The 270970-nt window shown below is 44.0% G+C and overlaps 2 protein-coding genes across 2 annotated transcripts; both read right to left on the bottom strand.

The window, feature by feature from the left end:
• Positions 1-31123: 31123 nt before the first annotated feature.
• On the bottom strand, positions 31124-136538 carry fbln5 (fibulin 5). The gene is made up of 11 exons (XM_067991980.1): positions 136270-136538; positions 120267-120348; positions 117083-117131; positions 115708-115983; positions 76372-76494; positions 73096-73212; positions 63686-63805; positions 43566-43688; positions 41014-41140; positions 38984-39179; positions 31124-36872 (listed from the first exon to the last, which is right to left on the bottom strand). Exons 2-11 carry the CDS (start codon positions 120345-120347, stop codon positions 36708-36710), a joined length of 1377 nt encoding a protein of 458 aa, XP_067848081.1. The 5' UTR covers position 120348; positions 136270-136538; the 3' UTR covers positions 31124-36707.
• Positions 136539-153308: 16770 nt separating this feature from the next.
• trip11 (thyroid hormone receptor interactor 11) lies at positions 153309-254220 on the bottom strand. The gene is made up of 21 exons (XM_067991979.1): positions 253714-254220; positions 237711-237787; positions 230206-230316; positions 227202-227477; positions 225824-225892; positions 224404-224566; positions 221187-221507; positions 218422-218462; positions 217092-217181; positions 215471-215680; positions 211491-214544; positions 209668-209808; positions 208747-208940; positions 207338-207501; positions 198824-198927; positions 188305-188404; positions 169941-170022; positions 168644-168758; positions 167917-168045; positions 164433-164580; positions 153309-160197 (listed from the first exon to the last, which is right to left on the bottom strand). Exons 1-21 carry the CDS (start codon positions 253850-253852, stop codon positions 159977-159979), a joined length of 5949 nt encoding a protein of 1982 aa, XP_067848080.1. The 5' UTR covers positions 253853-254220; the 3' UTR covers positions 153309-159976.
• Between the last annotated feature and the right edge of the window lie 16750 nt (positions 254221-270970).

Genomic DNA, 270970 nt, shown 5'->3' with positions numbered 1-270970 from the left:
GGTCCCCCCCACCTCACAAGTTTAATAATTTCACCTGTTTTAAAAGCCAACTGGTCATTTATCTCAATTGCTGTTTGTGGGACCTCACTGTGCACAAATTGGCTGCCGTGTTTACCTAGAAAACAATATTGTACTGCCAAAGTAATTAATTGGCCAGTCTATATCAATGATTAAGGACCATTAAAGTTAGTTTTTATTGCCAATTTAAAAACCCAGGTTTTCTCAGGTTTTATTTTTACTGTTAAAAAAACTGAGAGAAAATCAGTGGGAAAAAATTGGGCACCAAAAAACCTAGGTAAATTTGGAAAAAAAATCAGTTATTTTGCACATCACTCAAACTCAAGCAAACAGGCCAGGGACTTCTAAAAAAAATGTACAGTCAAGCTATATGACAACCCACAATTATTTACAAAGTTCAAGGATACCACTTTTATGGGGCTCTCATTTAACCCCTAGATCATTTTCTTAAAAATTGAAAGTAAAATTGAAGAACCCAATGTTTATAATTGTGGCACCATCCACGTACCTGCTACTATGCTGGTGGGATATTAAACATTATTGGAGATTATGCACAGGGGAACAGTTGCAATCTTGCTTTTAGTAAAAAAAAATGCCTGGGTGTGTGACCTAAGTCAGCGTTTGATTGTTTTTTTTGGGGACTATCAGTGCAATAACTCTATCAGTGCACTGTTGCTTTAACTCCATACCCAGATAGATATGAAAAATTGCTATGGCATAAATAGGAACATAGGAACATAGGAACAGGAGTAGGCCATTCAGCCCCTCATGCCTGCTCTGCCATTTGATAAGATCATGGCTGATCTGTGAGCTAACTCCATATACCTGGCTTTGGCCCATATCCCTTAATTCCTTTGGTTGACAAAAAGCTATCTATCTCAGATTTAAATTTAGCAATTGAGCTAGTATCAATTGCCGTTTGCGGCAGAGAGTTCCAAACTTCTACCACCTATGTGTAGAAATGTTTTCTAATCTCGCTCCTGAAAGGTCTGGCTCTAATTTTTAGACTGTGCCCCCTACTCCTAAAATCCCCAACCAGCAGAAATAGTTTCTCTCTATCCACCCTATCTGTTCCCTTTAATATCTTATAAACTTCGATCAGATCACCACTCAACCTTCGAAACTCTAGAGAATACAACCCCAATTTGTGTAATCTCTCCTCGTAACTAGTACTAGTTTCAATTTTGTCTTTATTTCTTTATTCATCCATGGTATGTCATTACTGGTTAGTTTGTCTTGCTTTTTCGTGGGATATATTTCTCCTGGACTCTATTGATCATTGTTTTAAATGTTTCCCACTGCTGTTCTATTTCTTTCTTTGTCAGTAAATTTTTCCAGTTTATTTCCCCTAGTTCCATTCTCATCCCCTTAAAATCAACATTTTTCCAATCTATTACTTTAGTCTTTGGCTTATTTATGTCCTTCTCAATCTTTATCTTAAACCTTATTATGTTGTGATTGCTATTGCCTAGATGTTACCCTACGCTTACTTCTCTTATCTGTTCTGGCTCATTCCCCATTACTAGATCCAGCAGTGCTTCCTCCCTAGTTGGGCTTTTTACATACTGGGTTAGAAAGGAGTCCTGCACACATTGTAAGAACTCCATTCTCTGTACCCCTTTACCTGCCTCTTCGTGCCAATTTATTCGAAAGAATGAAAAAAGAAAGTTATATAGCGCCTTTCATGACCTCAGGATGTCCCAAAGCACTTTACAATCAATTAAGTACTTTTTTGCAGTCTAGTCACTGTTGTAATGTAGGAAACGCAGTAGTCAATTTGCGTACAGCGAGGTCCCACAAACAGCAATGTGATAATGACCAGATAATCTGTTTCAGTGGTGTTGGTTGAGGGATAAATGTTGGCCGAGACACCAGGGAGAAATTCCCCAGCTCTTCTTTGAAATAGTACCATGGGGTCTTTTACATCTACCTGAAAGAGCAGACGGGGCCTCGGTTTTAACGTCTTACTCGAAAGACGGCACCTCCGACAGTGCAGCACTCCCTCAGTACTGGAGCATCAGCCTGGATTTTGTGCTCAAGTCCCTGGAGTGGGACTTGAACTTACAACCTTCTGACTCAGAGGCAAGAGTGCTACCCATTGAGGGACATTTGGGGATAATTAAAATCTCCCATGATTGTCATTTTATGTCCTTTACTCATTTCATATATTTGTTTACATATTTCTTCCTCTTCACTATTAGATGGTCTGTAGTATACCCCTATTAGCGTGATCAATCCCTCCTTATCTTTTATTTCAATCACTATGGATTCTGTTTCTATCCTCCTGTTAGTGATGTCCCTTTTTTTCCACTAGAATTAAGTTATCTCTAATTAATACAGCTATTCCACCCCCCCCTTCCCTCCCTATCCTTTCCGATTATGTTATAACCTGCAATATTTATTTGCCAGTCCTGTTCTTTATGTAGCCATGCTTCAGTTATTTCTACTACATCTGGTTCCTCGCTACGGATTATTGCCTCCGGTTCCCCCGTTTTATTTTGGACACTGTTTACATTGCTGTACAGGCAGTTTAATTCATCTTTAATAGTTGCTCCTTTTACTTTATTTTTAACAGTCCTTTTATACTTCTGTTTTATAACTGTATTTGTTCCTTGACCGTTTATGTTATCTTTATTCCTTACCCTGGTCTGACCTCTACACTCATCTCCTGTTTCTTTTATCTTTAGGCTTTTGTTATTGCCACCAGATCCCTACCCCCACCTTGCTAGTTTAAACTTAGCTTACAGCACAGAAACAGGCCATTCAGCCCAACAGGTCTATGCCAGCGTTTATGCTCCACACGAGCCTCCACCCACCTTACTTTATCTCACCCTATCAACATATCCTTCTATTTCTTTCTCCCGCATGTACTTATCTAGCATCCCCTTAAATGGAGCTATGCTATTCACCTCAACTACTCTGTGTGGTAGCGAGTTCCACATTCTAATCACAACTCTGAGTAAAGAAGTTTCTCCTGAATTCCTTATTGAGTTTATTGGTGACTATCTTATATTTATGGCCTTTAGTTTTGGACTTCCCCACAAGTGGAAACATCTTTTCTACATCTACCGTAACGAACCCCTTCATAATTTAAAAAACCTCTATCAGGTCACCTCTCAGCCTTCTCTTTTCTGGAGGAAAGAACCCCAGCCTGTTCAGAATCTTGTCGTAACTCAAGACTACACTTCAAAGATAATTCACTGGCTGTTCTATATCAGTGCTTGTGGACCAATACCTGAAATTAATCCAGATCCCTTAAAAAAAAAATCCAAATTACACAGGCTTCATTTTTTTTCCTGCTGAAAATCAGTGTCTTCAGCAATGCACTTACATTGCTCAATGTTCGTGTTCACATCACGGACGCAATTCAGGTGCATCCTTGGATCTGAGTTTTGATAAGAAAACAATGGGAAGTTTTGGGGGAAGTTCTCAAATTTGGGAGGAAATCGTTTTTGTTGATTCACCACTCAGAAAAAAATCTGTGAATTTATCAGTGGAAATCAGTAAAAACTGATTTTAAACGTGCCTACAATATTATCTACCTCATTTATACAGAACTTTCTAGGGATATTCCAACCCCAACTGGAATAACAGTACAGTTTGACTTGAAGCTATTTATCTTGAAATCTGCTGCACTGAGGAAAGGGGAGGAGCTTGCCGTTGAAACCAATATTCCAAACTTAATGAATCTCTTGTGACGTTCCTCACTGTTTGGTCACATCCAACTTCCACATCACTGATTCAATCCGTTCTTGTGCCTTGGTCATTAGTTTGCCCCATTGCAATCACACCTATTTGAAATTTGAAACAATACCATTATGAAATAAACTGGTCAAAGTCCATGGCACTCCTTATGTGTAATCATGTTGGGCTCACTAATTAGGATACCTAAGCTACAGGGCTATGGGGAGAGCACGGGGTAGTGCGATTAGTTCTGGATTGCTCTGGCAAAGACCAGCGCAGCCACATATGGGCCAGTTAGCCCCCTTCTGTGCTGTAAACTTCTATGACTCTCCACTCAATTGAGACTCTATCCTTCACGCATTCTGAAAGAGTGTTAGGTATTCAGGAATTAATCAAAGTAGAATCATAGAAAGAATCATAGAAAGGTTACAACACGGATGGAGGCCATTCGAGTCTGTGCCGGCTCTATGCAAGAGCAAGTAGTCAGCGCGTGCTTCAAAGCAATAAATTTGATATTCAAAACTGGCTAAAACCTTTCGCCTGCAATTCAGCCAAACCTCATTAGGCCAGTTACTGCGGTAGGGTTCAATGACCTTTGCCCCTGCTTCTATCCCTGTGAAAGTCAATATTTGTAAATAGCTCCAGGGACAATATACTGCTTTCACTTGGTGAGGGAGAAGGCCTAGATTCAGGCTATGGCATAAGCAACCCACAAATGTTGGAGTCAAATTGAACTATTGGCTTTCCTACTTCTTAAGGTTTCTGACATATTTGGGGTAGATTTTGACTTTGTGCGACAGTGTAAAATGAGTGATAACTAGTCAGCAGCCCATTTTACAATCTCCCGATGTTTTTCCATTGAAGTCAATGGAATCGGGAGAGATGTAAAATGGGCTGCTGATTTGCTATCACCCGTTTTACATTATCGCACAAAGTCAAAATTACCCCCCTTGTCTCTCCTCTTCTCTGGGGTTTTTGGAAGCAGTTTATCATTCACTCAAAATCACAGTGATTTCAATGTGGTAAGCAGAACATTAAAAAATGGCAGCTGGCTTCATTTTGGGACTTTCAGTATCTTTTGTGCATTCAGTGTATGCTGCACGCTTAAATGATCATGTAACATCACAACATTCATAGCAGGTGTTGAGAACCTTGGGAAAAGAGAAAGAACAGTATGAAACCAGTTAAAACTTTGGCGGTGGCAGCATGATAAAGTATACATTAGAATCACTTCTGGTGGATTCAGAGCAACTCATGACTGGGTAACAGGTTAGTGAGAGCACAAAATGAACAATGGTACCAGGTACTAATAGAACAGTGCGGAAAAAAAAACAAGACAGAACAGAGTGGGAAACAGAAGGAAGAAACTGCAACATAGAGGATCCTGAAGTCAATTCTCTGTGGTAATAAAAACAGAAAATGATGGAAAAGCTCAGCAAGTCAGGCAGCATTTGTGGAGAAAGAAACAGAGTTAATGTTTCAAATCGAAGACCTTTCGTCAGAACTGGAAAATGGGAATGAGGAGCCAGTGGAGCCTATCAAGGATTGTGGCGATGGGGGTATAGGTCTTGGTGTGGGTAATGACAAGGGCCTCAGGGTCCTGGATGTAGGAAGCTGAAGAGGTGATTGGACAGATGGCCTGTCAGTGACAGGGACCTCGGAGGTTTTAAGGTCACATGTGCTGACACGGCCAAAAGGGTGGTCATGCGTGGGATGGGGGAACTGTTGGGCTGAGAGACTGCTTGCTCCCCTTCAATCCATTCCCAGGTTCTAAAACAAAAGCAGAACATGCTGGAAATCTGAAATAAAAACAGAAAATGCTGGGAAACACTCAGCAGGCCAGGCAGCATCTGTGGAGAGAGAAGCAGCGTTAACATTTCAGGTCGATGACCTCTCATCGGAACGGGAAGAAGTTAAGAGATATGATCATTTATAAGCAAGTACAGAGCCAGGGAGAAAGGGAGCGAGGGAAGAACAAAAGGGAAGATCTGTGATAGGGTGGAGGACAGGAATGATTAAATAATAAAAGGGATGATGGTGCGAGGCAAAACAGGGTGATAATGGAACAAGTAAAGAAACAAAAGATGGGTCCAGAGGAGGTGTAAATGGTTACAGCAAAACCATTACCACAACAACTTGCATTTACCAGCACCTGCTGTCTGAGAAAATTAAAATGGCAAGCAATTAAAGCAGTTTCGGCTCCATTTGCACCTTTTAGGGTAACGGCCTCTTCTCTGACTATCCTCTTACTGTTGCATTCATCACCATCGGTCGAGTTTCGTTGGAGCTCCAGTGACTGTCCTCGGACTGTCCGGGGACGTACTTTCATTGACTTGTTCTGTACAGCTGGCAGGTGGTGGATCAAGGATTGGCTCATCCGCCTTTTGATGGCACTTCCTCCGTCGAGGCACTCATCGGACTGGAGCCGTTGGCACTTTGTGGAGGTTACAGGTTACTTAAACGCTGCCCAGCACTCGGTGTTGACAAGTCACAGATAGCACCATCCACTGTCCTTATGGTAGCAGGTTTTAACACCTGACCAGATTTCACTGTTATGTGTTGCATTTGCAGGTTTGTTTCCTTTGGCCCTCTGACTGGCTTTTTAACATGTTTCTGAATATTACATACATATAGAATTACATAGAATGTAGAGCACAGAAACAGGCCATTCGACCCAATTGGTCTGTGCTGGTATTTATGCTCCTCCTCCCACCCTACTTCATCTAACCCTATCAGCATAACCTTCTATTCCTTTCCCCCTCATGTGTTTATCTAGCTTCCCCTTAAATGCAACTTTGTTATTCGCCTCAAATACTCCTTATGGTAGCGAGTTCCACATTCTAGCCACTCTCTGGATGAAGAAGTTTCTCCTGAATTCCCTATTGGATTTATTAGTGACTATCTTATGTTTATGACCCCGAGTTTTGCCTTCCCCGACAAGTGGAAACATGTTCTTATTTTCACCCCAGTACATTGTCATAGTTGAGTGGAATTGTGCATCATTCTGTATTTTTTTTTCCTAATTTCCCTCCCACCCCCTTCCTTTCCTGAAAGCACAAAAAACAGGGACACAACTTAAAAATGAGGAATCTATGAGGGAGAAGAGATGTCAGGTGGAGCTTTTTCACCCAAAGGGTAGAGAGTTATGGAATACATCAGCTGGGAAGGTCACTAAAGTGAATGGCATAGATGGACTCAAAACATAATGCATTTCTGGAGACTGAACAGACTGAGGGATTATGGTGAGAAGGCACGTAGGCAGGGACGGTTTAATGAAAAAGGATGGGGTTTGTTGGGCCTAATGGACTTTTCCTGTTCCTGAAAATTCAGACATTCTAAAAACAGCTGAAACAAACAGGAAAAGGCATGAATTCAAACGCTGCAGCTAAGCTCTCATAATATTGACCCACTTTGGCAATACATACTTGGCCCTTACTCCCCCAGCCTTTGGCTCACATCCAGGGTATACTTTGGCACGAGAGTCAGGACTGAACAAAACTAAATGAAAAGGAAACACATCATGCTGAAAATTGACACTGAGAATAAACAATATAAACATAAGAAGTCAAGGAGAAGAAAGGGCCATTTGGCCCATCAAAGCTTGTTTCTAGTGCTCAACCAACCTAGCATCCAATTGCAATCGGATTTCTCTGTGCCTTTGGCTCCAATTATCTGGTAGCTTATTCCAAATGTTTATAACTATTTGAATAAAGAAACTTTTCTAAGATCTGTTCCAATTTCACTAATCATGAACGGTTTTGACAGAGTAAGTAATGAGAAACTGTTTCCAGTGGCAGAAGGGTCGGTAACCAAAGGACACGGATTTAAGGTGATCGGCAAAAGAGCCAGAGACGACATAAGAAAACATTTGTTTACACAGCGAGTTGTAATGATTTGGAACGCACTGCCTGAAAAGGGGTTGGAAGCAGATTCTAAAGTAATTTTCAAAAGGGAATTGGATAAATACTTGAAGGGAAAAAATTTACAGGGCTATGGGGAAAGAGCAGGGGAATGGGACTAATTGGATAGCTCTTTCAAAGAGCTAGCACAGGCGTAATGGGCCAAACTATGATACTATGATGATAAATTGTGCTCTTGTCTAGTCCTACTGACCTGGTTACCTTGAAGTAATTCATTGCATTCACCTTATCTATATTACTCAGTACTTTACACACCATTACACTTCCCTATGGACTAAAGAACGTAAACTTTTTTCATCTTTATTCATAGCTCATTCACTAAATCAGTTGCTCGTCTTTGACTTTCTCCAATTCATGTATGTCCCTTTTGAAAGATGATTATGAAAACTATACACAGTACTCCAAGTTTGATTTGGCCAGTGCATTATGAAGCCTCCACCGTTCTGGCTATGTAACCCAACATTCTATGTGCTCTGTAGTTGCTTCTCCATATTTCCTTGACATTGAAAGTGATTCCACGTGTTCAAATCCCTCCATGGCCTTGCTTCTCCCTATCTCTGTAACCTCCTCTAACCTTATAACCCTCCAAGAACTCTGCGTTCCTCCAACTCTGGCCTCTTGTCCAGCCCTGCCTTTCTTCACACCACCATTGGCGGCTGTGCCTTCAGCTGTCAAAGGCCTAAGCTCCGGATATCCCTTCCTAAATGCCTTAGCCTCTCCACCTCCCTCTCCTCCTTTAAAACCCTCCTTAAAACCTACCTCTTCGACCAATCACCTATCCTTATGTCTCCTTCTTTGGCCCGGTGTCAATTTTTATCTGATTACATTCCTGTGAAGCGCCTTGGGACATTTTATTACATTAAAGGTGCTATATAAATGCAAGTTTTTGTTGTTGAAGACTCTTTCTGGTATCCCTGTGGTAATTCTATTCACCTTATTGTATACCTATGGCCAAGACTTTCCTCCTTTCTGCTCCTGCTCTGCCGCCGTAACTTCCTGAAAGTGCGCGGAAACCCTGAGCATGCCACAATTTGAAGAAGACCATGCAATTCTCCCAGTGTGTTGGACAAAGTTCCATCCTAAATCAACACCATCATTTTGGGATCCTGCTTTACACAAAATAACTGCTGTGTTTGCCCGCACAACAGTAGTCACTGAACCTCAAAGTAATTTATGTGAAGTACTTTGAGATATACATAAATGCAAACTTTCTTTCTTTTCTTGCTTCGCTCCCTATTTTTGTCTTGTTTGCAAGCGTGTATTTGGTTTCTACATCCAGGTCATTTACGTTGACAAGAAATAAAAAGATTGCAAGCACTTACCCCTGTGATACTATGCTCAATAACTCACCTAGTCAAATACTTTCCATTTATTAACTTATACGCAACTTCCATGTTCTACCCTGTACTCCCATAGTTTTTAGTTTAATGTGACCTTATTAAAGGCTTTTTGAAAGTCAACTATATCATATTGAGTCCCACTCCCTCTGTTATTTGTAATGCCTTCAAAGAAGTCAAGGTGATTTCCCAAGCAGGATTATCCATTTCTAAATTCCTGCTGGCTGTCTCTTATTAAGCTATTGCGACACACATATGTTTTCACTTTAGCATGGTTCCCAATATCTTAGCCACAATTGACATTAGGCTACTAGACCTGTATTTGCATGGGTCTGATTTGTCCCCCTTTTAATATAAGTTCTATGTTTTGTTAGCTTACAAGTTTGTGGAACCTCAGCAGCACTTAAAGGTACTTTCATGACTATAGCCAGTACCCTAATTTTCTCCTTAATCTCTTTCTGCAGCCTAGGAGATACACCATCCGGACTTGGAGATCTATTGGTGTTCACGCCCTTTAGTATCATAGTAGGTACAGCACAGGAGGAGGCGATTCAGCCCATCGTACCTGTGCCAGCTCTTTGAAAGAGCTATCCAATTAGTCCCATTTCCCTGCTCTTTTCTCATAGCCCTGTAAATTTTTCCCTTCAAGTATTTACCCAATCCCCTTTTGAAAGTTACTATTGAATCTGCTTCCACCACCCTTTCAGGTAGTGGACTCCAGATCATTACAACTTGCTGCGTAAAAAAGTGTTTCCTCATGTTGCCTCTGGCTATTTTCCTGATCACCTTAAATCTGTGTGCTCTGGTTAGCGTCCCCTCTGCCACTGCAAACTGTTTCTCCTTATTTACTCTATCAAAACCATTCATGATTTTGAACACCTCTATCAAATCTCCTCTTAACCTTCTCTGTTCTATTGTAAACAATTTTACAACACCAAGTTGCAGTCCAGCAATTTTATTTTAAATTCACAAGCTTTCGGAGGCTTCCTCCTTCCTCAGGTGAATGTTGTTGGAAACCTGAGGAAGGAGGAAGCCTCCGAAAGCTTGTGAATTTAAAATAAAATTGCTGGACTATAACTTGGTGTTGTAAAATTGTTTACATTCTCTGTTCTAAGGAGAACAACCCCAGCTTCTCCAGTCTCTCCACATAATTGAAGTCCCTCATCCCTGGTACCATTGTAGTAAATTTCTTCTACACTCTAAGGCCGTGACATCTTTCCTAAAGTGTGGTACCCAGAATTAAACACAATACTCCAGCTGAGGCCTAACCAGTGTTTTATAAAGGTTTAGCATAACTTCCTTGCTTTTATACTCTATGCCTCTTTTAATAAAGCCCAGGATCCCATATGCTTTTTTAACAGCCTTCTCAACTTGTCCTGCCACCTTCAAAGATTTGTGTACATACACCCCCAGGTCTCTCTGTTCCTGCACTCCCTTTAAAATTGTACCATTTAGTTTTTATTGCTTCTCCTCATTCTTCCTACCAAAATGTATCACTTCACAATTCTCTGTGCTAAATTTCATCTGCCATGTGACTGCCCATTTTTCTAGTCTGTCTATGTCCTCCTGAAGTCTGTTACTATCCTATATATTGTTTACTACATTTCCGAGTTTCGTATCATCTGCAAACTTTGAAATTATACAGTCTACACCCAAGTCTAGGTCATTAATATATATCAAAAAGGGCAGTGGCCCTAATACCGACCTCTGGGGAACACCACTGTACACTACCTTCCAGTCTGAAAAACAACTGTTCACCACTACTCTCTGCTTTCTGTCCCTTAGTTAATTTTGTATCCATGCTGCCCACTGTTCCTTTAATCCTATGGGCTTTAATTTTGCTAACAAGTCTATCATGTGGTACTTTATCAAATGCCTTTTGAAAATCCATATACACAACATCAATCGCACTACCCTCATCAACCCTCTCTGTTACTTCATCAAAGAACTCAATCAAGTTAGTCAAACATGATTTTCCTTTAACAAATCCATGCTGACTTTCATTTATTAGTTCATACTTTTCCAGGTGCCAATTAATTTTATCCCGGATTATTGTCTCTATAAGTTACCCCACCACTGACTTTAATTTATTAAATATTTCCTCTCCCTTTGGGTTACTCATTGTATTACAATTACTGGAATTGAACTTACAACCAGTATTTTCCACCTCAGTGAAAACTGCTAGAAAATAATCACTAAGAAATTCTACAAATTTTCCTCCCTCTTCAGTTATCCATTACTTTTATTTTAGTGTTCTAATTTCCTCCCTAACCATTCTTTTGCTGTTATAATGCAGACAATAGAGAAGGTGCAGAGGTGATTTACTAGAATGGTACCAGGGATGACGAACTTCAGTTATGTGGAGAGACTTGAGAAGCTGGGGTTGTTCTCCTTAGAGCAGAGAAGATTAAGAAGAGTTTTGATAGAGGTGTTCAAAATCATGAAGGGTTTTGATAGAATAAATAAGGAAAAACTGCTCCCAGTGGCAGAAGGGTCGGTAACCAGAAGACACAGATTTAAGGTGATTGGCAAAAGAACCAGAGGCGACATGAGGAAACATTTTTTTTATGCAGCGAGTTGTTATGATCTGGAATGCACTGCCTGAGTGGGTGGTGGAAGCAGATTCAATAATAACTTTCAAAAAGGAATTGGATAAATACTTGAAGGGAAAAAATTTACAGGGCTACAGGGGAATGGGACTAATTGGATCGTTCATTTGTAGAGCCGGCACAGGCACGATGGGCCGAATGGCCTCCTTCTGTGCTGTATCATACTACGAACCTATGATGCTATGATTACACTTTGAATTGTATTTGCCATCTAATGGTCCAGTTACCTAAAAGATTCTGAATCTGGTTGCATTTTTTTCCATCACATGCCCTGATTCTTATTTCCTATATTTAAGTCCATAATATCTACCTGTACTGAAGATGTTTTTGAGTATGCACTTGGAATTATTTTTCTACTGTCCTAGTGCCAACATTGGATTTATACAACATATTGAATTTATATGGAAGGGGCTTTACCCTGCATTTATACCAATACAACAGCTGACCTGATAGTGCTTGACATTCATTCACACTGGTTGCCAAATGAGAAAAACATTTTCTTTTCTTCAGTGCTAATATCCTTTACTTCAGTAAGAATTCACCCCCTTCTCCATTCGCCAAAAATGTGTTTGCTTATATGGTGGCAGTCGGAAGTATATATAATTAGGCAATGAACTGCTCAGCTGAGACCCGGCACTTCAAATTAACTGTTGCATTCTTACCGCTGATGCTGATTTGAGAATTGAGCTTGTTGGCGTTGACTCTGTGTAAACACAACATATTTGATCAGCTGCTGTACTTAAGCTGCAAATTCTCCACAAATGCTGCTTAGCAGAAGACTAGGTGCAAGCGAATGTGATACTGGGAGGATCAACAGAGATAATACCAGTACACATCGCACAGAAGGCAAATGTACACATGATATGGTGAAAGGCAGCCAAATAGGACAAGCCCACACCATTGTATCATATTGTTCTAATAGAGGAACATTTCCATTGTGCTGATACACGGAGAATGTTGTAATCTCATTAAGGAAAGTGTGGCTTACTATTGATGGGTACACTGTTTGAGAAACATAACTGAATAAGAAGACAGGATATGACAAATTGAACTGTCCCAGAAATGCGTCACTGGCAAACCAATTCCTTTTGTAACAATCATGTATCGAGCAGTACATAGGCAAACAACAGAGCCTTTTAAAGGGAAAATGTGTCCGACCTACTGACGCAAAAGTATGGGACTTAACGACTATCAAATTTTCTTCCATTCAACCTACTTTACAGTGCTCAGCATGCTGAGTGTTACTGCTCCAGTACCAAATTCAGGCAGAAGTGTTACAGTTTAAATACTTTGGTTCAGCAGAGGTTAATGTGTGTGTGTGCTATTTTGAAACATTTGTTAATCCATTTAAATGGATTTCATGACAGAAACAGAGATCGGACCTGTTTCCAAAACGCGAACAATTTTTTTATTTGTTCATGGAATGTGGGCGTCGCTGGCAAGGCCAGCATTTATTGCCCATCCCTAATTGCTCTTGAGAAGGTGTTGATGAGCCGCCTTATTGAACTGCTGCAGTCCATGTGGTGAAGGTTTTCCCACAGTGCTGTTAGGTAGGGAGTTCCAGGATTTTAACCCAGTGACGATGAAGGAACGGCGATATATTTCCAAGTCAGGATGGTGTGTGAATTGGAGGGGAACGTGCAGGTGGTGTTGTTCCCATGTGCCTGCTGCCCTTGTCCTTCTAGGTGGTAGAGGTCGTGGGTTTGGGAGGTGCTGTCGAAGAAGCTTTAGCGAGTTGCTGCAGCGCATCCTGTGGACGGTAAACACTGCAGCCACAGTGCGCCGGTGTTGGAGGGAGTGAATGTTTGGGGTGGTGGATGGGGTGCCAATCAAGCGGGCTGCTTTGTCCTGGATGGTGTCGAGCTTCTTGAGTGTTGTTGGAGCTGGACTCATCCAGCAAGTGGAGAGTATTCCATCACACTCCTGACTTGTGCCTTGCAGATGGCGGAAAGGTCTTGGGGAGTCAGGAGGTGATTGAGATTTTCTCCAGTCACTGTGACTTCTGATGGCAAACAAAGGCTTGATGATATTCGTTATTTTTGACTGGAAGATGATGCACTCCTTTTTATATTATTACTTCTCGGTGGGACAAAATTGTTTCATTGATTCCTTAGGCTGTGTATGCAGGTTTGCCTCTGAGAGAAAAAGACATGGTCAGTAATGAATATCCTATCAGGAGCATCCTGCTAGAAAGACAACTTTCTTAAAATCAACATTTGCAACATGAAACACTTCTTTTGGTCGCTTATCCTTAATTTATCTACATGAACAACATGTTCCAGTTACTACAGAACTCAATGGTACTGTAGCAACCATCTTTACACCATCCAACTTCAGTTAAAGGATTTTGAATGACCACAAGTTAATTACAGATGAGGAAGGCCATTCTGCCCCTCTTAACTCATCCAAAAGAAAAGGGACAATTTTGAAACTCTTCGTTATTATAGTTTCAGAAAAGGATTTAAAGTATCACTGAGAATCAAGTGCTATTTTGTTATTTAACTTGCTGGTTAAATTTGCTAATTCAATTTTGCTTCTGCATAAATTTACATTTTACAATAAACTCGAACTATAGCCTGAGCTGTATGGTTTGTCAGAGTGATGTTTTTCCATCTAAGTGAAAGGTCGGGAGGATAGATTGGGTAACTTGTCCTATTTCCTGTGTAACTGAGCAGTAAAAAAAGGTAGAATGTGAGTCCTTGGTTGTGCTACAACCCATTCACTGCACTCATGTTAAATATTTGCTCATAGACGCCACAATCCTAATTATGGAAGAAGCCTTTTGCAGAAAGCACGAGTAAAGTGTGGAATTTCTAACAAGGTTAATGACTGCATTAAATACCACACAAAATAATTTTATGTGTGTGCATTAAGTGGTACGCCATCAGAGGAACTTAAACTATGTGATGTCAAAAGTGCAAAGGAGTCTAGTTAGGCCTATTTGTCTGGTCTGAAGGAGGATGTGTCGACTAAGAAACAAACAGGAAACAGTGAGAGGAGCAGGAGAGGTAGTAAAACTCAGATTATCAGATGTTTGAAATTTATTGTGACAATTATGTTCATTATGTAATAAATGAGAATTTTGAAAATAATTGAGACTTTTATCTGAAGTTTCACCAAAAAGAATTACCTGGAATTAGGCCTCTATTTTACTTGTATTTCTAACAATTTGATTGGCTGCACAGTTCTCATCAATCTCAAATGTAGGCAAAATTATAAACAGACAAAACCATTCATTATGGTCTTCAGAGTTCTGATTGTTGAAAAGAAACACAGATAAGGAATCTACCTAGACCTTTGAGATATAAGTTTACTGTCCATGTGCAAGAGCAAAATATCTGCAGTTTTATTTTATGTTCTTCGACTATCATTAATCTGGTGCTCCTGATATTCATAAGATCACAATGCAAATACAGACGAGGGAGAACACCGAGTCCATTTTAGCTCATCCATCCTATAGAAAGAACCCTTATTGTAGCATCCAACTTGAATGACTGGTTTTCACCTCCACTACTTTTTCCAAGTATTGATTGCTGTTTGTGTGAAGAAATGAATTAGTCCTAAATTCATCCTTTACCATTTTGAATTACTGCCCCTTGCCCTGTTGTCAGGCTTTGTCTTGAAATAATGTTCTGAATTTATCTTCTCTATACCCATTTAATATTGTGCCCCTTCAGTCACCTTCTTTCAAGGCTAAATAGCCCCAGTAGCTGTAGTCTTATCTCAACTGAAGTTTATTAAATCGTCAGAGAATGGTTCAAGGTGCCCCATTCAAGTAATTGTTTTTTGCTCTCAGGATGTGGGCAGTGCTGACAATGCTGCATTTATAGCCCAACCCTAGTACCATAATACACTGTTTGTCTGTTTTACCTACATTAGAAGGTGGTGCTAGGCCTTCTTCTTGAACTACTGCTGTCCTTGTGCTGGTGGTGCTCCCATCATAATGTTAGAGAGGGAATTCCGGGATATTGAAGAAATGCTGATATATGTCCAAGTTAGCATGGCACATGACTTGGAGATGTTGGCGTTCCCTCGATAGTGGTAGGGGTCACAGAAGAGGGAGGTGCTGTCAAAGTAACCTTGGCGAGTTGGCACAGCACATCCTGTTGATCGTACATACTGCAGGCACAATAGTAGAGGTGGCAGAGGATGTGGATATTGAGTCCAGTGACAGGGGTACCAATCAAGCAAACTATTCTGTCATAGAAAGCGTCAAGCTTGAGTGTTGTTGGGGCTGCACCCATCCAGGTGAGTGGTGAGCCTTTCTTCATACTCCTGACTTGAGCCTTGTAGGTGGTGGAAAAGCTTTGAGAGTCAGGAGATGAATCACTCATTGCAGAAGACCAGCCTCTGCTTTGCTCTTGTAGCCACGATGTTGATAAGGCTGGTCCAGTTTTTGGTGGCGGAAGTGCTGTTGAAGGTCAGGGGGGAGATGGCTGGGCTTTCTCTTACACAAGGTAACCATTAGGCACTTACATGGCATGAAAATTACCTGCCACTTGTCAGCCCAAGGCTGGATGTTGTCCATTATCCAGGTTCTTCTGTATGCTGGTAGGGGCTGCTTCATTACTGGAGGAGTTGTGAATGGAGCTGAACGTTGTGGAATTATTAGTGAACACCCTCACTCCTGGCCTAATCCTGAGTATTTTTCCTTCCTTTTCACCCTCCCTCCTCCCCTTCGGAAAATAATCAGTAACAGCAGCCAAACTCACATGGCCAGAAAGCTGCTGGATAAGATATGGGCTGGTTAAATAAGGGATGTATAATGAAGACTTACGAGGTATGATTTGTATATAAGTTTAATAACCCATGAGCAACAAACTTCCAAATGAAGTGCAGTGAATGGCAGAAGCGGGATATAAATCATGTTGTTTGGCCGTTGTAAGATGAGCAATTTATGCCACATGTTAAAAAGTAGTTAGGCAAATAAAGTAAGTTGGGTAAAGAAGTTTTTAAAAAATCGTCCTTCTTTTGCAGATTAGTTTCAATGCAACTGCAGCAGTGCAAGTGCTAATTAATCCATTGCTTTGTGATCTGGACTTTTAAATGTTCTCTTCAAAGGAAACGTGGCTTCGGATTTTGGATTATGATGATGTGAGCTTTACACAACTACTTCATGGAGGGAAATACTCAAGCATTGAAGTGCAGAGATGAGCTACAAGGCTGATCCTTGCATCAATGAGCCTCGAAAGGAGGTGATTGAGAGAGGATCTTACAGAAATATAAATGGCATAGATAAGGTAAATCTGCAAGATAAACCAAAACACTAGAACAAGGAGCCATAAGCAAAGACCAGTGGAAGGACAATTTAGGACACATGCCAAGAAGAACATCTTTGTGCAAGAATGTTCAATACTTGTAACCTGGTCTTTAGGGTGGGTTAATGGAGGCAAAAACCTTAGATACAGTTAGATGGCATGATGGGAAGACTGTAAGCTTTTTATTCTGGTTGGTGATTTAAGATGGCTCCAATTGTCTCCCACATTTGTAATTATCTAGTGATTTTGTGAAATGGAGTTTAATGTAAGTTACAACAGGTGCACATTTAAGATTGGGACAAAGCCACAGTATGAAGATATGTGGACCTTCACAGGGACCCTCTCAATTCCTCTTTAAAATATTCCCTTGCTCTGTCTCCTCTATCCTCTCTGAGTACAAACAAAATGTGTGATGTAAAATCAACAACAACTTGCCTTTACATAGCACCTCTAACATAAGAAAACGCACTAAGGCTCTTCACAGCAGCATAATGAGACAGTTGTATTTTGTTAATGGGGGAGTCCCTATTTTATTGTTCTCAGGAGGTGAGCAATGCTAGCAAGGCCACATTTGTTTCATTTCCTCATTTGCCCTGAGAAGGTGTTGGGGGCTATTTCAGAGTCAAGTATGTAGTGCAGGACTGGGGTTACATGTGACGGCCGGACCAGGTAGGTGTGGTCATTCTCTGCTGCTAGCACCATAAATTAATAGACTTATTGGGGATAATTTTCACCTTCACAGCTTGAACGGCGCACTGGCAGAGCGGCAGAGGGGGTTTCTATAACAGGTGGGTGACCTGCACTGCCAGTTCGCCCCCGCCCCCCATCCCCACCAACACAGTGAAGATGAGAATTACCCCCCATCGAGTTCAATTTCACAACTTGCCATGAAGGTGGCAGTTTAATTTCCACCTCAGACTTGAACCAAATAAAATACCTGTCAACCAGCCATCCTTTATTTTAAAATTACGACATCTTTTTATCTGATCCTGTGAGTCAGCCAACAGCACACAATCGTACAAAGCCGGCTTAAACAATAGCCAGCTAAGCTTCTTAAAAAAATGTTGCAGATTGCATGCATAATATTGTGAAACAGCAGTTTAGATTAGAAAGGTAGACGTGGTATGGATTTGGTACCTTGTTTGTGTAAAGAAACATTTACTGTAAAAGAATTTAGATGAATTACACAAAAGCTTCCTCCTGCTTAACCTGCTGGTGCCTAAGATGTGAATATTAGTCGCAGTGTCTTTTATGTTTCCACTTTCAAATGCAAGTAGCATTTTTATGATATAATGTCATCACATATTTGGAATTCATTGCTTGGTAACCTGACAAATTAAATTCCTACTGTATAACATTTACCATAACCGTGCTCAAGTTTTCATTTCCTTGAGATCACGTGCTTCTCCTCCTTTCTGACCTGACAGTAAAAAAGTTCATTTACAAATATCATGATTTAGTGCTTTTACACTTTGAAAGGACATATAAATGAGAGCGAACTGCACTCATTTGGGAAAACAACAAAGCAGTGTCCCACTGCAGCAAATCACTGATAGTTTAAGCGAAGGCAAACAAACAGGTGCCATTACACTACTGGATGTATTCTATAGGCCACCAACTAGTGGAAGGAGATAGAGGAGCAAGCTTGCAGGGAAATTGCAGAGAGGTGCAAGAGCTATAGAGCTGTGATAATGGGGGACTTCAACTGTCCTAATATAGACTGGGATAGTAATAGTGTAAAGGGCAAAGAGGGGGAGGAATTTCTGAAGTTTGTTCAGGAGAACGTTTTTGATCTGTATGTTTCCGGCCCAATGAGGAAGGAGGCATTGCTGGATCTGGTTCCGGGGAATGAGGTGGATCAAGTGGAGCAAATGTCAGTGGGGGAACATTTAGGGAACAGTGATCATAGTATCATAAGGTTTAGATTAGTTATGGAAAAGGACAAGGAGCAATCTAGAGTAAAAATACTTAATTGGAGGAGGGCCAATTTCGGTGGGTTGAGAACGGATCTGGCCCGGGTAAATTGGAATCAAAGATTGGCAGGCAAAACTGTAATTGAACAATGGGCCGCCTTTAAAGAGGAGATGGTTCAGGTACAGTCCAGGTACATTCCCATGAGGGAGAAAGATAGGGCAATCTAAGCCAGAGCTCCCTGGATGACGAAAGAGATAGAGAGTAAGATGAAGCAGAAAAGGGGGGTGTATGACAGATGTCAGATCGATAATAGGTGAGAACCAGGCTGAATATAGAAAGATCATAGAAGAAGTGAAAAAAGAAATAAGAGGAGCAAAGAGGGAATATGAGAATAGATTGGCGGCTAACATAAGAGGGAATACAAAAGTCTTTTATAGGCATATAAATAATAAATGGGTCATAAGAGGAGGGGTGGGGCCGATTAGGGACCAAAAAGGAGATCTACGCATGGCGGACGAGGGCATGGCTGAGGTACTAAATGAATACTTGGCATCTGTCTTTACCAAGGAAGAAGATGCTGCCAAAGTCAGAGTAAAAGGGGAGGTAGTTGAGATATTGGGCGTCATTTTAGCACCCGCTATCGAGTGCGTTCCTGGCGGGGGGGCTCCGAAAATCGGAGAATCCCGGCGCGGTACCTGAGCCCGCCCCGAACCCGCGCACTTCCGGGTTTCCCGCTGACGCGCCGGGATTCTCCGATTCCAAGGTTCCACTTGAAGGTATTTATTTAGGTATTTCAGGTCATTAACTGACCTGATTAAGGGATTATGTGGGATTTTAGAGCAAACTGGGACTGTTTCCCACACTGGGGGAAACACTCCCAGTTCAAATGGACGTGTTGCAGCTGTCAGCCTGTGGCAGCTGCAAAGGTCCATTTGACAGGTGCGGGGGGGGAGACCCTCACCCATTGCAGGAGGCCACTCTGTCACCTGGGACAAAGTTTGGCCTCCACCACCCTCCTCCTGACAGTCGAAGTCACCAACCTGCACACTTACCCCGGGGTCCAGAGATATGTACCTACCTTGTGGACCCCCTCAGATGTACATCTTGCGGATGGGGGCCGCCGTAGCTGCAGTCATGACCTCCTCGGAGGGCGAACGGCATCACCAGCCTCACCAGCCTCGCCATCCACGCCGTCCACCTCTGACACGTGGAGCTCCACAACAGAGTGCTGTGACACATCCACCTGTACAGCGTGTTCTGTGAATTTTATAGCAGATTTTGCATCCACTTATCTAATTGGCCAATGAAGAAGAAAAAAGAAAGACTTGCATTTATCTAGCACTTTTCATGGCCACAGGATGTCCCAAAGCGCTTTACAGCCAATGAAGTACTTTTGAAGTGTAGTCGCTGTTGTAATGTAGGAACCCCGGCAGCCAATTTGCACACAGCAAGATCCCATGAACAGCAATGAGAAAATAACCAGATAATCTGTTTTAGTGATGTTGGTTGGGGGATAAATGTTGGCCAGGACACCGGGAAGAACTCCCCTGGTCTTCCTCGAAAATAATGCCATGGGATCTTTTATATCCACCTGAGAGAGCAGACAGGGCCTTGGTTTAACATCTCATCTGAAAGAAGGCAACATGCAGCACACCCTCAGTACTGCACTGAAGAGTCAGATTAGATTTTTGTGTTTAAGTCTCCTGGAGTGAGACTTGACCCCACAACCTTCTGACTCAGAGACAAGAGTGCTACCACTGAGCCACGGTTGATATCTTTAGGGACTTGCACACTTAGCTCCTGTAATTCGGATGGTGGGAGAGTGATGTCCCTCATCCCAATATCAGAATCTTAGAGCCACATTTTTGTGAGGCTATGATTCTGCCTCAGGATAAGGGAGCAGGTTTTACTGGCAGCCCCGGCTCAGTTGGCTCTGAGTCAGAAAGTTGTGGGTTCTCACCTACTCCAGGAATTAAGCACATCATCATGGTTTACTGTTCAGTACAGCACTGAGGGAGTGTTGCCTTGAGGTGAGGTGCCATCTTTCAGATAAAATGCTAAACCAAGACCCTGAATGCCTGCTCAGGTGGATGTAAAGGATCCCATGGATTCAAGGATGACCATGAGAGCTCTCCCACTGCCCTAGCCAACATTCATCCCTCAGTCAACACCACCAAAACAGATTAGCTGGTCAGCCATTACACTGTTGTTTGTGGGACCTTGCTGTGTTTGCCTTCGTAACAACAGTGACTATACTTCGAAAGTAATTCATCAGCTGTGAAGGGCTTTGGGACGTCCTGAGGATGTGAAAGACGCTATCTAAATGCAAATTCTTTCCTTAGTCATTTTCACACGGGAGCAAGCCCCATGTGTTTGTTGTCAGAACCCAGAGTGGCTCCCTGGAGCTGAGCATAAATATGGAAGATGGTGCAGGGACATCTCTTTCCTGAAATTGGTTGAAGTGATACCCAAGTATAAAAGTGCCTACCGAACAACAATATCCCTGACACTGCACAAGTAATGTTACCTGTTTTGTTTACAAATGCTGAGGGTGTTGTCCTGACTAAGATGTCACTGTGGAAGCACAGATCTTTCAAAGGACATATAAATGAAAATGAATTGCACTCACATGGGAAAACAACAAAGCTGTGTCTCACTGCAGCAAATCGCTGATAGTTTAAGCGAAGGCAAACAAACAAAAAGCAAGATTTCCCAATAGCAAATGCTCCAGTCTCATTTATGAGTTTGAGGTCAAAGTTGAGATGCAAGACAAAAATGTTCTTTGGCAAATACTGTACACATGTGAAGCCCGTATTGGCCACAAAAATAACATTCAGACTGGTGATGAGGGTAGAGGCTGGATTGAGTGTTCTGTGAATTTTATAGCAGATTTTACTTCCACTTATCTAATCGGCCAGAGAAGAAGAAAAAAAGAAAGACTTGCATTTATAGAGAACCTTCCACGACCTCAGGATGTTCCAAAGCGCTTTACAACCAATTAAGTACTTTTCAAGTTAAGTCACTGTTGTAATGTAGGAAACGCGGCAGCCAATTTGTGCACAGCAAGCTCCCACAAACAGCAGTGAAATAATGACCAGATCATCTGTTTTAGTGATGTTGATTGAGGGATAAATACTGGTCAGAGAACTCCCCAGCTCTTCTTCGAAAGTAATACCATGGGATCTTTTACGTCCACCTGAAAGGGCAGACAGGGCCTTGGTTTAACATTTCATCCAAAAGACGGCACCTCCAACAGTGCAGCATTTTCTCAGTATTGCACTGGGTGTGTCAGCCGAGATTATGGGCTCACGTTTGTGGAGTGGGACTTGAACCCACAACCTTCTGACTCAGAGGCGGGAGTGCTACCACCTGAGCCACAGCTGACAAAAGAGCTCCTTTTATTAATGGAGATTATTCTTTTTAATTTGCTTCAAAATTGATGGCAAAGCTCTCAGTAGTTGCCACTTCCACTACATTAAACGGGCTGCTTTAAAGGGCCTTGGTGCTCTTCTGTAGATTTGTTCATAAGCTTGCCGTGCAATGACATTCAAGTCAGAAAATGCTGTTGCAACAGAAATTTAATTGTACTCCTGGCCAGCAGACATCACATTGTGTTGACAATGTTGTGGTATGTGGTTCCACTGGGTTCTTTCACACACATTTTAAAATTTAATTCTCAAAAGTCTACATTACTGTACTTTATGGAAGTATATATTCACATATACATTTCACATAAGTATATATTCACATATACATTTCGTGAAAGTGTACACTCACATACGTATTTCGTGAAGCCATTGTACATTTTGATTGCTTGGTGCTTGAGGGATGAGTGTATCGATAGATCCAGGCATAGCCGTGCTTGTGCTGTCTCTCCCTTTTTCTGTGGCCGTGTATGGCGAGTGTGCATCATCAGGAATCTCCTCCTTGTGATTGAGAAATTCCTTATGACACTGAGGCAATGAAATCCAAACTTTTCACTCCTAAATTAGAAACTTCAAATCCACAAGCTGAAAGCTTCCAATTGGCCCTGCTCCTATTTTTTCCAGACAAAGTGTAATCTTCCTGGGGTGCGTTTTCTCGTAACTTTGGAGAATTGGGAGTGCCACAAATGCAGACCTCTGCACTCGATGCTCTAATCAGTGTTTCTATTGGGCAAGACTCCGCACTGAGACCAGCGTCTAGGGAAACCCATCCTGTTATCTGCAACAGACGAGGATATTCATTATCTTGTAATAGCTTCGGAATTATTGAGCAGACTTTTGGATTCTGTGACTGGGGGTGGGTGGGTAGGGGGTTGTGGGCATTTCTGGCTGGAAGAACTAAAGTAGGACGAATGGCCTTTCTCATGTCTATTTATCTGGAGATCTGGGCCATGATCCCAGCAGTTATGCCGGAATCATGCCGACCCTTCCCAGAGTTTGCAGGACCAGTGGGAGGGCCCCTTATTAGCCTGGGGCAGGCGCCACTTTGAGACAGTCTCCATTGCTCACCCTGCCCATGTTTGCTGGTAGAAAAATTGGCAGTCTGGACATTCTGGAGGGGTGAGTCATATGAAGAAATCACGTGACACCAAAAATATTCAGCTGTTGAACGATAAAATTGGGTTGGACTGCTACCAATTACTGCTGGGAAAGTAACTCCCTTCATGGTTAATCATAACTGAGATATCAGCTCTGATCAGGAAGTCACACTAAAAGTAGACAGGTAAATTCCCATTTCTAAACAGATTGGCAGTACGGTTACCACGTGATTTTATGAGAGGTTTTTGTTTGCCATTATCAGATATCACAAAGGGAAAATCTCTTTCCCTGCTGGTGGTAGTCTGTCACTGCCAAAGAGGTGAAACGTGGCAATCTGGGCAGTGTGCTAGGCCATTGTATCTTTTTTTATTTGTTCATGGGATGTGGGCGTCGCTGGCGAGGCCGGCATTTATTGCCCATCCCTAATTGCCCTTGAGAAGGTGGTGGTGAGCCGCCTTCTTGAACCGCTGCAGTCCGTGTGGTGACGGTTCTCCCACAGTGCTGTTAGGAAGGGAGTTCCAGGATTTTGACCCACCAATTCTCTATTTTTTTTAATGCAGCAGTGTAGACCAACTTAACAAATGACGTTGATATAAATGAATATGGAAGCCCGAGACAGACTGAAAGGGTTAAAAGCCAGTAAGTCCCCTAGGGATAGATATGGGAGAAATTTCCTCGTGGGGGGTTCTCCCAAGTGGCCTCCAAAATTTTGGCGGAAACCGCGTATACACAGTGTATATGGGGTTCCCGCTGATCACCTGCCGAAGTTACGCCAGGTGATCAGGAGAAATCCTGAGGAAATTCCCGCCGATGGTATTTAGCTCAGGATGCTGAAAGAGACCAGGGGCTCGATTTTTGGACGTCCGAGCCGGCGGGTTCGTGGTGGGGAGGCTCCGAAAATCAGGGATTCCCGGGGCGGGTCCGGAACCCGGCTTCAACCCGCCCACTTCCGGGTTCCCCAGTGACGCGCTTAGATGTGCACGCAGGCCCCGCATGCGGGACTCCCGCCGGCAATTAAAGCCGGTAGGATCCCACTTGAACCAATTAATGTGATAGTTCAGGTCGTTAGCAGACCTGATCTGTAGGATATTTTAGGAGGGGTGGGATTTTCATCTCAACTGAGCGTGTTTCCTCTACTGGGGGAAACACTCCCAGATGAAATGGACGTGTTGCAGCCACCAGCCTGTGGCAGCTGCAAAGGTCCATTTGACTCTGTCACTTTGTACAAAGTTTGGCCTCCACCACCCTCCTCCTAACAATAAAATTCACCAACTTGGAACCTCAACCCCGGTGTGCAGACACATTTACCTACCTTGCGGACCCCCTCAAACGTACATCTTCCGGATGGGGGCCGCCATAGCTGCAGTCATGACCTCCTCGGAAGATGAACAGCATCACCAGCCTCGCTGGCTACGCCGTCCACCTCAGACACGTGGAGCTCCACAACACAGTGCTGTGACACATCCACCTGCACAGCAGGAGGGAGGGAAACCGCGGAGAAAGATGTGTCGCAGAAGGCACGACCCTCGCCACAGGGTCTACAGTCCGAGGCTCAGCTTCCTGGACCTCTCTGAGCAGCAGTGCACATGGAGGCTCAGAGTCACTCGACATGTAGTCGTGGACATCTGCAGCCTCCTTCATGCCGAGCTGCTCCAGGCTGGCCCGAGCACCATCTTCTTACCTGTCGCTGTCAAAGTCACCACTGCCCTCAACAACTTCTCCGCATCCTTCCAGGGTGCCACCGGGGACATCGCCGAAGTCTCTCAGTCGTCTGCACAAAAGAGCCCTGCAAATACACCTACACCCACTCTGCAGTGACACAATGGGTGGCATCAGTTGTGGGTCTTCATGGTGATCTTCAGGAGAGGGCATTATTGCACAAACCAGACAAGATTTGCAAAGACGTGGCAGTAGTGGTCCCAACATAATATGTAATGTGAGTTCGTCAGAAATCAAAAATAAGTAAAAACCATGACAAACCCTCAAACACCCTTGTGCATCCTCTTCATGCTCACGACACGTTTGCCTTACGCTTCCTACTGCACATATGTGATGCATGCCCTGTGGCTGTAGCACAGGTAGTGGCAGGTTGGGTGAGGCTGACCGTGAAAGAGATGCATGAGAGGGTGAATATGAGATAGAGACATGAGATTGTATGAGGATTGGGTTGAGTGGTAGTGGCGGGATGAGTACTGGCGAGGTGAGTAAGAGCAGGTAAGATGAGGATGAGCTTTGAGTGGCTGTGAGGAGTGATGTGATAGAGTAGTGTTGGCTGTGCAGAAGGAGATGTGGGGTGGGGGCAGTGATGTGGCAGACGGAGTGTAGGGGAATGAATAAGTGTACTCACTTTGGCTGACCTACTTAGGTGATTGAAGCACCTCCTGCACTGTATGCAGGTGCGCGATATGTTGGTGGTGCTGGTGACCTCGAGCCAGGCCTTCGTGGTGGCAGAGGCAGGCCACTTCCTCCCGTCCGCTGGGGAGAAGATGTCTGTCCTCCCCCTCCTCCTCACCCCATCCAGTAGGACCTGGAGTGAGGTGTCATTAAACCTGGGAGCAGCCTTTCCCCTGGGCTGCTCCATGCTGCAATTTTGGCTCCTTTTTGCAGCATCGGTCAGTGGAGGACTGCCCCTTTAAATAGGGCTCCTCTAGCTGACAGCCTATAATGCGGGTGCGCAGTCTGCCCGCTGCGCAGCTTTCTAGCCCGAAACCCGAAAGCCAAGGTAAGTGGCTTCAATTAGGTTGCGATCGCGTGTGGAGCACCCCGAGTTCACCAGGCGCGTTACCCACCCGCCCAGTCGATTCCCCGCTGCCAACCCGCCTCCCTCCTAATATCGAGCCCCAGGGAAGAGATTTGTGAGGCACTGACAATCATTGTGAGGGAGTCACTGCGAAGATACCAGTAGATTGGGAACAGGCCACCCTGACACCCATATTCAAAAAGGGCAACAAATCACATGCGGGGCAATTCCAAGCCCATTTCAATTCCATGTAAAATAATGGAATCGATTGTCAGATGTAAACTTGAAGATTATGGCTCTGAATTTCTTCGTTGATAGAGGCAGTGATCCAGTGTAAAACAGATAGAGAGCAGCAGAGGGAATAGAAGGTGAAGTGGGAACCAGGAACACTGGATCTCCACCCTGAATGCTGAACAACAGAGCCATAACAATAGAATACAAGTCGGAGCAAGTCATGATCAATGTGTATCCCCGATTTTAATCGCTCCACCATTGGCGACCGTGCCTTCAGCTGCCTAGGCCCTAAGCTCTGGAATTCCCTCTCTAAACCTCTCCGCCTCTCTCTCCACCTTTAAGACGCTCCTTAAAACCTACATCTTTGACCAAGCTTTTGGTCACCTGTCCTAACATCTCTTTATGTGTCTCGGTGTTGATAATGCTGCTAAGAAGCGCGTTGGGATGTTTTACTACGTTAAAGGAGCTATATAAATGAAAGTTGTTTTATAGTGTTCTGGTCAAACTGCACCTTGAGTACAACAAGGGAGACATTCAAACACTGGAGCAGTGCAAAAACAAAAACAAGCCATGAGGTTGATCCCTAGTGTCAAAGGTCTGAGTTATGAGGAAAGACTGGAGAAACTTGGGCTTTTCAGCTTTGAAAGGAGGCATCTGAGAGGTGATCTTACAGAAGCAGGTAAGATAGTAAACAGTATGGAAAAATTACTTTAACTTAAATTGCAAGAGTAGGGCAAAAGTAAAAAACGGGCTCAAACTAATAAAAGATAACAGGAAGTTCTTCTTCATGTAAAGAGTTATCAACGTATATAATGGACTCTCGGATAGAGCAGTGGATGCAAAATTCCTGCAGTGATTTATGAGCCAGCTGGATGCTGCACATGGGTATTTTAATCTCATTCTAGATGAAGAAACTAAGTTAGGCCCCATCCGTAACTATCTTGTGATCACCCTCAGTTCCAGACTGAAAGTTAAGCAATTAATCAGAAGGCAGGACTCCGGCAAGTGTTCCAACGGCATTAGATGGGGAAACTATGGTCCCGATATTTTTTTACACTGTTTCCCGCCCGGCGGCTGGCCAGATTGAGAGGCTGGCCGGCTGTCGGGCAGGAAAGCCTGCTGTACAAGGCCCACAGCCGAGAAATTCAAATGGCTCCCAAAATCTGAGGAAGGAACCTCATTTAAATATTATAATCATGGACTCGCCTCTCCAGAGCGGGTTATTCAGGCGCCCCCAAACCCACCGCGGTTAAACCGGAAGTAGGTGCGTTCGCGGGGGGTTTGGGGGGGGCGGGTTTCATAATTTTACCAATTTAACCCCCCCCTTCCCCCACTGACCCTCTCCGGCCCATCGTGGAGGTGGCGGGGGGGGGGGGGGGTTAAATTTCTGCCCAAGAGATTGTACCATTTGTTATCAGCCCCCACTTACATTCTCAGTTCTCAGACAGACTTTCACTTGGTGGTAGCTGTGTTTCTGTCACAATACAACAACTCCTATATTCTTCCCCTTCTTTGCCTGGGCAGTGGATTAGGCATTGTGCACCTGAAGTATGCTGCTCCCACTTCCATAAAAAAAGGTGCTCACACCTACTGCTCCTCTTGTTAAGTTGGCCTTAGTTATCTTATTTTGTGTGGGGAGAGGAATGTAAAGTAAGTTATTCCTCAGATAATGAAGCAGTCCGAGCCCGCATGCAGCAAGACCTGGACAACATCCAGGCTTGGGCTCATAAGTGGCAAGTAACATTCGCACCAGGTAAGTGCCAGGCCATGACCATCTCCTACAAGAGAGAGCCTAACCACCTCCCCTTGACATTCAACGGCATTATCATCACCGAATCCCCCACCATCAACATCCTGGGGGTCACCATTGACCAGAAACTTAACTGGACCAGCCATATAAATACTGTGGCTACAAGAGCAGGTCAGAGGCTGGGTATTCTGCAGCGAGTGACTCACCTCCTGACTCCCCAAAGCCTTTCCACCATCTACAAGTGTTGGAATACTCTCCACTTGCCTGGATGAGTGCAGCTCTAACAACACTCAAGAAGCTTGACACTATCCAGGACAAAGCAGCCCGCTTGATTGGCATCCCATCCGCCACCCTAAACATTCACTCCCTTCACCACCGGCGCACTGTGGCTGCAGTGTGCACCATCCACAGGATGCACTGCAGCAACTCGCCAAGGCTTCTTCGACAGTACCTCCCAAACACACGACCTCTACCACCTAGAAGGACAAGAGCAGCAGGCACATGGGAACCCCACCACCTGCACGTTCCCCTCCAAGTCACACACCATCCCGACTTGGAAATATATCGGCGTTCCTTCATCGTCGCTGGGTCAAAATCCTGGAACTCCCTTCCTAACAGCACTGTGGGAGAACCTTCACCACACGGACTGCAGCGTTTCAAGGCGGTGGCTCACCACCACCTTCTCAAGGGCAATTAGGGATGGGCAATAAAGGCTGGCCTTGCCAGCGACGCCCACATCCCATGAGTGAATAAAAGAAAAAAAAAATTATTCCCAAGTATATCACTTGCACTACCAAGGACATGGTTCTCAAATTTGCTCTAAAGGTTATTTTTATGGTTTGATGATAATTCCTTTACAGACACGAATGGTAAGCCAGGTTTTCCCTGCCACAGCATGATATATTAAAGGGAGTGGAGTGACCAGTTCTTATTTTCATCACCATTATCATCTCAAACATTACTGGTCATTTTTCACAAGAAAAGCAATTAGCCCTTTCAATGGTTCATTGCATTTCCAAGCAGGCTGCCTAGTGCCAACAGTTAATGCATGGCCAATCACTGAACAGGTGTTAAGATGCCCATTAATCTTAGTAAAAGCCAAAGAAACGCAATTAAAAAATAAAAATCAATCAAGAATGGGACACTGGATGAGACAATTAGCATTTCACTCCTGGAGGCTGGATTCCAATCCAGTTCAAACTCATGAGATGAAAGTCTTTTCTCTCTCTAGGAGTGCTGCAGAGGTTGACGTGAGCTGAGCTTGAGATAATCTTAATTATATGCTTGTGACGGTGGCCCAATTCTGTGAGAAGCAGTCAGGAGCAAGTAGGCAGAATAGCAACAACAACAAAAAAAATTGTTTTAAAAATCATTTCCTACCTGCGGAAATCTGTATTTAAATAAACTCCAGCCTCTTCTGTTTCAGGAACTCCTCGTTCCGCCGTGAACAGCTGATGCTGACCTCCGCTGCTCCTCACTGAACCCGAGTGAAACTTACCCCGGGGCGTATGGGCGGCCCAACTCCAGCAAACTTCAAGGTGCTTTACCGTTGGCTCTCACTTTGACACAGTCAAACTTGGCGACTCGCTGAACTGCGGGAGCGCGAGGAAATGTGGGGACAAGCTGTTTACAGCAGAGTACTGTGTCCAATTCTGGACACCACACTATAGGAATTATGTCAAGTCCTTGGAGAAGGGGGTGGAGGAGATTTACCAGAATGGTACCAGGGATGAGGGATTTCTGTTATGTAGAGAGACTGGTTGTTCGCCTCAGAGCAGAGAAGGAGATTCAAAAGAGGTGTTCAAAATTATGAAGGGCTTTGATAGAGTAAATAGGAAGAAACGGTCTCCACCGGCAGGAGGGTCGGTAACCAGAGGACACAGATTTAAGATAATTGGCAAAAGAACCCGAGGGGACTTGAAGAGAATTTTTTTTTTTTACGGTCGTGCGCTGTTATGATCTGTAGTGCACTGCCTGAAAGGGCGGTGGAAGCAGATTCAACAATAACTTTCAAAGGGAATTGGATATAGAATCATAGAATCATAGAAGTTACAACATGGAAACAGGCCCTTCGGCCCAACATGTCCATGTCGCCCAGTTTATACCACTAAGCTAGTCCCAATTGCCTGCACTTGGCCCATATCCCTCGATACCCATCTTCCCCATGTAACTGTCCAAATGCTTTTTAAAAGACAAAATTGTACCCGCCTCTACTACTGCCTCTGGCAGCTCGTTCCAGACACTCACCACCCTTTGAGTGAAAAAATTGCCCCTCTGGATCCTTTTGTATCTCTCCCCTCTCACCTTAAATCTGTGCCCCCTCGTTATAGACTCCCCTACCTTTGGGAAAAGATTTTGACTATCGACCTTATCTATGCCCCTCATTATTTTATAGACTTCTATAAGATCACCCCTTAACCTCCTACTCTCCAGGGAATAAAGTCCCAGTCTGTCTAACCTCTCCCTGTAAGTCAGACCATCAAGTCCCGGTAGCATCCTAGTAAATCTTTTCTGCACTCTTTCTAGTTTAATAATATCCTTTCTATAATAGGGTGACCAGAACTGTACACAGTACTCCAAGTGTGGCCTCACCAATGCCCTGTACAACTTCAACAAGACATCCCAACTCCTGCATTCAATGTTCTGACCAATGAAACCAAGCATGCTGAATGCCTTCTTCACCACCCTATCCACCTGTGACTCCACTTTCAAGGAGCTATGAATCTGTATTCCTAGATCTCTTTGTTATATATTTGAAAAGGAAAAATTTGCAGGGCCATGGGGAAAGAGCAGGGAGCGGGACTAATTGGATAGCTCTTTCAAAGAGCCGGCACAGGCACGATGGGCTGAATGGCCTTGTTCTGTGTTGTAAGATGCGATGATTCTAAGTCAGGCGGAAATGGTTCCCAGCTGACTTTCCTTGCAGGAAAAGTAGCCGGTGACATTCTAGCACGATAAGTGCCTCTGGAAATGGTGAGGAAATTCATGTCCAGCATCTTTTAACAGGTGGGGATGAACAATAAAGACGCTTATATCAGCAGATCTGCATATCACAGAAATGCCTATAACAGTACTGACTGGGACTTGTAACAACTTGTGTCAAGAATGCGCCAAAAATCAGGAGATAACACACACATGGATTTGACTGTGTTTATTTGAAATTGAATCGGCCGACATATAAATCTGTTCCGCCGGTACACTGGGACTCAGGTATTAAAGAGACAGGATTTCTTTTTCTTGGATGACATAGATAGTGTGTGACTGAAAGCTACTGGAACACTCAATAAGCTTTGGCAAAATTCTTGCAATAATTCGTTTGATGTAGAAAAATGGCCACATTCCTTACTTACTACTAATGTGGATAGCTTTGAAGGGCCGACTTGACGTTTGCAGGCCTAGGTCTAAATTTTCCTCAGTGGTCAGAAATGGCTTACTGCTGGGGGCAATCCGCCTATCCGATATGTTTATTGTCCGCTACTGTTGGCACTTAGCATATTTTAACATTTCTAGACATCAACCCGCCAGTAATGTAGCGGCGTTTTGGCCAGAATCGTGGCAGGGATGCGAGGGTGGTAAATCTGTCCCAGCAGTAAGAGCAAGACCTGATCACAAGGGAAACATCTGTGTTCAACACTCTTCTATGTTATCCGGAGACAAACAGCTGAAGTCCTCTTCTGCTGAGAATGAAGCTCCAGGATGTGGACATGGAGAGGCGAGGACAGACCTGGTTAAATCACAATTCTGCTAGCTTCACCTTGACTGAAATTTTTTAAAATATGAAACGCAGAAGCAGTGGAAAACTCCGATCCACTCGGCCCCACAACGACCTTATTCTATTCTTTTGGTGGCAAGGCATCACCACTAATGTTGACAGAGCAGTTGTAGGCTCTTACCTGTTGCTAAAGCACATTCAAAAACCAAGTAGTCCCCAAGAGGTTTTGCTGGGTTTTTTTTGGTCCTCATAACCTCTCTTTTTTTTAAAACTCTTTGGAGCTTAATCTATCATGAAACCTCTTTGTGATGGGAGAATTAGAGAGTCTGAGTTGGAGACTGTCCTTGGACCACTGTATGATTGGTCAACAGGAAATGCAATCAAATATCCTGAGTTGGACAATGTCCATTTTGACTTTCTCCACCAAGACAGAGCCGTTGGCCTCCACTCAGTACTCCACCTAGTGGCCAGACAGCGAGCAAAGAAAGATGCCAGAGGCTGGTACTAAAATGAATTGTGCCCGTAACTCCCAACATGCCAAGTCATGCCAAGCAAAGGCTTCTGTTCACCTCTTAGCATTCAGTTATAGAACAGAATGACACAAATGCACTGGCCATCTCTTCCCTTGGCTGGGGAACACTACACGGCACCAACTAGAACTCTTCTGTCTGCCTGTTAATATCTACGGGTCTTTAAAACCTTAGCTTCACGTCATCTAATTACTATTTCTTGATTTATCTTGTCTTCTGTTCTACCTTTCTCGGTTTTGCACTGAGGCCGTGGCTTTTTACCTGGCTTTCTCAATTTAAAAAAAACTGTACCAGAAATCCATGAACCTTATGTTAAAAAGTACCACATGACTTCCATTCAAACTCTAAACTTCCTCATTTTCAAACCTGTGCCTCGATGGCACGGAAGAAAAGGGGAAAAGTAACATTTATTAATATTAAAATTTTACAACTGTCCATCGCATTCCAGACTGAAACACCCTCCCAAAAAAAATCAGGAATGATCAATCTTTTCAAAGATACAGAAGAAGGGCTAAGAATGCCAGTTATTTTGCTGTTATACTTCCTGACCTGGTGAGATTGCTGAGAGAAGTAAAGCAGTTGTCAATCTACCGAAACATCTGGCAACAATAATTAGCCTATAATTGACCTGAGGACCTGTTTAGACCACTTGCCCACAGGAAGTACCTGAACAGGGGTCTTAAAGGGATAGATAGGCCAGGTTATCAGCTGAAGGTTACAGCTGTGCTCTAAACCCAAACTAGCCGTCAACACCATCTTGGGAGATTAGCTAGTAACATGACATGAATCTAGACTCTACAATCCAAGAAATCGATCCTGTCTCTTTAAGACTACAGAACACATTTTCTCAGAGTTTAGGAGAACAAAATGTTACTTATTTTGTTTACATATAAAATACTTAATGTGTAAAATGTACATATTTAGAATAAAAAACCATATATTTGGATTTTGACAATATCACTCATAAACAGTTAAATACCCAAAAGTAGGCAGAATATTTGCAAACAGTGACAATTTTGACACTGAATTCACCCTTTTATCATTTATCGTTCAATACCTGTCTCTCCCTCATTCATTATTAAATTTTCCTTTAAAAATCAGTTTTTAAAAACATGATTTACATTATTTGTTGCTAAAAATACAATCCCCAGCTTGACTCAGTAATATTAACTGATGCAATCGAGAGGTCAGGAACTCAGAAGAACAGCATGAGAATTCAAACTGAAAAGGTATCTCTAAGTGGATTTTTGGGCTGGGTTTTTTGCTGTGGGAGGGTGCAATGGGTAATGCTTAACTTCGACAAATTTTCAGCAGTGCCACCAGTACTCACATTAATTAAAGAATCCATGAGTGGTCTTCTGCCATCCAAATTCATACAAGAAACCACGGGCTGAGGAAAGGCCATTCAAAGTAAAGGTGCTTCCTGTTCTGGGTTATGTCAGTCAAAAGATTTGATTTAATTTTAATTTGGTTAATTCAGGTATGATCACATACTCGGACAATAGAGCTTCTTTTATCCTCCTTGCGAGCCTTATACAAAGTGTTTGCTAGCAAAGGAATAATCATACGGTTTCTTTTTTGATGAAGGAACCCGAAATACTGTATATAGTAGAGCTGTGGCACGCCAGAAGGCATTACAAGGATAGTCTACTGTAATTATAATTACATTTTCAATATATTAGGGAAAGGAACAACCTGGGCAGGAAAATGAAAGAAAGGCAAAAGGACACGCAGTCAAAAAAACTTGTGTGAAGCACCAGCCTTTTCATTTTTCCTTTCTTTTTTTACCTCTTTTAGAGTTGTACTTATCAAGATAAAGAATGTCAGTGCTGAGAACGGAATATTTCTTCACTCTGGGTAGCTGGCATTGTGTCAATATCAAGCACTTCTGGGTGAGGGATGGCCCAAACTAGAGACAGAGTAACACTCTTTCTCTCCGCTCTATCACTGTAATGCGCCCCAGGATGAACCTCAGGAAAAAACCCTCTGCTGCACCAGTCATTACACACAGCAGCCTCTCTGAGGGAGATTGCCGACTAGTTTAGTTCCAAACGGGTTTGTGGTAAGAACTCGAACAGACCCCAGCGATCATTACTGCATGTCACGTCCTTACTGCAGAAATATAGCAGTGAGCTTAGCAACATTAATAATAATGGCAGACAATACACACAGGCGTAACTTCAAAATTAGAATGCTGAGAAGATTCACCCACTGTGTTCATTCAAAACTGTATTGGTTCTCCAGCCCCGGTGGGCTCAGTTTGTCTGGCACCGTCATTGCCATTTGTAAACACACTTCAATATCAATAGGAAGGACCTTTATTACTGTAGTGTTTGACAACAGGGAATCCCTGCTTCCACAAGGGACTCTGGGGATTGAGGCAATTCACTTTGCTCACTAAGCGACAGATATAAACAGTAACAGATGGCTGGGAGAGTGTCACAGGGGGAAAAAAAGTTATAATCGTCACAAACCATGACAATGAATCTTGAGCATTTATACGGTTATCTGAAAATGTGTTACATCCTCAATCATATTCCCAGCTGTCCTTTTTTAACAATAGTTTTCTGAGATTTTAAAGGAAAACTATTCCTGAGCTTTCCCATTTCAATTTTTGTTCATATTTTATTATTAACGGTGGTCTTTCCATGCTGACTGCACATTCTGTCGTAGAGTAAGGGGGAGAGGGGGCAAGGTGAAAGGATGGTTAACATTACATTACAACATTAGTCCCAGGTTATAATAGCATCAAGTGACAGGAAGAGAAGATTTTACTGAAAGATTATCCTGCCTGTTTTACAGAGATGTGACATTGTTAGAACAATAAGAATGCACTGTTAACGGAGCCAAATTAACTTCTCCGGGGAGGGAATGGTTGAACTATGTATGAATCAACTTAATTCAATGACTTATTTCTTTATTTTAGTTACTGTAGAATCTAGGTCACTCCTCAATGCCTCTAGACAACATATAATAAAGGTAGCTATTTGTCTGTAAGCTTTCTATGAGTCAACTGTCAGGAGACCATTGGGCCTGTTCCCTAAGGGAAAAATCCAACTCACTTAGGAATTTTAAAGAGTGGTTCTTAAGACACCTGTTGTTTCTGAGAGAGAAAAAATAGCTGCTTGAAGACAATGGGTGTCAATTTAAAGTTACCTGAACAAAGGGATATTAATGTAATTGTATAGTACCATTTCCCTGCTATGATATTATATCTGACACATTTACATTAGACACTTGTTAAATAGAACTATCATTTTCCAATGCAATTAGCTGCAGACCAATCACACGGTTCTTAGTATTATCCAATAATTGACATCAGTGGACATTGATTTTCTGTTTTTCTCTTCCAATGTTCATGTCATAGACTAATACAGCACAGAAGGAGGCCATTCAGCCCGTCGTGCCTGTGCTGGCTCTCTGAAAGAGCTACCAATTAGTCCCATGCCCCTGCTCTTTCCCCATAGTCCTGCAAATGTTTTCCTTTTTTAAGTATTTATCCAATTCCCTTTTGAAAGATACCATTGAATCTGTTTCCACCACCCTTTCAGGCAGCGCATTCCAGATCATAACAACTCGCTGTGTAAAAAAAATTTCTCCTCATCGCCCCCCCCCTGGCTTTTTTTGCATAGGCTTATAATTCGCTCGAGCATTCATGATAATGGATAAAACATGTCTTGTTAAGGAGAAAAATGCCATTAATGCACAGTATAATAAAACATGATACTGTGCAGTTTTGGGAACCCTAATTGCTTTCATGTACAATATAGGTAATGTTTGCCAAAATAGCCTTCAACTGAAGTTTGTAGGCTACACCATAAGAGCAACCACGGGGGGAGGGGGGGGAAATATGCCCCCACAAATTATGGGTTGTGTTCCTCTCTTCCTCTCACTCTAACGCCCTGAATTAATTACTTTAAAAGCACCTCCCAGCCCTGCGACATCTATTACCGAAAGGGATAAGAGCAGCAATGTCATGGGAACATCATTACCTTTAAGTTCCCCTTCAAGTCACACAGCATCCTGAATTGGACCTACATCACCATTCTTTCGATATTGCTGGGTCAAAATCCTGGAATTCCCTATCTAACACCATCATGGTTGCACCTTTACTATAAGGATCGCAACGCTTGAAAGAGAAAGCCCACCACCACCTTCTCGGGGCAACTAGGGATGGACAATAAATGTGGCCTTGCCAGCGACGCCCTCATCCCAAAAACAAATATATAAAAAAAAAATTGCCCATGATTTTTTTCCCTCTAACTCTTTATACATGGTTGCGCTTCTTGAATATACTGTTCCAAACAAGGACTAAGAACATCACAATGTCTTACTGAATATACTGCAGCTCGAAGGCTTTATGTCTCTATTCGTGGGCTGTTATACTAAATCTCTGACCCAGCCGGAAAAAAGCAGACAGAATGAAGATGCTACACAGTCGCAATGCATTACCGAAAAGCACTTTTCCGCCTTGACGATCAATAAAACGTGTACTCGGAGACAAAGATAGTCAGTCTGATCACTGAGCTCCCTCGGAAGTTGATGACGGTGTTCACAGTGACCATTTCGAGATCCAATACAATTTCCCGCGGTCCTTTGATCGGACGGGTCATCACCACGGTTGCACTGACGGGCCCAGTTTGCTGTGGGTTTGTGAAGGAGGCAACAAAAAAAAAAGACCACCTTATTTATAAAGGGTGTCAGTAAACATTTAACATTGCTCATTTTAATTAAATACTGTGCCCTCAACAATTCATTCTTTGAGGACAGCATTTCGATATCGTAATTTTCTAATTCCACTTGACACGCAGAGTTAAACATTTATATAATGTCTGCCTTTACTGGCGCCTCCATGAGCATATCTCCTCACTGTCGGCTGTGTTTTGGGAGATTGGAGTTGAGGAGACAGGTGTTTTTGAAGGAAGATTCTATAAAATGAACCCCAGCAACCATGGCGGAGGCTCTGAAGTGATTGTTTGAGAGTGGTTATTCTTGGCTCTGATAGGAAGCCCTAAAACTCCCTATGGCTGATTTTTGTGTACTCATATAAATCAGTTCTAAATGGTCAAGAACTGGTGCAAATCTTGCTAAAATGATAATGCACTAATAACATACAATATTTGTAAGTTTGTTTATTTGCATCATTATTCGCAGCGCTAGATTTGGATGTAGGTTTCCCAACTCTGGTTGGACATATTCCTGGAGGTTTCATCACATGACCTCCCACCTCCAACTGCCCCACCCAGTCGAACAGCCTTTTCCCCTCTCCCCAATATTATTATAACTAGTAAATGAAAGTATTCAAAGAAATTGGGAAAAACTTATCATTTTTTTAATGCCCCAATGATTTTTCTCCTGGGTTGCTTGCAGCAGTGTCCAGGAGATTAATCTTCAATCCAGGGCAATCCTGGAGGATTGGCAACCCTATTTGGATGTGTGCAAGGAGTACACTGGTGGTGGGAGCAGAACATTGCATGTAGATGAAATTTAAATGGATGCAGACAATGGAAGAGAAGGTTCAATGGCAGAACAGTGGAACAAAGTTCTTAGTGCTTTTAGAAAAGGCTGTAAAGTAATTTCGACCCATGGGCAGGCTTTGCCAAGGCTGAAAGGGAAGAGGCCTATGGAGTGATAGCCAAAAGTGAAGGGAAAGGAAATCCTATGATTGTGCATAAGTCTACATGAGCATCTGTTTGATGGCTGCTGATGTGGAGGTGGTGCTGCAGGAGGTGATTGTGAGAAAGGTGGCACTCTGTTTGTCGCTCCAAGGCACGATCGCTGCAAGCAGCATCGCAGCGTGTCTGGAGGGAGATGGAGGCAGGTTGCAAGTCACAGCTGACTCTTTACTGTCACTGCGTGTCAGCAGCGAGTGCCCTTGAAGCAAATGGCACAGCTCACACCCGTCACTCGTCTGATTCAAACTAAAACCCTGAAGATTGTAGGAAGGAGGAGAGAATGAGGAAATTAGGGAATTCTAAAATTCAAGTGGAGATATAGACAGACCAGTTTAAGTTAATTTAAATGCAGTGAGGGACGTAGGGAGGAGGAACAATGTAGATTGGTGTGTTTGGAACTTAGAAGGAACAAAAGAGGAAAACTCAGAATCACCAACCATGAGAATGAAATCAATGAAATAGAGAAATACAAGAGAGGCTGCGAAAGAAAAAGAGAGAGGTCAGAGGTAAGAAAGGGATCATCTTTCAGGTGACAAGTTTCTTCTTGTATCGCATCTAAGAGTGCAAAGAAGGTGCTAGAAGAGCCACTCCATATATGGGAGCAATATACAGTCTTGGATGGACCTCAACTTTATAGTTAGAAGCTGTGTAAGGAGGAAAAGAAGTGTTTGACACAAAAGGAGAAACCGAGCTTCTTAGAAGTGATGTTAGCAACATAGGAGATGTGGGAGTTCCACTTGAGCTCAGAAGAGATAGTGAGGCCAGGAATGTTGACAGATCAAGAGGTCAAAGAGTGGTGCCATCAAAGGTAGGAGGTGGTAGCTGTTGATTGGACTTACAGGGGACGTGAAGAAACTGACTTCGAAAAATTGAAAGAAAGAAGATACTGTGTAATAAAGCCAACGCAAAATAGGTTTTGATCCAGATTGGCGTTGGATTGCGTTAATGAGCGTGTCAGTTCTATTTCAGAAATTCTTTACTAGGCTATTGCTCCCAAAGCATATTTTTCTTTTCATGCTGGATTGTCAGATACTTTTCTTTTGCATTCTCAAGCGCAGCTACAGAAGCCGAGACCTTACCCTCATGTAGAACTCCCTGCCTTCGTTCCCAGATTTGATCTGGAAGATGTAGTAGGCACCTGGGTAGCGGGTTGTGGCCTGCATTTGGAAGATGTCTGAGGGCACATTCCTTCCTGACACAATGTCCATGTATTTGTACAGAATGGTGAACGGTTGTTCTGTGCAGCCGGGGTTTTCTCCGTGACACATACAGCGGCTGCAACAGAAGTGAGGAAATAACATAACAGTGGGCGGATTTCACAATGAGATGCTCCTCTACCTGTAAATGCATCAGGGAAGAGCGAGCTCATTTGATTTACTGTTGTTTGACCCATTTATTTGTTTCGCTCACAGAGCCACTGCTTCACTTTTTTTTTTAAAAAAGCCTTCCCGTTGTTACTTTTTTTCCTATCAAATGCTGATAGCGGACAAAATTGAAATTTAAACTTGGGGTCACTGTGGTGTGAGCTTAAAGCACATTATCAGTGTCCAGTAACCTCTGCTGGAATACACACAACTAGGCTTGGCTCTGCCATACCCTCTGCCCCACAGTCATATAGAGCATGCTAAGATTCACTGGGAGTCATTTTGACTGTGGGTGATAGTGTAAAATGGGCGATATTTATTCAGCCAACCGTTATACATCTCTCTCCAAACTCAATGGAAATTAAAATCGGGAGAGATGTATAACGAGCGAGCGGCTGAATCGATTTACACTATCACCCAAAGTCAAAATTACCTCCCCCCCCCCATTATTTATTCTTCCTAGCCCAGGGACACTGATATTGGTTGTAGCAACATTGTCACTGCTCCGGCTGAGATCAGTTACCGAGCAGTAATTGAACCTGTGTCTTCCTGGTCTGTGTAGCTCAGTACAACACCCTGAATTACAGTTACTCACAGGGCCTTCGGGGGGAGCTAACTGTAAATGCTTGAAGGCTTTTGTTTCAAGTTGCTGCAGTGCGACAGTTTTGTTTCTGAGAGGTGATGAATGTTGTTCGTGAAAATACTCAGGAGATCAGAGAAAGGTGCGAACCTACAGGAAGCCTTAAAAGCCCAGGTTTATTCTATGGTCGAGGATAACTTAACTGACCTAAGTCTGGGCAATGGTATGGGTGTCACAACTAATCCTGGCTCAAATTACTCTGACTTGGCCTTCATGATCGTTGTTAGTTTTTTGTTAAACCTTTAAAATCTGCATATTATTAAAAACCTTAGGTAGGACACGCACTTCCTGTCCACAAACCTAACTTCCTGTTGTCATGATTTTCGGTCATATTTTTTGTGTCAACATTCACCGTTGTAAATTGTTATGTCAACATTGCCCATTTAATTTTGCTACATCTACTGTAACAATATGGTGTGCTCTGGCCACTAGGTGTCTCTGTGAAGTGACCCTTTGAAGTTTCTTTCCCAACTCCATCACCATCTTGTACATCTGACGAAGGAGATAATCTCCGAAAGCTTGTGATTTTAAAATAAATTTGTTGGACTATAACCTGGTGTTGTAAGATTCCTTACATTTGTCCACCCCAGTCCATCACCGGCATCTCCACATATAAGGATCTTGACATTTCACTTGCTGCAGACACTTGTATCCTCCCGGAACGTTGAAGCATATCTGCTCTTCTGTACATGTGTGATTACCGGACTCGCACTCATTGATGTCTAATTAAGCTTGTTTAAGGAGAATATCTCAATCAGTTCTTGAAGGGTCACATCCTACCCTGCCTCCTTAAAAAAAATCTTCAGATAGCCACTTCTTAAGAGTTCATTGTATACTTTACTCATGAGCCAGAAAGCTATACAGCCTAGAATGCAAATGCACAGCAATCTGACCCTTCCCTGAATGCATTTGGATGGAGAAGGAGCAATGGCACTTCCTGATGCTGAAGATGAATTGCTACAAGATGTACTTTATTTTACAACATACATTAGAAAGCATAATGGTTGTGAGCAAACCATTCAAGCCTACTATTTTTTCATGGGTTTGTGTCCCCTTTCAGCTAAAATGTTACTTTACAAGATTGTTGTCCACCAGAGTTACTTACTTTTCATTCAACTGTATATAAGGATCTTGACATTTCACTTGCTGCAGACACTTGTACCCTCCCGGAACGTTGAAGCATATCTGCTCTTCTGTACATGTGTGATTACCGGACTCGCACTCATTGATGTCTAACGAACAGAGAAACAGTTAGACATACTGTGGGCTCTCAGTCCACTACAGAAGTTCAAGTGAGAAGATTCTCCCACGGTAAATGTTAACTGGTGGTAGGGTTGCCAATTCCGACTGGACGTATTCCTGGACGTTTCATCGCATGACCTTTCGGTCCAACCGCTCCGCCCCCACGCCCCCTCTGTTGGTCGCCCGACACCTCCATTCTCGTGGCACGCTGCTTTCCCATGCCGATTGGAGAGCAAACCCTTCGTTACCCGATTGGATGATTTGACTGTCAGTCAAACAGCCTTTTTAGCCCCCGTCTCTAATATTTTTGTAACTGATAAACGAAAGTGTTCAAAGAAAATGATTTTTAAAAAACGCCCCTGTGATATTTCTCCCTGGGCAGCTGTATCCTGGAGATGAGTCTTTAATTCCTGGAGACTCCAGGGCAATTCAAGGAGGGTTGGAAACCCAAACTGGTGGGGATTTCAGGGTAAGCAGCACTTTGAGCCTCAGTACTATAAAAATTGCCCCAGACACAGTGGATTGGATTCACGTGTTGCGATCAGCAGTCCTGATTCATGCTAAGGGGCAGAGTGAGGAGTTGGATTCTACAGTTAAGTTGACCACAGTGACACCGCAGTCAAAAGCTCGACGTTTGGATCCTGAGGACTGCGTACCATAGGGCTGATTTTCCAACTGCGCGTTGCCGAGGGGAACCTCGCTACAGGCTGCGCACGTCAAGGGGTCACGGGCTTTGCTGCCATTCTGTCCGTTTACAACCGTGAATGCCGCACTCACCATTTCCCAATTTGCGGCCTGTGGAGCATGAGGCTCCACATCAGCAGCGCAGGGTCATAAAATATCTCCTGGCATCATGGGGTGAAAACAAGGCTGACCAACATAATTGCACTCTGTGTACGTGAGTGCGCTTGTGTGTTGAATTCACCCTTCTAATTTTTTTTTTCGAAAGACTTATTTTCCCTTCTGCTGGGGCCTGGTGAGGTCACATACCAAATCATACCAGTTGATGTCAACCACATGAAAACCCAGAGTCAATACAGTCACACCATCATTTCATTAGCTTTCATCACATCTTTCAAACATGTTTGGGCACCTTGGATGTGTGCAACCATGCTGCAGCAGAAGGAGGCCGTTTCTCATTGCTGCTTGCAGACGTAAGTTCCAGAAATAACCCAACATGTTTAGCACCTCGAAGCGTTTTGTTTGATGTGAAAGGTACTGTTCGAAAGTAAAGGGTGTGGTATTTGACTTCTGTGAGACACTGTGAAACATGGATCCATAAATCAGCCTGGAGGCTATTGGGAGCCTCCTAATCTTCAAATGTGGGCCTCCACTCTTGGCTTGCGTGGCTGTGGGATGTTGACTGAACTGGGATTCAACTTTTACTTTGCCTCCAGCAAAGGAAGGCAAGTTTCGAAGGAAAGGTTGTCTCAGCAACAGTCCTCTATCAAAATAGAACTGCAGAGCTGATATCGCTGTCAGGCGTCCTCAATTTACGACCTACACATTCTACTCCTTGATGGGAGTGGCCAATCAGAGGATCGGTCCTCGTCTATTTATTTTCCTTCTATCCCGATGGGGAAATGCCTGACTTCTGCATAGCAACTGCCCACAATTATCTCCATCACCAGGACCGCCTACTTTCACCTCCGTAACATTGCTCGTCTCCGCCACTGCTTCAGCTCATCTGCTGCTGAAACCTTGGTCCATGCCTTTGTTACCTCTAGACTCGACTATTCCAATGCTCTCCTGGCCGGCCTCCCACTTTCCACCCTCCATAAACTTGAGCTCATCCAAACCTCTTCTGCCCGTATCCTAACTAGAACCAAGTCCCATTCACCCATCACCTCTGTGCTCGCTGACTTACGTTGGCTCTCAGTCCAGCAACGCTTCGATTTTAAACTCCTCATCCTTGTTTTCAAATCCCTCCATGGCCTCGCCCCTCCCTATCTCTGTAACCTCCTCCAGTCCCACAACCCTCCGAGATCTCTGCGTTCCTCCAATTCTGACCTCTTGCGCATCCCCAATTTTAATCGCTCCACCAGTGGAATTCCCTCCCGAAACCTCTCCTCACTCTCCTCCTTTAAGATGCTCCTTAAAACCTATCCCTTTGGCCAAGCTTTTGGTCACCTGTCCTAATATCTCCTTATGTGGCTCGGTGTCAAATTTTATTGGATAATCACTCCTGTGAAGCGCCTTGGGTCATTTTACTACATTAAAGGCGCTATAGAAATCCAAGTTGTTGTTGTTTGTTTGTTTGTTTGTTGTTGTTGTTGTTAGGAACCACTTGCTTGCCTTGTGGGGGAATCGCAGGTGCGCATCTTCCTCCCACACATGTGGCCTCCAAGTAAGAAGGCCTAGCAGAGAATACAGCCCTTGACAAAGAGTTAGCGAGTAACATTAGCTCTCCTTTACCTTGGCAGCTCCTGTTGTCACTGTACATAGTGTAGCCCCCGGGGCAGATACAGTAGTAATCGCCTGGCTCGTTCACACACTCATGTTGGCAGAGGAACTCTGAGAAACTGCACTCATTGATATCTAGAAATGAGAACCAATAACTGGGTCAGAAACTGTGAACAGAGCACTGTTGTGATGTGTGTTCTTGACTCATAACAGATGGCTGCTTTTCTGTGACTTCATCCGTGATGTGTTTACCCAGTTCAAATATATAAGAGTATGTTTTACTCTGTGCGTAAAGTTAAAGAAAAATCCTTTATTAAAACATTAATTTTTTTAGTTAAAAGCAATGTAAATAACGTAGCAAAGTGAGAATTTAGAGCTTAAAAAAATGGAATGATCAGATAATTTAAATTAAGTGATGTTGAATTAAGACCATAATTGCATCACAAGGCAGGACATAACTCCAAAATATAAACAAAACCAATGGTAATACAAACTAGAAATTTTTTAAACACAACTGACAATTTCTACAATAAAGTCATTGCGCCCGTTTTGTAGGCGCTACATAGACTCCTAAGCGCCGAAAATGGTGTCCGAGATCCGGCATGACGTGCGCAGGACGCCATCTTGGTAAAGGTGGGTGTGCACCTAACGAACGCTGGCAACACGTAGAGTAGAGAGATTAGAATCAATGTGCATCGCTGATTTGAAGCAGCTGGCACCATTTTCAAACTCCCCACTCCAGCCAATGCACTGTCCTAACCTCGCGCAACCGAACAGGAGTTAATGGGCATGAAGGACCCCCCCGCCCCCCACCAGCGCTATTTAAAGCGAACATGCAGGAGTTACAGGTTAGTTACTGGATGAGTTATTCTGGCTGCTGGTACAATTGTGGGTGTTTGTGGAAGTTTCCTATACTTGGAGAACGTTTCTGTATTCTATATCGAGTGGTCTGGCTGGTCTTGCAGTACTGTTAGTGGCATTTAAAATAGTGTGCTGACCAAAATTGCTTCCAGACATGGGTGGCCTGCTAGGGCTTTCTCTGGGAATCGAACATGACTGGGAGCATGCAGAGGGGCCAGACAGAGCAGGACAAAGTGCCAGAAGGAGGAGGAGGAGCAGGGCACTCAGCAGGAGGCCATATCCAAAGAGGGCCTTCAGGGACCAATTCTCTTACCTCAACTTCAGCGATGACCAGCGCATCCAACGTCTGCGGTTCACGAAAGAGGTCGCGACTGAAATTTGTCAACTGCTGCAACTGCAACTGCAGCTTCAGAGCAGGGCAAGCACAGCATTACCTGTCAAGGTGACCGTGGCACTTAATTTTTATTGTAAACAATTTTACAACACCAAGTTATAGTCCAGCAATTTTATTTTAAATTCACAAGCTTTCGGAGGCTTCCTCCTTCGTCAGGTAAATGTTCAGGAGCTCCTTGAAGTCTACGCATTTATACATCACAGAACAATACATGGTGTTTACAGACTGCCCCTGCAACTGCCCGTTGCCAAGGCAATCACCGTGTTCAGACAGAGAGGTGTCACCTGCAGAACCCCCGAATACACATTCAACAAAAAAACAAACAGGAAAAAAAACAGAGAGAGGCAGAAACATCCGGAAGGCAGAGAAAGCCAGCAAATGACCCATTATATTAAAAATAGATAACATTTGTTCACTGGTGGGGTAACGTGTAGCGTGACATGAACCCAAGATCCCGGTTGAGGCCGTCCTCATGGGTGCGGAACTTGGCTATCAATTTCTGCTCGACGATTTTGCGTTGTCGTGTGTCTCGAAGGCCGCCTTGGAGTACGCTTACCCGAAGGTCGGTGGATGAATGTCCATGACTGCTGAAGTGTTCCCCGACTGGGAGGGAACCCTCCTGTTTGGCGATTGTTGCGCGGTGTCCGTTCATCCGTTGTCGCAGCGTCTGCATGGTCTCGCCAATGTACCATGCTCTGGGGCATCCTTTCCTGCAACGTATGAGGTAGACAACGTTGGCCGAGTCACAGGAGTATGAACCATGCACCTGGTGGGTGGTGTCCTCTCGTGTGATGGTGGTATCTGTGTCGATGATCTGGCATGTCTTGCAGAGGTTACCGTGGCAGGGTTGTGTGGTGTCGTGGACGCTGTTCTCTTGAAAGCTAGGTAATTTGCTGCGAACGATGGTCTGTTTGAGGTTGGGTGGCTGTTTAAAGGCGAGTAGTGGAGGTGTGGGGATGGCCATAGCGAGGTGTTTGTCCTCATTGATGACATGTTGAAGGCTGCGGAGACATGTCATCAATGAGGACAAACATGTCATCAATGAGGACAAACACCTCGCTATGGCCATCCCCACACCTCCACTACTCGCCTTTAAACAGCCACCCAACCTCAAACAGACCATCGTTCGCAGCAAATTACCTAGCTTTCAAGAGAACAGCGTCCACGACACCACACAACCCTGCCACGGTAACCTCTGCAAGACATGCCAGATCATCGACACAGATACCACCATCACACGAGAGGACACCACCCACCAGGTGCATGGTTCATACTCCTGTGACTCGGCCAACGTTGTCTACCTCATACGTTGCAGGAAAGGATGCCCCAGAGCATGGTACATTGGCGAGACCATGCAGACGCTGCGACAACGGATGAACGGACACCGCGCAACAATCGCCAAACAGGAGGGTTCCCTCCCAGTCGGGGAACACTTCAGCAGTCATGGACATTCATCCACCGACCTTCGGGTAAGCGTACTCCAAGGCGGCCTTCGAGACACACGACAACGCAAAATCGTCGAGCAGAAATTGATAGCCAAGTTCCACACCCATGAGGACGGCCTCAACCGGGATCTTGGGTTCATGTCACGCTACACGTTACCCCACCAGTGAACAAATGTTATCTATTTTTAATATAATGGGTCATTTGCTGGCTTTCTCTGCCTTCCGGATGTTTCTGCCTCTCTCTGTTTTTTTTCCTGTTTGTTTTTTTGTTGAATGTGTATTCGGGGGTTCTGCAGGTGACACCTCTCTGTCTGAACACGGTGATTGCCTTGGCAACGGGCAGTTGCAGGGGCAGTCTGTAAACACCATGTATTGTTCTGTGATGTATAAATGCGTAGACTTCAAGGAGCTCCTGAACATTTACCTGACGAAGGAGGAAGCCTCCGAAAGCTTGTGAATTTAAAATAAAATTGCTGGACTATAACTTGGTGTTGTAAAATTGTTTACAATTGTCAACCCCAGTCCATCACCGGCATCTCCACATCTTAATTTTTATGGCTCTGGCTCCTTTGAGGCTGCTGCTGGCGATATAATCAACATCTCGCAGTTTGCACTGCATTGCCGTATAAGGGAGGTCAATGAGGCTCTGTACACACTGAGAAACAGATTCATCTCATTCCCTCTTGCCAGAGAAAACCAGCAGGATCGAGCACGAGGGTTTGCTCACATTGCAGGCTTCCCCATGCTGCAGGGTGCCATTGACTGTACACATATTGCCATACGTGCTCCACATCAGAGCTCGGCCATATTCATGATCAGAAAGGGATTCCACTCCCTCAATGTGCAGCAGGTGTGCGACCACACGCAACGCATCATGCAGGTCAATGCCCACTATCCTGGCAGCAGTCATGATTTCTTTCATTCTGTGGCAGCCCAACGTGCCACCTATATTTCAACCAGCACGACAAGTCAAAGGCTGGCTACTGGACGACAAGGGTTATCCCCTCGTGAAATAGCTCATGACTCCGGTCAGGAACCCATGCACACGTGCACAGCAAGCCTACAATGAGAGCCTTCCTGCCACACGGAACATCATCGAGCACACCATAGGCGTCCTCAAGCAAGGCTTCCACTGCCTGGACTGGTCTGGAGGAACCCTGCAGTACTCAGCTGAGCAGGTATCAAGATTTGTCGATGTGTGCTGCATGCTTCACAAACTGGCCATTATGAGGGAACAGCCCTTGCCACCGCCTATCAGGTGAGAACCTGAGCAAGAGGCAGAGGAAGAGGAGGAAAAGGCGGAGGAGGAAGTGGAGAAAGAGGCAGGGAGGCAACAAGGTAGACAGGCCCTGTCTGCCAGGGCTCTGCGTGATCAGATGATTAATGAGCGACTCCAGTAACCTCAACGTCACCTCCCCATTCACCTACAGTCACACACTCCTTACCTTTCCTCTCCCACATGATTATCAAATTGTCCTCCTTATGATTACACATTGGTTCCTCCCTCAGCTCATCGCAGACATAAAAAAACATCAAATGCAAATTCATAACCACATTTATAGATTTACACACGAAATGATTCAAACAAACTGATACTATTCACCCTCGTGCATTCCCTTAGTGCCTGTCGTTCGTGTGCCTTTACCTTTCCTGGAGCTCCTACGATGTACATCCCAGTGGCCGGAGCATGGGTGGTGGAAGGCTGCTGACCTTCAGTTGAGGAGAGTGCAGATGGCCTTGAAGGACGACCTCAAGCAGCTCTGGGCCGGGAGAACTCGGCTTCAGACTGCACCACCTCGGCCTGGGCTGCAGCAGTTTGGCCTGGCGGAGTGGCAGGGGCGGGAGCAGGAATGCTGTCATCCTGAGAGAGGACAGCAGGTTCGACTGCCATGGCGCCACTGCCACTCTCCTGAGGCTGCACCTCAGCAATCCAGGTAATCTGCTGGAGAACAGATTGCTGGAGCGCTGTGATGCCCTGGAAGCCCCGTTCCACAGTGGTCCTCAGACCAACGAAAGCAGCAATCTGAGCTTCCAAGGCAGCAATCTGAGCTCCAAACGCAGAGTCAGGCCTTGGATGGCAGATGTTTGTGCTGTAATGGAAGCTGTGATATCAGTCATCAGACACTGCATCATGGTGGGTTCCACAGGTGACCACCCGTTCCATGTTGGAAAGGTTGGGCTCCAAGCTCTGTGCCAAGTTGGAGCTGGACTCCTCCATGCCCCTTGACACTGCGCAGGCTTTCTGGCAGGCTTTCCAGTGCACCAAGCATTTGGCTGTTTACGCCCATCAGCCTTCTTCTGTAGCCTGGCCCATCAAAGTCACCATCTGACTCCTCTGTAGCAGAACTAGTGTGCGACCTTAGAACATAAGAACATAAGAAATAGGAGCAGGAGTAGGCCAATCGGCCCTTCGAGCCTGCTCCGCCATTCAATAAGATCATGGCTGATCTGATCCTAACCTCAAATCTAAATTCATGTCCAATTTCCTGCCCGCTCCCCGTAACCCCTAATTCCCTTTACTTCTACTTGCCCCACAGTGAGCTGGCATTTGCAGTATCCATTCCCCCTGCCCCAGCTCCTGCGCACTTGTGCCCGGTGTCTCACCACATGCAGATCCCTCCTCTAACCTAGCCTCTAAAGTACACGCAGTGTCAGTATCTGAGCTGGTGGATGCAAGTGTAACATTGAATGACATGTGTCTGCATCATCACTGTCCTCTTCCTCGTCCACCTCGGATGGTGCCAGTTCCAGTTCTTGGGTATCTGAAATGACAAAGGAACACAGGTTGAGTTGAGGTGCGGGGAGAGGAGAAAGTAAGATGTGTGTGTTTACACCATCTGCAGCACGTGAGTCAGAAAAGATTGTGAGCTGAGGGAGAAGTGGGAAGAGAGAAGGAGGATTCAGTATGCAGAGACCCTCATCATCGATACCTCCAGCACTGCCAGTGGCCACTGCTTCAGCCTTCAGCGATGGCCCTTCCAATGATGGACAGCACTGTCTCCTCCATGGGAGTTAGGACGTGTAGGCACCAGTCCTCCCCCAGTTCTTTCCTGCTGCCTACTGTTGTGCGCCACCTTCTCCTGCAAGAAAGAGGGAAGTGTGTCAGTGAGTGTCCTGCAAGATGTTTGGGTGACATGGCTGTCAGTGTGTGTGACCTATGAGTTGTGGGTGTGCAGTTTGCAAGAGTGGTACTGTGTGAGGGTGAGATACAGCATCTGATTCGAAGGGTTGGATACTGATGGAAAGTGTTGGTTGGTAGGTGGGTGACAGGGGGGTGTAGTGCGTTGAGCAGTGGATGAGGCTAGTGGTGCAATTGGTAGGAGATGCCACTTGACAGTTGACCTCACTCACCTTGACCAAATCATTGAACTTCTTCCTGCACTGCATCCATGTGTGTGGTGCGATGCTCCTGGCGTTCACCTCGTGCGTGACTTCCTCCCACTGCTTCATGAGCATATGTCTGGAGGGCTTCTTCCCCCCCCCTGTGGATATAGGACTGTCCACCTCTTCCACCAGGGCCTCTAGTGCACCGTCCAAGGATCTTGGTGCACGGTCTCTTGCAGGCCCAGCCATTCTTCAATATCTTCCAGCACAGGGTTACTTTCCAAAGGACTTCCTGCAGCCACGGTGCACCTCCCCTTTAAGAGATGCAGGCTGCCTTCAAGTAGTGCGAACCACTCGCGATTTGGGGGCCCCCTGCTGGTGCGTGCAGAGCAGGTAGCCTTGGCAGCACGCAGCGATCACTGCAATCACCAGGTAGCACAAATGTTACGACCGGGCGTGGGTTAATCACGTGCCGCGATCGCAGCACCCATTTTCGGGGGTTATCCAATATAACCCCCATTAACTGTGCCTGATAGCAGGAAATCTGAAGTTTCCAGCACCGATGCATGGTTACTGTAAATCCACAGGGTGGCGCTCTTCAGCGTGACAGCCTCAGGGAGTTGACGGAGACAGATCAGCAGTTGTGCTAAATATTGTCCACTTCAGTTCTCTTTCACTGTGATCACTCTTTACATTCTTTTAAAGGACAAATCGCAGGGAAAATGTGTTAGCTTGTCTGATTCTTTCTTTCGATCTCAAGGTATTGCTCCAGATTTAAGTTTCCCATTTGCTCTTTCCTACAGTATAAGAGGAGATTTTTCTGCTTTGGCTGAACCACAGAGGGGACATCACAGGCCGGTGGTGAGCAATTTCCCAATGGCCACGGCCCAATGGGTACAGTCCCACAGTGGAAGCGACGAAATGGAAAGTCTCCCCGTAATGCTCCCCTCAAAGCCTGTAGATTTATAGCCTGACTGCGCCCTCCTTATTTAAACAAAAAAAACAAATGAATCATATTTTTTAAATGGTGAGAAACTATTAAATGTTGGTGGTCAGAGAGATTTGGGTGTCCTCGTACAAGAAACACAAAAAGTTAGCATGCAGGTACAGCAAGCAATTAGGAAAGCAAATGGCATGTTGGCCTTTATTGCAAGGGGGTTGGAGTACAAGAGAAAAGAAGTCTTACTACAATTGTACAGGGCGTTGGTGAGACTTCACCTGGAGTACTGCGAACAGTTTTGGTCTCCTTATATAAGGAGGGATTTACTTGCCTTAGAGGCGGTGCAACAAAGGTTCATTAGATTAATTCCTGGGATGAGAGGGTTGTCTTATGAGGAGAGGTTGAGTAGAATGGGTCGATACACTCTGGAGTTTAGAAGACTGAGAGGTGATCTCATTCAAACTTACAAGATTATGAGGGGATGTGACAGGGTAGATGCTGAGAGATTGTTTCCCCTGGCTAGAGAGTCTAGAACTAGGGGGCATAATCTCAGGATATGGGGTCGGTCATTCAAGACTGAGATGAAGAGGAATTTCTTCACGCAGTGGGTTGTGAATCTTTGGAATTCTCTACCACAGAGGGCTGTGGATGCTGAGTCATTGAATATATTCAAGGTTGAGATAGATAGATTTTTGGATTCCAGGGGAATCAAGGGATATGGGGATCAGGTGGGAAAGTGGAGTTGAGGTCAAAGATCAGCCATGATCTGATTGAATGGTAGAGCAGGCTCGAGGGGCCATATGGCCTACTCCTGCTCCTATTTCTTATTTTTTTTTATTCGTGCATGGGATGTGGGCGTCGCTGGCGAGGCCGGCATTTATTGCCCATCCCTAACTGCCCTTGAGAAGGTGGTGGTGAGCTGCCTTCTTGAACCGCTGCAGTCCGTGTGGTGAATGCTCTCCCACAGTACTGTTAGGAAGGGAGTTCCAGGATTTTGACCCAGCGACGATGAAGGAACGGCGATATATTTCCAAGTCGGGATGGTGTGTGACTTGGAGGGGAACGTGCAGGTGGTGTTGTTCCCATGTGCCTGCTGCTCTTGTCCTTCTAGGTGGTAGAGGTCGCGGGTTTGGGAGGTGCTGTCGAAGAAGCCTTGGCGAGTTGCTGCAGTGCATCCTGTGGATGGTACACACTGCAGCCACAGTGCGCCGGTGGTGAAGGGAGTGAATGTTTAGGGTGGTGGATGGGGTGCCAATCAAGCGGGCTGCTTTGTCCTGGATGGTGTCGAGCTTCTTGAGTGTTGTTGGAGCTGCACTCATCCAGACAAGTGGAGAGTATTCCATCACACTCCTGACTTGTGCCTTGTAGATGGTGGAAAGGTTTTGGGGAGACAGGAGGTGAGTCACTCACTGCAGAATACCCAGCCTCTGACCTGCTCTTGTAGCCACAGTATTTATATGGCTGGTCCAGTTAAGTTTCTGGTCAATGGTGACCCCTAGGATGTTGATGGTGGGGTATTCGGCGATGGTAATGCCGTTGAATGTCAAGGGGAGGTGGTCAGACCCTCTCTTGTAGGAGATGGTCATTGCCTGGCACTTGTCTGGCGCGAAGTTACTTGCCACTTATGAGCCCAAGCCTGGATGTTGTCCAGGTTTTGCTGCATGCGGGCTCAGACTGCTTCATTATCTGAAGGGTTGCGAATGGAACTGAACACTGTGCAATCATCAGCGAACATCCCCATTTCTGACCTTATGATGGAGGGAAGGTCATTGATGAAGCAGCTGAAGATGGTTGGGCCTAGGACACTGCCCTGAGGAACTCCTGCAGCACTGCCCTGGGGCTGAGATGATTGGCCTCCAACAACCACTGCCATCTTCCTTTGTGCTAGGTATGACTCCAGCCACTGGAGAATTTTCCCCCTGATTCCCATTGACTTCAATTTTACTAGGGCTCCTTGGTGCCATAATCGGCCAAATGCTGCCTTGATGTCAAGGGCAGTCACTCTCACCTCACCTCTGGAATTCAGCTCTTTTGTCCATGTTTGGACCAAGGCTGTAATGAGGTCTGGAGCCGAGTGGTCCTGGCAGAACCCAAACTGAGCATCGGTGAGCAGATTATTGGTGAGTAAGTGCCGCTTGATAGCACTGACGACGACACCTTCCATCACTTTGCTGATGATTGAGAGTAGACTGATGGGGCGGTAATTGGCCGGATTAGATTTGTCCTGCTTTTTGTGGACAGGACATACCTCGGCAATTTTCCACTTAGTCGGGTAGATGCCAGTGTTGTAGCTGTACTGGAACAGCTTGGCTAGAGGCGCGGCTAGTTCTGGAGCACAAGTCTTCAGCACTACAGCCAGGATGTGGTCAGGGCCCATATCCTTTGCTGTATCCAGTGCACTCAGCCGTTTCTTGATATCACGTGGAGTGATTCGAATTGGCTGAAGACTGGCTTCTGTGATGGTGGGGATATCGGGTGGAGGCCGAGATGGATCATCCACTCGGCACTTCTGGCTGAAGATGGTTGCAAACGCTTCAGCCTTGTCTTTTGCACTCACGTGCTGGACTATGCCATCATTGAGGATGGGGATGTTTGCAGAGCCTCCTCTTCCCGTTAGATTGTTTAATTGTCCACCACCATTCACGACTGGACTGTGGCAGGACTGCAGAGCTTTGATCTGATCCGTTGGTTGTGGAATCGCTTAGCTCTGTCTATAGCATGTTGCTTCCGCTGTTTAGCATGCATGTAGTCCTGAGTTGTAGCTTCACCAGCTTGGCACCTCATTTTTAGGTACACCTGGTGCTGCTCCTGGCATGCTCTTCTGCACTCCTCATTGAACCAAGGTTGATCCCCTGGCTTGTTGATAATGGTAGATTGAGGAATATGCCGGGCCATGAGGTTACAGATTGTGCTGGAATACAATTCTGCTGCTGATGGCCCACAGTGCCTCATAGATGCCCAGTTTTCAGCTGCTCGATCTGTTCTGAATCTATCCCATTTAGCACGGTGGTAGTGCCACACAACACGTTGGATGGTGTCGTCAGTGCAAAGACAGGACTTCATCTCCACGAGGACTGTGCGGTGGTCACTCCTACCAATACTGTCATGGACAGATGCATTTGCGACAGGTAGGTTGGTGAGGACGAGGTCAAGTAAGTTTTTCCCTCGTGTTGGTTCACTCACCACCTGCCGCAGGCCCAGTCTGGCGGCTCATGTCCTTCAGGACTCAGCCAGTGGTGGTGCTACTGAGCCACTCTTGGTGATGGACATTGAAGTCCCCCACCCAGAGTACTTTCTGTGCCCTTGCTACCTTCAGTGCTTCCTTCCAAGTGGTGTTCAACATGGAGGAGGACTGATTCATCAGCTGAGGGAGGGCAGTAGGTGGTAATCAGCAGGAGGTTTCCTTGCCCATGTTTGACCTGATGCCATGAGATTTCATGGGGTCCAGCGTCAATGTTGAGGACTCCCAGGGCCACTCCCTCACTGTACCGCCACCTCTGGTCGGTCTGTCCTGCTGGTGGGACAGGACATACCCAGGGATGGTGATGGAAGAGTCTGGGACGTTGGCTGAAAGGTATGATTCTGTAAGTATGGCTATGTCAGGCTGTTGCTTGACTCGTCTGTGGGACAGCTCTCCCAATTTTGGCACAAGTCCCCAGATGTTCGTGAGGAGGACCTTGCAGGGTCGACGGGGCTTGGTTTGCCTTTGTCGTGTCCGGTGCCTAGTGGTCTGATGCTGGGTGGTCTGTCCGGTTTTATTCTTATTGTGACTTTTTTTTAGCAAGACTTTTACAACTGAGTGGCTTGCTAGGCCATTTCAGAGGGCAATTAAGAATCAACCACATTGCTGTGGGTCTGGAGTCACATATGGACCAGACTGGGTAAGGACAGCAGGTTTCCTTCTCTACCAGATGGGTTTTTATGACAATCTGATAGTTTCATGGCCACCACTACTGATACGGGTATTTTAAGTCTAGATTTTATTTTAATTAATTGAATTTAAATTCCCCAGCTACCATGGCAGGATTTGAACTCATGACTCTGGATTACTAGTCCAGTAACATAACCACTATGCTACCGTACCCTATGTTCTTACGAGTCCTGATTGCTCAGAGGTAAAGCCTCCATCCTGAGCTCTCGGGCCCCAGGGGTTATTCTCAGCCTGTGTGGAGTTAGCTGATCTCAGCCCAGGTAGCGGTAAGGATGCTACAGTTGGCCATAACACTCTGGGATAGGGAAGGTAAGACCTGCCAGGATTCCTTCTCCTGAACACTATAGGCCTGCTGGAAGAGTGTGTGTGTGTGTGAGTGTGTGTGTGCATTGACATCAGGTGAGGAAAGGATCAAGCTTGGCTGTGATGGCCTGCACAGTCTGGTAGCCTGCTGTCACTGACTGTAAAGGCTCACACATGAAAACTGGCCGCTTGGGCAAGTTACCAGAAGGTGACTAGTAGCCACAAGGAGTAGTTGAGGCGAATAGCATAGATGCATTTAAGGGGAAGCTAGATAAGCACATGAGGGAGAAAGGAAAAGAAGGATATGCTGATAGGATTAAATGAAGAGGGGTGGGAGGAGGCTCATGTGGAGTATAAACACCGGCATGGAACAGTTGGGCCGAATGGCCTGCTTATGTGCTGTACATTCTATGTAATTCTATGTAGCTGTGCAACTGCGTTCGTCGAGGGAATTAATATCTTCAGGGAAGGGGAAGAAATTGGAGAGGTAAAAACACCTTGCATCGAAGGAGTGTACAAGCTTACTATATATTGACATGTTTCTTCCTGGACTGTTGTTTAACATTGGATTATACAGAGGATAATTAGACCGAGGTATATAAGATAAGAAACATTAAAAATAATGTTATTTATTTGGGACTGGCTTTGTTGAATTGAAGCAATACCCAACAGAATGCACTGATGGGGTCTATTAGCAACTGTTGTCAGGGCTCACAGTAGCCCTCTGAGACATGGCATCACTCTTTCTGTGTATATGCTTTATTTCACTTTCACCCATGTGTAACAGTTCCTTTTTGTGAAACAAACTCCATTGCACAGAGTTTCACAGTTTGTTGATTTCATACATCCAAAACTACCTTAAAACCCACAGTGGCAGAGCACTGAAATAATGCACTTTTAATCGATGCGCTTCATTTTTGTAAAGCACAGCTGCATGTGTCGGTCAAAACATTGCCTTTTTGATGAGATCAACCCATTCTAATAATGGAATAAGTGAGCTGAGCTGAGCATTACCCTGTAGCATGAGGTGTCAGCTGTGACTCAGTGGGTAGCACTCTCGCCTCTTGGTCAGAAGGTCAGAAGGGTTCAAGTCCCACTCCATAGACTTGAGCACATAATCTGGGCTGACACTTGACAGTGCAGTACTGAGGGAGTGCTGCACTGTCAGTGGCGCCGACTTTCGGATGAGATGTTAAACCGAGACCCTGTCTGCCCTCGCAGGTGGACGTAAAAGATCCCATCGCACTATTTTGAAGACGACCAGGGGAATTCTCCCCATTGTCCTGGCCAATATTTATCCCTCAACCAACATCACTAAAACAGATTTTCTGGTCATTATCACATTGCTGTCCGTGGGACCTTGCTGTGTGCAAATTGGCTGCTGTGTTTCCTACATTACAACAGTGACTACACTTCAAAAAATACTTCCTTTGTAATACAGTGCTTTGGGACACCCTGAGCTCATGAAAGGCGATGTATAAATGCGAATCTTTCTTTAACGCACACACAGACAGGGCTTCCTGTAACCTCTCATGTTAGGGCCACATTCTCTGCCCTCTCACCCACTACTGAGAGTTGTGTGACTGCCAAGATCCAGGGATAGAGTCAAGAAATAACCAGCTGTTCTGGTGCCCATGTGTAGGTTGCTGGTGCAGAAGTTATATTTTCTAAATCAATGCTGTTCCCTTAACTGGCTCATACCAAGTTCCTGTCTGCATTACATTAGCACAGGCTGTAATCCGTTTAAGGATTAATGCCTGTGTTAAAATAGCACAGACAGGAACTTGGTATAATCAAGTAATTTTGACTTTGTGCGCTAGTGTAAAACGGGTGATAACGAACTTGCAGCCTGTTTTACATCTCTCCCCATTTTTATCTGTATTGACTTCAATGTAAATAACAATCAGGAGTGATGTAAAACGGGCTGCTGATTCGTCATCACCCGTTTTACACCATCGCACAAAGTCAAAATTACCCCTTTTAAGTGGATAATATACTTCCCACAATTTACCTCGTTGACGTTCTTTGATTGTTGAACTTCCGTAATTGTGCTACTTTCTTTAAGACTTTACCTTTTTAACTGCATCCTGTAAAATTCAGACTTGGCCATGAGGACACCTTTTACAAACCAATCCACTGGAAAGGGTCATCACTAATGTTACACTGATGTTAATCACCTTTCTGTTTTGCTACATTTATTTATGGACATTTCAAGGAATTTTTTTTTTGTTCAAACAGCAATTGCTGATGACATCATTGCAGGCAACTGCCTTAGAAAGAATGATTGAGCCCAACAGCGATGGAGCAGAATCAATATCGAAATCTAATGTTTAACCCAGGGGTACTTCGGGAATGTTAACTACTGTTTTGCACTGCTGGGAGTAACTCCTCCAAATCAGTTCCCTCAATATTATCGGTTCATACTCCTGTGACTCAGCCAACGTTGTCTACCTCATACGTTGCAGGAAAGGATGCCCCAGAGCATGGTACATTGGCGAGACCATGCAGACGCTGCGACAACGGATGAACGGACACCGCGCAACAATCGCCAAACAGGAGGGTTCCCTCCCAGTCGGGGAACACTTCAGCAGTCATGGACATTCATCCACCGACCTTCGGGTAAGCGTACTCCAAGGCGGCCTTCGAGACACACGACAACGCAAAATCGTCGAGCAGAAATTGATAGCCAAGTTCCGCACCCATGAGGACGGCCTCAACCGGGATCTTGGGTTCATGTCACGCTACACGTTACCCCACCAGCGAACAAATGTTATCTGTTTTTAATATAATGGGTCATTTGCTGGCTCTCTCTGCCTTCCGGATGTTTCTGCCTCTCTCTGTGTTTTTTTTTCTCTGTTTTTTTTCCCTGTTTGTTTTTTTGTTGAATGTGTATTCGGAGGTTCTGCAGGTAACACCTCTCTGTCTGAACACGGTGATTGCCTTGGCAACGGGCAGTTGCAGGGGCAGTCTGTAAACACCATGTATTATTGTTCAATATGTATAAATGCGTAGGCTTCAAGGAGATCTTGAAACATTTGCCTGAGGAAGGAGAAAATCTCCGAAAGCTTGTGAATTTAAAATAAAATTGCTGGACTATAACTTGGTGTTGTAAAATTGTTTACAATTCTCAATATTATCAACAGTTCTTTTCCAAACAAAAATTTACAAATGGATGGGAAATGTAATAATTTCCTTGTAATTTTGATTTTAAAAAAAGGATTGGAGGCTTGGCAGATGAATACACTGCCCTCCAGGACTCAACTTCAAATCCAGTCCGCACAAATGGCACAAAAGCTTTTTCTCCTCTACGGTTCCGAGGGTTCCAATCTCACACAAGAGAGGCTCCGGGACATGAAAAAACTCCTGCTGCTCCAGAAGGGGGAGCTGTTTTAAGGTTGGGATTAAGGTATGTTGTTGAGATGGAGTAGAGGGAGCTTTACTCTGGATCTGGCCTGTTGCAGCCTGACCTGGAAGTGCTCAATACTGTCACTGAGTCCTAAAAGTTGGAAAATGCTCCATTCCCCAGCAATGACATCTCTCAAACAAACTAATTCACCAAAAAAAAACATGTAAGGCGATGGGTACTGATGGGAAAGTATTTAAAAGTCTCTAGTTTGTTAGACGAGGATGCATCAGTTTGAGACAATAAGATTCAAAGCATTAAGGAAAATATTAGTTAGTGATAACCATTTATCACCACAAGACACACATCTAATTCAGTCGAGTCTGGTGAATTAGTTGCACCCTATATAGAGAAGGAATTAACACATACATAAATGTGAAACTTAGGTACCAAATTTTACAGCAGTCACTTCCTATTCATACATCGGCTCCAATTATGCGAAAACCTGGTAAGTGAATATTTCTGTTAACTGAATAGAAATTTTGGGGTAAGGGTTTCCGCCAGATTGTAATCCGGCTGAACCAACGCAAAAGATCGCGGAAAATCAAGCGTAAGTTACGACAAGCGTAAATCGAGTTTCCCCGATCTTTAACGCTGATTCAAAAATCACTGCACCCGAAGCCGGCCCTGCCCACAAAACTGGCCACGCCCCCAGATCGAAATAACGAGGGTGCTGAGATTCCACCGATTGCGACCGTTCGAGGAGGGTCTTCAAATTAAGTTCGTTTTCTTAGGCACACAGGCGCTAGTAGGCATGTTTTAAATGTTTTTACATATTAAAAACTATTTAATTTACTAAGAAACTGACTACTCTACATTAATGAAACTAGCAAATGGGTCCGTATAGTTTTTTTTTAAGTCATTTTCAGTGATTTAAAATCAGGTTATTTACAGATGGAAGACTGGTCACACTTATTAAAAATTCCTATAGTTTGTAATAAACCCATTTTCAGCTGTATTAATAAAACGGCACCAGGTTACCACTCTTAAATACATCAAGGAATATTTTTAAATGCAAAAAGAAAAGAAACGATTACGTCCTATTATGCTGACCAGTTGCACTGGTTCACGGAAGATTTTATGTTTGTGATTATGCAAATACATTTTAGGGGAAACTTGAACTGTAACCCAATCAGCGGCGTTTCAAACACAATCTGCGCCCAATTTGCTGATTGCGTCCAAAGTTGGAACCTCTACCCCTAATATGTAAAATCATTTTCGATTTACACCCATTGGGCTCGGTATTAGCAGGGCGGCGGGTTCTCAGTGGGGGGTCGACTGGGCGCGTGGGTAACGCGCCCGGTGAAATCAGTGTGCTCCGCACGCAATCGCAGGCTAATTGGAGCCACTTACCTGTGCTTCCGGGTTTCCCACTGCTGAGCTGCGCAGCGGGCGGACTGCACATGCGCAGCAAGGTCTGTCAGCTGGAGGAGCCCTATTTAAAGGGGCAGTCCTCCACTGATTGATGCTGTAGAAAATAGGAGAAATTACAGCATGGAGCAGCCCAGGGGGAAGGCTGCTCCCAGGTTTAATGATGCCTCACTCCAGGTATCATTGGGTGGGGTGAGGAGGAGGGGGAGGACAGAGATCTTCCCCCCGGCAGGCGGGAGGAAGCGGCCTGCCTCTGCCACCAAGAAGGCCTGGCTCGAGGTGGCAGAGGAGGTCACCAGCACCACCAACATATCGCCCACCTGCATACAGTGCAGGAGGCGCTGCAATGACCTAAGTAGGTCAGCCGAAGTGAGTAAACTTATTCATTCCCCTACACTCCGTCTGCCACATCACCGCCCCCACCCCACATCTCCTTCTGCACTGCCAACACTATTCTATCACATCACCCCTCATACCCACTCAAAGCTCATCCTCATCTTACCTGCACTTACTCACCTCGCCAGTACTCATCCCACCACTACCACTCAACCCAATCCTCATACAATCTCATGGCTCTATCTCATACTCACCCTCTCATGCATCTCTTTCACAGTCAGCCTCACTCAACCTGCCACTATCTGTGCTGCACCCACAGGGTATGCATCACATATGTGCAGTAGGAAGCGTAAGGCAAACGTGTCGTGAGCATGAAGGGGATGCACAAGGGTGTCTGAGGGTTTGTCATAGTGTTTACCTATATTTAATTTCTGATCAACTCACATTACATATTATATTGTCACCACTACTGCCACGTCTTTGCGAATCTTGTCTGGTTTGTGCAATAATGCCCTTTCCTGAGGATCACTATGAAGACCCACACCTGATGCCACCCATTGTGTCACTGTAGAGTGGGTGTAGGTGTATTTGCAGGGCTCTTTTGTGCAGACGACTGAGAGACGTCGGCGATGTCCCCGGTGGCACCCTGGAAGGATGTGGAGGAGAAGTTGTTGAGGGCAGTGGTGACTTTGACAGCAACAGGTAAGAAGATAGTGCTCGGGCCAGCCGGGAGCAGCTCGGCATGAAGGAGGCTGCAGATGTCCACGACTACATGTCCACGGAAGTTGAGCCTCAGTCTGTGGACCCTGTGGCGAGGGTAGTGCCCTCTGCGAAGCATCTCTCTCTGCAGTCTCTCCCTCCTGCTGTGCAGGTGGATGTGTCACAGCACTCTGTTGTGGAGCTCCACGTGTCAGAGGTGGACGGCGTGGACGGCGAGGCTGGTGAAGCTGTTTGTCCTCCGAGGAGGTCATGACTGCAGCTATGGCGGCCCCCATCCAGAAGATGTACATTTGAGGGGGTCTGCAAGGTAGGTAAATGTGTCTGGTCTCCGGGGTAAGTGTGCAAGTTTATGCATTTGATTATTAGGAGGATGGTGGTGGAGGCCAAACTTTGTCCAAAGTGACAGAGTGGCCTCCTGCAATGAGTGAGGGTCTCCCCCCAACACCTGTCAAATGGACCTTTGCAGCTGCCACAGGCTGATGGCTGCAACACGTCCATTTGAACTGGGAGTGTTTCCCCCAGTACGGGAAACAGTCTCAGTTAATTTCAAAATCCCAGCCCTCCTAAAATATCAGGTCAATCAGGTCTGTAAACAACCTGAAATACCTGCTCAAGTACTTTAATTTGCACCAAGCTGGCGGGAGTCCCACATGCGGGGGCTGCGTGCGCATGTGAGCATGTCACTGGGGAACCCGGAAGTGGGCGGGTTTGAGCCGGGCTCCGGACCTGCCCCGGGAGTCCCGGATTTTCGCAGTCCCCCCGCCACGAACGCACCCGATTGCGGGTGCGAAAATCGAGCCCATTGTGTTCACTATTGAAAAATCGCTCATTTTAATTTTAAACTCCTGTTAAGTGATTTTATTTTTACCAAGTCTACAGTTCCAGCTATTACATCGTCTGTGTAATGTGTTATTCTGTTATTTCAACCAAATTACAGCCTAGCTGTGAGATACAACTCAGAAAATCTGTCATTGCAACAAAAAGTCTATGGGAAATTATGTAATGCAAACTAATATTTTACTTGGAATTCTTGACAAGTGAATTTTCCTGAAAGAGGGATAAAATGTAGCAAAAAATTTATTAATTATAGCATCTCCTTTCTTTCTGACAGCTGACTAATTTATCATTAGGTTTATATTAACTGCAGTTAATTGGAAATTCGTACATACAATGCCACTTGTATATACAACGTGGTTTTGGTGATATATTCTCAAGCTTATGGCATTTGCAGGTCACCTTGGTCTTGATTAGGCGTCACACTGTTTAATCAGTTCTGTGTTTTTATTCATACATGCAAGCCTTGTCATAGAAACACCCCCTGCAAAGTGGGTAAAATGTTCCATTTATCTAACTGTTCCTATTGAAGAAAACACGGCAAAATGTGCAGAAATTGAAATGGAGCTGGAACAAACAGCCCCTTTAAAGCGACTCTCACCACTGCTGCCTCTTTTTGCCACATTTCTTCTCACCTCCTCTCCTGAACATTCGTAGAGTAGAAAGCAGAAATTTCAGCAAAGAAGAGGGTAGATTTGGACTTTGTGCGGTAGTGTAAAACAGGTGATAGTGAATCGGCAGCCCATTTTACAACTCTCCCCATTTTTATTTCCATTGTCTTCAATGGAACAAAGTCAAAATCTACCCCAAGTGTTAATTGTATCCATGTGATTTATATCACTTAGTGTTAACTGTATTCAGGCGGTGCGTATCAATTGGGAACTCTCTTGTATCCGTTTATAAGAGAGCTGATGTAGGGTGTGGGATGGGTGTAAATGTGGAGCTCTGTGAATAAAGGCTTGGAAGCAACTGAAGACTAGGCTCTAGTATTCTATCCTTCACCCCTTGGCTATCCAATTTATAACACCAAGCAGTCTAATTGACCCATCGGGCCTGTGGCCCTGCTAGCTATACATTGGGCTATCACGTTATTATCTACTCTAATCCCACTTCCTTGCTTTTTCACTGTACCCTTTAATAGCTTTCCTCTTCAATTTCCTCTTAAATGTTGTGATTGACTCAGCTTCAGGAGCCACTTGCAGTAATACATTCCATGCCCTGTAGAACCCCGCGTAACCGATTTGAATTTACAGATATACACACAGGTTAGGCTAAATGAGAAAGTGTGTAGATATCAAGGTCTTTAACCACTGCACCACCACCATTTGCATCACATGTCAAAACTATCACTGAACTGATACTCATTCATTATTGCCTGAGTACATCTCACCTGAGGATTAAGTTGGAAAGTATCTGGCCGAGATCAGGCGAGCAGTTCAGACCAGGAACTGAACCTGGAATCTTTTGGTCTGTAGGTCTAAGTACCAGACCACATGGTGCATCCCCTACTCAGCCCTTGAGAGAGCCATATGTGCACACCCTCAAGCTCAAAATGCTATGGCAAGTACAAAGCTGAGGCAGGAATCAAAACCATTTTTAAACACTGCATATTCAACAGATATTAATGAGCTCTTTAAAAGACAGTCAGCAAATGGTAATTTAGCACAGCAGGCCAATTCTCACATCCTCATGTTCTCTTTCATTTGTCTGATGACAGTACATTTTTTCTCTACTGACATCACTACTAGTGAAGCCGTAATAATAACCTGATGTTTTGATTAGTGTTTGCTCATCGTATCTAACATTGAAAATATGACCTCATGAATAACCATGATAGTCTGATCTTCAGGTGTATTTGACTAGCAACAATGGGTGTTGTGTGCAGTGGTTTTTGTTTTGGTCTATTCTTGTCAGTGAATCCTTTAATTTAGACAGTACACCGACGACAGATATAAGCTTGTTCAAACTCGCTGGCCATAGATCAAATGAGTTTTGCTAGTTCCCAGCAAAGCACCTGAGTGGCTGTATCAAGGTAGTGGAGTATCATGGGTATGGAAGGGGGATGGTCTTGGAAGTGTTGCTAGCAGCAACTATACCTCAAGTTGACTAAGCATGAAGCAATAATGGTACCAAAATCATACAGTAGTTCAGGCGTTACTAATGAGGTTGTATTCAGGTGAGAGTCTTGGAGGTGGTGGGGGGGGGGGGGGGAGGAAGGCAGGGAAATAAAGGCAGTTTTAAAAATAAAACCACCCTGTTACATTACTTACCATCACAGCCTGTTCCCTCTGAATTTAATTCATATCCAGTATCACAGCGACAAAGGAAGGAACCATAGGTGTTGATGCACTGCTGACCACAAGGACTCTCTCCAGAACATTCGTCGACATCTGCAGCATGGAGATACAGAATCAAAAGAATATCAGTGTTAGTGCAGCGAGTCACTTGTTATAGCATAATATATAAAATGTCCTTTATCTTCTTCTGAAAATCATGTCCTAGTGAACTGTAGGTGACATCAAAGAGTTAATGTCAAAGATCAATGCACCAACCTATAAGAGGTCATGGGGAGAACACAATATGCAACCAGCAAGGAGGGCAGCATTAATAATAAACACATGGCTCATTTCAAGTGCAGGAGATGAAATGAAAACACAGTCTTGATTCAAAGGTAAGGGAAAGATTTGTAAAATCAATAGAAACAGCTATATTAAAAAAAAATGTGACACAGCACAGTGATCAGAACATCTGCCCAAAGCAGTCAGGCAGTTCAAAGGTCACAACCTGACATGACCCATCATGCCACAGGATCAAGTTTAGAACAATTTACATCATATAGAATGAATGTGCATTGCAGGTGAAGATCTCCCCAGCGGAGACCTTCCTGTCCTGTCCAGTGAGTAGGTGGAGCTCCCAGCAGAGACCCTCCTGTCCTGTCCAGTGAGTAGGTGGAGCTCCCAGCAGAGACCCTCCTGTCCTGTCCAGTGAGTAGGTGGAGCTCCCAGCAGAGACCCTCCTGTCCTGTCCAGTGAGTAGGAGGAGCTCCCAGCAGAGACCCTCCTGTCCTGTCCAGTGAGTAGGTGGAGCTCCCAGCGGAGACCCTCCTGTCCTGTCCAGTGAGTAGGTGGAGCTCCCAGCGGAGACCCTCCTGTCCTGTCCAGTGAGTAGGTGGAGCTCCCAGCGGAGACCCTCCTGTCCTGTCCAGTGAGTAGGTGGAGCTCTCCAGCAGAGACCCTCCTGACCTGTCCAGTGAGTAGGTGGAGCTCCGAGCGGAGACCCTCCTGTCCTGTCCGGTGAGTAGGTGGAGCTCCCAGCAGAGACCCTCCTGTCCTGTCCAGTGAGTAGGTGGAGCTCCCAGCAGAGACCCTCCTGTCCTGTCCAGTGAGTAGGAGGAGCTCCCAGCAGAGACCCTCCTGTCCTGTCCAGTGAGTAGGTGGAGCTCCCAGCGGAGACCCTCCTGTCCTGTCCAGTGAGTAGGTGGAGCTCCCAGCGGAGACCCTCCTGTCCTGTCCAGTGAGTAGGTGGAGCTCCCAGCGGAGACCCTCCTGTCCTGTCCAGTGAGTAGGTGGAGCTCCCAGCGGAGACCCTCCTGTCCTGTCCAGTGAATAGGTGGAGCTCCGAGCGGAGACCCTCCTGTCCTGTCCAGTGAGTAGGTGGAGCTCTCCAGCAGAGACCCTCCTGTCCTGTCCAGTGAGTAGGTGGAGCTCCGAGCGGAGACCCTCCTGTCCTGTCCGGTGAGTAGGTGGAGCTCCCAGCGGAGACCCTCCTGTCCTGTCCAGTGAGTAGGTGGAGCTCTCCAGCAGAGACCCTCCTGACCTGTCCAGTGAGTGGGTGGAGCTCTCCAGTGGAGATCTTCCTGTCCTGTCCAGTGAGTAGGCAGAGCTCCCAGCGGAGACCCTCCTGTCCTGTCCAGTGAGTGGGTGGAGCACCCCGCGGAGACCCTCCTGTCCTGTCCGGTGAGTAGATGGAGCTCCCAGCGGAGATCCTCCTGTCCTGTCCAGTGAGTAGGAGGAGCTCTCCAGCGCAGACCCTCCTGTCCTGTCCAGTGAGTAGGTGGAGCTCCCAGCGGAGACCCTCCTGTCCTGTCCAGTGAGTAGGTGGAGCTCCCAGCGGAGACCCTCCTGTCCTGTCCAGTGAATAGGTGGAGCTCCGAGCGGAGACCCTCCTGTCCTGTCCAGTGAGTAGGTGGAGCTCTCCAGCAGAGACCCTCCTGACCTGTCCAGTGAGTAGGTGGAGCTCCGAGCGGAGACCCTCCTGTCCTGTCCGGTGAGTAGGTGGAGCTCCCAGCGGAGACCCTCCTGTCCTGTCCAGTGAGTAGGTGGAGCTCTCCAGCAGAGACCCTCCTGACCTGTCCAGTGAGTGGGTGGAGCTCTCCAGTGGAGATCTTCCTGTCCTGTCCAGTGAGTAGGCAGAGCTCCCAGCGGAGACTCTCCTGTCCTGTCCAGTGAGTGGGTGGAGCACCCCGCGGAGACCCTCCTGTCCTGTCCGGTGAGTAGATGGAGCTCCCAGCGGAGATCCTCCTGTCCTGTCCAGTGAGTAGGAGGAGCTCTCCAGCGCAGACCCTCCTGTCCTGTCCAGTGAGTAGGTGGAGCTCCCAGCGGAGACCCTCCTGTCCTGTCCGGTGAGTAGGAGGAGCTCTCCAGCGCAGACCCTCCTGTCCTGTCCAGTGAGTAGGAGGAGCTCTCCAGCGCAGACCCTCCTGTCCTGTCCAGTGAGTAGGAGGAGCTCTCCAGCGGAGACCCTCCTGTCCTGTCCGGTGAGTAGGAGGAGCTCTCCAGCGCAGACCCTCCTGTCCTGTCCAGTGAGTAGGAGGAGCTCTCCAGCGCAGACCCTCCTGTCCTGTCCAGTGAGTAGGAGGAGCTCTCCAGCAGAGACCCTCCTGACCGGTCATGCAACCTAAAAGAAGGATTGGCAAAGAACATTGTGTAGCTCGATGATGATCTATGATCAAGTGTGAAATGGTAACCTGATTATTCAAGAAACTTAAGATAAATGAATCTCTAGATGTCAATAATCTTAACAGAGAGTTACTGAAAACACCTATCGTAATGGGGCAAGGATAGTATCAGTATCACCCAGTCCTGTGATTAATGCTTCACTCCCCTGCTAGATTCAGCCTGCTATAGGGGAAGGGCAAAGTATCAGCCTAAAGATGAATACAAATAAGACCATGTTGTGGAAGGAGTTGATCTGTGTCAGCTAGCGGTACCTAACAGGAAGTGGTGTCTGACTCTGTCTACCTGGGCAGTAACGTTTCTCAAAATGGCAGAATGAATGGGTGTGGGGGAGCTAACCCATCAGATTCACACTCAGCTGAGGCTGAGGACTACTTCATAGAATCATAGAAGTTACAACATGGAAACAGGCCCTTCGGCCCAACATGTCCATGTCGCCCAGTTTATACCACTAAGCTAGTCCCAATTGCCTGCACTTGGCCCATATCCCTCTATACCCATCTTACCCATGTAACTGTCCAAATGCTTTTTAAAAGACAAAATTGTACCCGCCTCTACTACTGCCTCTGGCAGCTTATTCCAGACACTCACCACCCTTTGAGTGAAAAAATTGCCCCTCTGGACCCTTTTGTATCTCTCCCCTCTCACCTTAAATCTATGCCCCCTCGTTATAGACTCCCCTACCTTTGGGAAAAGATTTTGACTATCGACCTTATCTATGCCCCTCATTATTTTATAGACTTCTATAAGATCACCCCTTAACCTCCTACTCTCCAGGGAAAAAAGTCCCAGTCTGTCTAACCTCTCCCTGTAAGTCAAACCATCAAGTCCCGGTAGCATCCTAGTAAATCTTTTCTGCACTCTTTCTAGTTTAATAATATCCTTTCTATAATAGGGTGACCAGAACTGTACACAGTATTCCAAGTGTGGCCTCACCAATGCCCTGTACAACTTCAACAAGACATCCCAACTCCTGCATTCAATGTTCTGACCAATGAAACCAAGCATGCCGAATGCCTTCTTCACCACCCTATCCACCTGTGACTCCACTTTCAAGGAGCTATGAATCTGTACTCCTAGATCTCTTTGTTCTATAACTCTCCCCAACGCCCTACCATTAACGGAGTAGGTCCTGGCCCGATTCGATCTACCAAAATTCATCACCTCACATTTATCTAAATTAAACTCCATCTGCCATTCATCGGCCCACTGGCCCAATTGATCAAGATCCCGTTGCAATCCCAGATAACCTTCTTCACTGTCCACAATGCCACCAATCTTGGTGTCATCTGCAAACTTACTAACCATGCCTCCTAAATTCTCATCCAAATCATTAATATAAATAACAAATAACAGCGGACCCAGCACCGATCCCTGAGGCACACCGCTGGACACAGGCATCCAGTTTGAAAAACAACCCTCTACAACCACCCTCTGTCTTCTGTCGTCAAACCAATTTTGTATCCAATTGGCTACCTCACCTTGGATCCCATGAGATTTAACCTTATGTAACAACCTACCATGCGGTACCTTGTCAAATGCTTTGCTGAAGTCCATGTAGACCACGTCTACTGCACAGCCCTCATCTATCTTCTTGGTTACCCCTTCAAAAAACTCAATCAAATTCGTGAGACATGATTTTCCTCTCACAAAACCATGCTGACTGTTCCTAATTAGTCCCTGCCTCTCCAAATGCCTGTAGATCCTGTCCCTCAGAATACCCTCTAACAACTTACCCACTACAGATGTCAGGCTCACTGGTCTGTAGTTCCCAGGCTTTTCCCTGCCGCCCTTCTTAAACAAAGGCACAACATTTGCTACCCTCCAATCTTCAGGCACCTCACCTGTAGCGGTGGATGATTCAAATATCTCTGCTAGGGGACCCGCAATTCAGTAGGGTGCACACGCGTTTCGTTTACAGTAGTAAGACATGAGGGCTAACAATGGCAGACTGGCTGTTTCTGACATCTACATAAACTGAGATATATAGATTTCAGTAGCAAGATCTATACTTTACACGTCCAAAGAATGGATGCTGACAATTAAACTAACAATTGGTCCGTGGTTGGAGTACCGTTTTCTGTTTTGGACACTCTGCTTACAAAATTATGTAGAATTCTAAAGGGGGTGCAGGAACGGAGAGACCTGGGGGTATATGTGCACAGATCGTTGAAGGTGGCAGGGCAGTTTGAGAAAGCGATTAAAAAAGCATACGGATTCTGGGCTTTATAAATAGAGGCATAGAGTACAAAAGCAAGGAGGTTACGATGAATCTTTATAAAACACTGGTTTGGCCACAACTGGAGTACTGTGTCCAATTCTGGGCACCGCACTTTAGGAAGGATGTGAAGGCCTTGGAGAGGGTGCAGAAAAGATTTACCAGAATGGTTCCAGGGATGAGGGACTTCAGTTATGTGGATAGACTGGAGAAGCTGGGATTGTTCTCCTTAGAACAGAGAAGGTTGAGAGGAGATTTGATAGAGATATTCAAAATCATGAAGGGTCTAGAAAGAGTAGATAGAGAGAAACTGTTCCCATTGGCAGAAGGGTCGAGAACCAAAGGATACAGAGTTAAGATGAATGGCAAAAGAACCAAAGGCGACAGTGAGTGGTTATTATCTGGAATGCGCTGCCTAAAAGGGTGGTGGAGGCAGATTCAATTGTGGCTTTCAAAAGGGAACTGGATAGGTACTTGAAAGAAAAAAATTTGCAAGGCTACGGGGATAGGGCGGGGGAGTGGGACTAGCTGGATTGCTCTTGCAGAGACCCGGCATGGACTCGACCGGCCGAATGGCTTCCGATACCCGAGTCCAAATCGTTTATGTAAATGGTGAACAACAATGATCCCAGCACCGATCCTTGTGGAACACCACTTCCCACCTTTTGCCAGTCTGAGTAACTACCTTTAACCTCTACTCTATCTTCTGTGCTGTAACCATTCTATGATTCTATGATTCTAATTACAAAGAACGTACAGCGCAGAAACAGGCCATTCGGCCCAACAGGTCCATGCCAGTGTTTATGCTCCACACAAGCATCCTCTCTATTTTATCTAACCCTATCAGCATATCCTTCTATTCCTTTCTCCCTCATGTGTTTACCTAGCTACCCCTTATATGCAATAATGCTAGTCGCCTCAACTACTCCCTGTGGTAGCAAGTTCCACATTCTAACTACTCTCTGGGTAAAGAAGTTTCTCCTGAATTCCCTATTGGATTTATTAGTGACTATCTTATATTTATGGCCCCAAGTTCTGGTCTCCCCTGCAAGTGGAAACATCTTCTCTACGTCTACCCTATCAAACCCTCTATCAGGTCTCCGTCAGTCTTCTCTTTTCTAGAGAAAAGAGACCCAGCCTGTTCAATCTTTCCTGATAGGTATAGCCTCTCTGTTCTGGTATCATTCTAGTAAATCTTTTTACACCTTCTCTAGTGCCTCTATATCCTCTCTACAATATGGAGACCAGAATTGTTCTCAGTACTCCAAGTGCGATCGAACCAAGGTTCTATACAAGTTTAACATAACTTCTCTGCTTTTAAACTCTGTCTCTCTAGAAATTAACCTCAGTGCTTGGTTTGCTTTCTTTATGGCCTTATTAATCTGCGTCGCTACTTTTAGTGATTTGTGTATTTATATCTCCAGATCCCTCTGATCCTGTACCTCATTTAGACTCTTATTATCCAAGGAGTATGTGGCCTCATTATTCTTCCTACCAAAATGTATCACCTCACACTTACCTACACTGAAATTCATTTGCCAATTACACACACATTCTGCAAGTTTATTAATGTCTTCCTGTATTTTGTCGCAATCCTCCTCGGTATTAACTATACCCCCCAATTTGGTGTCATCCACAAATTTTGAAATTGTACTTCCGATACCCGAGTCCAAATCGTTTATGTAAATGGTGAACAACAATGGTCCCAGCACCGATCCTTATGGAACACCACTTCCCACCTTTTGCCAGTCTGAGTAACTACCTTTAACCCTACTCTATTTTCCGTTTTGTAGCCAGCTTGCCATCCATTCTGCTACTTGTTCCCTGTCTCCACATGCTCTGACCTTAATCATGAGTCTATCAGTGGTACCTTCTCGAAGGCCTTCTGAAAATCCAAATATATTACATCGACTACATTACTCTTGTCTACCCTTTCTGTTACTTCTTCAAATAATTCAATAAAGTTGATCAAGCATGACTTTCCCTTTTGAAATCCATGCTATCTATTCTTTGTTTCACTTTCAGTTTCGAGATGTTTTTTCTATTACGTCTTTGAGTAAAGATTCCATTATCTTTCCTACCACTGACGTTAAGCTAATTGGTCTATTATTCACTGGACTGGTTCTATCTCCCTTTTTAAATATAGGAATCACATTAGCTGTCGGTCAGTCCTCTGGCACTATTCCCTTTTCTGGTGAATTTTTACCTATATGTTATAGTGCCTCTGCTGTCTCTTCCCTAACTACTTTTAATATACAATCCATCCGGACCAGGTTTTGGAAAGGGTTAAAGAAGAACATGGATGGAAGCAAGTCCTAGTTCACGAACCATATATGGAGAGGGACGAAGACTGCTAAGTCTGTTCTCATGGAAAATGAAGACTAAGTAGGCACTCAGTTAAATTTTGATGAGTAATTAGCAGGCGAGTATGGAAAAGTTCTTTGTGTCAAATCAGGTGAAGGAAACAAGGGGGTTTCATTGTAAGCTAAGGAAATCAATCCAAATGTAACTTAGTAGAAACTAATTCCAACTTGGAGTTGTTAGCTTATTGCAAAGGAAACCTGAATACAAAATTGGCTACAAGACAGAAAGCAGAGAGTAGTGGCGAACGGTTATTTTTCAGACTGGAGGGAAGAATGCAGTGGTATTCACCAGGGGTCAGTATTAGGACCACTGCTCCTTTTGATATATATTAATGGCCTGGACTTGGGTATAGAGGGTATAATTTCAAAGTTTGCTGATGGCACAAAACTCAAAAATGTAGGAAACAATATGGAAGATAGTAACAGACTTCAGGAGGACATAGACAGACCGGCGAAATGGGGAGACATATGGCAGATGAAATTTAACGCAAAGAAGTGATACATTTTGGTAGGACGAATGAGGAGAGGTGATATAAACTAAATGATACAATTTTAAACGGGGTACAGGAACAGAGAGGCCTGGGGGTGCATGTACACAAATCTTTGAAGGTGGCAGGACAAGTCGAGAAGGCTGTTAAAAAAGCATTTGGGATCCTGGGCTTTATCAATAGAGGAATAGAGTACAAAAGCAAGGAAGTTATGCTAAACCTTTATAAAACACTGGTTAGGCCTCAGCTGGAGTATTGTGCTCAATTCTGGGCATCACATTTTAGCAAGGATGTCAAAACCTGCAGAAAAGATTTATTAGAATGATACCAGGGATGTGGGACTTCAGTTATGTGGAGAGACTGGAGAAGCTGGGGTTGTTCTCCTTAGAACAGAGAAGGTTAAAGGGAGATTTGATAGAAGTGTTCAAATTCATGAATGGCTTTGATAGAGTAAATAAGGAGAAACTGTTTCCAGTGGCAGATGGGTCCGTAACCAGAGGACACAGATTTAAGGTGATTGGCAAAAGAGCCAGAGGCGACATGAGGAAACATCTTTTTATGCAGAGTTGTAATGTTCTGGAATGCACTGCCTGAAAGGGTGGTGGAAGCTGACTCAATAGTAACTTTCAAAAGGGAACTGGATAAATACTTGAAGGGAAACAATTTGCAAGATTATGAGGAAAGAGCAGGGGAATGGGACCAATTTGAATAGCTCTTTCAAGGAGCCGGCACATGCACAATGGGCTGAATGGCCTCCTCCTGTGCTGTACCTGCTATGACACTATGAAACCATCTACTGTTACAAATGTTGCCTCAGTTCAAATATCCAAAAGCAGAAGCAGGGACATTCCTGATTTAATGTGGGGGGGGGGGGGGGGGTGTAGAGGGATATAGGTTTGGTTCCAATGCAGGAGGGAGCTGAAAATGGTCTGTACAGATTTTTAATGATGAGGTGATCTTTTCTTTCTAGTTTCTTATGATATTATGCTGACTATCATTAGACGCATAAGGAGATGCAAACAAGCAGCCAGAAGCAACACTTTGCATTGACTCAGGTCCTTTGTACTCACCCAGCTTGATGGACTTGAACATGGTTCTTGGCAAATGAAGGGATGGTGCAAAAAGGACCATCCTTTCAGTAGCAACAACAACTTAACCTTGGACAACAACTTAACCTTGGAAGGAGGTTGTGTGATTGCATCAATTGCAAATTAAGGAAACAGAATGTGTCCTCCAGCACACAAGACACAGCGGCCCAAAATTGAAATCCTCTTTGCCGCCAAGCTGCTTGGGGACACCCGGCAGATATCTGCAGCTGAGCGGTAAATGTGGCCCAAGGCCCAATATTGAGTGGGCCTTGGGCCTACCTGTTCTGGCACAGGCCAGCGTGAAACAATTTCTAGGCCATAATGTCTTAAATGGTTAAATGATATGGCGTCATGAACAGGGTCGTATAAATAAAGATTCATTTACCTTCAATTCCCAAAGACTTATTGTAATGCTGTGAATTAAACAAAAGAGGTCCCACAAAACGTTTTTTATTGGCTATAGCGCATTATCCAGCAAGTGCGAACTCAATGGTTTCAAAAGCCAGTTCTGGGGACTCCCATTCTGCATTTTACCACTTAGATGGAATGATATGTGAAAGCTCACTACCTTGACATGACCTCCCATCGGGATTCAGTAGAAATCCAGAATTACACTGGCAAGAGTAGGAGCCAGCGATGTTAGCGCACAGCTGCTGGCAATATCCGTGCCGACATTCATCGATGTCTGAAGAGGAAACAGAGTGGAGTTTAAGTTTAATTTAGGGAGCGACATGTTTTCATACTCAGAACAAGAGATAATCATGTAACAATTCACCATTTTATTTACTCTTTAACTTAAGAGATGAGTGTAAGTTAGAAGACTTTTTTTGTGTTATGGCACAGAATATGTTATCATGGGACTTTTGACAGTGGTAAATGTAAGAGGCATTTTTAGTTGCTGGTTTGGTCCTCGTTCATTCTAATTAAACCCAACATCTGTATTAAAATCAATTTGCTCATTTCAAGATCGGGAAGTGGGCACCAACTGACTCTAGCTCAGGTCAAACAAATCCTATGATTTGGATTTGTACACTTGGAAATTCCACGGTAATTCTCCAACAGGAGACAGTCTCTATCCCTGAAGAAAAAGCGCGAATGGGTAAAAATGGCTGTAACCTTTCCGGGAGATCAGGAGAACCCCATGGAATTTCAGGGCTCCCGAAGTTTTATTGTTAGATGTTGCATTTATAGTTTACTAACGTTTCAAGAGGAATATAACAGAGGTAGATAGTGGTCGGGAGGAACCACAGCTGATTGATTAATCAACAGGCTGCCCTTTGGTCTGATGGGACACAGATTTATGGCCACAATGACTCCTTGTGGGAATGATTTCCTCCATTTACGATGTGTAGCAACATTGTGAGCAAAGGTGGGGAGATTTACTTTAGTCGGTACTTCTGGTGAAATCACTGATGCGTTCAGAAACAGGTTTACAACGGTGAAATTATAAACTTGTTTCTGAACGCATCAGTGATTTCACCAGAGGTAATCATTCGTTTGCAGCATTGTTACATGGCAACAGGAAGATGTCATCCTCATCGATCTCAGCCTGCTCATCCAGGAGAGGCACCTAGCAGAGGGCAGGCAGTTCCCCACTGGGAGGGCAGACAATTCCCCACAGGGAGGGCAGGCAGTTCCCCACAAGGAGGGCAGGCAATTCCCCACAGGGAGGGCAGGCAATTCCCCACAGGGAGGGCAGGCAGTTTCCCACAGGGAGGGCAGGCAATTCCCCACAGGGAGGGCAGGCAATTCCCCACAGGGAGGGCAGGCAATTCCCCACAGGGAGGGCAGGCAGTTCCCCACTGGGAGGGCAGGCAATTCCCCACAGGGAGGGCAGGCAGTTCCCCACAGGGAGGGCAGGCAGTTCCCCACAGGGAGGGCAGGCAGTTTCTCTCTGGGAGGGCAGGCAATTCCCCACAGAGAGGGCAGGCAATTCCCCACAGGGAGGGCAGGCAATTCCCCACAGGGAGGGCAGGCAGTTCCCCACAAGGAAGGCAGGCAATTCCCCACAGGGAGGGCAGGCAGTTCCCCACAGGGAGGGCAGGCAGTTCCCCACAGGGAAGGCAGGCAATTCCCCACAGGGAGGCAGCCAGTTCCCCACTGGGAGGGCAGGCAATTGCACACAGGGAGGGCAGGTAATTCCCCACAGGGAGGGCAGGCAGTTCCCCACTGGGAGGGCAGGCAGTTCCCCACTGGGAGGGCAGGCAATTCCCCACAGGGAGGCAGGCAATTCCCCACAGGGAGGCAGCCAGTTCCCCACAGGGAGGCAGCCAGTTCCCCACCGGGAGGGCAGGCAGTTCCCCACCGGGAGGGCAGGCTATTCCTCACGGGAGGGCAGGCAATTCTCCATTGGGAGGCAGGCAGTTCCCCACTGGGAGGGCAGCCAGTTCCCCACTGGGAGGGCAGGCAATTCCCCACAGGGAGGCAGGCAATTCCACACCGGGAGGCAGGCTATTCCTCACGGGAGGGCAGGCTATTCTCCATTGGGAGGCAGGCAGTTCCTCACAGTGAGGGCAGGCAGTTCCCCACAGAGAGGGATGCAGTTCCCCACAGCGGGGGCAGGCAGTTCCCCACAAGGAGGCAGGAGAAATTGTCGGGAAAAACACAATGGGGCAGAAATCCGTCTTGGGCTGTAACGGAGAGAATCGCACAGCCCCGCCCATTATACACCCCGCCCGATATTCAGCTCCATTGAAGTCAATGGAATCAACGACACGGCCCGAAACAAATTTCTACACTACCAAGTCTACTGTTCTCCGCCCCCCCCTTTTCCCCTTCCCCCTCCTCTCCCTCCCCTTTCCCCCCTACCCCCTCCTACAGGTCAGTCACAGAGTTGAGGCTGGTAAATGAAAGATGGCATAATGGTAGGTGAGGTAAGTAACTTACCTTATAAAATGGAGAGGGGGAGAGAAAAATTAGTAAGAGGGCGTTTCTATGTCCCGATGCACTGCATTTAGTAGCAGAGCTCTCTCAAACCTCAATCAAAACAGTGTCTACAGTACACGGTACATGATATTAAGCAAGAATCTGTTTTTGCTTTTCCCTCCACACTGAACTAGAGAAGAAGAGGTAATCACACACTATCTGTGATACGGTGTCGGTCTTATTTTAAAAGGCGTAACCCTTTTTTTTAAACAGAAGGAAGAGGAATGCTCGTTTGCTGCTCCTGCAAACAGTCATTTTTAGGTTGAAATTACAGGCCGAGAGATTAACAGCAACTTCGGGAATTTATCAGAAGTAGGCAGATCCCCAAAAAAGTTTGGGAAGTAAATAGTTACAGTACCAACCGTGGAAATAGGATAAAGTTGGTGGTGCGGTGGGGGGAGGGTGTTGGCCAGGAGAGAGAGCGTCACATCCACCTTTCTGCTTTGTGGCCAAACAGAACTATGAACTTTTTGTTGTCAGTGCAGTATTGGGTACACAATGAGGGCTCAATTTTACAAGGTGGTGCTCCCAGAGCGGAGCCTCACTTAATGGGACAGCGGATCGCACAATCGAGCGCTGCGGGGCTGGGCTGGACGGAGCATATGATTCACACCCAATTGAGTGAGGCTGGGTGCCAGAACTGCTGCCATGTAAAATTTACCCCATAAAAACAAACAAAATACATGTTTTCTCCTTTTTGTGTTGCTGACTCTTGCTTCGCCAGCTCACTCACCTGACAGCTTTTCACCCGTGAGCCAAAAGTGAGTGTTGACAGAGCGTGGAAGGTGTGACGGTTTGAGTCCTAATCTATTTTTGCCCAATTTTTCCCGCAGAGATCACTGGATAGTGACGCTGAGCAGCAACCCCGGCTGATTTTCAAAAATTCCCTTCAGTCATCTAGGGATAAATTGACACTTACCCATACACTGTCCCTCTACTAACCAATAACCCTCAGTGCAGGAGCAGCTGTAGCCTCCCTCGGTGTTTATACAGATCTGCGTTGGGTTACATTGGTGGGTCCCTGATGTACATTCATCTATATCTGTAAAGGGGAAGAAAGACAAAAATGTTGGTGATGCTGCAAAATTATCTCAAGATGCCAAGGTCTTTTTTTTTAAAAAATGGGTGGAAGTCAAAGAGCACCAAGAGCCATCCATCCTGGTACATTGGTTAAATTGTATTCTAATAACATTATTTCAAGTGAAAGGGTTTCTTTTTTACGTTCACTTTATACTACTGACCTCCAAGTTATAGGCTTGAACTTTTCCTCTATCCCTCCCGTAGACAGTCAATGCAGGAAAGTCCCACCTGTGCTTTCCAGTGGGCTGTGGGTAATACCAGCCAGGCAAGGAGCTCAGCCTGGAAATGTGTGAGAGATACAATGCCAACTCAAACTGGGAACCAGAGGCTAGACATTCTGAGGTCCCTACTCCACCGCTGGAAGTGTGGCAGAGTGGGATTCTTGCCCGCCCCAGATTTCAGGAATGGGGTCATTTGCATGCTCCAGGAGGCTGCACAGTAAGGTGTTTCAGCACTGTCCAGCTCGAAGGAGGCCCAGGATGCTCTGACCACAGAGGCAATGCCCTGCAAAGGGCCCAATTGAACATGGGTGTTTTTGTTTTCAATCTTCAGCTCCTCAGAGAGCTAGAGGATGCTTTATTCCTCCGGGACCGATTGCCTTTGGCAGTCTAGATTTCGGGGCCTTTCCCGAGCCCTCGGCGGCTTTCAGCTAGTTATGAGTTCTGCAGAGGCCCGGTTAAAAACGTAAATGGTGAAATTCCTGGTGCGGCCCGGAATTCCTGCAGTTACACCCGCTAGGCACCGGGGAGGACGAGCAGAGCATCAGCCCGTGGCTCTTACCACCAAAATATGGCTAAGCAGAAAACAAAGGGTGGAATCCTGGCAGAACTGAGTTCCAGCCCCGCTTTCCAGTCCCCCGTCAACATTCCACCGGAGCTCTGCCTAGGGCCCGATCAGAATTCCAGGCACCAGGATTTTACAGTCACTGGGAAGGCAGGGAACCCACTGTCACCAATCTCAGGGTCAGGCTTTAAGCCTCACATTCTACCCTTCACTGAGACCACTGATATCCATCTCCGCTACGTTGCCTGGCTCTGCCCTTATCTCACCCCCACTGCCTTAAGTCACTCGAAACTCAATGGGGTAAATTTTAACTCCCAAGAACAGGTGGGTTGGGGGTGGGCGGGCAGTGAAAATATTCCATTTTCGAAGCGGGACCACATCCCGGCACCAACCCGCCCACTTCTGGGTTTGACCCTGATGCATTTGGATGCACGCACGGAAGTCCCTCTGGTACTTAAAGCCAGTGGAATGATACTTAAAGTGCCAATTTAGGTCTTTAAAGTACTTAATCCTATTAACTTTTTGTGTATTGAGTTACACAAACCATTTTAACTTCTGAATGTGTCTCCCGTGGCCTCTGAAACACACCATGGAAACTGAGACGAGTTGCAGCCGACCCTCATTTGGAATTTTAAACCAGTGATTGACATGTGAATAAAAGCTGAGTTTTTGCAGCAGGGCAATCTGTTCTCTCAGACAAACCTTTGGCTGGGAGTTCTTCGTGTTTAGACTGAGATTTCTTTGTTCACACTCAGAATTCTTGTGTTCAGACATATTTACCTACATTTTGGACCCTCTCAAACTGACACCATCAGGATGGGGGTGGGGGGAACGTAATGGATTTATTCTACAGTACACCTGAGGAGGAGGCACATCACATCTGCGGCAGACACGGTGTGCAGTTCTAGGAGTTGCAGGTCCACAAAACAGAGATGCGCCACAAGGACCTGGAGAAGAGCAGATAGGGGACCAATGGAGGGGCTCAGGTCGCAGGAGCACTACCCATTATGAGGGTGTACAGGCAGAGACTGAGCTTCCTGGACCTCTCTGAGGAGCAGTGCCTATGAAGGCTCAGAGTGAGTCGCCAGGTGGTTGCAGACATCTGCACGCTCCTTCATGTAGAGCTGCTCCCGGCTGGGCCTGATGGCCACGAATTGCTAGTCTCAGTTAAAGTCACCACTGCCCTCAATTTCTTTGCCTCCGGATCCTTCCAGGGCGCCACTGGTGACATCACCAGGATCTCTCAGTCGTCTGCACATAAATGTATACGACAGGTCACGGATGGCTAGTTTGCCAGGGCATCCGACTACTTCAGCTTCCCCTGCAACGACATCAGCCAGACTGAGAGGGCAGTGGGTTTCCACTCTCTGGCTGGCTTCCCGTGGGTACAGGGCGCAATTGATTGCACACACATAGCAATCCGAGGGCCTGCACATGAGCCAGGAATGTTCATCAACCAGAAGGGATATCACTCCATCATTGTGCAGCTGGTTTGCGACCACCGGAGGAGGTTTCTGCAGGTGTGTGCAAATTCCCTGGCAGCTGCCATGATTCCTTCATTTTGTGCGAGTCCAACATCCCGGCCCTCTTCCACGCACAAAACAGATTTATGGGCTGGCTCTTTGGAGACAAGGGATACCTCCTGCAGACTTGGCTCCTGACACCTGTGAGGAACCCCACCAGCGAGGCATAGCAGCGGTACATTGACAATCACATCTCCACCAGGTCTGTCATTGAACAAGCCATTGGAATGCTGAAGATGCGCTTCAGGTGCATGGATTGATCTGGGGGAGCCCTTCAGTACTCATCGGCGAGGGTGTGCAGAATAATAGTCGTGTGTTGCATCCTGCACAACGTCGCTTAGCAGAGAGGGTTAGAGGTGGAGGAACTTGAATGCGCTCATGAAGCATCCACATCTGCCGGCAACATTGAAGAAGATGATGATGAGGAGGAGGAGGAGGATGCTGGGCAGCCCATCGGCAGAGCAGCAGCACTCAAGGCTGGTCGTGATGTCAGGGAGTCACTCATATCTAATAGATTCTCAAAAGGAGATCTGCAAACCGAAGATAGTGAACTACTCAGACTGCCTGGAACAACCACCAACACCAACACCAACACCAGCCCCCCCTCCGCTTGCACAAAACAATCCTTCAACCACGCTTACACCCATTGTAAACACGCCCAATGGGTGGCGTCGAGTCTTGGCATCATGATGAAGCAGACGAAAGGGGCGCTTTCACAAAACAGACTCAAGAATGGACAAGACGTGGCATTGGTGGTGGCAATTAAAACATTTAATGTGCATGTAAGAAAAAATAAATATAAATGAAAAACATGACATTCTGTCAGACACTCTTGTGCGTACCCTTGGTGATTACAAAACCTTCGCCTTCCTCGTCCTACCTCTTCTCCGTGGTGCATCCCCTGTGGTTGCAGCAGAGGTAGTGGCAGGTTGCTCAGATTCATGCCTGGACTGCTTAGATGCTTTGGGCCTACGCCCTCTGGGTTGTGGAGCCCATGAGGGCCCCGCCAAAGACTGCTCCACCTGCACCCGTGCAGGGGCAGACTTGGCCATCAAGAGAGGAGACAGCATGTCCGGTACTGGTTGAGGGAGGGGGCAATGGGTGAAATGTGGGAGCACTTTGAATGGAATCCCCACTTCCATGTCCCCTTTCACCATCATCCCTCTCCAGGGCCAGGGCCACATCACTCCTACCACCCTGCTGGAGAACAGCTTGAAGCAGATCTGTGACGCATTCAAAGGTCACGGCTAAAGTATCCGTCTGCCTGTTTAAGGTAGCAGAAAAGTTGGCATCTAGAGTCCACATGGCCGTTGTCGTGGCTCAATGGACTCATTTGTGAGCCGTGCTGGAGGCTGCCATTCTCTCTGTTGCAGACATTCCCACACTTACCTGTGCCAACTGTCCACTAATCCTGGAGGTGGACTCCTCCAGCCTCTCCGTTATTATGGAGAGTGTGCGTGGCACATTTTCCAGTACCTCGCAAAGGTGCAGCTGTAACTTTGTCATTCTCAATCTCAACGATGGTCCCAGGGATTCTGCATCTGCGTCCAACTGAGCAGAGCTTGGAGAGGAGTGCGCCCACCGACGCAGACTCTCCACAGATTCCCCTGCCACCAGTGTCTGCTCGTGCTCACTTTTGAGTGGTTAATTACCAGGTGGACAACCCAACTATTTGTCTAACAGGACCCATCGAATTGTGAGTATCTGCGCTGGTGCATGGCTGGAATATGATGTGACAATGCACCCTCAGAGGAATGGAGCTCCTCTGAGGAATCGCCCTCTTCCATGGCGCCTGCCTCCTCATCAATCCTTGAAGGCCCTGGAAGAGAACATAAAGCAATATTAAGAATCATCGCAGAAGTTAATTTGCAATGAGCATACTGAGGTGTGCTACAGGTCAATCATTGATAACATCAATTCATGATGTGCGTGAGGGATGATAAAGTTCTGTCACCAGCCATCTGCAGATTGCCAGTCTCGTCATCTCCGACGGCCAGGCATTTAACTGTGCGGCTGAGCTCCAAGGCCGCCTCCGCCTCTGCCAGGACATAATTTGTGGTGACCTCCCTCCAGTCCTCATCCTTTCCCATACATTTTGTACTCTTTTTTCCTGCATGGGGAGAAAGAACAAACGTGTGAGTGAGTGAGGGTGACGTGGTCACCCGACAGATGCATTGCTTTGGGTAAGGCTACCAATGAAAGAGGTGCATCAAAGGGTGAGCATCAGACAGATTCATCACAATGCATCAGGATTGGGGTGAGTGGGAGTGGTGGGGTCACAAATGGGGAGGTGAGGAAGTGCACAGAAAGTGAAGGTAAGTTAATAAAGTGGGTGTGAGGAATGATGTGATGGAGTACGCTTGTGGGGGAGGGGGTGATGTACACCACAGGATGTTGGTGAATCAGTAACTGTACTCACTTTTCCTGACCTGGTTTGGTTATTAAAGCACTTCCTGCATTACACCCATGATCTTGCCACCGTGCTCCTGCTGTTCAGCTCCTCTGCAACCTCGAGCCAGGCCTTCTTGGTGGCAGAGGCAGGGCGCTTCCTTCTATCAGCCGGGTACAGTATGTCCCTCCTGCTCTTCACACCGGCCAGTAGCAACTCAAGTGAGGAGATGACAAACCGGGGTGCTGCCTTAGTCCTTTGGTGCTCCATATCTGCATATTCCTCCTTTCTCCCTCAAAATCCATGGTTCCAATGGCTCTTTAAATACTCCAATTCCCAGCACGTCATTTGGGTGCGCAGTGGGCCCGCTGCACAGCTTGGAGACACGAAACTCGGAAGTTACATTAAGGGCTTTCAATTGAGTTGCGATCATTCGAGCCGACGCACGCAAAATTTTTCCGGGTTTCCCATGCAACTATTCACCCCCCCCCACTGAGTTCCCACCGCCATGTTATAATTATGCCCAATTACTCCAGCCCTATCCTCGCGGGCCTCCTCAGTTCCACCTTGCATAAATTACAACTCGTCCAAAACTCCACTATCCTTTTCCTGTCCTCACCAACCCCTGTTGGCTACCCATCCCCAATGCACTGAGGTCAGTATCCACGGCCTTGGTTCACAAGTCACTGCATGGCAGCAGCCCACTCTATCTCTGCAACCTCCTCCATTTTTATAGCCGGGAATTTTCTCAAGAGTCCTTCTCACTCCACGGCCGTAACTTCAGATGTGTGGCGGAAACAGGCTTTCCGACTCGCTTCCGGCGAGATTACGACGGTGGAGCGGGAACGGCTCTGAGGAAGTCCTCTGCCTACGTGACAGGGTCTGCCCTCCACTCTGATTCTGACTCGGACCTCCTTGGCATCCACCTTTATCCTTCACTTTCAGTGGCCGAGTCTTCAACCTGCTTGGCCTCACACTTTGGAGCATTCTCCCCAAACTCATCCACCTTGCCACCTCCTTCAATAGTCTCTCTTCAACAATGCTGTTGATTGCCTCCCATGGATGACCAGCATCTATCTCACCTCTCTGAGGCAGTTTGAGACATTTTACTGCACCACAGACGCTATCTAAATGCAAGTTGTTGCTAATATTCTCAACGACAACCATGTGATGCATGAACTTATCACTTTAGTGTTCACTGGCCCCGCACACAGTTTCAGTTTGGACTATGTTTATTTCAACTGAATTTTAAAAGCCGGCTCCAGTACAGGTGGTACATTAACTCTTTGATCGCTTTTAACAATTGCACAAAGGCAACTGAGGGTAAATGTTCTGCTTTAGCAGTCTCAGAGCAGAGCATCACATGCTGGCAACGCCTATAACAACAACAACTTACATTTATATAGCGCCGTTAATGTAGTAAAATGTCCCAAAGGTGCTTCACAGGAGCGTTATCAGACACAATTTGACACTAGGAATATTGGGCGCAGAGAATCACACACCCATTACATGGCCTGCCCAATATTCTGAAAGCGCAAAATTATCCCTTCATTTATTTCAGCTCTATATTGGTTCCCTTAAATAACTTGCGGATCTCCGATTTAACAAAAATATTATTTATACACATTTGACTTTAAATTGTACCCTTCTTAAATACATTTATATCCCATTAATAGGGAAGCCTGACTGTAGAGGGTGGATCTGGGAGCTGTCTGCTCTGTCGGTGCCCATGGGAAAGGGAGGGTTTGATCACCAATTAAGTAGGTGAACTGAGCTGGTGAGAAAGTGCTGATATAATGGCTGTGTGATTTATTGTTTATGGAGGCAATACCTCCAGTCCTTCAGTACAAACATTACCAAACGTATCTCTCTTGTGAGAAACTCTTCCAATGAATTCTTTCCCAGCCTCTGTAGAGCCCCAAATGTTTTTATAAAAATATTACAGAGACTAAGTGGAAAGATTCCATTGCTGTGATTATATTATTATATTGCTCCAGCTCTGATTATTTCTGGTTAAGTTGTCACACTATAATAAATCCACTCCTGTGCTGTATCTCACATCTCACATCTCAATTCCCAAGTGGCCATTTATCTGATATTACAATTAAGGGTAGAATTTATAATAATAATAATAAATGCTTAAGAGGGAGTCTCACCATCAGTACATCAATTAAAATCAGAGTTACAATGCACTCTGGCTAATCCTAGCATTTTTCATAGAGCTCTCAGCACAGTGGAGGCCATTCACCCCTGTGTGCCTGTGTAGGGTATTAACATTGTTCTTTTGTGCTGTTTATTTCTGTCCATTTCTAATTTCTGTTTCTTTAAACAGTAAATGCTGATGATGTCATTGTGGGAACTGTCTTGCATGAACCATTAACCCAACAATGCACAGGAGCTGCAGTAACGCAAATAGAGATGGACCCATTAACCCAACAATGCACAGGAGCTGCAGTAACGCAAATAGAGATGGAACCATTAACCCAACAATGCACAGGAGCTGCAGTAACGCAAATAGAGATGGAACCATTAACCCAACAATGCGCAGGAGCTGCAGTAACGCAAATAGAGATGGAACCATTAACCCAACAATGCACAGGAGCTGCAGTAACACAAATAGAGATGGAGCCATTAACCCAACAATGCACAGGAGCTGCAGTAACACAAATAGAGATGGACCCATTAAGCATCTCCTACCCTTTTCACCCTTTGTGCTGTCCTGCAATACAGATCTTAGTCCTTCTCAATAAGAAACAAAAATAAAATCTGGGTATAATAAGACAAATAATTGGTTAAGTTGAGTTTTAATCCACTCAGCTCCAAGTAAAGGCATTCTTGATCCAAGCATAATTCACATACGAAAATTTCAATGTATAAAACAACTCTCTACTAGATGGAAATCCTCATTATTGTACAACAGTTACAGTTTATAGTGATTTACACACCAAATATTCAACCTATTACCAATATGTAACAGCAGCAGGTTTGTACAAAAGGTATATTTATCTTTATTGATTTAATTAAATCAAACCTTTGAATGATACAGTGGAGCTAATTAGCAATGTCAAATCAAGTATAAAATTACTAGCAAAGTATCATTTTTTAAATTCATTCTTGGGATGTGGGCGGTGCTGGCAAGGCTGGCATTTATTGCCCATCCCTAGTTACCCTTGAGAAGGCAGTGGCGGTGAGCCTTCTTCTTGAACCACTGCAGTCCATTGCTGTTGGGAAGGGAGTTCCAGGATTTTGGACCATCTGAGGATTTAACTGTGATATTCTTGTTACCGAACATAATAGTAACAAAAATATCATATTCACAGGAGGATGGTGGAGCTGTCACATTTCATTTCATTTCATCAGAGGTGTGGCAGCCATTGCCATAGTTAGAGTTTGACCTCACCCATTGTAATCTGTGCCCATATCTTAGATTTCCACACTTAATTTCACACAAAATACCGAGTTAGCTCATGCGGCAAACACAATACTATTAATTAAATGACATGCCACAAATGTCGGCTCAAGGCAATGTGTCTCAATGTTCCTGTATTTAACTGTTTATTGGTTCTGGAACAGTCTCAGATGAAGATTCTTTATCCTCATCACCATTCTGTAACTGTGCTACTGAGCCCCACAGACTATGAAGACCATGGGTTCGATCTTTGACCTGTACTGCACTTAGCTCCACCCCAGCCAGGGCAGGGATAGTTATACGAATGGAGACAGTGAGTGTCACCAGGCTTTATCCTGTAGAGGGAATCACAGCCAATTCTGACCTTTCCCTCACTCATTGTAGATGCACAGGGGTAAAAATTCGTTATGGCCTGTATCGGGATGCACAACTAACGGCGCACTTCCAGAGCGCGTCCGAACCGGGAAGCCCGAGTCCCGACAGAAATTGCGCCTCAAACCTCATTGTAATAATCGGAGCGAGCTGCTGGTGCCTGTCGCGCCTCCAGAGGTGGCTCGCCCGTTTGGCGTGATCTAAATTCAGCCACTTGCCCACCGACAGCGGCCCTAAGGTAAATCCTCAGAGTGGGAGGGAGGAGACTGGGAGGGAGGAGGAGAGCTGGAGGAGGGAAGGAGAGTGGGGGGAGGGAGGAGAACAAGAGTGGGGGGAGGAGAGCAGGATGGGAGGAGGAGAGCGGGATGGGTGCGGAGAGCGGGATGGGGGAAAAGAGCAGGGGAGGACGAAGCGGGAAGGGGGTTGGAGAGCGGGAAGAAGGGGAGCACAGGAGGGGGGAGGAGAGCAGGAGGAGGGAAGGAGAGCGGGAGGGGGGAGGAGTGCGGGAGTGGGGAGGAGAATGGGAGGGAGGGAAGAGAGCGGGGGGGGAGAGGAGAGCGGGGGGGAGAAATGAGCGGAAGGAGTGCGGAGGGGGAGGGGAGCAGGAGAGCGGGGGGGGAGGAGAGCAGGAGGGAGGAGAGCGGGGGAGAGGAGAGTGGGGGGAGGAGAACAAGAGGGAGGGAGGAGAGCGGGAAGAGGGAAGGAGAGCAGGAGAGGAAGAGTGTGGGAGGGGGGAGGAGAATGGGAGTGGGAATGGGAGAGCGGGGGGGGGCTCAGTCAGGGCCAACTGTGGCCATAAGCCAAGTCCTGGGAGAGGGGGTTGGAGATATGGGCTGGGGTGGAGTGGGAGTAGCCCGCAGTAGTGCTGTGGAACCTGGGACCTCTCTGGCCAGCACTACCCTGGTATATTTACTCACAGGGCCATCAGAGATTCCCAGTTTTTAATTTCTTGATGCTAACACATTGAATGAAAACATATCACATTTCTACACCTCTGTGAATATGTTCGTTGGATGCTGAGAGTTGGAGCGAGATAAAAAGCGGAGGCCAATTTAGGAAAAACTCTGGGAAATTCCTCTCCTACTCCCTAAGACGATCAAGCAAAGCTCCAGGAAGCTGAAGTACCCTTTTAGTCCCAGCTAACCAGCAACATAACTTTAATAACTGGAAATGTCCCCCCTCTCTCAGGAACCTGTCTCACTCTCTTTTGAAAGACTGCAGGGAATCCATACTCACCAGTTACCTGATCCAGAGGGCAGTAACTCTGTGAAAGGAATACTTCCTAACCCAGCTCCTTGTCACTCTTCTGAGCCCATATTCCACTCCCAATGCTTCCCTGGTGTGGACAGCTTTCAGCTCCACTGGATGTATTGCCAGTGTGGTCTGCTAGTTTGAATCTTTAGGAAAGATTTATCTCCACTTGGCTATTCAAATAATCAACAGATGCTGATTTCATTCATAAAAAAAAATCTGTCCCTCCTTCTCCACCTAAACTTAAACAAGAAACACGAGGTACGGTAACAATCAAAAGGTGCTACCTTTCCAAAAATCAACTTGTACGCCGCTTCTGAGAGGTGTGTGCCGCCTTCCCCATGGGATATAAAAATTAATTATAACACACGGATATACTAAGAGAGAATCATATTGGGCACCAGTGAGCAGTTCATCTCCCAGCCTCCGTTCACCCCACTTTATGCCACTGACATCATTGGCTGCATGTCCCAGGATGGCATCAGACATACGGCGTTGATCAAGAAAAGAAAAGTAGAAAGAAAATTGCGCAACTCGAAATCTGAGGTGCGTGCCAGCTTGTTCAAATGAAACCATATATCTCTGCCAGGGAGAAGATTAAGAGTAATAGATTCATGTGGTTTCTGAGGGTAAAAGATATTCCTTTTTTGGACTTTTTCACAAAAGATTTGCATTGTTTCTGGAAGATGTTTTTAAAAAAAAGAACAAAAGCATTGCTACAGAATGAAATCATCAGTACAGTCAATGGAATCCATCAATATGATGATTAAGATAATAGGAGGCATCGAGTGCCTATGTAGGTCAAGCACAAAGCATAGTGCAGATTGTTACATTCGCACGTAAAAACCTATTTTCCAATTACATTGACCCAATGATGGCTGCTAGCCAGTGCTAACAGAGGCCACCTGTTTCCAGTTAAAATCTCACACTTCAGAGCATTTGGCTTCAAATATCATACATCTGCTCTAAATGTGAACTAGTGATTCGCCCCAGAGGTACACTCCAGCTCCTCCGGGGCCCACAAAAATAATTCAACACTTAACTTTACTGGGCCTGTTCGGTTCCATTGCCCTTGGAAAAGTGGTCCCATTTACAGCATAGGATTTCCATATTATAGCGCTTAAAACAGGCGGGCACTTTGGATACCCGGCGGTAGGCCCCTTTCAAAATGGAGCCAGCCGCATCGCCTGGTGGTAAGGCTTCCGACCCCATGTTGAGGCCTTTACTGCCCCGTTAATACCAGGTAGAGGCAGTTAAAATCAACCCCAATTATTCTAATGAATCTCGAGCTAACTTTGCAATGTTTGTTGCTTTTCACTGGGACCGGGTTGAAATAGATGAGCAAAAGGAGCAGCTAGTCTTTCAGATCAGCCTTAAAAACAGTTTTAACAACGACCTGCATTTATATCGCGCCTTTAACATAGTAAAACGTCCCAAGGCGCTTCACAGGAGCGATTATCAAACAAGATTTGAAACCGAACTACATAAGGAGATATTAGGACAGGTGACCAAAAGTTTGGTCAAAGAGGTAGGTTTTAAGGAGCGTCTTAAAGGAGGAGAGGGAGGTGGAGAAGCAGAGAGATTTAGGGAGGGAATGCCAGAGCTTAGGGACCTAGGCAGCAATAGAACAATATTGGTCGAAACCTTGGAACAGGTTAGCTGCCTGCTGCCTTGGTAAAGGAATGGTACAGGATGGGGAGACTTTAAAACGGTGCTTCTATCTGGAATTACTTGTATTCCACTGTTACTAATTTTTCCATCGGGATGGATCTTTACATGAAGGTGTCTGTAGAAACCAGCAGAGCAAATTTCTAAAAGGTACAAGGAAGTTTATTAAATAATTGAGAGTTAGTCCTCTTACTAGGGTTGCCAACCCTCCAGGATTGTCCTGGAGTCTCCAGGAATTGAAGATTAATCTCCAGGACACTGCTGGGAGCAACCCAGGGGAAAAACCATAGGGGCATTAAACAAAATTGTGCTTTTTCCTTTTCTTTGAACACTTTCATTTAGTAGTTACAACAATATTGGAGATGGGGAATAAAAGGATGGTCACTAACAGTCAAGATTAATCCAATTGGGTAACAACGTGTCTGTACCCTTTCCAATTGGCCATGGGAAGGCAGTGCGTCTGGAGGATGGGCCAATGGTAGGAGTGTAGGGTCGTGGCAATGCGAGGCAGGAGATCATGTGATGAAACCTCCAGGAATAGACCCAACCAGAGTTGGCAACCCTACTTCTCACTCAAAAAATCCTAGCTTCCTAACTGTCTGATATTGGATTGGATCAAAGAAGCTGTATAGTTAAAAGAGAAGTCATTTTGTTTTTAATCAGGAATTGAGTTTCTATTGATGTGAAATACATGCAGCATGTGTGATATTAATAGGTTTGCTCTTGCAGGGGGTACAGCCTTTATATTTAAAACAAATCATGCTTTGCGCATCTATTCCCATTTGAAAAACATTTGACTTTCAGCTTGGGCTGCAGTTGGAGCATTACTGTTGACCTATACGCCCTTGGGCTAGCAAGGGGAACGGGTCAGGTAGGGTTCCTGCTCCTGGGCACTGTACACTGACCCACTGGAAAATGCACATGTGTAGATGTCAGGCGATTGGGCTTGGCTGTGATGCCTTCCACGGTCGAACAGCATGCCACCACTCACTGTCTGTCCTCACATGCGAAGAGTGCCGACATCCATTGATACACATGCAGCAAGAGTCGAGGCCTTCAGAAGAGGGAGAAAATGGGGTGAGGAAAGAGGACAAAGCACTTGACACAACATGAGTCCCAACATGATATTGTAAAAGTGTCATTGACTCACTTGTGTGTGAACCTTCATTGTGATGAAAGCTATTCTTCCCACTCCGACCGAGACGGTGCCCTTTAAATGCAGCAGCCTGTAATGCTTTCAGTGTGATGCTTAGAACAGTGAATTCCATAAGTTCGTCAGCACCACTAGCAGGTGCCCAGTGGTACTTAAGCTGCCAGCAAAGTACGAATTTATATAATAATGTTTTAAAAACTTGAAACTTAATGGGCACAAAAGGGAAAAGTCCTTAAAATATTCTGAAGGAACCTGGGCAGACAACTACTCTCCAACTATGATATGTCCAGTGGGAGAAAGATCACATTTGTTGCAGATAATATATGATGTGATGTTGAATATTGGCTTTAAATTCACAAGTCAGCAATTCTACACAACTCACAAACTCGTGAGTTAGAGGCTGCTACACTCTTAAGATAAATTCTGTTTCACTTCATCTTATTTCCTGTTGGTAAGGATGAGTGCCAAACCAAATTGAGCCAAATTGGGGTAAAGAAAGAACTTGAATTTATATAGCGCCTTTCACGTCCTCAGAATGTCCCAAAGTGCTTCACAGCCAATGAAGTACTTTTTTTTTTTGAAGTGTAGCCACTGTTGTAATGAAGACAAACGCAACAGCCAATTTGCACGGAGCAAGGTCCCACAAACAGCAATGACATAAATGACCAGGTAATCTATTGTTTCAGTGGTGTTGATTGAGGGATAAACTTTGGCCACGACACGAAAAGAACTCCTCTACTATTCTTTGATTAGTATTGGAGGATCTTTTGCATCGCTCAATAGCTCACTGAATGTCAGTCTAGATTATGCGCTCAATTCTCTGAAGTGGGGCTTGACCCATGACCTTCTGCCTCAGAGGTGAGAGTGCTACCACTGAGCCAAAGGTGACACTTCATATAGAAGAATTTAGCTCGGTTCAGACCATTTTTGGCTGAAATGGAGGTGCCCCTTTTCAAATGTGGTACTGGAGACTAGAGGAACAAAGAGTTGACACTTGACTTCTGCCACACTGATGGGATAAAAGTCAATTCTCTCTATTGGATGTATTAGTTCTATGTGTAACAGGTTTGGGCAGCCTCAATCTGTTTCCTACACGGCGTGGGCCCTCACTACCAAACTGGTCACAATTCAGCACAAATTGGCATTCTTGCATTAGCACCACCTTTTGGAATCTCAAGATGGAGCTCAAGAATGGCTGGTATGAAAAATCAAAACATTCCTACTGGTTGAGCAGTGCATGCTTTCCGAGATTGGAATTAGTGCGTATTATTGCACCAGAGCAAAGGAAGCTTCACTCTGCAGCTGGAAGTGCTATTCTGTCTTGGGAGTGTTCAGTGATGATGTCGGGGGTGAGGGGGAGTAGGATTCTGTGCTTCTGTTGGGGAGTTTTGCCCATTGGGAACGCTGACTACACTTCAAAAGTATGTTTGCTGTGAAGCGTTTTGGGACGTCCTGAGGCCATGAAAGGCGCTATATAAATGCAAGTCTTTGTTTCTTTTTTCTTTTATATTGGAAATTCTGGAGTGCCCACTAGTGGAGCTGCAAGCAGGCCAGGCTTCTTGAATTTCTCATTAATGATATTCCTCAGTTTAATGAACACTAAAACTCACCAAAAGCAATTTTAGAAAGTGGCACAGAGGAACAGACCATCCATTTAATGCATCAAATACCCATTTGGAAGTTTCTCTTCGATGGTGTCTGATGTGTGGACTTTACATTATTTATAAAAAATCTCCAGTGGACGTCATGTGATCCCAGTTGGCCAAAAGGAAGGATTATATCAAATGAAGCGTGGAAACAGTTTCTGATCTCCGTCTCCCATTGTACTGATAGCAAAATCCTCTCCTCACTTACAAGTCCCGCATTGGGCTCACTCTGCTCTATTTCCAGCCCGACACCCTAGCTTGTACCCTGTGCTCTTCTTTCTCTGGTCTATATCACATCCCTGTATTCTTCCTAAATTCCTCTGCCTTACTACGTCTGTCTACTTCAAAAGCCCCATCAAAACGAAGCCTTCAGTCACCTCTTACTCCTTTGCCAACTTTTTAAAAATTCATTCTTGAGATGTGTGCATCGTTGGCAAGGCCGCCATTTCTTGCCAATCCCTAGTTACCCTGAGGTGGTGGTGGTTGGCCTTCTTCTTGAACAGTTTACTGGTTTGATACAACTGAATGGCTTGCTAGGCCACATCAGAGGACATTAAGAGTCAACCAACATTGGTGTGGGATTGGAGTCACATATAGGCCAGTCCGGATAAGGACGGCAGGTTTCCTTCCCTAAAGGACATTAGTGAACCAGTTGGGTTTTCACAACAATCCAACAGCTTCAGTATCACTTTCACTGATACCAGCTTTTTATTTCCAGATTACTTTAAAATGAATTCAAATTCTCAATCTGCAATGGTGGGATTTGAACTCACGTTCTCTGGATTATTAGCCCAGGCCTCTGCTGCTCAGTGTCTGATCCCTCCTTGTGAAGCATCTTGTAGATGTTTCACTGTCTTAAATGTGTTAATCAAGTGCAAGCTGTTGTTACCAGTTGTTGTTGTGCATTTCAGGATTGTAGTGTTTCGGTTTCCTGGTTTTATGTTCTCTGGGGTGGGCTAGATGGTTAAGCTTAGGGCCGAACGGCTATTTTTTGAAGCCAGGTGACTAAATAATTCTATGAAAGGCATGCCAAAAATATCCCGTCTGGCAGGAATGGAAAAGATAAGACAGCGAACTGCTGCACTGACCACAGCAACACTATCAAACAATATGCTCCAGCTTCCTTCAAATCTCAGTTAAGTAGAAATAACAAATCTGAGAACAGGAATAATTCTTCCAATTACTCTTGTTCAATCGAAGGACAAGTGCGTCATCACCCAATATCAACAAGGACATGATGGTACACAAACTCTGGAACATGCATAATTTTTCAAGGATACCCCAGCAAAGAGTTTCTGAGACATTCCTGAATCATCTCCGGCAATGTCCCGCGGTGGACTGGATGAAGAGTTTGCCTCTGTATCCCCCTGACAGCCTAGTACGTAGGGTTGCCAACTCTGGTTGGACATATTCCTGGAGGTGTCATCACATGACCTCCTGCCTCCGAACAGCCCCACCCCCACACTCCCACCATCGGTCAGTCAAACAGCCCTTTTCTCCCATGTCCGATATTTTTATAACTAATAGACAAAAGTGTTCAAAGAAAAACACAATTTTTTATTGCCCCTATGATTTTTTTTCCTGGGTTTTGCTTGCAGCAGTGTCCTGAAGATTAGTCTTTAATTCCTGGAGACTTCCAGGGCAATCCTGGAGGGTTGGTGTTCGATCGGCTAAGGATATATAGAACATATAGAAGGGCAGATTTTCCTCTCTCCCCTCCCCAGCTGGACAGAAGCAATGCAGCAAAAGTTAGGATCATCGGGATTTTCCTTTCAGGCCTGCAGCGGTGTCTCTGGCCTCGGTGATCGGGACCTTCTGGTTGCCAAGGAGGATTTTAGTTTAGTTGTTTATTTAAAAACATTTTTTGATTGGAAGCTCTCGATTTGGCAAGTGTTCTGGTTGCATGTGGAGAGTCCTATCAATATTCCGTAGAAGCAATAGCCATGCAAGCGTGTTTGTGATTAGGATTCTACCCAGGCTAAGATGCAATTTTTCATGGCCTCTTATCGTCCCAGTGTTAATCAGTGGAAGCGCATGAGTGGACGTGTTGGAGAGCAATGCCTATTTAGCGAAACTGCTCCCCAGACACTCCCTAGTGGCAGTTAATTTCGGTGATTACCAAACTCTTTCAACATTTAAGGACTCGATTCAAAATTACTGACACTGACTGCAGCGAAATGCCTCATTTGATTTTTTTTTTAATGCCATACAGTAGGGTAAATGCAGAACCCAAAGGCGATCTGAAGTCACCCACGTTCAGCCATGTCAAACGCCTTTGGTAAATCTAAAGTTTCCGTTCAGTGGGGTCAGCCTTGACCTATGAGCGGCTGACGGGTGGAGCGCTGGACGCCCATACCCGCAGTGAAGAGGTCCTTGCGATATTGAGGCCCTCGCGATATTGAGGCCCAGGCCTCATTTGAATCGGGCGGCCACCGAACGAGTGTCCCGAGGCAGCTGGCCGCTTTTGGCCCACAGGAATGTCGGCCAGCTGATATGCTGCAGGTAGGTCCTGGGAGGGTGGGTGGGTGGGTGGGAGGGGGGTCGAGGTGAGGTTGGGGGGGGGGGGGGGTGGGGGGGTGGAGCCTGGGCCAGGTGCGATTCTGGGTAAGATTCCAAACTTACCTTTTCAGAGCCTATCGCCAATGGAACTGATCGGATCGTGCACACTTCAATCCTAAAATGGCAATTGGGGTCCTACATACGTCATAGAACCTCAATTTGCATATTAAAAGGGACTTATTGCCTGTAGGGTCTTTAGGCGTCCAGCAGTGGGCCCCTTTCAAAATGGTGCTGGCCGCATCATCGGGGATAACAGTGGGGGGGGGGGAGGTAAAGGCTACCGAACTCCCATTTTTAGGCCGTTATCGCCCTGCTGACGTTGATTTCGGGGAGATAAAATAGACACCAATCCCTTCTTTCAATCAGCCTTCCTGTGTTGCATTGTAAGACACTGTACTTTTGACTTCTGGGTGTATGGAACGATCACCATTTACTCTATTACAGGGTATGTTAATTTTATTGTCATTAAGCTCTTTATTTCAGAAATGAGTTGAGCAGCAGTGTGCAACAATCCAAAATTCATTTATTTTCAGTTAACATTCCCCCCAGAGTCTAAACAAAATATCTCATCCGTAACAGCAGAACCCAAGCATTCCCTCTCACACGCCAAAGTCGGCACGGCTGATTGGTGCCAGCAGCACTCATAACTTATTTGGTCTTTCATACTTGTATTAACCTTATCATAACTGGTGAATTATTTTCTCTGTGTATAAATAAAACTCCCTAGTATTATGTAAATATTATGGGGCAGATTTTCCTGCTCCCGCTCCTGTAACTTCCTCCAGCCCTGCAACCCTCCTTGATCTCTGCCACCTCCAATTCTGGCCTCTTGCGCATGCCCAATTTTCATTGCTCCACCATTGGCAGTCATGTCTTCAGCTACCGAGGCCCTAAGCTCTGGAATTCCCTCCCTAAACCTCTCTGCCCATCAATCTCTCTCTCCTTTATGACACTCCTTAAAACCTACCTTTTTGACCAAGCTTTTGGTCGCCTGTTCTAATATCTCTTTTTGTGGCTTGGTGTCAAATTTTGTTTGATAATTGCTCCTGTGAAGCGCCTTGGGATGTTAAAGGGGCTAGATAAATGCAAGTTGTTGTCGTTGGATTGCCTGGGTTGCAGTGCATAGAGGAAAATTGGGAGAGGAGGATCTCACGGTGTTAATGGAGCCTGGAATATCTAGGTAGCTGACATCAAACCCTTGTAAATGAGGTGCGATTGTTATCAGAATGCATTAGCCCAGGTTTCTGAATCCACACCAGCCCTGAGCCAACTCGCTCATTGTCAGTGCGTATCAGAAAAACGTGGATGTGGTTCCAATAAGTGCTGGTGGTGGACGAAATCCCTAGCGAGGTCTCAAGGAACTTCATCCCTTATCTTGACCGTTGTACCACCCACTATCCCAAGGGTCAGAAGGGCTCCCCCTCTCTCTCATTGTACCTATGTATTATTTTCCCTCTAGCCAAGCCGTTCCAGTGCAGCTATGACACTGGCAACAACCCGACAACATGGAAGGTTTCTCAGGTATCTCCTATTCACATAAAGCAGGAAAAATCTAACCTGGCCAATTACTGCCCTGTTAGTCTCCTCACAATTATCAACAAAGTGATGGAAGGTGTCATCGATAGTGCCATCCGGCGACACCGATTAACCAACAACCTGGTCACTGAGCTCAGCTCTGGTTTAGTCAGGTCAACTCAGTTCCAGACCTTGTCACAGCCTTGATCCAGACATGAAGACAAGAGCTGAATGTCAGAGGACAGGTGAGAGTACCCGCCCTTTGACATCAGGGCAGCATTTGACCTAGTATGGCACCAAGAAGCCCTAGCAAAACTGAGGTCAATGGGGGCCAAAGAGAAAACCCTTCAGCGGCTGGAGTCATACCTGACACACAGGAAGATGACCCTGTTTGTCAGAGGCCAACCAAACACAGGCCGGGACATTGCAGCAGGAGTTCCTCAAGAAAGTACCCTCGGTCTAGCCATCTTCAGCTGCTTCATTAACGACCTTCCCTCCATCATAAGGTCACGGTGGGTGGAAATCTCTTGTATCCTGCCTTAACTTTGGCGGGAGATCGGCGGAGATCCCGGAGAAATGACATGAGCGGAAGTTTACGCTGTTTCACCGAAGTTACAGTAGGAGTTCGGGGGGACCCCCCCGGGGAATTCTACCCCATTGCTATTGACTGAGATGTACTTTGGGGATTGAGGACAGATTGAGGAGAGAAGGTGCTAGGGCCACATTTGACTGCGTGGTTTTGCATGAGTGAGTGATTTGTGACTTTATTGTTGGTGGGTTTATTTGATTTATATATTTTTAGCCAGGAGCTCTCACTTTTCAGGTGATAAGGTCACGGAGCATCATGCGTTCGTGCTTTCTTCTTTAATAGATAAAAAAAGGGAACGTGAGTGGGTGTATGAAAGTCACCCAGCCCTGTGGCAAGATCTAATTTTCCTGTGCTTCTATTGTTAGTGTTAGTGTTATTATGAGTTAGTATGTTGTGAAATGTGTTTGTTATGCAAGTTCTTGAACAAAGGGGCCTAGAAAATTGGCCGCACAGTGTCCTTTTGTCGGATACTTAATGGCCTCCTGACCCTCCAATATGGGGACAGGAAGCGCCCGCACATTTCCGGCCAGAGGTGTGCCATTTGCCATATTGGATAAGGTGGTTGCGAGACCCAATAGCGATGCGAAGCACGTTGGATACCGTCAAGTTTAGAGAGTTACCATGTGGACCAATGGACTCCTTGGGAACTTTGTAAAACTTAATTTTTGACATTAGCGGAGGGCCAACCGACAAGGCTCAAGTAAAAATGGACTTTTGATGGATTCTTTCCCTGATGTACAATAGACTCTCAGCTAATCAGTTAATGAGGTGTCAAGTAATGTCATTAAAAGACAGCTGGATAAATATCTGGTTAGAAATCAATGTCCCCTCGAGTTTGAAATCACTAAATGAGTTGAACTTTGAGATGCGTTGATGAGATTTTTGTAACTGGCACTTATTCTTTGTAAACTTACACTCCCTGGACAAGGAAACAGCCACATGTAATCCCTCAGAACAGCCAACAGAGAAAATCAAGACCTTTACCCCAACCAGCAGGCTGAATTACTACTACTACAACTTGCCTTTACAGTACAGATCTTAGAAGTACAAAGAAATTGTTTTGAGATGGTACTTGACAGAATTTTCTGAACACCCCCCCACCTCGCCCCAATCCGAACAAAAAGAGAATTCAGAAGCCATTTGAAATGTGGAGTGAACGGTGTGCCTTAGAAAGTGATCATTTTAAGTATAATTTGTCATTCTGCCACAGTACAGAATCACCTAGTTGGCCAACATTAACTGGTCTAGTCTCAGCCTCATTCCAATCAGTATACTTCATATCCTGTGTTAATTTGGTATAAGAAGGTCCCAGTGGTAACTTTATCATCTCTGATCTAGTGTTTGTTTTCATGCCTTTAAGAACCATTATCCACAAATGACTTCATGTTGGCTCAACAGGCTCGTTCAGTGGAGGTTGGGAACAATATACATCTTTTCATAAGTGTTTGTTAAAATAACATAGATTCTTGCGTCTCAATGCTAGATGGTGAATAAAAGCTCAAGTCAGTTAAAGTTTAGTATGTTCCATCCTGTGTGCTTTCAGAGAAGTTAGTAAAGACCGCCATCTTGGGTATAATAATAGACAGAAGACACTGACCCACGATCAGTATGACAGAAGTATTTTCACAACTAATGATCTGATCAAATAACATGTGAGCACTAGTACGTTACCTTCAAGCCAGCAACTTGTTGGATGAGAAAAGTTGTCAAACCAATCCTGAGCAAGTAGGATCGGCCAAAAAGCAATAACCCATTATCCATTTGCATTAACATCAATTTCAAAGTTGCTGGTTGTAGCGTCTTAAGTGCTCCGTTTATTTTGGGCAGAATCAGCTGTGCTTACTCACTAGCTCACACCTCATTAAGGTGCACTGAATGGAGTACTGTGAGCAGTTCTGGGCACCGCACCTTCGGAAGAACATATTGGCCTTGGAGGGAGTGCAGCGTAGGTTTACTGGAATGATACACAGACTTCAAGGATTAAGTTACGAGGAGAGATTACACAAATTGGGGTTGTATTCTCTAGAGTTTCGAAGGTTAAGGGGTGATCTGATCGAAGTTTATAAGAACATAAGAACATAAGAAATAGGAGCAGGAGTAGGCCAATCGGCCCCTCGAGCTTGCTCCGCCATTCAATAAGATCATGGCTGATCTGATCCTAATCTCAAATCTAAATTCATGTCCAATTTCCTGCCCGCTCCCTGTAACCCCTAATTCCCTTTACTTCTAGGAAACTGTCTATTTCTGTTTTAAATTTATTTAATGATGTAGCTTCCACAGCTTCCTGGGGCAGCAAATTCCACAGACCTACTACCCTCTGAGTGAAGAAGTTTCTCCTCATCTCAGTTTTGAAAGAGCAGCCCCTTATTCTAAGATTATGCCCCCTAGTTCTAGTTTCACCCATCCTTGGGAACATCCTTACCACATCCACCCGATCAAGCCCCTTCACAATCTTATATGTTTCAATAAGATCGCCTCTCATTCTTCTGCACTCCAATGAGTAGAGTCCCAATCTACTCAACCTCTCCTCATATGTCCGCCCCCTCATCCCCGGGATTAACCGAGTGAACCTTCTTTGTACTGCCTCAAGAGCAAGTATGTCTTTTCTTAAGTATGGAGACCAAAACTGTATGCAGTATTCCAGGTGTGGTCTCACCAATACCTTATATAACTGCAGCAATACCTCCCTGTTTTTATATTCTATCCCCCTAGCAATAAAAGCCAACATTCCGTTGGCCTTCTTGATCACCTGCTGCACCTGCATACTAACTTTTTGATTTTCTTGCACTAGGACCCCCAGATCCCTTTGTACTGCAGTACTTTCCAGTTTCTCGCCATTAAGGTAATAACTTGCTCTCTGATTTTTCCTGCCAAAGTGCATAACCTCACATTTTCCAATGTGAGGTTATGCACTTTGGCACTTCCAATAAGATATTAAGGGGAACGGATAGGGTGGATAGAGAGAAACTATTTCCACTGGTTGGGGATTCTAGGAGTAGGGGGCACAGTCTAAAAATTAGAGCCAGACCTTTCAGGAGTGAGATTAGAAAACATTTCTACACACAAAGGGTGGTAGAAGTTTGGAAAACTCTTCCGCAAACGGCAATTGATACTAGCTCAATTGCTAAATTTAAATCTGAGATAGATAGCTTTTGGCAACCAAAGGTATTAAGGGATATGGGCCAAAGGCAGGTATATGGAACTAGACCACAGATGAGCCATGATCTTATCAAATGGCGGAGCAGGCACGAGGGGCTGAATGGCCTACTCCTGTTCCTATAATAAAAGAGTCCTATTGAGGCAGACTTCATTTTAATATTTTATATTTTCAGATGAGAATCCTTCATCAAAACCTGCATGGTTGTGCAGGAGATTTCCCCCATTAAGGACTGAACAAAGCAAAGAGAGAACTCTTTACCTTTCCAGTGAATTTGTGTCTACAGTCCATCAGCTGTAATAAATGGCCCAGATTGGAAAGGTACCCTGTAAACATAGACAATTTTAACTGTCTTCTCTTTGGCAGTCTTTGAAACTGTAATTGAAATGTTTTTAAATTTATTAATGCTACGCTTTCTCTTTCATTAAATCCACTTCTGTATCCCGTCCTTCTAGATCGGCATACAGAAAATCATAGATTCATAGAATGGCTACAGCACAGCAGGAGGCCATTCAGCCTATCAAGCCCATGCCGGCTCTTTGTAAGAGCAATCCAGTTAGTCCCATTCCCCCGTTCTTTCCCCGTAGCCCTGGAAGTTTTCTCCCTTCAAATATTAATCCAATTCCTTTTTGAAAGACACGATTGAATCTGATTCTACCACCCTTTCAGGCAGCGCATTCCAGATCATAACTACTTGCTGGGTAAAAAAAGTTTTTCCTCGTGTCGCCTTTAGTCGTTTTACCCATCACCTTAAACCTATGTCCTTTGGTTCTTGACCCTCCCGCCTACGGGAACAGTTTCTCTTTATTTACTTTATCTAAACCCTTCATGATTTTGAACACTTCTATCAAATCTCCTCTTAACCTTCTCTGCTCTAAAGAGAATAACCCCAGCTTGTAACAAGGGTAAAGAAATAATCGTGGGGGACTTTAATCTTCATACAGACCGGGCAAACCAAATTGGCAAAAGTAGTTTGGAGGACGAGTTCATGGAATGCATTCGAGACAGTTTCCTGGAACAATACGTTGTGGAACCAATCAGGGTACAGGCTATTTTAGATCTTGTCTTGTGTAATAAGAACATAAGAAATAGGAGCAGGAGTAGGCCATCCTGCCCCTTGAGCCTGCTTCGCCATTCAACAAGATCATGGCTGATCTTCTACCTCAACGCCATTTTCCTGCACCATCCCCATATCCCTTGATGCCTTTAATATCTAGAAATCTATCCATCTCTGTTTTGAACATACTCAATGACTGAGCCTCCACAGCCCTCTGGGGTAGAGAATTCCAAAGATTCACCACCCTCTGAGTGAAGAAATTTCTCCTTATCTCGGTCCTAAATGGCCTACCCCTTATTCTGAGACTGTGACCCCTGGTTCTAGACTCCCCAGCCAGGGGAAACATCCTCCTTGCATCTACCCTGTCGAGCCCTGTAAGAATTTTGTATGTTTCAATGAGATCACCTCTCATTTTTCTAAACTATAGAGAATACAGGTCTAATCTACTCAATCTCTCCTCATATGACAATCCTGCCATCCCAGGAATCAGTCTGGTGAACCTTCGTTGCACTCCCTCTATGGCAAGTATATCCTTTCTTAGGTAAGGAGACCAAAATTGTACACAATACTCCAGGTGCAGTCTCACCAAGGCCCTGTATAATTGCAGTAAGACATTTTTAGTCCTGCACTCAAATCGTCTTGAAATAAAGACCAACATACCATTTGCCTTCCAAATTGCTTGCTGCACCTGCATGTTTGCTTTCAGTGACTCATGTACAAGGACACCCAGGTCCCTTTGAATATCAGCATTTCCCAATTTCTCACCATTTAAAAAATACTCTGCATTTCTGTTTTTCCTACCAAAGTGGATAACTTCACATTTTTCCACATTATGTTCCATCTGCCATGTTCTTGCCCATTCACTTTGCCTGTCTATATCCTCTTGAAGCCTCTTTGCATCCTCCTCACAACTCACATTCTCACCTAGTTTTGTGTCATCAGCAAATTTGGAAATATTACATTTGGTCCCCTCATCCAAATCATTGATACAGATTGTGAATAGCTGGGGCCCAAGCACCGATCCCTGCGGTACCCCACTAGTCACAGTCTGTCAACCTGAAGAAGACCCGTTTATTCCTACTCTTTGTTTTCTGTCTGTTAACCAATTCTCAATCCGTGCCAGTATATTACCCCCAATTCCATGTGCTCTAACTTTGTTCTCCTGTGTGGGACCTTATCGAAAGCCTTCTGAAAATCTAAATACACCACATCCACTGGTTCCCCCTAATCTAGTCTACTAGTTACATCCTCAAAGAACTCCAATAGGTTTGTCAAACATGATTTCCATTTCATAAATCCATGTTGATAAGACAGGATTAATTAGTAATCTCATAGTAAGGGATCCTCTGGGGAAGAGCGATCATAATATGATAGAATTTCACATTAAGTTCGAGAGTGACGCACTTAAGTCCAAAACTAGACTTAACTAAACTTAAACAAAGCCAATTACATAGGTATGAGGGGCGAGTTGGCTAAAGTTGATTGGGAAATTAGATTAAAAGATATGAGGGTAGATAAGCAATGGTAAACATTTAAAGAAATATTTCATAATTCTCAACAAATATACATTCTATTCAGGAATAAAAACTCTACGGGAAAAGTGATCCATCCGTGGGTAACTAAAGAAGTTAAGGATAGTATTAGATTAATAGAAGAGGCTTATAATGTTGCCTAGAAGAGTAGTAAGCCTGAGGATTGGGAGAGTTTTAGAAACCTGCAAAGGATGACCAAAAAATTGATAACAAGGGAGAGAACTGAATATGAGAATAAACTAGCAAGAAATATGAAAACAAATTGTAGGAGCTTCTACAAGTATGTAAAAAGGAAGAGAGTGGTGAAAGTAAACATGGGTCCCTTAGAGGCTGAGACAGGGGAAAATCTAATGGGAAATAAGGAAATGGCAGAGACATTAAACAAATATTTTGTATCTGTCTTCACAGTAGAGGACACAAAAAAAATACCAGAAATAATGGGGAACCAAGGGTCTAACAAGGGTGACAAACTTAAAGTAATTAATATTAGTAAAGAAAAAGTACTGGTGAAATTAATGGGACTAAAAGCCAACAAATCCCCTGGATCTGAAGGCCTACATCCTAGGGTTCTAATAGAGGTGGCTACAGAGATAGTGGATGCATTGGTGGTGATCTTCCAAAATTCCCTAGATTCTAGAATGGATCCAGTGGATTGGAAGGTAGCAAATGTATCACCGCTATTCAAGAAAGAAGAGAGAGAAAACAGGAAACTACAGGCCAGTCAGCCTGACATCAATAGTTGGGAAAATTCCGGAATCCATTATTAAGGATGCAGTAACGGGGCACTTAGAAAATAATAATATGATTAGGCAGAGTCTCAGGGAGCAGAGCGCGGGATCAGTGATAAAAGGAGGAGCGAAAGAGGAGAGAGAGAGAGAGCGGAGCACGGGATCAGTGATAAAAGGAGGAGCGAAAGAGGAGACCGAGAGTGGATCACAGGATCAGTGATAAAAGGAGGAGCGAAAGAGGAGAGAGAGAGAGCACGGAGCGCAGGGTCAGTGATAAAAGGAGGAGCGAAAGAGGAGACCGAGAGTGGAGCGCAGGGTCAGTGATAAAAGGAGGAGCGAGAGAGGAGAGAGAGAGAGTGGGGCACGGGATCAGTGATAAAAAGAGGAGCAAGAGAGGAGAGAGAGAGTGGAGCGTGGGATCAGTGATAAAAGGAGGAGCGAGAGAGGAGAGAGAGAGAGTGGAGTGCAGGATCAGAGATAAAAGGAGGAGAGAGAGAGTGGAGCACGGGATCAGTGATAAAAGGAGGAGAGAGAGAGTGGGGCACGGGATCAGAGATAAAAGGAGGAGAGAGAGAGGAAAGAGAGAGAGCGGAGCGCAGGATCAGAGATAAAAGGAGGAGAGAGAGAGTGGAGCACGGGATCAGTGATAAAAGGAGGAGAGAGAGAGTGGAGCACGGGATCAGTGATAAAAGGAGGAGAGAGAGAGTGGGGCACGGGATCAGAGATAAAAGGAGGACAAGAGAGGAAAGAGAGAGAGCGGAGCGCAGGATCAGAGATAAAAGGAGGAGCGAGAGAGGAGAGAGAGAGTGGGAGTGAGGCGAAAAATAACTAAAGTGACGTCAACATAAGGGAAGGATGCTGATTGGTGAGTAGCTGGTGAATGTTTTTTTTCTGGTGAGTGTTTTTTTTAAATCTTTGTTTATTTCTGTTAACTTTAGTTAATAATATAATAAATAGAAGCATGGCAGGGTAGCTCAGACCCGTCGAATGCACATCTTGTGCCATGTGGGAACTCCAGGATGCTTCCCGTGTCCTGGAGTTCCACTGGTGCAGGAAGTGTCGTTAGCCAGAGGAGCTCGAGTTTTGGGTTTCAGAGCTTGAGCAGCAGCTGGTGTCACTGCAGTGCATCCGTGAGGCTGAGAGCTACGTGGATAGCACCTTTCTGGAGGTGGTCACCCCACAGATTAAGTGAGTGCAGGCAGAGAGGGACTGGGTGACCACCAGACAGAAAAGGAAGACCACGCAGGTAGTGCAGGAGTCCCCTGAGGGCATCTCGCTCTCTAACCAGTATTCAGTTCTGAATACTGGGCGGAGGAAAGGGTTGCTCTGAGGAGTGTAGCCAGAGCCAAGTCCATAGCACCATGGGTGGCTCAGCTGTACAGGGGGGGGAGGAGAATGGTCAGGAGAGCAATAGTGATAGGGGATTCAATAGTTAGGGGAACAGACAGGCATTTCTGCGGACGCAAGCGTGATTCCAGGATGGTATGTTGCCTCCCTGGTGCCAGGGTCAAGGATGTCACTGAGTGGCTGCAGAACACTCTGAAGTGGGAGGGTGAACAACCAGAGTTCGTGGTCCATATCTGTACCAAAGACATAGGTAGAAAGAGGGATGAGGTCCTGCAGGCAGATTTTAGGGAGCTAGGAAAGAGATTAATAAACAGGAACTCAAAAGTAGTAATCTCCGGATTACTCCCAGTACCACGTGCTAGTGAGTATAGAAATAAGAGGATAGAACAGATGAATGCGCGGCTGGAGAGATGGTGCAGGAGGGAATGCTTTAGATTCCTGGGGCATTGGGTCCGGTTCTGGGGGAGGTGGAATCTGTACAGGCTGGACGGGTTGCACCTCAACAGAGCTGGTACCAATGTCCTCGCAGGAAGGTTCACTGGTGCTGTGGGGGAGGGTTTAAACGAATTTGGCAGGGGGTTGGGCACCAGGATGTAACATTGGAAAGGAGAAACAAGGTGCACAAAGAATTGAGAGAGACAGATAGCACTAGGGTAAGGAATAGTACAGTATTAGATGGGATCAGATTAAGAGAGAATACAAGAAGGACTAAGAGAGAATACAAGAAGGTCTAAGATAGGTTTACAGTGCAAGTGTGTAAACGCACAAAGAGTAGTGAATAAGGTTCGTGAGCTGCAGGTGCAAATAGCCACATGGGAATATGATGTTGTGGTGATAACAGAGACCTGGCTCAAAAAAGGGCAGGATTGGGTACTAAATATTCCTGGATACAAGGTATTCAGGAAAGATAGGGAAGGGAAGAAAGGAGGGTGGGTGGCAGTATTGATTAAGAATATTGCAGTGCTGGAGAGAGAGGATGTCCTGGAGAGGTCAAGGACAGAATCAATTTGGTTAGAGTTAAGAAACAATAGAGGTGCCATTACACTACTGGGTGTATTCTATAGGCCACCAACTAGTGGGAAGGATATAGAGGAGCAAATTTGCAGGGAAATTACAGAGATGTGCAAGTACCATAGAGTAGTGATAATGGGGGACTTCAACTATCCTAATATAGACAGGGATAGTAATAGTGTAAGGGGCAAAGAGGGTAGGAATTTTTGAAGTGTGTTCAGGAGAACTTTCTTGACCACTACATTTCCAGCCCAACGAGGAAGGAGGCTTTGCTGGATCTGGCTCTGTGGAATGAGATGGGCCAAGTGGAGCAAGTGTCAGTGGGGAACATTTAGGGAACAGCGATCATAGTAGCATAAAATTTAGATTAGCTATGGAAAAGAACAAGGACCACTCTAAAGTAAAAATACTCAATTGGAGGAAGGCCAATTTCAATGGGATGAGAACGGATCTGGCCCGGGTAAATTGGAATCAAAGATTGGCAGGCAAAACTGTAATTGAACAATATGCAGCCTTTATAGAGGAGGTGGTTCGGGTACAGTCTAGGTACATTCCCACGAGGGAGAAAGGTAGGGCAATTAAAGCCAGAGAACCCTGGATTACAAAAGAGATAGAGAGTAAGATGAAGCAGAAAAAAAGGGGCGTATGATAGATGTCAGGTTGATAATACAAGTGAGAACCAGGCAGAATATAGAAAGTACAGAGGGGAAGCGAGAAAGGAAATAAGAGGGGCAAAGAGAGCGTATGAGAATAGACTGGTGGCTAACATAAAAGGAAATCCAAAAGTCTTCTGTAGGCATGTAAACTGTAAACAGGTAGTGAGAGGAGGGGTAGGACCAATTAGGGACCAAAAAGGAGATCAACGCATGGAGGCAGAGGGCATGGCTGAGGTACTAAATGAATACTTTGCATCTGTCTTTACCAAGGAAGAAGATGCTGCCAAAGTCACAGTAATTAAAGAGGTAGTTGAGATTCTGGATGGGCTAAAAATTGATAAAGAGGAGGTACTGGAAAGGCTGGCTGTATTTAAAGTAGATAAGTCACACCTACTGGATGGGATGCATCCTAGGTTGCTGAGGGAAGTAAGGCTGGAAATTGTGGAGGTACTGGCCATAATCTTCCAATCATCCTTAGATACCGGGGTGGTGCAAGAGGATTGGAGAATTGCAAATGTTACACCCTTGTTCAAAAAAGGGTGTAAGGATAAACCCAGCAACTACAGGCCAGTCAGTATAACCTCGATAGTGGGGAAACTTTTAGAAATGATAATCCGGGACAAAGTTAACAATCACTTGGACAAGAGTGGATTAATTAAGGAATGCCAGCATGTATTTGTTAAAGGCAAATTGTGTTTAACCGACCTTACATCCTTACACACTTAGAGAAAGTAGGCTTTTCTTCAAACTTTCAGAATCAATAGTACTAAATGAGTATTTTGCATCTGTCTTTACCAAGGAAGATGCTGTTTAATTAACTTGATTGAGTTTTTTGATGAGGTAACAGAGAGGGTCGATGAGGGCAATGCGGTTGATATGGTGTATACACACTTCGAAAAGGCTTTTGATAAAATTAATAGGCTTGTCATCAAAGTTGAAGCCCATGGAATAAAAGGGGCAGCGACAGCATGAATACGAAATTGGCTAAGTAATAGGAAACCGAGTTGTGGTGAACGGTTGTTTCTCAGACTAGAGGGAGGTATACAGTAGTGTTCCGGAGGAGTCGATGCTAGGACCATTGCTTTTTTTGCTATATATTAATGACTTGGACTTGGGTGTACTGGGCACAATTTCAAAATTTGCAGATGACACAAAACTTGGAAGGGTAGTGAACAGTGAAGAGGACAGTGATAGACTTCAAGAGGACATAGACAGGCTGGTGGAATGGACAGACACATGGCAGATAAAATTTAGCGCAGAAAAGTGTGAAGTGATATGTTTCGATAGGAAGAATATGGAGAGGCAATATAAACCAGAGGGTATAATTCTAAAAGGGGTGCAGGAACAGAGAGATCTGGGGGTATATGTGCACAAATCGTTGAAAGTGGCAGGGCAGGTTGAGAAAGCAGTTAAAAAAGCATACGGGATTCTGGGCTTTATAAATAGAGGCATAGAGTACATAACCAAGGAAGTTATGATGAACCTTTATAAAACACTGGTTCGGCCACAACTGGAGTATTGTGTCCATTTCTGGGGCACTGCACTTTAGGAAGGATGTGAAGGCCTCAGAGGGTGCAGAAGAGATTTACTAGAATGATTCCAGGGATGAGGTACCTCAGTTATGTGGATAGACTGGAGAGGCTGAGGTTGTTCTCCTTAGAGCAGAGACGTTTGAGAGGAGATTTGATAGAGGTGTTCAAAATCATGAAGGGTCTAGACCGAGTAGATAGAGAGAAACTGTCCCCATTGGCGGAAGGGTCGAGAACCAGAGGACATAGATTTAAGGTGATTGACAAGAGAACCAAAGGCAACATGAGAAAAAACTTTTTTTACACAGTGAGCGGTTATGACCTGGAATGCACTGCCCGAGGGGGTGGTGCAGGCAGATTCAATCCTGGCTTTCAAAATGGAATTGGATAAGTACTTGTAGGGAAAAAACTTGCAGGGCTACGGGGATAGGGCAGGGGAGTGGGACTAGCTGGATTGCTCCTGGAGAGAGCTGGCACGGACTCAACGGGCCGAATGGCCTCTTTCCGTGCTGTAACCATTCTATGAGTCTTCTATTCTACACGGTTTCATGAAAGGGAAATCGTGTTTGACAAATCTACTGGAGTTTTTTGAGGATGTAACTAGCAGGGTAGATAAAGGGGAACCAGTGGGCGTAGTATATTTGGATTTTCAAAAGGCATTCGATAAGGTGCCACACAAAAGGTTGTTACAGAAGATAAGAGCTCATGGGGTTGGGGGTAATATATTAGCTTGGATAGAGGATTGGTTGTTGGACAGAAAACAGAGAGCAGGAATAAATGGGTCATTTTCAGGTTGGCAGGCTGTAACTAATGGGGTGCCACAGGATCAGTGCTTGGGCCTCAGCTATTTAGAATCTATATTAATGACATACAAATAGTATGTTGGCCTTTACTGCAAGGGGGTTGGAGTATAAGACTGAGGAAGTCTTGCTGCAATTTTACAGGGCTTTGGTGAGACCACACATGGAGTATTGTGTACAGTTTTGGTCTCTTTACCTAAGGAAGGATACCTAAGGTGCAACGAAAGTTCACTAGATTGATTCCTGGGATGAGCGGGTTGTCCTATGAGGAGAGATTGAGTAGAATGGGCGTAAACTCTCTGGAGTTTAGAAGAATGAGAGGTGATCTCATTCAAATATATAAGATTCTGAGAGGGCTTGACAGGGTGGATGCTGAGAGGCTGTTTCCCCTGGCTGGAGAGTCTAGAACTAGAGGGCATAGTCTCTGGATAAGGGGTCAGCCATTTAGGACTAAGATGAGGAGGAATTGCTTCACTCAGAGGGTTGTTAACCTTTGGAATTCTCTTCCCCAAAGGGCTGTGGATGCTCAGTCATTGAGTATATTCAAGGCTGAGATCGATAGATTTTTGGACTCTAAGGGATATGGGGATTGAGCAGGAAAGTGAAGTTGAGATAAAAAATCAGCCATGATCTTATTGAGTGGTGGAGCAGGCTCGAGGGGCTGTATGGCCTACTCCTGCTCCTATTTCTTATGTTCTTATGTTCTCCAGCCTATCCACGTAACTGAAGTCCCTCATCCCTGAAACCATTCTAGTAAATCTTTTCTGCACCCTTTCTAAGGCCTTCACATCCTTCCTAAAGTGCGGTGCCCAGAATTGGACACAATACTCCAACTGTGGACGAACCAGTGTTTTATAAAGGTTCAACATAATTTCCTTGCTTTTGTACTCTATGCCTCTATCTATAAGGCCCAGGATCCCGTATGCTTTTCTAACCCTTTCTCAACCTGTCCTGCCACCTTCAAAAATTTGTGCACATATACCCCCAGGCCTCTCTGCTCCTGCACCCCCTTTAGAATTGTACCATTTAGTTTATATTGCCTCTCCTCATTCTTCCTGCCAAAATGTATCACTTCACACTTCTCTGCGTTAAATTTCATCTGCCATGTGTCCACCCATTCCACCAGCCTGTCTATATCCTCTTGAAGTCTATCTCTGTCCTCCTCACTGTTCACTACCCTTCCAAGTTTTGTGTCATCTGCAAATTTTGAAATTGTGCCCTGTATACCCAAATCCAAGTCATTAATTAATATATATCAAAAAAAGCAGTGGTCCTAGTACCGACCCTTGGGGAACACCACTGTATACCTCCCTCCAGTCCGAGAAACAACAGTTCACCACTACTCTCTGTTTCCTGTCACTTAGCCAATTTCATATCCATGCTGCCACTGCCCCTTTTACTCCATGGGCTTCAATTTTGCTGACAAGTCTATTATGTGGCAGTTAATCAAACGTCTTTCACATGTTGCATTCTGATCTTCTTGGCCAATTCACATTTCCGCAGGGTTTACACTGAATGTCATTGGCACTAAAAAGGCCAGGGCTTTTTTCTGCAAGTCTCTTTCCAGTTTCTCTTCCTCCAGCCTTCATTTGCTTTGCTTCACGTGTTTTTCCTTTTCCACATCTGTTACAGTTTTTCATTCTTACAAAGTTGACATTTCCACATTTTCTCTCCGGGCATACTCAGTCTCCGTCGCAGAGGTGAAAGCTTTTCACCGACATCTCCCATTGAAGAGGCTGGAGAACGGGGAGCTGTGGGCGGCTCGTTACACGGAGAGTGAGAGAAAATAATCTTTCTTCAAGCATTATACTGGCCATCACATGCAGCGGACAAATTGAATTCACACGAACGGTGCCCGCTATAAGCAGTGGGGACTGTATATAATAATACATCTCTGCCAACGAGATGTGACTCTGATCCATCATTGTGATATATCGAGCTCTTTTGGTGAACCAATAACGTGTTCTTGAAAAAAGTGACCCCATGCATCCACAGGCCTCTCGTGTGCCAAATCTCTACCAATCCCATTCAGTTGTATTCAGCGGTTAAAGAAGAAGGCCCACCACCACCTTCTCATGGCAACTAGGGATGAGCAATAAATGCCGGCCTTGACAGCAATGCCTGCTTCCCGATAATGAATTTAGAGAAATGTTCAGCTTATGGCCTATGGGACTGTGATTTAATGAATCAAGTGGCTGCTTGCTTAAATTAACGAGAATTTGTTTAAATTCAGTGCTCTTTCCAGAACAAGATTCAGGCTGCCATTGTGCTGCAGCAACATTCTCAAGTAGGAGGTTTCTAGATGAAAACTCCTGTGTACCCAACACATTACGATTTTCTCTGGTGCCAAGTACAAGTACTGTATGATTCTGCCATCTTAGCTTCAGTTGGGCTTATAGTAAGTCTGGTTCTGGTTTTATTTTCCCTACATATTAGTTGCCAACTTCGGTCATTTCTGCCAAATTATATAAATGACCTTCGAACCATTATTTTTATTTGGCAAGGTGGATCTTGATTTTTTTTTCAGTAAAACATATGCAGTGTTTGAAGTGCACAGTCCAGATCTGTAGTTTGTTTCTGGACACATATACATAACATTGGCTACATTATTCAGTGTGAATGAGCTATGACTTTCATGTGGTTATTTTTGTTCCATAAATGAACATAACAGAATACGCAATCTCCAAACAGCTGTGTTTCTTTTAACTGCACGGGAAATAAATTATTTATAAACAACAAATAGTTCGCTAGCAACCATAGTGTCATGGGTGAACAGGAAACCTAAACAAACCAATTAAATCAGTCCCAGCTTCCCCCAATGGCCTAGTGGGTATGGCCTAGGACAAAGCCATAAAGAATCCAACTGGTTCACCAATGTCTTTTAAGGAAGGACACTGGCCATCCTTACCCAGTCTGGCCTGTGTGGTTCCAGTCCCACACCACTGTGGTTGACTCTGAACTGCCCTCTGAAGTGGCCCAGCAAGTCACTCAGTTGTTTCAAATAGTTCTGTTCAAGATGGAGGCCCACCACCACCAACTGAATGCTTCATCAGTTTGTGAAAAATGGGAAAACAATCTGATGCCTTAGCAGGACAATTTACCAATGGCTAATCACAGGGCAGACGTCAATTTTGGCATCGAAGAGAACTAACTCACACATTTACACCAAACCATTAAAATGCAATTTACCAAGTAATTACATGGTAATAGCCAAAGATCGAAAGATATCCATCTGATGAAAAGTTAGTTAAAATATGTAGGTTAGTCCCTTAACAACGGTAGCATAGTGGTTATGTTACTGGGCTAGTAATCCAGAGGCCTGGACTAAAATCCAGAGTCATGAGTTCAAATCCTGCCATGGCAGCGGGTGAATTTAAATTCAATTAATTAAATTCAATTAATTAAATAAAAATCTGGAATTAAAATACTAGTATCAGTAATGATAGCCATGAAACTACCGGATTGTCGTTAAAAACCCATCTGGTTCACTAATGTCCTTCAGGGAAGGAAGCCTGCTGCCCTTACCCGGTCTGGCCTATATGTGACTCCAGACCCACAGCAATGTGGTTGATTCTTAATTGCCCTCTGAAATGGCCTAGCAAGCCACTCAGCTGTAAAATCTCGCTACGAAAAGTCATAATAAGAATAAAACCGGACGGACCACTAGGCACTGGACACGACAACGGCAAAACACCAAGCCCAGTCGACCCTGCAAGGTCCTCCTTACTAACATCTGGGGACTTGTGCCAAAATTGGGAGAGCTGTCCCACAGACTAGTTAAGCAACAGCCTGACATAGCCATACTCACAGAATCATATCTTTCAGCCAATGTCCCAGACTCTTCCATCACCATCCCTGGGTATGTCCTGTCCCACCGGCAGGACAGACCCACCAGAGGTGGCGGTACAGTGATATACAATCAGGAGGGAGTGGCCCTGGGAGTCCTCAACATTGACTCTGGACCTCATGGCATCAGGTCAAACATGGGCAAGGAAACCTCCTGCTGATTACCACCTACCGTCCTCCCTCAGCTGATGAATCAGTCCTCCTCCATGTTGAGCACCACTTGGAGGAAGCACTGAGTGGTAGCAAGGGCACAAAATGTACTCTGGGTGGGGGACTTCAATGTCCATCACCAAGAGTGGGTCGGTAGCACCACTACTGACCGAGCTGGCCGAGTCCTGAAGGACATAGCTGCTAGACTGGGCCTGCGGCAGGTAGTGAGCGAACCAACACGAGGGAAAAACTTACTTGACCTCGTCCTCACCAATCTACCTGTCGCAAATGCATCTGTCCATGACAGTATTGGTAGGAGTGACCACCGCACAGTCCTCGTGGAGATGAAGTCCCGTCTTCGCACTGAGGACACCATCCAACATGTTGTGTGGCACTACCACCGTGCTAAATGGGATAGATTCAGAACAGATCTAGCAGCTCAAAACTGGGCATCCATGAGGCGCTGTGGGCCATCAGCAGCAGCAGAATTGTATTCCAGCACAATCTGTAACCTCATGGCCCGGCATATTCCTCACTCTACCATTACCAACAAGCCAGGGGATCAACCCTGGTTCAATGAGGAGTGTAGAAGAGCATGCCAGGAGCAGCACCAGGTGTACCTAAAAATGAGGTGCCAACCTGGTGAAGCTACAACTCAGGACTACATGCATGCTAAACAGCGGAAGCAACATGCTATAGACAGAGCTAAGCGATTCCACAACCAACGGATCAGATCAAAGCTCTGCAGTCCTGCCACATCCAGTCGTGAATGGTGGTGGACAATTAAACAACTAATGGGAGGAGGAGGCTCTGCAAACATCCCCATTCTCAATGATGGCGGAGTCCAGCACGTGAGTGCAAAAGACAAGGCTGAAGCGTTTGCAACCATCTTCAGCCAGAAGTGCCGAGTGGATGATCCATCTCGGCCTCCTGCCGATATCCCCACCATCACGGAAGCCAGTCTTCGGCCAATTCGATTCACTCCACGTGATATCAAGAAACGGCTGAGTGCACTGGATACAGCAAAGGCTATGGGCCCTGACAACATCCTGGCTGTAGTGCTGAAGACTTGTGCTCCAGAACTAGCTGCGCCTCTAGCCAAGCTGTTCCAGTACAGCTACAACACTGGCATCTACCCGACAATGTGGAAAATTGCCCAGGTATGTCCTGTCCACAAAAAGCAGGACAAATCCAATCCGGCCAATTACCGGCCCATCAGTCTACTCTCAATCATCAGCAAAGTGATGGAAGGTGTCGTCGACAGTGCTATCAAGCGGCACTTACTCACCAATAACCTGCTCACCGATGCTCAGTTTGGGTTCCGCCAGGACCACTCGGCTCCAGACCTCATTACAGCCTTGGTCCAAACATGGACAAAAGAGCTGAATTCCAGAGGTGAGGTGAGAGTGACTGCCCTTGACATCAAGGCAGCATTTGACCGAGTGTGGCACCAAGGAGCCCTAGTAAAATTGAAGTCAATGGGAATCAGGGGGAAAACTCTCCAGTGGCTGGAGTCATACCTAGCACAAAGGAAGATGGTAGTGGTTGTTGGAGGCCAATCATCTCAGCCCCAGGGCATTGCTGCAGGAGTTCCTCAGGGCAGTGTCCTAGGCCCAACCATCTTCAGCTGCTTCATCAATGACCTTCCCTCCATCATAAGGTCAGAAATGGGGATGTTCGCTGATGACTGCACAGTATTCAGTTCCATTCGCAACCCCTCAGATAATGAAGCAGTCCGAGCCCGCATGCAGCAAGACCTGGACAACATCCAGGCTTGGGCTCATAAGTGGCAAGTAACATTCGCGCCAGATAAGTGCCAGGCAATGACCATCTCCAACAAGAGAGAGTCTAACCACCTCCCCTTGACATTCAACGGCATTACCATCGCCGAATCCCCCACCATCAACATCCTGGGGGTCACCATTGACCAGAAACTTAACTGGACCAGCCATATAAATACTGTGGCTACGAGAGCAGGTCAGAGGCTGGGTATTCTGCGGCGAGTGACTCACCTCCTGGCTCCCCAAAGCCTTTCCAACATCTACAAGGCACAAGTCAGGAGTGTGATGGAATACTCTCCACTTGCCTGGATGAGTGCAGCTCCAACAACACTCAAGAAGCTCGACACCATCCAAGATAAAGCAGCCCGCTTGATTGGCACCCCATCCACCACCCTAAACATTCACTCCCTTCACCACCGGCGCACCGTGGCTGCAGTGTGCACCATCCACAGGATGCACTGCAGCAACTCGCCAAGGCTTCTTCGACATCACCTCCCAAACCCGCGACCTCTACCACCTAGAAGAGCAGCAGGCGCATGGGAACAACACCACCTGCACGTTCCCCTCCAAGTCACACACCATCCCGACTTGGAAATATATCACCGTTCCTTCATTGTCGCTGGGTCAAAATCCTGGAACTCCCTTCCTAACAGCACTGTGGGAGAACCGTCACCACACGGACTGCAGCGGTTCAAGAAGGCGGCTCACCACCACCTTCTCAAGGGCAATTAGGGATGGGCAATAAATGCCGGCCTTGCCAGCGACGCCCACATCCCGTGAACGAATAAAAAAAAAAACATTTGTCACAGAGGTCAGTACAGACGAGGAAGAGATTTGGCCCATCTAGTACATCCTTCCAGAGAAACCTGTGCTCCCTCCTTCTCTCCCATCACAGCATCTAATGGCCACTTAAATGCCTCCAGAGTTTTTTCTCTGCTGTCCCACGTGGGAAATCATTCCAGGTTTTAATTATTCTTTACTTGAAGAAGTATTTCCTGACATCAGTCCTCAACTCACTTTCTATCTTGTCCTGTAGTTATGTCGGTACCAGGGGAGATGCTAGAGGAGGCACAAGAAAAATCCACCTGTTTTAATTGTGTCGCAGCACCTTGTAAGGCAGCAGTGAGACCTTGTAATGGTACCGTGCTGCTGAAGCCTGGTTTTCCATTAGCCACAGCCCAAGGAGGTTTCTGCCTTCAGGATAAATTTAACTTGAGGGTCAAGTTGGGTCAAGATCCTGGAACTCCCTACTTCACAACACTGTGGGAGAACCTTCACCACACGGACTGCAACGGTTCAAGCAGGCAGCTCACCACCACCTTCTCAAGGGCAATTAGGGATGGGCAATAAATGCTGGTCTTGCCAGCGACGCCCACATCCCATGAACAAAAAAAAAATTACTTGAAATATTGCTCTGGATTCATCTTTTTTGTTCCATTTAGTATTTTGTGCACCCCAATAAGGTTCATTCACTTCCTTTCAAGGCTGAAGAGTCCAAAGGGTAGATTTTCATTTGGACCCCCACTGGCAGCCTGACGGGCATAGCATACCTAAGGTGCACTGAAGGGGGAAGAGGTGCCCTTGACGCACTTCCAACGCAGTGTCAGAGAGAGCCCTGCGGCTATACTACTAGCCAAAAGCATCAGAGCCCACTGACTACTGGTGAGCGTAATAAGCATGTGTATGGGAACAGCTCTGGTCAGAAAATATATCATTTTAGGAACAGAAAACAGCTATTTGCCAAACAGGCTCATTCAATTTTGATTTGATTTCAACTCCACCTAATCTTGAGCTCATTATATCTTAATTACCCCTTTCTCCAGAAACTCATCAAGTTACCTCTTGAACTTGTTTATGGCCTTCCCTGGTAACTGCTTCTAAATCTATCCTTTGAGCAAAAAATTCTTCCTAACTTACTCCCTTCTTACACCTATTTTTCTCATTTTTAAGCTGTATTCCCTGATATTTGAATTCAGTGAACAATAGGCCAAATCAGCTTTGTCAATCTCTTTCATAATCTTGAAAACATCAATTCAGTGATTGAGTTACATCGAAACTACAGCACAGAAACAGGCTGTTCAACTCAACTGGTCTATGCTGGTGTTTATGCTCCATATGAGCCTCCTCTGTCCCTATTTCAGCTAACCCTATCAGAATAACCTTCTCTTCCTTTCTCCCCCATGTGCTTATCTAGCTACCCCTTAAAGGCATCTATATTATTTGCCTCAACTACTCCTTATGGTGGTGCGTTCCATATTCTTACCACTCTTTGGGTAAAGAAGTGTCCCCTGAATTCCCCATTGGATTTATTACCGACTATTTTATATTTTTGACCTCTAGTTTTGGACTCCCCCACAAGTGGAAATATTTGCCCTACGTCTACCCTATGAAACCCTATCATTTTCTTAAAGACCTCTATCAGGTCACCCCTTAGCCTTCTCTTTTATAAAGGAACTCCAGTCACTTGGAAATCTTCACTTTTTCCCTCTCTCTATACCATTAGATAAGGAGGTTCCACAACTTGTACATGAGTATGTCCCAGACAATTCGCCATCTATCATGGTCTGTAATGTTACATTTATCTGTACAGCAGGGGCTGCTAGAAAACTTCAAAGATAAATACTCCATTTTTTTTTAAGTTAAAAAAGCAGGTTATTTAAGAGGGGAGCATGTGAGCAATTTCATTTTTCAGATAAGTCTTTGATAAGTAAAGCAGCAACATACCCATACAGTTGTTGTTGTCATCCACAGTGTAGCCAAAGCGGCAGACCAGAGATCTCGCTGGAACAGGATATATGGGTAATGAGGCTGGTTGGTAAACAAATGCACTTGAAGTTTCAGAGTTTCCTGTTGATGAAGACACAGGGTACGTGGGATTGGATGGTCCATTTGCCAGGACGAGTGCAGCAGTCCTTGGCAAGCACAAGTATCCACCATTGTGATTAATGCATCTCATGTCCCCTTTACAGGCATCTGGGATGGTTTGGCACTCATTTACATCTGTGGAAATTTAAAAAACATATGAGAGGTCATGTTGACTTTGGCTCCTTGTCCCATTTTTATTCAATGTTTGCCTCCCTTTAGCAGCCGCTTGCCCTCATAAACCCACTTCAGCTTTCACAGCTCTTCGACCTTATTGAGTCACTGGGTGGTTGACACAGTGAGATCTGGCGATCCACCCCCCCTCCCTAATAAAAGATACAGTGATCAATAGACCATACTGCCAGCAGTTTGAGATCTGGAATCATGGTGACACAGCTCTAGTACTGAATTAGAGAGAAGGTGCAATGTGCAGGAAGATTTCAGCAACACAAACATTTGCTGCACTGTCAGAGTCCCATGCTTCGGTTGATATGTGAAACCGTGATCCCATTTTCTGGTTCAGACGGAGGTTAAAAATTCCATAGCACTATTTGAAGAACAGAGAGTGCTGCTGTGTCCTGGAAAACATTTCTCCCTCAAGGTCTCAGCCTTGGCTCAGTGGGTAGCACTCTCGCCTCTGAGTCAAGAGATTGTTGGCTCAAGCCCGACTCCAGAGACTTCAGTACATAATCCAGGATGACACTTCACTGTAGTACTGAGGAAGGTCAGAGGTGCCATCATTCAGATGAGACACTATACCAAGGCTCCGAATGCCCCCTCGGGTGGATGTAAAGAATTCCACGACACTATTCAAAGAAAAACAGGGGAGTTCTCCTGGTATCCATCAACCAACATCATTATAACAGATTATCTGGTCATGAATCTCATTGCTCTTTGTGGGACCTTGCAGTGCTTCCCTACATTATAACAGTGACTACACTTCAAAAATACTTCATTGGCTGTAAAGTGCTTTGGGATGTCCTGAGGTTCTGAAAGGCGCCATATAAATACAAATCCTATCCTTTCCTTTCCTCAACCAATAGCCCTAAGCACAAATTAACTGGCAATTCATCTCATTGGTGTTTGTTGGATCTTGCTGTGTGCAAAATGATAGCCACATTTGCCTACCAACCAGCAGTCACTGCATTTCAAAATAATTCAATGTGGTGTGAGGTGTTTTGAGGTGTTTGCGAGATGTGATAAGATGCTACATGACCTGGAAAAGTAGCTGTCTCACCTCTGCATTGTCCAGTCGCACGGTCCAACCGATATCCATCAGAGCACTGCTGGAAATAAACAACACAAAACAAACCCTTTATTTAAACATATGTCAGAGCAAGCAGTGGATTCTCGTTTGCTCATTTCTTTGCATTCAACAGGCAACATTTTTCATGCTTTCTCTCATTTCCCGAGTCCCGGTAATTTTTATACTAAAATTCTGGTGCAGGCCAGGCTTTTAGTTGCTTAATTTTTCTTGCGGCGGTTTTCCAATGTTTTTTTTAATTTCCCCAATATGAAATGCTCAGCAGTTCGCGGCCTCCTTCAAGCAGTGAGATGGAACAGTGTGGGCCTTCAACGTTTCCACAACAATCATCAATGCTGCAGCTCTGGTGAATGCCACTAGTTACAAACAACTACAAAGCAGGAAATCACAACAGGAGGACAGAGCTCCAAAATGGTGACCAGTATCCCTAGCTGAAGGTGATTTCCCCCCCAGGAGTAAGACTGAAGCAGTGCTCCACTCAAATAAAAACGGCTGATACTCCTTATTTGTCAATCTTCTTCCTTCACAATTTTAGCAGACACCAATTAACCCTTTAGGGTGGAACTGACTATTGGCGCAGATCACGTTTAAGATGGCCATTATTCACAGATGTGGAGATGCCGGTGATGGACTGGGGTTGACAATTGTAAACAATTTTACAACACCAAGTTATAGTCCAGCAATTTTATTTTAAATTCACAAGCTTTCGGAGATTTTCTCCTTCCTCAGGCAAATGTTTCAAGATCTCGATCTTGAAACATTTGCCTGAGGAAGGAGAAAATCTCCGAAAGCTTGTGAATTTAAAATAAAATTGCTGGACTATAACTTGGTGTTGTAAAATTGTTTACAATTATTCACAGAGGCATTAATCCATTTCTTGTAAATGAGTTAGCGCCTGGGTTAAATCAGCACACACTGGAATGTAAAGCGAGTGTGTAAAGTGAACTCCAACAATCAGAGGGTCCACACTTTAGTGTCATTGCTTCAATTCGATTGACTAATCACCTGTTTATCATGTACAATGTTCTGATTCCCCAACCACTGGAAATGATCTTTCACTATTTACCCTCTCAATCCTTACAAAGTTTTGAATATTTCTACATACATGTCAAGCATTTGCATTTCACGCAGACAGCAAGCATTGTGAAGCCGTGATCCTTTTGTCTGCAAATACAAACAAGTATAAGTACTTCTCCCCGCTCTGACTCCCAGTACTGAACCCATCTCTGACCCCCAGCACTGCTCCCCACTCTGACCTCCCCCCCCAGCACTGCTCCCCGCTCTGAACCCCAGCGCTGCTCCCCGCTCTGACTCCCCCCAGCGCTGCTCCACGCTCTGACTCCCCCCAGCACTGCTCCCCGCTCTGACCCCCAGCACTGCTCCCCACTCTGACCCCCCCCAGCACTGCTCCCCGCTCTGACCCCCAGCACTGCTCCCCACTCTGACCCCCCCCAGCACTGCTCCCCACTCTGACCTCCCCAGCGCTGCTCCCCGCTCTGACCCCCCCCAGCACTGCTCCCCGCTCTGACCCCCAGCACTGCTCCCTACTCTGACCTCCCCCCCCAGCACTGCTCCCCGCTCTGAACCCCAGCGCTGCTCCCCGCTCTGAACCCCAGCGCTGCTCCCCGCTCTGACTCCCCCCAGCGCTGCTCCACGCTCTGACTCCCCCCAGCACTGCTCCCCGCTCTGACCCCCAGCACTGCTCCCCACTCTGACCCCCCCCAGCACTGCTCCCCGCTCTGACCCCCAGCACTGCTCCCCACTCTGACCCCCCCCAGCACTGCTCCCCACTCTGACCTCCCCAGCGCTGCTCCCCGCTCTGACCCCCCCCAGCACTGCTCCCCGCTCTGACCCCCAGCACTGCTCCCCACTCTGACCTCCCCAGCGCTGCTCCCCGCTCTGACTCCCAGTACTGAACCCATCTCTGACCCCCAGCACTGCTCCCCGCTCTGACCCCCCCCAGCGCTGCTCACTGCTCTGACCCCCCCCAGCGCTGCTCACCGCTCTGACCCCCAGCGCTGCTCCCCATTCTGACCCCCAGCACTGGTCCCCGCTCTGACCCCCAGCGCTGCTCCCCGCTCTGACCCCCCCCCCCGGCACTGCTCCCCGCTCTGACCGCCAGCGCTGCTCCCCGCTCTGACCCCCAGCGCTGCTCCCCGCTCTGACCCCCAGCGCTGCTCCCCGCTCTGACCCCCAGCGCTGCTCCCCGCTCTGACCCCCAGCGCTGCTCCCCGCTCTGACCCCCAGCGCTGCTCCCCGCTCTGACCCCCAGCGCTGCTCCCCGCTCTGACCCCCAGCGCTGCTTACCACTTTGACCCCCAGCACTGTTCACCACTCTGACCCCCAGCACTGCTCACCGCTCTGACCCCCCCCCCCAGCACTGTTCACCGCTCTGACCCCCAGCACTGTTCACCGCTCTGATCCCCCCCAGCACTGCTCCCCACTCTGACCTCCCCAGCGCTGCTCCCCGCTCTGACCCCCAGCACTGTTCACCGCTCTGATCCCCCACCAGCACTGCTCCCCGCTCTGACCCCCAGCACTGCTCCCCGCTCTGACCCCCAGCACTGCTCCCCGCTCTGACCCCCAGCACTGCTCCCCGCTCTGACCCCCAGCACTGGTCCCCGCTCTGAACCCCAGCACTGGTCCCTGCTCTGACCCCCACCACTGCTCCCCGCTCTGACCCCCAGCACTGGTCCCCGCTCTGACCCCCACCACTGCTCCCCGCTCTGACCCCCAGCACTGGTCCCTGCTCTGAACCCCAGCACTCCTCCCCGCTCTGAACCCCAGCACTCCTCCCCGCTCTGACCCCCAGCACTGGTTCCTGCTCTGACCCCCAGAACTGTTCAGGCTCTGACTCCCAGCATCCCACTCTGGCCTCCAGTACTGTTTGAATGTTATGCCTAAACTCCCACTACTTAAAGTGATCAAGAATTATGTCGCTGGTTCCCAATGCTGCATTCTTTCAAAACTTTGACATCATTTTCTTTTTGACCTACCTCAACTATTCACACACGGGAACTATGTCGACCTGCGAACAGGACACTGTCAGCCCTTCATTCTTTCCCTTGCTTACCAAGCCCCTTTTTAAAAAAAATTACATTTACTTCAGTCAGGCTCTTGTAAGATCATCTTTCAAGAGTTTCTTAGCAGTAATTACCGTGAATGACACAGCTGAATCAGCCTCCTGAGCCCGTCCGGCTCTGATCTGCAGCACCGTCAGTATCAGTACGGCCAGCATTCTGTAACATAATGAACACAGAGAAAATGAATGATGCACTACGATAGTGATTCGACCATTCATTCATTCATTCCCTCCTACCACACACACGCCCACACCCCCCCACACACACACACAAACCCGCATCCCCATCCACAGACAACCACCCACCCACCCACACACACAACCACCCACCCACCCACACACACAACCAACCACCCACACAGCCACTCTCTCTGTGGACCTGTGTAATGTTCTAGTTCACAAGATCAGAAGATTGTTAAGGACGAGGAAGGCCATTCTGCCCATCTCAGTTCATCCACCCCGAATGATCCTAAAGTTTCCCCCACTACTTCTGGGATTATTCGGAAGTGATGGCAGATGTTGAATATGCTCACCTATATTTGTAAACAATTTTACAACACCAAGTTATAATCCAACAATTTTATTTGAAATTCACAAGCTTTCGGAGGCTTCCTCCTTCGTCAGGTGAATGTTGTGGAAATGAAATCCTCGAACCCTTCGCATTTATAAATCACAGAACAATGCCTGGTGATTACAGACAGTCTTTCCAACTGCCCGTTGCCACGGCAATCACAGTGTGCAGACAGAGAGGTGTTACCTAAAAGGCCACCGAATATACAAACCACCAAAAAAAACAGAGAGAGAGGCAGAGACATAGAAAAGACAGCAAATGTCCCGTTATATTAAAAACAGATAACATATGTTCGCTGGTGGGGTTACGTGTAGCGTGACATGAACCCAAGATCCCGGTTGAGGCCGTCCTCATGGGTGCGGAACTTGGCTATCAATTTCTGCTCGACGATTTTGCGTTGTCGTGTGTCTCGAAGGCCGCCTTGGAGTACGCTTACCCGAAGGTCGGTGGCTGAATGTCCTTGACTGCTGAAGTGTTCCCCGACTGGGAGGGAACCCTCCTGTCTGGCGATTGTTGCGTGGTGTCCCTTCATCCATTGTCGCAGCGTCTGCATGGTCTCGCCAATGTACCATGCTCTGGGGCATCCTTTCCTGCATGGTACATTGGCGAGACCATGCAGACGCTGCGACAACGGATGAAGGGACACCGCGCAACAATCGCCAGACAGGAGGGTTCCCTCCCAGTCGGGGAACACTTCAGCAGTCAAGGACATTCAGCTACCGACCTTCGGGTAAGCGTTCTCCAAGGCAACCTTCGAGACACACGACAACGCAAAATCGTCGAGCAGAAATTGATAGCCAAGTTCCGCACCCATGAGGACGGCCTCAACCGGGATCTTGGGTTCATGTCACGCTACACGTAACCCCACCAGCGAACATATGTTATCTGTTTTTAATATAACGGGTCATTTGCTGTCTTTTCTATGTCTCTGCCTCTCTCTCTCTGTTTTTTTTTTGGTGGTTTGTATATTCGGTGGCCTTTTAGGTAACACCTCTCTGTCTGCACACTGTGATTGCCGTGGCAACGGGCAGTTGGAAAGACTGTCTGTAATCACCAGGCATTGTTCTGTGATTTATAAATGCGAAGGGTTCGAGGATTTCATTTCCACAACATTCACCTGAGGAAGGAGGAAGCCTCCGAAAGCTTGTGAATTTCAAATAAAATTGTTGGACTATAACTTGGTGTTGTAAAATTGTTTACAATTGTCAACCCCAGTCCATCACCGGCATCTCCACATCACACCTATATTTGGGCATTGTATTCAAATGATAGGGTAATGACAGGAATACATCATCCAACATATTTCCCATCTTGATCGCCTCAGTGCTGCTGAATTCCTGGCATCCACCAGTGCCGGTGTGTCAGAAAGAGATTTAAAAATTAACGGGCCACATTGCACCTCAGGGATGCTGCACTTGTCAGGTGTCCCTGCAGGTTCCCCTCTCCTGACAGGAAAATTGGCCCTCACAACTCTTGTAGTGCACAATATTCCACCTATGGGACCATGAACACTTGGATTTTTTTTTTAAATAAATTTTTTAAAACTTACATTTATGACATCTCTCAGCAAGACTTCTTGATAATGAATCACATTATGTCAGTAGACATACCATCATTTGGGGCACAGCAAGCTCCCACAAACAGCCACGAGGTGAATGACCGTTTAATTTGGTTTTACTAACACTGGTTGAGCCAACTCACTTCTCTTCAAATAGTGCCACTGGATATTTAACATCCACCTGAACCACTCAAATAGGCAGAAAGGACCTTGATTTAATATCTCATCGATGGGCAAGACCTGTGGCAATCCAGTGCTCCCTCAGTACTACACTGAAGTTTCTTGACTATGCACTCAAGTCCTAGAGTGGGACGTGAACCCACAACCTTCTGACTCAGAAGCAAGAGCGCTACTAACTGAACTAAACTTTTTTTTTATTCGTTAATGGGATGTGGGCGTCGCTGGCAAGGCCGGCATTTATTGCCCATCCCTAATTGCCCTCGAGAAGGTGGTGGTGAGCCGCCTTCTTGAACCGCTGCAGTCCGTGTGGTGACGGTTCTCCCACAGTGCTGTTAGGAAGGGAGTTCCAGGATTTTGACCCAGCGACGATGAAGGAACGGTGATATATTTCTAATCCACATCGCCCCATTTGGTCAGATGTTCTCAACAACTTCAGTGTTCTTTTAAAATGTTTTATACAGTTGTTCCAGCCCAGGGAGGAGACAGCCTTGTCGTTTTTAACTGTGCCATGAGAGGAAATGTGCATGTGTGCACACAAACACATTCACACATGCACAGACACAAGTACATAAACAGGCAGACACACAAACACAGCCTTGCCCATGTGTGTGTGTGTGTGCATGTGCATGTACACACACACACACACACACACACGCACACACACACGGTATATGGACATGCGGAATATTTTTGTAAGTTTATAAAGTGAAGTTTTATGTCACTGGTGGGCCTCATATGCACCTCCTGGCTTATTGGAAAATCATGGGTGCATTGCCTGTGATTTTCAGTCCATTGAAATCAAGTCAGCCCTCCTTTGCGTGAGGCCCTGCCAATGACAGAAGATCAGGCAAATTTCACCCGTAGTTTTACATAAATTTTGATTCTGTTTTTAATTCTTTTAATTTGGAAAGTTTCCATTTGTAGCTAATTACTCTTCTACAATGGGCTCATATAGTAAGTGCAGAAGGAGCATCGAATTCAGGCCATTGGCTGCGTATAGTCTGGTGCATCATGGACTTCACCCAGCCTAAAGAATAAAGATACTTTTATAACCTTATATTCTATATTGAGCAACCTTATCAAATAACCTCGTTGGTATAACAACACCAACAACTTGCATTTATATAGTGCCTTTAACATAGTAAAACGTCCCAAGGCGCTTCACAGGAGTGATTATCAAACAAGATTTGACACCAAGCCACATTAGGAGATATGAGGACAGGTGATCAAAAGCTTGGTCAAAGAGATAGGTTTTAAGGAGTGTCTTAAAGGAGGAGAGAGAGGTAGAGAGGCAGAGAGGTTTAGGGAGGGAATTCCAGAGTTCAGGGCCGAGGCAGCTGAAGGCACAGCTGCCAATTGGGGAACACTTCCATAGTGTCAGCAGTTCATATTCCACAAACCACTCCATTATTTCCATTTGTACATACCCTTAGAAATGTCAATCCTTTTCCTAGTCAGCTGTTCACCCAGCTCTCTCTCTTTTTTTTTGAAGGTGTTCATTATCATAGTTTTAATAGGACACACAATCTCATGGGAAAATTATCTATCTCAGCCTTGAAAGTTCCATTTGTCCCAGCATCCACAGCCTTTTGGGGGAGAGATTTCCAGATTTCCACTAACCTTTGTGTGAAAAAGAGCTTCCTGATTTTGTTCCTGAACGGCCCAGCTCTAAATTTAAGATTATGTCCCCTTGTTCTGGATTCCTCCATTAGAGGAAATAATTTCTCCATATCTACCCTTTTAACATTTTATACACCTCGATCAGATCACCCCTCAATCTTCTGTACTCAAGGGAATACAAACCAAGTTCACGCAACCTGTCCGGTATAATTCTGCTGAATCTGCGCTGCACCCCCTCCAAGGCCAATATATCCTTCCTAAGGTGCGGTGCCCAGAACTGAACACAGTACTCCAGATGGGATCTGACCAAGGCTCTATACAACTGAAGCATAACTTCTTTCCCTTTGTATTCTAGTCCCCTTGAGATAAAGGCCAACATTCCATTAGCCTTTTGATTACCTTTTGTACCTGACTACTGGCTTTTAATGATTTGTGCACTTAAGACTCCCAAATCTCTCTGTTCCTCTACAATCCCTAGTTTTTCACCATTTGAAAATACTCCGATTTATCTTTCTTGGGTCCAAAACAGATGACCTCCCACTTGCCCAATTTGAACTCCATTTGCCATAATATTTCTCGCTCTCTTAATTTGTCTATGTCCCTTTGCAACTTCCTGCTCCCATCTGCTCTATTTACTGTCCCTAACTTAGCATCGTTTGTTAACCTTATGTTCTCCAGTTAAATAACCTGCTTGTAACCATTTCAATTAACATTTAAAAACAACTGGAAACAATTATTCTCTCAAATGTCTTTTCTCTAATGAAACCAATACATGCGCAACGTAGGAAACTATTAATGCTGACCAACAGCTCCAAACACAATCCTGAACATAGACCTCATGATACACAAAGACAAGGCGTTAGACTGAAAGTGCAGTGGGAATACTGGCTCGTCTTTAACTTAAGCTGCAAGTATACCCACCATTCCATCTCTTTTATTGCAGGAGGAAAAAAACTAAAATACAATTTGCAGCAGTAATGAATATAAAAATTATTAAAATTAATAATTTTATTGTTAATGTCAACGAGGCGGCCAGGGCTCCCACCAAGAAATAGGCAGGAGGCTGATTAATATGTTTACATAGGGCTCCTATAGCATACACAGGACCCCGCTGTAATCCTGATGTCCAAACATGTGGCACTCACACTACGCAATCCCCAGCCCTCTCAAACTGAACGGAACCCGGCTAAACCAACATTCCTCAAAGGGAACAGTGGAGGCCACTCAGACAAGGCCATAAGACAGGTTTTGGATGGATTCAAACCCAAATAGACTGAAAGTTCATTGCAGATGGAAGCTTCAAAATGTATAGTGGGAAGAGGGCTGGAATCAATCATTTACCCCAGTTCTTATGCTCACTACTTGAAAGAAAAAAAAGAATTTGCATTCATATAGCGCCTTTCATGACCTCAGTGCTTTACAGCCAATGAAGTACTTTTGAAGTGTATTCACTGCACATCAAAATGATAAAGCTTCACCAATTTGTTTCTCTTAATTGAGAAACATAGATAAAGGGCTAAGGTTCATAGTGCATGACATCGCCAAGATTGAAAAGAGTAGGATAGAAGGTGAGATGTAATCAAGTAGCAGTGATTAAGTAATACCAAACTTGGGTTTTAAAAGATTGCAGAATGCAGGAGGAAAAAAGAACGAGAACTTGCATTTATATAGCACATCCCCAGGACATTCAAAATGTTTCATTTGCGGTGAGTTATTTTTCAAGTGAAGTCACTGTTGTGCTGTAGGCAGACGTGGCAGCCAATTTGTGCACAAAAGCAAATTAGATGAATGGCCACTTATTATTTTCAATGCTGTTAATTGAGAGAGGAATGTTGGCCAGGACACTGGGAGAACTCCCTGCCCCTCAACAAATAAATGGACAGATAAAGGTACACTCTGGGCAATATCAAAAGAGTAACAGTAAACCAAGAGCTTTAGACCAAGAGAGAGGTTGGTGGTTAGGAGAGAGGGATAACTTATTACACAAGTTTTCCCTGTATCTGGGCCAGGAGAAATTAGTTGAAAGAGCCACCCAGATATGGGCGCAGTATTCAAGCCTCGGATGAACATCATCAAGGTATTTAACATTATCGGGGCTATGTGATTAGCTATAGTCCATTAAAGGTTGCTGAAATATTCCATTTCCCGGGTGTGTGTTTGGGGAGTGTGTGAGAAAGTTGCATTTTATTTGGTTTCGTTCTGTTACAATAAGGGAAATTATATTATTAGATTAGCCACTTGAATTGTATCACATGCGCATAGTGTGTCGGCAAAAAAAGCCAATAGTCATCCCAAACTGACACCCCAGTAGAATGATCCAATAGCTGCAAGTACTCAATTGTGCCTCCTGTGCTTTTTTTCCCCTAGGTTAACATTTTTGTACCAATTTATTCAGTCACAGACAAGATAAACATGGTGCTCAATGTTCTCTTTTTTTGTATGTTGACACCCCTCCAACACACTATGTTTCCAGACATTATTCTCTTCCAAATGTACTTGACACAACAACATACATTTTTATATTTCAGGGAGACATCTTAAAACAGATTGAGGAAGACAAAACAGTCGACCTTGAGCAGGAGGGGGAAATGGAGATGGTTAAGGTGGAGGGTGGGGGAAGCAGAGGGTTTTGGGGAGCAGGATTTTTGAAAGCAGGGCGGAGTTGTTAGGGGGGGGGGGGCGGGGTTGCTCCAGAGGATAGAAGTGTCGCAGCTGAAGAAGCGGCAGAGAGAGTGGAGAACAAGCAATGACCCTGTGCCAGAGGAGTAGAGGATTCATGTGGGAACAAGGCTGGAGGAGATCACTAAAGTAAGGTGAGGCAAGGTCAGAGAGGGATTTGAAAGGGAAGATAAGAATCAATTTCTTGGAGCTGGAGGAGCCATTAGAGTTTAGAGAGGAGCAAGTGACAGGATTGCCGGACTTTGAATGAGTTGTAATTTGCAGATGGTTGAGGCTGTGAAGGAGAACATTACAGAAGATGACCCCAAGGTGATAAAAGTGTGAGGTAGGGTTTAGGGAGCAGTAGAGAAGAGATAGGAGTGAGGGCAATGTTACAGAGGTGGAAGAAAGTGGTGTTGTTGACAGAATAGATGTGGAGGAGGACGTCAGTTCATGGTTGAGCAATGCACTAAGTTCTATATCTCCTGATATAGGCTGAAGTGCCAGAGGCACATGGGTGCAGGCAGGACCTGAAGAGGATGGCTTTGGTTTGCTAGCATTAAGCTTGAAGAAACTATAGCTCATCTGGATCCTAATGTCAGATAGGCAGTCGGACAGTGTAGCAACAGCGTTTGGATCGGTGGAGGAGACAGAGAGGTTAGTGTACACATGGAAGCTGAGTCCATGCTTTGGGATGACAGAAAAGGGGTTGATGAAGAGGAAGGAACACAGGATAAAGCCCTGTAAACCAGCAGTGACCATATGAGCAAAGAAGAAACCATTGGGAGTACGCAGTTTCACAACATATAACCTGTAAGGTTTGTGTTGAGGAATGAAGGAGCAGAAGCAGGAGAGAGCAGTGAGATGAAGGTGAACTGCAGAGGAGAGACAGTGGAGCACAATAGAATGGCCAAAGGTGATGAAGGCAATAGAGGGGATGTGAAATGAAACAGGAAGCCATGGACATAGCAACACAGGATGTTGCTTGTGCAGCCTCAGTGCTGTGGATGGGGTGAAAACCGGATTGAAGTATTTCAAACAGCGAGTGGTAGGAGAATCGGGAGCAAAATTGCCAAACAATGTCACATTCTAAGGGGTCGATTTTCACCCTGTTTTCGGGTGGGAACGGCATGATGGTGATGAAAATGGAGGTAAAGAATTTGTTGCCCCAATCCCTTTGCCATTCCACCCTGTGCCATTTTGACCGGGGCCCAGACATAAGCAGCCAGAGCTCTTGAAAGAGGCGGAAGTCTCGTTAAATCATACAAATCAGACGATAATAGGACCCCAATACCATTTTCATGAACTTTAGCATGGTGACTGCTTATTGCTGGAGCTCCCCAGTAGTATTGGGCAGGACAGGCTGGAAACGACCAGTTTCAGCACTATTTAAAGGCCACTCACCTACAAGCACTCTGGTATCTGTCTGGAGAGCCAGAGGAGCTTTTTCTGAGAATGTTTCTTTTGCTGAAATTCTGCTACATTTTGCAACTGTTTTGTTAGCACATGGTGGTGCTTGGTTTACTGTAGGATGGGAGTGGTATAGGCCACCCGTTAATGGATGAACAGGAGAGTCAACAGCAAAAAGTGGGGGGAGCTCAGGGAGGAGGACTTGGTCATTCAAGGAGTCAAGGAAGGAGGAGGGCTGCTTGCTGGTGTCCTTACACTACTTATAGGGTCTACAGGCCCAGAGTGAGCTACTGAACGTCAGGAAGGAGCAGCATAGGAGAAAATTGTGCTTCTCACGAGAGGCTAAATCAGAAATCTCCAGAATGGTATAACAGGAGCAGCAGCCCACCAGTACTGCTGACACTGCATTCATTACCTGTGGTACTTAAGGTCACCACAGCCCTGAATTTCAATGTACCAAGGTCATTCCAGGCTGCAACTGGAGACATATGCAATATAAATCAGGCTGCAGTGTATTCCTGCATAGAGCAGGTTGCAGATGGGCTGGCTGATGATTTCATTGTGTTCCCTATGGATCTCAGGAGCCAGCAGGAAAGGGCAGTGAGGTTTGCAGCCAGTGCAGCATTCCCACATGTACAGGAGAACACCGAGTCCACACATGTAGACAGCAGGATCCTGCCAACGAGCCTCGAGCCTTCATGAACTGCAAACTGTTTCACTCCCTTAATGTCCAGCTGGGTCTGTGACCACCAGCAGTGGTTCATACAAGCATGTACTCGCTTTCCAGGCAGCTCTCGCATTGCCTACGTCCTGCTGCAGTCCAGCATTCCCCCTCTCTTTGACGAGGAATAACATGTCAGAGGCTGGCTGCTAGGAGGGCAGGGATACCCTCTCCAGACTTGGCTGATGACCCCGCTCTGCATCCCATGAGGAGACCAGATAGGGCAATAGTCACGGCTCAACCAGATCCATCAATAGGGATCCTTAAACCATGATTCTCCTGCCTGGGGTTTTCCTACAGTACAGCCCTGCGAGAGCATCAAGGATCGTGGTGGTGTGCTGCCTCCTGCAGAACTTTGCCGTGCAACGAGGAGAGCTATCACTGCCAACAGAAGAAGGAGGAAGCAGGTATGCTGAAGAATGCAACTGCCATGGGACATCTCCAACATCAGCCTGCAGCCAGAACTGTATGCCAACAACTCATTGAACACCGCTTCTCCTAAACTGCTCCTTCCCTCACTCCTACTACCCTCCCACATTTCCTGTCCAGATCCCCGTTTCTCCAGGGCTTCCGTGGATCTCCTGCCGAAATTAGGGTGATCGATCTGGAGACACCTCCCCACCGTGCAAATTCAACCCCTTGGTTTCCAAGTTACTGCATGGTTTTGGCTGGAGTACGAAAATGGAAATACACTCTTGAACTTAAAGGCTGAATTTTCCAATCCGGTGGGAATCCTGGGTCAGGCTTGTTTGTGTGTTGGTGATGGACTCCCAGTGGTATCTGCACTACTATTGGGCAGCAGATTTCAGGTGCAGGAGGGAGGTGGAAATGGCCGTCGTCCAAAGGAAAAAAAATAAACATTTACTTTAATTTTTAAAAAATCTCCCACCTTGTCTATTGTCCATAGTTCTGTGATGGATTGCACTAGGTTACACTTCCCTTTGAATTGGAACCGTTTCAGCCCCATCTTTCCCCAACCCCCAATTCCTAACTCCCCCTCTGTTATCTTAGTAACATTGGATGCCAGGAATGCTAGGTCTCCCTGATGCCCAGTATTGCTAAGGCTCTAGTAACAGGAAATCTGTTAAATGATGTTTTCCCATCATTAACCTCTCATTAGAATACATTCAACCAAGTATAGTTGGATGTATTCAGCCTTTACCATCACCTGCAGTAAGGAATCCCAGGAAAGGCAACTGGCTGTACAGCTGCCTGGTTCATTTCCTGTCCCCAAACCTCCCAAAAATCCATCCCTTTCTTAAAATGTAGATATTTATTAGATGCACAGGACTGAAGTCAAAACACCATTGTTTCTTTATTAAAAGTCTACAATTTAAAGCATGTAGACCTTCATTCTGAGCATAGGCAGACATAAGTACAAGGGACCATGTTCTGTTTTTGTCTATACATGAGTGTACATGCCCTGTGTTTCTCAGTCATGCTTCCAATACTGCCTGGCCATTGCCTCAGGATGGACCAGACTGTTTGCAACCACGGCATCTGATTCGACCCCGAACTGAGCTTGCGACCCCATGTACTCTCCACCTCCGGAACATTGCCTGCTGCCGCCCCTGCATCAGCCCATCTACTACCGAAACTTTCATCAATGCCTTTGTCACCACCAGACTCGACTATTCCAATTTGCTCCTGGCCGGCCTCCCATACTCCCCACTCTGTAAATTTCAGCTTATCCAAAAGCCTGCTGCCCACATCCGCGCCAAGTCCCGCTCACCTCTCACTCCTTGTTGACCTACATTGGCTCCTGGTTCTTCAACGCCTCCAATTTAAAATTCTCATCCTCATGTTCAAATCCCTTCAAGGCCTCACCCCTCCATATCTCTGTAACTTCCTCCGGCCCTACAACCCCTGGTAGAACTCTGTGTTCCTCCAGCTCTGGACTCTTGTGGACTCAGATGCCCCTTTCTCCCGCCATTGGCGGCAGTGCCTTCAGCTGTCTAGACCCCATACTCTGGAATTCGCTCCCTTAACACCTCTACCTCTCCATCTCCTTCTCCTCCTTTAACACCTCCTTGACCAAGCTTTTGATCACCTGTCCTAGTATCTCCTTCTATGCCTCAGTGTGTCCATTTTTGCCTGATTATCGCTCCATGAAGTGCATTGGGACGACTTTCTACGTAAAAATCACTATATAAACGTAAGTTGTTGTTTCAAATAGTATTCCAACCAAATCAGATGCACTTGGTGACACATTTCTCAAGATACTAACAAACAAGAACCCATTACTACAATGTCACTGGCAATATTGATGGATCTTACAGCCTGGCAATCTCATCCCTCATGCAGCATAGTATTACTGACTAGTCTCATTTCAGTTTGTAATCTGAGACATGTGTGTGCGGAAGTGGGGAGGAGACTTGTTTTGTTCCGAACTACTGTCACTTTGATGGGTTCCAAGTTCATGGAGAATACAGAGCTTTGTAACAAAATGGTCATTATAAAAACTGGAGTGGTTGAATATTCATATTACAAGACTTGAAGTGGAATTTTTTCACAGCTCAATAAATCCAGAGATAATGCCAGAAAAATTGAAAATAACTAATGTTCCAATTTTTAAAAACAGTCAGAAGCATGATCCTGAAAACTATAGGTGGGCTAGCTTGAAGAAGAAAAATAGAACTACTATAACAATTTAAGATGAGTAAAGGCAATAATTCCAAACTAACCCATGTTTAAGAAAAGGCAAGTCAAACCTCATAAATGCATTGGAATGATTTGAGGATGTAATAGAATGACACTAATATAGTGGAAATTATTTATTTTGACTTGAGAAGTCATTTGATGAGGTGAGGTTAGTGGCTACATCGAAAGCCTTTGGAATAAATTGGATAATTAATTGGCTAACTAACAGAAAGCTAAGCATAGAAGTCAATAGTTCTGATTCTACGTGGACAATTATGACCAGCAGAATACTCCAGGGATCAGTTCCTTTAGTTTTGCCATTCAGTCTATACATATGATAAAAGTCAAGCCTGTTACACCTCAAAGTGCCAGCTCTTAAAAGTGTCTTACATTGAAGTATCACACTTAGAAGTGTCACATATGCAGATCTGATTGGCTAAAGTATTAAGTAAATAATCCAATTCTTCTTAGATATGGTGCCAGATGACTGAAGAATTGCAAATGTTACACCCTTGTTCAAAAAAGGGTGTAAGGATAAACCCGGCAACTACAGGCCAATCAGTTTAACCTCGGTGGTGGGGAAGCTTTTAGAAACGATAACCCGGGCATGTGTGGATTAATAAAGGAAAACCAGCACAGATTTGGCAAATCGTGTTTAACTAACTTGATTGAGTTTTTTGATGAGGTAACAGAGAGGGTAGATGAGGGCAAAACGGTTGATGTTGTGTATATGGACTTTCAAATGGAATAAAGGGGGCAGTGGCAGCATGGATACAAAATTGGCTAAGCGACAGGAAACAGAGAGTAGTGGTGAACGGTTGTTTTTTGGACTGGAGGGAGGTGTAACAGTGGTGTTCCCCAGGGGTCGGTACTAGGACCACTGTTTTTTTTGATATATATTAATGCCTTGGACTTGGGTGTACAGGTCACAATTTCAAAATTTGCAGATTACACAAAACTTGGAAGTGTAGTAAACAGAGAGGAGGATAGTAATAGACTTCAAGAGGACATAGACAGGCTGGCGGAATGAACAAACACATGGCAGATGAAATTTAATGCAGAGAAGTGCAAAACGATACATTTTGGCAGAAAGAATCAGAAGAGGCAATATGAACTAAATGGTACAATTCTAAAGGGGGTGCAGGAACGGAGAGACCTGGGGGTATATGTGCACAAATCTTTGAAGGTGGCAGGACAGGTTGAGAAAGCAGTTAAAAAAGCATATGGGATCCTGGGCTTTATAAATAGAGGCATAGAGTACAAAAGCAAGGAAATTATGCTGAACCTTTGTAAAACACTGGTTCGGCCACAATTGGAGTATTGTGTCCAATTCTGGGCACCGCACTTTAGGAAGGATGTGGAGGCCTTAGAGAGGGTGCAGAAAAGATTTACCAGAATGGTTCCAGGGATGAGGGACTTTAGTTACGTGAATAGACTGGAGAAGCTGGGGTTGTTCTTAGAGCAGAGAAGGTTAAGAGGAGATTTGATAAAAATGTTCAAAATCATGATGGGTTTAGATAAAGTAAATAAAGAGAAAGTCTTCCCATTGACGGAAGGGTCGACAACCAGAGGACACAGATTTAAGGTGATTGGCAAAAGAACCAAAGGCGACATGAGGAAAGACTTTTTATGCAGCGGGTAGTTATGATCTGGAATGCGCTGCCTGAAATGTGATTGAAGCAGATTCAATCGTGGCTTCAAAAAGGAATTGGATAAATACTTGAAGGGAAAAAATTTTCAGGGCTACGGGGAAAGAGCGGGGACATGGGGACTAACTGGATTGCTCTTACAAAGTGCCAGCACGTGCTCGATGGGCCGAATGGCCTCCATCTGTGCTGTAACCATTCTATGATAAAACAGCAACAAAAATCACAAATGATACAAAAGATAGGGAACCTACCAATCAACAAGAAATAATTTGATGCTTAAAGTTGGTGACTTGTTGAAAAGATTGCCAACATTATAGGAAATATTGACTTAGCTGAAGAATTCACAAGGGATGAGGCATTGATGTACATGTGGTGCTTCAGTGGAATATCTGATTTCAATGGTGGGGAAATTAGTTCTTTTTTATTTTGCCATGATTGTTGAACTACAACTTACACCCCTCACAGCTGTGTTTTCTATCCAATACAAGTGGCAGTGAAGAAATCATTATTGCTAACATGCAATCTATATTATATCAAATACACCTGAACACAAATATTGAACATCCTTTGAAAAAAAAATCCTCAACTTTCTCCACAGCAGATAAATGGGACTATTATATAAACTTGTTCCATAGGAATTGTTTCCATGGTTTTTACTGTGGTGTGGAACATTTGAGTATTGCGGGCTGATTTTCAGGAAAAGTGGTTGCACAATTGTGTATTTAAAAGTTTTTTTGGCATTAATTTCGTTGGTCGCACTAGAGGATCTTTACATTGAAAGAGAAAGAAGAAACTTGAATTTAAATAGCACCTTATCACATCCACGAGATGTCTCAAAGCATGTTCCATCGAATGAATTGGAAATGCAGTCGCTGTTGTTATCTAGGCTATCATGATGTGGAGATGCAATCACAGCAACCAAGTTGCATACAGCAAAGTCCCACAAACAGATAGCCTAAGCCACGGTCCAGTGGATCGTTTCATTCTATCACTTTTTAAAGTAAAGAAAGACCATGGGAGGGCATGTGATGTAACCATTAAGCCAAAATACAGTGAAAAAAGCTTTACTATTTAACCCCTGGGGCCTCTACAAATGACCCAGATATTGGGCAGGCAAAGGCAAACTCCACCTTGTGAGGCTTGAGGGCTCCCCTATGGGAATGGTCTGAGACACTGACCCAAGAAAAGTATCTGGAGTAAAACTCCTCATCCTCTGACTCTTTCTATTAACTTAGGGGTTCCTCAAAACTCTGTCCTCTCTCCCTCACATCAATGATCTGCTCCAATCACCATCCATACTGCCTAGTCTTTTTCTGATGATTCATCAAATTCCTTCAGCCCTCATATTCTTAACACTCATAACCTCCGGTCCTCTCCCAATGCAACAGCTGAATCTCCTCCAATCTCTTCAAAGGGACAATGAAAATTTTGTTTCTTTCAATTCTTCGAAGACAATTTCTTCGCAACTCTCACAAGTCTAATCAAAACCTGCCACCTCTTAATTTTGATGACTCCACCCTTACTCCTCCTTCCTCTATCTACATTCTAGATCCCTTCTATTTCATCTAAGCTCAAGTAGAACTCACACATTTCCTCTATAGTGAAAGCTGGCTCCATGAAGTTTGGTTTCCTCTTTGGTGCCAATCATTTTTTTCCCCTCAATAACTCAACTCTCTATAAAGCTCATCCATCCAAGATTTGAATACTGTTCCATATCTGGGGAAGCTCTAACATCTCTGTTACACTTTCGGACAAGATGAAAGAAAATCCTTGTCATCTGATAGGTGATCCTTCTCTCATCTCTGACTCTGTATGCCTTTCTCTCTCACAATTTTTTTTTCTATTTTAACAATATTACTATGCTTCTCTGAAATATCCTCTCTTGTTTCTTTTAGGCTGCAAATAAACCATCCTACACATTCTTCCATCTCCCTGTATCCTCACTTGGTGGAATCAAAGACGATTGCAAAATGTCTTCCCAGATCTCAAAGCTGAGGAACTCCTTACCTCCTTCAGTCTTTCATTGCTCTTCAATCTTCAGGCTTTAAAAAGCCAAGCTTGGCATCATCTCATCACTGCTTGCAGATTTATCTCCTCTCCTTGTATTCTTTTGGTAACTTTCTGCACTATCTGCCTCCATGCTTTCAATTTAAAAAAAAACCCTAACAGCTCTAGTAGTAGAGTTCTGGAACCCAAAGTTGATACGCCTGAGTTGGAGTGCCAGCCTCTGCTCCATTCCCCCTCAATAGCTGAATTTGGAAATTCTCAAGTCAGTAGAAGGAGCACTTCTCAGCAATGGGCCACTCCACCTCAGGGGTGAGGAAGCACTTTCAGGACTAGTAATACCGCACCAAGCATTCAATAATTGTTAGGACCCTAAAAAATACAATTAACAAGTGGTTCTGTAGAAACCCTTGACCTAATTCATCCCAGCCTCCTGGTTGAAAAAGGGAGCACTGGGACAGGTCATAGCTATGGGAATATTAATATATATTTGTTCATTAATAATATATAACCAAATACAACATTTGATGCTTGTTTTACATGAAGAGCAAGTTAAAAACAATCTATGCAAAGAATTTCATTATTCAAAAATGTCAAACACAATGTAATGTCCAAGGCTCAAAATATATCAAGCCGATTAAAATTTTTAAATAAAGATTTCAAAGATTTATGGTCTGCTGCAGATGTAGTACAAGTAGTAAAAATTGTGGCCTGTTTTGGAGAATGATTTTGTAACAGAAGTACCATAAATCTGTGGCTTTTGCTGGAAACATGTTTTTCTTTGTTCAAGTGAAAAAGATTCACTAATTGTGTTTAATCATTATCTGGTAATCTCTCAATTATCCGGATTAAAATCTAACACCATGGGATTACTGTGAGTTTGACATATAACAATAAATCACCATTTCATCACATCCCTGCTTTGCATACATTTTCCATGTAATGTATTGCTTTACAGGAGGGAATCGTACTTAAAATCTTCTGAGTTGACTAACTGACCCTCCTGTGTTCACCTGGATAATGAGGTGTTTTCAGCAATTCATTGCAACCATATAGATTAAACCTACCTGATAATTCCTTTCAAGTGTTGAGTATTCCTGAGAAGTAGAATCAAAATCCAGGGGACTGACGTTTGGTAGAACTGTTTGTATTTCCTTTTCTCTCTAATAAGCCCCTGTGAACTTCATGTAGCTGCTGGATTTGAACTTGTAAAAAGCTGATGGTCCTTTCCACATAGTTTGCCCTTATCTCGGAGATACTGGTCTCGAAGTGAGCAGCACCTGGTTTCGTTCAAGCCCCCCTCTAATTCAGCATTAAATCAATTGGACAAAGAATGCTAAAAATGAACACTTCGCTCTCTAAGTACGTTTAAAAATGCAAATGGGGGCCTGTGTGTTGCTGACAGCTGGTTTAGATTACAGAGCACCAACTGGCTTGAGTTCCCACAACCAGCTTGTGGATCTTGGCAGTTTAGGGCTCCATACTTAGTCTTCCTGGAAAGGCTTGAGACCTTCAGCGTGTTTAAACTGCAAAGTCTGATATGTTATTGCTTTTACATGTTAACTCATGGGGCCTGAATTTGTATTAAATTAAAATTAACTGAAAATGGTTTATGGAAAAGTGCCAACACACTCTGATGCTTGCTATGAAAACCACTACCAATTCAAACAGGATAATTTGTTCAACTTTTTTTAATTTATGGAAGTCTAGGGGAAAGTTAATGCAGCTTTTACAAGGGATGAGGGAGGGTTGTGCAGTGGAAAGGAGTGTTAGTGGCTACACATTGCGGTGTGTAGAGAGAGAGATCCAGTTCTCATCCTGGCTACTGTGGGACTGTGGCAGCCACATTGTAATTTTTCATCCTCACAATAAAATAAAACTGAAACAGTCTCCAGTTTAGGCATCGCGATGAGCAAATCTGAGGTGTTTTGGTGAAGAGCCCAGTTTGGAGAGTTAGGAAGTTCTGACTACTGTCAAAACACAGTTATGCAGTTGATGAATTTTTAATTTTTTTCTCCCACTTGCTGCTCGTTTCTGATACAGCAAGAAATAGTAACTAGTGGCCATTCATAAATAGTGTCAATGGTTCCACTACTAAAATATATTAGCCTAGAAATTACTGTTTGCAACTGAGCTTGCTTAACTCATCCATGTAACATCCCTCTGCTATTTCCACTGAGGCGTTAACCCATGAAGATGTTAAAATAGCAGAGAGGGGAATACCATATAAACACATTATACGCTAATATCACAAAATAATTTCTAGACTTCTGGCTTTACAGTCATTTTCACTTAATTTTTTAATGTTACTGCTGAAGTGGATGGGTTGCAGGGTTCCATAACCATTGCTAGTTCTACACTATGGTCGCCCAGGGGTCAGATAACTATAGCAAAGGGCAGCTAATGACTGATAACCAGCACCATTCACCCGTTTCATTAAGTGAAATTAATATATGTTATTCTTTTTGGTTGTTACATATTGTAACATTACTGGCTCACCATGGGGAGCTCTGCAAAAAGAAACACATCTACCAAGATTAAAACAACAATGGCTTTATCAAGACCATTATCCTTGATCCAAAGTGATTCCAGCCTCAAGACTATAAATGACTTTCACCACTTCAAATGGACCAGGGGACGTACAATAGAACTTGGACATATACTCCCTACCTAACAGCATTGTGGGAGTACCTTCACCACACGGACCGCAGCGGTTCAAGAAGGTAGCCCACCACCATCTTCTTGAGGGCAACTAAGGATGGGCATTAAATGCTGGCCTTGCCAGCGATGCCCATATCCCGAGAATGAACTTTTAAATAAACAGCTACCCTCAAGAAGCCAAGAATTCTTTTTCTGTATTATCAGAACTCACAGCTATAATTAACTAACCATTCAGTAAATAGACTAAGTAACCACAACAGTTATTAATCCTCCACATATGTTAAACATGCATCCATAACACACGACTTGTTACAATACTTAATTACTTTGAAAATGCGATATTCAAAGTAAATATCAAACTTGCTGTAAATGGCTGTTGGGTTGCGCACTATTAAACAGATGCCAATCTATCTCTGTTCCACAGGCCAAATCTTTTATATCAATTACTCCGGAAACTTGCCCTCCTTCCTTCCTTCCCTTCAACCTGTGACAAGCATTTGGGGTGGCTTTCTGCACTGTGTAGGGTGCTCTGCTCCACTGTATCACATTCTCCTTTGGTGACCTCATGGAGAGCTTCAGAGCAAGTCTCTCTTCAGTCCTCCTGCAGACGACATAAAAATGTTTTTGAGCAAACACTCTACAGAATGCTGTGGTTCTCCTCCTGCTGGGACAATGCAGCTGGCACCTGTGGAATGTAGCCAGTCAAGGTTGAGTAAAGTAATTGTTAACTTTAGATTAATATATGCTGGAGTTTCACTTGACGATTTGAAGAGGAAAAATATTTCCAGTGTTTTATCTTCTGGGCAGTTTCACCAGTGACTATTCATCTATTCATAGAATCATAGAATCATAGAAGTTACAACATGGAAACAGGCCCTTCGGCCCAACATGTCCATGTCGCCCAGTTTATACCACTAAGCTAGTCCCAATTTCCTGCACTTGGCCCATATCCCTCTATACCCATCTTACCCATGTAACTGTCCAAATGCTTTTGAAAAGACAAAATTGTACCCGCCTCTACTACTGATTTTGGTAGATCGAATCGGGCCAGGACCTACTCCGTTAATGGTAGGGCGTTGGGGAGAGTTATAGAACAAAGAGATCTAGGAGTACAGATTCATAGCTCCTTGAAAGTGGAGTCACAGGTGGATAGGGTGGTGAAGAAGGCATTCAGCATGCTTGGTTTCATTGGTCAGAACATTGAATGCAGGAGTTGGGATGTCTTGTTGAAGTTGTACAGGGCATTGGTGAGGCCACACTTGGAGTACTGTGTACAGTTCTGGTCACCCTATTATAGAAAGGATATTATTAAACTAGAAAGAGTGCAGAAAAGATTTACTAGGATGCTACCGGGACTTGATGGTTTGACTTACAGGGAGAGGTTAGACAGACTGGGACTTTTTTCCCTGGAGAGTAGGAGGTTAAGGGGTGATCTTATAGAAGTCTACAAAATAATGAGGGGCATAGATAAGGTCGATAGTCAAAATCTTTTCCCAAAGGTAGGGGAGTCTATAACGAGGGGGCACAAATTTAAGGTGAGAGGGGAGAGATACAAAAGGATCCAGAGGGGCAATTTTTTCACTCAAAGGGTGGTGAGTGTCTGGAACGAGCTGCCAGAGGCAGTCGTAGAGGCGGGTACAATTTTGTCTTTTAAAAAGCATTTGGACAGTTACATGGGTAAGATGGGTATCGAGGGATATGGGCCAAGTGCAGGCAATTGGGACTAGCTTAGTGGTATAAACTGGGCGACATGGACATGTTGGGCCGAAGGGCCTGTTTCCATGTTGTAACTTCTATGATTCTATGATTCTATGCCTCTGGCAGCTCGTTCCAGACATTCATCACCCTTTGAGTGAAAAAATTGCCCCTCTGGACCCTTTTGTATCTCTCCCCTCTCACCTTAAATCTATGCCCCCTCGTTATAGACTCCCCTACCTTTGGGAAAAGATTTTGACTATCTACCTTATCTAAGCCCCTCATTATTTTATAGACTTCTATAAGATCACTCCTTAACCTCCTACTCTCCAGGGAAAAAAGTCCCAGTCTGTCTAACCTCTCCCTATAAGTCAAACCATCAAGTCCCGGTAGCATCCTAGTAAATCTTTTCTGCACTCTTTCTAGTTTAATAATATCCTTTCTATAATAGGGTGACCAGAACTGTACACAGTATTCCAAGTGTGGCCTCACCAATGCCCTGTACAACTTCAACAAGACATCCCAACTCCTGCATTCAATGTTCTGACCAATGAAACCAAGCATGCCGAATGCCTTCTTCACCACCCTATCCACCTGTGACTCCACTTTCAAGGAGCTATGAACCTGTACTCCTAGATCTCTTTGTTCTATAACTCTCCCCAATGCCCTACCATTAACGGAGTAGGTCCTGGCCCGATTCGATCTACCAAAATGCATCACCTCACATTTATCTAAATTAAACTCCATCTGCCATTCATCGGCCCACTGGCCCAATTTATCAAGATCCCGTTGCAATCCTAATAACCTTCTTCACTGTCCACAATGCCACCAATCTTGGTGTCATCTGCAAACTTACTAACCATGCTCCTAAATTCTCATCCAAATCATTAATATAAATAACAAATAACAGCGGACCCAGCACCGATCCCTGAGGCACACCGCTGGACACAGGCATCCAGTTTGAAAAACAACCCTCTACAACCACCCTCTGTCTTCTGTCGTCAAGCCAATTTTGTATCCAATTGGCTACCTCACCTTGGATCCCGTGAGATTTAACCTTATGTAACAACCTACCATGCGGTACCTTGTCAAAGGCTTTGCTGAAGTCCATGTAGACCACGTCTACTGCACAGCCCTCATCTATCTTCTTGGTTACCCCTTCAAAAAACTCAATCAAATTCGTGAGACATGATTTTCCTCTCACAAAACCATGCTGACTGTTCCTAATCAGTCCCTGCCTCTCCAAATGCCCGTAGATCCTCTGTCTCAGAATACCCTCTAACAACTTACCCACTACAGATGTCAGGCTCACCGGTCTGTAGTTCGCAGGCTTTTCCCTGCCGCCCTTCTTAAACAAAGGCACAACATTTGCTACCCTCCAATCTTCAGGCACCTCACCTGTAGCGGTGGATGATTCAAATATCTCTGCTAGGGGACCCGCAATTTCCTCCCTAACCTCCCATAACGTCCTGGGATAGATTTCATCAGGTCCCGGAGATTTATCTACCTTGATGCGCGTTAAGACTTCCAGCACCTCCCTCTCTGTAATATGTACACTCCTCAAGACATCACTATTTATTTCCCCAAGTTCCCTTACATCCATGCCTTTCTCAACCGTAAATACCGATGTGAAATATTCATTCAGGATCTCACCCATCTCTTGTGGTTCCGCACATAGATGACCTTGTTGATCCTTAAGAGGCCCTACTCTCTCCCTAGTTACTCTTTTGCCCTTTATGTATTTGTAGAAGCTCTTTGGATTCTCCTTTGCCTTATCTGCCAAAGCAATCTCATGTCCCCTTTTTGCCCTCCTGATTTCGTTGGAGAACATTCTTCATATTGGACTATCTGTTGGATGGAGTAGGTTCAGTGGGGCAAATGCTCATTTTTATTCCATACTTTCTTACAACTCCCCTTCTACCTCTTCTAAGCTCGGCTTTGACACCTTTCTCACGATTTCCTTCGAAGGTCATTACTTTATAACGCAGAAGCAAGGAGACAGCAACCAACCTTTTAGTAAATCTTCCCGATGCTGATTGTGCTGGTTTTACTTGCTGTTGTTGGAGATTCTGCCACTTTGCAGCCTTCACCACAGAGAAGGCTGGGACATTAGGAGAAGGCTTCAGTGCCTTTACCATCACATTCACAACTTGCGACGCACGTTGCTAATGCTGCAGCTTGTTTTGTTAAAATGTGAATCCATTGGCAGTAAAGCGTCACTGAGTTAGCTCAGACTGAGAGTGTAAAGTAAAAAATACAGAGGTTGGAAAGTGGAGATATTATACTATATATGTGTGATAGCACTCATGTATGTTCCTGCACATACACGTGACGGTGGGGGGGTGGAGAGGGAATAGGTAGAATCATAGAAAATTTATGGCACAGAAGGAGGCCATTCGGCCCATTGTGTCCACGCCAGCTGAGAAACGAGCTACCCAGCCTAGTTCCACTTTCCCGCATTTGGTCCGTCGCCCTGCAGGTCACGGCTCTTCAGGTGCACATCCAAGTATTTTTTTTTAAATGAGTTGAGGGTTTCTGCCTCTACCACCCTCTCAGGCAATGAGTTCCAGACCCCCACCGCCATCTGGGTGAAAAAAAAATCCTCATTTCCGCTCTAATCCTTCTACCAATCACTTTAAATCTATGCCACCTGGTTATTGACCCCTCCGCTAAGGGAAATAGGTCCTTCCTATCCACTCTATCTAGGTCCCTCATAATTTTGTACACTTCAATCAAATCATTCCTCAGCCTCCTCTGTTCCAAAGAAAACAACCCCAGCCTATCCAATCTTTCCTCATAGCTAAAATTCTCCAGTCCTGGTAAATCCTCGTAAATCTCCTCTGCACCCTCTCTAGTGCAATTACGTCCTTCCTGTAATGTGGTGACCAGAACTGTACGCAGTACTCAAGCTGTGACCGAACCAGTGTTTTATACAGTTCCAGCATAACATCGCTGGTTTTATATTCTATGCCTCGGTTAATAAAGGAAAGCATTCCACCTTAACTACCTGTCCTGCTGCCTTCAGGGATCTGTGGACATGCACTCCAAGGTCCCTCACTTCCTCCACACCTCTCAGTATCCTCCCATTTATTGTGTATCCCCTTGCCTTGTTTGCTCTCCCCAAATGCATTACCTCACACTTCTCCGGGTTGAAGGTTGAGGTGCACTGTGAGAGGAATTCAGTGGAAGTTCTGAATTCCATCCAACCCCTGCTGCACCTGGTCTTGAGATAACTGAAATGGCCATTTGCTGAAAAGGTGAAAAATATTTTGCTCTCCAGCAAGTTTGTCCTTCGCTTTGATAGAACAGTACTATTTAATACCGGGAACGCTACCGTTTAATAAAGGGAACGCTGCCATTTAATAAAGGCCAGGTTTAGAATAACTTCTCAATTAAACACCCGTGCAAAAATAATAAAGATAAAGGCTATTTCATTCAAGTAACAACATTTCAGATTTCGGATTTGTAATGGTTCCACAGCTGGTCCACAGCTGAGGATTCCAAATCCTCTGCACAATATAGAAATAAAGCAGACATTAATGACAACCAGCAATTGCTAATTACACGACTAGTTCGGTGAATGACTGCCTTCTTGTGTCATCTTCATCATTCATCAGGATTTCACAGTAAAATCCGTAGAAGACTCTTCTGTTGCACGATTTCTTGCATCTGCTCCAACCTTTATAAAAGGTTGTCCTAATCTAAATTGTTTTATACTAGTCATTAATTTTTATTTTGGTAGATTGCCGAAATAAGAGAATTCATGCAAAGGTATCTTATATAACCGAAAATATTTCTCAAATTTCCAAAGCCCTTCAGTCCTTGCAAAGCAATTTTAATATTGTAAATTTTCATTTATAAATTTTGCAAGAAATAGACTTTTATATCACTTTACCAGTGTGCAATGTGGGCAGTAGACTGGGTAAAACATGGTATTTGGGCAAAACAAGGGCTAAACATCTCAAATTATCCAGCTAACCACAGCGACAGAAAGAGAGGATATGGGCTCTTCAATTCACTTCATAAAATGTATATACATGAAATGGATTCTTGGCCAACATTCACCCCTCAACCAACATCACCAAAACAGATTGAATGATCATTCAACAATAACAACTTGTATTTATATAGCGCCTTTAATGTAGTAAAACGTCCCAAGGTGCTTCATAGGAGTGTAATTAAACAGAATTTGACACCAAGCCACATATGGAGATATAAGGTGACCAAAAGCTTGGTCAAAGAGGTAGGTTTTAAGGAGCATCTTAAAGGAGGAGAGTAAGGTAGAGAGGCGGAGAGGTGTGGGGAGGGAATTCCAGAGCTTAGGGCCTAGGCAGCTGAAGGTACAGCCGCCAATGGTGGAACGATTAAAATCGGGGATGTGCAAGAGGCAAGAATTGGAGGAGCACAGAGATCTCGGGGGGTTGTAGGGCTGGAGGAGGTTACAGAGATGTGGAGGGGTGAGGCCATGGTGGGATTTGAAAACCAGGATGAGAATTTTGAAATTGAGCCATTCCCAGGCCGGGAGCCAATGTAAGTCAGCGAGCAGAGGGGTGATGGAAGAATGGGACTTGGTGCGAGTTAGGATACGGGCAGCAAAGTTTTGGATGAGCTTAAGTTTATGGAGGGTGAATGACAGGAGGCCGGCCAGGAGAGCATTGGAATAGTCAAGTCTAGAGGTAACAAAGGCATGGATGAGGGTTTCAGCAGCAGATGAGCTGAGGCAGGGGCGGAGATGGATGATGTTCATCTCATTGTGGGACCTTGCAGTCTGCAAATTGGCTGCTGCATTTCCCTACAAAATGACAGTGACTATATTTCAAAAGCAATCTATTGGCTGTGAAGCACTTTGGGACCTCTTGAGGTCATGAGAGGTAACTGTATAAATGCAAGTTGTTTCTTTCTAACTGTAGCTGTAAAAGTAAATGTTATTTTTGAAAAAAAAGGTACTTATGGAGTATCTGTCTTGCCAGTAGCATACCATCATTTTAAAAAAATCTTTGAAATTCATTGGTTTAGATCAGTATTCTACTTTAAAAAAATCTTAACTCCTCTGTGAGAGTTAAGGACAGTTCTATATTTTCAGCTAAAGCCAAGGAAGAATGCATTGAATCTGTATAAAATCATTTCATTCACAGGACTGAACAGAAGCTTTCCTTTCATATAAAAATGATAGTTTTAGTAGAAGCATGTTCCTAAAGTTTTACCCTTTTGTTCTGAAATACTTGGTATATTTTGATTTTTGACTTTGAAAACAAAACTTGCGATTGAAAATGTTTCTCAAATTTACAAAGTCTTGGAATAATTTCAGTGCTCCTTATGGAATAATTTCAATGCTCCTTGGAGAATAACTTCAGTGTTGTTTAATGTATATTTAAATTGAAGTTTGGGATAAATGGGCTTTGGCACTTCTACACTATCACTTTCACCAATGAGGTCCAACATTTGGATTAAATTAAACTTTAAAAAAAAAGTTGTATCTCATTTTTCTCCATTTTCTCTTTGAAGTGTCCCTGCACTGTCCCCAGCTGAAAGGGGAGCTTGCTGATCTCTGCCAATGTTGCTTGGAATTATGCTGGAAGCCCAGTTTCAATCCCTGTTTCTCTGTGGGGAACCAACACCTACCTACCAGGCAAGGCCACAGCACCTTAGAGCTCCAAAGACCTGGTACCTCCACGTCACCTTCATTTAAAGAAGCATGACCATCTCTGAAAAGCATGTTCCTATGTCTTTGCTCAATGTCCACACAAGTGCATTTTCCAACAGGATTGCGATCAAGAGCAGGAGCCACAGTCGATATTTACAATGCTTCAATACTTACATTGTAACACCACAGTGAAGCTGATGGATTTCGCTGATGGATGCAGTGGGACAAACCTAAGATTTGTCTATACAACATGCACACTACAAGCTAATATGCTTGGAGGACACAGAAAGTTGTAAAAGAATCACGGCATTTGGACTACTTATATAAACTACTTGAACACCAGTGTTGGGGTCTATGATCCCAAGAATCCCCCAGTTGTGTTAGAAATTTCATATTAAAGCTGTCAAAAATGGAAAATTTAGTAACATTTGATTTTAACACAATGTGAGAACTGATGGTCAGCCAATTTTCGGCAGTGATGATCAATTGCATAACTTCTTGGACATAGTCTCAGTGAAACAATTTATCCAGTTGGAGCCTGCTAATCCTAAAACTGGCTTGCCAGGAAATTCTACGCATGGATCAGAGTCAAGGCCAGATAAGGATTTTTTTCCAGAAATGTTATGCATTTAACATGCCTTGCAATAATACACAAAATGGCTTATAATATATTAACGACAGGACACACTAGTTAACAGATATTAACTTAATGGTAACAGTGTGCTCATTCCCTACACATTCTAAAGCAATTCTGACATAACACTGCCTTAACATTAAGTTATGCAATGGATTCAAAATAGAATTAAAGGCGCAGCAGTACTATGCTTGGATCAGAGTTTCTGTAACATGGGACTGAATGGAAAATGAAACGTGTGTTGGAATTCAGATCTTGTGTCAAACTCATACTTGGACCTGGTGTCCATTCATCCTGATTTGGCTGGAGGGCAAATAAATAGTAGACTGCTGGAAGTTGCTGCTTTTGACGGTGTTAATGAAGAGATCACTTCATGGTTTTGGAAACCGTGCCTAAAGTTGTCCTGGGTAACACAGCTGGTGGATTATCTGGCTCCCAAAAAAACAACTGGCTGCAGGTTTCAGGTCCCAGGACTGCCTGTCAGTGAGAATTGCCTGCTGCTAACAGGAGCTGGTTACATGGTTTCTTGGACAAGCCTCTTGATGGAGTGTTGGGTTTCTTTTTAAATACAGGATCATAGAAATTCCAGCATAGATCCAGGCCATTCGGCCCATTGTGCTTGCGCTCGTGCTAGCTCCACATTACTGTTATCTAGTCTAATTGTATTTCTCTGCTCTTTCTCCATACACTAGTATTTTCCCCTCTTAATGCTATGATTGACACAGCTTCAATAGGCACTTGTGGCAATGCATTCAATATTCTAATAGCCTTTCGTTGTATTATGAAAACCTTAAGAGGAGAGAAAAAACAACATAGCCACTTATCAGCTGTGGCTCAGTAGGTAGCAGGCTTAAGCTTGTGGGTTCAAGTCCCACTCCAGAGACATTGAGCACATAATTTAGGCTGACACGCCAGTGCAGTACTTAGAGAGCGCTACACTAGTGGAGGTGCCTTCTTTCAGATGAGACTTTAAACCAAGTAAAAGAGCTCTGTGGCACTATTTCAAGGAAGAGCAAGGGAGTTCTCCCTGGTGCCCTGGCCAATATTTATCCCTCAACCAACATCACTAAAATAGGTGATCTGGTCATGAACGGATGTTACTGTGTACAAATTGACTGTCAAGTTAGGAAACTTGTACAGCAGTGGCTACATTTCAAAAGTAATTCATCAGTTGTGTGAAAGCTGTGGGATATAGAGGTCATGAAAGACACTCTATAAATGCAAGCTCTTTCTCAATATCATATTTACCCCTATGATCTCCTCCATAAGCTACAATGATATTTTCAATATTTGCTCAACTATCACAACCAGATTTTTCTGATGCAACTTATTTAATGATATACCCTTCATTTTGTAATATTTTCTATTTTTGGCACTAATATGCACTATTTTCCATTTCTGAACATAAAATACCATCTGTCATTCATCAACCCCGATGCAAATTCTCTCTACCTCCCTCTGAATTTTTGCCTTTCCCCTTGCTTTAACAAATAACTTGGCACCATTCATAAATAAAGGAATTTTATTTACAGTTACATCAAGGTCAGGACCAATCCCTGGACTCTGCTTAATTAAAATATCACCAGTAATATCTATCCTTTGATTCATATCACAAATCTGATTTATTCGCCGATTTACAAAGTTCTCCTCCACCCAATGTCCTTTTCAGCTTAGTTATCAATTATTGGAGGTGAGTCATCAAATGTTTCTGAACGTTCTTAGATACACTGTCGGCCATAATTCTATTTATTGTCCACCACCTAAGGCACATCCCTGAGGAATTCCAATATACATGAAAAACAAAGTGCCATGTTGGCTTTTATTGTTGTGTTTGAATTGCTTTGTTTATAACAGACTCCAATACTTTCCCCACTCTAGAGATCAAAGGCATGCATTTTTACCCATCCTAAATTTTCTTTTAAAAAAAAATTACCACTTTCCCTTAAATGCAATTTGTGATACTGAGAGGCTGTTTCCACAGGCTGGAGAGTCGAGAACTAGGGGGAATAGTCTCAGGATAAGGGCTCGGCCATTTAGGACTAAGAAGAGGAAGAATTTCTTCATTCAGAGGCTGGTGAATCTTTGGAATTCTCTAGCCCAGGGGGCTGTGGATGCTGAGTCATTGAATATATTCAAGGCTGAGATGGATAGATTTTTGGACTCTAGGGGAATCAAGGGATAGGGCAGGAAAGTGGAGTTGAGGTTGAAGATCAGCAATGATGTGAATGAATGGCGGAGCAGGCTCAAGGGGCCGTATGGCCTACTCCTGCTCCTATTTCTTACGTTCTTATGTGATCAGTTCAATATAGACAAATTTGAGATTCAGATTTGCAACTAAATTATTGGCGTGCAAGGTGTAAATCAAGCATGAAAGAGTTAACAGCAAATAAAAATACAGACCTTTGTATCTAGAATTTGTAAAGAGGTACTATTTATTTATTTTCTTTGGAGCCTGGAGGCATGTAAATCCTAGGATCATGTTCATCGTTTCTAAACACCAGAATAACGTAAGAACATAAGAAATAGGAGCAGGAGTAGGCCAATCTGCCCCTCGAGCCTGCTCCGCCATTCAATAAGATCATCGCTGATCTCATCCTAACCTCAAATCTAAATTCATGTCCAATTTCCTGCCCGCTCCCCGTAACCCCTAATTCCCTTTACTTCTAGGAAACTGTCTATTTCTGTTTTAAATTTATTTAATGATGTAGCTTCCACAGCTTCCTGGGGCATCAAATTCCACAGACCTACTACCCTCTGAGTGAAGAAGTTTCTCCTCATCTCAGTTTTGAAAGAGCAGCCCCTTATTCTAAGATTATGCCCCCTCGTTCTAGTTTCACCCATCCTTGGGAACATCCTCACCGCAACGACCCGATCAAGCCCCTTCACAATCTTATATGTTTCAATAAGATCGCCTCTCATTCTTCTGAACTCCAATGAGTAGAGTCCCAATCTACTCAACCTCTCCTCATATGTCCGCCCCCTCATCCCCGGGATTAACCGAGTGAACCTTCTTTGTACTGCCTCGAGAGCAAGTATGTCTTTTCTTAAGTATGGACACCAAAACTGTATGCAGTATTCCAGGTGCAGTCTCACCAATACCTTATATAACTGCAGCAATACCTCCCTGTTTTTATATTCTATCCCCCTAGCAATAAAAGCCAACATTCCGTTGGCCTTCTTGATCACCTGCTGCACCTGCATACTAACCTTTTGATTTTCTTGCACAAGGACCCCCAGATCCCTTTGTACTGCAGTACTTTCCAGTTTCTCACCATCAAGATAATAACTTGCTCTCCGATTTTTCCTGCCAAAGTGCATAACCTCACATTTTCCAATATTGTATTGCATCTGCCAAATCTCCACCCACTCACCCAGCCTGTCTATATCCCCTTGTAGGTTTCTTATGTCCTCCTCACTCTCCATTTTCCCTCCCATCTTTGTATCATCTGCAAACTTTGATATGTTACACTCGGTCCCCTCCTCCAAATCGTTAATATAGATTGTAAAGAGTTGGGGACCCAGCACTGACCCCTGCGGAACACCACTGGCTACTGGTTGCCAGTCCGAGAATGTACCATTTATCCCAACTCTCTGCTTCCTGTTAGATAACCAATCCTCCACCCATGCCAGAATATTACCCCCAATCCAGTGATTCTTTATCTTGAGCAATAATCTTTTATGTGGCACCTTGTCGAATGCCTTCTGGAAGTTTAAATACACTACGTCCACTGGTTCCCCTTTATCCACCCTGTACGTTATGTCCTCAAAGAACTCAAGCAAATTTGTCAGACATGACTTCCCCTTCGTAAAGCTATGCTGACTTTGTCCTATTAAATTATGTTCATCAATAGTGACTGTCCAGCTTGATGCCCTCCACGTATCCAGGAGCTGGAAAAAAATATTGTTACAGAACTCTGTATTTCCCCCATTTCATCAAACTTTCTTTGATGCATCCCATCTGATCTTGGTGCTTCACTTCAGTTTCAAGGACCAGTTGACACCACTTCCCTACATCTACCCTCAGTATTCTATGGTTTCATAAGGTGCTGAATGTATGGAAAAAATCTGTGCCTGTGTTTTGTAGACTTTAATCAGGAATAGTCCCTCAATGGAAAAAGTTTGTGTCTGGGAGAGTTGATGGACTCCTATGGGATAAGCTGGAAAGATTGCCAGATTGTAACGAAGATGTATTAGAATTGAAGGAAAAATTACAAATGATTTAAAGTGATAACATCTCGTCACCTAGCTCAGTATGTGGAGATGCCGGTGATGGACTGGGGTTGACAATTGTAAACAATTTTACAACACCAAGTTATAGTCCAGCAATTTTATTTTAAATTCACAAGCTTTCGGAGGCTTCCTCCTTCGTCAGGTGAACGATGTGAAAATGAAAACCTCGGGCAACGGGCAGTTGAAAAAACTGTCTGTACTCACCAAGCATTGTTCTGTGAATTATAAATGCGATTTCATTTCGAGGTTTTCATTTTCACATCGTTCACCTGACGAAGGAGGAAGCCTCCGAAAGCTTGTGAATTTAAAATAAAATTGCTGGACTATAACTTGGTGTTGTAAAATTGTTTACAATAGCTCAGTATAGTCAACTATCATGGGAAAAAGTCACAGCAAGGCAGTGTGGCCGAAGGTGTAAAATATAGGCCAGGGCTTGGAATACGGCGTTCTTGGTGGATCCATATTAACTATAAAGAGTAAGTGCTGAAGGAAAAAAGTGAAGGCTCAACATCAGTTTCTCAAAGATGAAGAATGAAGTGGAGTTATTGTGTTATTTAAAGGAATCATTTATTATCAATACTTCATAACTTCAGAACACCTCAATAAAATACCAGATCAATAAAATACTACCATTGTTTCCCTGAAACAATCCAACTCCCCATAAGTATTTTTCATGTCTTCAGTGCATCTACTTCTTGCATTTCATATGCACAAAAGAACATTTTCTTAAAGGCATTCCACAAGCACTACACTCCAAAAGTTACAACTTACTGTTTATGCTCAGGACCATCTGTGCACAGATGCAAAACAGCGTTCAGAATACAGACTATTTAGCAAAAAATAGTCTCACTGGAATGTAGTTTACCAAGATTCTCGAGGTAAATTAGTTTACTAAAACACTCCCGATATCTTACATTATAATACATTGCAAGGCAAGTCTATTTGAGAATGTTAAAAGCATTTATTCTGTACTCTATAGAGGAACTCTGACACACAGAATATAATGGCAAGAGGCTGTATCAGTTCTTTTGTAGGAGGGTTTAGTTACACATGCAATTATTTTCTATACCAGTGATCATGACTCTGGTATAGATGTTAAAAGAGACTATCCAACTGGCTGCACCTCACATCCCTACACACCTACATGAAGTAGGCTTTTCTTTAAACTTTCAGACTCAACAGTACTAAATGAGTACTTTGCATCTGTCTTTACCAAGGAAGATGCTGCCAAAGTCACAGTAAAAGAGGAGGTACTTAAGATACTGGAGGGGCTAAAAATTAATAAAGGGGAGGTACTAGACAGGCTAGCTGTACTTAAAGTAGATAAGTCACCCGGTCCAGATGAGATGCATCCTAGGTTGCTGAGGGAAGTATGGGTGGAAATTGCAGAGGTGCTGGCCATAATCTCCCAATCCTCCTTAGATAGGGGGTGCCAGAGGACTGGAGAATTGCAAATGTTACACCCTTGTTCAAAAAAGGGTGTAAGGATAAACCCAGCAACTATAGGCCAGTCAGTTTAACCTCATGGTGGAGAAGCTTTTAGAAACAGGACAAAATTAATAGTCACTTAGACAAGTGTGGATTAATAAGGGAAAGCCAGCTCGGATTTGTTAAAGGCAAATTGTGTTTAACTAACTTGATTGAGTTTTTTGATGAGGTAACAGAGAGGGTTGATGAGGGCAATGCGGTTGGCGTTGTGTATTTGCACTTCCTAAAGGTGTTTGATAAAGTGCCACATAATAGACTTGTCAGCAAAATTGAAGCCCATGGAATAAAAGGGGCAGCATGGATACAAAATTGGCTAGGTGACAGGAGAGTAGTGGTGAACAGTTGTTTTTTGGACTGGAGGAAGGTGTACAGTGGTGTTCCCCAGGGGTCGGGTCTAGGACCACTGCTTTTCTTGATATATATTAATGACTTGGACTTGGGTGTACAGGGCACAATTTCAAAATTTGCAGATGACACAAAACTTGAAAGTGTAGGAAACAGTGAGGAGGCTAGTAATAGACTTCAAGAGGACACAGACAGGCTGGTGAAATGGGCAGGCATGTGGCAGATGAAATTTAATGCAGAGAAGTGCGAAGTGATACATTTTGGCAGGAAGAATGAGAAGAGGCAATATAAACTAAATGGTACAATTCTAAAGGAGGTGCAGGAACAGAGAGACCTGGGGATATTTGTGCACAAATCATTGAAGGTGGCAGAACAGGTTGAGAAAGCAGTTAAAAGAGGCATAGAGTACAAAAGCAAGGAAGTTATGTTGAACCTTTATAAAACACTGGTTCGTCCACAGCTGGAGTATTGTGTCCAATTCTTTAGGAAGGATGTAAAGGCCTTAGAGAGTGTGCAGAAAAGATTTACTAGAATGGTTCCAGGGGTGAGGGAATTCAGTTATGTGGATTAGACTGGAGAAGCTGCAGTTGTTCTCTTTGGAGCAGAGAAGGTTGAGAGGAGATTTGATAGAAGTGTTCAAAATCGTGACCGGTTTAGATAAAGTAAATAAAGAGAAACTGTTCCCATTGGCAGAAGGGTCGAGAACCGGAGGACACAGATTTAAGGTGATTGGCAAAAGAACCAAAGGCGACATGAGGAAAAACCTTTTTACCCAGTGAGTAGTTATGATCTGGAATGCGCTGCCTAAAAGAGTGGTGGAAGTAGATTCAATCATGGCTTTCAAAATGGAATTGGATAAATAATTGAAGGGATAAAACTTGCAGGGCTACGGGAGAGTGGGGGAATGGGACTAACTGGATTGCTCTTACAAAGAGCCGGCACGGGCTCGATGGGCCAAATGGCCTTCTTCCATGCCATAACCATTCTATGAACTGCAGATGGATCACTCTGGTCTTTCAGTCTTGTACATTCCTTTTCTCCTAAATATAGTCTTTTTCAAAAATGTTCAGACTGACCAGATGGATCATAGTGGTCCTTGTCCAGCTCCTAAATAGGATAAAAGCTGTCACCATCAGAGGCTTTTAAAATAACTAGTTAAGAATCTTGGACAGGCAATATAAGTCTTTTCTAATCTTATTTTTGTTTTCCAGCGAGAGGCCTACAAAAGGTAGAAAGCAAACATTTATTTTTTTTAAAAGTTCCCAATGTTGTATTTGCAAAATAATTGAAATGTCATTATTGTACCATTCCAGGCTCGTCAGTTTATGCTGAACCTGTAGCAATTTTCCAGCTCTATACAAAAATATTGTCAGCATCAAATTATTCAGAAACAGAGGCAGATTCGGCAATACGATGCAAATTTATATTTAATGCTTTATGTACATTCTTCATAGGATGGCAACATCAGTTGCTTCAGGTTCCAATAAGAACAAATTTATGCATCACCCCAAAATCACAATTAACATCAGAAACAGCCCATGGCACCATACACGGAGACATAGTCAAACAGCGAACAAAACAATAAAAATGGCAGTTTTGTAAAAACGTCATTTTACATATTTAAAACAACTAGGCCCATTTCCTGCAATCCCCAACTGTGAATGCCCATGTTAGCACTATACAATATCAGTGAACTTCCAACAATTCAATCTTGTGATTAATGCACTTATAACACTCAAGATAAGTCAATGTTTCTCATGTTCCATCACATTATGTTATCATTGCATAATGATGAACCTATAAAGAAATAATATGTTCTGTCCCCGGAGCAAAAGATTTTTTTTCAAGTATAAGGTTTAAGCCTTTATAAAGCATTGAATTTTAAGATCGAATACTGCATATAAGCTGGTCAAAATGTGGGAGCTTGCATGTTAAAAATGGTCAGCACTGCAGAAACACAAATTAACATTTAAGTGAATTTTTGTGCTCATCGAGGTGAGGTATGTGTTTCGGGAAATGGAAAAGTTCTGTCTTTACACTAACTGTGAGCATCAAAGTACTCCAGGCCAACCTGAAGACAGGTCTGATACTGGACAGAGCTCCTATCAGGCTCTTTCCTACTCCTCCTTCAAGCCCCAACAATGTGCACTGAAACAGAAGGTTACTCCATGAAGAAGTATTGACCCCATATGGACTTTGATCATTTATTAACAATCTAATAAAGTCAGAAATGTTAATTTCTAGCACTTTGCCATATCATAATGGAAACTTGTCATTTTGGGTTGGGTTGTTGCTAGACTTTTCTACTGAGGTGATCTCACTGACATACTGGCTTAGTTTCATTTGAACAGATGCAAATGCTTTTCTGGTGAGGAAGCGCTAATGGAATCAACACATCATTTAATCATTTTAACAAAACTAAACAGTTGTTACAAGTACAATATATGCCTTAATGGCTGAGTGCTAAACAACTTTTGATTGTTTATAAAGTATGTTTATCACTCAATTAAAAAAAGTAGCTGTCCCACAATTTTTTTTTAAATATACAGAAGGGTCAAACAATGAACCTTTTTTTAAACTTTGAAAATGTTGCTGTCCTACAAATTTCTCTCTGTAGGAAACAGTTAATGAGCTTTTCTGGGAGCAAGATGCAGAAGCAAGGTATCAAATTATGAACTCTTTTGTGCCGCGAATGTGTAGCTTGTAGAAATTGAACAGAGACTGCCCAACAAGCTGTCTGAGATTGGAGACATTCAAACTGGATTCAACCCGAACTGCAATGGTAGGAGGAGTGCTCCAGCATCCTGTACCATGCAATCCTTGTCTTTTTATTCTACGGCAATCATAAGTTTCACAGCTCGGCCTTCATCTTGCACATAATGATTACATGATGGGCTCACCATAGGCCCCACTAAATGCCCACAGCAACTGCAACACTGTATTAACGGTATTGTACACATTTCTTTGGACTTTTCACACTAGCCACCTTGACATGCACTCTTTCCACGTGAGCAGAGGGCACCAGCTACTCAGACCTTCTACTGAGGTGATCTTATGGTTATAAAACCTGACGTGTCAACTTTAATAGAATGATTGTGTGCGAGAAAGTTTGAATGGGATCAACATATCAAACATTTTAACAATATTAAATATATCCCAACAGTTGAGCAGTAAATATATGTTTTATAAACAATTTGAAAAGTAGATGTCCCACAAATTCCTTTTTATACAAAAAGGGACAAAATAATGAATCATTTTCTAATTTGCTGGAAGCACAATTCAGCAGTAAGGTACAATTTTCAGGGACAATCAAAACAGCCCATTACTGACAGAATGACACGTACTGCAAACATGTTCAAAGAAATTGCAAGGCTATGTTTACTTTTGAGAAAAAAACTGAGCAAGACAGAGGAGGAAAGCGGTACACAGGGGTGTAAAGAAAATTGAGTGCAACATTCACTTTAATGCTGAGTCCAAAACAAAAAATCAAAAATGTACATTAAAAAGGCTCCACTCTCTGACTGACCCCCTCTTCTCTTTTAAGGCAGCATCTCATCCTTGGGCAGAACTCTACACACCCCGGTACCCTTCCAGTGTCTCATTCACGTGAACGTTCTTCCTGTGTCAGAGCTGGTGGTGGGGGGGGGGTGGGGGGGGGGGGGTGGGGGGATTCGTAGCCAAGCCCAATCCTGTCCCCACCAATACCCATACATGCACACTTTCACTAAGGGCCACTGACAAGCAGTCGGGAGTGAGGATCCTTGGTTCATTCTCCCACTTCCTAGCTCAGAGACATTGTGGCCAATTGTAGCTACCCACTGCTGCCCAGCAGAGATTAAATCTGGGACCCTTCTGGTCTGTGAACCTCAGCACCACACTACTTAGTGCATTTATCCACTGAACCATTACATAAATCTTATTAGGCATTTTTACAGGAAAGCTGAATCCATCTGCATTTCATAAAATTCAGGACTACTTGAACTGCAGTAGACAAATCGGCCATTTTTCTTTAGTTTTAAATATTGCAAGTACAGGAATAAACACATTTAAGATCTTTTGAAAATCAAGACTAGACTTTTAATAGAACCTAATTTCCATTGAAAACAGTTTCATGGGAGGCTTAACAACAGCACAGCGTGTGTAAATACACTCGATTCAAGCTCATGCATCCCAGTCTATTATTTGAACACAGGTCCAGCCCGGCCCCACTCACTTCACCATATTGTCTGGAGAGTTTAGTTATACTTTCGAAAGCTATTTTAATTCTGCCCAACGTGCTTTAATCCCAACTTCAGCAAACCAGCCACTGTAACTGACATTTTAGTTTCCTTAAACCACCAGCTATTCTTTGAATGAAACAGGCATTTCGTAGTAAATTAGGGTCATTTTTGTGCTACGAACTCATGCATATGAAACTGGATTCACTCAGTCAATAGAGAGGCACAACTTTCATCCCAAGAGTTAGCACTGGTTTCAAATGTAGGTCCAACTGGTGAAAGGATGATATTCATTCACATTTTTGACAAGCTATCTTTAATCTAACTTCTCCTGCCTCCCAGATATATGTGAATATACTCTCCATCTATCTGCACACTTTACTTCTGTCAGCTGTCAAGATGAGACGCAATGCTTTTCAATGGGTAAGGTGAAACGAAATCAGTGGCACTTACCTGGCAGTCTTAGAGAAGCTATAAGAATGGTTGGCGTGGGAAACATGTCACATGATATAACTGCTCTTCTGAAATTAAGATTAAGTTTCATTGTTGAGACGTAGTTTTATTCTGAACATGTCCCAGGCTACACTTGAATTAGATGCATTTGATGCTGCCACCAGGTGAAAACATAGAACAGTGTCTCAATGCCCTGCATGCTTACCATCATATATTCAACAAGAGTGCAGCACAATGTCAAAAATTAAAAAGGAGTCCCTGGTAGGTCAAATGGTTGAGTATTTCACCATTACAGATTTGAGAGTTCAAGTTTACAGGCTCAGCAATGGCTATGGTATATCCAATATTCTCCACAGATAAATGAAAGAACTTTAATTTATAAAGCACCTTTCATGATCTCTGGATGTCCCAAAGCATTTTACAGCCAATGAGGTACTTTTTTGAATTGTAGTCACTGTTGTAATGTAGGGAAATGCAGCAGCCAATTTGTGCACAGCATGGTCCCATAAACAGCAATGAGATAAATTACCAGATAATCAGTTTTATTTTTAAAGGGATGTTGATTGAGGGATAAATAATGGCCAGGGCGCCAGGAGAACTTCCCTGCTCTATTTCGAATAGTGCCATGGGATCTTCTACGTTTACCTGAGAGATTTGGTATTATATTGAAGTATCTGCCTAGATTATGTGTTCAAGTGTCTGGAATGGGGCTTAAACCCACAATCTTCTGACTCAGAGGCAAGAGTGCTACCACTGATCCACGCTGACACCTCATCAACAAACAGATAGGTTTTCTACAGAAAGGCAACCCACCACATCACCTCTGGGTGGTTGTATTCGCACCTTAACTATTGTACTACATTTCTGAAAGAATAATTTTCAAATTCAATGCTTCTGTTTTGCTCTCTATTACCTTCAAGATTTGTTTGGAGGGTAATTAAGTGACTAATAATAAAGAAAAAAAAATAGTAGTGTAAATTTTAGGGGGCTAATAATACTAGTCACCTGCACAGATTTGGTTTAAAAATCCACTCTGCAAACCCAGCCAGGATTCTCACCCCAGGTAGAATGTGTGGACAGCATCGGGTGAGTGGTGGTGCTGCTGGCAAGTGAACAGCCAGCCACTTGGCTGAGGTAACGGAGAGCTCTCCACATCTGTGGAATGGTACTCAAAAACAAGCCATCACTTTCAGGAAAGGAAGGGAGAGAAGAAAATTAGAATCTCACCCAGGAAAATAAAATTAGTTTGCATTATTAGGGTCACAAATGAGCTTTGGAGATGCTGCACAATCTAAGGTAGATTTGAGTTTGTAAACTACTACTCTAACGATAAACAATTGATCTTCAGAAAGTTTACACCTTCATTTTAGTCTGAGAAGTAATGTCCATTCTCAAATCAGAGTCTCTTCTAATGCTAATTAACTGAACGACATTGCTGGAATTTGATTACTTTTAGGGCAAATTACAGAAAAAATGCCAAACACCAATGCTGAGGATTAATTTCTCTTACATTATTTCAAAACTGAGATTATTAGATTTTTGTTAGGCAAGATATTAAGGGTTATGCAACAAAGGCGAGTAGATGGAGTTAAGATACAGATCAGCCATGATCTAATTAAATGGCGGAACAAGCACAAGGGGCTGAATGGCCTACTTCTGTTCCTATATTTTGATGACTGTTTGCATTTTGAGACATGCACAGAAACTCCAAATCATTTTAATAAAGAACCTGACTATTTTTGACAAAATTAGACAATTTACTATAATGAATTTTAATATATCCAAGAGATGTCGATGTTTAGGCTAACCACAATATTACACACCGATTGCCAACATTTTGCATCAGCTATAATGGTTGCACCTTATAAATCAGTAGACATATGTCAGAGGGAACACAAGTTGTGGAAAAGACGAACAATTTATACAAAGAGTTTTGTTGTAGGCTGGGGACTGCTGTTATCACTCTCTCACTGATGCAGCGAGATACAACTTGAATAATGTACAACAGAAAGGCCCGGAGTAACTCAACAGTCCGAGGTCCAGAATCAAACAAACAATTCCAACAGAAATATGATACAAAATGTGGTAGGTCATCAGACCACCAAACTAAAGCCTTCTGCACACAAATTACAGATCTCTTGGCACTAACGAGCATCAAATACATTAGATACACTCAGATTATACTCTGCAGGCACGATTGAAAGATTGCTACCTTTTACCTTGTAGCTATAGTATCTGCTTGAGTTATTTATTCCAATTTTAGTGTTCAGTAAAATCTCTGACACCTCTGGTATCCGACTGCAAGTCTGTTGTGCTTCAGGGGGTTCCCGTCAAGCCAGTGGAAATACCAAAAGCAAATCCACTTATCAAACAAAAAAAAACATCCAGGGTACATGTTGGGCTGAGGTTAATCCACCATCCAGTAAGAACATATTCATTTCAAGCTTCAAACAAGCATCTTGCAGCCAAATTCGCAAAGCCCTGATGGTTCAAAACTAAAAGAAGTAGTGCAAATGGGTTACAGGCCTTTGTTTTTAGAATCATGGGACATTTGCAATGATTTTATATGGAATTCATCCACTCGCAACAGGCAGAGCAAAGCCTCCCGCATTAAACCAACGTTTTCATTTATATTCAGATTCAGGATTGTTAAGCAGATTCATTTTTTAATTAAGGGGCTACACCACCAAATCTCTCGATCCTTCTGGGGCAGGTAGGGACGCAGGATCACTTCATTTCACTCTCCAAATGCAGGAGAATGAACCCTAGCAAAGCTTGTCAACCACTGGTGCTATCACGGTCATATAATTAAACGCAGTAAGAGTATAAGAAACCTTTCGCTACCATTGCAGATACCACACACAATAGTACAATAACCTGCAAGAGGCAGTCCAGTTACAGTAGGTTCAAGTAAGCAACACTGCAATTCGATTTCTTTGGAACTCTACTAAAGAGACTTTATTTTTCCAAGGGAGGGTGTATGGAAATCCATTACTGCGTACAGCTTGCAACTATATAAATCCCATGGGATACTGAAACTCAGCAGCATCTGTAAATTTCTTTTAAAACGTAATTACCTAACACCACAGATCTTGGTAAAGTGTCAGATATCCAGTACCTACGATCAGTATTAACGTTCACCTCGTGTGCTTAGTACAAGTACTCATTATTTTTTGGAAAAGATGGGAAGTGTTCGACATCTTGGGTCAATCCTTCCCCAAGTGGATTGTGGGCCAGCATTCTTGCAACCTTTGTAGGTTTAGCTTGTCTAACTGAAAGAAGCACATTTACAATATGTAAATAACGCTTGGGAGACTTTGCGTACACTGCAGAAGGCCTCTTTGTGCTCGAGTCGTCGATAGTGTCATTTTCACTTTAAAGTGCTGTAGTGGGTTGCTCCAGTTCTTTTATTGTTTGAGGAGGTCTTTAAGTACTGCCCCAGCACTGGAATCTGGAGACACCGGTAGAGGCGTGAAGGTGGGTAGGGCACTGGAGATTGGTTTCATGAGGAGATGCGCGGACCCAGCAGCACTAGAGACTGCTGACGTGATGAGGGGGACAGCGGCAGATCGCGGAGCCAAGAAAGGATTGAATTCAGATTTTTTCACTGGACCTGCCCCTGTTGCACCTGCGAGTAAAATTAAACAGCATTATTCATGATATTACATAGAATTACATAAAATGTACAGCACAGAAACAGGCCATTCGGCCCAATAGGTCTATGCTGGTGTTTATGCTCCACACAAACCTCCTCTCACCCTACTTCACCTAACCCCATCAGCATATCCTTCTATTCATTTCTCCCTTGTGTTTATCTAGCTTCCCCTTAAATACATCTATGCTAGTCGCCTCAATTACTCCTTGTGGTAGTGAGTTATTAATTTTTTACTATGACAATGAAATCAGATACTGAACAGAGAAATGATTTACAAAGGTGTACCGTGTATCTGGCTGCTGGTGTTCAATAATTTGGGAATGCGGTAATATGAACATAAATATTCTACAGCACTGGTTTTCAACCACTTCAAATAACTCTATACGACCACCAAACTCTGGGCTGCAAAGCAGCACAACTCCAGTCAATGCAACCTGCAGACTGGCCAGGATAACAAAGCGGCTGACACCCAGCACCACGAGAGGAAGCCCCCCAGGGCTTGTTTTAAAACTTTCCGCTTGGCAATTAAACACAGAGATCAGCAAGAAATAGCCTTTGTTCTAATCAGTTGACATCATCCAAACAGATAAAACTAAAAATAATTACTCTTCAGTAACCTTCTGTGATGCAAGGGCACAATAAAAATGTATTTTGATTTATGTTCACACAGCAAATCACTTTCTTCTCATAAATAGCTAACTGAATAAAGGAGGAATTCAAGAGTTAGCATAATAAATCACAGAATCATAGAAGGAGGCCATTCAAACCCATCGTGCCTGTGCCAGCTCTTTGAAAGAGCTATCATTAGTTCCACTCCCCTCCTCTTTCCCCATAACCCTTCAAATTTTTCGGTTTCAAGTATATATCCCTGCTATAATGAACTTTGGTGAAATTAAAAGGCCTGCTTCAGAATGCCACTGCTTTACATAGAATTTACAGCACAGAAAAAGGCCATTCAGCCCAACTGCTCCATGCTGTCGTTTATGTTCCACACGAGCCTCCTTTCATCCCTCTTCACCTAATCCTATCAGCAAATCCTTCTATTCTTTTCTCCCTCATGTGTTTATCTAGCTTCCCCTTACATGTATCTATGCTGGTCACCTCAACTACTCCTTGTGGTAGCAAATTCCATATTCTTACCACTCTATCGGTAAAGAAGCTCCTTCCGAATTCCCTATTGGATTTATTGGTGACTATTTTATATTTATGGCCACTAGTTTTGGTCTCCCCCCACAAGTGGAAACATTTTTTTTTATTCGTTTATGGGATGTGGGCATCGCTAGCAAGGCCAGCATTTATTGCCCATCCCTAATTGCCTTTGAGAAGATGGTGGTGAGCCGCCTTCTTGAACTGCTGCAGTCTGCGTGGTGAAGGTGCTCTCACAGTGCTGTTAGGTAGGGAGTTCCAGGATTTTGACCCAGCGACAATGAAGGAATGGCAATATATTTCCAAGTCGGGATGGTGTGTGACTCGGAGGGGAATGTGCAGGTGGTGTTGTTCCCATGTGCCTGCTGCGGGTTTGGGAGGTGCTGTCGAAGAAGCCTTGGCGAGTTACTGCAATGTATCCTGTAGATGGTACACACTGCAGCCACGGTGCACCGGTGAATGGGAGTGAATATTTAGGGTGGTGGATGGGGTGCCAATCAAGCAGGCTGCTTTGTCCTGGATGGCGTCGAGCTTTGAGTGTTGTTGCAGCTGCACTCATCTAGGCTCATTGTGCTCCAGAACTAGCCGCACCTCGAGCCAAACTGATTCCAGTACAGCTACAACACTGGCATCTACCCGACAATGTGGAAAATTGTCCAGGTCCTGGCCACAAAAAGCAGGACAAATCCAATCCAGCCAATTACCGCCCCATCAGTCTACTCCCAATCACCAGCAAAGTGATGGAAGGTGTCATCGACAGTGCTATCAAGCGGCAGTTGCTCACCAATAACCTGCGCACCGATGCTCAGTTTGGGTTCCGCCAGGACCACTCGGCTCAAGACCTCATTACAGCCTTGGCCCAAACACGGACAAAAGAGCTGAATTCCAGAGGTGAGGTGAGAGTGACTGCCCTTGACATCAAGGCAGAATTTGACCGAGTGTGGCACCAAGGAGCCCTAGTAAAATTGAAGTTAATGGGAATCAGGGGGAAAACTCTCCAGTGGCTGGAGTCATACCGAGCACAAAGGAAGATGGTAGTGGTTGTTGGAGGCCAATCATCTCAGCCCCAGGTCATTGCTGCAGGAGTTCCTCAAGGCAGTGTCCTAGGCCCAACCATCTTCAGCTGCTTCATCAATGACCTTCCCTCCATCATAAGGTCAGAAATGGGGATGTTCGCTGATGATTGCACAGTGTTCGGTTCCATTCGCAACCCCTCAGATAATGAAGCAGTCCATGCCCGCACGCAGCAAGACCTGGACAACATCCAGGCTTGGGCTGATAAGTGACGTAATATTTGCGCCAGACAAGTGCCAGGCAATGACCATCTCCAACATGAGAGAGTCTAACCACCTCCCCTTGACATTCAATGCATTACCATCGCCGAATCCCCCACCATCCACATCCTGGGGGTCACCATGGACCAGAAACTTAACTGGACCAGCCACAAATACTGTGGCTACAAGAGCAGTTCAGAGGCTGGGTATTCTGCAGCGAGTGATTCACCTCCTGACTTCTCAAAGCCTTTCCACCATCTACAAGGCACAAGTCAGGAGTGTGATGGAATTCTCTCCAGTTGCCTGGATGAGTGCAGCTCCAACAACACTCAAGAAGCTCGACACCATCCAGGACAAAGCAGCCCGCTTGATTGGCACCCCATCCACCACTCTAAACATTCACTCCCTTCACCAACGGTGCAACGTGGCTGCAGTGTGTACCATCCACAGGATGCACTGCAGCAACTTTCCAAGGCTTCTTCGACAGCACCTCCCAGACCCGCGACTTCTACCACCTAGATGGACAAGGGCAGCAGGCACATGGGAACACCACCACCTGCACGTTCCCCTCCAAGTCACACACCATCCCGACCTTGGAAATATATCGCCGTTCCTTCATCGTCGCTGGGTCAAAATCCTGGAACCCCCTTCCTAACAGCACTGTGGGAGAACCTTCACCACACGGACTGCAGTGGTTCAAGAAGGGCGGCTCACCACCACCTTCTCGAGGGCAATTAGGGATGGGCAATAAATGCTGGCCTCGCCAGCGACGCCCACATCCCATAAACGAATAAAAAAATAGGCAAGTGGAGAGTATTCCATCACACTCCTGACTTGAGCCTTATAGATGGTGGAAAGGCTTTGGGGAGTCAGGAGGTGAGTCACTCGCCGCAGAATACCCAGTCTCTGACCTGCTTTTGTAGCCAGAGTATTTATGTGGCTGGTCCAGTAATGTTTCTGGTCAATGGTGACCCCCAGGATGTTGATGGTGGGGGATTCGGCGATGGTAATGCCATTGAATGTCAGAGTGAGGTGGTTAGACTCTCTCTTGTTGGAGATGGTCATTGCTTGGCACTTGTCTGGCACAAATATTACTTGCCACTTATCAGCCCAAGCCTGGATGTAGTCCAGGTCTTGCTGCGTGCGGGCATGGACTGCTTCATTATCTGAGGGGTTGCGAAAGGAGCTGAACACTGTGCAATCATCGGCGAACATCCCCATTTCTGACCTTATGATGGAAGGGAGGTCATTTATGAAGCCGCTGAAGATGGTTGGGCCCAAGACACAGCCCTGTGGAACTCCTGCAGCAATGTCCTGGGACTGAGATGATTGGCCTCCAACAACCACTACCATCTTCCTTATGTCCATCCCATCAAACCCCTTCATCATTTTAAAAACCTCTACTAGGTCACCCCTCAGCCTTCTCTTTTCTAGGGAAAAGAGCCCCAGCCTGTCCAGCCTTTCCTGATAGGTATCACCTCTCAGTTCTGGTATCATCCTTGTAAATCTTTTTTGCACCTTCTCCAGTGCCTTTATATCCTTTTTATAATATGGAGACCAGAACTTTGCACACGACTTCAAGCATGGTCTAATCGAGGTTCAGTACAAGTTTAACATAACTTCTCTGCTTTTCAATCCTTCTAGAAATGAACCCCGGTGCTTTGTTTGCTTTTCTCATGGCCTTATTAACCTGTGTCGCTACTTTTAGTGATTTATGTATCTGTATCCCTATATGTTTTAATATTAATGGAAGAAGAAATATGGATTGTAAAACTATAAATACTGTACCTGCGGTATGACCAGGAAAGCTACTGGCTGGCTTGCTGCTTTCAGATGTGGGTCCAAGTGAGTGCATATCGTAAACTGGCAGCTTTGGAGGAGGAAGGGAAGGTCGAGATTCTATTTCCAGGAACTTCACAAACATTTCTGAGAAAGACTGCAAGGGAAAAATGTAGAGGTGCCTGGTACAATATTCTGTTTCATCAATGTCAATAACACCACCAATAAAGCACACCATGCTGATCTGAATGAATGAATTTTTAACCTGTTCACACACCTCAAGATTTACTTAGATTAGTAATGGAGGGACATGCACGACAATCACAGAAAACAGAGATTTTGGTAGAGCAGGAGGCCATTTGGCCCACCATGCCTGTGTTAGCTCTGTGTCTGAGCTATCTACTCCAATCCCATTTTTGTTCTTTTCCTGTATTGCTTAATACTTTTCTTCCTGATGAATTAATCCCTCTTTAAACTTCAGGATTGACTCTGATACCTATACAACAATAGAGAGCAGACATTGCGATTCCAAGAAAGGCACCAGATAAATTCAAGTTCTTTCTTTACTTGTAATTGAGGGAATTTTGCCTTCGTCTTACTTTCTTGAATTCCCTCCCGAAACTCCTCCACATCTCTCTCTGCCTTTAAGAACCCTCTCAAAATCCATCCTTTCGACCAGACTGTTGGTCAACAGCAATGTGATAATGACCAGAATAATAATCTGTTTTTAGTGATGTTGGTTGAAGGACAAATATTGGCAGGACACGAGAGAACAGCCCTGCTCTTCTTCGAAATAGTGCCATGGGATCTCTTACATCCACCTGTGAGGGCAGACAGGGCCTCGGTCTAACGTCTTATCCAAATAGGACACCTCAAACAGTGCAGCACCCCTTCAGTACTGCACTAGAGTGTCAGCCTGGATTTTGGGCTCAAGTCTCTGGAGTGGGACTTGAACCCACAATCTTCTGACTCAGATGGCAACAGTGCCGTCACTGAGCCATGGCTGACACTATAACTTTACTTTTGAATACCAGAAAATAATGCATTGCACAAACTTGTGATGACTTTTAAAATTGTTAATCCTTCAGTGTGAATGTTCCCACGAATCAGTTGAATGGAGCATCTTGATCCACATATACTATGAAACCTGATGTAAACATAATGGGCTCGATGTTACCAGGCCTGCGGGTTTCCGGCGGGTTGGGTTTCGGGAGCGTGGCCAACACGCTCGGTGAAATTAGTGGGTTGCCCGCGCGATCGTAGCAGGCAACACACTAATAGGAATCAATTACCTGCTCCTCCGGGGTCCACGCTGCTGGTCTGCGCGTCGGGCGGGCTGCGCATGCGCAGTACGATCTGTCAGCTGGAGGCTCTCTAGTTAAAGGGGCAGTCCTCCACTGACAGATGCTGCAACCAATGGAACAAATTTCAGCATGGAGCAGCCCAGGGGAAAGGCTGCTCCCAGTTTAATGATGCCTCACCCCAGGTATCATCAGATGGGATGAGGAGGAGGGCGAAGACAGAGATCTTCCACCCGGCGGGCGGGAGGAAGCGGCCAGCCTCTGCCACCAAGGCCTGGCTCGAGGTGGCAGAGGGGGTCACCTGCGCAACCAACATATCGCCCACCTGCATACAGTGCAGGAGGCGCTGCAATGACCTCAGTAGGTCAGCCACAGTGAGAACACGAAGTCTTTCCCCTACACTCCATCTGCCACAACACTGCCCCAACCCCACATCTCCTTTGGCACCGCCAACACTACTCTGTCACATCACCCCTCATACCCACTCAAACCCCATCCTCATCTTACCTCCACCTACTCACCTCGCCAGTACTCATCCTGCCACTAACACGCAACCCAATCCTCATACAATCTCATGGCTCTATCCCATACTCACCCTCACGTGCATCTCTCTCACGGCCAGCCTCACTCAACCTGCCACCACCTGTGCTGCAGCCACAGGGCATGCATCACATATGTGCAGTCGGCAGCGTAAGGCAAATGTTTCGTGAGCATGAAGGGGGTGCACAAGGGTGTCGGAGGGTTTGCCATGGGTATTACCTATATTGAATTTCAGAGCTACAAACAGCACACATTATATTGGCACCACCACTGCCATGTCTCCGCGCATCCTGTCTGTTGTGTCCAATAATGCCCGCTCCTGGGTATCACTATGAGGACCCATCACTGATGCCACCCATCGTGTTACTGCAGAGTAGGTGCAGGTGTATTTGCAGGGCTCTTCCGCGCAGACCACTGAGAGACATCGGCGGTGTAGCCGGCTGCACCCTGGAAGGATGCGGAGGAGAAGTTGTGGAGGGCAGTGGTGACTTTGGCAGCGACAGGTAAGCACTTGGTGCTGGGGCCAGCCAGGAGCAGCTCGGCATGAAAGAGCCTGCAGATCTCCACGACTACATGTCGAGCGAATCTGCGCCTCCGTGTGCACTGCTGCTCGGAGAGGTCCGGGGAGCTTCGCCTCGGTCTGTGGACCATGTGGCGAGGGTAGTGCCCTCTGCGATGCGTCTCTCTCTGCGGTAGCCCTCCCTCCTGCTATGCAGGTGGGCGTGCAACAACACCGTGTTGGGGGGCTCCACATCTCTGCGGCGGACCGCGTGGACTGCGAGGCTGCTGGGGCTGGTCATGCTGTTCGTCCTCCGAGGGTGTCCATGCACCACCCATCTGGCAGGTGTTGGTCTGAGGGGTTGTGCAGGGTAGGTGGGTGGTTCCTCGGACTGGGGCTGCGGTTTCGTGTCGGTCTGTCCTCTGGCTTGGCGGGGGGTGGTGGGGGGCAGGGGTTGCCCTATGTGACGCGGTGGCCTCCTGCGTGGGTGAGGGCTCTCCCCCGTGGAGTGCACCTTGGCAGCTGCCACAGGCTGCTGGCTGCAACACGCCTGGTTGGAGAGAGACTGTTTCCCCCAATGTGTGAAACAGTCTGCGATGCAGGTAAAATCCCACACTTCCTCTTTTGACAGCTGATTCAGCTGATTAACTGACCTCAACAAGCAAGGTAAGTACTCTCAAGTGGAACCCCGCTGGCTTTAATTGCCTGCGGGATTCCCACCAGCGGGGGCCTGCGCACGCAGCCCCGCACGTCATCGGGGAACCCGGAAGTGGTCGGGATCGCGGTGCGATCCGGTCACGTGACCTCATATCGGGATTTTCAGGGGCCCCCCCGCTGGAAACCCGCAGGAAACCCGACCCTAAAATCGAGCCCAATAAAACTACCCCATGAACTTCACAATATATGGATACTGAGAACAATTCTAATACACGAGAATCACAGGCTATAATTTCCTCCAAGAGTTCAAGTGGCTATTAGAAAGCTCACTGCCTTTGCTTTCAATTTTTGGTATCATATGAACCTCTCAATGAGATTACCACATAGTAATTAACCTCGAGTATCCTTTAGTCTTTATATTTTGGGATATCCGTTGTGCATTTTTTTTAAAAGTAGCAATGCATGGGAACGTATGGAAAAAAACAGCAGAACTTACACTGTTGAAGATTGTATGCTGGTTTGGCCTCTGGGGGGTAGTTGGGACACTTTGGGTTCCACTAACTCTACTACCACCAAGCCAACTAGTGACCCATCCAGTAACACCACGATTCTCGCTATCCAAGAGCTGGTAAAAAACATAACATACAAGTTACATTTTTAAATATAAAACTATTACAACTGAACTACAGAAATGCAACTATCTTCATTTTTGTTTGAGGTTTGTGGTTTACTGCAAGGGCTCACTATTTCTTTTTGTGCTTGATTATACAGATGTGTACTGCTCAAGAACTCTTTTGTTTCTCAGTCAAACTGAGTTACATAGCTTGAAGCTTCACAAAGCGACAGCTTCTGTAGTCTGAAACTGGGAATGGTGCTGGTAACAGTATCTCTAATACCTGGACAGGCTGGTTTATGTCTCAGTCACGCCTCCACTCAAAATAAAAGTAAAATCTATCAGGCTTTTCACATGCACTTGGCTTTCACATATGGAGGAGGAGGAGAAAATAAAGCTTTACTGAAGACTTGGTACACAAAGAAAGCCAAGGTCAAAGTAAGAGTTTACAGTTAGCATTATTTTGGTAGAAAATATATTAAAACAGAAAATATGGAATTGTCAGCATCTAAGATGGGAATTTGCTTCATGAAAGCAAATTCAAGCTCGTTAGAATGCCTGTCCAATTTTACTAACTGCACTGGAAATGGCAGTGACCATTTGGTCATACCTGACTAATCTCTTCTTTCTTTAGCCCCAGAACACTTCCCAACAGCCTCATTGCTTCGTTACGTTTGTTCTTTGGCGTATGGAAGTAGCCCACGAACAGGTTTCTCATCAGGACTCTTGGAAAGGAATGGGAACTGGTTAATAATGAACACAATAAACGACAAATCCATATTTGCACTGGTTGGCATGCAAGCTAGCAACACTTCTGCTTGAAGTATATGGTACAATGGTACTTTTTATTTTAAAACACCTTCTAGACTGTGAATTGGGCTGTTGAATTCAAATACTGAAAGTTTCCTTTTGTACAAGTGATAATGATTGTTTTTAATGGTTATCTGCTTCATTTACTGTTCAATATTTGCGTCAGCAAATTTCAACAAAGTTGTAACAAGGTGCACCCTGTGGTGTGCTACTGAGCCAGAGGCAGGGTCCCAGCTTCAATCTACAATCTGTTAGGAGTTAGCTGATCTCAGGTGGGGCAGTAGAGGTACAACAACTGGCCTAGCAATCTCTAGTATAAGGGGGGGCGGGAGGTAGGAAAGAGAGAAATCAGCTGGGATTCTTGCTTCCAACGATTATCCTTTGGCCCCTGCTGAAAAGACTGCATGTGTGAATATTGGGTGACGACAGGATTCGGCTCGAACGTGTTGATCTCCACAGGTGAATAGATTGATCAACACTCTTCTTCTGGACTCCCAAATAAAGACTGGCTGCTTCGGTTAGGTAATGCAGAAGGAATAAAAATATATATATTTTAATTTTTAAAAAATGTACTTGCTCTTATTGTAAAGTAATAGAAAATTCTCCTCAATGGTGCAATGAGCAAATGTACCAAATGACATGGTACTGAGCCATATAGCCCAGGGTTGTCCCGAGTTCAATCACCCAATCAGTTCTTGGCAGTGCTACAAGAGCTCAATTTTCCTCGAGTTTGGAGGAGAATAGAGAGAACAATTAGGGATCCTTTCCCTAAGTCTTATTAGAACAAAATGCTTAAGCCTCCAGTAGGTTGTTACAGTTGCTCAAAATAGTGTCACTGAAGGTCAAATATTTCCTAATGTTTTGATTCTGGACAGTGTGCTGGACCAGGACTTCTGTTACATTTCAAATTAAACTACTTCAATCCTGAGCAATCAGAATTATCCTTTCAATGTATGAAATAAGCCAATGCCATCCATTACAGATGCTGCACCTGTTGGACTACAGCAACCACATTAGGAATGCAAACAAATTGTTGATCTATTTTAGTAAGAAAATATCCATGCATTTCCAAAATAAAGATGAGTTTTGGTGCTTACTTGTCAATTTTGCCTTCACTGTTGTTGACCAGGTTCATTAGTTTTTTCTGAGCATCTTCCAACATGTCTTGTTGAGCCACAACTATAAAAGAAATACAAAAGATTTATGGAGGGTTTTTTTGAGTCATTTGTCATAAGAGGAAATGCTATCGAACCAAGAGCAGCCCTGAATAGCTAAAGGAGTCAGGCACTGGATTCTTAACTAGACAAGCGAGTGTTTGAGGCCTGCAAGTTGCTCAGCTCCCACTTACCTCAGCTTTGCTGAGTTTCAAAGTCGATCAATGCAGCCACATGCCAGTGAAATATTCCAACTAAGGGACATTTCTCAGCTTCGACCAACTAGAAATCACACCTCAAAGCCAAAGGTGGACAAAAAGAAGTCTGCTGCTCAGGCAGTCCTGCCACTTAGACAGCCTTGCTCAACTAGCCAGAGTATATTATATTCACAAGTAGCATGCAAGAGGGTGGGACAGGGGAGGGTAGAGAGTCAAGTCTGAAGTATGTGAGGTTCTCTACTTTGTTTCTATGTTACAGCATTATCCAGTACCCCATCAAAAGTCATTGGCTTCAAGACAGAAAATTGAACGCAGAGGCACTTTGTTTAAGTTTCCCCACATCACCTTTTTTCCCCAATGGAAATAGATTTAGCTTTCTTAGCCTCTCTTCATAATTCAATTGACTAAAACCTGAAATCATTTTGTTACCTTTTCTGAATGCCTTCACTTTTCCCGAAACACAGTGACCACAATGGGGCACAATACTCCATGTGTAGTTTAGGACTGCTTTACTGTGCCACAGAAAAATGGGGAAAAGTGTCTGCATCAAGTTTCACTTTTTAATTAACAGCCCAAAAACAAAAAATCCTTTCACTGAAACTTGAAGATATAATTCTGATATTAAACTAATTTACACCTTTTTAAGTAATTTCATACAGATAAATGAACATTGCAATTAGGAGCCTAACTTCGTACAAAAGTGAAACAATTTAATTTTGCTATGTGATGGTGACTACAATAATCGGCTGACATCGATTAGGTCGTGAATCCTCCTAGGCTGGGATCAGACAGAAGAATGAACAAGACGGTCTTTCACACTTGAGGCTACCACACTCTCAACCATGGAATAATAAACGAGCACGTGATGCAATAAATTTGGAAACAAAAATATTTTCAATCTAGGGGGCTGGGTCTAATTTCTAGACTTTGGCTTTTGGTGGCCAAAAATGAAAATTGTAATCTTTAATTTCTAAAATATCATACCTTGATTTTAGAATGCCAAGCCAATAAATATATGGTTGCATATAGTGACACCTCAAGTTCCGGCCAGAATGGAGATGACTGAAGGGGGGAATTACTCAATCACACCTGGAGACCACACTACTGCAAGTAACTAGGATTGATTTTATGCACATAATTTGTATTATGTAACTATCCTCCACTCTCTGCATATTGTTGGAGAAATAATCCCGCTGTACTTGGGAGACTCTTTTTGCTGTAGTTTCAGTCATGAGTTCGGAGACTCTCAAGTCCCGCCCCGCCTCCAACTCACTGTGGTGTCAACATTCATTCTGTTAATATATAGGATAGGACAGGTCAAAAAGGAAGGGATATAGCTCCATTTATAAAAGAGGATATAGTTGTGACAGAGAGGAATAGAGAGGGAGTATATTAGTCAACAGAAAGGTAGTGAAACAATTTTAGTGTAGCTGAATTAGGGAGTTGGTCCAAAGTTGATCCTTGGCACCAGTTATAGGCCTCCAGAATATTTCTGTACTGCAGTCCAGGAACACGGGGAATGCTGTGAGCAAATGAGATGGGCAGGAGAACAGGGTAGCATTGTTGTTATGGGAGATTTAAATTACCGATCCAATAAGTGGACAGATGGAGGGGCAGCCCAGTCTGGAGGGAGGCAAAGCAGAAATACAGTCAACAATTGCTTCCTAACTCATGATATCGGTGTCAAAACAAGGAAAAATAATTTATTAGATTGAGTCCTCAGCAGTGACTCTGGGATGATATCAGACATCCACGTAGGGGAGCATCTGTATTATTGCATCATCAGGTTTCAGTTGGCTAGGCAATTTAGCCTTCCAGATAATTTAATGTTGTTACCAGATTTCAGAAGGCCTCAAATTTCAAGGTAGATTGGGGTATGCCTTTAAGCAGAAATAAGAGGATGGAAAAAGGACACATGGTACAGTGAAACCTAAATGGCTAAATAGGGAGGTTCTCATAGAAATTCCTCCTCAACCTTGCTGACCCACATTGGCTCTCGATCCCCAATGCTTCAAATTTGAAATTCTCATCCTCATGTTAAAATCCCTTCATGGCCTTGCTCTTCCCTATCTCTGTGACCTCTTCCAGGCCTACAACCACTGTTCCCCTCTAAGCTGCGCGCGTGCACGGTCGCGCAGCAGTCTGTTTGCCGCGCACTTACTCATTCCATCCGCGCACCAAACCTGGGCCATGAGGTGTCACATTCGAATGACTATAAATAAATGATCTTGTTGCGTCTGGTGGGTCTTCATATCCGGCAGAGTGGATACGCTGGAATTTGGAATTGGCACAGAACCTGGTCGTCCTCATGCTTTGTGTCTGCAGCTGCTCCCGGACCTGCTGCCCATGCTCGGATCCGGCTCTGTGCACACCAGTGACCATGCAGAATCAGTTGGAGGTGGGTGTCCCAGGTGTCGGGTGTGTAAACAACTAGGTCCTGTAGATCAAAATTCTTTTGAGGTTCAATTCCCTCTCTGGATGAGTTAGCCAATGGTGGGGACACAACATTTACCTTCCGTGTTACTGGACGAGGGAGGAGAGAAAGGTTCCGTATTTGCTCCAGACTTAAAGCCAGCGATCCCTCCTGGAAAATGTGCGTGCATTCAGATAAGGTCATTTCTGAATGTCATCTGCATTTCCCCCATGATCAAATAGCCCTCGGCAAACACAGCACTGCATGGTTTGATTCCACCGCAGGAAAGCAAATTAATAACTGAGCCATCGCTATAGCCCATTTGTGCCATGTATCTATGGCACTGGCGAAGTTGGAAGCACCAACAAGGCGAATGTTTCTAGTTGCACCTCAGGTAGCAGGGCCACCTCTGCCCGCAGCGTTAACAGAAGTACACAGCCTTCACTGTCCTGGCTCAGACATAAAGAATGGTCATTTGGATGAGGTACTGGAGGACAGCTAACACTTCCAGGGCTGTGCCTCAATGTAAGTCACTAACTGAAGAGGAGTAAAGGGAGAAAGGGGAAAAAGTGGCAGTTTCCACAAGCAGGGGAACAGTGTGCGTCGGCTGCATGCCTAAGGAGTAAAGGTTTAGGTTTTTGCAATGGTGGTAGCAATGGTTGTTTGCTTCCATCACTGCTGAAACAATGGCATTTGAATGTGTTGAAAAACCATCAATAACTTCTGTACTGTGGTCTCAATAGGCAGATTCTGAGGTCAATTGGAGGCTAATTATTGAGGGAAGTTTCTGTACATCAGCAGAAAATCCCAGGCTCCTGCCCTTGGGAAGAGACAAGGTAATGTAGGTCAGAAAAAGCAGAAGGAAATGACGGTCTTTTTTTCTTACACTTTTGACATAGCAAATGTCATGTCTGAAATGTGACATCTCAAGTGTGATGGAGTCATACTAGAGCCAAGACATATACTGTATATCAGGCACAAAAAAATTACTGATCTCTTGAAAATAATGAACTCCAAAGCACGTGTGTATCGGGGTTGTTAACACACCAACAGCCGTGTTAGCAGACAATTTCACCTTGTGCTTGAACAACCCCTGGCTTGGTAAAGCCCCGTTGTACTTGCACTTCATTGCCTCGTTATCTTTGAGATGTTTTATTTGCCAGTTCTGCCCCATTTAGACTGAGCTGAACCATCAAACCATATAGTTACTCCACATGACTAACAGAGACACAGCCTTTACACAATAAAAACATCCGAACCAGAGCCAGAGACAGTCACCCTCTTCTTCTCCATCATCTGGCCTGTCATCCACAGACTCTGGGTCTCAATCAGGATGTCCCCATTCCTCTGGTGGCAGTGTTTACTTCTGAAATTTCTATAACCAGTTTTATTTAATTAAAAATCCTTGACAGCTTGCCTTGTTACAATTATCCATTATTTTGTACCTTTGTTCTGTTTGTAATATACCCTGAATAATGTTTTCTAAAAAGATGTTCTATTCAAAGTTGTGATTTTTTTTAATGGTGATGTACACAGTCTTTATATCAGTGCACAAACTCAAATTCATTCCACACATGGCTGAAAAAAATTAGAGGGAACATTGCCTACAACCCGACTTTGACGTCTTGTGCATCTTTGCCCTTCGCCCTACCATTGATGGCTGTGCCTTCAGGCATCTAAGCCTTATGCTCAGGAATTCCTTTCCTAAATCTCTCCACCTCACTCTCCTCCTTTAAGACCATCCTTAAAACCTACTTTTGACTACGCTTTTAGTCAGCCCTCCCAATATCTCCTCCTTTGGCTCGGTGGCCATTTTTGTCTAATTATGTTTGTGAAGACCCTTGGGTCATTTTTCTCTGTTAAAGGCACTGCACGTGTGCGAGTTGATGTAATTGAAATTACTCTCAAAAAGAAATATTTCACTTAGTACAAAGCAAATAACTCTCGAGAGGGCAAGTGCATATATGATACAGATCGGGTTAACTAAAGCCACGATTAGAAATGCTGAAAAGGCATTAGAAAAAAAAAAGGATTGCGAACTAGAAGCATAGAAAATAGGAGCAAGAGTAGGCTATTCAGCCCTTCGGGCCTGCTCCACCATTCAAAAAGATCATGGCTGATCATCTAACTCAGAACCCTGTTCCCACTTTTTCCCCATATCCCTTGATCCCTTTAGCATTAAGAAATATATCTATCTCCTCCTTGAATATATTTAATGTCTTGGCCTCCACTGCCTTCTGTGGTAGAGAATTCCACAGGTTCACCACCCTCTGAGTGAAGAAATTTCTCCTCATCTCGGTTCTAAATGGCATACCCCGTATCCTGAGACTGTGACCCCTGGTTCGGGAACATCCTCCCTGCATCTAGTCTGTCTAGTCCTAAATGTCCTAGACTAAGGTAGTAGTAATGTGAAGGGTTGGGATTTGAACCAGCTGAATGTTGCAGTCGAGCGACACAGCATGACAACCTAGTTTCAGTTGAGACTAGTTTCAAAAAAACACAAAATGGAACAGATGGTCAGAAACTGAACTACAAAAGTGATTAAGCATGTGGAGATATGAGAAGCTGCAACATCAAGGTTAAAATTTGCAGCACAATCGGGTTTCGAAGTAGCAACTGTCACGCGGGTGTATGCAGGGTATATTTGATTAACCTTTGAGCCATGTCCAATCAAGAGTCACTGACTCAGATCGGCCGAAGCCACGATACAGCAAAAATGGACCCTACTGTCCAGATAACTGGACAAACTTAGATAAAAGACAGAACTAAAAGAAGGGGAGTAGCTAACGATGTAAAGTTATAATTAGGTTGTTTTTGAATGTTGCCACGGAGCTGGATTGGCTAAGGAATAAGTAATGTAGTAATGGCTATCGGTGTGCTCCAGTCTTGTGCTGTATATAAGCTTGTGAATTTTGTTGATCGGGGAGAAGGTCCTCGCACAGACCGTGGGGTCAGAGAACCTTCTCCCAGAGCTCTCTTTTAATAAACTGCACCTTTTACTTTATCACAGATTAGATGTGAATTTATTTTCACCCAACATAATGGTAAAGCTTTTATCAGTTAGGTCAGAAGCCAGACAAATGATTAAGTACCACAGAGGTCCTTTGAGAAATTTAGCTGGGCAGGTTAAATAGGAGGGACAGGATAGGCATGAGAGCCAGAATATGGGTAAAGTACTAAGTGGATACTTTACATCTGTTTTCACTATTGAAGATGATGCTAAGGTACCAGTGATGCCAGATAGGGGTGCTGGTAACATCGATTCCATAGAAATAAATGCAGAAATTGTCTTGGCTAGGATTGAAGCAGTTAAGGCAGATGGAGCTACTGGACTGATGCCATTGAGCCCAGAGTGCTTAAGGACATGAGAGATGAATTACGCAAACCACTAATAGCTGTTTGAGATCTGGGCTGGTTCCAGTGGACTGGAGGGAGGCATGTCACGTGCTCCCAATATTTAAGAAAGTGAAGAAATCAAACGCCCGGAATTATAGGCTCACATCAGTTGCAGGGAAGTTTCTGGAAGGCATTATAGGGACGTGATTTATGATCATCTGGGAGAACTGGCAGTTATTAGAGAATCCCAGCATAACTTTTGAAAACAGAAGTCCTGCCTCGCTAATCTGACTGAGTTCTTTGAGAAAGAGACCAAATTACCATTTGATTAGCAACACCTTGATTTTAAAATTCTTATCATCTTGTTCAAATCCATCCACGGCTTCAACGGCGACGGTTTAACATCTTATCCAAAAGATGGCACCTCAGACAGTGCAGAGCTTCCTCGGTACCGCAGTCCAGATTATTTGCTCAAGTCACTGGAGGGGACTTGAACCCACAACCTTCTGACTCAAGAGGGCGAGAGTACTAAGAACCGAGCTAAGGCTGACACCTAACTGATTATCCCGAACAGAAAAATAAGACTCAGGAACTTGTCGGCCTGGGCAACCAAAAACACACAATGGATGTGAAGTTTCAGCAGCATTAATGAATACATGTTGGACAGGAAACTGGGAAAAATACAGAAAAGTTCTCACTTGTGAAGAACACCAAAATGCATGCACATCCTAAACAGCAGGGAGGAAGGCAGCATTGTCATTTTATTTTTAATGCATGTTTGATCAGAGCTGAAGCACAGAGCACATTGCGAAGATAGTGGATCGTGAACCGAGTGGGAACTTGAGAATTTGGTGAGAGTGGGAATTAGGTGTAGAGGGGGAAGGAAGGGAACAGAGAGCAGCTCTGAAAGACACGGAATAAAAGGGTAAGAATAATCGGGGTAAGTAAACAGTAAGTAAATTAATAATAATTGAGTATCTAAAGGGAGTTTAGAAAAAAAAAGGTTTCTAAATATGATGGACGGGCAGCTGAGACCCATTGCCTGCAATTCCTGCATATATTCCAGGAGGGCCATATATGCAGGAAATGCTTCCAGTTCCTCAAGCTCAAGCTGAGGGTTTTTGAGCTTGAGGGGCAGAGCATAAGGGAGGCTGAAGGTTTCCTGGACCGTATGTTCCAGGAGGTGATCACCCAGCAGCCACAGAGAGTTCAGGATAGCAAATGGGTGGCCATCTGAAAGTGTAGGAAGAGGCAGGCAGTGCAGGAATCTTCTGGGTGTGTGGCACTCTCAAATCGATATTCAGCATTGAATACCACTGAGGGTGACGACATCTCGAAGGAGTGCAGTCCTGAACATGGCACCATGGGGCAAAGGACTGCACAGTGGGGCACAGTGAAGTGTAGAAATGCAGCAGTTATAGGGGACTTGATAGTCAGGAAGGCAGACGGGCGTTTCTGCGACCGCCGACCTGGGTCCAGCATGTGTGTTGCCTCCCTGGTGCCAGGATATCACGGAGAGGAGGCAGAACGTCCTGCAGGGGGATGGGGAACAGCCAGAAGTCGTGGACCGTATGGGTACCGACGGCATAGGAAAGGGATGAGGTTCTGCGGTCAGAGTTTCAGGAGTTAGGGAAGAAGTTAAAAAGCAGAACCTCAAAAGTAGTAATCTCTGGGTTACTCCCACTGTCACACGCTAGTGAGTACAGAAATAGGAAGATAAGGCAGGTTAATGCATGGCTGGGGACATGTTGCAAGCAGGAGGGCTTCAGATCCTTGGGGCATTGGGACCAGTTCTGGGGTAGGAGGGAGCTATTCAAGATGGACGGGTTGCACCTCAACAGACCTGGGACCAATGTCCTCGTGGGGAGGTTCATTGGTGCCGTGAGGGAGGGTTGAAACTAATTTGGCAGAGGGATGGGCACCAGGATATAGCATTAGAAAGGAGAAACAAGGTACACAAAGGATTGGGAGAGACAGATAACACTAGAGTACAAAATAGTACAGTATTAGGTGAGATCAGACAGAGAGAATACGAGAAAATCCAAGATAGATTTAGAGTTTGTGTGTAAATGCATGAAGCGTAGTAAATAAGGTTGGTGAGCTGCAGGCGCAAATACCTCAAAAAAGGGCAGGATTGGGTGCTAAATATTCCTGGATACAAGGAGTTCAGAAAATAAAAACAAAATGCTGGTCAGGCAGCATCTGTGGAGAAAGAAACAGAGTTAACGTTTCAGGTTGATGACCCTTCGTCAGAACTGGAAGAAGTTAAAGATTAAAGAGTTTTTAAGCAAGTACACAGCCAGGGAAAAGGGGGGGGGCGGAGGGAGGACAGGGAGGAAGGGGAGAGGAGGAAAGAACAAAGGTAAAGGTCATTTATAGGATGGAGGGAAGGAGTGGTCAAATGACAAAAGGGATAATGGTGCAAGGCAAGGAGGGTGGTAATGGGACAAGTAAAGGAACAAAAGAGAGTGTCCCCACACAAGAGTGTTTAGGAAAGGTAGGGAAGGGGGAAAAAAAGGAGTGTGGCAATATTGATTAAGGAGAATATTGCAGTGCTGGAGAGAAAGGATGCCTTCGAGGGGGTCAAAGACAGAATCTATTTGGTTAGAGTTAAGAAACAATAGAGGTGCTATTACACTACTGTATTCTGTAGGCCACCAACTAGTGGGAAGGGTATAGAGAAACTAATTTGCAGGGAAATTACAGAGAGGTGCTAGAACTATAGAGTAGTGGTAATGGGGGACTTCAACTATCCTAATATAGACTGGGATAGTAATAGTGTGAAGGGCAAACAGGGAGAGAAGTTTCTTGATCAGTATATTTCCAGCCCAACCAGAAAGGAAGCTTTACTGGATCTCGTTCTGAGGGATGAAGTGGGTCAAATGGAGCAAGTGTCAGTGGGGGAACAGTGGTCATAGATTCTTAAGGTTTAGATTAGTTATAGAAAAGGGCAAGGAGCAATCTAGAGCAAAAATACTTAATTGGAGGAGGAACAATTTCCGTGAGTTGAGAACAGATCTGGCCTGGGTAAATTGAAATCAAAGATTGGCAGGCAAAACTGTAATTGAACAATGAGCGGCCGTTAAAGAGGAGATGGTTCGGGTACACACCAAATACATTTCCATGAAGGGGAAAGGTAGGGTAACCAAAGCCAGAGCTCAGTGGATGATGAAAGAGATAGAGAGTAAGATGAAGCAGAAAAAAGGGGCATATGACAGATGTCAGGTTGATGATACAAGTGAGAACCAGGCTGACTATAGAAAATTCAGAGAAGTGAAAAAGGAAATAAGAGGGACAAAGACAGAATATGAGAATAGGCTGGCGGCTAACATGAAAGGGAATCCAAAAGTCTTCTATAGGGATATAAATAGTAAGAGGAAGGGTGGGGCCGATTAGGGACCAAAAAGGAGATCTACACATGGAGATAGGGGGGGCACGGCTGAGGTACTAAATGAGTATTTTGCATTTGTCTTTACCAAGAAGATGCTGCCAAAGTCACAGTAAAAGAGGATGTAGCTGAGACACTGGGTGGGCTAAAAATTGATAAAGAGGAAGTACTAGAAAGGCTGGCTGTACTTAAAGTAGCTAAATCAACCCGGTCTGGATGGGATGGATCCTGGGTCACTGAGGGAAGTAAGGGTGGAAATTGCAGAGGTGCTGGCCATAATCTTCCATCCTCCTTAGATATGGGGCTGGTGCCAGAGGATTGGAGAATTTCAAATGTTACACCCTAGTTCAAAAAAGGGTGTAAGGATAAACCCGGCAACTATAGTTTAACCTCGGTGGTGGGGAAGCTTTTAGAAACGATAATCCAGGACAAAATTAATAGTCACTTGGAAAAGTGTGGATTAATAAAGGAAAGCCAGCACGGATTTGTTAAAGGTAAATCATGTTTAACTAACTTGATTGAGTTTTTTGATGAGGTGATAGAGAGGGTTGATGATGTGTATATGGACTTTCCAAAGGCATCTGAAGTGCCACAAGTGTCAGCAAAATTGAAGTCTATGGAATAAAAGGGACAGCGGCAGCATGGATATGAAATTGGCTAAGTGACAGGAAACAGCAAGTAGTGGCGAACGGTTGTTTTTCGTACTGGAGGAAGGTGTACAGTGGTGTTCCCCAGGGGTCGGTACGAGGACCACTGCTTTTGTTTGATATATATTAATGCCTTGGACTTTGGTGTACAGGGCACAATTTCAAAATTTGCAGATTACATAAAACTTGGAAGTGTAGTAAACAGTGAGGAGGATAGTAATAGACTTCAAGAGGACATAGACTGGCTGGTGGAATGGGCAGACACAAGGTAGATGAAATATAATGCAGAGAAGTGCAGTGATACATTTTGGCAGGAAGAATGAGGAGAGGCAATATAAACTAAATGGTACAATTCTAAAGGGGGTGCAGGAACAGAGAGATTTGGGGGTATATGTACACAAGTCGTTGAAGGTGGCAGGACAGGTTGAGAAAGTGGTTAAAAAAGCATATGGGATCCTGGGCTTTATAAATAGAGGCATAGAGTATAAAAGCAAGGAAGTTATGGTGAACCTTTATAAAATACTGGTTCGTCCACAGCTGGAGTATCGTGTCCAGTTCTAGCACCGGACTTATGGAAGGATGTGAAGGCCTTAGAAAGGGTGCAGAAAAGATGTACTAGAATGGTTCCAGAGATGAGTGACGTCAGTTACATGGATAGACTGGAGAAGCTGGGGTTGTTCTCCTTACAGCAGAGAAGATTGAGAGGAGATTTGATAGAAGTGCTCAAAATCATGAAGGGTTTAGATAAAGTAAACAAAGAGAAACTATTGGCGGGAGGGTCGCGAACCAGAGGGCACAGATTTAAGGTGATTGGCAAAAGAACCAAAGGCAAAATGAGGAAAAACTTTTTTTTTCGCAGCGAGTAGTTATGATCTGGAATGTGCTGCCTGAAAGGTGGTGGAAGCAGATTCAATTGTGGCTTTCAAAAAGGAATTGGATAAATACTTGAAGGGAAAACATTTGCAGGGCTACGAGGAAAGAGCAGGGTGGTGTGGTGTAACCATTCTATGATTCTAGATTTAGTTCAATATGAATTAAATAGGACATGTAACACCATTCTGAGCTCCATATTAAGTTTGGCTTTGACTCTTGTGTTTTCCCTCCTTCCTCCCAGAGTCTTTCTTTGGCTAGTCAACTGTTTGTGTTTCAATGAATATTTTACCACTGAGTAATCAAAGTCAGATCATAAGCCAAGGCATTGTACAATGAAGCACAAAGAAAGAATGAAGTTATGCAGGAAACATCATTCGCAAATCAAGTGCCTCAACACTTGGAAAAATCTACATTTATTATTGAATGCATGTAACTCCATTTAACCAATCATGTCCAGTCAAACAATGAAATGAACAAATGCCACTGACCCAGGGTAGCTTGGTACAAATGCCACCAAAACATTTCAGGTATCTACAAAATTACTCAACTAACTGGATTATGTTATTCCCTTGAAGTAACCATACATTTTAAACTTTGTCTTGGATCATTTCAGCTGGGGGAATTTGCTCAATCTTAAAGTTTGCTGTTTTACCAATTTCTGTATAAAAAGTGTTTTTATTAAAAAAAAGGTAAAATAGCTAGTTCTGGTTAACATGAACTTTTTCCCATTTTTAGGACAGGAGAAAAGTATCTCAAACATAAATGTATTTCATCATGTTTTATTCCACTTTCTTTTTTCATCCTTTAATACTAGTTTATCTCCATCCCCATTAATGTAACAGAAAGTGATCTGTACATGTAGTCCACAAGATATTTGGAGAGTTGTCACCAATGCAGCAGCATGGATCTGAACTGTCACCATTTTGCTTGTTGCACCACCCACTCTTGTAAAGTGCAAGCTCTCTATGTGGCTAATGTAATAGTGCCAACTGCACTATGGAACACAGGTAAGAAATGCCCCCATTTTGATGTGTAGAGGTAATCCAAAACACTGAAATATAGCAATTGCTATGATGGACCCTTAATTTCATTCAAAATTGTGCACTCACTGAACCGAGAAAGCCCACAGGACTTGCTTATAATAAAACCTCTCCTCAAAATGTTTGAAGTCTGTCTGGGTGCCTTACAGCAATAGCAGATTGATTCCAACAATCCAAACCAATTCCACACCATTTTAAACATTACTTAAAACACAAATGTGGCTTTATAATATCAGATGTGGTTAAAGTTTCTTCATGCTGACACACATGAAAGGTTACACTGACTCTCTTATTACTCTTTGCAAGAGCACAAGAAAGCATTGAACCAGTAAAGGCCATTTGGCCCGTCAAGTTAATTTCTTCCATAGACCATGCAACAATTTGCTGCATCACAGACTCTATCCAACATATACAATCTCCTGAAGAAATGTTTTGCAAAGTTTCATCCTGCCCACAAAATGAATGGATAAAAATCCAGAATACCTATCTAGCCCTTACATTCTGTTATAGATCTTAGGCCAGTTCTTTCTTGGCATGAGATTTTCATGGTCTCTGCAGCTCAGACAGCCATCACGTCCCATGCAGCATTCAACCATCAGCATCTACACTTATCCTTCTAACCCTCAATCTTGGTCCTAATCAGATATGCATCCAGGCTATTCTTAAAATGTATTCATTGACACAGCATTGACCACTTCAATTGGGAGTCTAATCTACTTATTCATTATTCTACTGGGAAACATTTCTTTCTGAACTCAAATCATGTTTGTCTCATCTTTTGATCCATTGCCACCCCCCCCCCCCCCGCCCAAGTCATCTGTTGACAACTATGGTACAGTATTATTTCACCATCAAAAATAAGATTGTTTAATTGCACTTTGCTCAAGCAGCTCCATCGGTTGAACCTGAAGCTGCTTTAATATTGGCAGTTGTAAAGCAAACTGCAATCTATTTAGGTGCTCTTTCAGGTATAATCTTTCAAGTGCTCAAGAACTTAAACTATGACTGTCTGCAGTTATGGGTTTGTGCTGCGTTTCAGAATATAGGATATCACAGATACAAAGAAAGCAATAGGGTTATTATCTTCAGATCAGTGGATACAAGGAAATCAGTAAACAGCCACCCAATGTGTTCCAGCTTCATCAAGGTGAAGACGATCTTGACATCTTACACACAACCCTGAAAGGATTTGGAAGACCCTGATTTTCGACACACTATTGTAACAGGAATTGGACGACCATGATTTCTGATGCACTGCCCCGAGAGTAGCTGATCTATCTTGTCCACTCAAACACCTGCTAATAAACCTGCCATATTGTTGGGCAATTGTGGTACTTTCCTCTAAACTGAATATTCTTTAATTAGTGGAAAGCAATTTTGGAAGATAAAAATAGCTTGAAAGTAAGTGCCTTGGGGTGCTTTTTCACATTAAAGACGCTTTTATAAATGCAAGTAGTTGTATACAATTTTCAGATTGCTCAGAGAACATGGTGGGGGGGGGGGGGGGGCGGTGGGGGGGAAAAGAGGAAGAGGGGCATGTCTGCGTTCTCATGCATCCCTCTAAGACAGGTTCATGAAGTTCAGCCTTAGAAGTTTTTGAAATTCTCTTAAATGTCCATACACAAAGTGAAGAAAGTTTTGTACTCAAAGGGTTAACACACAGAACAATTGTTTAATTTATTTCCTTGTTATGGTCAAGGTTTTTTATATTAGCAGTTCTTCATTCATCATTGGCCAGAAATGCATGTTTTCAAGGTCCGCTTTTGTTGCCAGTAATCTAGACACATTGCTGTGGTCCATAAATTTACTCTAAGTCAAGTCAACTGCATGCCTGTTTCACTCAATTTTTAAAAAAATCTGTCACCCATTTGCTTTCAATTTATCCACCCTTTGTTATTTCCATGTTTAGCAAACGTGTTTCACTTCCATATCGTTCAGGCCCAAACAATGAAACTAAGAGGACCATTTCATAAATTGGGCAAAAAGGTCATGGACCTTTTCACAACTTGGAAGACTGATGCTAGTTTGTGCTTTGCCGAGATATTCTTTCTACAGAACTAGATGTACAGAGTCTCCTGTCCACAAAGTCCCCAACATCATTTTCTTTACTTGCTCTTTCATTAAGTTTTTCTTTTATTCTCCTCTTGGTTTTATTATTTTCCTGCTCATTTTAGTCCCATTGTGGCCCATGGAATAAAGGTGGCAGTAGCCACATGGATACAGAATTGGCTAAGGAACAGGAAACAGAGAGTAGTAATGAACCGTTGTTTTTCAGACTGGAGGGAGGTGTACAGTGGTGTTCCCCAGGGGTCAGTGCTGGGACCACTGCTTTTCTTGATATATATTAAGGGCACAACATCAATTTGCAGATGACACAAAGCTTAGAAGGATAGTAAACAGTGAGGAGTATAGTGATAGACTTCAAGAGGATATAGACAGGCTGGTGGCATGGACGGACACATGGCAGATGAAATTTAATGCAGAAAAATGCAAAGTGATACATTTCAGTAGGAGGAACTAGAAGAGACAATATAAACTAGAGGGCACAACTCTAAAAGGGGTAAAGGAACAGGGATCTTAGGGGTATATGTGCACAAATCTTTGAAGGTGGCAGGGCATGTTGAGAAAGCAGTTAAAAAAGCATACAGGATCCTAGGCTTTATAAATAGAGGCATAGGGTACAAAATTATGGAAGTCATGATGAACCTTTATAAAACACCGGTTCGCCACAACTGGAGTATTGTGTCCAGTTCTAGGCACCATACTTCAGGAAAGATGTGAAGGCCTTGGAGAGGGTGCAGAAGAGATTTACGAGAATGATTCCAGGGATGAGGGACTTCAGTTACGTGGATAGACTGGAGAAGCTGGGGTTGTTCTCCTTGGAACAGAGTTGGTTGAGAGGAGATTTGATAGAGGTATTCAAAATCATGAAGGGTCTAGACAGAGTAGATAGAGAGAAACTGTTCCCACTGGCGGAAGGGTCAAGAACCAGAGGTAATAGATTTAAGGTGATTGGCAAAAGAACCGGAGGTGACATGAGGAAAAACTCTTTTTACACAGCGAGTGGTTAGGATCTGGAATGCAATGTCTGGGGTGGGTGGTCGAGGCAGATTCAATCATGGCCTTCAAAAGGGAACTGGATAAGTACTTGAAAGGAAAAAAATTGCAGGGCTACGGGGAAAGGGTGAGGGAGTGGGACCAGCTGGATTGCTCTTGCATAGAGCCGGCGCAGACTCGATGGGCCGAATGGCCTCCTTCCATGCTATGACCTTTCTATAATTCTAGTCATTTATCCTTCTTATTAAAGCAATTCAACACCTCCCTCAATTCCTGCTTTGCCAATCAGATAACCAAACTTCTGCAATACTTCTCTTGAACCAGGGATGGATGAGCGGGGCACTGATTGACTCATTCAATTTTCCATCCCCCTCTCTGGAAAAGCATCTCATATTCCTCAGATATCCCAGCTTAGACCAGAAACTCACCAAATGAAGAACAACTAGCAGAAGGAAATTCATGTCCATTATCCTGAGGTGCAGCTGGGATCTGTCCTATCAAGCAGTCAGTATTTTATAATCAAAGATCAATATAGATTTTCTTCCTGCCCATCACACTGTGCATAAGCACCTTTACCTGGTGTACTGAGATTCATCCACTTTCTTTATTCAATTCTGGAATTATTTTGCTACAGTGAATGTTGCTGAATTTACACCAGAAGGCAAGTATATCTGCCCTGTCAAACATCCATACATTTCAACTCTCAGCATTCCTTGACTATGAAGCCTTTCACTTGGGATGAGAATTTTTTTTAAAAAACTGTGCCAAATGTGTCAACTCTTTGCTGTGTTTTGGAACATAGGACCAGGAGTAAGTCATTTAGCCCCTCAAGTCTGTTCTGCCATTCGCTGAGATCATGGCTGATCTGTGACCTAACTCCATATACCCTTAGCTTTAACCAAAAGTATTAAGGGATATGGGGCTAACAAAAATCTATCACTCTCAGATTTAAAATTAACAATTGTCATTTGTGAAAGAGAGTTCCAAACTTCTACCATCCTTTGCGTGTGGACGTGTTTCCTAACTTCACTCCTGAAAGTCTTGGCTCTAATTTCTAGGCTATGTCCCCTAGTCCCAGACTCCCCAACTGACTGGCTGCTCCAGAGCACAGAACTTCGATGAGACTTTCCCGCAGTTGTGTTAAAGAGCAGTTTGCTGAGACAATTCAGTGGAGTGAGTAATCGGGCTGCTCCGATCATTAAAAGTGCTCGGAATCATAGAATCATAAAAATTTATGGCACAGGAGGCCATTCAACCCATTGTGTTTGTGCCAGCCAAAAAAGAGCTATCCAGCCTAATCCCGATTTTGGACCGTAGCCTTGTAGGTTAGGGCACCTCAAGTGCACATCCAAGTACCCTTCAGATGCGATGAATGTTTCTGCCTCTAATACCCTTTCAGACAGTGGGTTCCAGACCCCCACCCTCTGGGTGAAAAAAAATTCTCTTCAACTCCCCTCCAATCCTTCTACCAATCACTTTAAATCTATGCCCTCTGGTTATTGACCTCTCTACAGAGGGAAATAAGTCCTTCCTATCCACTCTATCTAGGCCCCTCATAATTTTATACACCTCAATTAAATCTCCCCTCAGCCTCCTCTGTTCCAAAGAAAACAACCCCAGCCTATCCAATTTTTCCTCATAGCTAAAATTCTTCAGTCCTGGCAACATCCTCGCAAATCTCCTCTGTACCCTCACTAGTGCAATCACATCTTTCCTGTAATGTGACCAAAACCGTACGCAGTACTGTAAGCAGGAATAAACAAATTATCCATCAGAAGCAAACTAAACCGGGAGGGAAACAAAATCTGCTTCAGCTAAAGAGGAAGTTGTTTAGGTTTACAAACTTGGCTGATCAGTAAGCCTGTTTTACTCCTCCAATGTTTCGCATAAGATCAGGACCAAAGCACACATATGCTCCACATGCTGGACCTAAAGAAGCATCTCCAGCAACATCATGGGGTTACCATTGACCAGAAACTAGACCAGCCACATAAATACTGTGGCTACAAGAGCAGGTCAGAGGCTGGGTATTCTGCGGTGAGTGACTCACCTCCTGACTACCCAAAGTCTTTCCACCATCTACAAGGCACAAGTCAGGAGTGTGATGGAAAACTCTCCACTTGCCTGGATGAGTGCAGCTCCAACAACACTCAAGAAGCTCGACACCATCCAGGACAAAGCAGCCCGCTTGATTGGCACCCCATCCACCACCCTAAATATTCACTCCCTTCTCCGCCGGTGCACGGTGGCTGCAGTGTGTACCGTCTACAGGATGTACTGCAGCAACTCGCCAAGGCTTCTTCGACAGAACCTCTCAAACTCACAACCTCTACCACCAAGAAGGACAAGGGCAGCAGGCGCATGGGAACAACACCCACCTGCACGTTCCCCTCCAAGTCACACACCATCCCGACTTGGAAATATATCGCCGTTCCTTCATCGTCGCTGGGTCAAAATCCTGGAACTCCCTGCCTAACAGCACTGTGGGAGAACCTTCACCACACCGAATGCAGCGGTTCGAGGAGGCAGCTCACTGCCACCTTCTCAAGGGCAATTAGGGATGGGCAATAAATGCTGGCCTTGCCAGCGACACCCACATCCCATGAACAAATAAAAGAAAATCTCGCTTCTGTTGATTCCTCCTCCAGACAGCATGGCTAACACTGGAAACTTCTTGTGTGGGGAATATCAAAGACAGAAACCCACATTCTACCACAGCTTTTTGCACATTGTAGTCACCATTAAACAAAGTAAAACAAGATAGATTCAATGAGCTTCTCAAATCCCTCTACTGGCACAGAAATACAGTTTGACATTTCACTGCAAAAGTGCTACTGTAACCCTCAAAACAGTTAAAGGGGCAAAGCTATATCTGAATCATTTGGACTTATTTTGCTAAGACTCAGCAATATCAAATGCTAACACTGCTATCCACCATCTTCTTAGCAGCTGTGTAAATAGAGAGCACCTTTGTTTGGCCAATATTATCCCTAATAATACAGTATCAAATGGCAGTATCAGAGGAAATTCTGGTGCTTTGAACAAACTGCCATACAGATCTTTGAGATTTCTCTTCGACTAATAGCCAAGATGTTGTATATTTTATTTTTATGACTTGGTTATAAGTAAAGTTTGTGAACGGGATGAGTATGCATCCACCAAAGTAAGTTCAGTGCCTTGATCAACATTCAAATGTTACACAGCCATCTTTTTACAGATACCTCAGTTTTTTTTTTTAGTTGCAAAGACAGAGCTTAAAGGGATGAATATGAAATACCAAAATCTGTCATTACCTTTCTAATAAATCAGTTTACAGCAGCAAAACAATTCATTACCTTGCTTTTTAAGATCTTCCATCTGCTCCTCTTTAAGATCCAATTGTTCAGTTAGTCTTGATGCTGAATCTAGAGCAGCATTTGCTTCATTTAAATGTTGCTACAACAGGAAGAAAGCAGTTAGCAATCAATATTAAGATACCGGCGGAAAAAGAAATAATTTTCAATGAGTACCGATTTGATCAGCTGGGAATTGGTGCTGTAAATAGACTGAAGTCTGGATAGTCAAAGCTACCTGATCCCAAATTCCAATTCACTATTATATGGAATCTAAACGCAAACAAAATTCCAATGTACTACTCCTCAATTATCATCAACAGATCCCCAACCTAGCAGGCTAAACTACATAGAGATGCACAGAAAGAGGCCATGTTGGTGTTTATCCTCCACTCGAGCAAATAGTTCTAATCACATTTACTCACAGTGCTCCAATATCTCTGCAACCCCTTTTCCTTCATTCACTAAAACAATCCAATGCAATCCTTATGGTAAACTGGATTGCAGATGTACTTCTATTCCTTTTATGATTTTACAACACCAAGTTATAGTCCAGCAATTTTATTTTAAATTCACAAGCTTTCGGAGGCTTCCTCCTTCCTCAGGTGAACGTTGTTGGAAATGAAATCCTCGAAATAAAATCGCATTTATAAATCACAGAACAATGCTTGGTGATTACAGACAGTTTTTTCAACTGCCCGTTGTCTGTAATCACAAAGCATTGTTCTGTGATTTATAAATGCGATTTCATTTCGAGGATTTCATTTCCAACATCGTTCACCTGACGAAGGAGGAAGCCTCCGAAAGCTTGTGAATTTAAAATAAAATTGCTGGACTATAACTTGGTGTTGTAAAATTGTTTACAATTGTCAACCCCAGTCCATCACCGGCATCTCCACATCATGGCTACCATCGACACCACAAACTGCCGGCTCACAGTGGAAAGGATATCCAAGAAGATCGTGCATATAGACACAGACATCAAGTTTTTACAGAGCTGCAAGAATAGAGTGGTGAAGAAGGCATTCAGCTTGCTTGGTTTCATTGGTCAGAACATTGAATACAGGAGCTGGGATGTCTTGTTGAAGTTGTACAAGACATTAGTTAGGCCACACTTGGAATACTGTGTACAGTTCTGGTCACCCTATTATAGAAAGGATATTATTAAACTAGAAAGAGTGCAGAAAAGATTTACAAGGATGCTGCTGGGACTTGATGGTTTGACTTATAGGGAGAGGTTAGACAGACTGGGACTTTTTTCCCTGGAGAGTAGGAGGTTGAGGGGTGATCTTATAGAAGTCTATAAAATAATGAGGGGCTTAGATAAGGTAGATAGTCAAAATCTTTTCCCAAAGGTAGGGGAGTCTATAACGAGGGGGCATAGATTTAAGGTGAGAGGGGAGAGATACAAAAGGGTCCAGAGGGGCAATTTTTTCACTCAAAGGGTGGTGAGTGTCTGGAACGAGCTGCCAGAGGCAGTAGTAGAGGCGGGTACAATTTTGTCTTTTAAAAAGCATTTGGACAGTTACATGGGAAAGATGGGTATAGAGGGATATGGGCCAAGTGCAGGAAATTGGGACTAGCTTAGTGGTATAAACTGGGCGACATGGACATGTTGGGCCGAAGGGCCTGTTTCCATGTTGTAAACTTCTATGATTCGAAGAAAGCAGACAAGATCCCGAAAGGACTACAGATCACGAACCCACTCAAGTCCACATACAACTCGGATTACACTGAGAGACTCTGCCGCCGTACCTCTCGCACACTCCGCAACCATCTCATACACCAACTCTACAGCAGACGCCGCAACCTCGAAACCAAGATAGAGTCCATACTCTCAACCTGTACTCAGGACACAGCAGACCAGCTAAGAGATACCGCCAGGCAGACGAGGCAACGGAACTACGCTGCCTACATGAAAACCAAGAGCAGGAAGCTTGAGAAACTCGGCATCACCACCAGCATCGACCAAGCTTCCCCTGGTACCACGGTTGCAACCACAGGGAAGTCTATCGTCAATTTGTCCGACCACACCCTTCAACCAGACGAAATCGAAGTTCTCAGCCGAGGGCTCAATTTCTGCCCCACTACCAAAATGGACCCCACCAGTCTCGCGGCGGACACAGAGGAATTCATCAGGAGAATGAGGCTCCGGGAATACTTCCACAAACCCCAAGATTTCAGCAGCGGACCCAATGAGACAATCAACGATCTGGAACAGCAGACAGAGGGATCCGCGGTACAGCAACCGAAGAGGAAAGAGTCACACTGGACTCCTCCGGAGGGTCGCTGCCCTCAGCTGGACACGTATGCTCAAGCTGTCAGGAAATGCGTCAATGCCAGATTCATCAGCCGCACTCAGAAGACAGTCCAGAATGTCACCCGAGCTCAACGCAACGCCATCAACGCTCTCAAGACCAACCGCAACATCGTCATCAAACCAGCGGACAAAGGAGGAGCCATAGTCATACAGAACTGAACGGACTATTGCAAAGAAGCATACCGACAACTGGACAACCAGGAACACTACAGACGGTTACCCGCAGATCCGACCAAAGAACACACCCACCAGCTCAACAAACTGATCAAGACCTTCGATCCAGACCTTCAAAGCATCCTACGCACTCTCATCCCACGTACTCCCCGCGTGGGAGACTTCTACTGCCTCCCAAAGATACACATACACACCCGGACGTCCTATCGTATCAGGCAACGGAACCCTGTGTGAGAACCTCTCTGGATACATCGAGGGCATCCTGAAACCCATCGTACAGGGAACCCCCAGCTTCTATCGCGACACTACAGACTTCCTACAAAAACTCAGTACCCACGGACCAGTTGAACCAGGAACACTTCTCACCACGATGGATGTCTTGGCACTCTACACCAGTATCCCCCACGATGACGGCATCGCTGCGACAGCATCAATACTCAACACCAACAACAGCCAATCTCCAGACGCCATCCTACAACTCATCCGCTTCATCCTGGATCACAATGTCTTCACCTTCGATAACCAGTTCTTTACCCAAACACACGGAACAGCCATGGGGACCAAATTCGCACCCCAATACGCCAACATTTTCATGCACAAGTTCGAGCAGGACTGCTTCACTGCACAGGACCTCCAACCAACACTATACACCAGATACATCGACGACATTTTCTTTCTATGGACCCACGGCGAGGAATCACTAAAGAGACTACACGATAACATCAACAAGTTCCATCCCACCATCAAGCTCACCATGGACTACTCATAGAGTCATAGAGTTATACAGCACGGATAGAGGCCCTTCGGCCCATCGTGTCCGTGCCGGCCATCAGCCCTGTCTACTCTAATCCCATATTCCAGCATTTGGTCCGTAGCCTTGTATGCTATGGCATTTCAAGTGCTCATCCAAATGCTTCTTGAATGTTGTGAGGGTTCCTGCCTCCACAACCCTTTCAGACAGTGAGTTCCAGACTCCAACCACCCTCTGGGTGAAAAAGTTCTTTCTCAAATCCCCTCTAAACCTCCCGCCTTTTACCTTGAATCTATGTCCCCTTGTTATAGAACCCTCAACGAAGGGAAAAAGCTCCTTAGTATCCATCCTATCTGTGCCCCTCATAATTTTGTACACCTCAATCATGTCCCCCCTCAGCCTCCTCTGCTCCAAGGAAAACAAACCCAATCTTCCCAGTCTCTCTTCATAGCTGAAGCGCTCCAGCCCTGGTAACATCCTGGTGAATCTCCTCTGCACCCTCTCCAAAGCGATCACATCCTTCCTGTAGTGTGGCGACCAGAACTGCACACAGTACTCCAGCTGTGGCCTAACCAGTGTTTTATACAGCTCCATCATAACCTCCTTGCTCTTATATTCTATGCCTCGGCTAATAAAGGCAAGTATCCCATATGCCTTCTTTACCACCTTATCTACCTGTTCCGCCGCCTTCAGGGATCTGTGAACTTGCACACCAAGATCCCTCTGACCCTCTGTCTTGCCTAGGGTCCTCCCATTCATTGTGTATTCCCTTGCCTTGTTAGTCCCTCCAAAGTGCATCACCTCGCACTTTTCCGGGTTAAATTCCATTTGCCACTGTTCCGCCCATCTGACCAACCCATCTATATCGTCCTGCAGACTGAGGCTATCCTCCTCGCTATTTACACCCTACCAATTTTTGTATCATCAGCGAACTTACTGATCATACTTTTACATTCATATCCAAGTCATTAATGTAGACCACAAACAGCAAGGGACCCAGCACCGATCCCTGTGGTACCCCACTGGCCACAAGCTTCCAGTCACAAAAACAACCTTCGACCATCACCCTCTGCCTTCTGCCACTAAGCCAGTTTTGTATCCAAAGTGCCAAGGCACCCTGGATTCCAAGGGCTCGTACCTTCTTGACCAGTCTCCTGTGGGGGACTTTATCGAAGGCCTTACTGAAATCCATGTATACCACATCCACTGCGTTACCCTCATCCACACGCCTAGTCACCCCCTCAAAAAATTCAATCAAATTAGTCAGACATGATCTTCCCTTGACAAAGCCATGTTGACTATCCCTGATTAATCCTTGCTTCTCCAAGTGGAGACTAATTTTGTCCTTCAGAATTTTTTCCAATAATTTTCCTACCACTGATGTTAGGCTCACTGGCCTGTAGTTCCCCGGTTTTTCCCTACTCCCCTTCTTGAATAATGGTATTACATTAGCGGTTCTCCAGTCCTCTGGCACATCCCCTGTGGCCAGAGAGGTTCTGAATATATGTGTCAGAGCCCCCGCAATCTCCTCCTTTGCCTCACACAGTAGCCTGGGATACATTTCGTCCGGGCCTGGGGATTTATCCATTTTTAGGCCTGCTAAAACCGCCAATACCTCCTCCCGCTCGATGTTAATATGTTCGAGTATATCACAGTCCCCCTGCCGTATTTCTATGTCTACATCGTCCTTCTCCATAGTGAAAACAGATGCAAAAAATTCATTTAGAACCCCTCCTACATCTGCCGGCTCCACACACAGATTGCCATTTTTGTCCCTAATGGGTCCTATTTTTTCCCTAGTCATCCTCTTACCCTTAATATACTTATAAAACATCTTAGGATTTTCCTTTATTTTGCTCGCCAGTGTTATTTCATGGCCCCTCCTTGATCTCCTAATTTATTTTTTAAGTATCCCCCTGCACTTTTTGTACTCCTCTAGGGCTTCCTCCGTCTTTAGCCTTTTGTATCTGCCAAAAGCCCTCCTTTTTTTCCTAATCCATTCTCGTATATCCTCTGACATCCAAGGTTCCCTGGAGTTCTTGGAACCACCCTTGACCTTTACGGGAACATGTTGCCATTGTATGGTCTCAATCTCCCTTCTGAAAGACTCCCATTGCTCCGATGCGGATTTTCCTACAAGCAGCTGATCCCAGTCCATTTTGGCCAGATCCTGCCTTATCCTATTAAAATCGGCCTTCCCCCAATTTAGAACCTTTATTTCCGGCCCCTCCCTGTCCTTTTCCATGACCACCTTAAATCTCACCGAATTATGGTCACTGTCACCAAAGTGCTCACCTACCAGCACTTCTTCCACTTGGCCGGCCACATTCCCTAGAATTAGGTCCAGTACCGCCCCCTCTCTTGTAGGACTTTCTACATGCTGGCTCAAAAAGCTCTCCGGATGCACGTTAAGAATTTTGTACCCTCTAAGCCTTTTACACTGAGTATCCCAGTTAATATTGGGGAAGTTGAAATCCCCCACTATTATTACCCTATTATTTCTTGGACACACGAATCTCCATCAAAGACGGGCACCTCAGCACCTCACTACCGCAAGCCCACGGACAACCTCACGATGCTCCACTTTTCCAGCTTCCACCCTAACCACGTCAAAGAGGCCATCCCCTATGGACAGGCCCTGCGAATACACAGGGTCTGCTCAGACGAGGAGGAACGCGATGGACACCTACAGACGCTGAAAGACGCCCTCGTAAGAACGGGATATGACGCTCGACTCATCGATCGACAGTTCCGACGGGCCACAGCGAAAATTCGCATAGACCTCCTCAGGAGACTAACACGGGACGCAATCAACAGAGTACCCTTTGTCGTCCAGTACTTCCCCGGAGTGGAGAAACTACGCCATGTTCTCCGCAGCCTTCAACATGTCATCAATGACGACAAACACCTCGCTATGGCCATCCCCACACCTCCACTACTCACCTTTAAACAGCGACCCAACCTCAAACAGACCATCGTTCGCAGCAAATTACCTAGCTTTCAAGAGAACAGCGTCCACGACACCACACAACCCTGCCACGGTAACCTCTGCAAGACATGCCAGATCATCGACACAGATACCACCATCACACGAGAGGACACCACCCACCAGGTGCATGGTTCATGCTCCTGTGACTCGGCCAACGTTGTCTACCTCATACGTTGCAGGAAAGGATGCCCCAGAGCATGGTACATTGGCGAGACCATGCAGACGCTGCGACAACGGATGAACGGACACCGCGCAACAATCGCCAAACAGGAGGGTTCCCTCCCTGTCAGGGAACACTTCAGCAGTCAAGGACATTCAGCCACCGACCTTTGGGTAAGCGTACTCCAAGGCGGCCTTCGAGACACACGACAACGCAAAATCGTCGAGCAGAAATTGATAGCCAAGTTCCGCACCCATGAGGACGGCATCAACCGGGATCTTGGGTTCATGTCACGCTACACGTTACCCCACCAGCGAACAAATGTTATCTGTTTTTAATATAACGGGTCAGTTGCTGTCTTTTCTATGTTTCTACCTCTCTATCTCTGTTTTTTTTTTGTTTTTTTTTGGTGATTTGTATATTCGGAGACCTTGCAGGTAACACCTGTCTGTCTGCACACTGATTGCCTTGGCAACGGGCAGTTGAAAAAACTGTCTGTAATCACCAAGCATTGTTCTGTGATTTATAAATGCGATTTCATTTCGAGGATTTCATTTCCAACAACGTTCACCTGAGGAAGGAGGAAGCCTCCGAAAGCTTGTGAATTTAAAATAAAATTGCTGGACTATAACTTGGTGTTGTAAAATTGTTTACAACTATTCCTTTTAAGCACTCGTATGTTAAGCATCAGGCAGGTTAGATGCAGAGTAAAGCTTCCTTCTCTCTTCTAAACAATGCAAAGCACCTCCTATGGCATCAGCATGAATTAGTTAATTTCCCATGCTAAACATCCTCATGGGGTGACTGGTATTAACAATTTAATACCCATTTTTTCTGAATGGCAGGCAGCTCCTTTTGCTGAAGGCTCACATCTGCTTGGAACTGAACTAAGATGTGCCAAGATTCATTTCATTATAGGTACATTATGGGGGAGGGGGAAGAGAGGGAAGAAAAAGGGACAGATCGAGAAAGAGGGAAAGGGGGAAAGAGAGGGAGGGATCGAGAAAGAGGGAGAGGGAGCAAGAGAGGGAGGGAGGGAGGGAGGGAGGGAGGGAGTGAGTGAGAATAAGATGGATAAAAGGGAGAGAGTGAGATGGTGCACGTGGGAGGGAGAAAGAGAGGAGGGAGAGCACGAGAGAGAGGTAGAAAAAAAAACTTCCAGAAACACGTTCAATGCCATATTAGTTTGGGTGCTGTAGAGGCGTTCCTGATGGCTGCCTAAAACAGGAGTTAGGCCCCTTGAATATGCCAAGGGTCTTAGTGTCTGTTTTACGACCCAAACGGAAATTGGTGTCGGGATTACCTTGTCCACATGCAGCCTAACCAGTGGTCCTTAAAGGGACCGCTGGAGGCCGCTACCAGAAAGGCAAGTTATTAAAAAAACTTAGCTTAATGTGGAGCCACGAAAAGCATAGGAACACGAGTAGGCCATTCAGTCCCTTGAGCCTGTTCCGCCATTAAATGAGATCATGACTGATCTGTATCCTAACTCTATTTATCCGCCTTGGCTCCATTTCCCTTAATACCCTTGGCTTGCAAAAATCTATCCATCTCAGATTTAAAATGATTACTTGAGCTAGTATCCACTGCTTTTTGCGGGAGAGAGTTCCATACTTCCACCACCCTTTGTGTGGAGTAGTGTTTCCTAACTTCTTTCCTGAATGGCCTGGCTCTGATTTTACGGTTATGTCCGAAAGTCCTACACTCCCTAACCAGAGGAAAAAGTTTCTCCATCTACCCTATCAATTCTTTTCAAAATCCTAGAAACCTCAATCAAATCACCCCTTAATCTTCTATATTTCAGGGAATACAAGCCTAGTTTATGTAATCTCTCCTCATAATTTAACCCGTGGAGCCCTGGTAACATTCTGGTCAATCTGCGCTGCACTCCTTTCTGGGGTGCAGTGCCCAGAACTGTACACAGTACTCCAGATGTGGTCTAACCAGGGCTTTGCACAGCTGTAGCAAAACTTCCTCCCCTTTACATTCTAGCCCTCAAGATATAAAGGCTAACATTCCATTTCATTTCAGGAGTGACCGGCGAGCTGCCTGAGGCTGGAACTGGTGCCCGCACCTTGCTGGTTCTGTCCTATGAGGCCGGCAGAGTGATTTGCCTTGGTCCTGCCGCCCGTCTCATTAGGCAGAAACTAATCAATTCAACCTTCAAATAGTTAATGCCAAAAATACTCTGTAGCCATTTTCAAACAAGATTTCACAGGCTCATTTCTATTCTATTTGGCTCCAAAATTTTCGAATGGAGTTTGTATTCTAAGTTAACCAAGCTACTATTTTAGTTGGTCCAAATTCAATGCAGATGTCTATGCTGGCGCTATATGCCCCAAATTGTTGACGATAAGCAAGCTGCTGTTTCTTGTTACTGTTAACTTGATTGAGACAATCCAGGCTCATTACATTGGAGGCTTTTAGCAGATGTCAGGATGACGATAATTTCAGCACATTTAAATAGATGGATTCAACCCAGAGATCTAGCAAACTGATTAAAAACGTTTCTGAATGCAATATTCAAGGCTTTTTGTGCATGCGCTTTTGAGAAGGAACTTCAGTGCAGCAGTCAGGAAATTACCTGACTAGTTGCAAGCAAAACTGCAATCAGCAGAGAACCAAACTGTTGGAATCTGCTGAGCAGTTTGATTTCTGAGGACTAAACTCAACTGCCCCGAGAAAAAGAAAAGCTCCAAAGCTACCTTACAGCACAGCAAACCCTGCTGGCACATTATTTATAATAAAACCAATCCCTTCTTTGAAAACGAAGAGGGGCGGGAGGAGGCTCATATGGAGCATAAAGCCGGCATAGACCAGTTGGGCCAAATGGGCTGTTTCTGTGCTGTAAATTCTAATTGATCACCAGTCGTAAAAATCATTCCCCTTAAAAATGGCCTCTCCAACTAGAGTCTGCTACCATCTGTGAATACAGAAACTAATTCTCTCATCTTCTGGGGGTGACTGGCTCAGCTTCAGGTGTTGGGGACCATCACTTCACACACACCAAACAATAATGTCCAGACTCAAAATCTCATCTGCCTCTTTGGAAGTTCATGTACACTTTAGCAGGTAGAGACCCAAGACATGGAACGGCACATCGCTAATTCAGAGTGCTAACCACAGCCCTCTATCCCGAGTCCTGATCGCTCCTCTTTGGTGAATTTCTACAAATGTCTGTTGCTAGGCTGCCTTTTGAAAGCAAAACACAAGATTGTTGCAGCTTGAATGCAACAATAAATTTCTGCAGTGAGGGCAAGAATCTTTGTTTTAAGATTTTTATGAATTTCCCTCTTCCCCCACAAAATGCAAAGATTGCTGAATAAAACAAACAAAAGTGAAAGATAGAATGACTAGAGGCCAGTGCAAACATCAGCATCTGTGCTGGGAACTGTTAGTCTCTCCATTCCTTTTGCTATTAGTTTGAGTCCCTATTGTAATTCAATTGCAGTTTTATTTTTTGTATTTTCGCAATACAATCCTTCGATGTTTGTTTCCCTCTCCCTACCTTCCAAAATAAATAATAAAAACCTAGTTTCTTCAAAAAAAAGTGGACAGACCCTCAAATCAATGTAGTTTCTCATTGGCTAGGCCACTTAAAAAAGTCTTAACAGGAAAGTTTAAAGCACCCTTGGAATTATTTTGGTCTATCAACTCTGTTTACACAGGAAAGTATAATTCGCATTTTAGGATTATCGACAGCTGGCTAAAACCATTCTTGGCAGTAATGAACTCAATGTACTCTCGGCAGAATTTCAGCAACTGAAACAAACTCTTGCATTTTAAACAAAAGAATCAATGACAGTAAAGCTGAAGCCAAGGATAGAAAAGATGCCTTGCAGTGGATTACAGGGCAGTAATCCAGTCAAAAGGTTCAGATGACATTGTGTATGTTTATGAACTGAACCCAGAGCTAAAATAATTACTGCCAAACATTTAGTTATTAAATGTAGGGAAAAAAATAAACTGTGATCCACTGTGCACAGAGGAACCTACTGACGTAGGACCTCACAGAATAGCAGATTATTTTTTATGGTGAATTACAGAAACATTCACTATCCACTGCATAATGTATTGTTATACTTGCACTTGGTTAGAAAAAAATAGGATGGCAAATTTTCTCCTTACCTCTAATTCTATGACTGTTCTCTCAAGACTTAATGCTTTCTTCTTCCACACTTCAATGTCCTTCTGATATTTCTCCAATTCAGTTGCATACATCGCTTTCTCCTCTGTATAGGCATGTAAATTGGCACAGAAAATACACACACTGTTTAAAGCATGCAAAGTGAGCAATGTCTGCCTATATAAGTAACCTGGAATTTACTTTCTTGATATAGGATCAGAGATCTAGTGCTTACTATTAAAAGAAAATTGAAGACCAACAGCGAGCTATCATAGCAGACAGCAAGAAAAAAATCACAATAGAAAAACACATTCACTGATGACCAATTATTTTACAATAACTTTTAGATGCAAAAACAACAAGAGGATTTGAGTACAGGAATAAAGATGTTTTACTGCAATTATATAGGGCCTTGGTGAGACCGCACCTGGAGTATTGTGGACAATTTTGGTCTCCTTACCCAAGAAAGGATATACTTGCCATAGAGGGAGAGCAACAAGGGTGCACCAGACTGATTCCTGGTATGGCAGGATTGTCGTATGAACATCGGAACAGGAGTAGGCCATTCAGCCCCTCGTGCCTGCTCCGCCATTTGATAAGATCATGGCTGATCTGTGATCTAACTCCATATACCTGCCTTTGGCCCATATCCCTTAATACCTTTGGTTGCCAAAAAGCTATCTATCTCATTTAAATTTAGCAATTGAGCTAGTATCAATTGCCGTTTGCGGAAGAGAGTTCCAAACTTCTACCACCCTTTGCGTGTAGAAATGTTTTCTAATCTTGCTCCTGAAAGGTCTGGCTCTAATTTTTAGACTGTGTCCCCTACTCCTAAAATCCCCAACCAGCGGAAATAGTTTCTCTCTATCCACCCTATCCGTTCCCCTTAATATCTTATAAACTTCAATCAGATCACCCCTTAACCTTTGAAACTCTAGAGAATACAACCCCAATTTGTGTAATCTCTCCTTGTAACTTAACCCTTGAAATCCAGGTATCATTCTAGTAAACTTACGCTGCACTCCCTCCAAGGCCAATATGTCCTTCCGAAGGTGCGGTGCCCAGAACTGCTCACAGTACTCCAGGTGCGGTCTAACCAGGGTTTTGTATAGCTTCAGCATAACTTCTGCCCCCTTGTACTCTAGTCCTCTAGATATAAAGGCCAACATTCCACTTGCCTTCTTGATTATTTTCTGCACCTGTTCATGACACTTCAATGATCTATGTACCTGAACCCCTAAGTCCCTTTGGACATCCACTGTTTTTAAACTTTTTACCATTTAGAAAGTACCCTGTTCTAACCTTTTTTGATCCAAAGTGGATGACCTCACATTTGTCTTCATTGAATTCCATTTGCCACAGTTTTGCCCATTCACCTAATCTATCAATATCGCTTTGTAATTTTATGTTTTCATCTACACTGCTTACAATGCCACCAATCTTTGTGTCATCGGCAAACTTAGATATGAGACTTTCTATGCCTTCATCTAAGTCGTTAATAAATATTGTGAATAATTGAGGCCCCAAGACAGATCCCTGCGGGACTCCACTAGTCACATCCTGCCAATGTGAGTACCTTCCCATTATCCCTACTCTCTGTCGCCTTTCGCTCAGCCAACTTCCTAACCAAGTCCGTACTTTTCCCTCGATTCCATGGGCTTCTATCTTAGCTAACAGTCTCTTATGTGGGACCTTATCAAATGCCTTCTGGAAGTCCATATAAATAACATCCATTGACATTCCCCTGTCCACTACTTTAGTCACCTCTTCAAAAAATTTAATCAGGTTTGTCAGGCACGACCTACCTTTCACAAATCCAAAGAACTTTAACAGCAGAAGATGGTGAGAGGTGATCTCATTGAAACATACAAAATCCTTACAGGGCTCGATAGGGTAGATGCAAGGAGGATGTTTCCCCTGGCTGGGAAGTCTAGAACCAGGGGTCACAGTCTTAGAATAAGGGGCAGGCCATTTAGGACTGAGATGAGGAGAAATTTCTTCACTCAGAGAATGGTGAATCTTTGGAATTCTCTACCCCAGAAGGGCCTGGAGGCTCATTGAGTACATTCAAGACAGAGATCGATAGATACCTAGATATTAAAGGCATCAAGGGGTATGGGGATGGTGCAGGAAAATGGTGTTGAGGTAGAAGATCAGCCATGATCTTGTTGAATGGCAGAGCAGGCTCGAGGGGCCAGATGACCTACTCCTGCTCCTATTTCTTATGTTCCTATGTAAAACACCATTGTCATCAACAATGCAAAGCAACAAGGATTTTAGATAGCAGTAGTTGAGGTTTTGTGCATTCTAGAAGATGAGAAAGATAAAAAGACATATCTGGGAACTGGACACATTGAGTATCAGAGATGGGCCCAGATGGAACATTAAAAATCTTTGATCTATTGAGCATTTATATTACTTTTTTTTTTAACTACAAGTTACCAATAGATATAAGCATTTACAATAATATAGTGTATTCTACTGGTTAGTGAAAGGTTCTTGCTTGCATTATTTTAATGACTAGTGATAAAATATACAACTATAAATATAAAGGTTTTAGATTGTGCTCTATGATCAGTAGTACAAGATCTAACAGACAAATAAAAAAGTAATTGCACAGAGAATCACATCCTGTGGGAGAAGATTGCCTACAATTTTAGATAAATGGATTAGCAAAATGAGCTATGCAACTGCAACACAATAAGGCAACATGAAATGTCCATCACTACATAATTTCCAAACTGCAGGCATTAGACATCATGGGGTTTTGGGAGAATAAAGTAGATGTACTGTCTAATATAGTACTGAGCCAAGACATACAGAGCAGGAAGGTCAAAGGTTCAACTCTTACTTTGCATTGAGTTAATGGATCTCAACCAGGGAGGTAGTGGAGGTGCTACATTTGACCTCAATATCCCATGGGCAACTGAGCGAAGGAAAAAAAAGCTAGCTGAGGCTTCAGTATGCAATCCCATAGTGATCCACACTGGAAAATGCACTGGAAAACTTAGGAGTTTACATCACAAATGGAGGCCATTCGGCCCATCATGTTTGTACCGGCTCTTTGTTAAAACAATCCAAAACTAATTCCACTCTCCTGCTCTCTCCCCATAGTGTATTTCCCAGCATTTCATGTATTCATCCAATTTTCCCTTAAAAGATGCTATAGTCTCTGCCTCAACCATCCTCTGTGGCAAAGCAATGCATACTCCAACAATCCTCTGCATAAAGAAATTTCTCCTACCTTCTCTTCTCGCACAGGGTGAATTTTAAATTGATGACCCCTCGTCATTGACTACTCAACCTGGTGAGTCGATGGTGTATGTTCTCTATGGCGTTAATGCCCTTTTTATAATGGGGGGCTCATAAACTGCACATAGTACTCTAACTGTACCGCAAGCAATGTTTTGTACAAATTTGTCATTATTCTTTGCTCCCATTTATAAAACCCAAAATTCTATTAGCCTTTTTTATGATTTGATCTATTTATTCTTGCACTTTCAGGATTTTATGTCCTAGGTCTCGCTGTTCATCCACAGTGCTCAACATCAATACATTACCTCACACTTAGCCATATTAAAGTGCAACTGCTTCCCGTCCGCCCATTCTGCTAACATATGAAGTCTTCTACACTCCACCACGCTGCTTGCCAAACACCCAACTTATATGCCACCAGCAAATTTTGAGATTGTGCTCCCAATCTACCCTCCTTGTTTCCTGTCCAACAAAAAACTTTCTATCCATGCGGCCATATTTCCTTTTATACCATAAGTGAACAAATGAATTATCTGGTGAGGACAAAATCAGGCTCAGCTATGATAGCATGCTGTGCAACCACAGGTGTTGACATTCACACATTAAGAGAGTCCATCTGGATGAGGTACTGGTGTGTAACCAGAACTCGTACTGCATCACAGGTTAGTGCCTTTGCAAGAGAAAGGGGAACAAAATTTGCTTTCTGAATAATACTTATCCTCTTCCAGTTTCTATTCTAACTCCATATATTTGCTGCTGTACAGCTCATCACAAGATAGTTCGGACTGAAGGTGCCCCCTTCAGGCTAATTGATATCATCCTTCCAAAATGCCAAATATACTCTTTTTAAAAATTTGTTCATGGGATGTGGGCGTCGCTGGCAAGGCCAGCATTAATTGCCTATCCCTAATTGCCCTTGAGAAGGTGGTGGTGAGCTGCCTTCTTGAACTGCAGCAGGCTGTGTGGCTCATTGCAAGAGGATTTGAGTACAGGAGCAGGGATGTCTTACTGCAGTTATACAGGGCCTTGGTGAGACCACATCTGGAGTATTGTGTGCAGTTTTAGTCTCCTTATCTGAGGAAGGACGTCCTTGCCATGGAGGGGGTGCAACAAAGGTTTACCAGACTGATTCCTGGGATGGCAGGTCTGACGTATGAGGAGAGATTGGGTCGACTAGGCCTATATTCACGAGAGTTTAGAAGAATCAGAGGTGATCTCATCGAAACATATAAAATTCTAACAGGACTAGACAGACTAGATGCAGGGAGAATGTTGCCGATGGCTGGGGAGTCCAGAACCAGGGGTCACAGTCTCAGGATACGGGGTATGCCATTTAGAACCGAGATGAGGAGAAATTTCTTCACTCAGAGGGTGGTGAACCTGTGGAATTCTCTACCACAGAAGGCAGTGGAGGTCAAGAAGGAGATAGATATATTTCTTAATGCTAAAGGGATCAAGAGATATGGGGAAAAAGCGGGAAGAGGGTACTGAGTTAGGCGATCAGCATGATCATTTTGAATGGCGGAGCAGGCCCGGAGGGCCGAATGGCCTACTCTTGCTCCCATTTTCTATGTTTCTATGAAGGTTCTCTAACAGTGCTGTTAGGTAGGGCGTTCCAGGATTTTGACTCAGCGACGAAGCAACGGCAATATATTTCCAAGTCAGGATGGTGGGTGACTTGGAGGGGAACGTGCAGGTGGTGTTGCTCCCATGTACCTGCTGCTCTTGTCCTTCTAGGTGGTAGAGGTCGCGGGTTTGGGAGGTGCTGTCGTAGAAGCCTTGGCGAGTTGCTGCTGTGCATCCTGTAGATAGTACACACTGCAGCCACGGTGCACTGGTGGAGAAGGGAGTGAATGTTTAGGGTGGTGGATGAGGTGCCAATCAAGCGGGCTGCTTTGTCCTGGATGGTGTCAAGCGCACTCAGCCATTTCTTGATATCACATGGAGTGAATCGAATTGGCTGAAGACTGGCTTCTGTGATGGTGGGGATATCGGGAGGAGGCGGAGATGGATCATCCACTTGGCACTTCTGGCTGCAAACGATTCAGCCTTGTCTTTTGCACTCACGTGCTTGACTCTGCCATTATTGAGGATGGGGATGTTTACAGAGCCTCCTCCTCCCGTTAGTTGTTTAATTGTCTACCACCATTCACGACTAGTCTGTGGGACAGCTCTCCCAATTTTGGCACATTTAGATGAATAATGGGGATCTCGTCGAAACATATAAAATTCTGACAGCGCTAGACAGACTGGATGCAGGGAGGATGTTTCCCCTGGCTGGGGGATCCAGAACAAGGGGTCACAGTCTCAGGATACGGGGTAGGACATTTAGGATTGAGATGAGGAGAAATTTCTTCACTCAGAGGGTGGTGAACCTGTGGAATTCTCTACCACAGAAGGCTGTGGAGGACAAGTCACTGAATATATTTAAAAAGGGCCAAATACATCAAGGGGTATGGGGAAAGAGCAGGAATATGGTATTGAGATAGAGGATCAGCCATGATCATATTGATTGGTGGAGCAGGCTCGAAGGGTCGAATGGCTACTCCTGCCCCTATTTTCTATGTTTCTAAGTCCCCAGATGTTAGCGATGACTGGGCTTGGTTTCTTTGTCGTGTCTGGTGCCTAGTGGTCCGTCCGGTTTTATTCTCATTATGACTTTTTGTAGGCGAGATTGTACAATTGAGTTACTTGCTGGGCCATTTCAGAGGGCAATTAAGAATCAACCACATTGCTGTGGGTCTGGAGTCACAAATAGGCCAAACTGGGTAAGGACGGCAGGTTTCCTTCCCTAAAGGATATTAGTGACAATCTCAGTCCAGTTTTTACGACAATCCGGTAGTTTCATGGCCACCATTACTGATTCTAGTTTTTTTTTATTGCAGATTTTATTTAATTGAATTTAAATTCCCCAGCTGCCATGGCAGGATTTGAACTCATGACTCTGGATTATTTGTCCAGGCCTCTAAATTATTAGTCCAGTAACATAACCACTATGCTACCGTACCCTGCATGCTAACTTTTTGTGTTTCTTGTACGAGGATAACTAAATCTCTCTGAACATAAACATTAAATAGTTTCTCACCATTTAAAAAATATTCTATACATTAATATACATTAGAAGCGATCAAAAAAGATGGACATTTAAGATAGAATGGTGGGGGGGGGAGGGAGGGAGAGGAAGGATAATTGATAAACTAATCAAACTTAAAGAGGATAAAAGCCCTGGTTCAGATGGATTACATCTGCGCATATTAAAAGAAATTAGGAAAGAGATTTTATATATATATATATATATATATATATATATAGAAACAAGGTTAATTAGAAAAGGGAAAAGTGCTTGAGGACTGGCGGACATCTAAAGTTATACCTATATTTAAAAAGGGAGATAAAACAAGTCCAGGGAACTATCGACCAGTTAGCTTAATGTCGGTGGTAGGACAAATAATGGAATCCTCACTGAAAGCGGCAATACAAAAATATCTGGAAACCGAAAATATAATAAAGAATGGTCAACATGGTTTTCAAAAGGGGAGGCCATACTTGACCAATCTTATTGAATTCTTTGAAGTAACAAAGGGTAGACAAGGGTAATGCAGTAGATATAATATATTTGGATTTCGAAAGGCCTTTGATAAGGTACTACATTGCAGAGTCATGACTAAGGTCAGAGCATGTGGAGTCAGGGGACAGGTAGCAGAATGGATAGCAAGCTGGCTACAGGACAGAAAAGAGAGAGTAGGAGTCAAGGGTAGCTACTTAGGTAGGCAATAGGTGGAAAGTGGTGTTCCACAAAGATCGGTACTGGGACCACTACTGTTCACAATTTACTGAAACGATTTGGACTTGGAAATCGGAAGTACAATTTCAAAATTTGCAGACGACACCAAATTGGGGGCATAGTTAATACAAAGGAAGACTATGACAAAATAGTTGACGATATTAATAAACTTGTCGAATGTAATTGGTAAATGAATGTCAATGTTGACAAGTGTGAGGTGTTACATTTTGGTAGGAAGAACAAGGAGGCCACCTACTGCTTGCATAATAAGAGTCTAAATGGGGTAGAGGAGCCAAGGGATCAAGGGTACAGATACACTAAAAGTAGCGACGCAGGTTAATAAGGCCATAAAAAATAGCAAACCAAGCACTGGGGTTCATTTCTGGATGGATAGAATTGAAAAGCAGAGAAGTTATGTTAAACTCGTAGCAAATCATGGTTAGACCACACTTGGCGTACTGTGTACAGTTCTTTCTCCATATTATAAAAAGTATTTGGAGGCACTGTAGAAGGTATTAGTGACAATCTCAGTCCAGTTTTTACGACAATCCGGTAGAAAAAGATTCACAAGGATACCAGCGAGGATATACTTACCAGGAAAGGCTGAACAGGCTGGGCCTCTTAGGGGTGACCTAACAGAGGACTTTAAAATTATGAAGGGGTTTGTCAGGATAGACAGAGATGTTTCCACTTGTGGGGGTGACCAAAACTAGGGGCCATAAATATAAGATAGTCACTAATAAATCCAATAGGGTAATCAGGAGAAACTTTTTTATCCAAGGAATAGTAAGAATGTGGAACTCGCTACCACAAGGAGTATTTGAGGCAAATAGCATTTAAGGGGAAGCTAGATAAATACATGAGGGAGAAAGGAACAGGTTATGCTGATAGGGTTAGATGAAGTAGGGTGGGAGGAGTGGAGCATAAACACCGGCACAGACCAGTTGGGCCGAATGGCCTATTTCTGTGCTATACATTCTATGTAACAAGGCATCTAAATTAGTGGTTATTACTTGGTTTAAAAGGGAGCACTACAGTAGTTCAAGACATTGCACTATGGAGTAATACCGAAGAGGTTCACACCTGCATCCCTCACACGGCAATTCCAGAACGTGCCGAAGCCATTGTGGGAGGTATTGAGTTGGAGTTATTTAATTCATGGGTGCTGGAGGAAATAAAAAAGCAAATTGGAGAATCGCTGCATGTAACCTCTGCATGCCCCCTGGTGTCTAGCTTAAGAATACGACATGAGACCTAAGAGCAAGTTGCCTATTTATTCATTCAGACAGAGAACGGTCTGTGGCATGAGATGATCACCTTTGGGAAAAGAATTAAATGAAAGAGGAGAAAGGGAAGCTGGCAAAATTAATTCAAATGATCAAGTAAAACTTTTTTTTTATAGAAAGTTTCCATCAGATTAGATCCATTCCTAAATATAGTTGCTTCTTACAGTTGTAGAGTATAAACAAAGATTTACCCTGTTGAAATTGCTCTATCACCATCTGCAGGTTGGTCAGTGACACTGCATACTGCTTTACTTGTTCTTGAGACATATTCAACTGCATCACCGCTTCATCTCTCTGTTTTGCAATGGTCTGAAGTTGTTCCTGCAAGGACTCCACTTGAAGACTGGCTTGGTGGCTGTTGGGAAGAAAAGCATGCAGCTTGGGTCTTTTGGGTTTTCTAAGACACACTTTTCAAGCATTACTTATGACATCAAATAAACTGGTTTGGAAGCACTGAAGTGTGAAAAAGCTGAGTTAACATCCATAATGACACAGCAACTGCACATCAATCACACGTGGTTTACAGGAAATAAATCAAGTCGTAGACACTTAACAGGCGGCCACTATGCAACTGATTTTCCATAGCAACCAGTCTGATTGATGCGTATTCTTTAAGTACAACATTTACACTGAGGCTATTTATTCACTAAGTTAATAGTTTATTCCATTCAAGTTCTTGCAGGTGTGCAGAATGAATGCCAGCAGCTTTTGCAATTTTATATAAACTTTGTAAAGTTGCCTCTACCCTTTCTCTCTTAGATGGATCCAATCCTTGGGTTGCATCACCTTGGTTTAATTGGTAGCAAACTCACTGAGTAGGAGCTTGTTCAAGCCCAACTCAAGGATTAGAACACATAAATCTAGGCTGACGTACCAAAGTGCTGCATTGTCAGATGTTGCATCCTTTGGATGAAAATCAAACCATTAAAGCTCATTCTGCTAGTACTGGTAGATATTGAAGATCTATAGTACTATTCGAAGAAAAGTAGGAAGTTCTTCATGCTTTGACCTACGTTCCTTCCTCGACCAACACCATCAAAACCGGATTGCTGGTCTAATGCCTACTTAAGTCACCGCACATCAAAAATAAATGCTTCAGAACTTTTCTGACAGACATGATAAGCCACTATTAAAAATGCAAAAAATCTTTTAAAAAAAAATTTCTTCCTGTACTAAGCTTGTCCAGAACTGGTTCTGACCAAAGGCCTTCAACCGGAAACATTAACTGTTTCTTTCTCCACAGATGCTGCCTCACTTGCTGAGCTTTTCCAGCATTTTCTTATTTTATTTCAGATTTCCAGTATTCACAGTATTTTGCTATTAATTTTCCTCCTTCCTTTCCCAGATAAACACTGACCAGCTGCTAGAATGCCAGACTTGCTGGCCCTCAGATTTCTCCTCTTTACCTATGCAGAAGCATTTAGTCACCCCAGTCAGTGCTTTCACATGATGCTCCAACTGAGATTGGTGATTCACTGTGAAGCAAATCACAGCACAAATCCATGTCATACAGTGCACTATGGAGGACATGTTAAGCAATTTATCATCCTTACGAATCACTATTTTAATTTATTATTTAGTAAAAAGGCATTACTTCTACCTGGCGTTTTCCACAGCACAAGATGACGATGACAACTTTTCCCCCAGGAGGGCCGCTGTCTTCCTCAGCTCAGTCTCTCGGTCCTCAGCAGCCAAGGCCTCTTTGGTGTAAGACTCTTCCATCTCAAGTAAGTGGTGTCGCAATCGTTGTAGCTCCTGGTTCGAACGCTGCTCCTTATCGCGCATGTGCTGCAACTGAAATAAGAACAGGTGTTACTATCACATTGTGTGTTTGGTAGGATTGATATATTTTCGGATCTGCAGTAGGTACCTTCTCAGTGGCAGTGGCAACAGACACGGCTGTAATTGGACTGTGCACCTTACTTTTATGGATGCTGACTCAGGCTGTCCAATATTGACTTGTGTGATATTATTACGCTCCTGGGTTGCACTTATACCACCCTGTGACCTGAACCAGATACGCAGGTCTTTTGCACATATATTTCATCAATCTCTCTGAAGGTGGACTGAGCCAACAGTTGGATGAGACGAGGCCCGATACGAGTCATTAAGCTGCTTTATTTCACACCGAGTGAACATACAGAACAACAGTTATGATCAGATTCATTTACTTTAATCAGTACAACTTATCTTTGTATAATGATAATAAAGAACCCGTGGCACCTCCTCATATCAGTGGGTCGTCTTAATTAACTTAAACATGATAACCAACGGCTTCTTTTCTCCGCTGCCAACTGACTCCCTAAAATTCAAAGGTAAATTAGTGCTGTGGACTTGTTTTTATTTAGAGCTAGATTGATACAGCTCAAAACCAGTTTAATTTATCATCCTTCCACCCATCTGGACTAGATTTAAAACTAAGTTCCTGAACTGCAATTGAAGCATTCCTTTCAGCTATGCTCATCATGCTTCACTACATCTACAATGTTTGAATTTAATCACAATTTCAATAATGTCTTACCTCATTCACTAGTGCAGTGCTTTCCATCTGTTTCTGTTTGAGGGCCAGCATTACTTGGTCTCTCTCATGCTGAAACATTCCTGCTTGCTCCTGCATTGATTTCACTTCATTGAGCAGCTGATTTAGCTCACCCGTCTTCCCCTTCAAATTATGAAATATAACTTATCAATTCTGTAATGAAGCTTGTGTCTTGCGAGATGGTGGACAACATATCTCTTTTAAAAAAAAACATTTAACTAACCAGACCAATGTTGTAAAGCTTTGGCTTGCTTTTTTTAAACTTGGCGATTTAAGCAGTTTTGCAGTGTCTAGTGTTATATCACCCCACTTTTTTTTTTTAAAAACACATCAGCAGCAAATTTTCACATTTAAAATTGTTCTTTCAGTATCCAACAGTAGGCAGAAGGGGTAGTCTGGGGGGAGTTTTAGTTCAAAGTATTCCCCATTTTACAGAAGAAAATAGCTATCTTCCCTTAAATTTCTTTGACTTTTGAAAATGTCAGTTTTATTGCTTACATAGATATGTAAGGTTCAATAAAGGTTTTTTTCCAGCATTCGCTATTTTGGGGACTTCAATCACTGGAAGCATTCCAGCGCAGCTTCACTGTAAACAGTGGGGGTAAGGGAAGGAACAGAAGGGACACTACTTCAAACCACTAAGAGGTAATCTGGAAACACCCAATCAAGAAAAACTGCTCTACTGGATGGGAATACAGATTTCTCATGCAGTAACATAGTTCCTGGGACAATTTACATGCTAGTTTGCAATGGAGCCACTCTAGGACGCATGTGGGCAATCCCTTTAATTAACATCATACCACCGGAGCCGCCTAGCAGCGAATTTAAGACTTATTTTCTTCTATAAAAAGGGATATTTTGAACAAAGATTGTTCTTCTAGACTTTAGTAAAGGTTACTTTTAGACAGGAAACGTAAAGAATGTGCTTCTCTGGACAGGCTATGCATTTATACAAGAGACAAGGGATAGGAGACTTAGTTCATTTGGTCTGGAAATAATATTTACAGATTTAGCATGATCCTGTCTCATGCAAGACTACCTGGACCAGCATAGGTACAGCAACGAAAACTTAGCCTTTGCTTAGTACAGTTTAAAAACTTTCAAAATCTTATATAAGCCCAGCCTGCCACCTCCTACAGGGGCCCAAGGAATAGATTAATGTTGGAGGAGTAAGGTACATAAAGATTTCTTTTGCTCATCTCTTGGGATTGCCAGAAACTGAAGAGTTACTGGACTGAGTTAACACAGGTCATGGGAGAGATTTCTGGCACACCAAGGTGAGATTCCCTCACATTCATGGATTGGGTGATTTAAGTCAAGTAGGTATAGTGCAACAAGAAAGCAATTTTGTATATATATTGGGACTACAGGTTGTCAAAAGTGTAATGATTTCCAGACAATTCAGAGTGCCCCCCCCCACCAAAGACTTGATGGAGCAGATTGTTATTACTAGTATAGAAAAATCAATAATTAACATTAATAAGAATTTAAAGACCCAAAAGTTTGGCCAAAGAAAGCTGACTATGAAGTAGCCCAGAGGGTTTTTAAGTTTGTGTGTGATGGTTACTTGAACTATATGTTGGTTGCATTTGTCTCACTGAAAATAAAAATTGAGTCACAATACAAACCATGTTATTTAATTATGCAATTTGTTATACTATAGGCACCAATTATCGTGTGCTAACAATCCTGACCAAAACTCGAATCAGATCAGAATCACAGAAATGTTTTAATATATTTTCAGTCAGCATACTTAGTAATGCAAATTTGTTCTTAAGCCTGCAAAATTAAAGTTTTGAACATACCTTTTCTTTCTCCTTTAGCAGTTTTTCTAACGCAGAAGCCTTTTCTCTCATGGAGTTCGATTCAAACTCCCTTTCTCTCAACATCATAGAGAACTGCATATTAGTCTCCTGCAGAGCTCGAAATTCAGTTTCCTTTTCTCTCGACTCAGCTATAATTTGGTCATTGTCCTCTTGAACTTTACGAACATCCGTTTCCAAAAGCAAAATCCTTTCTTTCAGATTAGTGACAGCCTGCTTCAAAACTTCATTTTCACTATCCCTATTTCTTAAGCTTCCGGTCACTGATGACAACTGATCACTCTTCCATTTGATGAGAAGATCTTTTTCCCTGAATGATCTTTGTAGTTCATCATTTCTTTTTTTCATTTGCTTGATCTCTAGAGCAGCATCCTCTTGTTCCTTCTTTCCAATTTCAGAGTCCACTGTCAGAGAGTTGGATAATTTAGTGTTACTTTGAAGTGCCTCTATTGTGGCATCTTTTCCCTCCAATATTTTATTCAAACTTTCCACCTCTTGATGCAGCTTTTTAATTTGGTCCAACTGTTCTTCTGATGAGAATCCACTGGAAGAAACTGCCATGTGCAACACTCCTGTGCTTGTTGCTACTATTTGTGGTTCTGGGGATACTCGATCCAACTTGTCAAGTATAACATCCCTGGTACTGCTGAGCTGCCCAATACTTTGCTGGACTTCTGCTAGTTCTTGACTCAGGGTTTGCAACCTCTTCTCCTTTTGCTCATAATTATGAATTAAACTGTTGTAGTCTATCTGAAGCCTAGAGTTACAGTCACCATCTGTAGACAATCGGCCCTGGAGCTTAAGGAGCTCTTCCTGAAGCTGAGCAGATTCATGCTGCATGTTCTGAACTGTGGTGATCACCTGTTGCTTCCACTCCTCCATCTTCTTTACTTGTTGTTTTAGTTTGTCACGTTCTTGCAGAAGCTCTTCAAACTGATTACTGCTCACCAAGCCTGACTCTCCACTAGACCCCATTCCAAATGTCTGCAGGACAGTTACTAGAGTTTGGCACTTCTGGGTAAGGGCATCTATTTCTATGTCCTTCTCACGGATAATCCTAGAGAGATTCTGGATCGTTTCCCGTACCATCTCTTGACTTTCATTCTCATACTTATTGACCATTTTCATATTTTCTTCTTGGAGCTTTAAAAGAGCAGCTTCCTTTGCAGCTATAATGTCCATCATTCTATGATATTCAGTCTTCAGTTGGCTGTTTTCCCTCGTCTTTTCATTTAATACTGCTAGCACTTGCTCTCTCTCCATGGCATAAGCCTGCAATTGCTGCTGCAAGTAGGCCACATCGGCACCAACCTGCATATACGAGCCTGGTGTCATTCTCGCATGAAGAGTTTGGATCTCCAAGTTTTTCTGTTGAATAATTTGAGTTAGTTTACCCACTTCATCTTTATACATGGTTAACTGATCTAACTGCTTAATCAGAGACAAATTATTTTCATTTAATACCTTTATCTCCATTTCTTTCTCTTTTATACCATTAACTAATCTGTCAATCTCCACTTTGGACAAATCATGTTTTTCATTTCCATTTTCTCCATTCACTGTTTGTACTTTAGTCTCTTGGAGAATGACTGGAGCATCTGTAGGACCGACCTGGCGTTCTCTCTGATGCTGTGTTTTCATTTGATCGATGGATTCCTGAAGGCTGCGGATTTCTTTATCTTTTTCTGAAATCAATTTTTCATATGTGGAAGTAATTTCTTCACACTGGGTTTTTGCTTCATCCCCTTCTTTCTCTTGTTCCTGTATAGAACGTTGAAGCTGCAAAACATTTTGTTTTTGCTCCTCAACAGTCTTTTTGTGAAGCCTTATTTCCTCTTCAAGGCTGTTCCTTTTGTTGTTCAGCTCAGTTATCTCCGTCTCAAGCTCTATTATTATATCAAGGGTCTTCGGCTCAGCGGTCGTCTGAGGCCTGCTTTGTTGGTCCCTGAGGCGATCCATTTCTTCCTTGAGGTGGTTATTTTCTTCCTTCATTGTACTTAATTGCCGGTCTTTCTCTTCAAGATTTTGCTTCAAGGATTCACATTCTCTGAAAACTGTTATATTCTTTTCAATTTCCTGCTGCAATTCTGAACTTCTTTTCTTAAGTGTTTCAACAAATGTATCCTTTTCATTCAAAAGATCTGTCAGCTGCTGCTGTCCCTCCAAACTAGATTTCAGCATCTCTCTGGTCTCGACATGGTCAGCTTCCAACTGCTGTATATTACGTTTGAGTTCTTCAGTCTCAAAATCCTTCTCCTGATTCAACTTGATCAAACGGTCATGTTCTTTCTGCAAAGCTGTAGCATCTAAATTTCGAGCTTTTGTTAGCTCCTTGATGGTGTGCTCATATTTTCTCGCCTCTTCCATCACCCGTTTCTCAGCCTGGTTCAATTCGGTCTCAAGCTGGGCTTTCTCCATTCTCAATGCTTCCATTAAAGTGCTGTTCTCCTTGGAAACCTCACTTTTACTGGTAACAGCTTCCTCAAGTTGGTCTTTAACTTCATCTAAAGCTACGTTAGCTTTCTCTTTCTCTGCATCAAGTTTTTTATTTTGAATTTTGAGATCATAAAGATTAGTTTGTAACTCATCACTTACACATCTAGCGTCCGAAATCTGTTTCCTCAGCTCTGAAATTTCTCTCTCTTTATCTTGGATTAATTCTTCTTGACCTCTGCTGCTTGGCGCTTGCTGAACTGCTTGTGTTAACTCCACCTTGGCTACTGACAGTTGAGCTTCTGCATTCTGTAGCTTCCTCAACAGCTCTACAGCTTCAGCCTTCAAGTCCGAATTATGCTCGAGTGATTTTTTCAGCTTCTCCATCAGGTCTTTGACTTTCATGTCCAGCTGCTGCTTGCTCATGTGCAGCTCATTAAGTGCAAAAGCACTCTGGCTCAGCGTGTCTCTCTGAACTTCCGCCTCTTGCACCATTAATGCCTTATCAGCCGCAACTTTTTCCAGTTCTGACTGCAGTTGTTTGATCTTTCCTTCAGAATCTCTTCGCTGCTGTGCCAGCAGATCTTTCGATGTGATCAAATGCTTCAGAAAAATTCAGAAATTATAATGTTACACTGATGTGTTTCAGTTACATTTCTATTTAAGATGTAATTTATTAAACGCCCATTTATCAATGGTATCAGTTGCATCGACCGTTTAGTCATGTTATCAGGGGTATGTGCCAGTTGGAGGTAGGCAGTTCTCCAGTGTGGGGGAGGAAGAAAGAAAAGAATGGAACAAATGGAGGAAAGAAAACAAACTGATCATTGTTGCAAATTGCTGCTTCGCCTCAGGTTGTTCTTATCGATCCTCTAGCACTCAGATGAAGAGCAGCACCGACAGAGGCCTGTGTGGCCAATCTCCGAGTTACAGAGGCAGCAGAGGAAATACCTTCAAAATAAAAACTGATCCAACAAACTATTAAAAAGTGAATTAGATCATTTTAATTTTCTCAATGTGTTTAAACATGTTTTTAAAAATGCACTTAAGATAAAATGTGTGCATTTAAAACAAAAATGAAAATACTTTCATATTTCAATGCTTTAAAGAAGTGCCACAAAGATAGTACTATGGTTGAGTACACAGTCAGTTCCAGACCTTAACTCAACAGCTATTCTAAGAGCAAGGGGAGGGAAGAATTAAGAGCCAATTGAACTGTTCCAGTGGCTGCAATGAAATGGGGTTTGGAGAAGGTTATCTGCTCATCTTCTCAATCTCAGAATGGTGGATGGAGGGAAATAAATAGAATGTGGAGAGTAAATGCAACAATTCAAACATATACCAATTTTGCTTACAACATTACCATGCAGGAAACTCTCATTAAAGCATTTAAAATTGCTATTGGAAATTAGATAGTTATAACTGCAAGACCTTAATTTTTTTTTAAAAAAAGGAATCAGAAGCTACAAGGAGAAACTTGTGACATGTTGTTTTGAGGGGTTACTAATAATAAATAGTGCGGTGCATACTTGAGTAGCTTCTTGATTCTGCTTGTCCAGTTCTTCCAACTCCATCATTAACGTGTCGTTCTGCATGGAAATCTCCATTAGCTCGCTCTCTTTAGTCATCAAATTATGCCTTAGTTCACTCACTTCCGAGGTCAGACTATTCAGGACCGAGGCAGTATCTTCATTCCTCTGAATAGTCTGCAGTTTTGAAAGTTCCTCTTGGATAGCCTCCTGACATTGAAAGGAGTATAACTTTTATGTTAACTTGCACTCATTATTATACAGCAGACCACATTTTAACCAGCTACCTAACCATGTTGGCAGTTCCAATGACATACTGATTCAGAGATGAACCTGCATGGAGTCCACCAATCGATAAAATGCACGTGAAGCAATCCAAAATTCATTAGACTGATCTTACTGCATTTTTGTATATTAAGTAAACCTGACAAAGCAACAGACAAGTAATGAAGGCCTTGTGGGTGTTAAATGATCAACATTCATGAGCAATATAAGATTTATATGGTTGCAAATGTATGCATATTTTGCGTTAAACAAGGGAAGGATAGCACCACAGGAGAACGGAACATTTCATACTTTTAGCATGCTGTGTCAGTTATGAGGCGTAGCACAGATCACAATATAGCGATCCGCATTCATAGAATCTGTTTGCCCAATATGCAGTGCACATTCTCGCCCTGTAGGCACATACTCAAGCCCAGAGAGCTGAGGTGCAGGTTGACAATAGCCAAGGCTTAGAGACCTTTCCCAAGTGTACGCAAGGGCATTGGTGTCATTTTATCAACTAAAATAGAACAGCTTACCAGCACAGAGCACTGGCAAGCTTCCCACTGCTGATCCAGGCAGTACCAGCCTATCCATTACAGCAATGGTTTGCAAGGTTAATTGGAGTCGAGTGAAGAAAATCCCAGCTTCCAGTAACTGGTCTATCCCTCCAGGTTCCATTAGTGTGCCAGGTTAGCTGATCAATCATCAACAGAGCTCTGGAGTAACTTCACTGAGGCACTGTATTACTGAGTCTACCACAGAGGGTTAACTTGATTCTGATCTTCGACTACCAGCCATGTCATTTTAGAGCCACATGGATGCCAAAGACACCCCATTGTCTCTCTCCTCCCCAAGGAGGATAGTCACTGGTTGGTTAGTAGACAACTGAAAGGGTGGATTTTAGCCCTGACTAAGTCGACAGCTGACACCAGAAACTCCTCGTAAGTGGCATAGTGAGCAAAACGACCCACCATAAAATGTGTGTGCATTGCCACCATCCTCCTGGCCACAGCTTAGGCACACACCATACCCCAAAGAATGGAGCTTTTCACTAGTTGAAAATGCGTAGCTTCAGCACTTGACACTTGGTATGATTTAGCTGCACAGAATGTGTTTCCATATCCAAACTTTCAGTTTGTGGCTGCAGCTGCTGTCATCCCATGGCTTATTTTCCTCAGCAGCTATATGGTGGACATCCAACTTCAGCACAGTTTTAAGGACCTTTGTGAGACAGATGATGACATACTAGCCATCGTGATTTTCTAGATAAGGCAGTACCAATGAAAAGGCCACTCTCAAATGTGGATTTAAACTCATTCTAATAGCAACCTCTAAATTCATGTGCTATGCTCACCTTTTCTTTATGTAACTCTTCCTTTTCATGTTTCAATAACTGCAAAGATTCCTTCAGCTCCTGAACATCATCTTGCCCATCATACTTAGCCTTAAAAAGAATTTCAAAACAATTATAAATCAGCACAATTTTTATACTATACATGAGAGTATTTTACAGGATAAAGAATTTTTGAAACATGTCCAAACAAAGGTTTTTGATTTTTTTCCTCCTTTTCATTATTTCTTCAATTCTGTTTTGGCATTGATGTGCAATGTGTAGACCCCCTGCCCTGGATTAAATCATGAAAAATAAACTCTTCAAAAAACATCTAATCACGATCTATCCAGAACAAAATATAAAGACGACTAAAGAGTAAGTCACAACTGCTACCACACAACTTTTGCAACATAATTTTAAACTATTCAAATAAGCTTAGGGTGTGCTCTTAAATTTGGATATTTCTTTTATATATTCGTACTTCCAATAGGTACAAACGTAAAGTATGAAATCATAGTGACAGACCGGTTGATCATTTGTCTACATTTACATTAAACATATCACACGCTGAGAGTGAAGTGTGAATGCTCCTGTCTTAGTGAAAAGGAAAACAATGAATGAGTGGGTTTCTGTAGAATGACACAGAGTAGAGAGTGTAGATATTTCAGATATCTGACATTTCTCTCCTCATTAAAGCAAGCCTGTGAATTCCACTTACCCTCTCAAGTTTGAGACAAATACAAAACACCTTTGGATACCTTATCAATCAAGACTACAATTCTATATCTACATCTCGATAAAAGGAAATACACAAAGCGTTTCAAATAAGATACAGTGGGGGTGTCACAGCTCACACATACATATGAAGCTTAAGGTTTACTATCATACCAGGTATAATTTTTATTAATTGTTTAACATTTCATACAGACAATCATTTTAACTGTTGGAATGTATCCATTAGAACACTCTTCAAACGAAAGCTCAAAGCATAAACACTCTAAACCCAGATTCTAATTTGCTCTCATATTTACTCTAGCTTGAACCAAACCACAAAGGAATAAATCATTAAAAGCTTTTTTTTGAAAAAAACCTTTCCATCATTAATTTTAACTCTTTACAGGGTCGATTTTTAATTAAGGTATGCTTTACAAAGCCACATGGTACACTATTTGTATCTCACTAATGGACAATGCTAATTGTAACTCAGAACTTATCACTCAGGAGTTATCAGGGTAGCCCGATAATAATATAGAAATATTATCCCACAGACCTTTGTACAGTCTTAATAAAGAACAGGAACATTCAACACAACTCAAGTTAGCAACAGTCATGCTGCTCAGCAGATACATACTTTATTAGTGCTATTCATTCTGTTCAGTTCATTCTCTGCATCTGTAATAGTCAAAGGAAATGTGAAAAAATGTTAAACTCTAACATGGAACATTCAAAATTATCTGAGCAGAAGCAACTTGAAAATAAAATAATCTTACAACCAATCTTGCCTGTCATTGGAATACAGATTACAAGTAGTCTCGATCCAGTTTCTAGTATACACTTTTATGTAATATAAAACTGGCCACAATGTGGCATAAAAAACTCAGAGGCAATTAGGATGGGAAAAATAGAACAATTCACATTGGTGCAGTAGAATACTGTTGCTCTTTTGGGGTTGACATTAAGGCACATTTTTGGGGTTGACATTAAGGCACAATTTTGGGGTAGAGTTAAGAGCTTAATTTACCAGTCAACTTGTTCTATATCTAACACTGGGAGCACTAGATTCAGATACTGGTTCCCAAAGTGGTCGCGTTCTATTCCCTAACATTGGTCAACTCGATGGCATCAAAAGCAAAAAAAGCAACCCACCTCACGTTCTTCTTTCAGTGTAGCACTTAAATTGCCACCTGTGTTGGGGGGACACAATTATACTTTTAAAAAAGTGGTATAATTCTTCCAATTGCTCTTTTGACAAATGTGCCGCATTGCATAGAACTGAGCATAACAGATCAGGAGAGTCCCTGTGGTGGTGGAGACAGTCTGAGTGACCTCAGCCTCCCTGAACTTGAGAGGGTGGTGAAAAATCACCCACAGATCCCTTTCCTGATCACTGTCCAGTGAGCCTGCAGAAATAGTACATATATGTATATTGGTGAAGAAAGATTTGAGCTTGACTGCAATTTCCCCCAAGGTTAAATAGCCAGTCAAGACTCTTTAGCCAGGCTCAAACGTGAAGAACAGCCATGTGGCGCAAGGTACCAGATGCTTCATGATGTGGAACTGTACCATCATGAATCAGTACCTTGGAGAGGAGAAAAAATGGTCTAATTAACCCATTTAGGTTAAAGGATTCCTATCAGTTCAAAGAATTGTTTCAGTATTTACCTGTAGAACTGTACACCATGCCATATGAATCATAGAGTCTGCTGGCACAGGAGGAGGCCATTTGATCCATCGTGTCTGTGCCGGCTCTTTGAAAGAGCTATCCAATTAGTCCCACTCCCCTGCTCTTTCCCCATAGCCCTTCAAATTTTTCCCCTTCAAGTATTTATCTAATTCCCTTTTGAAAGTTACTATTGAATCTGTTTCTACCACCCCTTGAGGTAGTGAATTCCAGATCATAACTCACTGCATTAAAAACAATTCTCATCTCCCCCTGGTTCTTTTGCCTATTATCTTAAATCTGGATTATAGATGTAAACATCTTTATGGAGCACAAACACTGCTCACCCATCCCACTGACTTGAATGATACAGTTTGAGGTGGTGGGGAGAGAGTGCAGATGAGGACCATTACGTACCCCATGAAAAAAAGTTTTGCCTGGAAGGGGAGAAAATGGAATGTACAACAGAGGTTAATGAGGGCATTATCTTAGGCACCACTTTATGATCAACATGGTTTCATTCTGTGGGAAATATTCATTTTGCACCAAAATATCCCAATTAACAGCCTATGATGATTAAGCCAGTTTAATTTTCTGGTCATTGGTTTTGCAGACAGTTCTTTCCTTATTAGTGACATCATCTTTTAGACTAAGTTTGATATCTGGTGCTGCAGAACTGCCATGAAGCACATAAAAATGTTATCTCCCATCATTCACTATAGAGAGAAAAGTGATTATATTTTTATAAAATCCTAAACATTATATGGTCCCACAGAAGTTGTGTTCATGATTGTTTTTTCAGTTTCCTCTCATCAGTTTCTGTAGTAGCTGATAGCTCATCCCTTAACTTTTTTCTTGACATCAAGGGTTAAGTTACAAGGAGAGATTACACAAATTGGGGTTAAGGGGTGATCTGATCAAAGTTTATAAGATATTAAGGGGAACGGATAGGGTGGATGGAGAGAAATTATTTCCGCTGGTTGGGGATTTTAGGAGTAGGGGGCACAGTCTAAAAATTAGAGCCAGACCTTTCAGGAGCGAGATTAGAAAACATTTCTACACACAAAGGGTTGTAGAAGTTTGGAACTCTCTTCCGCAAACGGCAATTGATACTAGCTCAATTGCTAAATTTAAATCTGAGATAGATAGCTTTTTGGCAACCAAAGGTATTAAGGGATATGGGCCAAAGGCAGGTACATGGAGTTAGATCACAGATCAGCCACGATCTTATCAAATGGCGGAGCAGGCACGAGGGGCCTACTCCTGTTCCTATGTTCCTATGACATCAAATCAGGCATTCTCCTAGGACTGGTACCTCTCCTGCTATGTCCTCTTTCCCTCTCTATTCTCCCTCCACATTAATTTGCCTCTCTCGGCCTTTCCTATTTCCTACAGTCTACAGTGTTATTTCACCTTCCCCCAATTTATTTTAACCTTAGTGCTGTTGCACTATGGGCCTTGATCTTAGTTCATCAGTTTTAAAAAAAACACCGATGTTTACAGTACATTTCTTGTCCAGTCCTTCATCTTCAGTCATAAATTAAAATTTGATACTACACTGTATTTTAGTAAATAAAGTTGTTTCATTTGAGTAAATGGAAATCAGCAGGAAAACAACAGCTGCCATAAGGAGGCCTATCCAACCCAAGAATGATTTATTTATCCCTACCTCTGCAGTAGCATGGCCTTCTGAGGTGTAAAGGAACACAGCACCTGCAATGAATAGCATACTGTACCTGTCATAGCCTGCCTTAGTCGAAGCACTTCTTCCTCCAGTGCCACTTTCCCTGACAGTTGTTCTTTCTGTTCCTCCACAGTACTCTGCAGCTCACTCATACAGCTCTGTGACTTCTCATATTCCACCTGCAGTCTCTCGCACTCCTTCATCAGCTGATTTATCTCTGTTGAAGCATTCTCCCTCTCTTGGAGCAAACCAACAGCCAGTTCCTCATTCGTGGTCTTAACTTGCTTTGCCGGCTCTTCTCCAGATTGCTTTCTGGCCACCAATTCGGTCCTTTGCACCTCAGAGAGTATTGAATGGTCTGAGAGCATAGCACCTGCTCCAGCCACAAGTACAAAATATACAATTTAAACTCATGGACTGCTGATTTTTTTTCCCCCCCATTTGTCAATATGTCTCAACGTACAAAACACAATTTCTGAATCTGAATAGACATTCTTCAGGACTACCAGATGCTTTAAGTCCGGATGATGCAACCATTATTTTGACTGCTTAACCCAGTAGTAAAGAACATTGTCTAGATCACAAAATCAGACAAGTGTGTTTGTTGTTCTATTGAATATGTACAACGGCCTAAACTATCCAATCAAATGACCAGGATTTCACACACCTGCTCACTTAAATCTACAGGGTTTTTATAAGTTATATGTGACAGCTGCTTGCAAAGTAATTATAAATTGACTTCTGCGCATTGCAAACATTCTGTGTAAACTCTGGTCTGTTTTGACCTTGACTGTTCACCGATTTGGCCATAACACATTCCACACTTTAAAAGGAGGTGGTGAAGTTTCTTCAATACAAGGTACTTTTCCACTGTGTGAAATATGCAATCCTTTACCTAGTTCCTGAATCGTGTGCAGCCAGCAGCATGCCAAATGGAAAACAAGCGGGGCTCGCCAAGACTGGTGACTGGGAAGGGCAGTTTATTGTGGGTCTGCTGGACTGCCAAGCCTAGCAAATCACAGCGGTTTTATATTCAGCTTGCAGCCGGCTGTGCAAAACCTTCACTTTAGGAACCGTCTGCATTAGTGTGGGTCTCACACAATGTAAAAGCATCTTTAAAGTACTTTGCCCACCTTCTATCAGTTAGCTAACATAAATTTTAACTTCACTTTTCATGACATTAAGCCTTCTGCCCTCAGATGGACGTAAAAGATCCTGTGGCACTATTTCAAAGAAGAGCAGGGGAGTTCTCCCTGGTGTCCTGGCCAACATTTATCCCTCAACCAACGTCACTAAAACAGATTACCTGGTCAATACCTCACTGCTGTTTGTGGGAGCTTGCTGTGCGCAAATTGGCTGCCACGTTTCCTACATTTCAACAGTGACTACACTTCAAAAGTACTTCATTGGCTGTAAAGCGCTTTGGGGCATCCAGAGGTCATGAAAGGTGCTGTATAAATGCAAGTCTTTCTTTTTCTTTCTTATAGGACATTTGAATAATTTTACTGAAATTTCCCTCCCTGCAGACATCCATAACTTCAAATCTTCTCTCTGCGGGGTGCTGCTCAGCTAATGTCAGTCAGAGGTCCAATATTAAATATTCTTTCTTTGGACATCTCTCACTCAGCATTCAGTGCTAGAAATAATGCAACTCCATAGAACCTTCTTTGAAGCTGCTCACTAGATGATTTTAAACTGTTCTTCTAATTTGGTTTCCAGGAGCTCAAAGTCCATGGTGTTAAAAAACGTTTCCCACAGCTCAACGGCAGACTGGTACATCCAATTTTACCTGTCTACGCAGGGCTACGGAAAATAGATTTAACAGCGTAAATGTTGGAAGCCAAATCATAGGCTTCCGGAATTCAAAATGAACACAGCTACTAATTCTCTTACAGTTGTTAAAGTTGATAACAGTTGAGCAGCTATCTGGAGCAGGGAGACCCAAAATAGCAATTGGAGGAAAAAATAATGTTAAAGCTATGAACATTTGCATCTCATATGGGTTTTTCCTTAAACCGCTTTTTCATGTCATTTGGATGAGGGGAGTAGAGTACTCTTCATTGAAAATATGTCCTCCAACCCCTGCCAAATTTCTCTCCTCTGCTGACAGTGTTGACTCTTGCTGCGGTACAGTTCTATGGTTATCCTCTGGTACCTTGCCCAAGGGACCATTCTTCATGTGTGAGCCTGGACAGCGAGTACTGGCCTAACATGATCGGTCCTCATCCAATGTCCATGTGTACACACTTTCTAGCAGGGGACCTCTGCATGGTGATTAGGAGACTGAATCCTGATAACGGAGACTAACTTCAGTGCCCTCACTGCAATTCGACCAAGGTCAGTTAACTAAGCACCGATTGTGAAATGACCCTGGGTCTTCTGATATGCAAGGCTCAGTTACGTGCTACCTTTGCCAAATGAAGCACTGGAGAACTACTATGGTGTTCTAATTAACGTCAGCTGGCAATAGCCCCTGTGCTCGCTGACCTCCATTGACTCGCAGTCTGGAAACGCCTCGATTTTAAAATTCTCATCCATGTTTTCAAGTCTTTCCATGGCCTCGCCCCTCTCCATCTCTGTAACCTCCTCCAGTCCTCCAACCCTCCGAAATTGCCGCGCTCCTCCAATTCTTGCCTCTTGCTCATCCCCGATTTTAATCGCTCCACCAGTGGCGGCCATGCCTTCAGCTACCTCGGCACTAAGCTCTGGAATTCCCTCCCTAAACCTTTCCGCCTCTCTACCTCTCTCTCCTCCTTTAAGACGCTCCTTAAAATGCTTTTCAACCAAGCTTTTGGTCACCTGTCCTAATACTTCCTTACGTGGCTTGGTGTCAAATTTAATTTGATAACGTTCCTGTGAAGTGCCTTGGGACGTTTTACAACGTTAAAGGCGCTATATAAATGCAAGTTGTTGCTGTTGTATGCAGCAAACACAAACTACCAGCAACCATCCACCCAGAACAAATGAAAACTTTCACTGTTTTAAAAGCTGTAGTGCCCCACAAATTATCTAATTTATTCTTCTTCCCTAGCCCAAAAATTATAATTGAGCATTAATTTCAAAGCTGAAAGTTTCAAAGGCATGGTGCGGTTAATGCTCGCACAGCTGTTCTGCTTTCCTTCGTATAGTTAAAGAAAACCAGGGCCCTGACGAGAAATAATTTATAGCATTCACATGATAATGCAAAACTATTTATCTTTAAAGTATTACTGCAATCCTCAGAGATATCTCTGCCAAATTAAGACATTACACAAGAGATTACTTCTAACCTTGTAACTGCTGCTCCAGCTCCTCGATCCGTTCCTCATATTCTGCAAGCTCATCCCTGTGCCGGCGCGTGAGATTGGTTAATTTCTGGCGATGTGCGTCCTGCAGAGCAGCCAACTCGTGCTGATGTTCGTCAATCTCCTGACTAAGCTGCTGCTTCATCTCCTGCAATAATTAACCAGCTGGATATCATTAGAGCTGTACCAGCCAATTATTACCGTAATCAAAATATATTATGAAAAACATTCATCATAAACTGAATGATTCCGATTTAACTGAGGAGCGGGGCTGCATGTTCGTTCAGCACCTCCCACATGATGTTACGGCATAATCAGAGTGCTGAGGCTCAACAGACCATTAAATTTTCATACAAGGGATCTTGTGCTTTTCCACAAACAAAATTAAAACAGCTTGATTTTATTAAAAAGGATGCTGAGCTTAAACATATTTAAACTGACTGCTGATGGCATCATTGTAGGGATGGGAAAAACAGCTACTAATCTTGACAGTAGTACAAGAATGTAGGGAGACAACAATCACTGCTTTAGTGGGTCAATGACTATCTCCACTGATGATTCAATGCCCTCCTGCTGCAGTCCTTCGCAACTCCTAAGCAATTGACCAGGTGTGTCTGCATTCAATGTTAAAAACAAAAAGGAGAAAAAAGGTGATTGAAATTCTTAACATTTTTTTTAAAAATGTAGTCAGGATGGATGGACTTGTGCTAAACTGTCAAGTGTCTTATGAGGAAGACGAATATCTAAACAAAATTTGATCTGGTAGACACGAATATGCTCCATAAGTTGCCTCAACGACAAAAGGATTTATTACATTTTCCAGCTGTTTAAAAAAAACTTGGTCAATTACTGACGTTCCATTTAAATATAAGCGGCCCTACTCATGAGTGGGTGAATGCATCATCCAGTGTGGTACTAACCCAATTAGACCAGAAGGATCTCATTTATAATCATTAGGCTGCAGTGAGTTAGCTGATCTCAGTTGGATTAGTAGTAGTGGCACTCTAATTGGCCTCAGGACCCATGGCCAAGGGAAGCGCACTCCTGATTGATAGCCACTGACCATCACCGGGGACGTGCGGATGCCAAGTGAGGATAAAATCGGGATCAGCTGCGATGCCACTATCCCCAAGATATTGGAACAGACTGGCATCAATTATATAAATGAGAATCGTCACATGGGTGAAGTACCAGGTGACTGCCAATGGACATGGTGTCACAGCATAGATCGGTGCCAGATGAAGGGAGGACAAAAATAAATCAACACAGCCACAAATAGAAAATAATGATTTCAGGGGTAGCATGCTCTCATACTTTAACATTATATTCTTAAGGTGGCTGCTGGAATTCAGGCCTTTCTAAGCAACTTAGTGATAAATGTGTTTGAGAAGTCTGAAGTTCTTACCTTGATTGTCTTCTGCAATTTGTAACCATCATCCTGGTCAGAGCTGACTATCCCTTCACCCTTGGTTGCCTAAAAATAACATTTATAAAAAGGAGTTACTTTTTTCCCCAACCTACATTGCCTATGTCAGTGTGCACACGCAACAAGATCTGTATTAAATATAGAAGAGACCATTGAGCCTGCTCTTTCCAACAGAGCATATATAAGCTGGACACTCAGCAATTTTCTAGAAAGGACATTAAAACTACAAAAAGCATATAGCACAGACTCACCAGGATGATGCAATAATTATGAGGAAAGATTTACGGATCTGGGACAATATCCACCGGAGCAGAGAAGAACAAGAGGAGACTTAATAAAGGCTTTTAAAATTATGAAAGGTCTAGACAGAGTGAAAGAATATTTCTTCTGGTTGGGCAGTCAGGGACAAGGGATCACCAATTTAAAATTGTCACAAAGAGAGGTTAGGAGAAATTTCTTTTGTTGAATGCTTTACTACAGGGGGTGGTTGAAACAGAGACCAGTCCACCCTTCAGGAGAAAATTGGCTGAATATTTGAAGCAGAGGAAGATACAGGACTGTGGGGAGAGCCTGGGGCAGTGGGATTAGTTTCCGATTGCTTCAGCAAAAAACCACAGACGTGATGGCTTAATGTCTTGCTTCTGTGCTGTAACCTTCTACGGTTCCACTTTAGAGGAGGTGAACAACCAGGAATAAAACTTTCAAGAACACAAAAATTTATAATGTCACAATTCAGCAGAAAATCCAGGGCAATATTCATAATATAATTTCCATCATTCATCCCGACTGGTTACAGTCTACAGACAATAATCATAGAAGAACTGCAACAAGGGCATTGTTATGCAGTATTTTATTACATACATTGACTTTTTTTTTTGGAAAGGGTATCAAATACTTCAATTTTTCTGCCCAATCCTCCAAATTCCCCGACATGCACTGGATAAAATATGCATATCCTCATTTATAGAACCCTCCCCAGAAGATGTTTTAAACCCTTGTGTATGCCTGGATCAGTAATTGATTTAATGTAGAGTTGTGCGTTTGGACTAAAATTACATCTGAATCTGTTGTCTAGAGTTTATAGTGCACCCAGCCAGGCTGGTAGGTGTGGAATAGCACTTGTAAGTCATTATCACCATCAATATTCCCATGCATCAAATAATGGGCTTTCAGAAAATATAGAACAAATCAAAAACATTTGGAATCCAGAGCTGACTGAGCAGTCACATTCAAATGTACTGGTCATACAGATTAATAAAGCAGCATGGGAAATCCCAGGATTCAGAAACTGCAGCATTAACAATTATCTAATTGTTCCATCTTATGCTAGATTACCTGCATGATATCATTCACAGACCTGTGCTAGCTGTTTCCAATGGGAAACATCAGCTTCCAACCTCAAGACATCATTGGAAAGTCTGTTGATCTCTTGCTGGGACCAGATGACATCTCCAAAATCCATGGTATCCCCATGGAAAGTGGACGTGCGAGACATGTCAACAGGCAGAAAGGCAGTGGAAGCTGTGTGTGAGGTAACACCGACTGCCACCTGTGATGGCTGAGCGGCAGATTGGAACTTCTGTACTTGATCCTGTAAGGCATTCTGTCTGGCTTTCAAATGGCTTATCGTCACCTTAAAAAAAGAAGAGACAAAATAATGAATCAGGCAGCCAAATCCACTGAGCTGCATTAAAACTTAATTCTAAGTGAGCTAAAATGACAAGTGGCAAGTAAGATTAGCGCCACAGAAGTGCCACGTAATGACCACCTTGAACAAGAGAAAACCCAGCCGTCTCTCCATCACCTTCAATAGCACTCCCATCGCAGAGTCCCCAACCATCAACATTTAAAAGGATCACCTTGACCAAAAGCTGAACTGGATCACTAAGCCAGAGAGTCAGAAAGATGAATTAACAATAGGTAGTCCACTGACACAAGAGCCTAGAAATTCCACATCATTTCTGGTGTGGAATTAATATAGAACAGATTTCTGCCCTTCTCTGGCCCACTGATAAATTCCGACAACGGGGATGAACACTTCTTCCGCCCACACCAACCTGTTGCGATGTCACACTTGAAGGCAAACTGGAGGGAAGCCTGGCTCTCCCGAAAATCCCACCAGTTACACCCAATGCACGGTCAGTGGCAAGGCGTACTTGCCGTACAAATGCAGTAAGTGGCTGAGGGATCCCCACGTGTGCACAGGAGCCCTGCTGGAATTTACTCAGCTAGAATCGTGCAGCTTACTCTCAAGTGCATTGGTAACTTCACTCTACTTGTCCAGCCAGAGCCACCCGACCTGTTAGGGTATTATGACTTGCAGGTTATCTGTAACCAATTAAGAAGAATGCCAACACTCAATAGCAAGTAAACATATCCTGTTGCCAATGAACCAGATTAACTCAACAGCATTGGAGTGACTGTTGGAGAGCTGTCTGCCTTGAATTTGCCACAGACGATTGACTTGATTCTAGTTCCTCAATGCCTGGTGCATCATCTTCGAGCCAACATCAAAGAGACCTTACCTAGCTCCCCAACAAGGAGAATACTTGCTTCAATTTTCAGAATATTATAATTAGTTTAATGTGGTTTTTCATTCCAGATATTTACCAGCAACCTCTTCTAGTTTTTAAGGTATATTTAACCCTCCACTTCAGTCAAGAGGAGGGGCAGGCATCCTGTCACTACCACTTTGAACCCAGCCCGAAATTGCACGACAGCAGCCAGGATGACCCTTCTTCCCTCTTTATAAACCAGTACTTCACCTCAGTTTGGCACCTCCTAATGCTGGGAAAGGTGAAATTGGCAGGTAGAAGATTAAAAGTGCAAACCTGCATTCTGCCATCTGGTTTGATATGTCGCACTGCCCTGTTACTGAACCTATATCAGGTACCATGAACAATTCAGTTAGCTGCATTCTCCAATATCAAACATACTTAAAAGAGTGGGCAGAAAGATGCAATAATAATTTAAAAAATGAAAAAGACCAATTTCATTAGGCCCACCATTAGCTGTGTAAAAATACAAACTGGTGAAGAAATCAAAACAAAACTTAGCGAGTTCCTGAAATACTGAGTGCGTTTCTTTCAGAAGTACAATCGCATGATAATACTTATAAAACATACCCTCTAGCGGCAAAAAAACAGGTTAAACACCGGTTATTTTAGGTTCTAGTCTAACCCAGTGATAATGTAGAGCTTTTAAATTGAACTGGGGCTATTCATCAATTAATGATTATGGTAATTAATATTCTAGTGACTGCGTGACAAATTGACTGTTCAAATACAATTTCCTGGTTAATGTGTGTTCATTCTCTGAATTCACAGCACATGGTTCTTAAGCCAGTGTTTACAATTCCTTAACCCTACCTCTTGAGAATTTCACCACCAGCCTCTAATACAATGCATTAGTTTAGATCCAAATAATTAGATTTCACTTTTTGTTTCTCTTCCAAATTAAACCATTTGTGTAATGGCAAACAGGACTAGGATTCTGAAATTATAACCTGGGAAAATATCTTCTATATCTTAGCAATAGCAATTCACACACTATGAAATGAAATGGGTGGGAGGAGACTCATTTGGAGAATAAACACCAGCATGGACCAGTTGGGCTGAATGGCCTATTTCTGTGCTGTAAATTCCATGTAATCCATGTAAATGATTCTCAGTTTCCCACCATGTCAGACTGGATGAACCATCAGTGGGTGAAGAAGAGTAAAGAAACAAAAAGTGCATTTAAATTTGGACTTGGATATTACTCCAGAGAAAGAAGATCGCATGTAGGAACTGAAAAGCAATTATGCTGATGTGGCTTAGCTGGTTAAGCAGCGAGTAGCTGAGCCTTGCAGACCAGAAAGGTCCCAGGATTGATCTGCAGTCTGTGCTAAGTTAGCTGATTTAACTAACTGTTAGGGATACTACAACTGATCCAGCTTCAGCTGGATTAGGGAAGGGAAACCAAAACTTGACTGGACTCCTAAAACTGATCACCTAAAACTGATCACCATCCAGCAGCCTATGCTTGAAGTGCTCGTCATCAGGTGAGGATAGGACCTGGCTAATGTGTGATGCTTCTTGTGCTCAAATAGCCTGCCAACACTCATTTGTCTAAGTTCACACATGAAAGATGATCACTTTGGTAAGGTAGTAGAGATAGACCAGTATCCACAGAGCAAACCCCCCCACCCAAAAAAGTCAACATCTTTGGGGAGGGAAAGAGGAAAAAAATAGCAGAAAGAGAGGAAGAAAATTAAAACTGTTGCAGTAGCCTTTTTATAACTATGCAGTTAACAATTCATTTGACCCTGGAACAAGAGGTCCTATGTAAAGGAACAAAAGTGTATAAAACCTTCGACCTACTTCTTTCTGCTGTAGCTGATTTCTGTATTCCGAAGATAGGTGCTTTATCTGGAGCTCTGCTGCTGCCTCTTTCTCTTCTAGATCCGTGAAAAGTTTTTTCAGCCGTTCATACTGAAGATGGAAAAGAAATTTATTTTAAAATGTTTTAAAAAAAGGAACATGTGCAGATATATAAAGGGGTTGCCATTCCACATAAAATTATTACTGTACTAACTTTCTTCAACAAAGTAAATGTTAAGAGGGTTTGAAAACATAGATTTAGATTATAAGAACATAAGAAATAGGAGCAGGAGTAGGCCATCCGGCCCCTCGAGCCTGCTCCGCCATTCAACAAGATCATGGCTGATCTTCTACCTCAAATCCACTTTCCTGCCCTATCCCCATATCTTGATTCCTAGTGTCCAAAAATCGATCGATCTCAATCTTGAATATACTCAACAACTGAGCATCCATAGCCCTCTGGGGTAGAGAATTCCAAAGATTCACAACCCTCTGAGTAAAGAAATTTCTCCTCACCTCAGTCCTAAATGGCAGACCTCTTATCTTGAGACTATGCCCATAGTTCTAGACTCTCCAGCAAGGAGAAACAGCCTCTCAGCATCTACCCTGTCAAGCCCTCTAAGAATTTTATAAGTTTCAATGAGATCACCTCTCATTCTTCTAAACTCCAGCGAATATAGGCCCATTTTACTCAATCTCTCCTCATATGACAACCCTCTCATCCCAGGGATCAATCTGGTGAACCTTCATTGCACCCCCTCTAAGGCAAGTATATCCTTCCTTAGGTGAGGAGACCAAAACTGTACACAGTACTCTAGGTCAGGTCTCACCAGAGCCCTATATAATTGCAGCAAGACCTCCTTACTCTTATACTCCAAGCCCCTTGCAATATCGGCTAACATACCACTTTTGCCTTCCTAATTGCTTACTGTTCCTGCAAATTAACTTTCTGTGATTCATGTACAAGGACATCCAAATCCCTGAATACCAGCATTTCTTAATCTCTCAACTTTTAAAAAATATTCTGATTTTCTATTCTTCCTACCAAAATGGATAATTTCACATTTCCCCACTTCATCTGCCCCCATCTCGCCCACTCACTTAACCTGTCTATATCCCTTTGCAGACTCTCTGTATCATTCTCACAGTTTACTCTCCCACCTAGCTTTGTATCGTCAGCAAACTTGGATACATTACACACGCTCCCCTCATCTAAGTCATTGATATATATTGCAAACAGCTGAGGCCCGAGCACTGATCCTTGTGGCGCCCCACTGCCAACCGGAAAATGACCCGTTTATTCCTACTCTGTTTTCTGTCCGTTAACCAATCCTTTGGTAGGAAGAATAGAAAATCAGAATATTTTTTAAAAGGTGAGAGATTAAGAAATGCTGGTATTCAGAGGGATTTGGATGTCCTTGTACGTGAATCACAGAAAGTTAATTTGCAGGAACAGTAAGCAATTAGGAAGGCAAGTGGTATGTTAGCCTATATTGCGAGGGGCTTGGAATGTAAGAGTAAGGAGGTCTTGCTGCAATTTTATAGGGCTCTGGTGAGACCTGACCGAGAGTACTGTGTACAGTTTTGGTCTCCTCACCTAAGGAAGGATATACTTGCCTTAGAGGGGGTGCAATGAAGGTTCACCAGATTGATCCCTGGGATGAGAGGGTTGTCATATGAGGAGAGATTGAGTAAAATGGGCCTATATTCACTGGAGTTTAGAAGAATGAGAGGTGATCTCATTGAAACTTATATTATCTCCCATCCCATGAACCCCAATCTTGTGTAACAACCTCTTGTGCGGCACCTTATTAAACGCCTTTTGGAAATCCAAATGTACCACATCCACTGGTTCCCCTTATCTACCCTGCTAGTTACACCCTCAAAAAAATAAGATTTGTCAAACATGATTTCCCTTTCATAAACCATGTTGGCTCTGCCTAATCATATGATTTCCTAAGTGTCCTGTTACTACGTCCTTAATAATAGATTCTAGCATTTTCCCTACTACTGATACCAGACTAACCGGCCTATAGTTGCCTGTTTTCTCTCTCCCTCCTTTCTTCAAAAGCGGGGTTACATTTGCTACCTTCCAATCCACAAGGACCATTCTAGAATCTAAGGAATTCTGGAAGATCAAAACCAATGCATCCACCTCTTTTAAAACCCTAGGATGTAGACCATCAGGTCCAGGGGATTTTAGTCCCATTAGTTTCTCAAATACTTTTTCTCCACTGATATTAAATTACTTTAAGTTCCTCACTCATTAGTCCCTTGGTTCCCCACTATTTCTGGTATGTTTTTTGTGTCTTCTACTGTGAAGACAGATACACAGGGCTCGATATTAGCAGGGCAGTGGGTTCTCAGCAGGGGGTCGACTGGGTGCGTGGGTAACGCGCCCGGTGAAATCAGTGTGATCCGCACGGAATCGCAGGCTAATTGGAGCCACTTACCTGTGCTTCCAGGTTTCCCGCTGGTAAGCTGCGCAGCAAGGTCTGTCAGCTGGAGGAGCTCTATTTAAAGGGGCAGTCCTCTACTGACTGATGTTGCAGAAAATAGGAAAAATTACAGCATGGAGCAGCCCAGGGGGCAGGCTGCTCCCAGGTTTAATGATGCCTCACTCCAGGTATCATTGGATGGGGTGAGGAGGAGAGGGAGGACAGAGATCTTCCCCCCGGCAGGTGGGAGGAAACGGCCTGCCTCTGCCACCAAGGCGGCCTGGCTCGAGGTGACAGAGGATGTCACCAGCACCACCAACATATCGCGTACCTGCATACAGTTCAGGAGGCGCTGCAATGACCTAAGTAGGTCAGCCGAAGTGAGTACACTTACTCATTCCTCTCCCCTCCATCTGCCACATCACTGCCCCCATCCCACATCTCCTTCTGCATTGCCAACACTACTCTATCACATCACCCCTCACACCCACTCAAAGCTCATCCTCATCTTACCTGCACTGACTCACCTCGCCAGTACTCATCCCGCCACTACCACTCAATCCAATCCTCATACAATCTCATGGCTCTATCTCATACTCACCCTCTCATGCATCTCTTTCACAGTCAGCCTCACTCAACCTGCCACTACCTGTGCTGCAGCCACAGGGCATGCTTCACATATGTGTAGTAGGAAGCGTAAGGCAAATGTGTCGTGAGCATGAAGGGGATGCACAAGGGTGTTTGAGGGTTTGTCATGGTGTTTACCTATATTTAATTTCTGATCAAGTCACATAACATATTATATTGTCACCACTACTGCCATGTCTTTGCAAATCTTGTCTGGTTTGTGCAATAATGCCCTTTCCTGAGGATCACGATGAAGATCCACAACTCATGCCACCCATTGTGTCACTGCAGAGTGGGTGTAGGTGTATTTGCAGGGCTCTTTTGTGCAGACGACTGAGAGACGTCGGAGATGTCCCTGATGGCACCCTGGAAGGATGCGGAGAAGTTGTTGAGGGCAGTGGCGACTTCGACAGCGACAGGTAAGAAGATGGTGCTCGGGCCAGCCTGGAGCAGCTCGGCATGAAGGAGGCTGCAGATGTCCACGACTACATGTCCAGTAACTCTGAGCCTCCGTGTGCACTGCTGCTCAGAGGGGTCCAGGAAGCCGAGTCTTGGTCTGTAGACCCTGTGGCGAGGGTAGTGCCCTCTGCGACGTATCTCTCTCTGCTGTTGCTCTCCCTCCTGCTGTGCAGGTGGATGTGTCACAGCACTGTGTTGTGGAGCTCCATGTGTCAGAGGTGGATGGCGTGGCCGGCGAGGCTGGTGATGCTGTTTGCCCTCCGAGGAGGTCATGACTGCAGCTATGGCGGCCCCCATCCGGCAGATGTACATTTGAGGGGGTCCGCAAGGTAGGTAAATGTGTCTGGACACCGGGGTAAGTGTGCAAGTTGATGAATTTTATTGTTAGGAGGAGGGCGGTGGAGGCCAAACTTTGTCCAAAGTGACAGAGTGGCCTCCTGCAATGAGTGAGGGTCCCCCCCCCCCCCCCCACCACCTGTCAAATGGACCTTTGCAGCTGCCACAGGCTGATGGCTGCAACACGTCCATTTGAACTGGGAGTGTTTCCCCCAGTACGGGAAACAGTCTCAGTTAATTTCAAAATCCCAGCCCTCCTAAAATATCAGATCAATCAGGTCTGTTAACGACCTGAAGTACCTGTTTAAGTACTTTAAGTGGCACCCCGCTGGCTTTAATTGCCGGCGGGAGTCCCACATGCTGGGGCTGCATGCGCATGTCAGCGTGTCACTGGGGAAACCAGAAGTGGGCAGGTTGGAGCCGGGCTCCAGACCCACCCCAGGAATCCCAGATTTTCGCAACCCCCCCCCGCCACGAACGCACCCGAAAATCGAGCCCACAATATTTGTTTAACATCTCTGCCAGTTTCTTATTCCCCATTAAAATTTCTCCCATTAGGCTTACTACCCTTTTTGGCAAAATTGTAAGCATCTTCTTTTAATCTAATACTATCCTTAACTTCTCTGGTTAGCCATAGTTGGATCAATTTTCCTGTGGAGTTTTTATTCCTCAAGGGAATGTATATTCGTTGAGAATGAAGAATTATTTCTTTAAACGTTCATCATTGCTTATCTACCATCATATCTTTTAATCTAATTTCCCAATCTACCTTAGCCAACTCATCCCAAATACCTACGTAATTGGCTTTAAATTTAAGACCCTAGTTTCGGACTTAACTACATCACTCAATATTATGATCACTCTGCCCCAGAGGATCTTTAACTATAAGATTACTAATTAAACCTGTCTCGTTACAAATACTAGATACAAAATGGCCTATTCCCTAGTTGGTTCCTCGACATATTGTTCTAGAAAACTGTCTCAAATGCATTCCGTGAACTCGTCCTCCAAGCTACTTTTGGCAATTTGGTTTTCCCAGTCTACATGAAGATTAAAGTCCCCCACGATTATTACATTACCCTTGTTACATGCTCATTAACCTCTAGAAGTTGGCGTGTACAAGTGTTAACGGCTCATTTTCTTCACTCCTTAATGGGCTAATTACAGAGCCATTATGGCAGCCCAAAGATCTAAGAGGCAGCCATCCTGGGAGCAAAGGGGCTAGGCAAAGTTGGGCTGCTCTGGTAGATTTTGACTGAAAGTTCAAACCAGAGCCTGGCCTATAACCTGGATGTGCAATGTTTAGTACCCTTTCTTTTCCTCTCCCCCATTCACTGAGCTCAATCTTTGTGTGCATGTGTCTCTTTCAGTACAGGCAGTATGTTAGGAGCTAATGTACCTGAACACTGATGGTGCATTCACACTCCACAAGTTCAGCACAATGCAAAGCCAAAATCGTTTTGCACAAATGCTAAGTTTGGGAGGTTAAATTGGATGTGATGGCCTAATTGACTTTGAAATGGAGCAAGACTCCCCTCTCCAGGGAATCTCATTCTGCCTTATTCCAATGTTATGTCGGGTCCTGATACTGGAGTCAAACACTCGGTGGAGTTACAGCATAACTGCAGCACCAGTGTGAAACAAAACTGCTTCACATTGATGCTACAGTTGTAGCGTGAATGCACGAGTATCTGACTCCAGTTGCATTTGTTATGCTGGTGTATGCAGAGTGGAGCCCACTGTGTTAGTCTAATCTTAATTCACAATTGTTTAAGTTCAATTATCTGATCATTTAATTTTTTTAAGCAGCAGGTTCCTACTTTCCAGGGTTGTTTACATTGCTTATTGAAATTATTTGATAATTTAATTCTTTTTACTGCAAAAAAAAACTACTTGGAATCATCAGGAGTAAACTGTATTTTGTTTCCTTAACTACTTTGGTCTTTTGTTATTTAAGTTTTCTTTGACTCTCCTGTCAGAAAAAAAAGTTAAAAATGCATTATATACTCGAGCTCCTTTTTGTCCATTTACTCCCACTTTGATCTACTTGTCTAGGAGAAATAATTAACATTCTAGCCACTTGACTATGAAGAAAGAATCCATTTGTTCTTCAAAGAATCCTGCCTCCATTTCAAAGAAAGACAGGACTATATCTGAAAGGCAGCCTTAGGATCTTTTAATTATCGGTTTTGACCGTTTCCACAGAGGTGGCAAAAAGGATCCAGAGAAATCAACTGTCGATGTGATGTTCAATTGGACACTCAGTTCCAGAGTTATTGGAATAGACTTCTAAAGATTTATCATTTTGAAACAGTTTGTGTCAAGTCGAGGATTCTACTGTTAAGTTTCCTGTTGTGTGTTTCTCCTTCTGTGTAATTAACATACTGGTGAATAAAGTTGACTGTTAGTTTTAGCCCCAATGCAATAGTTTGAGAGTGTGATATTTTCTGCCTTTTGATAGATAGGAGAAAGAAGTGAGTGGCCCACATAATCTGATCTCCATTGCATTACACCATGGTAGAAGGGTAATTGTTAGTACTGTGGGACCTATACATATGGTACAAGTTTTAGTTTGTTTGCAGGTCTGTTTATGGAAAATGCCTTTTTGCTGTGAACATGAATTGCGAATGTTGGAAGAAAGCAGCTATCACATGACCAATAAGCACATATCCAAATAGCAATAGTTCTTACCCACATTTGTAAATATAGAAGAAACATTAGCAAGTCCAAATAACCTGCAATAAGGGGCACGCTGCACTAGGCTTAAGATCAAGAAAGGTGGGATCTAGCCAAAGTAGGCTACAGAAGATAATGCCTGCAGAAACTATAGCTTGGGCTGTGAATATTCAGCCTATGCAAGTCTCTAGTATTAGTCTGTTCCAATAATACTTCAAGAAAGAATCTCAGAAATTGCAAAATCCCCATGGCTGAAGTCCTAATTTTTCAAATTAGTGTCATAACTTGTAGCAAATGTCCTTCACAATTAGTTCTTTTGTCTCTGTTTTAAGTCCCTAAAAGTATTAAGCATGCCCCTCATGGTTCAGCACAGGCCTTTGCATATAGCAGTTCTTTCCTCTGTGATAAGTTAATTCTCAGTCAAGCATCACACGCTGTTGTTTAGGATTTATTATAATTTTGCAGTCCATACCCAGGAATGAAGTTAATGAATAAAAGTCTCAGGAGCACAAGAATCATGCCAGAGTTGCAGCAATTTCAAACCCTGCTCCAGTGCAATATTTACATCTACAACACGATCTATTCTTATGAGTGACCTGGTCAATTATTGCTGAAATATTAGTGCTGTGCACTTGTATCTACTGACAACCTGAAATAAGAAAGGTCATCGACCTGAAACGTTAACTCTGTTTCTTTCTCCACAGATGCTGCCTGGCTTGCTGAGTATCTGCAGCATTTTCAGTTTTTATTTTATATTATATATTATATAAGACAGTCTAAACTCATTTCACTCAGGATCTAACTTCAAAATGAAGCGATTTCATCTGGTCTCAAAGCACCTAAAATGAATGGGCAATGTTTTAACAAACTGGACCAATTGGTCACCGTTTAGAAAAAAAAATCCAAAGTAGTGTCTCTTGAGGTTTCTTTAAGTTAAGTGCCTGTAGCATAAAGCATTCACATACTAACCTCCGATTTTTGTGCTGCGTAAGCTGCTTCAACATCCTTCAATCTGGAATTGGATACATGTAGTTCACCGGTAGCATCTAAAATTCAACCACAGCATGGCAATTATTATTCATTTTCACATGGCTTAGTGTCAGGCCAAGAACACTGTCCCTACCTTTGGCTCATATTTGTAAACAATTTTACAACACCAAGTTATAGTCCAGCAATTTTATTTTAAATTCACAAGCTTTCGGAGGCTTCCTCCTTCCTCAGGTAAATGTTTTGGCTCATATAACAGCTTTCCATTTTGGCTCATATAACAGCTTTCCATTAAAACAAGTGGGAGTGTAGAATTTTAAAAATAAATACTTCAGCTCAACTCAAAAATGTGTTTCCTTAAAAAAAATGTAACAACTTAACCAGCATGCCAAGCGAGCAGTGGCCAGACACCACTATGAATAAAATATTATTGGGGGTGGGAAAATACTAAGTATTTTATTATTTCACTGTTCCAGCAATTATTTTGAAATTACATTCGAATAATTTTATCTCCATTTATACAAATAAAATTGTCTACCCTTCTTCGGGTCATTGACCATTCATCAGAGGAGATGGTGGGTAAGCAACCAGTTCCCAGCCACTAGCATCTTTGGACAATGCACTCTCATTTTTCACTCCTCTCTGGGGAAGCAACAGGCACTACTGCCTGTTGGTGGCAGGGGCAAGCTTGGGAACTCACACTGCAGTAAGTGTATGGAGGAATACCAGTACTGCTGTGCCTATGTGGATTATTTCTTAAAGATCAGGTATAACGTGTTCTGATAAATTAGATAATTATAGGTTATAATTTAACCCAACTTATCAAAGTACTGACCACAGGTGGCGTTTCAAAACTATGAATGATGTAACTCAAATGGTGCAGATCTGTGAGCCTCCTCTGTACTTTGTCCTTCCTAGGTTAATATCCCTTGCCATGTGTGGGGGCCAAAATACTCCAAGTGCAGCCATTCCAAAGCCTTTTACAGCTTAAATAAGGGTTCTGATTTTTAAATTGTATTGTCCTAGCAATACAACCTAAAACTCAATTTGCCTTTCCAATATCCTTGCCACACTGCTTGCACACCTTTCAATGATTTCTTATAAACCCCAGCTTTTTCATGTCTGGAGTATCCCCAAATACAAAAGCATAAATTGCACTTATCCACACTGACTGCCATAGAAGTTTACAGCACAGAAGGAGGCCAGTCAGCCCATCATGCTAGCTCTTTTCTGTAGCAATCAAAGGCTGATCCCACTGCCGGATCAGTCCCACTGCCGCATCAGTCTCTGACGAAAGGTCTTCGACCTGAAACGTTAACTCTGTTTCTTTTTCCACAGATGCTACCTGACTTGCTGAGCTTCTGCAGCATTTTCTGTTTTTAATCCCACTGCCCCTCCCTCTCCATCGTCAAATATCTCCCTCTGCTTCAAATATTTATCCATTCTTCCCTTAAAAGCTGCTCCCTGGGGCAAAGCATTCCATGCTCCAAAAAACATCTGCATTACAAAAATATTCTCCTAACTTCTCTCCTCACTCAGTGAGGATTTGAAATTGATGATCCCTCGTCACTGAATCCCCAACCAGAAAAAATATTCTCCCCCTGTTCGATCTATCAAAACCCTTCATAAATTTTAATAACTTCTGTTAAATCACCTTTTTGCTTTCTCTGTTCAGTACAAATAATCCCAGTATTTCAAGTCTTTACTTTTAACTATAGTCTCTCATCCCTGGCATCATTCTGGGGAGTCCATTCTAAACATTCTCTATGGCTTTAATGTCTTTTCGATAGCAGCACAAAACTGCACACAGCAATTTTTTGTTCAAGTTATTGATTTCTTTACTCTTGTGCTCAATGCCCCTACTTATAAAACCCAAAATGCTGTTGGCCTTGTTTCTGGCCTTGTCTACCTGCACTTGCACTTTTAAAGAATTATGTATTTGAACCTTTAGGTCACAATGCTTAGCCAATCCTTCAGAATCATTCCATTAAGTATATACTCTCATTCCTTGTTTCTGCTCCCAAAATGTATTATCTCACACTTATCCACATTAAATTGTATCTGCCACCTGTCTGTCCACCCCACAACCTATATCTTCCTGAAGTCCTTCACAGTGGGCTACATTCTTTGCCAAACCCCCTATATTTGTCTCATCAGCAGAATTTGAGACTCTGCCCAAGTCCAAATCATCTATCGATATTTAGAACAAAAGTAAATAGAACAGTCTATCCACAAAACTCTATCTTTGATAAACCACTTTCCACCTTCTGGAATATATTTATTTTGTACTCTATCCATCTCATATTTGAAGATTTTCCACTGCATGATCTATTGATATTGTTTTTAAGCAAATATATTTCTTTACCTATCCCTTCTGCTTCGCAGCATCGTCCCTTTTGTCATTTAATCGCTCCTGCCTTCCACCCTATCACAGACCTTCCCCTTTGTTCTTTCCCTGCCCCCCTTTCCCCTAGCTCTGTATTTGCTTAAAAGCTGTTCATCTCCAAATCCTCCAGTTCTGATGAATGGTCATTGACCTGAAATGTTAACTCTGTTTCTCTCTCCACAGATACTACCTGACTTGCTGAGTGTTTCCAGCATTTTCTGTTTTTATTTCAGATTTCCAGCATCCGCAGTATTTTGCTTTTGTTAAATACAAGTGATTTGGTCTAAATTACCAAATAATGTGTACACTTCCATATCATGTGCAAAGTTTTGAATGATTCCATTAATGCCCTAATTAAAATCATTTACAAAGATAAACAGCAGTGATCACAACATGGAGTCATTGGACCCCACTTGTGATCTGGCCCCATAGAGATCTACTCCCACTGACAACAACCCTCTAACCTGCGAGTTGACAAATAATTGCCTATTCAGCACAACATCTGACTGCCAAACCCATATGATTTAATCTTTCCTAACAGCCAGCTAAACCACAATTTACTGAAGGCTTTCTAGAAATCAAGGTACACAACATTTCCTGGATTGTTAACATCCACTAATTTGGTCACTTCTTCAAAGAGATCAATTAGATTAGTGAAGCAAGACCTCAGTTTCCTAAAGCCATCCCTAATAACTGCTAAACTCTTCAGGTGATTATTAATCGTACCCTTTATAATACCTTCCAGTATTTTTCTACAACCAACATCAAGGCTTATAATATACATACATTAAAAAAGACACGCAACTCACACACTTGCTATGTAGCGATCAGGAGCAGGAACTCTGGCCAATTTTCCTTCCCCTAGCCCAGAGGTCCTGCAACCAATAATACTGGCCCTATCACTATCCTTGCTCATATCTGCTAACTCGGCACAGATCGTGGATCAAAGGTGAGACCATCCTGGTCTATACAGCTCAGAGGTAGAGATTTTATCTCTAGAGGAATGGGACTGCCGAGTTTAAGGTGAAAATACGCGTGGCGTTATTCAGCAGGTGTTGCAATTATTTGTTTTTTTCTTAAAAAAAACTTTGTATGTGTAGAAAAGAACAGAAAATTTTGCAGTGAAGTATCGCAACATATTTTGGTCTCATACAGAGTAGAAATCTGATGCAATAAGTATATCCCATCAATGCTTCCAACTCCATCAAGTCCATCATCCATCATGTAAAGAAATTCAGCGCCTAATTTCAACTGCAACATTCAATTGGCCACACCATGATGGCCCACATGACAGCAAAGAATGATACCCGGACTTCAAGGGTTAAGTTACGAGGAGAGAGTACACAAATTGGGGTTGTATTTTCTGGAGTTTCGAAGGTTAAGGGGTGATCTGATCGAAGTTTATAAGATATTAAGGGGAACGGATAGGGTGGATAGAGAGAAACTATTTCCGCTGGTTGGGGATTTTAGGAGTAGGGGGCACAGTCTAAAAATTAGAGCCAGACCTTTCAGGAGTGAGATTAGAAAACATTTCTACACACAAAGGGTGGTAGAAGTTTGGAACTCTCTTCAGCAAACGGCAATTGATACTAGCTCAATAGCTAAATTTAAATCTGAGATAGATAGCGTTTTGGCAACCAAAGGTATTAAGGGATATGGGCCAAAGGTGGGTATATGGAGTTAGATCACAGATCAGCCATGATCTTATCAAATGACGGAGCAGGCACGAGGGGCTGAATGGCCTACTCCTGTTCCTGTGTTCCTATAAAGGCTCAAAACACCAAAAGCTTCACTGGTCTCAGTTTGTGCAGTGCATAAGTCCCTAAAATATAATCTCAAAGTTTAATATCCTGTAGGGTTTTGAATCATAACTTCCGACTACTGTTTTGCAGCCCAACAATCAGATGTGGCAGTAAGGAGAACTGAAGAAATATTGAGCGGGAGACCCCAGTGGCTGGGTCATCATGGCTATGCAACATTGCAACATGAACTTTGTGCAGCACGGTTACATGAAGGCTTTGTATCTTACAGCCTAGTTACACTAGCAGTCCACAAGAGACCAGAGAATGACACTGATACAACAGTTTAACTTGAGTCTGCCTGACCCAGGTTGTTTGAAGGAGGTATTGGTCTCAAACCAGTACCTATGGTATAACTACACCAGTAAGTGAAACGACACAGTAACGTATGCTGGGAAATCTGTTTGTAAACCAAGATAATTTGAGCAAATGTTATAAATACAGAGTAGTTTCTTGTAAATTAATGATTCCTCAAATCTACAAAGTGGTTGTAGTCTTGGCTGAGTCAGAGGATTGTGGGTTCAAGGTCCACTCTGGATTTGAGCGTATAATCTAGGCTGACACTTCAGTGCAGTATTGAGGGAGTGCTGCATTGTCAGAGGTGCCATCTTTTAGATGAGATGTTAAACTAATGGTCCATCCATTCTTCCCAGGAGGTCATAAAAGATCCCATTGCACCATTCTAAGAAAAGCAGGGAGTTCTCCTGGTGTCCTGGCCAACATTCCTCCCTTAACTAGCACCACCAAAAATCTGGCAATTTGTCTCATTTTTTCTTTGTGGAACCTTGCTGTGAGCAAATTGGATGCTGCATTTTCCTATGTAACAGTGCCTGGAGTTCAAAAGTATTCCACTAGTTGTAAACTACTCCGGGATGTCATGAGGACATGGCAGGTGCTACATAAATCAAGTTCTTTCTTTACAAAGGACTGAATAAAGCAAATGGGGGTAAAAAGGACTAAACCTTACAGTTATTGTCCTACTCTGTCTCTCCTCCCAGCATTAGTTAGTGATTCGCTGTTCTCCATATCCATTTGAGGGATTTAGTATTGTGGGGGATGAATGGAGCTGGTTGAAAAGTTATTTCAGTCACATTTCTCTAAGGAGGCCAAAGCTCAGCCCTCGAATTTGATTCAGGTATAGTTCAATAGCTGTTTGAAATGGATATTGACTTTTTTAACATATAAAAGACTTGCATTTATACAGCACCTTATTATGCCTCTCAGAAATGCCTCAAAGCACTTCACGTACAATCCATTACTTTGAAATGTAAATTGTCAGTAAATTACAGGTGAAACCATTATTTTATTGAGTTAGAAACAGATCTAATGCTGATTATTTCAAAGGGTTAAATCAAGGGTGTGAGCCAGAATTTTTACTTTTCATTGGCAACTTACCACAATATTTTTGAAAAATGTCTCATTCTCTTGCAAAGGTTAAAATGAACCACGCATCGTCAAAATTATAAGAATCACCCACACCCATTGAACAGATATTGTCGTTCAAGTTGAGTTTCAGTCATTACTCCTTATACGAAAGTCAGTTGGAAAGTCCAGTCGCAAGGTGTTTACATCACCTGTGAACGCACCACACTTGTAAACATACACCAGTTATTTTTTGCTATCACTAAATCAGTACTTCAGTATTAGTCACACTATATATCTAGTTCATCTATTCAAAATTGACTTTTGCACTTAGACCACACATACCTCCTCATCGCACAATAGCAATTGCTGCCCTGTGCACTTAAGACTAGGATGTGGAGAATTCTAAACAGACGCTTCCACTCAATCTGACATCATTGTGTTTTCTACAGACAAGAAAAGCTATCAATGAAATGGTCGCCCATGTAGCACAACACTCGGTAACAGTGCACATCTTGTACAAACAAGCAGCAGTGTTTCAATTTTAAGATTTTTGCCTAAAAAGGGATTTTGAGTTCATTCATATTATGATGTTGCTTTTAAATTAAATATGGGCACCCCATGGATTAACTCCCAGCAATACACAAGTTGTTCAGGGTGTGGATTAGGTTCATTAGCTATGGGAGTAGATAAAGTTGTGAACAGAAGTGTGGTTCCCACATATCCTATCAGTTTGAGGCGGTAGAGGTTGTTAGCACATTTCAGAACGGTTCTCACAGAATGTCAGATTGGTGCCAATCACTGAGCGCAGCAAGAGGCCTAGCTGAACTGGTGAGGTTTCTGATCCAAAGTAGTAGCTCCATTAGCAACTCAATGAGCCAATCCATGACATAGAGAACAGAGGGGGAGACACAAGTCAGCTCTTTGAATTCCTCTCTCTCGAAAGTTAGTCAGCGGTAGATTTGAGTTTGGAACAGAGAATGAGAGGCAAAGGACTCTTTTTCCTAAGCGAGCACCAATCAGTTCAGCGATACTGATTAGTAAAGTGAAAGTTGGACCATGTCAAGGGCAAAGTGAGCAGAATTTATTGTTTTTGATGTCACAAGGTTCAATTTCACTGAAAACTGTATTCTGTTTAGTCATTTATCTCATCTAAAATAAACCAGCTCATTGGGTTAACAATTAGCCCTGTCTCACTGGAGTGCTCAACAGTCTGCCTTCCAGAAGATGGGAGAAATGCACACAAGTCACATGTGAGATCACAGAATCCAGTACACACAATAAGGGGTCTTATAGTTATGGCCCCAGATCACACTGTCGTATACCAAGATATTGGGCTGCCGAAGATACTCTCCATATTGTAGGTAAGGCAAACTAGAAACCATCTACTATAGACTCAAAATTCGTAACAAGCAGAATAAGAACCTTGCTGTAAAACCACAGGACTAGGACTTATCACCTGGTTTCATTCACCTGCGCACACATTCAATACTAAATAAACTCTCAAATTTTACCAAGTTACATGGAACACCACTTAGCAGCAACTTATGCTTGTTTTAAACCAACGCCGCTAACTAAAAATTATCAACACAGTTTAACTCAATGGTGGAATTATGCCAGCACTCAGACCTGTTCATTTTACAAACATAAGAAATTATGGCATGGGAATAGTCCATTTGCCACACCAAGCCTGCTCCTTTCACAAACCCTACTGTGGACTACATTGAATCTATCTCGAGGGAAAGTTCAACATAAACACTCACTAATCCCCAAAGGATTGTCAAGAAAAACTTCAAAATATTCATTAATCTTCATATTCCCATGTCAACCCTAGTCTTCTAATGTCCAAACAACCCTCCACAAGCACAGGACCCACCAACTCCAAAAAATTATTTGACTCTCAGTTTCTACATATCCCCCATAACCACTAATTTCATAAGCAAAATACTGCGGATGCTGGAAATCTGAAGTAAAAACAGAAAACGCTGGAGAAGCTCAGCAAGTCCGGCAGCATCTGTAGAGAAAGAAACAGAGTTAACATTTCAGGTCGAAGACCTGACGAAAGGTCTTCAACCTGAAACATTAATTCTATTTCTTTTTCCATAGATGCTGCCTGACTTGCTGAGCTTCTCCAGCATTTTCTGTTTTTATTACCACTAATCTCATCCCTAGATATTTATCCAGTCTCCTTTTTCTCTTAACTTCAAATGCTTTTGCTGGGAGTTACGTTCCATATACTCACTACTCATTTGAGGGAAGGCTGTGGAAGAATACATATCGCCTCGTCTTAATTGAGGGCTGTAAATTTTAAATTTTGTAATCATGTTCACAATAAAATAAGTAAAATAACCGGTTTATGTAACACAGCTAATGCATCTCAGCATATTCAAGACCAGGGTAATGTGCTCATTAATCCTGAAGAGTTTCACCACAGTTATTGAATTAGAGATCCTCACTTCAGTCAGCATGTCAGCCATGTGAATATGTTGAGATTCAAACCACCTTTCCCCCACTCACACTTGATTCAAAGCTACATTTTCCATACTCCTGTCTGAGACACGTTTGGAACTTTGAAAACCAAGTTCAAGCAATGGGAAATATCAGTGTCATTGACACAGTGCTCCTGTGTCTGGAGATCTGACCCACATGCAGGCTGCCCACAAGTAGGAAAATTGGGAATTTCTAAAACTGCAGTTGTGTGGGGTTTTTCTAAAATATCAGCTTGGTGGGGGGGGGCACAGTAAAAAAAAAAGTGGGATGTGCTTACTCCACAATTCCAAAAAGGAAGGGTTGAAAGGAAAAATTAACAGTTCAGTCTACTCTGGAGGGAAGTCTTCAGATCCCAAAATTCAATTGGCACAAACCGGCATCACGGAGACTGCCGAGGCTCAGAGGGTCAAAGCCGAAAACTGGGGCATGTTGATTTTTGCAAGAAATCCAACCCGGACAGAATCTTGTGAATTCTTATACCTGCAAAACTGCATGTGCATTTACAATTTATATTGTGTCGATAGACATCTTATTCCTTTATTCATAGATTTTAAAGCCCTAAAATCTTTAAAAGGCTTTAGTTGCATGAGCCACTAGTCATGATGGATTCTACCTAGACTTTTCATTATGTAGGAACATTCAGTAGAATGTGTTCTTTATTCATTTTTTTAAAAAAAGTTAGACCCAAAAACAACAATGTGGACAGTGAGAAAAGGAATATGGGCTCTTCCATTTGGCCAGTCTCTCCCTCCCACTTTTCCCTGTGCTGGGGATGACAAACCCTTTTTACTTTGAGTGATTAACAGTTTTGTTTCTGAACACTAAGGATTTGCTTTAAAAAAAATCCTACTCAAACTGAGAGAGATTAAACAGGGCGACTGAAATGCAAACTGTCAATTTACAGTTAATGATTTCGGCAGTTGAATGCAGATGTGTTTATACTCATTAGATAAATCAAGCATCACAATATTAATCATGCTGTATATCAGAATCACAATGGAGCAGAGTTAGTCACTGCAGTGAATACCAGGCAAGGAACAGCCCCAGGAACAAAGCATAACAGGGTTGTATAATTTCCACTCGGGGATTTAAATGCAGTACATTTCCTATGAGATCAACAAGAACAAACGAGAAATATGGAGGCACAAGGGCTTTGAGCTGCATAAACTATTTAATGAGCAAAAAACACACATAGCCACACAACACATACGCCATACTATAGTAGTCACTAGGCATCAGATCACAAGCCATTCTGAAACCAGCCACAGGCAATCTTTCCTGCCTTCCTCCAAGGAATCCTCTCACCTACACAACACTTTCTACATCAAAAGCAAAATACTGAAAATTTCATCAACTTGGCTTCCAATTTCTATTCCCCCCTCGCCTTCACATGGTCCATCTCCAACTCTTCCCTTCCTTGACTTCTCGATCTCCATTTCTGGGGATAGGCTGTCAATCAATATCTATTATAAGACACCGACTCCAACAGCTACCTTGATTACACTTCCTCCCACCCCGCTTCCTGTACGGAATCTATTCCGTTCTCCCAGTTTCTCCATCTCATCTGTTCTGACAACACAACGGCTGCTGTGTTTGCCTGCATAACAGTCACTGTATTGCAAAATCATTGCATGAAGCGTTTTAAGACACTGACAGAATAAATGCTCTAAAAGTATTACTATTAAACATTGAAAGACAAATCTAATTACAAGAAACATACTTCTTTAGTTACCATAATCTAGTTCAAAAGTAACACAATTGTATCCATGAAATAAATACATACACTGCATGATAAATTATTTAATCATAACACTCCAATATACATAACTTTCCTAATCCAGGTAGAAGATTTTCCCCAATGATTCAGAATTCCCAAGCTCTGCGCAGTATGGCATTAATCAATTGCCTAGTTGCTCCCAGAAACAAGTTATTTTCTAAAAACAAGCCTCAGGCTGTTCAATTTAGATACAGCTGCAGAAGAATGCAATGTAAGAGGCATGTAGTGTATGAGGTTTTTTTTCTAACTAGTTGAACAGAAGCAAAAGGAGGAACAGGAGAATAGAGATTGAATTCGTCCTCCCCGTTTCCCACCCCCCCCAGTCATTTATCTTTTCTCCCCCCCCCCCCTAGTCCTGATGCTGAAGTATAGTTCCAGAGTTGCCAGCACTCCTCCAGTATTTCACCCAGCTGATGAAGTATCTGGTGTGAACAGGGTGGGCCCAGCTGTTATGGCTGCCGACATGGTCCAGACTTACACATACAAGTAGGTCACTTGGGTGAGTGTACACCTTTTACCTTCTGCAGCTAACAGGGTAGTCCTGACTTTCACCCACCAAACATGCACTGTGTTTTATTTTCCACAGCTGGTGCAAGAGAGGCCTTTGGCAACCCTGCCAAAATGTTAAAACAAAATTCAGTTCTAAAACATACAAGTCCTTGTAGCAACATTTTTATTCAGCTCAAAGGCAAGAGCTTTTACCACTATTGGGTAAGCATTCCACATGATCTCAGGCACATATAGACTGGACTATATGACTTCATCACCTGCATCCTCTGAGGTCAAGTTGGCAACTCTTATACTTCTATCCTCAACTCAAGTGAACCCAGTGAGATCAATGCATTGAAAAACAGCCTGATATTGAGTTTAACATAGAAATACATAATGAAGCAATATGTACAACAAGTCTTTAACAACCTAATAACTGACTGCTTGAGGAGCAACTGAATGTTGCACATGACAGATAATTGACTTACTCACCCAACAGTGCCTCGGAGACAAGTCATGACATATGGAACGGCTGAATATCCAGCACCAAATATATTGCACTGTGGATGGAATTCACCATCAGAATCCCTCAGTATCAGATACAAATCGGAGGGGATCCACTAGGCCTGGCAACACCTCTCACACTTTCGAGATGTGTCCACACATCCAACCATTGCCACTAATCTGCCATCTAAACCCTCTCAATTGCCTTTTGAGACTTCTACTGCTGAAGAATCCTCAATTAATCTTTTCTACATCGCCAAATAATACTTCACTCTATGCCAAAATGATACCAGGTATTCAAAATGCAGTGTTATCAATTATCCACAGAAAGTTAGGATAACCACTTAATTTATAAAAATGACTAAGGTGCAACTTAGTACTTTCTTAGCCTCATTGGTAACAGCTTAATCTTGGCTGGAAATTTAGGTAATGATCACACCCAAATCATTTTCCTTTTGGAACTTTGCCAAACTACCCTTCATGTAGTTTTGCACTCCTTAACTCAAAGTTGCTCTATTCAAATCATATAATTAAATTTTTTAGCACTAAATTCCCACTTTGTTCTGTTATTTACATTGACTATAATAACTTCTGAAATAGATCAATACCAGGCTTCATAAGAACGCTCTGCAACTAAGGTTATTGGAACAGAGTATGAAAGGTGGAAACGAGAGAACTAATTAACTGATACATGTCCAAGCAGAAGCACTGACACAAAAATTAATACTTAATAAACTTTAAGGAAAACATTTATTGTTTTCCTTAAAATCAAGGAAAACAATAACTTTTTGTTTATTATTAATTAAACACTTGGTATTTTGTAGCTGAAGGACATTCTGGCCCAGGGACCCAGTGATTTGTTAAAATATGGCTGTTGTGATCCTGTCAGATAATCATAGACACCTTCACCACTGGAGTTATTCAACCCTGATTGTACATCAAGAATACATCTGCCCAGCTTACTAAGAGCTTGAAATCAGCCCAAAGTGCCTGGTTAATGCGTTCAAAATCTTGGCTTTAAGAACAATACAACCAACACAACGAAGTACTGTGCGCTGATACTTAAAGAAGAAACCAGAGACATCACAATAATCAGTCTTCATCCCTTTTTTACAATCCGTTTTTATGCTCATCAAGCTAAGGAAGTCTAGTGCTGAGGAACACAACACTTTCAGAAGCAAGCACTCCCGACCAGATATAGGACCAACAAATGCAGAGTAAAGCTCCTTTTACTCGGTCCAAAATTGTGCTTTAAACCCCAAACTAAGGAGAGTATCCCTACTGCACCAGTGTGACATTTCTGTTTTCCACAGCATTGTGATCCATATGGTCTCTCTGAGCAAGGTGGTCATTTCAGTCTTAACTCATGTTCATCTTTCAGCGGAATACTCCATGATAAATCCCCCCAAAGTTCCATTCTTCAATCACCATGAGAAAGAATAACCACCAAATAAGCATTCTTTTAAATCTCACCAGAAAATATCAAATCTCCCAACTGGGACAAAACATCTTTACAATTTCTAAATCTGGAGCGCTGCAAGCTGCAGCCTTGGTCCCACACATCTGATGCTGGCATTGTTTTTAATGCTGATTTTTGCACCAACAGGTCATAAAATTAAAGATAGTTGATATTTTTTACATGGGTAGCTAAGGATGTGAAAATAATGGCACACTGCCAATCAAATAAGGGACAAAGATGAATCGATCCATGGCACGAGGATTGGTAAAAACATTCTGGCATATTTGGATACAACATTTTTTATTTTCACTTTTGCAGTGTTCTTGATTTTAAAAGATCAGCACTTTCCATCAGTTATAGAGAAAGAAGCTACGCAGACAGAATAACAGAGCACCCAAAGCCAGATTCCAGCGTAGGTTTTGAATACTTTGAATTGTTATCAACTCTGTCAATGAAAAAAAATTGTTTTTAAGAGGAGTCATTTGTTAACCTAATGGACAGATACAGGCTGTGCCAAAACAAATCTACAGATAATCCAGCACTTAACTAGTACCAGGATGCGTATTTTCAGGTTCAAAATGCTGACACTTATCTTAGAATTAATTGCCAATTTTTTTGTATCATTCAATATGTGTAACAGACTTCCAGGAAGGACAATGGAGGCTGAACCAATTAATTCCTTCAAAATGAAGCTGCACAAGTAACCGGTTGGGAACTGATTAAAAGGTTACTTATTAGGAGGCAGGTATAGCCTGAGATGGGTTAGGGTTAGGAATACTTACACAGAACTTTCCTTCAATATTAAATGAGTGGGGTTAATGACAGGGTGGATTTTGCATGTTCTGTGAGAACACTATTGACGAACCAAATGGTCACTTCTCATTCTATGCTATTATTTTAGGAATTGAGCAGTTAATGCTGAGATTCAACCAGTAACATCAGTGCAGCAGTCCAAAGAAAAAAAAAGGAATTCACCAATATATCATTGGAACCGAAGGCAAGTGGTCAAGATTTTAAACCTTAGAACATTGTAGTTTTACTAAGGAAATCTGTATTCTCATTAGGATTTCAGAACAGGATAATTGTGGGCATATAAAATTTTCACAATGTGTCTACTTCAACTGCAGAAAACACTCGGAAGTACAATTATGTATTTTGTCTTCCCAAACTTGGGTTTTACCTGGAGAGTGTTTTGAGCTATACAGGACAACGGCATAGGCTTTTCAAGTGGGGACTGCCAGGCTACCCCAGATTTCTATAAGTGTTGACTTACTAGCACTAAGTACATATTAATAAAAACATTTCCAGCAGTTACTATATTATTTTCCTTTGGGTAGCTGACACTGCCTTCTGGATGTGATGATTGGAAGTGACAATATTTGCAGAAGGTCCTCAGGAGTCTGTTAACATTAGCAGAGAGTTCGCAACATAGAAACCACTAGACGAGGGCAACATGCTGGTGGTGATGAGGACAATGAGGTGGATGAATTAAGATATCACACAAGTGTATTGTACAACTTCAAAAGTATATTGACATACATTTTTTTTAACCCCAGTACAGCTTAGGGATAAAAATAAAATCACATTATACATCAGAACTTTTAAAAATCTGTTAATTCAATAACAACCAGAGAAAGTAGGAACAGCCATTCAATCTGTCTAGCTTTCTCCCTCATTTTGGTCCCCAGTTGATATGTACCCAGATCATTTTCATCCTACTTCTGTCTTTACACCACACCAAAGACATATCGCCCTAATCCTTCGCTGAATTAGCAATTTATCCATTCGTTTCTAAAATGTTCAATGTCAGCCTTTAACTGCATCAGTTAAAACCATGATTGTGGAGGATCAAAGAAATTTAGAATCATAGAAATTTACGGCACAGGAGGCCGCCATTCGGCCCATTGTGTCCATGCCGGCTGATTGAGTTCTGTTTAGTTTGTGATCGTCTCTTATTATCACATTCCTTTGATTCTGCCAAAAGTCCCTTCATCCTATGAGCTCCTTTGCAATTTAGAATTTTTTTTAAATCATGCTCTCCCTTAATACCTCCCTTCAGTGTGTGTTTATACTGCAACTTCAGCATCGCTGCAAAGAAGTTTCCACTTCGCAGCAATGTTAAAATTTTAGTATAACTTTCGAGTTTGGTCCTGACGTAATTCAGGAAAGCATCGGTGAGACACCTCCTGCAAAAGAGAGTCTCATGCTGCTTAGGTTGGGCAATGCACACAGTAAACACTCCAGTGTAGCATCAAACTATGTTTGTCGAAGTCTTAGGACCTTCTGCATACTTTACAAACTTAGCCAGAGCTTATATAAATGCACTTAGGGTACAGATACTCCCAGTGTGCTTCAAACATTTAAAATTTAACAGCAGAGTGCAGAGCTCTGCATGTGCCTTGGAAACCTGCATGCACAGACGTGTCTCTGGGATGCAACAGGTTGAATGGCAGCTAGAGAGTATAAACAAGGTACTGTAGGTACTGATCTGCTGGATGCCTTTAAATAGTTTCTGCCACCTCCATTCCAGGAAATGCATTCTACCAATGCCTATAATAGAGAAGCTATTTCTTTTTAATCTATACTGTGGTACAAAAAACCTCAACCTCATCGAAGCTTGAAACTGTCAATGTGCTTTAGCCACATATCTGCATTCCTGCATGGAACCTATATGGCACCATCATTTTCACAGCTTTAAACGTCTGAAATAGTATGGGGATTTTGCCCTATTTATGGTGTCAGTGTTGCAGGAACACCTTTCTGTTTTTTACATCAAGATCTCTAAGTCAAATATATTACAAGCTAGTAACACAATAAAGCTCCCTTTTCTTTCCAAAGATCAGCTGGATACCTCCCAGTATCTTTTCAATACAAATCACTGCGAGGGTGGAAGAAGCAAACCAAAATGGAAACATGCTTTACGAACCACAGAGTTGGTTCTCTGAATTGCATCACATGTCCTGCTGCAATAGGGAATATTACAATAACTTGCTTTTGTTCCAATAAGATTGGATTTCCTGGCAAAACAGAAATGGCTGGTGCAGTGGTCTTGCATGTCTAATCGTGTGTGTTGAACTAACAAGAACCTGTTAATACTGGTGCATTTGTATTGTTACCCTCTCCAGTCTAACACGACGTGTCCCTGAACATCAGAAATGGTTTCAAATCAAGTTTATCTTTGTACGCGACGCACTATGTGGACAGAGATTACTCACAAAAGGAATAATCTAAGGCATGGGTGAAACTGGTTTAACACGGCATATATACTCATTATAAATTTTGATGCAATCCAAAATCTGAATTAGCCTGTAAATACTACAGGTCATTAAACAGGAAACAATTTTGTATGTAACCTTTAATCTCAGGGGTTCCACGTAACATATAAACCTTCACTCTCACAGCACGTCATGATTTTGAGAAAGCCTGCACTGGACCACCAATTTATAATCCAGCAACAGGTTTGTCCAGGACAAGACAATTGTGGACAAAAATAAACAAATAGGTCCTTACAGCAGCTGCAGTGACACTTGCCCAACAGCTGTTGTGGAGCATTTGTAGGAATACATTTCCTAAAAATAAATATACAGTAGTCGCGATCAAAAGGTGAAAGGAATAAAATGCAGGCATTAGTTTAATAATCTGACTACCACACTGCGTGAATGCATCTCATCGCGCCTATTTTGTTTTCCAAACTGTTAGTAAACTTGTTGCGGTCTCACCTTGCACTTCCTCGGTGCCTTCTGCCAGCATGTCTTTGGTGAAGCTGGAGAGCTGGCCAGTGAGGGAGGACAGACTACCGCCGACCTGACCCAGAGACTGTCCCAGGCCAGAACCGATGCCACCGAACCAGGAGGACATGGTGGTGGTGGGAGGGGGGGGGGAAGAGAGAGCAGAGCAGCAAAGAAATGATAAAATCAGAAAACTCCACACCAGATACGAACTCTCCTCCTCCTCCTCCAAATATAAATTAGAACAAAACAGGACGGACTAATCGCCCAACCCCGGTGAATCAGAGATTGAAAGGGGAGGCCGCGGGGTTAGCCGACTCCCAGGGTTCGTACACAAGCCGGGCCTGCGGGACAGGTGTAATCACAGTGAGGGGGGTTTGAAGTGTGCGGAGGGCCGCCGGCGATTGTTACTGGGTCGATTCTGCTGATGGTGGTGGTGCCGAGCCGAGCCGTTGATGGTGGTTGTTGTTCCTCCTCCGCCCCTCCCTCCCTCCCTCACTCCCGCTCCGGCCCTGCCAACTCAACGACAGCCATATTGTCAGCGTCAGCAGCTGCGCGCCGCCGAGCACCCTGGGTACAGCTCAGGCCACAGCGCGTTGAGATAGGCGACTTTCACCGCCGCCATCTTGGAACCGGCTGTCGCAAGGGATTGTGGGGCACGCTTCACCACCACCACCACCAAACAACCAACAAACAAAAAACACCAACCACTTCCCATTATCAACCCTTTAAAATAAACGAGTGAGAAGGGTAAGTGTATGACGCCTCGCCAATCGACGTGAATGATTTTTTTTTCCAAAAAATATACTTTATTCATAAAATTTGCAGCAGGTCATACAATACAGTTCTCATATCACATTCCAAACGTACACAATACAGATTTTACAATTTGCAAGTACAGTTCAATGAACACATTGGCCATAATTACAGTTCATGACACTCTAGGGTGTCTCATTGCAATACACTCAATACACATTTTTGATAACAGGTACGTTACAGATTCTTTCCAGGTTCATTACAGATTGATTACAGTTACATTACATCAGTTAGAATTTTACATTCTGCCCGAGGGGGTTTTTCCCTGAATGCAGCCCCTCGGTATACAATGGCGGGAAGGCTCTACATGGTTGCCTTTCCCCACAGAGCCTTTGCGGCGGCCGCACCCATCCTCAGTGCGTCCCTCAGCACGTAGTCCTGGACCTTGGAATGTGCCAGTCTGCAACACTCGGTCGAGGACAGCTCCTTGTGCTGGAAGAACAGCAAGTTTCGGGCAGACCAGAGGGCGTCTTTCACCGAGTTGATGGTCTTTCAGCAGCAGCTGATGTCCGTCACAGTGTGCGTCCCCGGGAACAGCCCGTAGAGCACAGAATCCTGTGTTACGGAACTGCTCGGGACGAACCTGGACAGATACCACTGCATCTCTCTCCAGACCTTCTTTGCAAAGGCACATTCCAGAAGGAGATGGGTGACGGTCTCGTTTCCACCACAGCCTCCTCTGGGACAGCGCGCGGTGGCGCTGAGATTCCGGGAGTACATGAAGGATCTGACGGAAAGGGCCCTTCTCACCACCAGCCAAGCTAGGTCTTGGTGCTTGTTTGAAAGCTCTGGCGATGAGGCGTTCTGCCAAATGACATTGACAGTCTGCTCGGGGAACCAACTGACAGGATCCACCATCTCCTTTTCCCGCAGGGTCTCGAGGACGTTACGTGTGGATCACTTGCTGATCGCCTTGTGGTCAAAGGTGTTTTTCTGCACAAACTTTTCCACGAAGGACAGGTGGGGCGGAACGGTCCAACTGGACGGAGCGTTCCGTGGCAGCGTGGCCAGGCCCATCCTTCTCAACACCGGGGACAGGTAGAACCTCAGCACGTAGTGACACTTTGTGTTTGCGTACCGAGGGTCTATACACAGCTTGATGCAGCCGCACACAAAGGTGGCCATCAGGATAAGGGCCACGTTGGGCACGCCTTTCCCCCCTTTCTCTGGAGATTTGTACATCGTGACCCTGCGGACACGGTCCATTTTTGATCTCCAGACAAAGCGGAAGATGGCTCGGGTGACTGTCGCGGCGCACGAGCGAGGTATGGGCCAGACCTGCGTCACGTACAGCAACACCGAGAGCACCTCGCACCTGATGACCAGGTTCTTGCCCACGATCAAGAGGGATCGTCGATCCCACAGTCCCAGTTTCTGCTTAACCTTGGAAATATGCTCCTCCCAGTTTTTGGTGCACGGCCCGGCCCCCCCGAACCATATCCCCAGCACCTCCAGGTAATCCGACCTGACGGTGAAGGGGACAAAGGATCGGTCGGTCCAGTTCCCAAAGAACATGGCCTCGCTCTTGCTATGATTTACCCTGGCCCCCGAGGCCAGTTCGAACTGGTCGCAGATGCTCATCAATCTGCGGACCGACAGCTGATCCGAGCAAAAGACGGCGACGTCATCCATGTACAGGGAAGCCTTGACCTGAGTGCCTCCGCTGCCTGGGATCGTCACCCCTCTTATGCCCGCATCCCTCCTGATGGACTCGGCAAAGGGTTCGATGCAACACACGAACAAGACGGAGGAGAGAGGACAGCCCTGCCTGACTCCAGATTTGATCGGGAAGCTTTCTGATTCCCACCCGTTGATTGAAACTGCGCTACTGATGTTTGTGTAGAGCAGTTGGATCCAATTGCGGATTCCCTCCCCAAACCCCATTCTGGAGAGCACGCCCATCATGTATGTGTGGGATATTCTGTCAAAGGCCTTCTCCTGGTCCAGGCTGATCAGGCAGGTGTTCACGCCCCTGTCCTGTACGTAGGCGATCGTATCCCTGAGTAGCGCCAGGCTATCAGAGATCTTCCTGCCGGGTACGGCACAGGTCTGATCGGGGTGGATCACCACCTCCAGGGCTGACTTGACCCGATTGGCGATGACCTTGGACAGAATTTTGTAGTCCACGTTAAGTAGTGAGATGGGTCGCCAATTTTTGATTTCTTCCCTCTCCCCCTTCCGCTTGTAGATGAGGGTGATGATGCCTTTCCTCATGGAGTCTGACATGCTGCCTGCCAGGAGCATACCCCCGTACACTTCCAGCAGGTCTGGGCCTATCCAGTCCCACAGAGCTGAGTACAACTCCACCGGTAAGCCATCGCTTCCGGGAGTCTTACTCTTCTCCACCACCACCTTCTCAAGGGCAATTAGGGATGGGCAATAAATGCCGGCCTTGCCAGCGACGCCCACATCCCATGAACGAATAAAAAAAAACTCTTCTCGAAGGAACGGACGGCCTTTGTCAGTTCGTCCAGAGTTAGCGGGTGATCCAGACTCTCCCGCTTGCTGTCGTCTAGAACCTCCGTGATAGACGACAAGGACTGGGAGGCCGCGCTGTCTATGGGCTTCGCGTCGTACAGTCCGGCATAAAAGGATTTGCAGATCCTCAGTATGTCGGGCTGCGAGGACGTGACCGAGCCGTCCTCTTCCTTCAGGCTGCTGATCACAGAGCTCTCTCTGTGCACCTTTTGGAAGAAGACGTGAATGATACATTTGTAATTATCTGGCGAAGTATACACCCACCTTTTTTTTTCGCTTGAGTTTTATTATTGTTGCCGCTTTTAACCACATTTGGTTTGCGGAGACGGACATCTGAAAATAGAGGGACGTGTACATTAGAAAGAACTGTGGGTAATAAGATCAATTTTGTTTTGGATAAGTTGTAGTTTCCCCACGCCAAATGGATAATTGCAGTACCGATTATTGTGGAATTTAAATAATTTAAAATACAAATTCCAGGATTTTTTTTAACATACAGCGACTCTACCGGCTAAAGTGACACTGTATCTTCACCTTTTTAAATGTTAGGCACTAAACTTACTTTTTTAGAATAAATTTATTGGCAACTTTTGTTTACTTTTGCTGAAGAAAATACGAATTTATAACAACGATTGAAATCGATGCAGCAGCGATTGTCCCTTTTTTGTGGAGAATGGAAGCATAATTACAAACAACAGCAATATACGTTTTTGTTATTTATTGTAGAAATTCATAACATTAAGAGATAAGTATGGACAAACCTGAACTCAGCTCCGTAAATCGATCCAGATTTGATGTGCCGATGTTGACCAGTTCAACAACCAACTTTATTCGAAATGCGGATCTGAATTGTGAAAGGTGAAAAGTTATTTTAAATTCAATCGAAATTGATCTTGAACATATTTAAAATATGTAAATTAAATGGACGTGTAAAGCTTTCCAATATTGCACATTCCAACATTCTGACAATCAATTCAATGTAATTGCTTGACCAGAGTCGGGAAGATAGCAGATTTCAAAATGTTGATCGCTCGTTCAACGATGAGGGAGAAGTCCAAGGGACTTATGACTAAACTGGAACGTTTCATGGCCGATTTGTGGGCGACCAGCTGCGAGAGGGTTGGTTTGGACTTGAACGTTTCTCCTAATTGGTGGGCAGTTAGCATAGCATTATCCATCTATTTATCTTCTATTCATCCATCTATGTATTTATCTATTTAATTATTTATCCACCTATCTATTTATCCATCTACCTATTCATTTATTTATCTATCTATCCATCTATTTACCCACCTATCCATATACCTATTAATTCATCTATCTATATATCCAACTATCCTCCTATCCATCTATATCCATCTATCGATTGATCCATCTATTTACCCACCTATCTATTTACCCAAATATCTCTTTATCCACCTATCCCTTTATCAACCTATTTAATCATCTAACTATTTATCCATCTATCCTTCCATCCATTTATCCATCTATTCATCTATCCCATCCCATCCCAACCCATCCTATTTCAATGACCCTGCTCCCTTCTGAAAGTTCTTAGATACAGTTAGTTGTCAACCTCTACCATTTTGGTAGGAAGAACGAGGAGAGGCAATATAAACTAAAAGTACAATTCTAAAAGGGGTGCAGAAACAGAGAGATCTAGGGGTATATGTGCACAAATCTTTGAAGGTGGCAGGACAGGTTGAGATAGCGGTTAAAAAAGCATACTGGATCCTGGGCTTTATAAATAGAAGCCATGATGTGGAGATGCCGGTGATGGACTGGGGTTGACAAATGTAAGGAATCTTACAACACCAGGTTATAGTCCAACAGTTTTATTTGAAAATCACAAGCTTTTGGAGGCTTTCTCCTTTGTCAGGTGAAGTGTGGGATTCCTTGAAGGTTACCGCATTTATAGTCAACGGACCAGTTGAACCAGGAACACTTCTCACCTCGATGGACGTCTCGGCACTCTACACCAGTATCCCCCACAATGACGGCATCGCTGCAACAGCATCAATACTCAACACCAACAACAGCCAATCTCCAGACGCCATCCTACAACTCATCCGCTTCATCCTGGATCACAATGTCTTCACCTTCGATAACCAGTTCTTTACCCAAACACACGGAACAGCCATGGGGACCAAATTTGCACCCCAATACACCAACATTTTCATGCACAAGTTCGAGCAGGACTTCTTCACTGCACAGGACCCCCAACCAACGCTATACACCAGATACATCGACGACATTTTCTTCCTATGGACCCACGGTGAAGAATCATTGAAGCGACTACACGATAAGATCAACAAGTTCCATCCCACCATCAAGCTCACCATGGACGACTCCTCAGAATCGGTTTCTTTCTTGGACACATGAATCTCCATCAAAGACGGGCACCTCAGTACCTCACTTTACCGCAAGCCCACGGACAACCTCACGATGCTCCACTTTTCCAGCTTCCACCCCAGCCACGTCAAAGAGGCCATCCCCTACGGACAGGCCCTGCGAATACACAGGATCTGCTCAGACGAGGAAGAACGCGATGGACACCTACAGACGCTGAAAGACACCCTCGTAAGAATGGGATATGACGCTCGACTCATCGATCGACAGTTCCAACGGGCCACAGCGAAAAATCGCATAGACCTCCTCAGAAGACTAACACGGGACGCAACCAACAGAGTACCCTTCGTCGTCCAGTACTGCCCCGGAGCGGAGAAACTACGCCATGTTCTCCGCAGCCTTCAACATGTCATCGATGACGATGAACACCTCGCTAAGGCCATCCCCACACCTCCACTACTCACCTTCAAACAGCCACCCAACCTCAAACAGACCATCGTTTGCAGCAAATTACCCAGCTTTCAGGAGAACAGCGTCCACGACACCACACAACCCTGCCACGGCAACCTCTGCAAGACATGCCAGATCATCGACACAGATACCACCATCACACGAGAGGACGCCACCCATCAGGTACATGGTTCATACTCCTGTGACTCGGCCAACGTTGTCTACCTCATACTTTGCAGGAAAGGATGCCCCAGAGCATGGTACATTGGCGAGACCATGCAGACGCTGCGACAACGGATGAACGGACACCGCGCAACAATTGCCAGACAGGAGGGTTCCCTCCCAGTCGGGGAACACTTCAGCAGTCGACATTCAGCCACCGATCTTCGGGTAAGCGTTCTCCAAGGCGGCCTTCGAGACACACGACAACGCAAAATCGTCAAGCAGAAATTGATAGCCAAGTTCCGCGCCCATGAGGACGGCCTCAACCGGGATCTTGGGTTCATGTCACGCTACATGTAACCCCACCAGCGAAAAAAAGTTATCTGTTTTTAATACAACGGGTCATTCTCTGTCTTTCTCTTCCTTTCGGATGTTTCTCTCTCTCTCGCTCTCTGTCTTTTGTTCTGGCCGTTTGTATATTCGGTGGTCCTGTATGTAATGTCTCTCTGTCTGAACACTTTGATTGCCTTGACAACAGGCAATTGGAAAGATTATCTGTAATCACCAGGCATTGTTCTCTGACTATAAATGCGGTAACCTTCAAGGAATCCCATACTTCACCTGACGAAGGAGAAAGCCTCCGAAAGCTTGTGATTTTCAAATAAAACTGTTGGACTATAACCTGGTGTTGTAAGATTCCTTACATTTATAAATAGAGGCATGGAGTACAAAAGCAAGGAAGTTATGATGAACCTTTATAAACACTAGTTCAGCCACAACTGGAATATTGTGTCCAGTTCTGGGCACCGCAATTTTGCAAAGATGTGAAGGTCTTAGAGAGGGTGCAGAAAAGATGTACTAGAATGGTTCTAGGGATGAAGGACTTCAGTTACATGGATGGACTGGAGAAGCTGGGATTGTTCTCCTTAGAGCAGAGAAGGTTGAGAAGAGATTTGATAGAGGTATTCAAAATCATGAACGCTCTAGACAGAATAGATAGAGAGAAACTGTTCCCATTGGCAGAAGGGTGAAGAACCAGCAAATTCTGGGCACACCTTTATACATGGCTGCATCGATGAAGGATGTAAGCCCCTGAGATCGCATTTGACAAACTCCCCTCGCTCTTTTGTTTGTTTAATATACAAGGTAAATAACACTGGCAGCTTAATTGCAATCTCAGGGCATATATATGTCAACATATTATGGGTGTGTACCTCAATTATCTTCATACCAGAAGAAAAACAACTTCTGCAGCAACTGCACTGGAAAATCAATATAAGCAGAACATTAGTCTGTAATTAATTAAAAATCAATAATCCTGAAATGGTTTAGTACTCAAATCACTTCATTCTTCAACTCGCTGGTAGAAGTTACTATTTTTCAAAAAGTTCTTTATTTAATGCTGAACAAATATTTCTAATTGTTTCTTTCTTCTGGAGGAAGATTGTACAGGAAATAGTTCCTGAAAGCGGACTAAATAAATTCTGGCCCATTGAGTGGCATAATGAATGGCGAAAATCATTTACTCCTTAATTTCCTCTTTCTTTTGCTCTGTGTAAGGGCCCCTACACATAGATGCATCATTATAATGGCACAATTCCACAAGAAAATCTTGGTCTTTGTCATTTATGTAATTTTCTGTGCATTAAATATCAACAATTCTGTTGACTTCTATTCATCACCAGTCGGTCTACATTAAACTCATAGAAAGACGTCAATGTGCAAATTGGTGGATGGAATTACTTTGGTTGGAGCTTTTAATCTTGAAACATCTGAATGCTAGAAAAGACGAAATTCAAAGGATTTATTGGTGTGCTTATTTGCCTTAAGATTGTAATCCAATAATACCGTACATCCAAGAATAATTTATCAACAAAAGAACACATCAACATAATTAATTAACAACATAACCAAATTACAACTTTCATCGGCTTTGTGAGAACAGCCAAAATTGTTGCATTCATCTAATAAATAATGGAATATAAGAATTTGGTACACCTGATTACAACTGCAGGTTCCATTAGTGAGCCAGGATGGCTGATCATTCATCAGCCGTGTCCAGGAGTATTGTGGAACTGCTTGGCTCATGTATCAGATTATGGAGCATTGACTTGGTTCCAAAGTTTCATCACCAGGCATGTCATCTTGGAGCCACTCTCAATCCCAAAGAGATCCTGCTTACATCACCTCAAGGAGGAGGATATGTTTTTCAGATGTTGATGCACTATCCAGCATTTTTGTTTGAACTCTGAATACGGTTGAACTCTGGGTACGGTAGCATAGTGGTTATGTTACGGGACTAGTAATCCAGAAGGCCTGGACTATTAATCCAGAGTCATGAGTTCAAATCCCGCCACGGCAGGTGGGGAATTTAAATTCAATTAATTAAAATAAAATCTGGAATTAAAATACTAGTATCAGTAATGGTGGCCATGAAACTAAAGGATTGTTGTAAAAACCCGTCTGGTTCACTAATGTCCTTTAGGGAAGGAAACCTGCCGTCCTTACCCAGTCTGGCCTACATGTGACTCCAGACCAACAGCAATGTGGTTGATTCTTAACTGCCCTCTGAAATGGCCGAGCAAGCCACTCAGTTGTAAAATCTCGCTAAAAGAAGTCACAATAAGAATAAAACCGGACGGACCACCTGGCATCGGACCACTAGGCACCAGACACAACAAAGGCAAACCAAGCCCAGTCGACCCCTGCAAGGACTTGTGCCAACATTGGGAGAGCTGTCCCACAGACGAGTCAAGAAACAGCCTTACATAGCCATACTCACAGAATCATACCTTTCAGCCAACGTCCCAGACACTTCCATCACCATCCCTGGGTATGTCCTGTCCCACCGCCAGTACAGACCCACCAGAGTGGCGGTACAGTGATATACAGTCAGGAAGGAGTGGCCCTGGGAGTCCTCAACATTGACTCTGGACCCCATGAAATCTCATGGCATCAGGTCAAACATGGGCAAGGAAACCTCCTGCTGATTAGCACCGACACCTGATGAATCAGTCCTCCTCCATGTTGAACACCACTTGGAGGAAGCACTGAGGGTAGCAAGGACACAGAATGTACTCTGGGTGGGGGACTTCAATGTCCATCACCAACAGTGGCTCGGTAGCACCACTACTGACCGAGCTGGCCAAGTCCTGAAGGACACAGCTGCCAGACTGAGCCTACGGCAGGTGGTGACCAAGCCAACACAAGGGAAAAACTTACTTGACCTCGTCCTCACCAACCTACCTGTCGCAAATGCATCTGTCCATGACAGTATTGGTAGGAGTGACCACAGCACAGTCCTCGTGGAGACAAAGTCCCGTCTTCGCACTGAGGACACCATCCAACGTGTTGTGTGGCACTACCACCGTGTTAAATGGGATAGATTCAGAACCGATCTTGCAGCTCAAAACTGGGCATCCATGAGGCGCTGTGGGCCATCAGCAGCAGCAGAATTGTAATCCAGCACAATCTGTAATCTCATGGCCCGGCATATACCGCACTCGACCATTACCAACAAGCCAGGGGACCAACCCTGGTTCAATGAGGAGTGTAGAAGAGCATGCCAGAAGCAGCAACAGGCGTACCGAAAAATGAGGTGCCAACCTGCTGAAGCTACATGCATGCTAAACAGTGGAAGCAACATGCTATAGAAAGAGCTTAGCGATTCCACAACCAATGGATCAGATCAAAGCTCTGCAGTCCTGCCACATCCAGTCGTGAATGGTGGTGGACAATTAAACAACTAACGGGAGGAGGAGGGTCTGCAAACATCACCATCCTCAATGATGGCGGAGTCCAGCACGTGAGTGCAAAAGACAAGGCTGAAGCATTTGCAACCATCTTCAGCCAGAAGTGCCGAGTCGATGATCTATCTCAGCCTCCTCCCGATATCCCCACCATCACAGAAGCCAGTCTTCAGTCAATTCGATTCACTCCACGTGATATCAAGAAACGGCTGAGTGCACTGGATACAGCAAAGGCTATGGGCCCCGACAACATCCTGGCTGTAGTGCTGAAGACCTGTGCTCCAAAGCTAGGTGCGCCTCTAGCCAAGCTGTTCCAATGCAGCGACAACACTGGCATCTACCCAACAATGTGAAAAATTGCCCAGGTATATCCTGTCCACAAAATGCAGGACAAATCCAATCCGGCCAATTACCGGCCCATCAGTCTACTCTTGATCATCAGCAAAGTGATGGAAGGTGTCGTCGACAGTGCTATCAAGCGGCACTTACTCACCAATAACCTGCTCACCGATGCTCAGTTTGGGTTCCGCCAGGACCACTCAGCTCCAGACCTCATTACAGCCTTGGTCCAAACATGGACAAAAGAGCTGAATTCCAGAGATGAGGTGAGAGTGACTGCCCTTGACATCAAGGCAGCATTTGACCGAGTGTGGCACCAAGGAGCCCTAGTAAAATTGAAGTCAATGGGAATCTGGGGGAAAACTCTCCAGTGGCTGGAGTCATATCTAGCACAAAGGAAGATGGTAGTGTTCGTTGGAGGCCAATCATCTCAGCTCCAGGGCATTGCTGCAGGAGTTCTTCAGGGCGGTGTCCTACGCCCAACCATCTTCAGCTGCTTCATCAATGACCTTCCCTCCATCATAAGGTCAGAAATGGGGATGTTCGCTGATGATTGCACAGTGTTCAGTTCCATTCGCAACCCCTCAGATAATGAAGCAGTCCGAGCCCGCATGCAGCAAGTCCTGGACAAAATCCAGGCTTGGGCTGATAAGTGGCATGTAACATTCACACCAGACAAGTGCCAGGCAATGACCATCTCCAACAAGAGAGGGTCTGACCACCTCACTTTGACATTCAACGGCATTACCATCGCTGAATCCCCCACCATCAACATCCTGGGGGTCACCATTGACCAGAAGCTTAACTGGACCAGCTATATAAATACTGTGGCTAGAAAACCAGGTCAGAGGCTGGGTATTCTGCGGCGAGTGACTCAGCTCCTGACTCCCCAAAGTCATTTCACCATCTACAAGGCACAAGTCAGGAGTGTGATGGAATACTCTCCACTTGCCTGGATGAGTGCAGCTCCAACAACACTCAAGAAGCTCGACACAATCCAGGACAAAGCAGCCCGCTTGATTGGCACCCCATCCACCACCCTAAACATTCACTCCCATCACCACCGGCACACTGTGGCTGCAGTGTGTATCATGCACAGGATGCACTGCAGCAACTCGCCAAAGCTTCTTCGACAGCATCTCCCAAACCCACGACCTCTACCACCTAGAAGGACAAGAGCAACAGGCACCTGGGAACAACACCACCTGCACGTTCCCCTCCAAGTCACACACCATCCCGACTTGGAAATATATCGCCGTTCCTTCATCGTCGCTGGGTCAAAATCCTGGAACTCCCTTCCAAACAGCACTGTGGGAGAACCTTCACCACACGGACTGCAGCGGCTCAAGAAGGCGGCTCACCACCACCTTCTCAAGGGCAATTAGGGATGGGCAATAAATGCCGGCCTTGCCAGCGACGCCCAAATCCCATGAACGAATAAAAAAAAAATTATTCCTGTGAAAATTGAAAGTGTTCTCTGTGGAATGCACATCTACAAAGCTATGCTGGGAATGGAGATTTAATATTAGTAATCAGAAGGAAAACTATAAGATAATATTTGAAGATCTGACTGACTCTCCATGATTACACTTCCTGTAGTTGGCCTTTCATTCTAGAATTTCACGTTAGTTGTTTTCTTATACACACACAATTATTAACACATCACATAAAACATACAAACAGCTTGTTAAAATATTTTAATCAAGGTATCACATGCAGAAAACCATCAAGGAAATGCAAAGAGAAATGTTTAACATATTTATGAAAAATAAGTCAAATGGAACCCAGTCTATTTTGCTTTTCTCTCTCAAGTTTGGATAACTTTCTTCCTCCCATCGACCTTGAAGTGAGATATTTAAACGGAGGTTCTGTCTGACAAAGGATCTATGCTTAGAACATTAACCTGTCTATTCCCTTCACAGATGTTGACTGACCTGCTGTGAATTGGCAGCACTTCCTGTTTTTATTTCAGCTTTTCAGCAATTGCAGTTTTTCTCTTTTCATTTGAAGTCTGACTCCTTGTTCCGCTGGTTAAGATGGATGTCAAGGATCCCAGGGCACCAATCGAAGAAGAGGAGAGAATTAATTTCATTGCTAATTGTTGGATCCAACTCAGCTCTGGTCAAGACGACTGCCATTTTTACCAATGTAACAACTGTCTAAGCACTTCAAAGTAATATGTGAGGTGCTTTGAAATGTTTCCAGAGATGTGATTAGGCACTATATAAATGTACGTCTTTTCTATTTCTTTGCTTTTACTCTCCTTGTTTGGCTGCCCCAACTCTTGGCTGGCACTCCTCACTGGCTCAGGTCACTGAAATGAAGGGGCATAAGAAAATATCCGATATTGTCCTTTGACTTATTAAGCCCCTCTTTCCAACAACATATGTACAATTTTAGCTGAGGTAGGCTACTCAAATTATTTCATTTTCTGGGCAAAGTGGATAACCGCAAGCAAAACAAAACTCTGGAATATCCCCCTAAAAGAGCATTAACTACATTTGATCAAAGTCTACTGCTCTGAAGAAAAAATAAAATCATCTAATCTCTTTTCTTGCTTGTGGTTTGCCATTTCTGAAGCTAATCCCTCTATAACTGCAATCACAAAATCTCTTGTCTTGTTTGAGGCTTGCCAAATTTGTGCTTGTGTCCTCTGTTTCTGCATTCGCAGTTGAAGTTATGTAATCTGCCTTTCAGCATTTTAAAGATCCGGATTGTGTTTCCTCTCCATCCTCTTTTCACCAGTGTAAACATGTTCAATTCTATGAGGCTGTTCTCAGAATTTTCAGTTTTAAGTCCCAGAGTGAATGTTGTTCATTACTAAAAACATTTCAATCGATCAAAAACATTTGGGGAAGAGCCTACATCAGCATAAATTATGAAAGGCTGTTGGAAGCAGCAGGCTCGATGAGTCAAAGGACAGTTTCTCTAAGTTTCTTATGCTCCTTCAGTGATGAGTGCTGATTTTTTTTTTATTCGTTCATGGGATGTGGGCGTCGCTGGCGAGGCCAGCATTTATTGCGCATCCCTAATTGCCCTTGAGAAGGTGGTGGTGAGCCGCCTTCTTGAACCACTGCAGTCCGTGTGGTGCAGGTTCTCCCACAGTGCTGTTAGGAAGGGAGTTCCAGGATTTTGACCCAGCGACAATAAAGGAATGGCGATATATTTCCAAGTCGGGATGGTGTGTGACTTGGAGGGGAACGTGCAGGTGGTGTTGTTCCCATGTACCTGCTGCTCTTGTCCTTCCAGGTGGTAGAGGTTGCGGTTGTGGGAGGTGCTGTCGAAGAAGCCTTGGCGAGTTGCTGCAGTGCATCCTGTGGATGGTACACACTGCAGCCACTGTGCGCCGGTGGTGATGGGAGTGAATGTTTAGGGTGGTGGATGGGGTGCCAATCAAGCGGGCTGCTTTGTCCTGGATGGTGTCGAGCTTATTGAGTGTTGTTGGAGCTGCACTCATCCAGGCAAGTAGAGAGTATTCCATCACACTCCTGACTTGTGCCTTGTAGATGGTGGAAAGGTTTTGAGGAGTTAGGAGCTGAGTCACTCGCCGCAGAATACCCAGCCTCTGGCCTGTTCTTGTAGCCACAGTATTTATATGGCTGGTCCAGTTAAGCTTCTGGTCAATGGTGACCCCCAGGATGTTGATGGTGGGGGATTCAGCGATGGTAATGCCGTTGAATGTCAAGGGGAGGTAGTTGGATTCTCTCTTGTTGGAGATGGTCATTGCCTGGCACTTTTCTGGCGCGAATGTTACTTGCCACTTATGAGCCCAAGCCTGGGTGTTGTCCAGGTCTTGCTGCATGCGGGCACGGACTGCTTCATTATCTGAGGGGTTGCGAATGGAACTGAACACTGTGCAATCATCAGCGAACATCCCCATTTCTGACCTTATGATGGAGGGAAGGTCATTGATGAAGCAGCTGAAGATGGTTGGGCCTAGGACACTGCCTTGAGGAACTCCTGCAACAATGTCCTGGGGCTGAGATGATTGGCCACCAACAACCACTATCATCTTCCTTTGTGCTAGGTATGACTCCAGCCACTGGAGAGTTTTCCCCCAGATTCCCATTGACTTCAATTTTACTAGGGCTCCTTGGTGCCACACTCGGTCAAATGCTGCCTTGATGTCAAGGGCAGCCACTCTCACCTCACCTCTGGAATTCAGCTCTTTTGTCCATGTTTGGACTAAGACTGTAATGAGGTCTGGAGCCGAGTGGTCCTGGCGCAACCCAAACTGAGCATCGATGAGCAGGTTATTGGTGAGTAAGTGCCGCTTGATAGCACTGTCGACGACACCTTCCATCACTTTGCTGATGATCAAGAGTAGACTGATGGGGCGGTAATTGGCCGGATTGGATTTGTCCTGCTTTTTGTGGACAGGACATACCTGGGCAATTTTCCACATTGTCGGGTAGATCCCAGTGTTGTAGCTGCTTTGGAACAGCTTGGCTAGAGGCGGAGCTGGTCTTGGAGCACAGGTCTTCAGCACTACAGCCAGGATGTTGTCGGGGCCCATAGCCTTTGCTGTATCCAGTGCACTCAGCCGTTTCTTGATATCATGTGGAGTGAATCGAATTGACTGAAGACTGGCTTCTGTGATGGTGGGGATATCGGGAGGTGGCCGAGATGGATCATCGACTCGGCACTTCTGGCTGAAGATGGTTGCAAATGCTTCAGCCTTGTCTTTTGCACTCGTGCTGGACTCCGCCATCATTGAGGATGGTGATGTTTACAGAGCCTCCTCCTCCCGTTAGTTGTTTAATTGTCCACCACCATTCACGACTGGATGTGGCAGGACTGCAGAGCTTTGATCTGATCCGTTGGTTGTGGAATCGCTTAGCTCTGTCTATAGCATGTTGCTTCCACTGTTTAGCACGCATGTAGTCCTGAGTTGTCGCTTCACCAGGTTGGCACCTCATTTTTAGGTACGCCTGTTGCTGCTCCTGGCATGCTCTTCTACACTCCTCATTGAACCAGGGTTGATCCCCTGGCTTGTTGTTAATGGTAGAGTGAGGAATATGCTGGGCCATGAGGTTACAGATTGTGCTGGAATACAATTCTGCTGCTGCTGACAGCCCACAGCGCCTCATGGATGCCCAGTTTTGAGCTGCAAGATCGGTTCTGAATCTATCCCATTTAGCACGGTGGTAGTGCCACACAACACGTTGGATGGTGTCCTCAGTGCAAAGACGGGACTTCATCTCCATGAGGACTGTGCGGTGGTCACTCCTACCAATACTGTCATGGACAGATGCATCTGCAACAGGTAGATTGGTGAGGACGATGTCAAGTAAGTTTTTCCCTCGTGTTGGTTCGCTCACCACCTGCCGCAGGCCCAGTCTGGCAGCTCATGTCCTTCAGGACTCGGCCAGCTCGGTCAGTAGTGGTGCTACTGAGCCACAATTGGTGATGGACATTGAAGTCCCCCACCCAGAGTACATTCTGTGCCCTTGCTGCCCTCAGTGCTTCCTCCAAGTGGTGCTCAACATGGAGGCGGACTGATTCATCAGCTGAGGGAGGGCAGTAGGTGGTAATCAGCAGGAGGTTTCCTTGCCCATGTTTGACCTGATGCCATGAGATTTCATGGGGTTCAGAGTCAATGTTGAAGGACTCCCATGGCCACTCCCTCCATGACTGTATATCACCGTACCGCCACCTCTGTTGGGTCTGTCCTGGCGGTGGGACAGGACATACCCAGGGATGGTGATGGAAAAGTCTGGGACGTGTGTGGGAAGATTCTGTGAGTGTGACTATGTCAGGCTGTTGCTTGACTAGTCTGTGGGACAGCTCTCCCAATTTTGGCACAATTCCCCAGATGTTAGTGAGGAGGACTTTGCAGGGTCAACTGGGCTTGGTTTACCTTTGTCGTGTCCGGTGCCTAGTGGTCCGATGCCGGGTGGTCCGACCAGTTTTATTCTTATTGTGAGATTTTACAACTGAGTGGCTTGCTAGGCCATTTCAGAGGGCAATTAAGAATCAACCACATTGCTGTGGGTCTGGAGTCACATATCGGCCAGATCGGGTAAGGACGGCAGGTTCCCTAAAGGACATTTGTGAACCAGATGGGTTTTTATGACAATCCTTTAGTTTCATGGCCACCATTACTTACACTAGTAGTTTAATTCCAGACTTTATTTAATTAATTGAATTTAATTAATTGAATTTAAATTCCCCAGCTGCCGTGGCGGGATTTGAACTCATGACTCCGGATTATTAGTCTAGGCCTACTGGATTACTGGTCCAGTAACATAACTACTCTGCTCCCATACCCAGAGAGAGAGAGAGAGAGAGAGAGTGAGAGACAGCCAAACCAAGAGAGAAAATGCAGAGAAAGAAACGACAGACTTGCAGTCCTGGGCCAACATTCCATGCCTCTGGGACTGCAAATGAACCTAATGTGCGTGGGCGGAGACGGAATTTGAAGCGGGACCCGGTTACGCTGGGGTTCCACGTGTCAGAAATTCCTGCAATAGTGGAGGTAGACACATAATACGCAATTTACACCCTAACAACACCCTAACAGATCTGTGCCTCTCTGGCCTCTAGCATTGGTGAGGCTGGGGGTGGGGGAGCTTGGAATTACTTAAAAGGTCAGTTTTTATTTAATTCATTCTTGGGATGTAGGCATCACAGGCAAGATGAGATTTATTGCCCATCCCTAAATGCCTTGAGAAGGTGTTGTTGGGTCTTCCTCAATGAGTTACACAGGGTTAATTTAATTTGTCTTGACATAATAAAATGCCCTTGAGATGCATCCGAGTACTTGATCAACCAGCTCGATAACAGCTTCACATTAACTGGAAGCTTTCAACAAATGGTCAATAATCACAGCAGCTTTTTTCTTTCTCCCCTTATCCATTGTCTATAAATAACAATAGTACTTGTATTGATGTAGACCTTACCAA

The sequence above is a fragment of the Heptranchias perlo genome, chromosome 10, assembly GCF_035084215.1.
Source record: "Heptranchias perlo isolate sHepPer1 chromosome 10, sHepPer1.hap1, whole genome shotgun sequence".
Classification (NCBI taxonomy): Eukaryota; Metazoa; Chordata; class Chondrichthyes; order Hexanchiformes; family Hexanchidae; genus Heptranchias; species Heptranchias perlo.
This window is presented reverse-complemented; position numbering and strand designations above follow the sequence as displayed.

Bases quoted from the DNA above. Each gene is read 5' to 3' on its own strand.
- trip11 (XM_067991979.1), bottom strand. From the start codon at position 253,852: ATGTCCTCCTGGTTCGGTGGCATCGGTTCTGGCCTGGGACAGTCTCTG. The intron at 227,478-230,205 runs GTAGGTCGAAGG...TCTTTTTTTAAG, and splicing joins ATCAGCTACAGCAGAAAGAA to GTGACGATAAGCCATTTGAA. The intron at 221,508-224,403 runs GTTAGAAGTAAT...TGGCTGGAGCAG, and splicing joins GCTGGAGCAGCAGTTACAAG to GTGCTATGCTCTCAGACCAT.
- fbln5 (XM_067991980.1), bottom strand. From the start codon at position 120,347: ATGCTGGCCGTACTGATACTGACGGTGCTGCAGATCAGAGCCGGACGG. The intron at 63,806-73,095 runs GTAGTGAGCTTT...TCCATGCTGCAG, and splicing joins CGATGGGAGGTCATGTCAAG to ATGTCGACGAATGTTCTGGA. The intron at 39,180-41,013 runs GTAAGTAACTCT...CTTCTGTTGCAG, and splicing joins TATATACAGTTGAATGAAAA to CCGCTGTATGTGTCACGGAG.